Source organism: Dryobates pubescens, chromosome 22, assembly GCF_014839835.1.
Source record: "Dryobates pubescens isolate bDryPub1 chromosome 22, bDryPub1.pri, whole genome shotgun sequence".
NCBI lineage: Eukaryota > Metazoa > Chordata > Aves > Piciformes > Picidae > Dryobates > Dryobates pubescens.
The window spans coordinates 13,976,201-14,219,993 of NC_071633.1; the positions used below are offsets into that span (position 1 = coordinate 13,976,201).

The window sequence follows — 243,793 nt, forward strand, 5'->3', positions numbered from 1 at the left end:
AAGGGTGTCTAGAGACAGGACAAGGGGAAACAGTTTGAAACTGAGGCAGAGGAGGGTTAGACTGGATCTTAGAAGTTCTTCGGTACAAGGGTGGTGAGACTCTGGAATAGGCTGCCATGGGGGGTTGTGGGTGCCTCCTCCCTGGGGCTGTTCAAGGCCAGGTTGGCAGGGAGGTTGGAGTAGATGATCTCTGAGGTCCTTTCCAACCTAAGCCATTCTAGGGTTCTATGACCTTGGTGTATTGAGGTGTTTCACCCTCACAGAACTTGGCTCAAGATAGGATTTAACTGGAGAAAATGTAGACAATACTCTAAAACCTCCACAAAGCTGTTAAAACATTTGGACTCCTCAGACTGGAAGTGTCATGTACAGTTCCTGAAGCCTTGAACAGAGAACAGGCAAGTTGAATACCTTTGGCAGCAATAGTTTATGTCTTAAATACTTTCAAGTTGGGGAGGGGTCTGGAGCACAGCCCTGTGAGGAGAGGCTGAGGGAGCTGGGGTTGCTTAGCCTGCAGAAGAGGAGGCTCAGGGGAGACCTTATTGTTGTCTACAACTCCCTGAAGGGAGGTTGTAGCCAGGAGGGGGTTGGTCTCTTCTCCCAGACAACCAGCACCAGAACAAGAGGACACAGTCTCCAGCTGTGCCAGGGGAGGTTTAGGCTGGAGGTGAGGAGAAAGTTCTTCACAGAGAGATTGGCCATTGGGATGTGCTGCCCAGGGAGGTGGTGGAGTCACCATCCCTGGAGGTGTTCAGGAAAGGATTGGATGTGGCCCTTGGAGCCATGGTTCAGTTGTCAGGTGTCAGGTATTAGGTAACAGGTTGGACTTGATGATCTCTGAGGTCTTTTCCAACCTGGCTGATTCTATGATTCTTTGACTCTAAGTACACTTGGGCTGGCGCTTACCAGAGGTAATTGTGATGTTACCTCTGGGATCACTTCCCTTTGGCATTTAAAATGAGTTACAGTGTCCCAAAAGGGAAATTTGGATGTGAGTTCAGTTCTTCCACTGCTCTGGTGCCACTTTGTGTGAGTTACATCTTTGTGAAGGACCAAGCCATTCCATCTTTTCTTCTTCCCTACAGATACCCAACAGTTTTTTGAGGCTGGGGAAGGTGCCTGTGATTTTCTTGCTGTATTCTGCTCTCAGTGTTCCTGTTCCTGTTACTGGAGGAGTTTCCACCTTCTTGCAACTTCCACATTTTCAGGTACAGAAAAAAACCCAATAAATCTCCCTTCTTTAATGTTACTGGGGTGTTTGCATAGGAGCTGATGGACTCATTTGCCCAGGCACAGTGAAAAGCTCAGTGATGGAACTTCTGCAGGTCTTCTGCAGCTCAGTTACCCTATGTGCTTGTCCCTTGGATGCCACAGTGTACCTGAAGTGGCACCTTAATCCTTCCTTTTGAGTTAGGAGGGGTGCAACTGCCTTTGCTGAGTTGAGATAGGTGCTGAGAGCCTGGGCTCCCTGGGCTGCAGTGGAGACAGAGTCCTCCCGTTGGCTGGGGTGACAGCTCAGCCATCTCACCTGCCTGAGGCAAACTGCCTCCTTGAATGGAGCTTCTTAGGATTAGTTCTCAACCTCTTTCTAGAAGAGGTTCTGGGTTTTGGAAAGATGTTCCACTTTGTAATGCTTTCCCTCAACAGCCTGACTCTTAATTCAGGTTGTGAGAGTTTGCTTGATCTTAAAAACACAGGCTGGGGGTCAGCTTCAGGTTAAGGCATCAGATGTAGGCATCCACATCTAAACATTTCTATGTATGTTACACATCTACCTTTCTGTCACGAGTGAGGAATAGGGCAGGTGTCAAGGTTAAGTCCAAAAGGCTACTCAGGTTCTCAGGAACAGCTGAGAAGTTCTCACCTACTGACTGGTCACCTGAATTGCCCTTTAGAGTCCATATGTGGCCAGCCATAGCAGTCTGCCACCACTTGAGCCATCCTGGTGTGACCTGTCATTTGTCCAGCTGTCATTCCAGAGGAGCAGAAGCCCTCCAACATCCCTGCAGCAAATGTGAGGGCTGCCTCCAGAAGTCACAGATACCCTACGGTGTATCAAGTGGCATTCCTGACTGTCCTTGTGCCAGATGATCCTTGAGATCCCTTCCAACCTGGTATTCTGTGATTGGTGTCTTCCACAGCATTCTGCAGCTCTGCTTTTACTGCATGAAGACTCAGCTGCTGTTACCATGTCCTACTCAGAAACTTCCATGTCATAGTAAAGCCTTAAAGCACTTCAGACAACACAGTGTCAAGGTAAAATATGAACACTGGAAGCTGCCAGTAAGAAAGGATGTAGAGAACTGGGATTTTTAACACCTAATTTTTTTGATCTAACATTGAATTTTGATTTTACTAGAGAGAACAGTAACTCTGTTGGGCATTAGAATGTGTGCAAAGTGGGCATTCTTCTGTTAAATTTGTGTCATTTGAATGCAACCACCATCAACAGGGCTGTTGTAGTATAGATGTGTCTTCCCACACAGGGCTTCAGCTTAATGCCCCAGGAGAAAAGTTACTCAGCATTTTCTGGTATCTCTGGTCACCAAAATATTGAATCATAGAATTGTTAGGGTTGGAAGGGACCTCAAGGATCAGCCAGTCCCAACTCCCCTGCCATGGGCAGGGACACCTCACACTACAGCAGGTTGCTCAGAGCCACATCCAGCCTGGCCTTGAAAACCTCCAGGGATGAGGCTTCTACCACCTCCCTGGGTGGTGTCTGGGACATGATCTTCCATCCCACATTTTCTCCCCTTCAGACAGAAGTATTAGCAATGTAAGAAATCTAATCTGTTACCCTTGCAGCAGAGCTGAGTTGACTTTGTTGTTATTTCTTATCCTGACAGTTAAACCACCGGAATAATGGTGGCGAAGGACAACCAAAGTGTAGTGACAGAATTCAGCTTGCAAGTCCTCTCCTCCCAGCCAGGGACACAGATTGTTCTTTTCATTGTGCTCCTGGTTGTGTATCTGTTCTCCATGGTTGGGAACATCCTGATCATTGCAGTGGTCAGAGCTGACTGCCAGCTGCAGTCACCCATGTATTTTTTCTTGGCCAACCTGTCCTTTGTAGACATCTGCTACATCTCCAGCTTCATCCCCCAGATGCTGGTGAATTTTGTGACCAAGAAGAGCACCATCTCCTTCTCTGGATGTGCTGCCCAGATGTGTTTCTCTCTGGTTTTTGGCATAACAGAGTGTGTCCTGCTTGGGGTCATGGCCTATGATCGGTACATGGCAATCTGTCACCCCTTGCTCTACACCACTGTCATGAACAGGAAAGTCTGCACTCACATGGTGGTGGCCTGCTGGATCAGCAGCCTGCTGAGCTCCACGCTTGCCAATGGCCTCACCTTGCAGCTGCCCTTCTGTGGGCCTAACACCCTGAACCATTACTTCTGTGAAGTGCCAGCACTGCTGGTCTTGGCCTGCACCGACACTGCCTCCCTGGAGCTGGTCATGTCCATCTTCAGCATCCTCGTAGCCCTCATCCCTTTTCTTTTGATTGTCTTTTCCTACGCTCGTATTTTTAGCACCATCTTAAAGGCTCAATCTGCAGGTGTGCAGTACAAGACCTTCTCCACCTGTGGATCCCACCTGATGGTGGTAACCATATTCTATGGGACAATCATCTGCATATACATGAATCCTACCTCCAGGACTCGCCAGGACAGGGACAAAGTGGTTTCACTCTTTTACAGCATTGGAACCCCGGTGCTGAACCCCCTCATCTACAGCCTCAGGAACAAGGACATGAAGCGTGTCCTGAGAAGGGCAATGAACAGCCCCAAATCCCTCTTTATCTGAAGGCTTTTGGGGGGTTAGTTCTGTGAGCTGAAACAACACTCAACACTGATTATTCCTCCACCTGCACTTGTCCTAGACTTGTTTTTTCAAAGGCTGGAGATAAAACCACAAGTGTGCTAAATCCAGCAGCACCTGAGCACAAAGACCTTGCTCCCAAATAACTTTCTAAATAACATTGGATGTTTGGCCTAAAACCCAGAGGCTAAATAAAGACATTGTGACTTCAGCCTGGCCAGCTCACTTTGAAGAGAAGAGGAAAATGCCACTGGTGTTGTGACAAGAAAGAAAAAGAAGAAGATAAAAAGGAAAAATAAAGAACTGTGAGGAGAAGGAAGTGCTTTACATAAAAGTTAACATCTGGTTTGCTTCCTCAGGGTCTTGGCATTAATTTCAGAGCACACAAACATTTAAGTTGTGTTGCAGACATGAGCTGCTACTCTGGTGTCTCTCCAGAAGTGAAGGTGTCTCAGTATCTGTTGTGTTGGGTAGCACACACAAGTGCCATCCTCTCCAATAAAGGGTGCACTTGTCTGTAGCTAATCTTCATCCCCTTGCCCTCTGAGCTCTTTCTCAAACCTGCTTCCATAACCCACCTTGTGTCCTCTGTAACCATCCCAACTCTGGGGCCTCATAGGCCAAGCTCCTTCAAGGCTTAGCAGGGTTCTGAGAGGGCACACTAGTGCTGGTTTGTCAGATGCAAGTGTGGGAAGCACACCTCACCAGTTTCTAACTGCTGGCCAAAATTACTGCTCCATAGCCAGTGACAGCTGGAGGGAAAACTGTCCAAATTCTGCAGCTGAAATCACAAGAATCCCAGACTGGATTGGGTGGGCAGGGACCTTTCAAGGTCATCTAGTCCCAATCTCTTGCACTAAGCTGGGACATTTTCAACCAGAGCAGGTTGCTCAGAGCCCCAGCCAGCCTGACCTTGAACCTTTCCAGGGATGGGGCATCTCTCACCTGTCTGGGCAATCTGGGCCAGGCTCTCACCACCCTCAGTGCTAAAAATTTCTCCCTCTCTCCAGTATAAATCTCCCTGGGCTTGTTCCAAACTATCACCCCTTGTCCTGTCACAACAGGCCCTGCTCAAAAGTCTGATCCCAGCTTTCTGAGCAGTGTTGTACACTCAGTGCTGGGTCAAGGGTTGAACTGGATGATCTTTGATGTGTCTTCCAACCAGATATTCTGTGATCCTGTGTGATCCTGTGAAAGGCTACCAGAAGGTCTTCCTGGAGTCTTCTCTTCTGCAGGCTGAACAACCACAACCCTCTGAGCCTGGCCTTACAGCAGGGGGCTTCCAGCCCTCTCATCACTGCTGTGGCCTCCTCTGGCCCTGCTCCAACAGCTCCATGTCTGTGCTGTGCTGAAGACTCCAGAGCTGGACCCAGCACTGCAGGTGGGGTCTCGGCAGAGTGGAGCAGAGCAGCAGAATCCCCTCCCTCCACTGCTGCCCCTGCTGCTGGGGATGCAGCAGGGACATTTGTCCCTACCTGAGGAAGATCACAGCAGCACCTAGAAAGGTGTTTTAAGGGAGACTGGTGCATCCTGACACTGCCTGAAGGTCAAAGTGTGGAAATGCAGTTAGTGAACAAATGTCACCCATCATCCAGCATCCTGCACACCAGAAGTGTGCTTACACCTGTGCCACACAGGGAAGAACCACACCAAAGGACAGTTTGAGTCCTGTCTCTTTTCATTGCTATCAAGCAGCAACAACTAGAGGTGACATTCATGGATGAACCCAGAAACCTGCCTCAGAGAGACAGGTCTGGGCCATAGCTGGGTACATGTCCTCAGCTCTGCATCTTGCCTTAGAATCACAGAATGGTTTGGGTTGGAAGAGACCTTTAAGCTCATCAAGTCCAAGCATTAACCAGCACTGGCCTTCCTGAGAAAGGGCAGGGAAAAGAGAAAGCTTATTTAGTATTCTATCTTCACCCACTCCCCACTCTATGCCCTGTGAGATATCAAACATGAGGACAAACTCCTTGCTTGGGTTTTTGGGCAGTCTGCTGTCTCCTGGGGGAAGGCCACATGCCAGATGTCTGCCCATCCTGCTGTATGCCACCTTTGAGGGTTGCTGGCAGAAGGCTTTGGGTCTGACATCTGGCTGGGATAGGACATGTTGCCACTTTGGTGAACAACTCATTCTTCACAGCCCCAGCACCAAGTGCTATGCTGGCAGATGTTGCTGCTGCTCAGCACCATCCTAGACCAAGGCCTTCCAGCCACCTACCAGGAGTTAGCCTTGGATTATGCCAACTGAGCAAGCCCAGAACTCAGTTTGGATCTGGTGGGATACGTACTGGACAAGTCTGCATCTCCTGGAGGGTCTCTTGGGGCCCTTGGTTAGATGGAGCCTTGTCTAGCAGTAGGTGGAGGCAAGAGTCATTGCATGACCTCTCAGCGGGCCTGAGCTTCAACACCAGCTAAGTCATTAAATCTATTTCCATCACAAATTGAACTTCTCCCTTTCCCAAAACAAGAAACTCTTCTGAGGTTTGTCCACCCAAGAGTTTTCAGCTTAACAAGCCCTTCTGGGCATCATGAAGAAACTTCTAATGATCTTGAAAGTTTCTTAGAAAGTTCACAGTAAATGTACCTCATTCTTCCTAACAAGCCCCTGGGGTCACTCCAGACACACTGAGGAGAAGGAAACTTTCCTCTTTGTTAAAGGCACTGAGAACTTCTAAAGCAGTTTCCTCCTACTCCACAGCTTAAAGTTGGTGGTTGGAGAGTTTGTGAGTTGGCAAATGCCCTCCAGCCCTCCACTCACTTGGTACAGAAGTTAACCACTGGAGTTTGAAGGCTAACAGATCTGTGAACCACAGGCAGCTGAGAGAGCAGTTTGTGCCAGCTGGCCAAAACCTTCTGGTTGGCAGAAGAACCAAACTCTTCTCAGTGGTGCCCAGTGAGAAGACAAAGTGAAATACAGAGAACTCCATTGAAACATAAGAAAAAGCTTTATTCCAGAAAACTCAGAAAGGTGGTGGGGTCTCCTTCCTTAAAGATATTCAGAGTGGATACCCTCCTCAGCAGCCTCTCTGGTTGACCTGGCTTTGTGCAGGTGGTTGGACTTAGGTCATGAGGGCAACAAAGCTGGTGAAGAGAAGAAGTCTTATGAGGAGATGCTGAGGGAACTGGGATTGTTTACTCTGGACAAGAGCAGCCTGAGGGGAGACCTCATTGCTCTCTACAACTCCCTGAAAGGAGGTTGCAGGGAGGTAGGGCTTGATCTTTTCTCCCTAGTATCAGGTGATAGAAGGAGAGGAAGTGGCCTGGAATTGTGCCAGGGGAGTTAGGTTGGATTTAGTAACGTTATTCCTGAACAGGCATTGGAACAGGCTGCCCAGGAGGGTGGTGGAGTCACCATCCCTGAAGGTGTTCAGGAAATGTGTTGTTATGGCACATGGTTTAATGGCCATGGTGGTGTCAGGCTGACAGTTGGACTTGATGATCTTGGAGGTCTTTTCCAACCCAAACAGTTTTATGATTCTGTGATCTCCAGAGGTCCAGTCAAACATCCCCCATCCTGTGATTCTATGTGAAGCTCCAGATCATCACCATCTCTGGCCCATTTGAGAGTTTATGGCACAGTTTGAGAGCAGCTAATTCATTTCTCAACCCTAACATACAAAGTGCCAAATGGCTTTGGAGCCAACAGTCTGAGAGGCCTACATGAATCAGCCTCCTTTGGGGTTTGTCTTTCAGAAGACCATTTTCCTCCTGATGAAAATGCCTCACCTCCTTGTTTCTCAGGCTGTAAATCATGGGGTTCAGCATGGGGACCATAATGGTGTAAAAGATGGATACAATTTTCTTGCTCTCCTATGAGTTTGGTGAACTGGAAGACACAAAAGTGTCAGACAAAAGTGGCAGATACAGAGAAACTGAAGGTGTCTGCTAGGTGCACAGGTGGAGTAGGCTTTCAACAGAGCCCAGCCTGATCACAGCCACAAGGACTAAGGCTTAAGAGGTGGGGATGAGTAAGTTGGTGGTCATCATGTCGAAGCCCACCAACACAACTAACACAGATCTAGACCATAGCAGGACACACGTCCCCAGCTCTGCCTCTTGCCTTAGAATCACAGAATGGTTTGGGTTGGAAGAGACCTTTAAGCTCATCAAGTCCAAGCATTAACCCAGCACTGGCCTTCCTGAGAAAGAGCATGGAAAGGAGAAAGTTATTTAGTGTTGTCTCTTCACCCATTCACCACTCTATACCTGGTGAAATATCAAACATATGAGGATAAACTCCTTGCTTGGGTTTTGGGCAGGCTACTGACATTGGTTATTGGGTGGTGAGCAGCTGCACTGTGTATCAATTGCTGTTTGGGTTTTGGTGAGGACTGTGGTTCTGGGACTAGGATTCCTGACCAGCTCCTGGGGCTGGGAAGCTGCCAGCACACAGCAGCAGGGTGTCCAAAGCCCTGGGGTGCCTGTGAACAGGGCCCCACTCCACAGCATCAGTATCAGCCCTGTGGCCCCTGCTCAAAGTTATGTTGCTGGCAAGAAGCCTCAAGTGCTGGGCAGCAGAGCTTGGTTCCTGGATGCTGGGAGAGACTAAAGCTTGTCTCTCCTGTTGTGACTCAACAAAGATAAAATCACCTTTGCTGCTTGCCCAGACAATAGTTGATGTCTACTGGGCAGAGCCACTGGAACGACTCTTGGGAAGGTGCAAAGATGACATTGCTCACTGGACCACAGCTGGCCTGACAACAATGGACCGAGGCCACCTTTGGTAATATGTGTAAGACAAATCATCTCCACCCATCAGGTACCACAGAAAGGGAGGATAGTGAGACAATGGATTCACCACCTGGCCCCTGATTTCCTGGTGGAGAATACATGGACACATACCTAAGGACTAAAAACTGTATAAAAGACTTGAGCAACTACTGGCTCAGGAGAAGAAAACACAGAAGAACAACGCTGCGGAGAAGGAAAACACAGCTGAAGAAAAACACAGGAGGAGGACAATGCTGCTGAGAAGGAAAACAGGAGAGAAGGAAAAGCCCGGGGCAATGCTGCTCTGAAGAAAAACCAGGAGAGGAAATTGACAGAGACATTACCATGGAGCCTGGAAGAAGCAGAACCCTCCCTCTGTGCCCTAAGTTCCACCTGCTGCAACTCATGGAGCTGAAGAGGCTGCCCAGAGGACCACATCTCATCTACAGCCATAGCCTCAGCACCCATTCTCTAAAGACCCAACATCTCCTGCAGCACCTTTCCTCCACAGACGCAAACTGACTTAGGGGGGGTGAGGGGTGTGGTAAAATAATTCCTTTATTCTTCTCTCTCTCCTCTCTCCCTCTCTCTACATTTTCTCTCTCTCCCCTTCTGATCCATCCACTTTATTTCTGCAATAAATACTCTAGCTGTTGACATTTTGGCCTCGTTTGTGCCTCTAATCTCACAACATGGGAATATTCAAAAGAACTGAGTCTCTTTCCCTCTCTGGAATGAGACAGATGCCCACAGCACATCCATGGGACTGTTCTATGACCTCAGCTGTGTAAGGTGCAGCAAATCAGCTGGGACAGGTGGTAGCAGCAGCTCCCTGTAGCACAGGAAAAGCTCCAGAGAGCCTGGCAGTGGAGCCTGCATCCCTGTCACAGTGATGGGCCCAGCTAGGGCACAGAGAAGAGAGGATGGGGCACAGAGTGTGGAGGACAGGCCACCGAGTGTGGAGGATAGGCCACCTCAGGTCCCCTCTGCCTCGGCGTGCTTTTGCCTTGGCGTGCTTGCCGCTTGCTGAAGGCTGCCCTGTGGGAGCAGTGTGTGTTAATCCAGGACAGTCCGTGGATGTGGGACTGAGGGTCCTGACCAGCTCCTTGGTCTGGGAAGCTGCCTGCACAGAGAGGCAGGATGCCCAAAGCCCTGGGGTGCTTGTGTTGGGTGTCTGTGCTGCTGGGTGGTACCCCGAGTGGGGTGAGTGCTGCTGTGCTGTGGGGCTGTGATGTCACTGATGTGTCCTCACCCACAGGATTGTGACATCATTGTAGCAAGACTATAAGACCGGAGCCACCAAAGCACAGCAAGCAGTCTCTCACTGTGGTAGTGGTGAGACAGCACGATGGCTTTTTGCAGCTTTCTGGTATGCCTCGGCATCCTGATAGCAGTTGTTCAGTTCATCCTGAATGCCAAGACCTCAGGCAAAGAGGTACAGGACAAACCGGGGCAAGGGTGGGGACGGGGGGCCACTTGGGACCAGAGCTAGTCGGGGCTGGCCCCAGGTGGGTAACTGTGATGCACTCCTGTGTTTGCAGGGTGTTAGCCGCAGAAGGAAGGCAGGGAAATGGCGTCAGCAGCTGGAAGGACAGTCTCGTAAGTGCCCTTTCTCTGTCCCCAATGCCCCGCTGCTGTCCATGGCCAATGAGAACATGGCTGCTCTCCAGGGCCCTGGGCTCAGACAAGAGGCCTCCTCTCATAGGGCTGCATCTCCTGGTTCAGTTGCAGGCAAGAAGGATCAAGTGTTGGGCTGTGGGAGTGAGGCCACCGATTTCCACAGCCTGGGACTGCTGTGCTTAGACCTCAGCTGTGTGAGGTGCAGGAAAGCCAGCCGGCAGAGGCAGCGGCAGCTCTATGAGGCACAGCGAAAGCACCCGAGAGTCCGACTCTGGTACCTGCAGGGCAGGAGTGGCTACAGGGCCCGGCTGGGGCCCAGAGCACGGAACACAGCTCCTCCCCAGCACGGGCAGCAGCCACACAAGGAGAAGGAGACCCTGGAGGTATTTGATCTGGACACGGCCCAGCCCAGCCTTCGGCCTGCAGCCACTCCTATGGCATCTCAGAGCCAGGGGGGGATGCCAGCCACCATGACAGGTCACCCACCAGCCAGGACTGGCACACAGCTGTGCAGGGCGCATGAACACCCAAGGCCTTTTGCAAATCATCCTCCTGTCTCAAGGCTGCAGCTGAGAGGGGAATTCAGGAGGAGCCTGCAGATGCATGTGAGCAGGAAGTGCAGGCAGATCCAACAGGGAGTGTTCCCTGCTTTGGTGCGCCAGTCCTATGTGGCGTCACCCTGCACTCTGCCACTTGTGCCACGGCAGACCAGCTCTCCCTCGGTCTATTTCTGGTTGCCAGAGGCCTCATTCCTGCCAGAGGAGACCCGTGAGCACCTGGAGCTCCACCTCCATGCTAAGATGTTAAAGCATCACAAGGGCTTGATGGAAAGGCCGCAGGCTCAACTCCGTGCAAGCACAGAGTGGAGCTGGAGAGATGGCCCAAGGCTCTGAAGCATGGGGGAAGCTGAGGCAGTAGGGCATCTGTCTGCCTTTGTGCCCAGCTACCTCTGACTTTGAGCTCTCCCAGCTCAGGCTGGAGAGTCTGTGGGTCAAGACTGGGCACAGCCATGGTGGACAGCAGTAGGACCCCAAGAAGCTGCCACACAGTGCTGGGCATTTCACTGCCTATAGCAAGCATCTTGGCATCATCATCTGTGCCTCTATCAAACCGTGGAGCTGTTGAAGCTAGTGTGGGAATCGCCTCCTGACCATGAACATCACCTAGAGAACGTGAAGGCAGCGAGGACGTGGGGGGTGGGAGTGCACTGGCTTTGGTTTTGCTTTGTGCTGGTTTTTTCCTCCTGTGTATTTCACTCTGCTGCTTCGGCAAGTAGGCTAAGCTTAGGTAATCATACATTGTATTCTTAGGTTAGTTAGATGAGTAGCTAAGGTAATTCTGCATTGTATTCTTAGGTTAGTTAGATGAGTAGCTAAGATAATTCTACATTGTATTCTTAGGTTAGTTAGATTAGTGGCTAAGGTAATTCTGCATTTATGCTTAGGTTAGTTAGATTAGTAGCTAAGGTAATTCTGCATTTATTCTTAGGTTAGTTAGATTAGTAGCTAAGGTAATTCTGCATTGTATTCTTAGGTTAGTTAGATTAGTAGCTAAGGTAATTCTGCATTGTATTCTTAGGTTAGTTAGATTAGTAGCTAAGGTAATTCTGCATTTATTCTTAGGTTAGTTAGATTAGTAGCTAAGGTAATTCTGCATTGTATTCTTAGGTTAGTTAGATTAGTAGCTAAGGTAATTCTGCATTTATTCTTAGGTTAGTTACATTAGTAGCTAAGGTAATTCTGCATTTATTCTTAGGTTAGTTAGATTAGTAGCTAACGTAATTCTGCATTATATTCTTAATTTAGTTGGATTATTAGCTAAGGTGTTAGCTGTAGTTTCCCAGATCATCCTCCTGGCCCTTCTATTCGATGGAAGTCACACCGATAGCCTCCAGTCATATGAAGAGAGGCCAGGGGATTCGCCTGCTACCCTGAGCAGGAACCTCTTTCCATAGCATTCCATTCCATTCTATGACCTCAGCTGTGTGAGGTGCAGCAAATCAGCTGGGACAGGCGGCAGCAGCAGCTCCCTGTGGCACAGCAAAAGCTCCGGAGAGCCCGGCAGTGGAGCCTGCATCCCTGTCGCAGCTACAGGGCCCGGCTGGGACCCAGAGCGCGGAGGATGGGGCACGGAGCCCGGCTGCGTCCGTGCTGTGACAATGCGCACGTGTATCGCACAGATGCTAGAAGAATTTAAAAACTGGGACGAAAAGATTTTATTTGTTTGTGCTCTGGAAAGAGAACGAGAAATGATGGCGACACAGAACCCACCACACAGAGGCTTTATAATTTATTAGTGCTGCAAATGGAAGTCGACTGCCTCCTTAAGATGAGTCGCAGAGGCGGAAAGCAATTGTATTCCTGTGCCGCGGAAAAGGGAGCTGCCTGCCTCGTTCGAAAGCGCCCCGATCCTGCCCGCGCTGCAGTCCCCGTGCGCATACATTTTAAACCGCTTTCGCCGGCCGCTCTGACCACGGAGCCACAGAAGGCCGAGAGCGATCGCCGCTCACCTCCTGCAGAGGAACCGCCTGGAGAGGAATCGACACTGCACGGAAAGGGGCCGCAAGCGACACCCCAGCCGTTCCAGCCGCTCCAGTAGCCAAGGGAAAAGGAATTCACAGAGACACCCTGAACGCTCTGGTCCCTCACCGGTGGACCAGCAATCCAGCAATCGATTTCCCTGGGAATGCCAGAGCACTTCGCGAGATGTTTGGAGGAATCCCGAGTGGAAAGGATAGTGCTTCGAATTTTGAATGAAAGCGGCGGCAGTCGGGAAAAGCAGCTCTATGGAGGAAAGCTCAGCGGAAGCCAGAGCCGAGTCTGCTCTCCTGCTCCAGCCTTCACAGCTGCTTCAGCTTCGCCACTTTTGCCTGGCAAGGGAGAAAAGCCTCCCTCACCTCACCTCAGTATTGAGGAACCCTGTCTCTCAGCTACGGAGACGGATTTACATCTGGGGGTAGGAAATGAAAAAGCCCCACGGACACTTGGATTAATTCAGTGTCACACCGGAGGCACATTAACAGTCAGGGGGTGGACAATATTTAAAGGGCACCAAAGTGTTGGGCTCAGAGCATATGCTGCTCTGCAGTGTTTGTGGTAACACTTGGTTCATGTCTACATGGTTTGTGTGCGCTTCCTACAGTGCGTTTGGTATTGTAAGTCACTATGCTTAATGTGTAAAGCACTGTATCGGATATGTAAGCCACTGGGCTCAGGCAGGAGGCTGTTGCTCAGAGGGCTTCATCTCCTGGTTCCGTGGCAGGCAAGAAATCTCAAGTGTGAGCTGGGGGACTGAGGCCGCTGATGCCCACAGCCTGGGGCTGCTGTGCCGGGACCTCAGCTGTGTGAAGTGCAGAACAGCCGGCAGCGGTAGCGGCAGCGCCATGAGGCACAGCGAAAGCGCCCGAGAGTGCGACTCTGGTACCTGCGGGGCAGGAGTGGCTACAGGGCCCGGCTGGGGCCCGGAGCGCGGAACACAGCTCCTCCCCAGCACGGGCAGCAGCCACATAGGGAGCAGGGAGACGCTGGGGCCACTCGATCGGGCTACAGCCCAGCCCAGCCTGCAGCCACTCCTATGGCATCTCAGAGGCAGAGGGGGATGCCAGCCACCACGATGGCTCACCCAGCAGCCCGGGCTGGCACACAGCTGTGCAGGGCTGACCGGCACCCAAGCCCTTTTGCAAATCGTCCTCCTGCCTCAAGGGCTGAGGTCGAGACCGGATTCCAGGGGGAGCCTGCAGATGCAGCTGGGCAGGGAGCGCTGGCAGCTCGTCGGGGCACGTCCCCCGCCTTGCTGCGGCAGTCCTACAGGGCTCAGCCGCTGCCTCGCTGAGGTTTTGCCTTTTCTAGGCGGGCTCCCCTGCCCCGCCGCCTCAGCACCAGCACTAATATGTCGGCGGCCGCAGGCTTCAAGCGGCTGCCTCGCCCCTGCGCCTGCGCCTGCGCCTGCCCCTGCGCCTGCCCCTGCCCCTGTTCCCGCCCGGGCCGAAGCGGGGCCGCCGCTCCCTCAGGCGCTCCGGGGAGGGCTGTGTGGCGCTTTAGGAATCTGCAGATTTGCAGGGAAACTTGCCGACTGCGGCCTGTCACTTTGTCCACCCTGGGGCACACCTTGGGGTTTGTCAGATGGCTTTGCAATAAACTGCTTGCTGGGGCAAATTTTGGTCTGGTTTGGTTTATTTTGCTGCCATAGTTCCAGCAGCAGCACAGAAAACTCTGTGAACAGCTGCTGCTCTGCTCAGCAGAGGGAAAGAGTCCCTGTTTGAGGGTAAAGGACTTCTGATCTCTTCACCCACTTGGGGACTGGTGACTTCTGATCTCTTCACCTACTCTTATGAGGAGAGGCTGAGAGACCTGGGGCTGTTTAGCCTGGAGAAGAGCAGCCTGAGAGGGCATCTGATCAGTGCTCATCAAGAGCTGAAGGGCAGGGGACAAAAGGATGGGGACAGACTCTGGTCGGTGCTGCCCAGGAACAGCACAAGGGACAGTGCTGGATGTTCCCTGCATGTTGCACCTAAACATACTGAAAAACTTCTTTGCTGTGCAGGTGCTGGAGGCCTGGAACAGGCTGCCCAGAGAGGTTGTGGAGTCTCCTCTGGAGAGATTCCAAACCCAGCTGGCCATTGTGATCCTGAGCAAGCTGCTGTGGGTGCCCTTGCTTTAGCTGGGGGGTTGGACTGGATGGTGTGCAGAGGTCCCTACCGACCCCCACCATGCTGGGATTCTGTGATGTGCCTTTATCACCTCTGAGATGCAAGTTCCTGCAGGAAAAGAACGAGCTAAGCCTTCGGGCCAAGAAAGCAATGACAAAGAAGGCCACTACTGCAGACATCCTTTATTTTAGTAAATCTTGTGCAAAGATCAAAGTCAGACAGGTGGTTTTGCACCAGGCACAACAGCCAGAATGCCCTGCCACAGCACTTCAACCCAGCCCAAGGTCCATCTCAAGCTGCAGGTTTAGCATCCCAGCACACAGCCTCGTAGCTGAGATAGACACAGGTTTACAGCCATATTTACAGACTGCACAGCACTCCTCCTCTCTGCACAACCATCTCCAGCACTTTCTCAGCCTCTCCTTCACTTTGGGCCTGCCATGAAGCACCATTTCTAGAGATGGTCTGTTGTGGTAGGTTGAGAGAGGGCTTAGCTCTCCCTCCTCCACAGAGTAAGAAACCACAGCTAACTTAGTCAAAGAGCAAGCTATATATTTACAAGCATATATGGAAAGCAGGTTATATATGATACAATATATACAGGTATTTACAATATATACACAGAAATACACAGCAAAGACAAATAACACAACAAAAATCCCTCCCCGAGGGAGGGATCCCCTCCTTGGAACCCCCTCTCTCCCCCCCTACCTCCCTTTTTCCCCAAAAAGGGGTTAGAGAGAGAGAAAGGCATGTTGCTAAGGAAAAGAGTTGTCAGGAGGCTTCAAAAGCCCATGCAGGATTAGCGTTTGCTTATCTGAAGGCCAACTCCAGCAGTTCGCAGAAGAAGCAGGCAGGGAGAACAGGCTGAAACCTCCAACTCCCCCAACTCCCAAACCGAACTGAACCGAGGAAAAAAAAAATTCCAACTGCTTTACAATCTAAAGCTGCATTTTTGTTTATCAACCAATGAAATTCGTTTAGAAGATCAGAATGTTTTGGTTCTAGTACCGAAAACATTAGCCAGTGTGTTCCAGCAGTGTTTGTTCTTAAAGGCACAGCCTCAAACGACCACATCTGTGTCCAAAAGCGCACACTGTGAACCTTCCCTCAGCCTGGCAAACCAGAGAAAAGGCAGGGCAGGCCCATGGTCAGTCATCAGACACATTCCCCTCACCAGTCATAGTCTTGGAAAGCTATCTGATACATAAACATTGGCTTGGTTGCCACAGCCCAGCCCAGCCTTCAGCCAGCAAAAGTCTGATGGCATCTCACAGTCAGTGCCCTCAGAGCCAGAGGGGGATGGCAGCCACCGTGACAGGTGACCCACCAGCCCGGGCTGCCACACAGCTGTGCAGGGCTGATCAGCACCCAAGCCCTTTTGAAAATCCTCCTGCATTGTATTCTTAGGTTAGCAGCTAAGGTGTTAGCTGTAGTGCCCCAGATCCTCCTCCTGGCCCTTCTCATGGATGGCAGTCACATTGACAAGCCTCCAATCCTCTACAGGGAGAACAGGAGGGGATTCACCTGCTACCCTGAGCAGGGACCTGTTTCCATTCTATTCCATGACCTCAGCTGTGTGAGGTGCAGCAAATCAGCTGGGACAGGTGGCAACAGCAGCTCCCTGTGGCACAGCAAAAGCACTGAGTGTGGCAGTGCGGCCTGCATCCCTCTCATGGCTACAGAGCCTGGCTGGGCCACAGAGCAGAGAGGATGGGGCACGGAGCGCAGAGGATGGGGCACAGAGCACTGAGGATGGGGCAAAGAGCACTGAGGATGGGGCACAGAGCGCAGAGGATGGGGCACAGAGTGTGGAGGATAGGCCACCGAGTGTGGAGGACAGGCCACCTCAGGTCCCCTCTGCCTCGGCGTGCTTTTGCCTTGGCGTGCTTGCCGCTTGCTGAAGGCTGCCCTGTGGGAGCAGTGTGTGTTAATCCAGGACAGTCTGTGGATGTGGGACTGAGGGTCCTGACCAGCTCCTTGGTCTGGGAAGCTGCCTGTACAGAGAGGCAGGATGCCCAAAGCCCTTTGGTGCTTGTGTTGGGTGTCTGTGCTGCTGGGTGGTACCCCGAGTGGGGTGAGTGCTGCTGTGCTGTGGGGCTGTGATGTCACTGATGTGTCCTCACCCACAGGATTGTGACATCATTGTAGCAAGACTGTAAGACCGGAGCCACCAAAGCACAGCAAGCAGTCTCTCACTGTGGTAGTGGTGAGACAGCACGATGGCTTTTTGCAGCTTTCTGGTATGCCTCGGCATCCTGATAGCAGTTGTTCAGTTCATCCTGAATGCCAAGACCTCAGGCAAAGAGGTACAGGACAAACCGGGGCAAGGGTGGGGACGGGGGGCCACTTGGGACCAGAGCTAGTCGGGGCTGGCCCCAGGTGGGTAACTGTGATGCACTCCTGTGTTTGCAGGGTGTTAGCCGCAGAAGGAAGGCAGGGAAATGGCGTCAGCAGCTGGAAGGACAGTCTCGTAAGTGCCCTTTCTCTGTCCCCAATGCCCCGCTGCTGTCCATGGCCAATGAGAACATGGCTGCTCTTCAGGGCCCTGGGCTCAGACAAGAGGCCTCCTCTCATAGGGCTGCATCTCCTGGTTCAGTTGCAGGCAAGAAGGATCAAGTGTTGGGCTGTGGGAGTGAGGCCACCGATTTCCACAGCCTGGGACTGCTGTGCTTGGACCTCAGCTGTGTGAGGTGCAGGAAAGCCAGCCGGCAGAGGCAGCGGCAGCTCTATGAGGCACAGCGAAAGCACCCGAGAGTCCGACTCTGGTACCTGCAGGGCAGGAGTGGCTACAGGGCCCGGCTGGGGCCCAGAGCACGGAACACAGCTCCTCCCCAGCACGGGCAGCAGCCACACAAGGAGAAGGAGACCCTGGAGGTATTTGATCTGGACACGGCCCAGCCCAGCCTTCGGCCTGCAGCCACTCCTATGGCATCTCAGAGCCAGGGGGGGATGCCAGCCACCATGACAGGTCACCCACCAGCCAGGACTGGCACACAGCTGTGCAGGGCGCATGAACACCCAAGGCCTTTTGCAAATCATCCTCCTGTCTCAAGGCTGCAGTTGAGAGGGGAATTCAGGAGGAGCCTGCAGATGCATGTGAGCAGGAAGTGCAGGCAGATCCAACAGGGAGTGTTCCCTGCCTTGGTGCACCAGTCCTATGTGGCGTCACCCTGCACTCTGCCACTTGTGCCACGGCAGACCAGCTCTCCCTCGGTCTATTTCTGGTTGCCAGAGGCCTCATTCCTGCCAGAGGAGACCCGTGAGCACCTGGAGCTCCACCTCCATGCTAAGATGTTAAAGCATCACAAGAGCTTGATGGAAAGGCTGCAGGCTCAGCTCCGTGCAAGCACAGCGTGGAGCTGGAGAGATGGCCCAAGGCTCTGAAGCATGGGGGAAGCTGAGGCAGTAGGGCATCTGTCTGCCTTTGTGCCCAGCTACCTCTGACTTTGAGCTCTCCCAGCTCAGGCTGGAGAGTCTGTGGGTCAAGACTGGGGACAGCCATGGCGGGCAGAGAGCCTGCCAGGCTCCAGGACAGCAGTAGGACCCCAAGCAGCTGCCACAGAGTGATGGGCATTTCACTGCCTACAGCAAGCATGTTGGCATCATCATCTGTGCCTCTATCAAACCGTGGAGCTGTTGCAGCTGGTGTGGGAATCGCCTCCTGACCATGAACATCTCCTTGAGAACGTGATGGCAGCGAGGACTTGGGGGGATGGGGTTGCACTGGCTTTGGTTATGTTTTGTGCAATTTTCTTCCTCCTGTGTATTTCACTGTGCTGCTTCTACAAGTAGGCTAAGCTTAGGTAATCATACATTGTATTCTTAGGTTAGTTAGATTAGTAGCTAAGGTAATTCTGCATTTATTCTTCGTTTAGTTAGATTAGTACCTAAGGTAATTCTGCTTTGTATTCTTAGGTTAGTTAGATGAGTAGCTAAGGTAATTCTGCATTGTATTCTTAGGTTAGTTAGATTAGTAGCTAAGGTAATTCTGCATTTATTCTTAGGTTAGTTACATTAGTAGCTAAGGTAATTCTGCATTTATTCTTAGGTTAGTTAGATTAGTAGCTAACGTAATTCTGCATTATATTCTTAATTTAGTTGGATTATTAGCTAAGGTGTTAGCTGTAGTTTCCCAGATCATCCTCCTGGCCCTTCTATTCGATGGAAGTCACACCGATAGCCTCCAGTCATATGAAGAGAGGCCAGGGGATTCGCCTGCTACCCTGAGCAGGAACCTCTTTCCATAGCATTCCATTCCATTCTATGACCTCAGCTGTGTGAGGTGCAGCAAATCAGCTGGGACAGGCGGCAGCAGCAGCTCCCTGTGGCACAGCAAAAGCTCCGGAGAGCCCGGCAGTGGAGCCTGCATCCCTGTCGCAGCTACAGGGCCCGGCTGGGGCCCAGAGCGCGGAGGATGGGGCACGGAGCCCGGCAGCGTCCGTGCTGTGACAATGCGCACGTGTACCGCACAGATGCTAGAAGAATTTAAAAACTGGGACGAAAAGATTTTATTTGTTTGTGCTCTGGAAAGAGAACGAGAAATGATGGCGACACAGAACCCACCACACAGAGGCTTTATAATTTATTAGTGCTGCAAATGGAAGTCGACTGCCTCCTTAAGATGAGTCGCAGAGGCGGAAAGCAATTGTATTCCTGTGCCGCAGAAAAGGGAGCTGCCTGCCTCGTTCGAAAGCGCCCCGATCCTGCCCGCGCTGCAGTCCCCGTGCGCATACATTTTAAACCGCTTTCGCCGGCCGCTCCGAGCACGGAGCCACAGAAGGCCGAGAGCGATCGCCGCTCACCTCCTGCAGAGGAACCGCCTGGAGAGGAATCGACACTGCACAGAAAGGGGCCGCAAGCGACACCCCAGCCGTTCCAGCCGCTCCAGTAGCCAAGAGAAAAGGAATTCACAGAGACACCCTGAACGCTCTGGTCCCTCACCGGTGGACCAGCAATCCAGCAATCGATTTCCCTGGGAATGCCAGAGCACTTCGCGAGATGTTTGGAGGAATCCCGAGTGGAAAGGATAGTGCTTCGAATTTTGAATGAAAGCGGCAGCAGTCGGGAAAAGCAGCTCTATGGAGGAAAGCTCAGCGGAAGCCAGAGCCGAGTCTGCTCTCCTGCTCCAGCCTTCACAGCTGCTTCAGCTTCGCCACTTTTGCCTGGCAAGGGAGAAAAGCCTCCCTCACCTCACCTCAGTATTGAGGAACCCTGTCTCTCAGCTACGGAGACGGATTTACATCTGGGGGTAGGAAATGAAAAAGCCCCACGGACACTTGGATTAATTCAGTGTCACACCGGAGGCACATTAACAGTCAGGGGGTGGACAATATTTAAAGGGCACCAAAGTGTTGGGCTCAGAGCATATGCTGCTCTGCAGTGTTTGTGGTAACACTTGGTTCATGTCTACATGGTTTGTGTGCGCTTCCTACAGTGCGTTTGGTATTGTAAGTCACTATGCTTAATGTGTAAAGCACTGTATCGGATATGTAAGCCACTGGGCTCAGGCAGGAGGCTGTTGCTCAGAGGGCTTCATCTCCTGGTTCCGTGGCAGGCAAGAAATCTCAAGTGTGAGCTGGGGGACTGAGGCCGCTGATGCCCACAGCCTGGGGCTGCTGTGCCGGGACCTCAGCTGTGTGAAGTGCAGAACAGCCGGCAGAGGCAGCGGCAGCGCCATGAGGCACAGCGAAAGCACCCGAGAGTCCGACTCTGGTACCTGCGGGGCAGGAGTGGCTACAGGGCCCGGCTGGGGCCCGGAGCGCGGAACACAGCTCCTCCCCAGCACGGGCAGCAGCCACACAGGGAGCAGGGAGACGCTGGGGCCACTCGATCGGGCTACAGCCCAGCCCAGCCTGCAGCCACTCCTATGGCATCTCAGAGGCAGAGGGGGATGCCAGCCACCACGATGGCTCACCCAGCAGCCCGGGCTGGCACACAGCTGTGCAGGGCTGACCGGCACCCAAGCCCTTTTGCAAATCGTCCTCCTGCCTCAAGGGCTGAGGTCGAGACCGGATTCCAGGGGGAGCCTGCAGATGCAGCTGGGCAGGGAGCGCTGGCAGCTCGTCGGGGCACGTCCCCCGCCTTGCTGCGGCAGTCCTACAGGGCTCAGCCGCTGCCTCGCTGAGGTTTTGCCTTTTCTAGGCGGGCTCCCCTGCCCCGCCGCCTCAGCACCAGCACTAATATGTCGGCGGCCGCAGGCTTCAAGCGGCTGCCTCGCCCCTGCGCCTGCGCCGGCCCCTGCGCCTGCGCCTGCCCCTGCCCCTGCCCCTGCCCCTGTTCCCGCCCGGGCCGAAGCGGGGCCGCCGCTCCCTCAGGCGCTGCGGGGAGGGCTGTGTGGCGCTTTAGGAATCTGCAGATTTGCAGGGAAACTTGCCGACTGCGGCCTGTCACTTTGTCCACCCTGGGGCACACCTTGGGGTTTGTCAGATGGCTTTGCAATAAACTGCTTGCTGGGGCAAATTTTGGTCTGGTTTGGTTTATTTTGCTGCCATAGTTCCAGCAGCAGCACAGAAAACTCTGTGAACAGCTGCTGCTCTGCTCAGCAGAGGGAAAGAGTCCCTGTTTGAGGGTAAAGGACTTCTGATCTCTTCACCCACTTGGGGACTGGTGACTTCTGATCTCTTCACCTACTCTTATGAGGAGAGGCTGAGAGACCTGGGGCTGTTTAGCCTGGAGAAGAGCAGCCTGAGAGGGCATCTGATCAGTGCTCATCAAGAGCTGAAGGGCAGGGGACAAAAGGATGGGGACAGACTCTGGTCGGTGCTGCCCAGGAACAGCACAAGGGACAGTGCTGGATGTTCCCTGCATGTTGCACCTAAACATACTGAAAAACTTCTTTGCTGTGCAGGTGCTGGAGGCCTGGAACAGGCTGCCCAGAGAGGTTGTGGAGTCTCCTCTGGAGAGATTCCAAACCCAGCTGGCCATTGTGATCCTGGGCAAGCTGCTGTGGGTGCCCTTGCTTTAGCTGGGGGGTTGGACTGGATGGTGTGCAGAGGTCCCTACCGACCCCCACCATGCTGGGATTCTGTGATGTGCCTTTATCACCTCTGAGATGCAAGTTCCTGCAGGAAAAGAACGAGCTAAGCCTTCGGGCCAAGAAAGCAATGACAAAGAAGGCCACTACTGCAGACATCCTTTATTTTAGTAAATATTGTGCAAAGATCAAAGTCAAAGAGTATGGTGGTTTAAAAGGAAAGGCTCTGCTTTCCCTCCCCCACTGAGAAAGAGACCACGGCTAAACCCAGTCAGAGAAATGAGATTATATTTTACAAGGAAACAGATTCTATGTAACACAACAAATACAGGTATTTTACAATATATACAGGAATATACAGCAAATTAACTCAACCAGAAACCAGACCCCCCCCAGAGGGGGCTTCCCCCTGTGCCCTCTTCACCCCCCTACCTCACTTCTCCCCCAAAGAGGTAGAAGACGAGAAGAAAAGGGAGTTAGCACAGCAGACAGAGGCCTATGCACAGGGAGTTAGTTCTTATCTTAGTTGGCCAGAATCCCAGAAGCAGATCCAGCCGAGAGGGACAGCGAAGGAAGGAAGACTGAAAGTTCCCAGCTACCCTGGGTCTAACAATCTCACCTCCCACAATCCTACCAATGAAATTCGTTTAGAATACCAAAATATTTTATAAACATTTAGCCAGTGTGCCCCTTTCTTAAAGGCACAGTGTCAAACGGCCACAGACAGGTGGTTTTGCACCAGGCACAACAGCCAGAATGCCCTGCCACAGCACTTCAACCCAGCCCAAGGTCCATCTCAAGCTGCAGGTTTAGCATCCCAGCACACAGCCTCGTAGCTGAGATAGACACAGGTTTACAGCCATATTTACAGACTGCACAGCACTCCTCCTCTCTGCACAACCATCTCCAGCACTTTCTCAGCCTCTCCTTCACTTTGGGCCTGCCATGAAGCACCATTTCTAGAGATGGTCTGTGTCCAAAAGCGCACACTGTGAACCTTCCCTCAGCCTGGCAACGCAGAGAAAAGGCAGGGCAGGCCCATGGTCAGTCATCAGACACATTCCCCTCACCAGTCATAGTCTTGGAAAGCTATCTGCTACATAATCATTGGCTTGGTTGCCACAGCCCAGCCCAGCCTTCAGCCAGCAAAAGTCTGATGGCATCTCACAGTCAGTGCCCTTAGAGCCAGAGGGGGATGGCAGCCACCATGACAGGTCACCCACCATCCCGGGCTGCCACACAGCTGTGCAGGGCTGATCAGCACCCAAGCCCTTTTGAAAATCCTCCTGCATTGTATTCTTAGGTTAGCAGCTAAGGTGTTAGCTGTAGTGCCCCAGATCCTCCTCCTGGCCCTTCTCATGGATGGCAGTCACATTGACAAGCCTCCAATCCTCTACAGGGAGAACAGGAGGGGATTCACCTGCTACCCTGAGCAGGGACCTGTTTCCATTCCATTCCATGACCTCAGCTGTGTGAGGTGCAGCAAATCAGCTGGGACAGGTGGCAGCAGCAGCTCTCTGTGGCACAGCAAAAGCACTGAGTGTGGCGGTGCGGCCTGCATCCCTCTCATGGCTACAGAGCCTGGCTGGGCCACAGAGCAGAGAGGATGGGGCACAGAGCGCAGAGGATGGGGCACAGAGTGTGGAGGATAGGCCACGAGTGTGGAGGATAGGCCACCTCAGGTCCCCTCTGCCTCAGCGTGCTTTTGCCTTGGCGGGCTTGCCGCTTGCTGAAGGCTGCCCTGTGGGAGCAGTGTGTGTTAATCCAGGACAGTCTGTGGATGTGGGACTGAGGGTCCTGACCAGCTCCTTGGTCTGGGAAGCTGCCTGCACGGAGAGGCAGGATGCCCAAAGCCCTGGGGTGCTTGTGTTGGGTGTCTGTGCTGCTGGGTGGTACCCCGAGTGGGGTGAGTGCTGCTGTGCTGTGGGGCTGTGATGTCACTGATGTGTCCTCACCCACAGGATTGTGACATCATTGTAGCAAGACTATAAGACCGGAGCCACCAAAGCACAGCAAGCAGTCTCTCACTGTGGTAGTGGTGAGACAGCACGATGGCTTTTTGCAGCTTTCTGGTATGCCTCGGCATCCTGATAGCAGTTGTTCAGTTCATCCTGAATGCCAAGACCTCAGGCAAAGAGGTACAGGACAAACCGGGGCAAGGGTGGGGACGGGGGGCCACTTGGGACCAGAGCTAGTCGGGGCTGGCCCCAGGTGGGTAACTGTGATGCACTCCTGTGTTTGCAGGGTGTTAGCCGCAGAAGGAAGGCAGGGAAATGGCGTCAGCAGCTGGAAGGACAGTCTCGTAAGTGCCCTTTCTCTGTCCCCAATGCCCCGCTGCTGTCCATGGCCAATGAGAACATGGCTGCTCTTCAGGGCCCTGGGCTCAGACAAGAGGCCTCCTCTCATAGGGCTGCATCTCCTGGTTCAGTTGCAGGCAAGAAGGATCAAGTGTTGGGCTGTGGGAGTGAGGCCACCGATTTCCACAGCCTGGGACTGCTGTGCTTAGACCTCAGCTGTGTGAGGTGCAGGAAAGCCAGTCGGCAGAGGCAGCGGCAGCTCTATGAGGCACAGCGAAAGCACCCGAGAGTCCGACTCTGGTACCTGCAGGGCAGGAGTGGCTACAGGGCCCGGCTGGGGCCCAGAGCACGGAACACAGCTCCTCCCCAGCACGGGCAGCAGCCACACAAGGAGAAGGAGACCCTGGAGGTATTTGATCTGGACACGGCCCAGCCCAGCCTTCGGCCTGCAGCCACTCCTATGGCATCTCAGAGCCAGGGGGGGATGCCAGCCACCATGACAGGTCACCCACCAGCCAGGACTGGCACACAGCTGTGCAGGGCGCATGAACACCCAAGGCCTTTTGCAAATCATCCTCCTGTCTCAAGGCTGCAGCTGAGAGGGGAATTCAGGAGGAGCCTGCAGATGCATTTGAGTAGGAAGTGCAGGCAGATCCAACAGGGAGTGTTCCCTGCTTTGGTGCGCCAGTCCTACGTGGCATCACCCTGCACTCTGCCACTTGTGCCACGGCAGACCAGCTCTCCCTCGGTCTATTTCTGGTTGCCAGAGGCCTCATTCCTGCCAGAGGAGACCCGTGAGCACCTGGAGCTCCACCTCCATGCTAAGATGTTAAAGCATCACAAGGGCTTGATGGAAAGGCTGCAGGCTCAGCTCCGTGCAAGCACAGCGTGGAGCTGGAGAGATGGCCCAAGGCTCTGAAGCATGGGGGAAGCTGAGGCAGTAGGGCATCTGTCTGCCTTTGTGCCCAGCTACCTCTGACTTTGAGCTTTCCCAGCTCAGGCTGGAGAGTCTGTGGGGCAAGACTGGGGACAGCCATGGCGGGCAGAGAGCCTGCCAGGCTCCAGGACAGCAGTAGGACCCCAAGAAACTGCCACAGAGTGCTGGGCATTTCACTGCCTATAGAAGCATCTTGGCATCATCATCTGTGCCTCTATCAAACCGTGGAGCGGTTGCAGCTGGTGTGGGAATCGCCTCCTGACCATGAACATCTCCTTGAGAACGTGATGGCAGCGAGGACTTGGGGGGATGGGGTTGCACTGGCTTTGGTTATGTTTTGTGCAGGTTTCTTCCTCCTGTGTATTTCACTGTGCTGCTTCTACAAGTAGGCTAAGCTTAGGTAATCATACATTGTATTCTTAGGTTAGTTAGATGAGTAGCTAAGGTAATTCTGCATTGTATTCTTAGGTTAGTTAGATTAGTAGCTAAGGTAATTCTGCTTTGTATTCTTAGGTTAGTTAGATTAGTAGCTAAGGTAATTCTGCATTTATTCTTAGGTTAGTTAGATGAGTAGCTAAGGTAATTCTGCATTGTATTCTTAGGTTAGTTAGATTAGTAGCTAAGGTAGTTCTGCATTTATTCTTAGGTTAGTTAGATTAGTGGCTAAGGTAATTCTGCATTGTATTCTTAGGTTAGTTAGATTAGCAGCTAAGGTAATTCTGCATTTATTCTTAGGTTAGTTACATTAGTAGCTAAGGTAATTCTGCATTGTAATCTTAGGTTAGTTAGATTAGTAGCTAAGGTAATTCTGCATTGTATTCTTAGGTTAGTTAGATTAGCAGCTAAGGTAATTCTGCATTTATTCTTAGGTTAGTTACATTAGTAGCTAAGGTAATTCTGCATTGTAATCTTAGGTTAGTTAGATTAGTAGCTAACGTAATTCTGCATTATATTCTTAATTTAGTTGGATTATTAGCTAAGGTGTTAGCTGTAGTTTCCCAGATCCTCCTCCTGGCCCTTCTCTTCCCTGGAAGTCACACCGATAGCCTCCAGTCATATGAAGAGAGGCCAGGGGATTCGCCTGCTACCCTGAGCAGGAACCTCTTTCCATAGCATTCTATTCCCTTCTATGACCTCAGCTGTGTGAGGTGCAGCAAATCAGCTGGGACAGGCGGCAGCAGCAGCTCCCTGTGGCACAGCAAAAGCTCCGGAGAGCCCGGCAGTGGAGCCTACATCCCTGTCGCAACTACAGGGCCCGGCTGGGGCCCAGAGCGCGGAGGATGGGGCACGGAGCCCGGCAGCGTCCGTGCTGTGACAATGCGCACGTGTATCGCACAGATGCTAGAAGAATTTAAAAACTGGGACGAAAAGATTTTATTTGTTTGTGCTCTGGAAAGAGAACGAGAAATGATGGCGACACAGAACCCACCACACAGAGGCTTTATAATTTATTAGTGCTGCAAATGGAAGTCGACTGCCTCCTTAAGATGAGTCGCAGAGGCGGAAAGCAATTGTATTCCTGTGCCGCGGAAAAGGGAGCTGCCTGCCTCGTTCGAAAGCACCCCGATCCTGCCCGCGCTGCAGTCCCCGTGCGCATACATTTTAAACCGCTTTCGCCGGCCGCTCCGAGCACGGAGCCACAGAAGGCCGAGAGCGATCGCCGCTCACCTCCTGCAGAGGAACCGCCTGGAGAGGAACCGACGCTGCACGGAAAGGGGCCGCAAGCGACACCCCAGCCGTTCCAGCCGCTCCAGTAGCCAAGGGAAAAGGAATTCACAGAGACACCCTGAACGCTTTGGTCCCTCACCGGTGGACCAGCAATCCAGCAATCGATTTCCCTGGGAATGCCAGAGCACTTCGCGAGATGTTTGGAGGAATCCCGAGTGGAAAGGATAGTGCTTCGAATTTTGAATGAAAGCGGCGGCAGTCGGGAAAAGCAGCTCTATGGAGGAAAGCTCAGCGGAAGCCAGAGCCGAGTCTGCTCTCCTGCTCCAGCCTTCACAGCTGCTTCAGCTTCGCCACTTTTGCCTGGCAAGGGAGAAAAGCCTCCCTCACCTCACCTCAGTATTGAGGAACCCTGTCTCTCAGCTACGGAGACGGATTTACATCTGGGGGTAGGAAATGAAAAAGCCCCACGGACACTTGGATTAATTCAGTGTCACACCGGAGGCACATTAACAGTCAGGGGGTGGACAATATTTAAAGGGCACCAAAGTGTTGGGCTCAGAGCATATGCTGCTCTGCAGTGTTTGTGGTAACACTTGGTTCATGTCTACATGGTTTGTGTGCGCTTCCTACAGTGCGTTTGGTATTGTAAGTCACTATGCTTAATGTGTAAAGCACTGTATCGGATATGTAAGCCACTGGGCTCAGGCAGGAGGCTGTTGCTCAGAGGGCTTCATCTCCTGGTTCCGTGGCAGGCAAGAAATCTCAAGTGTGAGCTGGGGGACTGAGGCCGCTGATGCCCACAGCCTGGGGCTGCTGTGCCGGGACCTCAGCTGTGTGAAGTGCAGAACAGCCGGCAGAGGCAGCGGCAGCGCCATGAGGCACAGCGAAAGCGCCCGAGAGTCCGACTCTGGTACCTGCGGGGCAGGAGTGGCTACAGGGCCCGGCTGGGGCCCGGAGCGCGGAGCACAGCTCCTCCCCAGCACGGGCAGCAGCCACACAGGGAGCAGGGAGACGCTGGGGCCACTCGATCGGGCTACAGCCCAGCCCAGCCTTCAGCCTGCAGCCACTCCTATGGCATCTCAGAGGCAGAGGGGGATGCCAGCCACCACGATGGCTCACCCAGCAGCCCGGGCTGGCACACAGCTGTGCAGGGCTGACCGGCACCCAAGCCCTTTTGCAAATCGTCCTCCTGCCTCAAGGGCTGAGGTCGAGACCGGATTCCAGGGGGAGCCTGCAGATGCAGCTGGGCAGGGAGCGCTGGCAGCTCGTCGGGGCACGTCCCCCGCCTTGCTGCGGCAGTCCTACAGGGCTCAGCCGCTGCCTCGCTGAGGTTTTGCCTTTTCTAGGCGGGCTCCCTTGCCCCGCCGCCTCAGCACCAGCAGTAAAATGTCGGCGGCCGCAGGCTTCAAGCGGCTGCCTCGCCCCTGCGGCTGCGCCGGCCCCTGCGCCTGCGCCTGCCCCTGTCCCTGTTCCCGCCCGGGCCGAAGCGGGGCCGCCGCTCCCTCAGGCGCTGCGGGGAGGGCTGTGTGGCGCTTTAGGAATCTGCAGATTTGCAGGGAAACTTGCCGACTGCGGCCTGTCACTTTGTCCACCCTGGGGCACACCTTGGGGTTTGTCAGATGGCTTTGCAATAAACTGCTTGCTGGGGCAAATTTTGGTCTGGTTTGGTTTATTTTGCTGCCATAGTTCCAGCAGCAGCACAGAAAACTCTGTGAACAGCTGCTGCTCTGCTCAGCAGAGGGAAAGAGTCCCTGTTTGAGGGTAAAGGACTTCTGATCTCTTCACCCACTTGGGGACTGGTGACTTCTGATCTCTTCACCTACTCTTATGAGGAGAGGCTGAGAGACCTGGGGCTGTTTAGCCTGGAGAAGAGCAGCCTGAGAGGGCATCTGATCAGTGCTCATCAAGAGCTGAAGGGCAGGGGACAAAAGGATGGGGACAGACTCTGGTCGGTGCTGCCCAGGAACAGCACAAGGGACAGTGCTGGATGTTCCCTGCATGTTGCACCTAAACATACTGAAAAACTTCTTTGCTGTGCAGGTGCTGGAGGCCTGGAACAGGCTGCCCAGAGAGGTTGTGGAGTCTCCTCTGGAGAGATTCCAAACCCAGCTGGCCAATGTGATCCTGGGCAAGCTGCTGTGGGTGCCCTTGCTTTAGCTGGGGGGTTGGACTGGATGGTGTGCAGAGGTCCCTACCGACCCCCACCATGCTGGGATTCTGTGATGTGCCTTTATCACCTCTGAGATGCAAGTTCCTGCAGGAAAAGAACGAGCTAAGCCTTCGGGCCAAGAAAGCAATGACAAAGAAGGCCACTACTGCAGACATCCTTTATTTTAGTAAATATTGTGCAAAGATCAAAGTCAAAGAGTGTGGTGGTTTAAAAGGAAAGGCTCTGCTTTCCCTCCCCCACTGAGAAAGAGACCACGGCTAAACCCAGTCAGAGAAATGAGATTATATTTTACAAGGAAACAGATTCTATGTAACACAACAAATACAGGTATTTTACAATATATACAGGAATATACAGCAAATTAACTCAACCAGAAACCAGACCCCCCCCAGAGGGGGCTTCCCCCTGTGCCCTCTTCACCCCCCTACCTCACTTCTCCCCCAAAGAGGTAGAAGACGAGAAGAAAAGGGAGTTAGCACAGCAGACAGAGGCCTATGCACAGGGAGTTAGTTCTTATCTTAGTTGGCCAGAATCCCAGAAGCAGATCCAGCCGAGAGGGACAGCGAAGGAAGGAAGACTGAAAGTTCCCAGCTACCCTGGGTCTAACAATCTCACCTCCCACAATCCTACCAATGAAATTCGTTTAGAATACCAAAATATTTTATAAACATTTAGCCAGTGTGCCCCTTTCTTAAAGGCACAGTGTCAAACGGCCACAGACAGGTGGTTTTGCACCAGGCACAACAGCCAGAATGCTCTGCCACAGCACTTCAACCCAGCCCAAGGTCCATCTCAAGCTGCAGGTTTAGCATCCCAGCACACAGCCTCGTAGCTGAGATAGACACAGGTTTACAGCCATATTTACAGACTGCACAGCACTCCTCCTCTCTGCACAACAATCTCCAGCACTTTGTCAGCCTCTCCTTCACTTTGGGCCTGCCATGAAGCACCATTTCTAGAGATGGTCTGTGTCCAAAAGCGCACACTGTGAACCTTCCCTCAGCCTGGCAACGCAGAGAAAAGGCAGGGCAGGCCCATGGTCAGTCATCAGACACATTCCCCTCACCAGTCATAGTCTTGGAAAGCTATCTGATACATAAACATTGGCTTGGTTGCCACAGACCAGCCCAGCCTTCAGCCAGCAAAAGTCTGATGGCATCTCACAGTCAGTGCCCTTAGAGCCAGAGGGGGATGGCAGCCACCATGACAGGTCACCCACCATCCTGGGCTGCCACACAGCTGTGCAGGGCTGATCAGCACCCAAGCCCTTTTGAAAATCCTCCTGCATTGTATTCTTAGGTTAGCAGCTAAGGTGTTAGCTGTAGTGCCCCAGATCCTCCTCCTGGCCCTTCTCATGGATGGCAGTCACATTGACAAGCCTCCAATCCTCTACAGGGAGAACAGGAGGGGATTCACCTGCTACCCTGAGCAGGGACCTGTTTCCATTCCATTCCATGACCTCAGCTGTGTGAGGTGCAGCAAATCAGCTGGGACAGGTGGCAGCAGCAGCTCCCTGTGGCACAGCAAAAGCACTGAGTGTGGCAGTGCGGCCTGCATCCCTCTCATGGCTACAGAGCCTGGCTGGGCCACAGAGCAGAGAGGATGGGGCACAGAGCGCAGAGGATGGGGCACAGAGTGTGGAGGATAGGCCACGAGTGTGGAGGACAGGCCACCTCAGGTCCCCTCTGCCTCAGCGTGCTTTTGCCTTGGCGTGCTTGCCGCTTGCTGAAGGCTGCCCTGTGGGAGCAGTGTGTGTTAATCCAGGACAGTCCGTGGATGTGGGACTGAGGGTCCTGACCAGCTCCTTGGTCTGGGAAGCTGCCTGCACGGAGAGGCAGGATGCCCAAAGCCCTGGGGTGCTTGTGTTGGGTGTCTGTGCTGCTGGGTGGTACCCCGAGTGGGGTGAGTGCTGCTGTGCTGTGGGGCTGTGATGTCACTGATGTGTCCTCACCCACAGGATTGTGACATCATTGTAGCAAGACTATAAGACCGGAGCCACCAAAGCACAGCAAGCAGTCTCTCACTGTGGTAGTGGTGAGACAGCACGATGGCTTTTTGCAGCTTTCTGGTATGCCTCGGCATCCTGATAGCAGTTGTTCAGTTCATCCTGAATGCCAAGACCTCAGGCAAAGAGGTACAGGACAAACCGGGGCAAGGGTGGGGACGGGGGGCCACTTGGGACCAGAGCTAGTCGGGGCTGGCCCCAGGTGGGTAACTGTGATGCACTCCTGTGTTTGCAGGGTGTTAGCCGCAGAAGGAAGGCAGGGAAATGGCGTCAGCAGCTGGAAGGACAGTCTCGTAAGTGCCCTTTCTCTGTCCCCAATGCCCCGCTGCTGTCCATGGCCAATGAGAACATGGCTGCTCTCCAGGGCCCTGGGCTCAGACAAGAGGCCTCCTCTCATAGGGCTGCATCTCCTGGTTCAGTTGCAGGCAAGAAGGATCAAGTGTTGGGCTGTGGGAGTGAGGCCACCGATTTCCACAGCCTGGGACTGCTGTGCTTGGACCTCAGCTGTGTGAGGTGCAGGAAAGCCAGTCGGCAGAGGCAGCGGCAGCTCTATGAGGCACAGCGAAAGCACCCGAGAGTCCGACTCTGGTACCTGCAGGGCAGGAGTGGCTACAGGGCCCGGCTGGGGCCCAGAGCACGGAACACAGCTCCTCCCCAGCACGGGCAGCAGCCACACAAGGAGAAGGAGACCCTGGAGGTATTTGATCTGGACACGGCCCAGCCCAGCCTTCGGCCTGCAGCCACTCCTATGGCATCTCAGAGCCAGGGGGGGATGCCAGCCACCATGACAGGTCACCCACCAGCCAGGACTGGCACACAGCTGTGCAGGGCGCATGAACACCCAAGGCCTTTTGCAAATCATCCTCCTGTCTCAAGGCTGCAGCTGAGAGGGGAATTCAGGAGGAGCCTGCAGATGCATTTGAGCAGGAAGTGCAGGCAGATCCAACAGGGAGTGTTCCCTGCCTTGGTGCGCCAGTCCTACGTGGCATCACCCTGCACTCTGCCACTTGTGCCACGGCAGACCAGCTCTCCCTCGGTCTATTTCTGGTTGCCAGAGGCCTCATTCCTGCCAGAGGAGACCCGTGAGCACCTGGAGCTCCACCTCCATGCTAAGATGTTAAAGCATCACAAGGGCTTGATGGAAAGGCTGCAGGCTCAGCTCCGTGCAAGCACAGCGTGGAGCTGGAGAGATGGCCCAAGGCTCTGAAGCATGGGGGAAGCTGAGGCAGTAGGGCATCTGTCTGCCTTTGTGCCCAGCTACCTCTGACTTTGAGCTCTCCCAGCTCAGGCTGGAGAGTCTGTGGGGCAAGACTGGGGACAGCCATGGCGGGCAGAGAGCCTGCCAGGCTCCAGGACAGCAGTAGGACCCCAAGCAGCTGCCACAGAGTGCTGGGCATTTCACTGCCTACAGCAAGCATGTTGGCATCATCATCTGTGCCTCTATCAAACTGTGGAGCGGTTGCAGCTGGTGTGGGAATCGCGTCCTGAACATGAACAACATCTTGAGAACGTGATGGCAGCGAGGACTTGGGGGGATGGGGTTGCACTGGCTTTGGTTATGTTTTGTGCAGTTTTCTTCCTCCTGTGTATTTCACTGTGCTGCTTCTACAAGTAGGCTAAGCTTAGGTAATCATACATTGTATTCTTAGGTTAGTTAGATGAGTAGCTAAGGTAATTCTGCATTTATTCTTCGGTTAGTTAGATTAGTACCTAAGGTAATTCTGCTTTGTATTCTTAGGTTAGTTAGATTAGTAGCTAAGGTAATTCTGCTTTGTATTCTTAGGTTAGTTAGATGAGTAGCTAAGGTAATTCTGCATTGTATTCTTAGGTTAGTTAGATTAGTAGCTAAGGTAATTCTGCATTTATTCTTAGGTTAGTTAGATTAGTAGCTAACGTAATTCTGCATTATATTCTTAATTTAGTTGGATTATTAGCTAAGGTGTTAGCTGTAGTTTCCCAGATCATCCTTCTGGCCCTTCTCTTCGATGGAAGTCACACCGATAGCCTCCAGTCATCTGGAGAGAGGCCAGGGGATTCGCCTGCTACCCTGAGCAGGAACCTCTTTCCATAGCATTCCATTCCATTCTATGACCTCAGCTGTGTGAGGTGCAGCAAATCAGCTGGGACAGGCGGCAGCAGCAGCTCCCTGTGGCACAGCAAAAGCTCCGGAGAGCCCGGCAGTGGAGCCTACATCCCTGTCGCAACTACAGGGCCCGGCTGGGGCCCAGAGCGCGGAGGATGGGGCACGGAGCCCGGCTGCGTCCGTGCTGTGACAATGCGCACGTGTATCGCACAGATGCTAGAAGAATTTAAAAACTGGGACGAAAAGATTTTATTTGTTTGTGCTCTGGAAAGAGAACGAGAAATGATGGCGACACAGAACCCACCACACAGAGGCTTTATAATTTATTAGTGCTGCAAATGGAAGTCGACTGCCTCCTTAAGATGAGTCGCAGAGGCGGAAAGCAATTGTATTCCTGTGCCGCGGAAAAGGGAGCTGCCTGCCTCGTTCGAAAGCGCCCCGATCCTGCCCGCGCTGCAGTCCCCGTGCGCATACATTTTAAACCGCTTTCGCTGGCCGCTCCGAGCACGGAGCCACAGAAGGCCGAGAGCGATCGCCGCTCACCTCAACCCGCGACCATGCCACCTGAAATCGAAAACTAAACCGGTACAGAAACCACGACAAGGGAAACTTCTCCCCCCTTGTTGCTCGCTCCGACCGACAAGCCATGTAAAAGGGACATTGCCGATCACGCACCGATCACGCACCGATCCCGCTGCCGCACAGCACCGCTACAAATAAATCGCGGAGATCAGCCTTGCCAACCACGCAAGCGCGCTGTTCAAGAGGAAATCAAATCACCTGCCGCGGATTGCAAAGTGTGAGGACGTCCCCCTGCAGCCGCCAGCGCCGCCAAACCCTCCACGCTGCCTGTTTTAAACGGGACACGCGTGCATGCAGCCCACGCGGGACTCAACCCAGCACGGCAGAGAGCCCACCGCAAAGCCAGAGCTGAGCCGCTCCGGAATAACGACTCCTCCGATTCAGCTTATGAATCCAGCCCGTCACCGCGCGAATGTAGCCCGCAAAACCGCCGTGACCCTAAAAGCACAGCGCTCCCAAAATCCGATCCGCATTCAAGCCGCAAGCTGAACTCCGAAGCCATCCGTCGGAAGTCGCGGGAAAACCGCGCCGCGCCGGCAGCCAGAAGAGAGGCTGCAAGCCGCCTCCGCAGCGCAGAGGAGCCAGGAAAAAATCGGAAGCACGTCCGCTGCCCGAACACGAAGTGCCGGGAAGAAGCTGCCAACTGTAAGTTCGAAAATGCCTCCATGAAACAGAGCTCAGTCGACAGACGTCATTTTGAGGCACATGCCAGCACCACATGCCGGCAGCGCCTGGCGAGGCACATGAAGTGCTTCGTACTCAGTTCGCCCCGGCCACCCTGCCGTGTCCCGGCCTGGAGAGGAACCGACGCTGCACGGAAAGGGGCCGCAAGCGACACCCCAGCCGTTCCAGCCGCTCCAGTAGCCAAGAGAAAAGGAATTCACAGAGACACCCTGAACGCTTTGGTCCCTCACCGGTGGACCAGCAATCCAGCAATCGATTTCCCTGGGAATGCCAGAGCACTTCGCGAGATGCTTGGAGGAATCCCAAGTGGAAAGGATAGTGCTTCGAATTTTGAATGAAAGCGGCGGCAGTCGGGAAAAGCAGCTCTATGGAGGAAAGCTCAGCGGAAGCCAGAGCCGAGTCTGCTCTCCTGCTCCAGCCTTCACAGCTGCTTCAGCTTCGCCACTTTTGCCTGGCAAGGGAGAAAAGCCTCCCTCACCTCACCTCAGTATTGAGGAACCCTGTCTCTCAGCTACGGAGACGGATTTACATCTGGGGGTAGGAAATGAAAAAGCCCCACGGACACTTGGATTAATTCAGTGTCACACCGGAGGCACATTAACAGTCAGGGGGTGGACAATATTTAAAGGGCACCAAAGTGTTGGGCTCAGAGCATATGCTGCTCTGCAGTGTTTGTGGTAACACTTGGTTCATGTCTACATGGTTTGTGTGCGCTTCCTACAGTGCGTTTGGTATTGTAAGTCACTATGCTTAATGTGTAAAGCACTGTATCGGATATGTAAGCCACTGGGCTCAGGCAGGAGGCTGTTGCTCAGAGGGCTTCATCTCCTGGTTCCGTGGCAGGCAAGAAATCTCAAGTGTGAGCTGGGGGACTGAGGCCGCTGATGCCCACAGCCTGGGGCTGCTGTGCCGGGACCTCAGCTGTGTGAAGTGCAGAACAGCCGGCAGAGGCAGCGGCAGCGCCATGAGGCACAGCGAAAGCGCCCGAGAGTGCGACTCTGGTACCTGCGGGGCAGGAGTGGCTACAGGGCCCGGCTGGGGCCCGGAGCGCGGAACACAGCTCCTCCCCAGCACGGGCAGCAGCCACACAGGGAGCAGGGAGACGCTGGGGCCACTCGATCGGGCTACAGCCCAGCCCAGCCTGCAGCCACTCCTATGGCATCTCAGAGGCAGAGGGGGATGCCAGCCACCACGATGGCTCACCCAGCAGCCCGGGCTGGCACACAGCTGTGCAGGGCTGACCGGCACCCAAGCCCTTTTGCAAATCGTCCTCCTGCCTCAAGGGCTGAGGTCGAGACCGGATTCCAGGGGGAGCCTGCAGATGCAGCTGGGCAGGGAGCGCTGGCAGCTCGTCGGGGCACGTCCCCCGCCTTGCTGCGGCAGTCCTACAGGGCTCAGCCGCTGCCTCGCTGAGGTTTTGCCTTTTCTAGGCGGGCTCCCCTGCCCCGCCGCCTCAGCACCAGCACTAATATGTCGGCGGCCGCAGGCTTCAAGCGGCTGCCTCGCCCCTGCGCCTGCGCCTGCGCCTGCCCCTGCCCCTGTTCCCGCCCGGGCCGAAGCGGGGCCGCCGCTCCCTCAGGCGCTGCGGGGAGGGCTGTGTGGCGCTTTAGGAATCTGCAGATTTGCAGGGAAACTTGCCGACTGCGGCCTGTCACTTTGTCCACCCTGGGGCACACCTTGGGGTTTGTCAGATGGCTTTGCAATAAACTGCTTGCTGGGGCAAATTTTGGTCTGGTTTGGTTTATTTTGCTGCCATAGTTCCAGCAGCAGCACAGAAAACTCTGTGAACAGCTGCTGCTCTGCTCAGCAGAGGGAAAGAGTCCCTGTTTGAGGGTAAAGGACTTCTGATCTCTTCACCCACTTGGGGACTGGTGACTTCTGATCTCTTCACCTACTCTTATGAGGAGAGGCTGAGAGACCTGGGGCTGTTTAGCCTGGAGAAGAGCAGCCTGAGAGGGCATCTGATCAGTGCTCATCAAGAGCTGAAGGGCAGGGGACAAAAGGATGGGGACAGACTCTGGTCGGTGCTGCCCAGGAACAGCACAAGGGACAGTGCTGGATGTTCCCTGCATGTTGCACCTAAACATACTGAAAAACTTCTTTGCTGTGCAGGTGCTGGAGGCCTGGAACAGGCTGCCCAGAGAGGTTGTGGAGTCTCCTCTGGAGAGATTCCAAACCCAGCTGGCCATTGTGATCCTGGGCAAGCTGCTGTGGGTGCCCTTGCTTTAGCTGGGGGGTTGGACTGGATGGTGTGCAGAGGTCCCTACCGACCCCCACCATGCTGGGATTCTGTGATGTGCCTTTATCACCTCTGAGATGCAAGTTCCTGCAGGAAAAGAACGAGCTAAGCCTTCGGGCCAAGAAAGCAATGACAAAGAAGGCCACTACTGCAGACATCCTTTATTTTAGTAAATCTTGTGCAAAGATCAAAGTCAGACAGGTGGTTTTGCACCAGGCACAACAGCCAGAATGCCCTGCCACAGCACTTCAACCCAGCCCAAGGTCCATCTCAAGCTGCAGGTTTAGCATCCCAGCACACAGCCTCGTAGCTGAGATAGACACAGGTTTACAGCCATATTTACAGACTGCACAGCACTCCTCCTCTCTGCACAACCATCTCCAGCACTTTCTCAGCCTCTCCTTCACTTTGGGCCTGCCATGAAGCACCATTTCTAGAGATGGTCTGTGTCCAAAAGCGCACACTGTGAACCTTCCCTCAGCCTGGCAACGCAGAGAAAAGGCAGGGCAGGCCCATGGTCAGTCATCAGACACATTCCCCTCACCAGTCATAGTCTTGGAAAGCTATCTGCTACATAAACATTGGCTTGGTTGCCACAGCCCAGCCCAGCCTTCAGCCAGCAAAAGTCTGATGGCATCTCACAGTCAGTGCCCTCAGAGCCAGAGGGGGATGGCAGCCACCATGACAGGTCACCCACCATCCCGGGCTGCCACACAGCTGTGCAGGGCTGATCAGCACCCAAGCCCTTTTGAAAATCCTCCTGCATTGTATTCTTAGGTTAGCAGCTAAGGTGTTAGCTGTAGTGCCCCAGATCCTCCTCCTGGCCCTTCTCATGGATGGGAGTCACATTGACAAGCCTCCAATCCTCTAGAGGGGATTCGCCTGCTACCCTGAGCAGGGACCTGTTTCCATTCCATTCCATGACCTCAGCTGTGTGAGGTGCAGCAAATCAGCTGGGACAGGTGGCAGCAGCAGCTCCCTGTGGCACAGCAAAAGCACTGAGTGTGGCGGTGCGGCCTGCATCCCTCTCATGGCTACAGAGCCTGGCTGGGCCACAGAGCAGAGAGGATGGAGCACAGAGCACTGAGGATGGGGCACAGAGTGTGAAGGATAGGCCACCTCAGGTCCCCTCTGCCTCAGCGTGCTTTTGCCTTGGCGGGCTTGCCGCTTGCTGAAGGCTGCCCTGTGGGAGCAGTGTGTGTTAATCCAGGGCTTGCACACAGCCTTCAGTGTATCATAGAGTTGTTTAGGTTGGTAAACACCTTTTAGATCTTCCTTCTATTTAATTTCCCACAACTTATGTGCTCCTGTTTTCTTCAGCAGCTCCCTGGCCAGTATAGAAGCCCCAGAACTGCATGCTTCTTAAACCTACATTCTTCTACAGTAAAGTGTGTCTGTAGTATCAGTTTCCATTATTCATGCTCTAAGATATCCATCCAACATCTATGTCTATGAGGCTCTCACTTGAGCTTCCTCTGTGGTCAGTGGAGAAAACCATTACCAGCTGAACTTGTCCCCTTCTGCAGTAATGACCTAATGCTGTGCCATCCAGTTAGCCTTCTGGACGTAGGTGTACACCTCTCTGTTTCAACTGGAAAGGGAGCCTAGAGAGGGAGTTTTGATTCCAGCATCTTTAGATGGCTAAGATTAGAGAAGATAAGTCACAAACCACATTGCCTACCCAGCTACTGGGGCTCCAGAGGATGCCAAAGACTGAGAGAGACGTTCTTGTCTTGTTAAAGCAGTTCTTAGCTGGCTGACGACTCTTCTTAGGGCACATTTGACTTCTTTGTTCCTCAGACTGTAGATTATGGGGTTTAGCAGGGGGGTGAGGATTTCATAGAGCATGGAAACTATCCTGTCCTGATGAGGTGAGTAGGTGGAGGAAGGTCGTGCATATATGCAGATGGTGGTCCCATAGAAAAGGCATACAACTGTCAAGTGAGAACCACAAGTGGAGAAAGCTTTGTGCCTGCTCTCAGAAGACCTCATGCTCAGGATGGCCATGAGGATACAGATATAAGAGATCAGAGTGATCACAAAGGCACTGCCTCCAAGGACCCCAGCCACAAGGAGAATGACCAGCTCCCTGCTGTAGGTAGGCAAGCAGGAGAGGGCCAGCACAGGGGGAATGTCACAGTAATACTGCTCAACCTTATTAAAACCACAGAAAGAGAGTGTAAAAATCAAAGAGGTGTGCAACAGGGAATTAACAACCCCCACTAGCCAGGTGCCAATGGCTAGGTGAGCACACAGCTTCATGCTCACAATGTTCATGTACCGCAGTGGGTGACATATGGCAACGTAACGGTCGTAGGCCATCACAGCCAGGAGGAAAATCTCTGTGCCTACAACATCAATGAGGAAGAAGAGCTGGAGCATGCAGCCAGTGAAGGAAATCATCTTGTTCTCAAGCAACAAGACATCCAGCATCTTTGGCACGGTGATAGTGGGACATAAGATATCCAGTAGGGATAAGTTGCCAAGAAAGACGTACATGGGGTTGTGCAAATGGGTGTCTGTGCTAATGGCAGTAAGGAACATGATGTTGCCTGCCATGGTGGCCAAATAAATAATCAAAAACAGCACAAAGAGAAGAAAACGGACTTGGGGAGCATCAGAAAGGCCTACAAGAACAAAGTCTGATACTGTTGATAGGTTGACCCTCTGCATCTTCTCTTTCATTGTGGAAATGATTGCAGAGGCTTACCTGGAAGACAGAGAAATTGCAACTTAGTCCAAATAGCATCCAACTTCTAAAGAGGGGGATTTTAGAGGGGTCAGGCTTGCAGTTTAAAATCGCCTGCAAGTCTGCATTGACACACAGAAGCTTGAGAGGGACCAAAGACAAAGCTTAAAGCACCACAAGACACTTTAGTTATCACAAACAAAAGGCACATGGCACTTTCAATCACATCTCCAAATGGGGGAACATGCAGGTGAAGTACAACAGAAGCTTCACACAGAAACACTCACTGCCACACAGCACTGACTAAGTTGTCCTCTACATCTCCAGGAAAGAGGAGACTCTCCTTTTTTTTCTTTCTATGTCTGATGAAAACATCCAAATATGACAGGGCAAGGGCTCCACTGTAGGCTCAGGAGCTGTTAAGAAGTGACGAGTCCTAATTTAGCAGCGCTGGAACATTCACACATGTGCAGGTACTGGCAGAAGTGCCACCTTGGCCTCATTTCTTTAATGAGCTTTTATAAACCTGCAGATGTATCTGGGGAGGAACATCTCTGAAGCCTTTTTTTTTTTCCCCTGGATGCCATCTGCATTGCATAAGATGTTCAGAATGCTGCCAAAGGAGGCTAGAAACGTGAGAAACTGTTTTCTCCCTTTGAATCCTTTGACTCCTGTGACTACCATGTTGTAGGACCTTTTTAAAAGGCTGTGGTTTGATACTGGAGTCTACCCCCAGTGAAAAGTATTAGATGGTATCATTCATGAGAGGAGAAGGCTGAGAGGGGATCTTATCAATGCTTATAAATATCTGAGGGGTGGGTCAAGATAAAGGTGCCAGTCTCTTTTGGGTGGTGCTCAACAATAGGACAAGGAGCAGTGGCTACAAGCTAGAACACAGAGGGTTCCACCTCAACACAAACTTCTTTCCTGTGAGGGTGACAGAACACTGGAGCAGGCTGCCCAGAGAGGTTGTGGAGTCTCCTTCTCTGGAGACTTTCAAAACCCATCTGGATGCATTTCTGTGCTGCCTGTGGAGGTCCCTTCCAACCCTTACCAGTCTGTGATTCTCCAGGTCCTGCAGCCCATCTCGGGTGCCTACCCTCATGGGGAAGGATTTCTTCCTAACATCCAATCTGAATCTACCCAATTCTAGTTATTTTTCCCCATTCCCCCTAGTCCTGTCCTTACCTGACACCTTAAAAGTTCCCTCACCAGCCCCATTTTCCCCTTTTTCCCCCCCTCAAATCCCACAGCACCTGGGCTCTGTTGGAGTCTCCTCCCACCCTAGGTGTGGCCACTTGGCCCTTCCCACCCACTCCCCTATTTAATGCCCACCAGGAAAAGCAGAAGCCCTAAGCTGAGCCCATCTGGGCTGAGGGATCCTCCTCTCATCGCTGGTGAGTGCCCATGGTGCACACTGGGTGATGGTGGTGGTGACAACAAAGGCCGGGGGGCCTGGTGGCCCCCCGGTTGTTAGGAAGAGGATTGATGGCCACTCTAACATCATCCACAGGTGCTGGTTGGGCCTCCTTACTGGGGCTGAGCTCCTCTGTGTGGTATCTTGGCTGGTGAGGGTCTTACCCCTGGCTCTGGGGTGGGTGCAAAAATGGTGGTGGTGGAGCAGGAGCTGTTCAGCCAGATGATATGATGCTAATGATGCTATTTTTACCTGGAGGCCCCTTGAGTCTGCTCTCATCATTCACTAAATCTCTGCTTTTGTGCCTCATTTACAGACCATTGCTTCCCCCTCACTGCTTCTTTTCAGAAATAGGGAAAGGAGGAAAGAAAGCAATAAAGCATATCTGGAAAATGCATTCACTTACCAACCAACTCTGACCAGGAAGCCTTCAGGAAGAGGGGCAGGTTGGACAGTGAGAGTCACTCCTTATGAATCACAAGGCAAATTTAATAAAGAACAGACAGAAAAAGACTGCATCTTCTCCATTGTGGTTATGTTTCATGGTGGTAAATGGGGGTGGGGAAAGTTCAAGCTGACTTGGATATCTCAGTCACACTTCTCCACAGAAAGAACCACTGAGAAAGGGACCTTGTGACAAGTGAATCCCTGAAGGATACTTCATACAGAATTGACCAGGTTGGAAAACACCTTTGAAATCTTTTGAGTCCAACCTATCACCCAGCACCATCTAATCAACTAAACCATGGCACTAAGTGCCTTATCCAATCTCTTCTTAAACACTTCCAGTGATGGTGACTCCACCACCTCCCTGGACAGCACATTCCAATGGCCAATCTCTCTGTGAGGAATTTCTTCCTAACATCCAGTCTAAACCTCCCCTGGCACAGCTTGAGACTGTGTCCTCTTGTGCTGGTTGCCTGGGAGAAGAGATCAACCCCCACCTGGCCCTCCTTTCAGGTAGTTGTAGACAGCAAGAAGGTCTTCCCTGAGCCTTCTCTTCTCCAGGCTAAACAACCCCAGGCTCCTCAGCCTCTCCTCATAGGGCTTGTGCTCTAAACCCCTCCTCAGCTTTGTTGCCCTTCTCTAGACACCTTCCAGCAACTCAACATCTTTCTTAAACTGAGGGCCCAGAACTGGGCACAGAATCCTCACAGCAGAGTTTCTCCAGCCCTGGGATCATCCTGGATTCAGGTTGGATGTTAGGAATTTCTTCCCCATGAGGGTGGTGAGACACTGGAACAGGCTACCCAGGGAGGTGATAGAAGCCCCATCCCTGGGGGTTTTTTAAAGCCAGGCTGGATGTGGCTCTGGGCAACTGATCTAGTGTGAGGAGTCCCTGCCCATGGTAGGGGGGTTGTAACTGGATGATCCTTGAGGTCCCTTCCAACCCTAACAATTCTATGATCTTTGTGGCCCTCCTCTGGACTCACTCCAACAGCTCTGTGTTCTGGTGTTTTCATGTCCTACTTCTTCTGAAGCTTCACCACAAAGATCACTTTATAATAAGCATGCCTGCCAGAATGAGATACAAGAAAGTGATCAGTCTCATGCATAGCTGAGAGAAGAATGAGGGCTGTGGGCCTTCCATCTTCCTAAACTGGCTCCATGCCCCTTCCACTGCCAGTTACCCATCCTCTCACTGAATAGCCACGAGAGGGCAATACCTCCTGCAAAACCTCTGTGTTGTTCAAGGCTTCAAAGTGCCAACAGTCCAGAGGTGAAGTTCTAATACTGGTTATGGAAAGGGACCTTCTACTACTTGCTTTCTGGCATTTTTAATCTGAGACCTCATGTCTGAAGCCCAGAGCTGATAATCCAACCTTAGTACATCACAGTGCTTGACATTCTGCTGAACCTCTTGCATGATGTACATGTGGCAGCAGCTAGCTCACCAAAACAAAGACTTCTAGAGAGTGCTAATGTTCACAGCTGTGACTGACATCCTCATCGACCTTAAGGTCTTCTTTTGGGGTGGGAATGGTTGGCCCCATCAAGGTGGCAGTCACCCAGCGCTTTGGGCTGCTGCCTCTTAACTCCACATCTTGTATGCTTGCAGGGATGTTCTTAGTTGGGTTGTTAGAAGTAGAAACACAGGAAAATATTCAAGATGGGCTTTCAATCTGATCTAGCCAGGCTTTCCACTTAGTGAGCTCATTTGTAACCTTGTTGACCCAATACTACAAAGGTCTGACCTCCAGCTTTGTGATGCTTGTGAACTATGTCACATGCAAACAGCCTTTAAGCTCGCCAGAAAATCATCAGCTACCAAAAGCTTCCTTAGCTCTGCCTGTCATGCTGAGGTTTTAATCTTTTTTTATTCCCCATATTCATGCAAAGGTCTCAGGAAGCATTGCTAGGGAGTAAAAAAGTAGTCCTGATGCCCCAGTGCCAGTAGATGTGACATGTTCAGCAGAGGAGAGACATGAACCTGTTGGAGCAAGTCCAGAGGAGGCCACAACAATGATGGGAGGACTGGAAGCCCTCTGCTTTGAAACCAGGCTGAGAGAGTTGGAGCTGTTCAGCCTGGAGAAGAGAAGGCTCCAGGGAGGCCTTCTGGTGGCCTTTCATGCTTCAAGGGGAGAAGAAGAAAGCTGGGGACAGACTTTTGAGCAGGGTCTGTTGTGCCAGGACAAGGGGTGATGGTTTGGAACTAAGAGAGGGAGATTCTGACTGGAGAGAAGGAAGAAATTGAGGGTGGTGAAACCCTGTCCCAGGCTGCCCAGGGAGGTGGGAGCTGCCCCATCCCTGGCACCACTGCAGGTCAGGTTGGCTGGGGCTCTGAGCAACCTGCTCTTGTTGGGGATGTCCCTGCTGACTGGAGGGGGCTTGGACTAGATGAGCTTTGAAGGCCTCTTCCAACCCCAATCACTCTCTAATTCTATGATCCTGTCTTACCTGTAGAAAGAGTTTTCTGCCTCATGGTAAAAAAAGATAAAAAATTGACATTTCCCAAGTAGTCCTCATCCTGTAATGCCCCAAAGCAGTCTGGAGATACCTGGGTGGTGTAAATCCCTCAAATGCTGCTGTCCCATACCCCTGAGTTGATGCTCTACAGAGTACAGTGGAAACTGTACTGGGACAGCTCTGGGTTTGCCTTATCTTTTTCAAGAGCCATCTCTGAGCTGAGCTTTTGCTGTGAGGCCCAAATTCCTCAGGCCACAGCATGTCACCGCACACCCAGAATGTGAAACCAGCCCCGGCCAAGCAGTTTTGAAGCTGCACCCCTCGCCAGTTTGCTGCTTGACCCCCAGTCTTTAAATCAAATTGATTAGACCAGGACCTCCTTAAGTTTCTTGGGATTTAACCACAGCATTGCAGAGATCCTACCAGTTTTCAAAAGACTTTTTTTATCCCTCTGAGGCAATTTCACCATCTTCTCCATCAGGGCAGACAATTACACCGGAGCGTAAGCCCAGAGAGCTGCTAATTTCCAGGAGAGAAAGAATGGGAGATGTTAATGGTGCACAGGGGAACCAATTTACTCACCCTTTACAAACTCTCCTGCCAACTTGCACTGCTGCAGTTTGTCAGGCACCAACTTTTTAACAGCATCTACTGAGGCCTTGTTAAATTTGTCCCGAGCGGTTTGCTGGAGAGACAAATCCATTGTAGGAAATTGCTTGTCTTGAGCCACAGCCTCCCAATAACCACCAGGGATTTGTGTTTGGCTTCCTTGTCAAAATCAGAGTGACCATTTCAGATCAATACATGTAAATGGTCTGCATGGAAAAGCAAAGGAGGTACCAGGCCAGTGTGGACATGGAACTGTCCTGCCTGGGAAAAGACCTTTAAGGTCATTGAGTCCAACCACTACCCAACTTGCCCCAAGTCTGGTGCTAAACCATGTCCTTCAGCACATCTGTGTGTCTTTTAAACACCTCCAGGGATGGGGATTTGACCTCTCTGGGCACCCTATCCCAGTGCTGGAGAACCCTTTCAGTGAAGTTTCATCTAACATCCAGCCTAAACCTTCCCTGGTGCAACCTGAAGCCATTGCCTTTCATCCTGTTCCTTCTTACTAGGGAGAAGAGACCAAGCTCCACCTAGCTCCAGCCTCTTTTCAGGGAGTTGTAGAGACTCACAAGGTCTTCCCTCAGCCTCCTTTTCTCCAGACTCAACCCAGGTCCCTCAGCTGCTTCTCCCCAGCCCTGTTCTTCAGACCCTTCCCCAGCTTCATTGCTCTTCTCTGGACCCACTCCAGCCCCTCAATGTCTTTTTTATAGTGAGAGGCCCAAAACTGAACATGGTACTCAAGGTGTGGCCTCAGCAGTGCCCAGAACAGGGGGGAAATCACTTTCCTGGTCCTGCTTGTCACAGCCTTGCAAATCCAGGCCAGGATTCTGGTGGCCTTGTTGGCCACTTGAACACCCTGCTGGCTCATATTCAGCCAGCTGTTGATCAACACCCCTAGGTATTTCTCTACTGGGTAATTCCCAGCTACTGTGGGTTTTTTTGGAGGGGTTTATGTCATTACAGATAGAACAAAGAAAGAAAAAGCTGAACTTCAGCACTGCTTCTGATAAGGCCTTTATCATCAGACAGAAATTTTGTCATCTGCTAATCATTCTCAGCCTGGTACATACAGTCCTTCCTTTCCGCCTCCCCAGCACAAACATTTCTTCTTAATGGGACATCCCACACTGCTGAGCAGGAAAAAAATTGCAGTTGAGAACTCCTGTGCTGGGCAAAATTGTCCATCACTGACACAGGCTGTGAGATAGATTGCCTCATATGAGGAAAGTTTTCCCAGTAAAACAGCAGTGAGGTCCAGGCCCCACAGCCAGCAAGGTCCTTTCTCATTTTAAGGCCCATGGGGTTTTGCTCCCTAGCTTTGTTCCCATGGAGCAGGCTGGAGACAAGACTGAGTCTTGAATTTTCTCAGGCATCCAAACTAAACCAGACTGAAACACTGCCAAGGAAAAAAGTCACGCAGTGTGGTCATCAACTTGTCAAAACCTCACTCTGACAGCACCCAAAGGGTCTCTCGTTGTGCCCAGAATGTTGATCCTGCCTGCCGTGGTCTCTTTGCCACCTCTTCTGGGCTGTTGGAGCAGACAGGTTGCCTTGGGCAGCAGATTGTCAATAGCAGAAAAATGGCCATGGCCCCCAAGACACCAGGGTACTGGGGTGCCACATCCTGGCCCAGGCTGCCCAGGGCAGTGGTGCAATCTGGAGGGGTTTTAAAGCTGTGGAGATGTGCTGCTGAGGGACATGGTTTAGTGGTGACTTGGCAGTGATGGATTAAGGGTTGGACTTGACCTTAAAGGTCTTTTCCAGCCAAACCATTCTGTGATTCTATAAATAGAGGGTGGCAGAAGGAGGAGGAAACTGAAGCAAGAAGTGCACTTGAGGGCTGAATGTGGTCAAGCAGCTGGAGGACTGGACTGGGCTCTGCAGCCTGCGAGTGCTGGCAGCAGCAGGAAGCTCTACCCCAAGCTGGGGGTGTAGAAAATCTCATTACAGGCAATAAGAGACAGTGAGGTGATCAGAGATCACCAAGATAAACTCAGCAGGCGTGCCCTTGGTTTGTACTCTTGCTTCTTGTGGCAGAGAACTCAGCAGTTTCACTGGTGAGGATGAAATTTGTTCTCTCAAGGTTTTGGAAACCAGTGGTGAAAGAGCCATTTCCCATTTCCCCTTTCTCCTTCCCGACAGCAGTTGCTCCTCCTGTCCTAGCTGCTGCCCTGTTCTGCCAGGCCAGCAGATTGCACCACAGCAGAGCTGCTTCTTCCCAAGTTGGGAAACGACCTTGGGCTGTGTTTCAGCAGAACTTGGATGACCCAAGCAGAAGCTGCTGTGTAACTGCTTGTAAGTCCCTCTAGTAAGGACTGGGCCACTCAGCAGATTTCCCTATAGACCTTTGATCTCCTGATGTCTGCACAGACACATCAAAGTTCCACTCAAGCCTTTTTGGAGATGCTTTTTATTTGTACAAGAAACTGTGATGACCAAAACTGGAAGAAGACTAGAGGTAATCATAGAACCATAGAATGTTAGGGATTGGAAGAGATCTCAGAAGATCATGGAGTCCAACCCAGGGTCACCTAGGGCAGGTCACCCAGGAATGCATCCAGGTGGGTCTTAGAAGTCTCCAGAGAAGGAGACTCCACAACCTCTCTGGGCAGCCTGCTCCAGGGCTCCATCACCCCACAGTAAAGAAGTTTCTCCTAATGTTGAGGGGGAGCTTCCTGGGTCCCAGTTTGTGCCCATTGCCCCTTGTCCTATCACAGGACACCACTGAAAAGAGTCTGGCCCCATCTTCTTGACACCCACCCTTCAGATATGTGTAGACATTTATAAGACCCCCCTCTCAGTCTGCTCTGGACTGAACAGCCCCAGGTCTCTCAGCTTTAATGTCCTAGCTCCACCTTGTCCTGATGTGATGCTTTACTAAACGTAAGCCTGCTTTTAAATGCAAACTGATCTTGTCTCTGTTACTTCAGATCATTCAAAAAGTGTCTCTGAAAAGCAGTCCAAACCCTAGGAAGTCTAAAACCAGTCTCTTTTTTAACCCACACATCTGATGGGTTCGGAGCTGAAGTAGAGGAACTTAATTTCTTTCACCAATACTGTCAAAAGAGGAGAGGCTTAGGCTGCTGAACTACCTAATCAGCTTTTGGTGGCAAGATAGCTCATATCTTAAGAAGGAGTCTGAAATGGTTTTGAACACCCCAGGGTTATGGTGGAATCACCATCCCTGGAGGTATTTAAAAGCCATGTGGATGTGGTGCTGAAGGATGTGGTTTAGTGGTGGTGGCTTAGCAGGAGTGGGGGGATCATGAGCTCCAGGTGAGCTGTTGGACTTGATGTTCTCCAAGGTCTCTTCCAGCCTCAACAGTTCTGTGATTCTAGGTTGTATTCAGTTGCTGTGGTGATGGGAGGACCTCATCCATTTGCATGAGGAGCAGAGGAAGATCATGGAAACAAACACAGAAAAGCAAAGACAAGACATTAGTGGGAGGGAAAATGACACTGGCAAAGGACACAGTTGTTGAGATCTTTCTGATTTACAGTCCATGGAAAAGATTTGCCCATGCCTTAAAAATCTCTCCATGTTTCTTAATGAACAGTAACACAGAGTGATAGAATCATAGAATGGTGTGGGTGGGAAGGGACATCCAAACAGCATCTAGTCCAACCCCCTTGCACTGAGCAGGGACATCAGAGCTTTGTCAAGCCTGACCTTGAATATCTCCAGGAATGGGACCTCAGCTACCTCCCATGGCAAGCTGTTCCAGTGTTCCACCACCCTCATGGCAAAGAACTTGTTCCTAACATCCAAACTAAATTCCACCAAACCAGGGGAGGGACACACATACCAGACCCTCCCTGCCCACCTAACACCAGCATCAAAGCTCTTCCTCACCTGCAGCCATCTGGGATGCTTACAATGTTAATGCAAGTTCTGTGCTGTAATGGTTGTTTCCTCTTTCCAAGCAACATTCAGAACCTGCTTGACTTTTCTCACTCATGCAGATCCAAACCTCACATGGCTACTGTGAGGGTAGTGGAACACTGGAACAGGTAGCCCAGGGAGGTGGCTGGGGCCTCATTCCTGGAGATATTCAAGATGAGGCTCAACAGGGCTCTGGGAAACCTGATCTAGCTGAGGATGCCCCTGCTCACTGCAGAGGGGGTTGGACTGGATGACCTTTGGAGGTCCCTTCCAACCCAGACCAATCTATGGTTCTGTGATTCTAATACAAGCCAGGATGCCATTGGCTTTCTTTGCCACCTGGGCACGCTGCTGGCTCACGTTCAGTCAACTGTCAACCAATACCCCCAGGGTCCCTCTCCAAGTCACAGCCTTCCAATCACACATCCTGTGGCTGGAAGCTTACAATCATGCTTACAGCCTGTAGCTTACAATCTTGCTGTTAGTCTGTAGAAAAATGACTGCAGGTTTGCTGCAGACCCAGCTTGCCTCAGGAGCCTCTGCAGCGCTTCCACAGCTTGCACATGGATGCCTTCACCTCCTTATTCCTCATGGTATAGATGAGGGGGTTCATCATTGGGGAGAAGATAGTGTAGGACATACAGATGTGCCTGTTGGTGGAGAAGGCAGAAGAGGGGTGGAGATACATGAGGATGCAGGGTACAAAGAGGAGGGTGACCACCACCAAGTGTGAACCACAGGTGGAGATCACCTTCCAGTATCCCTCATTGAAGCGAACCCTGACTGTGACCAGGATGAAGATGTAAGATGTGACCAGCACCAGGAAGCACACCAGGGATATTAAGCCACTGTTGGAAGCAATGAGCAGCTCAGAGCCAGAGATGTCTGTGCAGGCCAGCTGAATGACCAGAGGCACGTCACAGAAGTAGCTGTCGATCGTGTTAGGGCCACAGAAGGGCAGCTGGACTGTGAGCAGTGTATGGACAAGGGAGTGGAGGAAGCCTCCTGCCCAGCAAGCAGACACCAGGGCCCAGCACATCCTCCTGCTCATGATGGTTGTGTAGTGCAGGGGCTTGCAGATGGCAGCGTAGCGGTCATAGGCCATCACGGTCAGGAGGAACATCTCCGATGCTCCAGTGAAATGCAGGAAGAACAGCTGGGCTATGCAGGCTTCAAACACAATGGTCTTCCTCTGGGTGAGCAGGCCCACCATCATCCTGGGAGAGATGACAGAGGTGCAGCAGATGTCTATGAAAGACAAATTGCAGAGGAGAAAGTACATTGGTGAGGACAGCTTGGGGTCAGTCCAGACTGTCACAATGATGAGAATGTTACTCAGCAGAACCAGGACATAGGCCAGCAAGAAGGTGGTGAAGAAGAGGACTTGCAGCTCCTTTCTATCAGAAAACCCCAGGAGGATGAATTCAGTCACCCTGGAGAAGTTTCCCAGTGCCATCATCACACCTCAAGTGTGGTGGTGACCAGGGCTGAGCAGGAAGAGCAGGGCATGTGCTACAGCTCCAGGAATGATGAGGGTGAGAAGCATTCACTGCTCTTCTGCCTGCTCCAGAAAGCACAGTGTCACATTCTGCATCGTGGTGAGCAGTGTTTGCCAAGAGCTCTGTCCATCCCTCTCTTTTCCTGCCTTCTCACTCCCTTGCCAGGTTTCTGACCCTCACCCCTGGACTCACACTGGCCACTGTTTGTCTGCATTGCAGTTGGTTTGCCAAAGTGTGTGTCCTGATTCTGTCTGGGAGGAATCACATCCTACTCACTGGAGAAGAGCCAGGAATGCTGGGGGAATGCTGCAGTGTCCTTCTACTTGCAGAGAGTTCAGAGTGCCATGATGGAAGTGAAATGTTACCAGGCCCAAACCCTGTGTCTATGCTGTGTGGCTGATACACTCTCTGATGGTCCTCCAAGTCTGTTTCTCTTTCCCATCAAACAAGTTTGCTTCACATATCCTTCCACAGGTAGATCTGCAAATCACAGCATGAGTTCAGGACTGATCCCACTTTTCCCTCTGTCTCTCCCAAGGGCTTGGTCATCTTGCAGAGCTGGCACAGCTGCAGAGAGGGTCAGATGTCTACAGTAATCCCTGATGTTGTGCCAGGCAGAGACCTGCAGAAGGGGCATCACAGGTTGAGCCTAACAGCTCTGGCTTCATGTAGTCAGCAAGGAATAAACACCTTAAAGGCTTGACTTGCAGATCACCCACTGCAGGGAGCTGCCTCCTTCCACAGAAGATAGTTCATCTCTTCTTCAGCATAAATGGAGAGCAGATGCCTGCCCCATGCTAGATGTCTACCATGCAACCACTGTTCAATGAAGCTGCCTTGAAGGATCCAAATCACCACAGGAGTATTTCATTTGGTCTGTGTATCTTCAGTGGATGACCCAAGCAGTTCTCACTGCCTTTCACACCTGCCATGGCTGCTATGAAGACCACAAGGAAAGGAGAGGAAACAAATGGTTAGTGCTGTACCCAGGCACTAAGTGTTGGTACCACATGAACTTCCAAGGCTGAACTCCTTGGTACTTGCTGTCTGAGGACATTCCAAATCTGTTTCAGGTTATTCATCTGATGGGTCAGGGCATTGGTCCAGTCTTCTTCCACCTGCTTATAGATGTCAAACCCTTGGTTTTGTTTGAGTTTTTTCTTGCATAGAGCTTTGTTTCAGGAGGTCTTCAAGTGATGTTTCTTACCCTGACAGGTTCTGGGCAAATTTCACAGTGATGGAATCAATTTTCCATCTGAAATTTAGACAGAAGGATCCAACCAGGCAAAGTCTTGGAGGCTTCCTGAAGTGACCTCTGTGCTGCTCTCCTCTTCCTTCTCCCTAAAGTCACCCCAGCCCAGCATATACATACTCCTGTAGCATTCTGGGTGCTAAACACAGGCAAAAGGTAGTTTTCCACTGGTGGAGGTGGACCTCTGAGACCTGTGCCATTAACCAACTCCAAGCAAACACCCAAGGGCTTTATTAAACAGTTCTGGTGGCTGAGTCCCTTGGTGTGCCATAGCACAACAGCTTGCTCTGTGACCTTCTCTATCTGGAATCTTGAAGCTTGATGTAGAAAGGGTAAGACACTGCACTTCTAAGCCCCCCAAAGCCCTTTGCAGGACAAACCAAATCTCTAGTAATGAAAATATAAATACAGGGTTGTACAAGAGAGTGCCACATTGCAATCACAGAATGGTTTGGGTTGGAAAAGACCTTTGAGATCCAGAGAAGGGCAACAAAGCTGGGGAGGGCTCTGGAGCACAGCCCTGTGAGGAGAGGCTGAGGGAGCTGGGGTTGCTTAGCCTGGAGAAGAGGAGGCTCAGGGGAGACATTACTGCTGTCTACAACTACCTGAAGGGAGGTTGTAGCCAGGTAGGGGTTGGTCTCTTCTCCCAGGCAACCAGCACCAGAACAAGAGGACACAGTCTCAAGCTGTGCCAGGGGAAGTTTAGGCTGGAGGTGAGGAGAACATTCTTCCCAGAGAGAGTGATTGCCTATTGGATTGTGCTGCCCAGGGAGGTGGTGGAGTCACTGTCCCTGGAGGTGTTCAGAAAAGGATTAGATGTGACACTTGGAGCCATGGTTTAGTTGTCAGGAGGTGTTAGGTAATGGGTTGGACTTGATGATCTCTGAGGTCTTTTCCAACCTGGTTGGTTCTATGATTCTGTGAATTTCTGTGTGTTCCATTTGTTGTCACAGCACAGCTTAGACTGTGAATGTTTGAGGAAGCAGGGGCAGGAGGGAGAAGAAAGCTGAAGCAGATGGCACACTCAGCAGAAAGTCCCAAACAGATAAAAAAGGGAACATTCAGCATCATTGTGGTAGGGAAGCTTTTAGCTATCAGCCTGCTGAGGGTTTGAAGCATGGCTGACCAAAGGTGACAGCACAGCTACAATTCAAGTCTCACACTCTGATCATTCCTTGAGGAAGGGCCTTGTGCAAGCAGTGATTGAACTTTCCTTTTCACTCCTCTGAAGGATTGCAACAGAACTACTCCTTGTTGTCTCTCTGACAGTGATCGACCTGAGTCAGTAAGTTCAGACCTAGGAAAGAGTTTTCTGCAGTCACCTTCCTTCAGTACACAAATGAACCAGTCTGGAGCTAATTTTCATTAGTGGTGTCCTAACAGGGGTTTGTACCTCTCACCCAGGTCCTAGCCTTAGTGAGGAGCACCTCATGAATGATCTGTAGTGACAGCAGGATAATGAATGCACCACTGGTGACCCTCCTTTCCTGCAAACACCCCTGAATGCACCTTGGCAGCACTCCCATACACAGGTATCACCAATGTTCTGTTTGTGCATGAGATGGAGATGGCAGATATGAAAGAAACCTCTTTGTGATATCATCAAGCCCTTCAAGGGTCTAAATCCTATCTGACAATCACAGCACACACAGTTCTTTCTCCTCAGCCCTCTGCCTCATCTCCTGGCTGCTCCCCAACTTGGGCAGCACAGGAAGGGCTCTTCAGAGTCCCCATCCCTATCTCCATGAGCAGAGGGAAAGCAGTATGGGGAAGACCAAGGTGGGGGGGCTGAGGGGGGGTGACCGTTGTTGCCTGACACATCCTGCTCAGACAATGCACACCGGAGGTGCTGCCATCAGCTCCTGAGTCCTCCCTGGAATGCTGACCTCCTTTGGACAGAGCTTTCTGGAAACAGCAGAGAACTGGAGGGGGAAAAAAGGAAAGAAGCCACCAACTGAAACAAAGGCTGAAAAATCTGTAATTGAGGGGGTTCTGATTCAGAAAATGGACCTCAGAGGAGTCCCTCACCAGAAATGTCTGTTTTCTAAGGTGGGACTTGGGTCATGCTTGAACAAAACAAAGGAACAGCAGCAGAAAAACTTCCACAGTTCATATTTGCCAGTCTCCAAGAGCTTGCTTGCTCTTGCTTCTCTGGTGGCCTCCTCTGACCACATTAGGTGATTTCATCAGAACTTCTTAGCTGCAATTTGCTGCTTAGATGTTGTGAAAGCAGCCCAAGCCTCTGCCAGTACTGAAACCTGCAGTGGCTGAGAAGAGCAGCCTGGCTCTCCATCTGCATTTCTCATTCTGCAATAAACCACCTGCCCAGAGCATCTAAACCAAGAATCATCTCTCAGAGGATGGGGCAACTGTGGCAGGAATATGGAAAGCAAAGCACACAGCAGAAGCACAAGACATGAGGAGCAATGAGATGCTGAGCACTGAACCTGCAGCATTTAAACACAAACTAACAGAAGCACTGAAAACGTTGCCCAGGTAGAGCACCTCACTACTCCGCTGCCACACTTCTACACCTTTTTGTGCTCACTTCCCACTTCTCTGCACCAGAGCTTTCTCATGGCACTCTTCACCTCCTCGTTTCTCAGCGTGTAGATGAGCGGGTTCAGCATGGGGGTGATGATGGTGTAGAACACTGCCACGCTCTTGTCCTCCGACAGATTGCTGGAGGGACGGATGTAGATGAAGGTGCACGGCCCAAAGAACAGGACCACCACGGTGATGTGGGACCCACAGGTGGAGAGGGCCTTGTGCCACCCTTCAGAGGTTTGACTTCTCAAGGAAGCCAGGATGACCGCGTAGGACGTGACCAGGATGAGGAAACAAGTCAGAGTGATCATCCCGCTGTTGGCCACCACCACGACGCCCACGGCGTAGGTGTCGGTGCAGGCCAGCTGCAGCAGGGGGTGGACGTCGCAGAAGTAGTGGTCGATTTTGTTAGGGCCACAGAAGGGGAGCCGAGTGGTCAGCAGAGTCTGAGCTAGGGAGTGCAGGAAGCCTCCTACCCACGAGCCGACCACCAGCCGGCCGCACACGCGCCTGGTCATGAGGGTGGTGTAGTGCAGGGGCCTGCAGATGGCCACGTAGCGGTCGTAGGCCATCACCGTGAGGAGGAAGATCTCTGTGCAGCCAAAGAAATGCACCCCAAAGAGCTGTGCTATGCAGCCCACGAAGGAGATGGTTTTGTTTTCAGCGAGGAGGTCGGCGATCATCTTGGGGGCTGTGACGGAAGAGTAGCAGATATCTATGAAGGACAGGTAGCCCAGGAAGAAATACAGGGGGGAGTTCAGGCGCTGGCTGCTCACTACAGTGCTCACAATCAGCAGGTTTCCTGCCACAATCATCAGGTAGAAGAACAGAAACATCGCAAAACACATTTTCTGCACCCCTTGGCTCACGGAGAGGCCCAGAAGAATGAACTCCTTCACACTGCTGATGTTGGCCATGTTCATCGGTGGGGTGGTGATGCTGTGTCCAGCCTAGGCACGTGGGAAAACAAAGACAAGTGATTCCTCAGCTCTCTGCATCATTGCACATGAATTCTTTATCAGAAGTAAGAAATCAATAGGATTAATGTTAAGATTATGCAGTAAGTGTTTTGTTGTCTTTCAATTCTCTTTGCATGAACTTCAGCCATGCCTATGACCACACAGAGACAGGTCCACTCTGTGGTGGACACAGAGAAGGGCAACAAAGCTGGGGAGGGGGCTGGAGCACAAGTCCTCTGAGGAGAGGCTGAGGGACCTGGGGTTGTTTAGCCTGGAGAAGAGAAGGCTGAGGGGAGACCTTATTGCTGTCCACAACTACCTGAAGGGAGGTTGTAGCCAGGTGGGGGTTGGTCTTTTCTCCCAGGCAAGCAGCACAAGAGGACACAGTCTCAAGCTGCACCAGGGGAGGTTTAGGCTTGAGCTTAGAAAGAAGTTCTTCACAGACAGAGAGGTTGCCCATTGGGATGGGCTGCCCAGGGAGGTGGTGGGATCAATATCCCTGGGGATGTTTAAGAGGAGGCTGGATGAGGCACTTAGTGCCATGGTCTGGTTGATTAGTTAGGGCTGGGTGATCGGTTGGACTTAGTGATCTTGGAGGTCTCTCCCAACCTGGTTGACTCTGTGTTCCTCCATCCTGGGCCTCCAGGATCATGAAGGACTGGATGATGGTCGATGTGTCAAGGACAAGGCTGCAGTGTTCAGCTCAAGTGCTACAGAAGTTTCGAAACATGTTTGTCCTCTGTGTAGACCAAGTCCTCGATGACAGCCTTTGTGAAAACATTGCCTTTAGCAGTGTCCAGAGGATCACCAGAATCCCAGCATGGTGGGGTTGGAAGTGATCTCTGGAGATCATCCAGTCCAAGCCCCCTGATAAACACACAGCAGCTTGCCCAGGAGCACAATGACCAGGAGCAGCTGGAAGCTCTCCAGAGGAGGAGACTCCACAACCTCTCTGGGCAGCCTGCTCCAGGGCTCCATGACCCTCAAAGTATTCTTGGAAGGCTGATTTATTTTATGAGCAAAAAGGATCTGAATTGTTGTTGAGGGGGAAAGGAAACCACCTGCAGGGGGACAAAAAATCTCTTTTGTGTGTATACATTTTGAAACAGAAATTTGCAGCTTTGTGAGCTTGAACAATTGAGTGCTGGGGAAATTATCTACCATGGCTCAAACAGCAACCAACCTCACATCTGCCAAGCTCGAGTGTTGAGCTTCCTCTGAATGTCAGCAACATTCCTTGGAGAGGAAGGAAGAGTGGAAGGAGCTTTTCAGAACTTCTGTTGCAGTACTGTAGAAGTTTTACTTCATGCTGATTTGTAAAACACTCAGGGGGAGTGTAATGAGACATGGAGGTCCTGGAGCAGGGCAATGAAGCTGGGGAAGGGTCTGGAGAACAGGGCTGGGGAGGAGCAGCTGAGGGAGTTGGGGGTGTTGAGCCTGGAGTAAAGGAGGCTGAGGGGAGACCTTCTGGCTCTCTGCAGCTCCCTGCAAGGAGGCTGGAGCCAGGTGGGGGTTGTGCTCTTCCCCTAAGGGACAAGTGACAGGGCAGGGAGAAATGGCCTCAGGTTGGCCCAGCAGAGGCTTAGATTGGACTTGAGGAACTATTTCTTGCCCTTGAGGGCTGTCAAGGCCTGGCCCAGGCTGCCCAGGGCAGTGGTGGAGCCCCCATCTCTGGAAGAGTTTAAAAGATGCAGAGCTGGTTTAGCATCAGCCTTAGCAGAGTTAGATACTGGTTGGACTGGGTGATGCCAGAGTTCTTTTCCAACCAAAACAACTCACAACTATTCAACCAGATATCAGAACTGCTTTAGTAAAAGAAACCTGGGAATCCCTGTGTGGAACTTTTCACTGAGTTAAACAAAAAAAATACAGGCACCTCTTGGAGGCAAATCATCAGCTGTGTGGGATTCAGGCTAGGAACAAAACATGCCCAGTCAAGTGCTGTTAAAATATCACCACTGCAAGTCCAGCCCAGGGAAAGCACAAACAGTGCTTCCTCTGTGTGTGCAGATGATCTGAGCAGCTCTGTGGAATGCTTCAGTTAATTCAGAGGATACCTGGCAGCAAAATTAGAACCTCTTGTGCTGGAAAAACAAACAAACAAAGCACACCAAAAACCCAAGCAGCAACAACTCCCAACCTCATCAGGAATCCACAGGCAACACTGAAATGGAGAAACCCCCAAATTGCTCTCAAACTGGCAAAGTGAAGCCCACAGAGGAAGTTGGGAAAGGCAGGGACTTTTCTTTCTGCCTACAGCTGAGCTACAGGAGGTAAAAGATAGCCAAGAAGTGGGATAAAAATGACATGGATAGCTCCTTTCCAAGGAAAAAGCGATCAGTGTGATAGGGATTTCTAGCCAGTCTTACCAAGCTGAGGTCCTTCCTGTCCTTCCTCTCCTCACTCAGCACTGATGTGGTTTTCTGCAGAAAACAGAAGGGTGACACAGGTTCATATTTGTGGTTGTACCACTGGAAGCAAAGCAGCTGGGCTCCACCTCAGCCCGAGATGAGCTGGGAGCAAGCCCCAGCAGCCTTGGTGTGGTGTTTAGGCAATCGGTGGTTGGAGAAAGGGGAGCAGTGATCCAGGACAGCTCCAGCCCCAAAGAACGGCAGGTGGGAGGCTCCTCAGCTGAAACAAGGAGCCTGGTTTTGAAAGGGTTGTAAAAATCCAACCCACTGACAGCAGCCAGCTTTACTGGGTGTCCCTCTTGGCATGGCCCAAGTCACCACCACCATCCAGTTGCATGTCACAATATATCCATTCAGCTCATCCCATCTCCTTGGCTTATGGCTTGCCTAGATCTGAGCTACTCACATGCACTGCTGCTTCTGCCTTTGCAGGGTGAGTCCTGAGAGCCTAAGGTGTCTGCTTAAAGAGGTAAGGAGTTACCTGCTGGAGGTGCCTGCTTCTTCTGTTGACTCTAAGAGGATCATAGAATCATAGAAGGTTAGGGTGGGAAGGGAAGGGAAGGGAAGGGAAGGGAAGGGAAGGGAAGGGAAGGGAAGGGAAGGGAAGGGAAGGGAAGGGAAGGGAAGGGAAGGGAAGGGAAGGGAAGGGAAGGGAAGGGAAGGGAAGGGAAGGGAAGGGAAGGGAAGGGAAGGGAAGGGAAGGGAAGGGAAGGGAAGGGAAGGGGAAAAAAAATATCCAGAGTACCTGTAAGACTCACCTCCTCTCTGCTTGGAAATCTAATGGACTGTGTAAGGGATGGGTGATTTTATCTCCCTAACACCTGCCTTCCCTGGTAGGCGAACACCAAGTCTTTAAAGAGCAGAGAAGAGCTTCTGGAAAGCTTCCAAGGCTTCCTTAGGAGGTGCCTTTTACTGTCTTCTTTTTTTAAAATCTTGGTGTTTTCTGCCTATGTGAGAACTGCTCTGACAGGCTGGCTGGAGAACATGGCCAGACCTGTCTGAGGTATTCACCAGCCAGCAGAAGAAAGACGACTGAGAGGAAAACTGCTTAAGGAGCACTGTGCAACCTTCCCCAAGGACAGCTCCCAGAGCGAGGGCTCTTGGGGCTGGAGGATGGAGATGGGGAGGGTTAGTAAAGGGAAAACAAACAGAAGACACAAAGGAGGAGATATTAATTCTGTCCTGATTTAAATGCTTAATTAAACCTATTAAAGAAATGGCCATTGGTTAGCGATGGTGGTCACAATCTAGAATCAGAATCACAGAGTGGTTTGGGTTAGGAGGAACCTCTAAAGCTCATCTAGTCCAATCCCCCCTGCAGTAACCAGTCCCATCCCCAACCAGAGCAGGTTGCTCAGAGCCCCAAACAACCTGACCTAGAATGGTTCCAGGGGTATGGCATCTGGGCAACCTGGGCCAGGGTCTCACCACCCTCAGTGTTGAAATATTCCTTCCTTCTCTGCAGTCTGAATCTCTGTCAGTTGGCTTCTGGGCTGTGAGGGCACATGGCCCAGCTCATCTCCAGCTTTGAATGATCTCCTGAAGGCTTTTCAGGATTTCTCCAGTAGAAATAACAGCTGAATGTTAAACTGGACAAGCACAAGTGGCACCAGGGGAGGTTTAGCTTGGATATCAGGAATAATTTCATCACTGAAAGGGTCATCAGGCACTGGAACAGGCTGCCCAGGGAAGTGGTGGAGTTACCATCCCTGGAGGTGTTTAAAAGATGCTTGGATGAGGAGCTTAGGGGCATGGTCTGTATGGCTGTGTACAAGCAGATGTGAGATTGTGGCTGGACTCAATGATCTTAAGGTCTTTTGCAACCAGACAAGTCTTTGACTCCGTTCCATGATGCAACCTAGTTTGGTTAACCCTTTCCAGAGTCCCTCCTTATGCCATGCTTGGTGGTTTTCCCAAGTGGAGAAGCTCACTAGATCCACAGCTTTGGCTTTACAGCTTTGTGAGCCATAAGCCAGCACTTTTAACTCTTTGTGTGTCCCAAAAGCCAAACACATACACCACAAATCTCCATTAAAAAGAAATCAGAGAGACTTCTAGCAGTAAGGAAGAGAGGTGCCATGCCCTGGGGGGTGGTAAAGAGCTGCCTGTCATGGTAGTCTTCTTAAGGGTAGTGCTTATGTTTCAGTTAAGATTCCAGGGAGATAGCAGGTGGCTTAGGTTACCTCTTGATGACCCTTCAAGTCCTGTTTTACCTGAAATTTCTTCACTGGCAACCCAGTGGATGAAGTCTCTTGCAAGAACTTACATGTTTTAGCAGATGTCAGCAACTGACACAGTAAAGAAAATCCTTCCTGTACAAAAGGGGAAACCAAGGAAGGAAGTCAGCTCTTACATCAGTGGAAGGCAGCAGAGTCAAGTCTTGTCCTATGGGTTTCCCTCTCCAGGGATTGAGTCACTTGATCTACCTCAGACCTGGGTTTAGGATGGGATTGGTTCTGAAAGAGACTTCTAAATTTTGAGTAAAATTACTTGGGGCAGGCAAAGGCCACGTCCAAAGAGTTACAGTCAGTGCCTTAGTGTCCCAGTGAAACCCAGCAGTGGGTGGTGTCCCTCAAGAGTCCATACTGGGACCAGTACTATTCCATATCTTCATCAGTGTTATAGACATTGGGATCAAGTGCACCCTCAGCAAGTTAGCAGACGACACCACACCAAGTGGAGTGGTTGATAGACTTGAGGGAAGGGTTCCCTTCCAGAGGCACCTGGACAGCTTGGGGAGAGGGCTCATGAGCACCTCATGAGGTTCAGCAAGGCCAAGTGCAAGGTGTTGCACCTGGGCTGGGGTAATCCCCAATGCCAACCCAGGCTGGGTGATGAAGGGCTGGAGAGCAGTGCTGAGAAGGGCTCGGGGTCGTGGTGGGTGAAAAACTGGATATGAGCTGGCAGCAGGCACCCACAGCCCAGAGCCAGCCATGGCCTGGGCTGATCCCCAGCAGTGTGTGCAGCAGGGGCAGGGAGGGGATTCTGCCCCTCTGTTCTATTCTGTTGAGACCCCTCTGCAGTGCTGGGGCCAGCTCTGGAGTCTTCAGCACATGGAAGACATGAAACTGTTAGACTGGGTCCAGAGAAGGGCCATGAAAATGATCTGAGGGCTGGAACAGCTCTCCTATGAAGAAGGGCTGAGTGAATTCAGCCTGAAGAAGGCTCCTCAAGACCTTCTTGTGGCCTTTCAATGTATAAAGAGGGCTTACAAGAAAGACTAAGGCTTTTCAACAAGTTCTGTTGTGACAGTACAAGGGGTGATGGTTTTCAACTGAAACAGAATAGGATTAGATTGGACATAAGGAAGGGTGTGGTGAAACATTGCACAGGTTGCCCAGGGAAGCTGTGGATGAACCCATCCCTCAAAAGTGTTCAAGGCCAAGTTGGATGGGGCTCTGAGCAACCTGATCTAGTGAAAAATGTTGCTGCCCATGGCTGGGGGTTGGAACAAGATGAGTTTTGCAGCCTTCCAACCCAAAGCATCATCTGATTCTTTGCAGTCAAGAAGAGGCTCACCCTTCCTAACCTGACTCTTCTGCAGCCAAAGGTGGATCTATGAACTGAATCACAGCAAAGCAAATGGATCTTCCAAGTCATGCATCACTTCAGCTCACATTGATCACTGGTCTGAAGGCCTCTGTCTACTTTTAGCTTCTGATTTATGGGTGCCAGCAGTTTCATCCACTGCCCATTGCTTCATTTTATTGACATTTCCTAACATTTCAAATGGTTACCCAGGTAATGCAGCCACCTCCTGGCACAGAACACCAGAGATCCATGCAGTGAAGATGGAAATCCCCAAATGAATGAGGAGGTTAAATGCTGTTCTGGGTGAGAAGAGTCCTCTAACTTAAGTTAGCACTGTAGGTTGGAGTCCTGGCCAGGTCACTAAGGGTTTAACTGCAGTTACTGTAGGAAACAGAGTGTTGGGTAAGAAAGGAAAACCAGTTTTACAATCTTTGGGAAAGGAAGAGGAACATCAAGTGACAGAAGAAGCTACAGATGAACCATGGAGCATCTTGCCTGCTGAACTCCTTGGGCCAGGTCTGCTGAATTCTGTACCCACATAGCAGTGTTTGGCTGGTGTCAAACCCATCTCCTTTTCCTTCCCTAGCAACATAGACTAGCAGAAGCCCAAATCAAGAGCTGCTGATATCTCCTGTTGCAAAATAATTCCCTCTAAGGAGGTGCTTACAGCCAGGAAAGGAGGAAGGTGTTTCTGTGTTTACCCTCTGCTTCTCTTGGCACACAGAATCAGAGAATGGTTTGGGTTGGAAGGGACATTAAAGGTCATCTAGTTCCAACCTTCCTGCCATGGGCAGGGACACCTCCTGTCAGACCAGATTGCTCAAGGCTCCATCCAACCTGGCTCTAAACACTTCCTCTGGACACCGTGGTGGTGGTAGCTCATGCACGTGGAGGGACTGCACATGGGGAGAAGATGAGTGAGGTGGTGTGGGTGGGCAGTGAAAGGTGGCAAGGGGCTGTTATAGAGAGATGTGAGGTGGTGAAGAGGTGTGAATTTGGTGGTGGAAAGGTTGGGGCTGAGGTGCTGTTGGGGGGGGGGGAAGTTGTGAAATGGGAGTGGAAGGCAGGAGGTTGGAGGCTGCCTTGAGGGGCTTTGTGAAATCGGAAGTGGCTGAGGTGTGGTGAAGGACTGTGCTGAAAGACAGAATGAAGTGGCAGGTAATACCTGGGGGGGAATTTGGGTTGAAAGACCTCCTGACATCAGAAGCAGACATTGTGTGTTGAAGGCAGCACAAGCAGAGCCTGTGGAGTTGGAGGTGCTGAGGTGTGGAAGGATTATGGAGGTTGGGTGGACCCTGCTCCAGAAGTCAGAGAATCACAGAGTCATTTTGGTTGGAAGAGATCTTCAGTTTCATTGAAAGGCTGGGTGAACAACCTATGGACTCAGCAGAGTGGTGACTTGCCTGGGGAGAGGCTGTGGGTCAGAAGAGGACACTCTGTGGTGATGGGTGTGCTAAGGCTGCTTTGCAGGGACAAACGGTCCTTGAGGGTGTGCTGAGTGAGGTTGTGAAATCATCAGCAGGCATTATGGAAGAGGACTGACAGTTTCTCAGTCTCTGTGACCCAGCAGCAGCCAGGCACCTTCTCCAAGGGCTGTGACACTAGAAGATCCCTGGGACACAGGTAGGAAAGGAAGCACCAATGCAAGAGGCAAGGTCTAGTTCTGTACAGTTCTTGCTTTCTTTGTAGCATGAGAGTGGCTGAAGAAGGGAGAAGTAGTGAAAACCACGTTGAGAGCCGTGGCAGTGACAGGTTCTGCACAAAGAGGGAAGCGGTTCACAACTAAGTGACCACACAAAGCTTTCGCCACGAGGGTGATTGGCTGGCTGACAGATGCCACATCGAGGAGAACTTTTAAAAGGCTGCCTGACCAGCTCAGCACTGCAGTAGGACACAAGGAGTTTATCTGGGCCCCATGTCACAGAATTCAGGTCACCGTTTCACCCAGCAGATCCTTACCAGGCAACTGCTGCAAGCCAGTCACTGAAATTCCAAGCAACCCACCAAAAGGTGAGAGATTCTGAGATGCCTTTCTGCCTAATGCTTGCTGTCAGGCTTTTGGAGAGGTGGTTAGGGGAGAGGAGGAGGGGAAAAAAAATGAGGAAGAGACGTCAAATATTTTCTTCTCCTCCTCCTGGTTAGAGATTGGCTGTAAGAAATTGTCTTGCTCGTTTTCAAGCTAAGCACAGCTTTGTTATGGGGACCCTTTTCCATGAACAACCTGTGACAGAACGAGAGGACACAGTCTCAAGCTGTGCCAGGGGAGGTTTAGGCTGGATGTTAGGAAGAAATTCTTCCCAGAAAGAGAGATTGGCCACTGGAATGTGCTGCCCAGGGAGGTGGTGGAGTCACCATCACTGGAAGTGTTTAAGAAGAGACTGGATGAGGCACTTAATGCCATAGTTTAGTTGATTAGATGGTGTTGGGTGATAGGTTGGACTTTATGATCTCAAAGGTCTTTTCCAACTTGGTCAATTCAATTCAATTCAATTCAATTCAATTCTATTCTATTCTATTCTATTCTATTCTATTCTATTCTATTCCATTCCATTCCATTCCATTCCATTCCATTCCATTCCATTCCATTAACTGCTCTAAATGCCCCTCAGTAATATAAGCTGTCATGAGTGGTTTTGGTCTTAGATAATCACTGAAGATTAGCCAAGGAAACACAACAATGAAACTTTCTCTCCATAGTCTAAAACGTGGTGTCAAGCTTGTTCAGACTGCTGTGTGCAGGATCCTGTCCTCCAGACCCTTCCCCAACTTTGTTGCCCTTCTCTGGACCTGCTCCAGCCCTTCAATGTCCTTCTTGGAGTGAGGAGCCCTAAACTGAACCCAGGATTCAAAGTGTGTCCTCCACAGTGCCCAGTCCAGGGAGACAGTCCCTGCCCTGGTCCTGCTGGCCACTGTAGCCTCCTGCATTTATCTTGCTTGTGTGCCTGCAGCAGAGAACAGTGGGTCTGAGGTGCTGAGATGAGCCAAAAAACTACTCAGTCTGACACATTTTGTGTGTTTGTGGGAGTCTCCCTCCATGTGTGCTGCAGCTTCATGCAAAGACAGAACAAGCTCTTCATGCTGGTTGAGCTGTGCAATGATTCACATCTTCCCAGCTCTCCCCATTTCAACTTGTTCCTCTCTTCTTCTGTCTCCTGCTGCCTCCTCTTTTCAAAACTAATAGCTGGTGGGGAGAGAGAAAAAGGGAGGTGGTGTTTGACCTCATCAGACAAACAAACAAACAAAAAGTGTGAAATCTATTTTCAAACTTCCCTCCCCCCAAGATTCTCACTCAGATCCCAGTATTGAAGGGGAAGAATCAGGGTGAAGTGCCTGAGGGAATGGGGTGGAGTAATAATTTGAGTCATCATTCCAGTGTCCTTTGAGGGTCAGTCTCTGCTCACTCTCTCTTCTCCAGGTTGAACAGCCCCAGCTCCTTCAGCTGCTCCTCACAGGATTTGTTCTCTAGACTCTTCACCAGCTTTGTTGCTCTTCTCTGCACCCTCTCCAGCAACTCAATGTCTATCCCTCCTTAAATCAAGCTCTGGCTACAAAGAGCAGGAATCAATCCAGAACCACCACCAGGTCACCAGGAGGGAATGTCCCTTTGGAGTTAGCAGCTCTGTCCTCTCTTGCAGGTCTGTCTGAAATCACTCGTGATGAGTAACTTGACTACACCGATCTTCCTTCCAACGGCAACCAGCCAGCCCCATGGGACTAACCACAGCGGGGCTGTGGGAAAGGTAGAGCCATCCTATGCTGTCCTCAAGTTCATGGAGAGCTTCTGCCTCATCAGTGCTGCCTGTGGGATGGTGGGAAACGGCATGGTCCTGTGGTACCTCGGCTTCCGCATCCGGAGGAACCACTTCACCGTCTACATCCTGAACCTGGCCGCTGCCGACTTTGGCTACCTGCTCTGCATCGCCATCGAGACGGTGCAGTACCTGATGCAGTTCAACGTGGGGGTGCAGTTTGGGATATTCCTCTTCCTGGATCTGTTCATGTATGGGACAGGCTTATACCTCCTGACGGCCATCAGCATTGAGCGCTGCCTCTCTGTCCTCTGTCCGATCTGGTGCCGAAGCCACCGCCCCAAGTGCTTGTCTGGCATCATCTCCGGCCTGCTCTGGAGCCTCTCCTTGCTGCTGAATGCACTTGGGTACATCCTGTGCACTGTTCGCCCCTCTGCCAGGACCTGCCACCTTCTGCTCATCACCATTGGAACCTTGGACTTCCTCTTCTGCACGCCCCTCATGCTGCTCTTCAGCCTGACCCTCTTCCTCCGGGTGAAGTGCAGCTCGCAGCGCCTCCAAACCGGCAGGCTCTTCACTGTCATCATGCTCACTGTCCTCTTCTTCCTCATTTTTGCTGTTCCTCTGAGCGTCCTGATCCTTTTTGACTTCTTGGGCTACAAGTTTCTCTACTCCCCCGAGATCGGCTTTGTGCTGTCCTGCGTCAACAGCAGCCTCAACCCTGTCATTTACTTCCTCGTGGGGAGCTACAGGGATCGAAGAATCAAGTTCAGGCTCAGGTTGGCATTCCAGAGGGCCTTTGAAGATTCAGCAGATGACAAAGATGAAAGGGATACCCGTGACACTATGACTATGTCCTCCCAGGACCCCACCATGCCTAACACAGTAGCATCAGCCCTGAGCTGAGGACCAATAGCTTACAGAACTGGGCTTATCTCACCTGACCTTCAGAACCTCCACTCTAGGTCTACCCTTTAGCTACTCAATTTAAGCTCCATCTGTGGTCGGTGAAAACATACCAGCAGCTGGACCACAGAATTTGTTTGGACTGCATTAGGACCATCTTGCAAGTGCAGTGTTTCTATTGCATGGCCATTAAAGGATTTCAGTTTGATGAGGTGAATGTCTTGGTGTCTGCATTTCATCACTGGAATCCCACTCAGAATTTTCAGCTCACAGAATCCCCCCAGTCCCAGCATGGTGAGGTGGGAAGGGAGCTCTGGAGGTCACCCAGCCCAAGTCCCCTGCTAAAGCAGGGCACCCACAGCAGCTTGCCCAGGAGCACAGTGCCCAGAGGGGGTTGCCAGCTCTCCACACAAGGACACTCCACAACCTCTCTGGGCAGCCTGCTCCAGGCCTCCAGCACCCTCACCCCAAACAACTTTCTCCTCAGCTTCAGAGGCAACCTCCTGCCTGCCACTTTGTGCCCTCTGCCCCTTGGCCTGGCCCTGGGCACCACTCAGCAGAGTCTGGTCCCAGCCTCTTGCTCCCCACAGCTCCTTTAGCTCTTGCTGAGCATTGCTCAGCTGCCCTCTGGGGCTGCTCTTCTGCAGGCTCCACAGCCCCAGGGCTCTCAGCCTTTGCTGCTCACAGAGCTGCTCCAGGCCCCTCAGCATCTTCAGAGCCTCCACTGGACTCTCTCCAGTACATCTCTCTCTGTGTTCAGCTGGGGAGCCCAGAACTGGGTGCAAGTTTTAGAGCAATCAGCAACCCTCATGACTTCTAATCTTCTCAGAGTAGAGGAAACTAACAGAAAGAAACTTTGGGAGGTAAGTAGTACAGAAAACATCCTTTTTTGCTGGCAGATGTTGTTATTTTGTACAGATTGGTGATCTCATGGTCATTGTATGAATATTAGCTCCTCATTAATAGGTTTTATTGTTCTCTATTCTTAATTGATGAAGCTCATGGGTATTTGGCTGAGGGAACTGGAGTTTAGTCTGGAGAAGAGGAGGCTGAGGTGAGACCTCATTGCCCTCTACAGCTCCCTGAAAGAAGGTTGAAGTGGAGTTTGGCCTCTTGTCCCTAGTATCAGGTGATAGAATGAAAGGAAATGGCCTGAAATTGTGCCAGGAGAGGTTTAGGTTGGAAATTAGAAACAGTTTCTTCCCTGCAGGAGTGGTCAGGGATTGGAACAGGCTGCCCAGGGAGGTGGTGGAGTCACCATCCCTGGAGGTGTTCAAAAAAGGATTGGACTTGGCACTTTGGGACATAGTTTAGTGGGCATGGTGGTGTTTGGTTGATGGTTGGACTCAATGATCTTAGAGGGCTTTTCCATCCAGAACAATTCTATGATTCTACAATTGTCTCCATCTTAAAATCCTACCTTGGTCCACTGTGCCTTTTCCAGAGCTTCCTTAGGATGTGTTCCCATCCTAGGTGTGCTTTGCATGAAAGCAGCAATCTGTGTATCATCCATTCTCTGGGAGGTTCCTCAGAAAAAGTAAGCAGCTGAGAAGAACCAGAAATGCTGATTGCACAGTGTGGAGAGGAACCTGAATTACTCATGAAGACTTCACTAGGCACTAGACAAATCCTCATGAAAATAAACAGAGAGGAGAATGGAGACAGAAAATGGGGACTGGAGCTGAGAAATAACGTTTTGTTTAAGACAGAGGAGACCTTCTAATGGAATGGAATGGAATGGAATGGAATGGAATGGAATGGAATGGAAGAGAAGAGAAGAGAAGAGAAGAGAAGAGAAGAGAAGAGAAGAGAAGAGAAGAGAAGAGAAGAGAAGAGAAGAGAAGAGAAGAGAAGAGAAGAGAAGAGAAGAGAAGAGAAGAGAAGAGAAGAGAAGTGTGTGAATATCAACAGCATAAGGGCTTCACCTGCTGCCTCTGGTCTAAGTCCCCAGGTAGGATAGGATAGGATAGGATAGGATAGGATAGGATAGGATAGGATAGGATAGGATAGGATAGACCAGGTTGGAAGAGACCTTCGAGATCATCGCGTCCAACCCATCAACCAATCCAACCCACCTAAACAACTAACCCATGGCACCAAGCACCCCATCAAGGCTCCTCCTGAACACCTCCAGTGATGGTGACTCCACCACCTCCCTGGGCAGCACATTCCAATGGGCAATCACTCTCTCTGTATAGAACTTCTTCTTAACATCCAGCCTAAACCTCCCCCGGCGCAGCCTGAGACTGTGTCCTCTTGTTCTGGTGCTGGCTGCCTGGGAGAAGAGATCAATATCTGCCTGGCTACAACCTCCCTTCAGGTAGTTGTAGACAGCAATAAGGTCACCCCTGAGTCTCCTCCTCTCCAGGCCAAGCAACCCCAGCTCCCTCAGCCTCTCCTCATAGGGCTTGTGTTCCAAACCCCTCACCAACTTTGTTGCCCTTCTCTGGACACCTTCCAGCAACTCAACATCCTTCCTAAACTGAGGGGCCCAGAACTGGACACAGGACTCAAGGTGTGGCCTAACCAATGCAGCGTACAATGTACAGGTAAGGAGTAGCCTCAGAGGCTGTGTCTCTGGTTCCAAAAGACATACAAACGGGACTTAATCTGCAAGGTTCTTGTCCCTGAGAACCTCATGGAGAGGCAAGGGACAGCTTGGAGCACCACAGAGACAGCTTAGTTTTCTCTCATTTTAAATATCCAATTCTCTTTTTACCTTTGTGCTTTAATTCCATTTCTTCTCATTTTCTCTCTCTCTCTCTCACACACATACTTTATCAGTTTCCTTCTCTCTCATTCTCCAAACTCAAGCTTCAAGCTCAACCCCGTATGTCACACTCTACACCACCAGTCCACAGCACCCATCACCACCCCTGCCCTTGCCCCTTTCTCCAACCCTTTAGGCACAGCCATGCCTTGCTTGCACAGAGCTGGGAACGTCTCCTCCTTGAGCCCCATGTGTCAGACCTGCCCCAGGCAAGAGAGCCCCACAGCACCACACAACTCATGTGCTGAGCCACAGGACACAAAGTTTATTGGCTGCAGCCAGGGCAGGGACAAGCATTGCAGTGGGGAACACAACACAGGCACAGCCTGTCAGCAAGGCTCCAAATCTCCAGGCCTCCTCACCAACAGGGCTTCAGACACTGGTGTCCACCATGGCATCCCCAGGCACCTGGCCGTTCACACTTGTGGCTTCCTCTTCAAACACTCTTTGGAAGGCGACTTTGAAGGAATATTGGAAACGGCACTGCTGGCAGCTGCCCATCAGGAAATAAAGGGCTGGTTTGATGGAGCTGTTCAGTGAGCCCAGCAGAAAAGCTGTCATTGATGTGATTTCTGGAAATAATGCATATGAATGGGGAAGATAGATGGAAACCTCTACAATGAAAGGAATACCAAGGGCAATGGAGAAGAGCATGCTGAGCAGGACAGCAATGTTGAGTTTCCCTGGGGGTCTTCTCCGTGAACCGCGTTGGAGTTTGATGAACAGGGCCAGGCTGGAAACCAGCATCAGGGATGAAAACATGGTGCAGATGGCAATAATTACTCCAGCATAGCTTCCAGCAAAGGTAGAGTTAAGAATCCTCAGGAAATAAAAAAGTATATTCAGAAGTACTAGCACGAGAAGCACAACAACAGAGAAGGACTCTGGGCAGCAGCGGCGATACCAAGTTGGAAACAAAACATCCAGGCACCGCTCCACACTCAGTGCAGCCTGCAGACCCAGGCTGCTGAGGCCAAACACCTGGCACAGAACTGCAGCAAAATATACCACATTTAAGTATGATGAAATTGATTCATAAAAACAAAATGCAGGTAAGCTCAAGGCAGCCAACATGAGCAGAAAACAGATGGCGAGCAGGATTAAGTCAAGAAAAGCAAGTTGTGTGATGGTGTGAGTGAAACACTTATTCCTATGGATGTCCATGAGCCACATGACTAAGCCATTCCCCACAAGTCCACAGAGAGAAACTCCCATGCACACAACAGCCATTGTCTTCAATTCAAGTAATAGAAAGCAGGTGTGGTCATTATCTTCCCCATAGTCCACATATTCAGGAGTCAAGTTGCCCAGAGGAGCGACTGTTGTGATGGTCCCCTCCATGAATGACCCTTCTTTGCGTGGCTGCCTTCTCCCTCTGCCACCACCTCCTAGGAGAGATAGGAAGGAGAAAGAAACGAAACACATTCCTGTTATCAGTGCTTGTCTCTTTGACCATGACCCCAGGCCAGCCCCAGGCGTCCCCAGGAAGGACCTCAATCAATGTTGTGCCCAGGACAGGCTCCCACCCCTCCAGTTCTCTCCCTAGCCAGGAAACATCTCCCACCTATTCGTCCCTGTAAGGGGTTAATACAACCTCCCCTCCCTCGCTCTTCCTCCCGTCTCTCCCCGCAGCTGGTTGGGGATAAACAAGAGTGCTGCAGGCCGAGATTCAGTGCAGAGCAATGGAAACTTGCTGCCCTCTTGCAGGGCTATCGGATCACACAAAACAGACGGGGGTGGGAGCAGTGGAGGGGAGGGCGTAAGAGGAAGGGAGAAATAACGGGAAAGAAACGGAAGCAAAATACCTGATGGGTTGCGCAGATCCCTGCGCCACGGGCAGACCGCTCCAAGCCCCGCACGAAAGCGAAAGCGAAAGGCACAGAGCAGCTAAGCACAGAGCAGCTAAGCCCGGAGCGAGGAACGCCCCAAAGGCAAAACACGCTGCGAGCCTCACGCAGCGCGGCAGCCCTCACCCCTGCCACGCACAACGGTGCCCGCAGTGGGGTAGCAGAGACGATCCAGCTGAAACCACTGCAGTCCCTGGACTCCTGCTTCCTGGTGCCTGCCCTGCGGCAGCTCCATGGCACAGACCCTCTGGGGAGTTTGCCGGCTTGCCAGGAAAAGAAGGGTGGTGCTGGCTGCTGGGGACACCCACTTCACTTCAGCTTTCTTCTCCTGTCCCCACTCCACTTCAGCTTTCTTCTCCATGCCTCAGGAGCAGACCCTGACCCACACACATCACGTCCTGTGCTCAAGAGACTCCCCTCACAATCTCATCACATCAGTGACAGCTTTGCCTCACATGTCCCAAGGACTCGTCTTGTCAGTAGCAGTTGGTCAAGTCACTGCCTCTGTTTCCTTCTGCAGCTCTCCAGCCTCCTACCACCATGTCAGTGACTTCTGGCTTCCATGGTGTGTACCTGCTGCTGGACCAAGAGATCCTCCACACCAGGCCATCACCAGTGTGTGGACATCAACAGCATGAGGGCTTCAGCTGCTGTCTCTGGTGAAAGTCCCCAGGTGAAGAGTAGCCTCAGATCTGGTTTCTGTAGTTCATTGAGGCTGGAAATGGGACTTAAGCTGCAATATTCTTGTCTCTGCAAACTTCATCCATTGAACAGGTTGCCCAGGGAGGTGGTGGAAGCCTCATCCCTGGAGGTTTTTAAGTCCAGGCTGGATGTGGCTCTGGCAACCTGATACAGTGTGAGGAGTCTCTGCCCCTGGCAGGGCGGGGTGGAACTGGATGATCCTTGAGGTCGCTTCCAACCCTAACAATTCTATGATTCTATGATCCATAGAGACAGCTCACTTTGTTCTCTCTTGAGCTTTAAAATTACTTGTTCCTTTGTCCCCTTCTCTCTGTTCTCTTCATCTGTCTCTCTCACAGTCTTTCTCAGGTTCCTTCACTCTTTCTCATTCTCCAAACTCAAGCTCCAAGCTCACCCCATCTCTCCCTCTACACCACCAGTCTCACTGCACTCAACACCACCCCTGCCCTTGCCCCTTTCTCCAACCCTTTAGGCACAGCCATGCCTTGCTTGCACAACAGAGCTGGGAACATCTCCCCCTTGAGCCCCATGTGTCAGACCTGCCCCAGGCAAGAGAGCCCCACAGCACCACACAACTCATGTGCTGAGCCACAGGACACAAAGTTTATTGGCTGCAGCCAGGGCAGGGACAAGCATTGCAGTGGGGAACACAACACAGGCACAGCCTGTCAGCAAGGCTCCAAATCTCCAGGCCTCCTCACCAACAGGGCTTCAGACACTGGTGTCCACCATGGCATCCCCAGGCACCTGGCCGTTCACACTTGTGGCTTCCTCTTCAAACACTCTTTGGAAGGCGACTTTGAAGGAATATTGGAAACGGCACTGCTGGCAGCTGCCCATCAGGAAATAAAGGGCTGGTTTGATGGAGCTGTTCAGTGAGCCCAGCAGAAAAGCTGTCATTGATGTGATTTCTGGAAATAATGCATATGAATGGGGAAGATAGATGGAAACCTCTACAATGAAAGGAATACCAAGGGCAATGGAGAAGAGCATGCTGAGCAGGACAGCAACGTTGAGTTTCCCTGGGGGTCTTCTCTGTGAACCGCATTGGAGTTTGATGAACAGGGCCAGGCTGGAAACCAGCATCAGGGATGAAAACATGGTGCAGATGGCAATAATTACTCCAGCATAGCTTCCAGCAAAGGTAGAGTTAAGAATCCTCAGGAAATAAAAAAGTATATTCACACCTACAGGCATAACAAGCACAATGATGGAGAAGGACTCTGGGCAGCAGTGACGATACCAAGTTGGAAACAAAACATCCAGGCACCGCTCCACACTCAGTGCAGCCAGCAGACCCAGGCTGCTGAGGCCAAACACCTGGCACAGAACTGCAGCAAAATATACCACATTTAAGTATGATGAAATTGATTCATAAAAACAAAATGCAGGTAAGCTCAAGGTAGCCAACATGAGCAGAAAACAGATGGCGAGCAGGATTAAGTCAAGAAAAGCAAGTTGTGTGATGGTGTGAGTGAAACGGTTCTGCTTCCCATGGGTGTCCATGAGCTGCATGACTAAGCCATTCCCCACAAGTCCACAGAGAGAAACCCCCATGCACACAACAGCCATTGCCTTCAATTCAAGTAATAGAAAGCAGATGTGGTCAATATCTTTCCCATAGTCCACGTATTCAGGAGTCAAGTTCCTCAGAGGAGCGACTGTTGTGATGGTCCCCTCCATCAATGACCCTTCTTTGTGTGGCTGCCTTCTCCCTCTGCCACCACCTCCTAGGAGAGACAGGAAGTGATGAACAGAATATTCTCATTAACAGAATAACAGAGTAGATAAGAATTTTCCTTGTTAGCTGAAATGCTGGAATGAAGGGCAGGGGAGAGGAGTTGGCAGACAGCCTCTGCATGGATAAGGAATAGCAGGATTTTTCAGTGACTTACTTCTGTTAGTCCTAGACAAGATGGGTTTTGTATTACATAATGGACACCTGGATGAGATGTATACTTCTGCTATTTTTAGATAGACAATCTTTGTATAGATAGGAAGCATCTGGGCTTTCCTGCAAAATATTGACATACCTCTGTCATGACAGGTAACTTTTTGTATAAAAGTTTGCCCAAAGCTGTCTGAAGACACACAGGTCTTTGGAAACGATTCTGCCTGTGTCCGGCGCTGAAATAGAAGCATAACACAAGACACTTGCTGAGTCTCTTGTGTACCTTTCTCTAAGTCAATTTGGTGACCGCGGCAGGACGACTCTGTTTGGCTGCAGGACCTGCTGAGGAGCCGGACCTCTCAGGGCCCGCCAAGAGATTCTCGAGGAGAGCTCCGCTGCTCCTCAGATCGCTGCAGGAACAGACCAGACTGCCAGCTAAGAGAAGGTTTGCTTCCATAAGAGGGGTAACTCCGTAAGGCGCGAGGGGACGCCCTGCGCGCGGCATTTATTGCACCCCTAGGTTAAAGAGCTCTTGGGTTGGGACCAGGGGGGTCCCAAAGGTAACTGTAAGCATTGTTTATATTATGAACAGTGTTTGTAGTGTGGGACCAGGGGGGTCCCAAAGGGAACTATAAGCATTGTTTATATGTTATGAACAGTGTTTGTAGTGTGGGACCAGGGGGGTCCCAAAGGTAACTATAAGCATTGTTTATATGTTATGAACAGTGTTTGTAGTGTGGGACCAGGGTGGTCCCAAAGGTAACTATAAGCATTGTTTATATGTTATGAACAGTGTTTGTAGTGTGGGACCAGGGGGGTCCCAAAGGGAACTATAAGTATTGTTTATATTATGAACAGTGTTTGTAGTGTGGGACCAGGGGGGTCCCAAAGGGAACTATAAGCATTGTTTATATGTTATGAACATTGTTTGTAGTGTGGGACCAGGGGAGTCCCAAAGGGAACTATAAGAATCGTTTAAGTGTGCGAGGGGCCAAGAGGGTCCCTAAAGAACATAAAGTATTAGAAATATTGTTTAGGTTTTGAATGTGTGGCTGAGTGTGTGTGGCCAATACCTGTGTGCTAAGGACAGGTCATTATTGTTGTAATTGTATTTGTTTTGTGTTCTGTGTGCTGTGAAAAGACAGTACTGTGCTGTATTGTGTAAAATGGGAGGGAGGCAAAGGAGTGAGACCCCAAGACATAGCCCACTTGGTTGTATAATTGCCCACTGGGGGGAAATTGGAGGCCCCCCAGGAGGGTCAACAAATCAAAAGACTCAAATATTGTACCTGGTGGTGGCTATTATATGAATTAGACAGTGGAGAGAAATGGCCTGGAAATGGGAGGCTGTAGTATGATGCTTTACTGCAATTGGTGTTGTTTTTAAGAAGAGAAAAGAAATGGGATGAGACAATATATGCTGATATGCTTTTCTATCCCCGAGAGCATCCAGAGTTTCAAAGGGACTGTGGTATCAGAGCTCCCTCTGATCCAATGGTTTTGGCCCTTGAAAAAGAAAACAAGGCCAAGAATAAGAGGCAGACACGGTTGAAAAGGTGTTGCTCTGTGTGCAGCATAGGGCAGAGGTGTTTTAAACTCAAGGAATTAAAGGACCTGCCTGAATGTTATCAATCTCCAGGAAAATTGCAAGGGGTAGTGACAGAGTTCAGAAAATAATGCAGGAAGCTCTGGGAGTGGCAGCAATTCAGAGAGTGACACCGGAGTCAGTTCCCAGAGCTACGCTCAGGGAAGCCCAGTGGCAAGAAGGACCCGAGGACAGCAAGCAAACGCCCCGGCTTCCCAGGCACTCATTCGAGCCCCGCTGCAACAAGCAGTAGGGCCTGAGGGGGACCCAGTTTGGATTAAGGTGCCTTTTACAAGTCATGATTTGGATAGTTGGAGAGAAAAGGCTAAAAATTATCGTCACGATCCCACAGGCACGGCTACACATTTCCGATTCATGATCAGGCAGCACAATCCAGACTGGGACGATATCCAGTTACTATTAGAACAAATGACTGAAACAGAGAAACAATTGGAAAACATGGATTGGAGCTAGCAACAGAAAGAATTCAAACCCGGGGAGGGGGGGCAAACATTGCAGATGTATTCCCACTCCAAAATCCGGAATGGAATACGAACAATGCCCTGCAAAGGACTAGATTGGAGGAATACCGGGAGTTTGTAGCCAGGGGAACAGAAAAAGCCATTCCGAAAGCAATTGACTGGTCTGTGTTATACTCAGTCAGACAAGGACCTGGTGAATCACCCTCGGAATTCTTAGATAAGCTGAGGGAAGTCATGAGGAAAAACACCTCTCTTGACCCCGGATCAGAAGCAGGTATACAACAACTGCTATCACTATTTATTGGGCAATCTGCTAGTGATAGCAGAAAGAAGCTGCAAAAGTTGTCACCCCCGCAGGGAAGGGATTTAGAGGCACTTTTGGATGTAGCATGGAGAGTATTCTCTAACAGGGAAGAAGTGTGCCCAGGGTAATGACAGTGGAAAAATAACCTGTTATGATGCTAAAGAAGTACCCTGTCAGTGGTAGATAGAAGCAAGAACTAATAATGAGAAAGGAAGGTTGATAGGGCAAAGTGGTATTAACACAAATCTCAGTAAACCACTCTCTGTTAAATTTGACCTGTCACAAAAAGATTATTGTTCAGTTCTTTTTTTATCATGGAATCGAAACAAGGACTAAGCATGAGATTCCAACTGTTGCTAAGAATTCATTTGTGAAGCTTGCTGAAAATATTGCCAAAGCCTTAAGAGTAACTAACTGTTTTGTTTGTGAAGGGACTAATCAAGGTGATCCTGGCACTCCTCTCTGTATGCTTAACAGAATTATAAGAGCCTAAGCATTGTTAACAAGCAGGTGATCGGAACCAATGTGAGAGGGTTAGACAGACCAGTCAATGATGTGGAACCTGGAGATTATGTCTATGTCAGATCTCTTTCAGAGAACCCTCTGGATCCCACGTGGACTGGACCATATCAGGTGTTACTGACATCCTTCACAGCCATCAAAATCAAGGAACAAGCTGCTTGGACTTAACCACACCAGAGTCAAGAAGACCTCAGCGAGAGAATGGAAACTTGAATCCCAGGGACCCCTGAAGCTCAAGTTCTATCAATAATTGTGATTTGTTTGTTGGTTGATACTATTGAGGGATGGAAAGGAAATACGTACTTAAATGTTAGTCAAAAATTGGCTTTGCAAACTAATCTCTCTAACTGTTGGATAATACTACTGTTAGTTTTGATTAAGATAATTATGTGTAGTGGAAAGAGTGGTGTAGAATCCTACCAGAAGTATAAAAATGATAAACTCAGACATGAGCTGGAAACAGGACATTATTTTAAGAAAATATAGGATAGGAATATACTCTTGGCTGTAAGAAAGGGGGGAATTGATGAACAGAATATTCTCATTAACAGAATAACAGAGTAGATAAGAATTTTCCTTGTTAGCTGAAATGCTGGAATGCAGGGCGGGGGAGAGGAGTTGGCAGACAGCCTCTGCATGGATAAGGAATAGCAGGATTTTTCAGTGACTTACTTCTGTTAGTCCTAGACAAGATGGGTTTTGTATTAGATAATGGACACCTGGATGAGATGTATACTTCTGCTATTTTTAGATAGATAATCTTTGTATAGATAGGAAGCATCTGGACTTTCCTGCAAAATATTGACATACCTCTGTCATGACAGATAACTTTTTGTATAAAAGTTTGCCCAAAGCTGTCTGAAGACACACAGGTCTTTTGAAACGATTCTGCCTGTGTCCGGCGCTGAAATAGAAGCATAATACAAGACACTTGCTGAGTCTCTTGTGTACCTTTCTCTAAGTCAGAAGGAGAAAGAAGCGAAACACATTCCTGTTATCAGTGCTTGTCTCTTTGACCATGATCCCAGGCCAGCCCCAGGCGTCCCCAGGAAGGACCTCAATCAATGTTGTGCCCAGGACAGGCTCCCACCCCTCCAGTTCTCTCCCTAGCCAGGAAACATCTCCCACCTATTCGTCCCTGTAAGGGGTTAATACAACCTCCCCTCCCTCGCTCTTCCTCCCGTCTCTCCCCGCAGCTGGTTGAGGATAAACAAGAGTGCTGCAGGCCGAGATTCATTGCAGAGCAATGGAAACTTGCTGCCCTCTTGCAGGGCTATCGGATCACACAAAACAGACGGGGGTGGGAGCAGTGGAGGGCGTAAGAGGAAGGGAGAAATAACGGGAAAGAAACGGAAGCAAAATACCTGATGGGTTGTGCAGATCCCTGTGCCACGGGCAGACCGCTCCAAGCCCCGCACGAAACCGAAAGCGAAAGGCACAGAGCAGCTAAGCACAGAGCAGCTAAGCCCGGAGCGAGGAACGCCCCAAGGGCAAAACACGCTGCGAGCCTCACGCAGCGCGGCAGCCCTCACCCCTGCCACGCACAACGGTGCCCGCAGTGGGGTAGCAGAGACGATCCAGCTGAAACCACTGCAGTCCCTGGACTCCTGCTTCCTGGTGCCTGCCCTGCGGCAGCTCCATGGCACAGACCCTCTGGGGAGTTTGCCGGCTTGCCAGGAAAAGAAGGGTGGTGCTGGCTGCTGGGGACACCCACTTCACTTCAGCCTTCTTCTCCATGCCTGAGGAGCAGACCCTGACCCACACATTACGTGGCCACATCACTCTGTCTCCTCCTGCCCTCCTCCACCTTCGTCCCACAATGTAAGTGGCTTGTGGGTACTACTCTCTGTACCTGCTGCTGGATCAAGAGACCCTCCACACCAGGCCATCACCATCACATGTGTAGACATAAAGAGCATAATGCCTTCACTTGCTGCCTCTGGTGAAAGTCCCCAGGCAAGGAGTCTCCTCAGAGTTTGTGCCTTTGGTTGCATGTGGCTGGAAATGGGACTTAAGTTGCAAGACTCTTGTCTCTGCAAACCTCAATTCTCATATCCATGGAGACAGCTCACTTTGCTCTCTCCTGAACTTTACCATTATTTTTTCCATTGTCCTTTCCTTTCCTACTTTCCTGGTGGGGAGCTGCTAGCAGCACTGTTTCCAATGCTCCATCAGATTTGCCTTCCAAAGACTGAAGAGGAAGTGACAAGGTAGGAGAGCAGCCAGGTGCAGAAACCACTTCTGGTCCTTGGATAGCATCAGAATCCCAGCCAATGAGGGGGAGCAGTGTCCTCCTCTCCACTTGCCATGAGAAATGACCAGTGTCCACTCAGGGAACAGCACGAGAGCTTTGCCCACTGCCTCTAATCGCGTCTCTGACACCCGCAGGTCTCCTCTCAGATTACATTTCATGGGGTGCTTTTATCTACAAGGGCTTCCTGTCACACAAGCTCATCCTTTAGCACCACAGGGACTGGCATTTTCCTTGCTTCTTTCCTCTCCCTCTTCAGTGCCTTTTCCTTCTTCCAAATACCTCTTCTTGGGAGTTACTGCCTATGCTTGTCATCCCCGAGTCTGATGTCCTCCAGGTATGATTTTGATTTCATGTGGTGAACACATGGTAAGGAACAAGGTCCACAGTCTGTTTTAGGGAGTCCAGCCTGGAGCTGTAGGAGCTGGAACCAAAGATAGAGTTGAAACAAGGCTGGAGCATAGACTCAAGGTCCATCCAGAAGAAGAAAATGGAGGCAGGTCTTCAGATAGATGCAATTCCTCAAAAATTCCTCCTGCACAACCTGGTTGCTCAGGACAGGCCCTAACCAGAGCCTCTTGTCCCAGAAGCAGGGGCTGAATGGGTGGGGTCAAAGCAAATAAGGTTGGCTCTTGCCCTCAGGATCTTGGAAGAGAGAATCAGAGTGCCTTACATGGATGCTTTAGTGTGTGATATTGTTCAATCATAATTCAGCAGATGAAGTCCCTTCATTCCACTTTCACACAGGTCTGAGCCTATAAAGCCCAGCTCTTCCTTATCCTTCAGTGACAACATCTCTTTTTCTTTCTTCACCTCTACTGTGACAAACATTTGACAGAACCATCAAACTGGTTTGGGTTAGAAGGGACCTCAGAGATCATCTAGGTCCCAGTCCCTGCCACTAGATGAGGCTGCTCAAGGCCCCATCCAACCTGGTTCAGAACACTTCCAAATCTGAAGCCTCCACAACATCAGTGGGCACTGAACAAAGCCCTCATGTTGTTGCCCATCTGCCCAGCAGTGGTTTCCTATGGTTGAGGGTCACTGGCTGGTTTCTGTCAGCTGTCTGCCTCCTGTGTTGACTGATGGAGCTTTCCCCATGCAGCCAAGGGATGCTGCTGGGAAGTAACAGGGGAGAACATTACTTCACAAAACTGTCCCCAAACCTTCCTGCTCTGGGATAATGTCCCTTTCACACACTTCCCTCTTTGTATTTAACCACCTGGCCAGCATCATTCCTCACTGACATGATGGTTGTCTCCGTAGCCTCCACGCTAAATGTTTTGCTTGCTTTTATCTCAGCACAGCTTGTCTCCTGTGGTGTAGAGGTGATACCAAAGATACTAGCAGCATGTTCCACATTTAGGCATTCATTTTGAAGAAGACTGTGAGAGGGTGAAGTACCCATAAGGGAGAACTAGAAGCCTTGGATGACCAGATACACACAGTGGAAGCAGAAGTCCTTTACATGCTCAGATGAAGCTGGAAGAGAGCAGAGGATACAAAGGATACAAAGACAGTGACATGGCCAAATACTACTGACAAGATCACTGTCCACAGGACATGTGAGGGGAAGCTGTCACTGATGTGATGAGATTGTGAGAGGAATCTCTTGAGCACATGGCATGATCTGTGGGTGAAGGTCTGCTCCTTGGGCATGAAAAAGGAGGATGAAGCAGAGCAGGTGAACTCAGCCACCATCACCAGTCTCTTTGTCCTGTCACACCTGGAAGCTCCACAGAGGCTCTGTGTGCCAGAGCTCCTGCAGTAGCAGCACAGTTCCCAGGAGCACTAAGAAGTAGGAGACCATAAGTGAGCAGGTGAGTGTTGTCTCCTGTCCAGGGAGAGGATTGGATGGGTGGGCGCTGATCACAAGCATGACTGGTGGCAGGGTCCTTCATCGAGCAGCCTGGGGGTGGTGTGGCATGGTAAGGAAAGGTATCAGGTGCTGAGAACAGCAACGTTCCTCATTTCCTTCTCCTTAGTCTCTCTTAGGACGTGGTGGGAGAAAGAGAAGGCAGCTTCGCAGCGCAGGGTCACTCACTATGGATGAGACCGTCACAACAGACCTCTCTCCAACATGCCTGACTACAACATACCCAGAACCTGAAAAATCTTACTATTTTTGGTGTAAAAAACCAAGGGATGACATCCTGATAAGTACTGGTGTCTTCGCTTGCACCTCTGTGTGTGGGCTTGTGGGCAATGCGGCGGTCCTGTGGCTGCTGGGCTTCTGCATGAAGCGGAATCCCTTCACCGTCTATGTCCTGAACCTGGCCGTCGCTGACTGCTCTCTGCTCCTGATCCTGCTTGCAAAATTCACATTAGACTTTATTTTATGGGTCTCTTGTATTGAGGAGTATGAGTGGGAATTAGCCAGTGCCATCCTGTTCCCTCTCTTCCTGTTTTGCTATTTTGCTGGCATGTATCTGCTGACAGCCATGAGCGTGGAGCGCTGCCTGGCTGTTTGGTTCCCAGCTTGGTACCGGTGCCACCGCCCTAAGCACTTGTCAGGCATCCTATGTGGGGTGCTCTGGGCTCTTGCTGCAGTTTCTATTCTGCTGCTGATTCTGACTTGTGTTTTTACTGAAAGCTGTACTGAAGCATTCAAGGGTTTAAGCATTGTGCATATTGCCCTGTTCGCTTCGGTCCCATTGCTTTCCAACCTGGCCCTGTTCATCAGACGACACCCAGGCAAACTCTATGTTGCTGTCCTGCTCAGTGTCCTCTTCCTGGCTGTCTTAGGGATTCCTTTCAGTGTGGAGACTTTAGTTTCTTTTTATTATCCACAAGAATTTTGGGAATCTTTTCTGCTGGCCTCACTGAACAGCTCCATCAATCCCGTCATTTCCTTCCTGGTGGGCAGCTGCCAGCACTGTCGGATCCAATGCTCCATCAAAGTTGCTTGCCAAAGACTGTTTGAAGAGGGAGCCACCAGTGAGGAGAGGAGCCAGGTGCCTGGGGATGCTGTGATGGAAACCAGTATGTGAAGCCCTGATGGCAAGGAGGTCTGGAGAGGTGGAACCTGGCACACAGATGTCCCACTCCAACTGTTTTCATTGCCTCAAAAAGTGCTACTGAAGGGCCGGTGTGCACATGGCGCTCTGCACAGCCCTGGGTATGGGGGGAGTGAGTGAAAAGGGCAGACTTCCAGGGAAGCAGGAGGGAGCAGGGGGCCGGAGGAAGCCTCGGCTCGGCTCCGATCTCCTCTTCCCCCCTTCTCCCGCTGCTCCGCACTGCCTAATCTGCACGGCCCCGCACCGCTCCCCTCGCCACTGCCTGCGGGTCCAGACGGCTCCGCGGCAGGCAGCCACCGGGCGCCTCTCCGCTCCCACCGCCGGCGCCGCTCCGCCCGGCGCCGCTCGCTGCCTGCGGCCCGGACACAAGCCACGAAGCTCGGCCCTGCTCCCCCCTGCCGCCAAGAAACTCGGAACTGCTCCTGTGACAATGTCCCCATCTTCAAGGCAGGGAAATGGGGATAGCCCTTCTCTTGCATGTGTGTTTTGCCCACTGCTTTTCCCTCCCATTTTCCCTCTGCTCCGGCTTCAATCTAATAAATTCAGCTCATCAGCCGCTTGGGGTCGTTTCGCCTTCCTTTGCTCCAAGGGAATCCTTTGAACCGTAACACAGCTACCCCGCACCGGCTGCTGGCCAGGCTTGGGAAGGAGAGGACCAGGGCATAAGAGGCTGTGCTTGTGCAGGGTCCCCACTGCAATGCCCATCCCTGCCCTGGCCCCTGCCCAGAAACTCTGTGTCCTGTGGCTGAGCAGATGAGATGTGTGGTGTTTTGGGTTTCTCTTGCCTGAGGTAGGCCTGACACATGGGTCCAGAGGGAGACTTCTCCAGATGGGTTGATAAAGCAAAGCAAGGCAAGGCTGTGCCTAAAGAAATGGGCAAGGTCACAGCTGGTGTTGGGAAATGTGGGGTTAGTGCTGTACAGAGTGAGAGACAAGGTGAGCTTGAGTTTGGAGTATGAGAAAGAGAGAAGGAACCCAAGAAAGAGTCTGCAGGAGAGAGATGGCAAGAGAGAAAGGGAGGAAGAAAGAATGCAAGAAAGAAAAAGAAATGAAGAAACTAGAAAGAGAGGATGAAAGGAAGAATGAGAAAGAAAGTGACTGTCAGATGAGGTTTGCAGAGACAAGAGCCTTGTAGCTTAAGTCCCATTTCCAGCAATATGGAACCACAGACAATCTCTGAGGCTATTCCTCCGTTGGGGATATCACCACAAGCAGCAGGTGAAGCCCTGATGCTGTTAAATGTTCACACACAGGTGATGGCCCAGTGTGCAGGGTCTCTTGGTCCAGCAGCAGGCACACACACTGTCAGGAGGGTGAGCCTCAAGTGGTGGGATGAAACAGGAGGACAGCAGGAGGAGACAAAGAGGGTGGCATGACCAAGTCCCACTGACAAGATCTCCGTCCATGGGACATGTGAGGGGAAGCTGCCACTGATGTGACGAGATTGTGAGGGGAGTCTCTTGAGCACAGGATGTGATCTGTGGGCAAAGATCTGCTCCTTGGGCACGAAGAAGGAGGCTGAAGCAGAGCAGGTGTCCCCAGCAGCCATCATCAATCTCTTTGTCCTGTCAGGCCTCAAAGCTCCACAGAGACCCTGTGTGCCAGAGCTACTGCAGCAGCAACACTGTTCCCAGCAGCACCAAGCAGTAGGAGACCTTTACTGTGCAGGTGAGTGATGCCTCCTCTCCAGAGAGAGGATTGGATGGGTGGGCACTGGTCATAAGCATAACAGGTGCAGGGTCCTTCACTGACCAATTTGGGGCTGGTGTGGGGTCATGAGGAAAGATGGCAAGTGCTGAGAACAGCAATGTTCCTCATTTCCTTCTATTTCTTAGTCTCTCCTAGGACATAGTGAGAGAAAGAGAAGGCAGTCACGCAGGGCTGGGTCACTCACCATGGAGGAGGCCATCACAACAGACCCCTCTCTAATACAAATGAATACAACATATGAAGAACTTGGAAGAGAGTACTACATTTGGTGTAAAACACAAAGCTATACTGTCTTGGTAATTGCCTATGTCTGTACTTCCATCTGTGTGTGTGGGCTTGTGGGCAATGCGGTGGTCCTGTGGCTCCTGGGCTTCCGCATAAAGCAGAATCCCTTCACCGTCTATGTCCTGAACCTGGCCGTCGCTGACTTCTCTCTGCTCCTGATCCTGCTTGCAAAACTCACTCTATACATTGCTACATCAGTCTCTTGTATTGACTATTTTGTTTTCTATTACTCCAATGCTATCCTGTTCGTTCTGTTCCAGGGTTGTTATTTGGCTGGCATGTATCTGCTGACAGCCATGAGCGTGGAGCGCTGCCTGGCTGCTTTGCTCCCAGTTTGGTACCGGTGCCACCGCTCAAAGCACTGCTCAGCAATCATGTGTGGGTTGCTCTGGACTCTCGCTATACTCTTTGTTTCCTCAATATTTCTTCCTGATGCTCTTGGTACAGGGAATTACCATATCCTTTATAATTTCAGCATTGTGAATTTTGTTCTGTTTGCTTCCATCCCACTGCTTTCCAACCTGGTCCTGTTCATCAAACTCCGATGTGGCTCCAAGGGACGACACCCAGGCAAACTCTATGTTGCTGTCCTGCTCAGTGTCCTCTTCCTGGTTGTCTTAGGGTTTCCTTTCAGTGTGGAGGGTTTCTTTTCTGAGTTTTATCCAGATCAATTTTATATTTCTTTTCTACTGGCCTCACTGAACAGCTCCATCAATCCTGTCATTTACTTCCTGCTGGGCAGCTGCCGGCAGCACCGGTTCCAATGCTCCATCAGAGTTGCCTTCCAAAGACTGTTTGAAGACGGAGCCACCAGTGAGGAGAGGAACCAGGTGCCTGGGGATGCTGTGATGGAGACCAGCATCTGAGACATGTCTGGTGAGAAGGCCTGGAGATGTGGAGCCTGGAAAACAGGTGTCCCGCTCCAAGTGTTTTCATTGCTTCAAAGAGGGCTACTGAAGAGCACATGGCGCTCTGTACAGCTCTGGCTACGGGGGGAGTGAATGAAAAGGGCAGACTTCCAGAAAAGCAGGAGGGAGCAGGGGGCCAGAGGAAGCCTCGGCTCGGCTCCGCTCCGCTCTCCTCCTCCCCGCTTCCTCCGCCGCTCCTCACTGCCTACTTTGCACGGCCCTGCACCTCTCCGCTCCCACCGCCGGCGCCGCTCCGCCCGGCGCCGCTCGCTGCCTGCGGCCCGGACACAAGCCACGAAGCTCGGCCCTGCTCCCCCCTGCCGCCAATGAAACTCGGAACTGCTCCTGCGACAATGTCCCCATCTTCGAGGCAGGGAAATGGGGATAGCCCTTCTCTTGCATGTGTGTTTTGCCCACTGCTTTTCCCTCCCATTTTCCTTCTGCTCCGGCTTCAATCTAATAAACTCAGCTCATCAGCCGCTTGGGGTCGTTTCGCCTTCCTTTGCTCCAAGGGAATCCTTTGAACACAGATACCGCCCACCGGCTGCTGGCCAGTCTTTGGGAAGGGGAGGACCAGGGCATGACAATTGGCTGTACCAGGGCTGTGTTTCCTACTGCAGTGCTCATCCTTGCTCTGGCCCCTGACCAGAAACTCTTTGTCCTGTGGCTGAGCAGATGAGATGTGTGATGTTTTGGGGCTCTCTTGCCTGGGGCAGGCCTGACACATGGGTCCCAGGGGGACCCTTCCCCAGCTCTGTTGCTCAAACAAGGCAGGGCTGTGCCCAAAGGGCTGGAGAAATGGGCAAAGGGCAGGGGTGCTGGTGTGTGGTGTTGGATGAGTGGTGTGGGGAGTGAGAGATGGGGTGAGCTTGAGTTTGGAGAAAGAGAGAAGGAACCTGAGAATGACACTGTGTGAAAGAGAATGGGAGAGAGAGAGCACGGCAAAGGAAGAAGGAAATAAAAAGCAAGAGAGCATGAAAGAAAAAGAGAGAAAGGGACAAATAAATAAAGAGAATTGGAAATTTACAAAGAAACAGAGAGCCAAGTGAGCTGTCTCCATCATGCTGATGGATGACGTTTGCAGAGATAAGACCTTGCAGCTCAAGTCCCATTTCCAGCCCTATGGTACAAGAGACAAATGTTTTTGAGGCTATTACTGAGCTGGGGATTTCACCAGAGGCAGCAGGTGATGCCCTTATGCTGTCAATGTCCACACAGAGGTGATGGCCCAGTGTGGACCGTCTCTTGGTCCAGCAGTAGGCACACACAGTGGGCCCTGGGACACTGATATGGAGGGACAATGCAGTAGGATGGCAGGAGGGCAGGAAGGGGGTGGCCTGACCAAATCCTACTGACATGATCTCTGTGCGTGGGACATGTGAGGGGAAGCTGTCAGTGATGTGATGAGATTGTGAGGGGAGTCTCTTGAGCACGGGATGTGATCTGTAGGCAAAGATCTGCTCCTTGGGCACAAAGAAGAAGGCTGAAGCAGAGCAGGTGTCCCCAGCAGCCATCACCAATCTCTTTGTCCTGTCACTCCTGGAAGCTCCACAGAGGCCTTGTGTGCTGGCACTCTTGCAGCACCACCATTGTTCCCAGGAGCACCAAGCAGTAGGAGACCTTTATTGCACAGGTGAGTGATGCCTCCTCTCCAGAGAGAGGATTGGATGGCTGGGCACTGGTCATAACAGGTGCAGGGTCCTTCATCAAGCAGCTTGGGGCTGGTGTGGGGTTGTGAGGAAAGAAGGCACATGCTGAGAACAGCGATGTTCCTCATTTCCTTCTCCTTCTTTATCTCTCCTAGGACGTGGTGGGAGAAAGAGGAGGCAGCCACGCAGGGCAGGGTCACCAGCCATGGAGGAGACCATCCCAACAGACCCCTCTCTAACATACATGAATACAACATATCCAAAACCTGAAGAATACAATTACATTTGGTGTAAAATTCCAAGATATGGCATCCTTATAATTGGCTGTGTCTACACTTGCATCTGTGTGTGTGGGCTTGTGGGGAATGCGGCGGTCCTGTGGCTCCTGGGCTTCCGCATGAAGCGGAATCCCTTCACCGTCTATGTCCTGAACCTGGCCGTCGCTGACTGCTCTCTGCTCCTGATCCTGCTTGCAAAATTTACACTCTACTTTATTGAATGGGTCTATTGTACTGACTCTATGGAGTTTGGTTTAGCTAATGCTATCCTGTTCATTATGTTCCTGTTTTGTTATGTGGCTGGCATGTATCTGCTGACAGCCATGAGCGTGGAGCGCTGCCTGGCTGCTTTGTTCCCAGTTTGGTACCGGTGCCACCGTTCAAAGCACTGCTCAGCAATCATGTGTGGGCTGCTCTGGACTCTCGCTGTACTCTTTGTTTCCTCAGTGTTTATTCCTTATGCTCTTGGTACATGGAATTACCATATCCTTTCTATTTTCAGCATTGTGAATATTGCCCTGTTTGCTTCCATCCCATTCCTTTCCAACCTGGTCCTGTTCATCAAACTCCAATGTGGCTCCAAGAGACGACACCCTGGCAAACTCTATATTGCTGTCCTGCTCAGTGTCCTCTTTCTGGTTGTCTTAGGGATTCCTTTCAGTTTGGAGATTTTAAATTCTTTTTATCATCTACAAGAATTTTATTATTCACGAGAACGTTTTGTATCTTTTCTGCTGGCCTCACTGAACAGCTCCATCAATCCTCTCCTTTACTTCCTGGTGGGCAGCTGCCAGCACTGTCAGATCCAGTGCTCCATCAGAGTTGCTTTTCGAAGGCTGTTTGAAGAGGGAGCCACCAGTGAGGAGAGGAGGCAGGTGCCTGGGGATGGTGTGATGGAGACAAGTGTCTGAAGCCCTGCTATCGAGGAGGCCTGGAGAGGTGGAACCTGGCACACAGGTGTCCCACTCCAAGTGTTTTCATTGCTTCAAACAGGGCTACTGAAGGGCCGGTGTGCACATGGCGCTCTGCACAGCCCAGGGTATGGGGGAAGTGGGGGAAAAGGGCAGACTTCCAGGGAAGCAGGAGGGAGCAGGGGGCCAGAGGAAGCCTCGGCTACACTCCGATTTCCTCCTCCCATCTTCCCCCGCCGCTCCGCACTGGCTACTCTGCACGGCCCTGCACCTCTCCCTTCGCCACTGCCTGCGGGTCTAGAGGGCTCCGCGGCAGGCAGCCACCGGGCGCCTCTCCGCTCCCACTGCCGGCGCCGCTCCGCCCGGCGCCGCTCGCTGCCTGCGGCCCGGACACAAGCCACGAAGCTCAGCCCTGCTCCCCGCCCCGCTGCCAAGAAACTCGGAACTGCTCCTGCGACAATGTCCCCATCTTCAAGGCAGGGAAATGGGGATAGCCCTTCTCTTGCATGTGTGTTTTGCCCACTGCTTTTCCCTCCCATTTTCCCTCTGCTCCGGCTTCAATCTAATAAACTCAGCTCATCAGCCGCTTGGGGTCGTTTCGCCTTCCTTTGCTCCAAGGGAATCCTTTGAACCGCAACACAGCTACCCCGCACCGGCTGCTGCCCAGGCATGGGAAAAGGAGGACCAGGTCATGACAAGAGGCTGTACCAGGGCTGTGTTTCCTACTGCAATGCCCATTCCTGCCCTGCCCCAGCCCAGAAACTCTGTGTCCTGTGGCTGAGCAGATGAGAAGTGTGATGTTTTGGGGCTCTCTTGCCTGCGGCAGGCCTGACACTTGGGTCCCAGGGACAACCTTCCCCAGCTGTGTTCATCAAGCAAGGCAGGGCTGTGCCCATAGGGCTGGAGAAAGGAGTAATGGCAGTGATGGTGTTGTGTGGTGTGGGTAGTGAGAGATGGGCAGAGCTTGAGTTTGGAGAAAGACAGAAGAAAACTGAGAAGAGATTGCAGGAGAGGGAGATGGAGAGATACAAAGAGACAAAGGGAGAAAAAGAAATAAAGAAGGATAGCAGGACCAGACAAAGAGGGTGGCATGACCAAGTCCTGCTGACAAGATCATCATTCATGGGACATGTGAGGGGAAGCTGTCACTGATGTGATGAGATTGTGAGGGGAGTCTCTTGACACGGGATGATCACATGTGGGCAAAGAGCTGCTCCTCAGGCACGAAGGAGGAGGTTGAAGAGCAGGTGTCCCCAGCAGCCATCATCAATCTCTTTGTCCTGTCAGGCCTGGAAGCTCCACAGAGGCCTTGTGTGCTGGAACTCTTGCAGCACCACCATTGTTCCCAGGAACACCAAGCAGTAGGAGACTTTTATTGCACAGGTGAGTGATGCCTCCTCTCCAGAGAGAGGATTGGATGGGTGGGCACTGGTCATAACAGGTGCAGGGTACTTCATCAAGCAGCTTGGGGCTGGATGGGGTCATGAGGAAAGATGGCACATGCTGAGAAGAGCAATGTTCCTCATTTCCTTCTCCTTCATTGTCTCTCCTAGGACGTGGTGGGAGAAAGAGAAGGCAGCCACGCAGGGCAGGGTCACCAGCTATGGAGGAGACCATCCCAACAGACCCCACTCTAATATACACAAATACAACATATCCAGAACCTGAAGAATCTTATTATTTTTGGTGTGAAAGTCCAAGAAATGTCATCTTTATAATTTTCTGTGTCTGCACTTGCATCTGTGTGTGTGGGCTTGTGGGGAATGCGGCGGTCCTGTGGCTCCTGGGCTTCCGCATGAAGCGGAATCCCTTCACCGTCTATGTCCTGAACCTGGCCGTCGCTGACTGCTCTCTGCTCCTGATCCTGCTTGCAAAATTTACACTCTACTTTATTGCATGGGTCTATTGTATTGACTATAGGGTGTTTGATTTAGCTAATACTATCCTGTTCTTTATGTACCTATTTTGTTATGTGGCTGGCATGTATCTGCTGACAGCCATGAGCGTGGAGCGCTGCCTGGCTGCTTTGTTCCCAGTTTGGTACCGGTGCCACCGTCCCAAGCATTTGTCACGCACCCTGTGTGGGATGCTCTGGACTCTTGCTGCACTTTTTCTTCTGCTGCTCATTCTGACTTCTGTTTTTACTGAAAGCCTTGAAGAAGTATTCAGTGTTTTGAACATTGTGAATTTTCTTCTGTTCTCTTTCTTCCCACTGCTTTCCAACCTGGCCCTGTTCATCAAACTCCGATGTGGCTCCCAGGGACGACACCCAGGCAAACTCTATGTTGCTGTCCTGCTCAGTGTCCTCTTCCTGTTCTTCTTTGGACTTCCACTCACTGTGTCAAATTTTCTTCTTTCTTCTGATAAAGTTTCTCGTGCTATGTCTCTCCTGCTGGTGTCACTGAACAGCTCCATCAATCCTCTCCTTTACTTCCTGGTGGGCAGCTGCAACCAGCACCGCTTCCAATACTCTGTCAAAGCTGCCTACCAAAGACTATTTGAAGAGGAAGCCACCAGTGAGGAGAGGAGCCAGGTGCCTGAGGATGCTGTGATGGAGACCAGCGTCTGAAGCCCTGCTATCAAGGAGGCCTGGAGAGATGGAGCCTGGCACACAGGTGTCCCATTCTAACTGTTTTCATTTCAAGGGCCAGTGTGCTCATGGTGCTCTGCACAGCCCTGGTATGGAGGGAGTGGGGGAAAAGGGCAGACTTCCAGGGAAGCAGGAGGGAGCAGTTGGCTGGAAAAAGCCTCGGCTACACTCCGGTTTCCTCCTCCCATCTTCCCCCGCCGCTCCGCACTGGCTACTCTGCACGGCCCTGCACCGCTCCCCTCGCCACTGCCTGCGGGTCTAGAGGGCTCCGCGGCAGGCAGCCACCGGGCGCCTCTCCGCTCCCACTGCCGGCGCCGCTCCGCCCGGCCCCGCTCGCTGCCTGCGGCCCGGACACAAGCCACGAAGCTCGGCCCTGCTCCCCCCTGCCGCCAAGAAACTCGGAACTGCTCCTGCAACAATGTCCCCATCCTCAAGGCAGGGAAATGGGGATAGCCCTTCTCTTGCATGTGTGTTTTGCCCACTGCTTTTCCCTCCCATTTTCCCTCTGCTCCGGCTTCAATCTAATAAACTCAGCTCATCAGCCGCTTGGGGTCGTTTCGCCTTCCTTTGCTCCAAGGGAATCCTTTGAACCTCAACACAGCTACCCCGCACCGGCTGCTGGTCAGGCTTGGGAAGGGGAGGACAAGGTCATGACAAGAGGCTGTACCAGGGCTGTGTTTCCTACTGCAATGCCCATCCCTGTCCTGGCCCCAGACCAAAAACTCTGTGTCCTGTGGCTGAGCAGATGATGTGTGGTGTTTTGGGGCTCTCTTGCCTGGGGCAGGCCTGACACATAAGTTCCAGGGGAAGCCTTCCCCAGCTTTGTTGATCAAGCTAGACAGGGCTGTGCCCAAAGGGCCACAGAAATGGACAAGGGCAGGGGTGGTGTTGTGTGGTGTAGGATGAGTGGTGTGGGGAGTGAGAGATGGGGTGAGCTTGAGTTTGGAGAAAGAGAGAAGGAACCTGAGAATGACACTGTGTGAAAGAGAATGGGAGAGAGAGAGCTAGACAAAGGAAGAAGGAAAGAAAAAGCAAGAGAGCATGAAAGAAAAAGAGAGAAAGGGGAAAGACATAAAGAGAATTGGAAATTTACAAAGAAACAGAGAGCCAAGTGAGCTGTCTCCATCATGCTGATGGATGACGTTTGCAGAGATAAGACCTTGCAGCTCAAGTCCCATTTCCAGCCCTATGGTACAAGAGACAAATGTTTTTGAGGCTATTCCTGAGCTGGGGATTTCACTGCAGGCAGCAGGTGAAGCCCTTATGCTGTCAATGTCCACACAGTGGACACAGTGGACACAGTGGCCCAGTGTGGAGGGTCTCTTGGTCCAGCAGTAGGCACACACAGTGGGCCCTGGGACACTGATATGGAGGGACAATGCAGTAGGATGGCAGAAGAGCAGGAAGAGGGTGGCCTGACCCAGTCCACTGACAAGATCTCTGTCCATGGGACATGTGAGGGGAAGCTGTCAGTGATGTGATGAGATTTTGAGGGGAGTCTCTTGAGCACAGGGTGTGATCTGTGGGCAAAGATCTGCTCCTTGGGCACAAAGAAGGCTGAAGCAGAGCAGGTGTCTCCAGCAGCCATTACCAATCTCTTTGTCCTGTCACGCCTGGAAGCTCCACAGAGGACCTGTGTATTTGAGCTCTTGCAGCAGCAGCACAGTTCCCAGGAGTTCGAAGATGTAGGAGACCAGATTTGGGCAGGTGAGACATGCCTCCTGTCCAGGGAAAGGATTGGATGGGTGGGCACTGGTCAGAAGTATTACAGGAGAGAGGGCACTTCATCAAACAGCTTGGGCCTGTTGTGGGCTCATGAGGAAAGATGGCAGTCTGAGAACAGCAATGTTCCTCGTTTCCTTCTCCTTCTTAGTCTCTCCTCGGACGTGGTGGGCGAAAGAGAAGGCAGCCACGCGGGGCTTGGTCACTAGCCATGGAGGAGACCATCACAACAGACCTCTCTTTAAGATTCACGACTACAACATATCCAGAACTTGAAGAATCTAATTATGATTGGTGTAAAACAGTATCAGAGGACGTCTTGGTAATTGCCTGTGTCTGTTCTTGCATCTCCATGTGTGGGCTTGTGGGGAATGTGTGGGTCCTGTGGCTCCTGGGCTTCCGCATGAAGCAGAACCCCTTCACTGTCTATGTCCTGAACCTGGCCATTGCTGACTTCCTTCTGCTCCTGATCCTTCTTGCACAATTTACCTTCCACTTTCTTTCATCAGTCTATTGTATTGACCATGGTGATTTTCTCTTTACAGATGAGAGTCTGTTCCTTCTCTTCCTGTTTTGCTATTTTGCTGGCATGTATCTGCTGACAGCCATGAGTGTGGAGCAGTGCCTGGCTGCTTTGTTCCCAGTTTGGTACCGGTGCCACCGCCCAAAGCACTGCTCAGCAATCATGTGTGGAGTGCTCTGGACTCTTGCTGCCCTTTTTGTCGCTTTGCTGTTTCTGATCGATACATTTGGTAGTGGGTTTGACCACATCCCATATGTTTTATGCATTGTGAACTTTCTTCTATTCTTTTTCTTCCCACTGCTTTCCAACCTGGTCCTGTTCCTCAAACTCCGATGTGGCTCCCAGAGACGACACCCAGGCAAACTCTATGTTGCTGTCCTGCTCAGTGTCCTCTTTCTGGTTGGCTTAGGGATTCCTTTCAGTGTGGAGATTTTAATTTCTTTTTATCATCCACAACAATTTGATATATCTTTTCTACTGGCCTCACTGAACAGCTCCATCAATCCTGTCATTTACTTCCTGCTGGGCAGCTGCCGGCAGCGCCACTTCCAATGCTCTTTGACAGCTGCCTTCCAAAGACTGTTTGAAGAGGGAGCCACCAGTGAGGAGAGGAGCCAGGTGCCTGGGGATGCTGTGATGGAGACCAGTGTCTGAGACCCGGCTGGCGAGGAGGCCTGGAGATGTGGACCCTGGCACACAGGTGTCCCACTCCAAGTGTTTTCATTGCTTCAAACAGGGCTACTGAAGGGCCGGTGTGCACATGGCGCTCTGCACAGCTCTGGCTATGGGGGGAGTGAGTAAAAAGGGTAGACTTCCAGGGAAGCAGGAGGGAGCAGGGGGCCAGAGGAAGCCTCGGCTGGGCTCGGCTCGGCTCCGCTCCGCTCTCGTCCTCCCCACTTCCCCCGCCGCTCCGCATTGCCTACTCTGCACGGCCCTGCACCTCTCCCTTCGCCACTGCCTGCGGGTCTAGAGGGCTCCGCGGCAGGCAGCCACCGGGCGCCTCTCCGCTCCCACTGCCGGCGCCGCTCCGCCCGGCGCCGCTCGCTGCCTGCGGCCCGGACACAAGCCACGAAGCTCAGCCCTGCTCCCCGCCCCGCCGCCAAGAAACTCGGAACTGCTCCTGCGACAATGTCCCCATCTTCAAGGCAGGGAAATGGGGATAGCCCTTCTCTTGCATGTGTGTTTTGCCCACTGCTTTTCCCTCCCATTTTCCTTCTGCTCCGGCTTCAATCTAATAAACTCAGCTCATCAGCCGCTTGGGGTCGTTTCGCCTTCCTTTGCTCCAAGGGAATCCTTTGAACCGTAACACAGCTACCCCGCACCGGCTGCTGGTCAGGCTTGGGAAGGGGAGGACAAGGTCATGACAAGAGGCTGTACCAGGGCTGTGTTTCCTACTGCAATGCCCATCCCTGTCCTGGCCCCTGACCAGAAACTCTGTGTCCTGTGGCTGAGCAGATGATGTGTGGTGTTTTGGGGCTCTCTTGCCTGGGGCAGGCCTGACACATAGGTTCCAGGGGGAGCCTTCCCCAGCTCTGTTGCTCAAACAAGGCAGGGTTGTGCCCAAAGGGCTGGAGAAATGGGCAAAGGGCAGGGGTGGTGGTGTGTGGTTTGAGGTTAGTCGTATGGGGAGTGAGAGATGGGGTGAGCTTGAGTTTGGAGAAATGAGAGAAGGAACCTGAGAATGACACTGTGTGAAAGAGAATGGGAGAGAGAGAGCAAGACAAAGGAAGAAGGAAAGAAAAAGCAAGAGAGCATGAAAGAAAAAGAGAGAAAGGGACAAAGAAATAAAGAGAATTGGAAATTTACAAAGAAACAGAGAGCCAAGTGAGCTGTCTCCATCATGCTGATGGATGAGGGTTGCAGAGAGAAGAGCCTTATATCTTAAGTTCCATTTCCAGCCCTATGGAATCAGACACAATCACTGAGGCTCTTCCTCACCTGGGCACTTTCACCAGAGGCAGCAGGTGAAGCCCTGATGCTGTATGATGTTCACACCGGTGATGGGCCCCTGTGGAGCGTCTCTTTGTCCAGCAGCAGGCACACACAGATAGCCAGAAACCCCTGCATGGTGAGATGAACCTGGATGACGGCAGGAGGAGAGGAAGAGGGTGACGTGACTAACATCTACCAACAAGATCATCATCCATGGGACATGTGAGGGGAAGCTGTCACTGATGTGGTGAGATTGTGAGGGGAGTCTCTCAAGCACAGAATGTAATCAGTGGGCAGAGGTCTGCTCCTCAGGGACATAGGAAGGAGAACAGGTGTCCCCAGCAGCCATCACCAGTCTCCTTGTCCTGTCAGGCCTGGAAGCTCCACAGAGGCTCTGTGTGCTGGAGTTCCTGCAGCAGCTGCACAGCTCCCAGGAGCACCAAGAGGTCAGAGGTTGAAGTCAGGTAGGTGCTGAAGCCTTCTGACTGGGGAGAGGACAGGAGGGGTGGGAACCTGTACTGGGTACAACAGGGTTGGAGTTCTTCCAAGGGAAGCCTGAGGCTGCTTTGCAGTTGATGGGAAGACAGTGAGTGCTGGCAGGTCTGCAGGCCCTCATTTCCTTCTTCTTCATCTCTCCCAGGAGGTGAAGGGAGAAGGTAGCCAGCCAAGGCAGAGCCATTTGCCATGAACAAGACCATCACAGCAGAGGACACTCTGAGCAACACAGCTCCTGCACCTGCAGCTTCTCGGGAATTTGATTATGATCCATGTAAAGAACCAAGTTATGACATCTTGATTATTTCAGTTGTCTGTACTTGCATCTCTGTGTGTGGGCTTGTGGGCAATGCGGCGGACCTGTGGCTCCTGGGCTTCCGCACGAAGCAGAATCCCTTCACCGTCTATGTGCTGAACCTGGCCGTCGCTGACTTCTCTCTACTCCTGGTTCTGCTCATTAACATTTCATTGCACTTTATTTCACCAGAATATTGTATTTCCCATTATGTATTTTTTTTGATCAATTCTATCCTGTTTGTGCTCTTCCTATTTTGCTATTTTGCTGGCATGTATCTGCTGACAGCCATGAGCGTGGAGCGCTGCCTGGCTGCTTTGTTCCCACTTTGGTACCGGTGCCACCGTCCCAAGCATTTGTCAGGCATCCTGTGTGGGCTGCTCTGGGCTCTTGCTGCACTTTTTGCTACTTTGCTGTTTACTTCATGCTTTTTTGTTGAAAACTGTCACCAAATATTCTATGTTTTATGCATTGTGAATTTTGTTCTGTTCTCTTTCTTCCCATTGCTTTCCAACCTGGCCCTGTTCATCAAACTCCGATGTGACTCCCAGAGACGACACCCAGGCAAACTCTATGTTGCTGTCCTGCTCAGTGTCCTCTTCCTGTTCATCTTTGGACTTCCTTTCAGTGTGGAGACTTTCCTTGCTGTTTTTTATACACGATTTTATTATATTTCTTGTGTGCTGGCCTCACTGAACAGCTCCATCAACCCAGTCCTCTACTTCCTGGTGGGCAGCTGCCAGCGCTGCCAGTTCCGATGCTCCATCAGAGCTGCCTTCCAAAGGCTGTTTGAAGAGGGAGCCACGAGTGATGAGAATAGCCAGGAACCTGGGGATGCTATGGTGCAGACCAGTGTCTGAGACCTAGCTGGTGAGGAGGCCTGGAGATGGAGATGGAGGCTGTGCCTGTGCTGTGTTCCCCTCTGCAATGCCCATCCCTGCCCTGTCCCCAGCCAATAAACTCTGTATCCTGTGGCTCAGCAGAGGAGTTGTGTGGTGTTTTGCAGGCTCTCTTTCTTGGGGCAGATCTGACACATGGGACCCAGAGCTAGACTTCCTCTGGTCTGTTGTGCCAGCAAGGCAGGGCTGTGCCCAAAGTGCTGGAGAAATGGGCAGGTCCAAAGGTGGTGATGGGTGCTGTGGTCTGAGTGTGAGAGATGGGGTGAGCTTCAGTTTGAAGAAAGACAGAAGGAAAATGAGAAGAGATTGCAGGAGAGGGAGATGGAGAGATAGGAGAGAAAGGGAGAAAAAGAAATAAAGAAAAGGAACAAAGGAATAAAAAGAATTGGAAAGTTAGAAAAAATCAGAGAGCAAAGTGAGCTGTCTCCGTCATGCTGATGGATGAGGTTTGCAGAGATAAGACCCTTGCAGCTCAAGTCCCATTTCAAGCCCTGTGGTACCACAGACACAACTTCTGAGTCTCCCCCTCAGCTGGAGATATCACCAGAGGCAGCAGGTGATGCCCTTATGCTGTTAGTGTCCACAAAACAGGTGATGGCCCAGTGTGGAGGGTCTCTTGGTCCAGCAGCAGGCACACACAGTGTTAGCATGGAGACCCTGATGTGGTGGGGTGAAACAGGAGGACTGCAGGAGGAGACAAAGAGGGTGGCATGACCAAGTCCTGCTGACAAGATCATCATCCATGAGACATGTGAGGGGAAGCTGTCACTGATGTGATGAGATTGTGAGGGGAGTCTCTTGAGCACAGGATGTGATCTGTGGGCAAAGATCTCAGGCACGAAGAAGGAGGCTGAAGCAGAGCAGGTGTCTCCTGCAGCCATCATCAATCTCTTTGTCCTGTCGGGCCTGGAAGCTCCACAGAGGCCTTGTGTGCTGGCACTCTTGCAGCACCACCATTGTTCCCAGGAGCACCAAGCAGTAGGAGACCTTTACTGCGCTGGTGAGTGATGCCTCCTCTCCATGGAGAGGATTGGATGGCTGGGCATTGGTCATAACAGGTGCAGGGTCCTTCATCAAGCAGCATGAGGCTGGTGTGGGGTCACGAGGAAAGAAGGCACATGCTGAGAACAGCGATGTTCCTCATTTCCTTCTTCTTCTTTATCTCTGCTAGGACGTGGTGGGAGAAAGAAGGCAGCCACGCAGGGCAGGGTCACCAGCTATGGAGGAGACCATCCCAACAGACCCCTCTCTAACATACATGAATACAACATATCCAAAACCTGAAGAATACAATTACATTTGGTGTGAAAGTCCAAGATATGGCATCCTTATAATTGGCTGTGTATTCACTTGCATCTGTGTGTGTGGGCTTGTGGGCAATGCGGCGGTCCTGTGGCTCCTGGGCTTCCGCATGAAGCGGAATCCCTTCACCGTCTATGTCCTGAACCTGGCCGTCGCTGACTTCTCTCTGCTCCTGATCCTGCTTGCAAAATTTACACTCTACTTTATTCCATGGGTCTATTGTATTGACTATATGGAGTTTGGTATAGCTAATGCTATCCTGTTCATTATGTTCCTGTGTTGTTATTTTGCTGGCATGTATCTGCTGACAGCCATGAGCGTGGAGCGCTGCCTGGCTGCTTTGTTCCCAGTCTGGTACCGGTACCACCGCTCAAAGCACTGCTCAGCAATCATGTGTGGGCTGCTCTGGACTCTCGCTGTACTCTTTGTTTCCTCATTGTTTCTTCCTTATGGTTTTGATCTATTGGATTACCATATCCTTTATAGTTTCAGCATTGTGAATTTTGTTCTGTTCTCTTTCTTCCCACTGCTTTCCAACCTGGCCCTGTTCATCAAACTCCGATGTGGCTCCCAGAGACGACACCCAGGCAAACTCTATGTTGCTGTCCTGCTCACTGTCCTCTTCCTGTTCATCTTAGGGTTTCCTTTCAGTGTGGAGAATGTCCTTTTTTATTATCGTGCACAGAGATTTTATATTTCTTTTCTGCTGGCCTCACTGAACAGCTCCATCAATCCTGTCATTTACTTCCTGGTGGGCAGCTGCCAGCACTGTCGGATCCAATGCTCCATCAAAGTTGCCTTCCAAAGACTGTTTGATGAGGGAGCCACAAGTGAGGAGAGGAACCAGGTGCCTGGGGATGCTGTGATGATGACCAGTGTCTGAAGCCCTAATATCGAGAAGGCCTGTAGATGTGGAACCTGGCACACAGGTGTTCCACTCCAACTGTTTTCATTGCCTCAAACAGTCCTACTGAAAGGCCGGTGTGCACATGGCGCTCTGCACAGCCCTGGGTATTGGGGGAGTGTTGGAAAAGGGCATATTCCAGGGAAGCAGGAGGGAGCAGGGGGCCAGAGGAAGCCTCGGTCTGGCTGCGATCTGCTAGCGTCCGGTCTCCACCTCCCCACTCCGCCCGCCGTTCCCCACTGCCTATTCTGCACGGCCCTGCACCTCTCCCTTCGCCACTGCCTGCGGGTCTAGAGGGCTCCGCGGCAGGCAGCCACCGGGCGCCTCTCCGCTCCCACTGCCGGCGCCGCTCCGCCTGGCGCCGCTGGCTGCCTGCGGCCCGGACACAAGCCGCGAAGCTCAGCCCTGCTCCCCGCCCCGCCGCCAAGAAACTCGGAACTGCTCCTGTGACAATGTCCCCATCTTCAAGGCAGGGAAATGGGGATAGCCCTTCTCTTGCATGTGTGTTTTGCCCACTGCTTTTCCCTCCCATTTTCCCTCTGCTCCGGCTTCAATCTAATAAACTCAGCTCATCAGCCGCTTGGGGTCGTTTCGCCTTCCTTTGCTCCAAGGGAATCCTTTGAACCGTAACACAGCTACCCCGCACCGGCTGCTGGCCAGGCTTGGGAAGGGGAGGGCCAGGGCATGACAAGAGGCTGTACCAGGGCTGTGTTTCCTACTGCAATGCCCATCCCTGTCCTGGCCCCTGACCAGAAACTCTGTGTCCTGTGGCTGAGCAGATGAGATGTGTGGTGTTTTGGGGCTCTCTTGCCTGGGGCAGGCCTGACACTTGGGTCCCAGGGAGAGCCTTCCCCATCTGTGTTCATCAAGCAAGGCAGGGCTGTGCCCATAGGGCTGGAGAAATGAGTAATGGCAGTGATGTTGTTGTGTGGTGTGGGTAGTGAGAGATGGGCTGAGCTTGAGTTTGGAGAAAGACAGAAGAAAACTGAGAAGTGATTGCAGGAGAGGGAGATGGAGAGATACAAAGAGACAAAGGGAGAAAAAGAAATAAAGAAGGATAGCAGGACCAGACAAAGAGGGTGGCATGACCAAGTCCTGCTGACAAGATCATCATCCATGGGACATGTGAGGGGAAGCTGTCACTGATGTGATGAGATTGTGAGGGGAGTCTCTTGACACGGGATGATCACATGTGGGCAAAGAGCTGCTCCTCAGACACGAAGGAGGAGGCTGAAGAGCAAGTGTCCCCAGCAGCCATCATCAATCTCTTTGTCCTGTCAGGCCTGGAAGCTCCACAGAGGCCTTGTGTGCTGGAACTCTTGCAGCACCACCGTTGTTCCCAGGAGCACCAAGCAGCAGGAGAGCTTTATTGCACAGGTGAGTGATGCCTCCTCTCCAGGGAGAGGATTGGATGGGTGGGCACTGGTCATAAGCATGACAGGTGCAGGGTCCTACATTGAGCAGCTTGGGGCTGGATGGGGTCATGAGGAAAGATGGCACATGCTGAGAAGAGCAATGTTCCTCATTTCCTTCTCCTTCATTGTCTCTCCTAGGACGTGGTGGGAGAAAGAGAAGGCAGCCACGCAGGGCAGGCTCACCAGCCATGGAGGAGACCATCCCAACAGACCTCTCTCTAACAGACATGAATACAACATATCCAGAACCTGAAGAGTACAAATACTTTTGGTGTGAACATCCAAGAAATGTCATCCTTATAATTGTCTGTGTCTGCACTTGCATCTGTGTGTGTGGGCTTGTGGGGAATGCGGCGGTCCTGTGGCTCCTGGGCTTCTGCATGAAGCGGAATCCCTTCACCGTCTATGTCCTGAACCTGGCCGTCGCTGACTGCTCTCTGCTCCTGATCCTGCTTGCAAAATTTACACTCTACTTTATTGCATGGGTCTATTGTATTGACTATATGGTGTTTGATTTAGCTAATGTTATCCTGTTCATTATGTTCCTGTTTTGTTATGTGGCTGGCATGTATCTGCTGACAGCCATGAGCGTGGAGCGCTGCCTGGCTGCTTTGTTCCCAGTTTGGTACCGGTGCCACCGTTCAAAGCACTGCTCAGCAATCATGTGTGGGCTGCTCTGGACCCTAGCTGCTCTTTTTGTTATTTTGCTGTTTCTTGCTTGTCCTTTCAGGATAGACTGTTACCAAGCCCAAACAGTTTTAAGCATTGTGAATATTGCCCTGTTTGCTTACATCCCACTGCTTTCCAACCTGGTCCTGTTCATCAAACTCCGAGGTGGCTCCCAGAGACGACACCCAGGCAAACTCTATGTTGCTGTCCTGCTCAGTGTTCTCTTTCTGGTTGTCTTAGGGATTCCTTTCAGTGTGGAGATTTTAGTTTCTTTTTATTATCCACAACGATTTTATATATCTTTTCTGCTGGCCTCACTGAACAGCTCCATCAATCCTGTCATTTATTTCCTGGTGGGGAGCTGCCAGCACTGTCGGATCCAATGCTCCATCAAAGTTGCTTTCCAAAGACTGTTTGAAGAGGGAGCCACAAGTGAGGAGAGGAGCCAGGTGTCTGGGGATGCTGTGATGGAGACCAGCGTCTGAAGTCCTGATGGCAAGGAGGTCTGGAGAGGTGGAACCTGGCACACAGGTGTCCCACTCCAACTGTTTTCATTGCCTCAAAAAGTGCTACTGAAGGGCCGGTGTGCGCATGGCGCTCTGCACATCCCTGGGTATGGGGGGAGTGAGTGAAAAGGGCAGACTTCCAGGGAAGCAGGAGGGAGCAGGGGGCTGGAGGGAGCCTCGGCTCGGCTCCGCTCTCCTCTTCCACCCCTTCTCCCGCTGCTCCGCACTGCCTAATCTGCACGGCCCCGCACCGCTCCCCTCGCCACTGCCTGCGGGTCTAGAGGGCTCCGCGGCAGGCAGCCACCGGGCGCCTCTCCGTTCCCACTGCCGGCGCCGCTCCGCCCGGCGCCGCTCGCTGCCTGCGGCCCGGACATAAGCCACGAAGCTCAGCCCTGCTCCCCGCCCCGCCGCCAAGAAACTCGGAACTGCTCCTGTGACAATGTCCCCTTCTTCAAGGCAGGGAAATGGGGATAGCCCTTCTCTTGCATGTGTGTTTTGCCCACTGCTTTTCCCTCCCACTTTCCTTCTGCTCCGGCTTCAATCTAATAAACTCAGCTCATCAGCCGCTTGGGGTCGTTTCGCCTTCCTTTGCTCCAAGGGAATCCTTTGAACCGTAACACAGCTACCCCGCACCGGCTGCTGGCCAGGCTTGGGAAGGAGAGGACCTGGACAAGAGGCTGTACCAGGGCTGTGTTTCCTACTGCAATGCCCATCCCTGTCCTGGCCCCTGCCCAGAAACTCTGTGTCCTGTGGCTGGGCAGATGATGTGTGGTGTTTTGGGGCTCTCTTGCCTGAGGCAGGTCTGACACATAGGTTCCAGGGGAAGCCTTCCCCAGCTGTGTTCATCAAGCAAGGCAGGGCTGTGCTCATAGGGCTGGAGACATGGGCAAGGGCAGGGGTGGTGTTGTGTGGTGTGGGATGAGTGGTATGGGGAGTGAGAGATGGGGTGAGCTTGAGTTTGGAGCAAGAGAGAAGGAACCTGAGAATGACACTGTGTGAGAGGGAATGGGAGAGAGAGAGCTAGACAAAGGAAGAAGGAAAGAAAAAGCAAGAGAGCATGAAAGAAAAGAGAGAAAGGGAGAAAGACATAAAGAGAATTGGAAATTTACAAAGAAACAGAGAGCCAAGTGAGCTGTCTCCATCATGCTGATGGATCACGTTTGCAGAGATAAGACCTTGCAGCTCACGTCCCATTTCCAGCCCTCTGGTACAACAGACAAATGTTTTTGAGGCCATTCCTGAGCTGGGGCTGTCACTTGAGGCAGCAGGTGAAGCCCTTATGCTGTCAATGTCCACACACAGGTGACGGCCCAGTGTGGTGGGTCTCTTGGTCCAGCAGCAGGCACACACAGTGGGCCCTGGGACACTGATATGGAGGGACAATGAGTAGATTGGCAGGAGGGCAGGAAGGGGGTGGCCTGACCCAGTCCACTGACAAGATCTCTGTCCATGGGACATGTGAGGGGAAGCTGTCACTGATGTGATGAGATTGTGAGGACAGTCTCTTGAGCACAGGGTGTGATCTGTGGGCAAAGATCTCAGGCACGAAGAAGGAGGCTGGAGCACAGTGGCAGACATCACCATCCTTTCTCTGCTGTCAAGTTTGGAGGGCCCACAGAGACCCTGTGTGCTGGAGCTCCTGCAGCAGCAGCACTCAACAGAGGTTGGAGGTTGGAGACAGGTAGGTGTGTGAAGCCTTCCGACCTGGGAGAGGACTGGAGGGATGGGAGCCTGTCCTGGGCACAAGGCTTGAGTTCTTCATAGGGCAGCCTCAGGCTGACATGGGGCAGTGGGGGAAGATGGTGAATGCTGGAAGCACCAAACTTCTCATTTCCTTCTCCTTCCTCATCTCTCCTAGGGGGCCGCAGGGTCATTTGTAGTGGAGGAGAACATCACAGCAGACCTCTCACTGAGGAACATGGCTGCTGGATCTGCAGATTGGGAAGACATTGACCCTGATGAGTGTAGCAGACCAAATTATGCCTACTACATAATTTTAGGTGTCTTCTCCTGTATCTGCTTGTGTGGACTTGTGGGCAATGCAGCGGTCCTGTGGCTGCTGGGCTTCCGCATGAAGCGGAATCCCTTCACCGTCTATGTCCTGAACCTGGCCGTCGCTGACTTCTCTCTGCTCCTGATCCTTCTTCTTTTTTCTACAATATTTATGATTTCACCTGTATATTGCAATTTTAGTGATAATCTTTTCCTGAGCCTATTTATCTTTTCAGGGGTGTTCCTGTTTTGCTATTTTGCTGGCATGTATCTGCTGACAGCCATGAGCGTGGAGCGCTGCCTGGCTGCTTTGTTCCCACTTTGGTACCGGTGCCACCGTCCCAAGCATTTGTCAGGTATCCTGTGTGGGATGATCTGGACTCTCGCTGCACTTTCTGTTCTGTTGATCATTCTGACTTGGATTTTTACTGAAAGCTATTATATAGTATTCACTGTTTTGAACATTGTGAATTTTGTTCTGTTCTCTTTCATCCCATTCCTTTCCAACCTGGCCCTGTTCATCAAACTCCGATGTGGCTCCCAGAGACGACACCCAGGCAAACTCTATGTTGCTGTCCTGCTCAGTGTCCTCTTCCTGTTCGTCTTTGGACTTCCTTTCACTGTGTCAAATTTCCTTCTTTACTTTGCAGCAGATTTTTTTTTCATTTCTTGCCTGCTGTTGTCACTGAACAGCTCCGTCAATCCTCTCCTTTACTTCCTGCTGGGCAGCTGCCGGCAGTGCCGCTTCCAATGCTCCCTCAAAGTCGCCTTCCAAAGACTGTTTGAAGAGGAAACCACAAATGAGGAGAGGAGCCAGGTGCCTGGGGATGCTGTTATGGAGACCAGTGTCTGAGACCTGCCTGTTCAGGAGGCCTGGAGAGGTGGAGCTGTGCCTGTGCTGTGTTCCCATCTCTGAAATGCTTGTCCCTGCCCTGGCCCCAGCCAATAAACTCTGTGTCCTGTGGCTCAGCAGATGAGTTGTGTGGTGCTGTGGAGCTCTCTTGTCTGGGTATTGGCAAGCACAGAAGGCCCTGGGGGAGCTTTGCCCATCTCACTTTGCTGTGAGTGTGGTGAATCATTTTCTGAGTTTGCCCTGAGAGTTGGCAGATGCTCCATCCCTGGAAGCCTTCCAGGTCAGGTTGTCTGTACCCCTGCTCTAGTTGAAACTGTCCCTGATGACAGCAGGGAGTTGGAGTAGATGACCTTGAAGGTCCCTTCTTAGCCAAACCACTCTATGACACTATGATGTCTGTTCTTCAAGCAAGGCAGGGCTGTGCAAGGATTGCCAACACAGGCAAGCCATGGGGATCATGCTGGTATCTTGCCAGCAACCTGGCTCCTGTGAAGAAGTGAAAGGCTGATCAAGCAGCAGAGCCAATTGCTGCTGTTCCAGGCATCACTGTGGCTGTTCTGCAGGGTCGTGCAGCCCCCTCCCCTCAGCATGGAGACAGTGTGATGACAGAGCTGCTTGTGCCTCTCCACTTGCTGCCTCCCCAACAAGAGGTGGAAGATAATGACTCCTAAGAGAGCCAGTGCCTGCTGGAAGCCAGCAGAACACTCCTATGAGCAGAGCCTAGCTGGCCACTTGCCTGCAACAAAATCCTTCTCCCAGCCCCAACCCAGACAGGATTCCCCCGAGCAGGACCATCAACTCCAGACCCCACAGCTCACCCACGCCTGGGCTCAGAGGGCTCCAGGGACACAACCAGCACGGCACCTGTGGTGGTTGATGAATATCTGTGAGGCTGGTGCCTCTAGATGGCAGGAGAGGGGCATGGATGGCATGGAACATCCTTGTTCTTCTGTAGAGTTGCCAGCAGAGCCCGGCTGATGAGAAGTGCAACAAACCGATCATAGAATCACAGAACCATTTAGGTTTGAAGAGTCCTTTAAGATCACTGAGTCCAACCTTTAACCCAGCACTGCCAGGTCCCTCAGCACCACATCTCCACGGCTTTGAAACCCCTCCAGGGATGGGGACTCCACCACTGCCCTTGGCAGCCTGGGCTACATCTTGACAACCCTTTGGGGGAAGAAATTGTTCCAACCTCCCCTGGAGCAACTTTAGGCCATTTCCTCTTGTCCTGTCACTTGTTCCTTGGCACAAGAGCCCAACCCCCACCTGGATCCAGTCTCCTTTGCAGGGAGTTGCAGAGAGCCAGAAAGTCTCCCCTCAGCCTCCTTCTTTCCAGCCTCGACACCCCCAGCTCCCTCAGCTGCTCCTCCCCAGCCCTGTTCTCCAGACCCTTCCCCAGCTTTGTTGCCCTTCTCTGAACCTACTCCAGCTCTTCAATGTCCTTCTTGGAGTGAGAGGCCCAAAACTGACCCCAGGATCCCAGATGTGGCAGTTTCCTGCCACTCTACCCCCCAGCCTGGAGCCTTCATGGCATTGTTGTGACCTCAATACAGGACCTAGCACTTGGCCTGGTAGAACCTCATCCCATTGACCTCTGCCCATCAATCCCTCCCATGAAACTCTTTTGTCAACCAGAATCAGGTAAGGCTGCAGATCTGGGGATGAAAGGAGCATTCTCATTCTTGAGGTAGGAATTTGTCACACACTTTAATTCCAGGGCTGAACTCTCCTGAGAAAAAGCTGGGCTTGATAGTGCTGGAGGATTCCAACTGACATGTTCCCAGCACTCAAGTCCATGCCAAGAAGTCCACACAAGGTGCTGCTTTTTTGCTGTGCTCCAAGGAAACACAGCTTGTTGCAACAGGCTATGGATGGCCGATGAGATACCATATCCTGCAGGATGTCATCTCCCTGCTGAGGTCTTTCAACAAGAGTCCCTGCAAGGGAACAGGGAATCTGCTGCCAAACCAAGAGAGGGGTTTAAGATGTTTCACTTTTCAGTATCTCCACAAAAGCTTTGTCCACAGAGAGAAGCATCCCAAGGGGGACTTCAGACTCTGCCTTGCTTCAGCCAAGCTTATGATATCCTGTCCTCCAAACTTGGACAGGGAGATGGGGGGAGCTGTGGCTCCAGAAAAGACATCAGTTTGGGAAAGGAAATATTTCAAGGTGAAGGGTGAGATAAGACAGTATATCTCAGGATGTCTGATGCCAATGATCACCTTTCTGGTGCCAAAGATCCTCTCTGTGGTGCCAAAGATCCTCTCTGTGATGCCAAAGATCAACTCTCTGGTGCCAGCAAGAAGAACAACAACAGGCAAATGACAGCTGCAAAGGCTGAGACAAGACCTGCTCTGACTCAGCTCACCAAACCCTCCCCAGCCATGGCACCAGGCCATGCCATGAAGTAAGGCAGGGGATTACCAGATCAGATGGTCTTGGCAAGTCAGAGACAGTAACTCCTGTCTTCTCTTTGCTCACAGCAAAGATTTCACAGCATCTCCATTGAACACACCTCCATGTCTGTGACCCAAAGGAGCCTGAAGTATGAAAACTAACACAGCCTCTTGATTTCATAGAACTTGGGGACTTTCCTGCCTGCGTGGGCTGGGGAGGACTGGGGGCATCCTTTGGTTGCCCAGCTTCAGCATCAAGAGGAAACCCTTTGCTGCCTCCACCCTGAACTTGGCCAGACTCAGGAGGATCTGAGCAGCTCCTCTTCATGGACATTGCAATGACTGACCACAAACTCTGAAGTTCTGATTGCACCAATCTTCTACTACCTACTTAAGGCATCTTTTTGTTCCTACTCCTAAATTAGATTTGAGGTCCTTTGTTTGCAACACTCTGACCCCCAAGGCTGTTGAATCAACAACAGCTGGGCTTCACTACATGGATTGTCATAGAATCATAGAATCAATGGGGTTGGAAAAGACCTCAAAGATCATCAAGTCCAACCTGTCACCCAAGACCTCATGGCACCAAGTGCCACATCAAATCCCCTCTTGAACACCTCCAGGGGCAGTGACTCCACCACCTCTCTGGGCGGCACATTCCAATGCCTAACAACCCTCTCTGTGAAGAACTTTCTCCTCATCTCAAGTCTAAACCTCCCCTGGTACAGTTTGAGACTGTGTCCACTGGTGAACAGAGCAAGGTTGGCTTCACCCTGTCAGAAGATGTCTCATTTCCTCTTGTTCTATAAGCCTCTGACATGTCTATGAGGAGGACAGGTACCTCCAGAGCATGATGCACCTCACCATAAGCATAATCTTCAGCAGCTGGCATGAACCATCAGTTGACAGTGCCAAGACCTCCTCATTTGTTCTAGGAAGGATGTGGGGATCAGGTGGCATCTCTCTGGGATGTTTGCAGTTAGCAGAGGTGTATCTCGCTGCAGGAAGCCTCCAGCTGAACCAAACCAGGACACTGGACATTCCCAGGTGTGCTGAGAGCTTTCCTCAGGAACAGCTGAGCACACAGGGAGAGCACCTCCTTGGTAAGGTGGAGGGCAGGCAGAGGGGAGAGAGTAGAGGAAAGACCAGGAGGAAAGGACCTCACAGCATCCCACCAGAGAGGAGACTGCTGGGCAAGAGGGGTGGAAGCACAAAGCCTGAGAGGGGACATGATGCCATTTGCAGGTGGCAGGGAAGCCTGCACTCACCCACCCACTTCCCTGCCTCTGAAGTCCTTTTCCCACTCCCTTAAATCCAAGGCTAACAAACATGCCTCTGCCTTTAGAAAGAGAAGCAAAAGCATAACCCATGGGTGGTGAGTCATGCTTTGAAGACAGATGATCGGATAAAACCTCTAAGAAGTGTTTATTAACAGACTTTCTGCAGATTAGGACACAAGTCCTGAATAGTTGAGGTTTATTTCTCTATCAAAAGCTCACTGTCTTCTTTCCAGTTCCCTGTATCACAGAATCCCAGAATCACAGACTGGAGGGAATTGCAAAGAACCTCTGGAAATCACCCAGTCCAAGCCCCCTGCCCCAGCAGGGCACCCACAGCAGCTTGCCCAGCAGCACAATGGCCAGGGGGGGTTAGAAGCTCTCCACACAAGGAGACTCCACCACTGCCCTGGACAGCCTGGTCCAGCCTTGACAACCCTTCCAGTGAAGAAGCTGTTCCTCATGTCCAACCTAAACCCCACCTGGGGCAACTTGAGACTGTTTACCTCTTGTCCCATCACTTGTTCTTTGGGAGAAGAGCCCAACCCCTGCCTGGCTTCAGCCTCCTTGCAGGGAGTTGCAGGGAGCCAGAAGCTCTCCCCTCAGCCTTCTTCTCTCCAGGCTCAACACCCCCAGCTCCCTCAGCTGCTCCTCACCAGCCCTGTTCTCCAGACCCTTCCCCAGCTTGGTTGCCCTTCTCTGGAGCCCCTCCAGTCCCTCAATGTCCAAGTGTGAGTGAGGGCCCCAAAACTGACCCCCAGGACTCATAAGTCTCTAGTCTCTTCAGTTTTGTTGTGTTGCTTTTAATCCTGTTCAAGGCCAGCCAGACCCACACTGACACCATCTCCTTGTCTTGCCCTGAAACTCAAGGGATGTCTCCAGCTCCTGAGGATCTTCCCTCAGGGAGGGGCTGCAGAGGTTCAAAGAATTGTTTCCACTGGGTTTTCTCTGGGAGCTTTGCTTCTCTTTGGTGACTCTGCTACAGCTTCAAACCCCCCCTGGGAAGAAGCCTTACCACAGAACATGAAGCTGTTTGCACAGCTCCCAAGGAAGAAGAAGATGACAGGGCTGATGGTGCTGTTCACACAGGCCAGCAGGAGAGAGGTGTCAAAGACAAAAACAGAAAAATCAAACAGCCTTAGCAAGAGCCAGTACCAAAAATCAGCAGTCAGGAAGGGGAAGAAGATGACAGCTATCAGAACCACAACACAGAGCTTCCTTGGGGGATGTTGCTGAGAGGAGCACAAGACCCTGGCAAGCAAGATAAGACCAGACATAGTCAAGGCAAGCACTGAGAAGAAGTAACTCAGGACAAAGACCACGACTGCTCCAGGGTGCAAGTAGAGAGTCATGGTGAGGATGAAGGAGAGGGCCCAGAGCAGGGCACACACTGGCAAGTGCCAGGAGCCATGGCAGGGGCAGCAGGATGAAGGGAGGATGGACAGAGTTACCATGGCACTGAAGGCCACCAGGAGGTAGAGGCTGGCGGTGAAAGCAAAGAGGATGATGATGTTCAACACGGTGCCCACGTCCTGGGAGCCCAGCCGGCAGCAGAGGCACTCTGGGGTGTAAAACAGCACAAGGGCAATGGTGATGGAGAGGAGGAAGGTGGAGTTGGCTATGGCCAGGTTGAGGACATAGGCGGTGATGGGGCTCCTGCAGGCACGGGAGCAGAGGAGCCACAGGGCAGCTCCGTTGCCCAGCAGCCCGCAGGAGCAGGTGAGCAGCGTGCCAGCCACGCTGCTGAAGTGCCCAGCCTCACAGTCACTCCACTTGTAGTCCCCATCCTCCAGGCTGTGATGCCAGCTCCTGTTATGCACTGTCCTGTTGGGCGGGTTCCAGGAGGCAGAGCTGGCTCCTTCCACGGCAGACAGCAACGTGCTCATTGTGAAACTTCTGCTGCTTCTCTTTCTTCCTCACAGCTGGAGGGAGGAGAAGGAACAGAGATATGGGAGGGAGGAGAAGAAACAGAGATACGTTAGCAGCTCTGCTGGCCTCCATTCCAGGCTCTTCAGATCTTTGCAGCCGTGTTCCAGCTTCCACACAAAGAAGAATGAGGGACAGGAAAGATGGAAGGGAAGAGATGGGGAGATGGGTATGAGCTGCCTGGCACAAGAGCAGGGACAGAGGTAGAGCAACAGCTAAGGAGATGCCACCTTCCTGGCTTTGGACAGGACAGATCTGGAGGAGAAAACCAGCAAGCTGTAAGGATTGTCCTGGGAGATCACAGAATCAACCAGGGTGGAAAAGACCTCAGAGATCATCAAGTCCAAACCTGTCACCCAACACCTCCTGACAACTAAACCATGGCTCCAAGGGCCACATCCAAGCCTTTCCTGAACACCTCCAGGGATGGTGACTCCACCACCTCCCTGGGCAGCACATCCCAATGGCCAATTACTCTTTCTGGGAAGAACTTTCTCCTCACCTCCAGCCTAAACCTCCCCTGGCACAGCTTGAGACTGTGTCCTCTTGTTCTGGTGCTGGGTGCCTGGGAGAAGAGACCAACCCCCACCTGGCTCCAACCTCCCTTCAGGTAGTTGTAGAGAGCAAGAAGGTCTCCCCTGAGCCTCCTCTTCTCCAGGCTAAGCAACCCCAGCTCCCTCAGCCTCTCCTCACAGATGTCAGAGCAAGTGCAAGTTCCATTCAAACACGAGGAGAAAGTTGTTTGGGGTGAGGGTGCTGGAGGCCTGGAGCAGGCTGCCCACAGAGGTTGTGGAGTCTCCTTGTGTGGAGAGCCTCCAAACCCCCCCTGGCCGTTGTGCTGCTGGGCAAGCTGCTGTGGGTGCCCTGCTTTAGCAGGGGGCTTGGGCTGGCTGATCTCCAAAGGTCCCTTCCAACCCCCCCACCATGCTGGGATGCTGTGGCTTTGGGGGTGGATCTCATATGGATTCTCAGATGTCTAATATTACAGTTGATATCAGGGAGCTGCTGGGTTCCTCCAGTGGGACATTCATTCCCCCACCACCTTTTCCCACAAGTCCTTAGATCCTGCAGACCATTATTCCCCAGCCAGATCTGCTGCACTTGGGCCAGCACTTTCCAAGCCAGTGAGGGTCTGATTATCTTGACTGAAAAAATCCCCACTCATCAAAGTCTGACCTTTTCTCTCACAGCCTGGAGAACTTCACTGGAGAAGCTGTGCTGCAGACTCACCCCAAGTCATACTCACCAAGACAGAGGAAGAAGCTTCATGAGGCTTCCTGGAATTAGCACTTGGGAAAGTGTGCTGCAGCCTGTTTTGGTGACCCTGGGCAGTGTCCAGCATGTGGTCCTCCTGAATTCCTTGCAGAGATACTTGTCCTGGTGGTAGCCAAGCAGAATGGGTTTCTTCTCAAGGACTCTTGCAGCCAGGGAACTGTTTCCTTGTGTTTGGCAGCCCCAGGGCTCTGGTTACAATCTATTCTTGGCTTGGTGCAGGAAATGACTAACCAAAAAGTCTCAGAAGCTTGACCTATGGGGAAAGCAAATTGCCTGGTGCCAGGTTCCTCTCTCTTTTCGTTTTAAAGCAACCTCAGCCCCCAAACATTCATCTGGTTGAACTGGTTGAACTTTCCTCCCATCGTTCCAAGGGTGTAGCTTTAGGACTCTGTGCTCCCAGCTGGCTGCAGAACGCCTGCTGGTGATTCAGATGGAGCTTTGCCCCTTGCATACCACAACTTCTTGGTGCTACTTCACCTCCAAGCACCTGGTTTCCAAGAGCATGCTAGGAAGTGCTCACTGAAGGAGCTCACTGAATAGCAAGATCTGTGCAGGAACCAGAGCACAGGGAGGTGACAGCTGAGAGGTGCAGATCCTGGGCACCAGGCAGTGCCACCCCTGGGCTGCTCCAGCATGGTTCAGTCAACCAGCAGAGGAGGAGGCTCTGAGAACCAGCTGAAGATTGGTTGCAATAGGATGAGGGACAGTGAATTGAAACTTGAGGAGGGGAGATTGAAACTGGAGATTAGGGAGGAATTCATGACAGAGAGGGTGGGGAGAAGCTGGAACAAGTTGCCCAGGGAGGCTGTGGCTGCCTCCTCCCTGGATGTGTTCAAGGGCAGGTTGGATGGGGCCTTGAGCAACCTGGGCTGGTGGGAGGTGTCCCTGCCCATGGCAGGGGGTTGGGACTAGACAATCTTTGAAGTCCCTTCCCACCCACTCTATGAATCTATGACTTCAGGAGGATCTTCCTTTCCTAAGAAGAGGTGAATTGATGCTGCTAACTTGGCTTTAGCAATGTAGAAGTCATGGGTTTCATCTGAGTTGTCTTCTCCAGCCAGCAGCCAGCAATGGTTTCCACAGACAGGCCCTGAGCTGAAGTGAGGTGAGATGATTCTTCACTGTGCTGGAGGGCAAATGCAAACAGCTCCTGCTGTACCTGGCAGGAGGGGTGCTCCTGCTGGGAACTGCTACCTGTGGGGACCCCAACATCAAAACCTCCTCCTCTGTTCCTCACTGATGTTGTGTTTGTGTCCCCAGCTACAGAATCTCACATCCCCCAGCCAACCCTTTCAGGAGTCAACAGGTCACCACAAGGAAAGCAGCAAGGTAGACCATCATGCTGACCTGCAACAGTTCTCACTGTGGGATCTTGTGTGCTCAACACAGGAGCAGAACTGCACAAGGCTCCTCAGCTTCTGGTTTTGCAGGCAACATCCTGAGCATGTTCATCATTTGTCATCATAGAATCCCAGACTGGCTTGGGTTGGAAGGGACCTCTCAAACTCAACTAGTCCAAGCCCCCCTGCAGTCAGCAGGGACATTCCCCATCTTCAGATGCAACCTCCTGGCTTCCACTTTGTGCCCTCTGCCCCTTGGCCTGGCCCTGGGCACCACTCAGCAGAGTCTGGTCCCAGCCTCTTGCTCCCCACAGCTCCTTTAGCTCTTGCTGAGCATTGCTCAGCTGCCCTCTGGGGCTGCTCTTCTGCAGGCTCCACAGCCCCAGGGCTCTCAGCCTTTGCTCCTCACAGAGCTGCTCCAGGCCCCTCAGCATCTTCAGAGCCTCCCCTGGACTCTCTCCAGCAGTTCCCAGGCTCTCTCTCCCAGAACTGGACCCAGGTCTCCAGCTGTGACCTCACCAGGGCAGAGTAGAGAGACAGGAGAACCTCCCTTGCCCTGCTGGCCACACTCTTCTTCATGCCCTCAGGAGACCATTGGCCTTCTTGGCCACCAGGGCATGCTGCTGGCTCCTGGTGAACTTGTTGTCCACATGGACTCCCAGGTCCTTCTCCAGACAGCTGCCTGGAGAAAAGAGGCTGAGGTGAGACTTTATTGCTCTCTACAACTACCTGAAAGAAGGTTGTAGAGAGGTGGATGTTGGTCCCTTCTCAAGTCACAACAGATAGGACAGAGGAAATGGCATCAAGTTACTCCAGGGGAGGTTTAAATTCAACTTTAGGAAAAGCTTCTGCCAGGGTTATCAAAGACTGGAGCAGGCTGCCCAGGAGAGTGAATCACCATCCCTTGATGTCCTTGAAAGCCATTTAGCTGTGGTGCTCAAGGACCCTGTTAGAGTCAGGGCAACAAAGCTGGTGAGGGGTTTGGAGCACAAGCCCTATGAAGAGAGGCTGAGGGAGCTGGGGTTGCTTAGCCTGGAGAAGAGGAGGCTCAGGGGAGACCTAATTGCTCCCTACAACTATCTGAAGGGAGGTTGTAGCCAGGTGGGGGTTGGTCTCTTCTCCCAGGCACCCAGCACCAGAACAAGAGGACACAGTCTCAAGCTGTGCCAGGGGAGGTTCAGGCTGGATGTTAGGAAGAAGTTCTTCATAGAAAGAGTGATTGGCCATTGGAATGTGCTGCCCAGGGAGGTGCTGGAGTCACCATCCCTGGAGGTGTTTAAGAAGAGCCTGGATGAGGCACTTGGTGCCATGGTTTAGTTGATTATATGGTGCTGGTGATAGGTTGGGCTTGATGATCTCTGAGGTCTTTTCCCACCTGGTTAATTCTGTTCTGTTCTATCCTATTCTATCCTTCCAGCATGTCACCTCTCACCTCTCCTGGTGCAGGAGGTTCTTCTTCCCCAGGTGCAGGACCCTCTGCTTCACACACAGAATCACTATGGTTGCAAAAGACCTGTAAGATCATCAAGTCCAACCACTAACTCACCCTTGTTGAACTTCATGAGGTTCATGGAAGATTGATTTGTTTTGTAGACCATTCTTGGATCACAATGATCCCAGAAAAACACCAAACCAAGCAACAACAAACCTATCTTATCTGTATCCAGGGCCAGCTGGACTGACCAACCACCAAACCACAGGAACATCTGGGTGAAATGAACTCAGTTAGTTGTCAGTCCTCTGCTGGCAGCTCACACTGTGCTGCTGGGGCAGAAGAAACATTGCCCAGCAGCAACATCCCCTTACGAGCCATCCAGTTAGGAGTAAATTAGAACAGAATCAAAACCAATAGCAAAACCCAGAATCAATAACCAAGGGCCAAATTTCCCCCTTGGGATTGTTTAAACATCCCAACAACAGAAGGGGGGGGGGGGGGGGAGGGGAATATCTCATTGAGGCTCTTCCAAACACCCCAGAGAAGAGCAGAGTTTGCATTCATGACCCCTGCCACCTCCAGCTCTCTCCTTGCCTTTGCCCCAGCTGTCCTTCCAACCACAAGTCCTTTGGATCAGCTTGCTCCAAATTCCCCCTCAGCACTCTCCCAGCATCTGTTCTTGCCACAGAGGAGTGGACAGGGTGTCCCAGTGTGGTATCCTCTAGGAACTCCCCACCCACCAGAGAAATGTGCTGGGCTGGATGGGAACAATTACCCACTGCAGAGCAATACACCCTGCCAGAGCCAAGTCTTCAGCTTCTCCTTTGGCCCCCTCCAAAAATTAACCCCAAAAGAGATTTTCATGCTAAAGCAATGCTAGGATCAACTGAAAACATCCTGCCCTGGTAAGAGTCTGTGTGAAATGTGGTGCAGCTGCCCAACAGGTCCACTTCCCAAAGCTTCTGCTCAGTCAGATTCCATGGACCAGAAGGAAAACCTGACCTGGTGCTTTCTTAGCCCAGCTTCAAGCAGAGTGAGTCAGCACAGGTCTGCAGCATGGTACCTCCTGGCTTCTGCAGCTTCACTTTCCATCCTCCTCCTCCTCCCAGGAAGGCAGAGCCTTCAGGCACCAGAGCTGTGCCCACCTCCAGGTGAGACCCATCACTGCCACAGCATCCCAGCAGCTCTCACTTCCCAGCTGCTTTCTCACTGAAATGTATCCAAAGCCAGCTCTGCTTTTTGGCTTGGCTTTCTCCAGGTTGCACATCTTGCTGGGGTGACCACATGAACTCCCTGCCCTGAGTGCTGGGCAGCAAGTCATGGATGCATCTGGAGGGACATCAGCTAAGCCAGCACTGAGGGCTGAGCAAGCTCTGCTGAGCAGAGAGGGAGGAGAACATCCCTCGACCTGCTAGCCACACTCTTCTTCCTGCACCCCAGGAGACCACTGGGCTCCTAAAGTCCATTTGCAGAGATGCAGCACAAATGGATTTCAGTGAAAGGCTGAAAACCTTTTGTTGTGACCAAGGGGTGATGCAGCCAGCTCGGGGTCTGGTTTCTTCAGATGATAGACTTCAGGAGAAAAACTCCATGAGCTGCAGGATCAGTGTTCATGAGCCAGCTCTGCCCCTGCAAGCACCAAAGCTGCTGAAGGGTCTGGAGATCAGGCCTTGGGAGAAGCAGTTGAGGGACTGGGGGTTGTTTAGTCTGGAGGAGAGGCTGAGGGAAGAGCTTGTGCCTCTCCACGACTCCCTGACAGGAGGTTGGAGCCAGGCTGGGGGTGGAGTGGCAGGAAACTGCCACAGCTGGAATCCTGGGGTCAGTTTTGGGCCTCTCACTCCAAGAAGGACATTGAGGAGCTGGAGCAGGTCCAGAGAAGGGCAACCAAGCTGGGGAAGGGTCTGGAGAGCAGGGCTGGGGAGGAGCAGCTGAGGGAGCTGGGGGTGTTGAGCCTGGAGCAAAGGAGGCTGAGGGGAGAGCTTCTGGCTCTCTGCAGCTCCCTGCAAGGAGGCTGCAGCCAGGTGGGGGTTGGGGTTGTCCAAGGAGCAAGTGCCTGGACAAGAGGAACTGGCCTCAAGCTGCACCAGGAGAGGTTTAGGTTGGATATTAGAAGAAAATTCTTCATTGAAAGGGTTCTCAAACAGTGGCCCAGGCTGCCCAAGGAGGTGGTGGAATCCCCATCCCTGGAGGTGTTTAACAGAGGCAGAGATGTGGTGCTGAGGGCCATAGTTCAGTACCAGCCTTGGCAGAGTTAGAGAATGGTTGGACTGAAAGACCTTAAAGATCTTTTCCAACCAAAACAAGTCTGTGATTCTAAGATCTGCATCTGCAGGAGAGAAGATGCCTGTGGATATGAGAGCAATAAGAAGCTCCTGGATGAGTCCTCCCCTGAGCTTTTTGACTAACAATACTTCAAAGATCACTCAGGAGGCACAGCCTTGATGGAAAAGTCATGGCCCAGATCTATAAGCAATCACGGTGAGGAAAGAGAAACCCAAACCCACTGAGTCATGAGAGCAAGGAGTAACCCCAGCAAGCTCAGAGGATGTAACATCAGCAATTTAAAGTGGCCTGGGCTGCCCAGGCTCAGAGGATTTGTTGTTCTGTGTGAGGCATCATTCCCTGAGCTGCACAAGTTCATAGACTCTCAGACTGGTTTGAGTTGGAAGGGACCTTTACAGCTCACCTAGTCCAAGCCCCCTGCAGTCAGCAGGGATAGCTCCAACTAGAGCAGGCTGCTCAGAGCCCCAGACAACCTGACCTGCAATGACTCCAGGGCTGGGGCAGCTCCCACCTCTCTGGGCAGCCTGGGACAGGATCTCACCACCCACCCTCAATGTCAAATATTTCTTCCTCCTTTCCAGTGTCCATCTCCCTCTTTCAGTTCAAACCATCACCCTGGCACAACAGGCCCTGCTCAAAAGTCTGTCCCCAGCTTCCTGATCAACTCTAAGAATTGAAATCCACCAGAAGGTTTCCCTGGAGCCTTCTCTTCTCCAGGCTGGACAGCCCCAAATCTCTCCGCCTGGCCTCACAGCAGAGGGGAGGGGATCAGCCCAAGACCCAGTTCTGGGATGCAAGCACACTCTGCTAGCTCATGTCCAGCTTTTCACACCCCAGCATCCAACAAGTCCTTCTCCATGAGACTACTCTCCAGCCCTTCATCCCTGAGCCTCCGGTGATAGCAGGGTTCACCCCAAGCCAAGTGTAGAACCTTGCACTTGGCCCTGTTGAACCTCATGAGCTTCACACAGAACCATTTCTCCAGCCTGTGTAGGTCCATCTGGATGAATCTTGTCCCTCACAAGTGTCAGCCCCATCACTCAGCTTGGTGTCTTCAAACTTGCTGAAGGTTCACTCCATCCCAGTGTGTCATTGATGAAGATACTGAACAGCACTGGTCCCAGTATGGACCCCTGTGGTACGCCACTTGTCATTGATCTCCATCTGGACATCAAGCCATTGACCACTCCCCTCTGGATGAGACCATCCAACCAATTCCTTATCCACTGAACAGTCCAGGCATCAAATCTCTCTCTCCATTCCCTCTTGTCCTATTACTTGACACCAGAGAGAAGGGAACAAACAAATCCCTGTTAAGAACCAAGATGTGAGTGCACACAAGCACTTGGTGGGACAGCTGGAGCAGATTGCTGCTGGATGTTTAAAGTCATTGAAGAATGAGTGGGAGGTTCCATTCAGAAACCCTCTGGATGCTGCTGGTGTGCAGGGCTGTGGACACATGGGGCTGTGCCTCCTCCCAAGCTGTCCCCAGCTGTCCCATCCAGAGCCCAGGAGTGCTGCAAGGAAATGTCCTTTCCTTTCAGACTCTGGAAACTGGAAAGCAGTCCCATCAAAGGCCAATGGATAGAGACCATGATGGGTTTGCCCACCTTCAGGCAGACATCCTGGCTTGGCTCAGCAAGAGTGTGGCCAGCTGGACCAGGGCAGGAGTCATCCCCCTGGACTGAGCACTGCTGAGGGCACACCTGGAATCCTGGGGTCAATTTTGGGCCCCTCACTCCAAGATGGACATTGAGGAGCTGGAGCAGGTCCAGAGAAGGACAATGAAGCTGGGGAAGGGTCTGGAGAACAGGGCTGGGGAGGAGCAGCTGAGGGAGCTGGGGGTGTTGAGGCTGGAGCAAAGGAGGCTGAGGGGAGACCCTCTGCAACTCCCTGCAAGGAGGCTGAAGCCAGGTGAGGGTCAGGGGCTACCAGAGTGGTGGGATGATGTAAAAACAACCACAAACACTTCCAAGGCTGAGAACGAGGATGTGCCACTGGTGAGGAGCCAGGAGGGCTGCAGCTCGCTGCATCAGCCTGTGGGGACCACAGCACCCCACAAGCTGGTCCCAAACAGAGGGATTAGTGATAAGTAATCCGGGCTGCAAGTTCTGCTGATGTTGTAACCTGGCTGAAAGCAACCACATGGCCTTCAGCTGGGCTGGCAAAGCCCAGGGCAGGCTGACAAGAAGTGCTCACTCCTGGCTCTGGTTTGAAGGTGTGATCCCTCAGGGCCAGGGGAGGTTCTGGCAAGGATGCTCATGCTCTTCCCAGAAGGGGAGTCGCTTCTGAGAAGCACCCAACCACCCTGCCAGCACCACCAGCACCACCAGCTGGAGGGGTGATGCCCATACCGACGTCCTAAGGTCTGAGGAGCCCTGTGACAGGCTGGGGCTAAAGGAAGCATGATAGAAAGCTTCCAGGAGAGGGAAAGCAGCCAGCAAGTGGGTGGTTGTCCTGGGAGGAGTGTTTCTAATCAGGAGTAAATGAGGAGCCATTCACAAAATTCTTCTTGTGGAGCTTCTGGCAAAAGCCACTTCCTCTGTGGATGAGAAAAAAAAAGGGGCAGATAAACAAAGTGGAGGAAGAAGAGCTCTGACGTAGCTGCTTACAAAACCCTTCCCAGCTCCCCCACCACCCCACCACAGCTGGGGAGCAGCCAGATCTGCTGAGGGGCACAGCAGGGAGACAGGGAACTGAGAGGAGCTGGTGGGACAAGAGCAGAGACCTCCTGGGGACTTCCTTCTTTGTGCAGCTGTCCTGGGAGGATCCAGCTCAGGATATGTGCCCGAAGGGAGTGTGAGAGGCCAAGACACCAACACCGATCTGCCCGAGTCCAGCTGCTTGCCTGCCCTTGCCTGCTGCTCCACCAAAGCTCACAGGTAAGTGCAGTGTCCTATTTCATCCCCACCTCCACTTCCTCCAGCACCCACTGCCAGCAGCAAATTCCCTCCCATCCTCTCCTGGTGACTGGCAGTCCTCTCCCTGATGCACTGCACTTCTGCATCTCCTGGTGAACCTCCTTCTTCCTCCCTTCCCTCTCCCGCCACGACCACCACTCCCTTCCCTAGTATGTCCCTCTTGCACCCCGCTGGTGCCTTCCCAGTGCAGGGAGCTGGTGAGGGGGCAGGCAGCTCAACCCTGGCTTCTCCAAACCACTAACCCCTCCTCCACTCTGACCACAGCCGGGGACCACATCCCACCACCTACCCACATCCAGCCCTGGAGGTGAACCACATGGCTCCAGCTCCCACACCAGCCACGCTGGAGGCTGAGGAAGACCCCTGCAGGGTGGAGGTGAGCGACATGGCCATCGATGGAGTCACGCTGCTCATCTGCCTCTGCGGGCTGCTGGGCAACAGTGCTGTCCTCTGGCTCCTCGGCTTCCGCATCAAGAGGAACCCCATCACTGTCTACATCCTCAACCTGGCCGTAGCTGACTTCACCTTCCTCCTCTTCATGGTCATCTCATCCACCCTCTACATGCTCGACAACGTCTGCTCCGCTGTGGTGGCCCCGAGGTACCTGAGGTCGCTCTTCCTGCTCTCTCTCTTCTCCTACAACATGGGCCTGTACCTCCTGACGGCCATCAGCATCGAGAGGTGTGTCTCCGTCCTCTACTCCAGCTGCCACCGCCCCCAGCACTTATCAGCCGTGGTCTGTGTCCTGCTCTGGGCTCTCTCCGTCGCTGTCATCGCTGCGGTGACTTCTCTGTGCCTGCTGCACGAGCACCAGCCCTGCCAGATGGCTCTCATCTCCATGTATGCCCTCAACTTCCTCATCTTTGCACCACCCATGGTCATTGCCAGCACAATCCTCTTCATTAAGGCTCGTTGTGGTTCCCAGCAGCACCAGCCCTGGATGCTCTCCATCGTTATCTTCCTCACCGTCCTCTTCTTCCTCCTCTTCGCTCTTCCCCTCAGCATCTGGAGTTTCCTGCAGCAGTTCAGCTACTCCTTTGCTTCCTCCCAGGTTGTTTTCTTGCTTGCCTGCATCAACAGCAGCATCAACCCCTTCATCTACTTCTTGGTGGGGAGCTGCCGCAGGCACTGCTCCTTGGTGTCCCTCCAGGTGGCCTTCCGGAGGGTCTTTGAGGAGCTGGCAGAGGGCAATGACACCACCATGGACACGCTGCCCCCAGCCTGCTGAAGCTTCTCCACCGCTCTGCTTAGGGCCCTGGGACAGTGCCTGAGGTTTTCTCTGAGCAGCCAGGTTAATGCATGCCTGAAGAGCTTCTCCTGATGCCATCCTCTCCATGTCACCCTCTCAGGGTGTCACCCTGTCCCCGTGCAGAAGAGGAGAACGGGGACATCACCAAGGTCAATGTGAGCAGGGATGCTCTGCAAGGAGTGTGCTGGAGCATGGAGCTCCTCCTCCCTGCCAGCCCAGCCCAGCTCCTAGGGCACTATTCCCCCGAGGAGAGCATACTCCAGAAGCTCAAGTGCTCCTGGGCTTTGGGAATCTCTGGCTCATGTACAGAGCTGGAGTAAAACCCATCCGGTGTCCTGAGCCCCTCTCATCCTCCTGCAGCATCTCCAAGCTCTTCTCCCCTCACACCTCCTGCAGTGCCAGTGTGGAGGGAGCCATGGATCCTCAGCAGGCTTTGCCACATCCCCACCACCTTTCCCAGCTGCTGGTGCCCAGCTGCTGTATCCCACCACTGCCTGACAGCAATAAACAGCATCCTGCACCCCCTGAGCTGCATTCAGCTTCCTCTGGGTCTTGCTGCTGGCTGGGCACATGGGTGGAGGGACTAGAGACACACACAGGGTTTGTGTGCCCAGGTGACCAAGAAGGCCACCAGCATTCTGACCTGGATCAGCAAGAGTTGCCAGCAGGACCAGGGCAGGGATTATCCCACTGGACTTGGCACTGGTGAGGCCACAGCTGGAATCTTGGGCTCACTTTGGGGATATTGAGGGGCTGAAGCATGTCCAGAGAAGGGCAACAAAGCTGGAGAACAGGGCTGGGGAGGAGCAGCTGAGGGAGCTGGGGGTGTTGAGCCCGGAGCAAAGGAGGCTGAGGGAAGACTTGTAGCTGTCTGCAACTCCCTGCAAGGAGGCTGGAGCCAGGTGGGGGTCGGACTCTTCTCCCAAGAAACAAGTGACAGGACAGGGAGAAATGGCCTCAAGTTGCCCCAAGGGAGCTTTAGTTTAGTCATGAGGAACAACTTCACTGAAAGGGTTGTCAAGGCCTGGCCCAGGCTGCCCAGGGCAGTGGTGGAGCCCCCATCCCTAGAGAGGTTTCAAAGCCCTGGAGCTGTGGTGCTGAGGGCCATGGTTTAGTGGTGCCCTGGCAGGGCTGGGTGAAGGGTTGCACTCCATGACCTTCAAGGTCTTTTCCAATTAGAGCTGTTCCACGATTCCCTGCTCACTAGAGCAAAAATGGTGCCAACAAATGATGGCCAGAGCTGGGACCACACCAGCACACCTGGTCTGGGCAGGCTGACCCCAGGGGAATGGTGGTGGTCCCAGACTGTTTCATTAGTCTCACAACAAACATCTCCCCAGATACTTTGGGTTTAATCTTAAGAACCAGGTCTGAGTGTAAAGGACTTTTTCAGCTCTGGCAGGCTGGAGCATTTCTCCTTCAGCAGGCCAGGATGGAGTGGCAGCAAGAGGAAGGCAAGTCCATGGTCCCCCCAGCTCAGCCACACCTTCCAGGAGCTTGGTGTCACATCTTTTGGTCACCACGAGTTCCATGGGGCACTGCCCGCCTCCCTGTGGCTTTGCCAAGGTCTCAGCTGGTGTCAAAGTCTCTGGTCACAGCAGTGGAGTGTGTGGGAAGATGGTGTTGGAGCCATCAGAGGTACATCAGTTGGCTCCAGACCAAGCACCATCACACCAAGCTTCAGTTTGTCCCAGTGCCATCATGGAGGCAGAAGGAAGGAAAGCTGTCCACCCTCAGGGCACATGCCAAACTGCTGGGGGCAGCCTCCTGTACTGCTCTCCCATGGGTGTGCCTGGGGCTGGTGTTTCTCCTGTCCTCCTGAGTGTTGACCCACCATATCCCATACCTTCCCACCAGCCCCACCACATCCCACACCTCCCCACTAACCTCCCCAACACATCCCCCTATATGGCCTCCCCACCTCCTATACTCCCCAGAGAGCCTCACCACGTCCCACCCCTTCCTACCAGCACCACCAGATCCCACACTCTCCATGCCAACCTCACCACATCCTACACCCTCCATGGCAACCCTACTACATGCCACATTCCCTTGGCCAGCCCCACACCTTCCCACTAGTCCCACCACATCCCACACTGCCTATGCCAGCTCTATCACATCCTGCACCCTCCAGCCAGCCTCACCAAATCTTACTCTGCCCTCCCTTCCCCCCCACCCCTGGCCAGCCCCGCACCTGAGGCTCCAGTCCCTCCCTATGGGTTGTGCACCCTGGGCCACCCCATAAGCTTTTGGTGGGGGCTGTTTATCAGGGAGACCTCCTGCTCCATAAAAATTGACCCCTGGTGCTGCAGACCCCCCACCCCCGGAGAGGAACGAGAGGAACGGGAGCACCGGGAGGCGGCGGACGGAGCCAGCGGCGTTTATTGAAGCGGGGCAGGAGCCGGGCAGGGGAAGGGAATTCAACCGGGGAGTGCCCGAGTCAGGGAAGGCAAGAGACGGGCAGCGGGAGCGGGGTGGTGCCGGAGCGCTCCCAGCTGCAATTCCACCGCTAGAGGGCAGCAAAGCTCCATTGGCTGCGTCCCGCGGCGAGAGCGCTGAGGCAGAGAGCGGGACGGGACGGGACGGGACGGGACGGGACGGGACGGGACGGGACGGGACGGGACGGGACGGGGAGCAGAGATGGAGATGGGTTGAGATGGGGATGGGGATTTGGAGGGGATGAGATGAGCAGGGGCTGGACTGGGCTGGGCTGGGCTGGGTAGAAGATGGGATGGGCTGGGATGGCATTGAGTGCAGATGAAGATGAGGATGGGAAGCAGACATGAAGGTGGACTGAGATGGGGATTGGGGTAGAGATAGGGATTGGAATGGGTTGGGATGGGTAGGGGATAGGGCTGGGTCGGGTAGGGGATGGGTTGGGACTGGGCCGAGATGGCCTGGGATGGAACTGAGTGGAGATGAGGAGAGGATGGGATGGGGATGGGGAGAGGATGGGCATAGGGATGAGGATAGATTGGGATGGGACTGGCTTAGTAGGGGGATGAGCATGAGGATGGGTTGGGATAGGATTGGGTGGGAACAGGGATGATGATGAGGATGGAATGAAGATGGGAAAGGTGGGCAGCTGAGTGTGAAGCCAAGGCAGGCAGCACAGCCAGTGTGGACACAGTGGCCTCTTAGCTGCAGGTCGTGATGACAGCTGTCTCTTCAAAGACTCTCTGGAAGGCCACCTGGAGGGACACCAAGGAGCAGTGCCTGCGGCAGCTCCCCACCAAGAAGTAGATGAAGGGGTTGATGCTGCTGTTGATGCAGGCAAGCAAGAAAACAACCTGGGAGGAAGCAAAGGAGTAGCTGAACTGCTGCAGGAAACTCCAGATGCTGAGGGGAACCCCAAAGATGAGAAAGAAGAGGACGGTGAGGAAGATAACAATGTAGAGCCTCTTGGGTTGCCGTCGCTTGGAGCCACACAGGACCTTAACGAAGAGAATCACATTGGCAATGACCATGGGTGGTGCAAAGATGAGGAAGTTGAGGGCATACATGGAGATGAGAGCCATCTGGCAGGGCTGGTGCTCGTGCAGCAGGCACAGAGAAGTCACCGCAGCGATGACAGCGACGGAGAGAGCCCAGAGCAGGACACACATCAAGGGTGACAAGCAGCGGGGGCGGCGGCAGCGGTACCAGAGCGGGCAGAGGACGGAGACACACCTCTCGATGCTGATGGCCGTCAGGAGGTACAGGCCCATGTTGTAGGAGAAGAGAGAGAGCAGGAAGAGCGACCTCAGGTACCTCGGGGCCACCACAGCGGAGCAGACGTTGTCGAGCATGTAGAGGGTGGATGAGATGACCATGAAGAGGAGGAAGGTGAAGTCAGCTACGGCCAGGTTGAGGATGTAGACAGTGATGGGGTTCCTCTTGATGCGGAAGCCGAGGAGCCAGAGGACAGCACTGTTGCCCAGCAGCCCGCAGAGGCAGATGAGCAGCGTGACTCCATCGATGGCCATGTCGCTCACCTCCACCCTGCAGGGGTCTTCCTCAGCCTTCAGCGTGGCTGGTGTGGGAGCTGGGGGTGCCTGGTTCAGCTCCATGGTGGCAGGTGGGACACAGTCCCTGGCTGCGGTCAGAGCGGACAAGGAGTTAGTGGGAGCCCAAAGGACATGTCAGGGAGAGGGGTCCTGGTGCTGTGGCACTGCAGGGGTGGGGACAGGGGGGTGACAGGAAGGTGGGGAAGTGGCTGCCTCGCCAGTGATGGGCTGGGGGGTCAGTGGAGAGGGTGGAGGAGCTCCGGGCATGGAAGGACGTGCGTGGGAGCAACAAGAGGGGCTGCAGGGAGCTCCAAGGCTGTGATCCCAACGCCCTACCTGTCCGGGCAGCAGCTCCAAGTGGGACCACACTCCCTCCCCTCCGGTTCTCCTTACCACAATCTTCTCAGATGAGGAACACTAGGGTCTCCACGTCCTCAGAAGACCTGAGCAGCCCTCCAGACCTCCAAACAATGCTGCAATTTGGGGCGTTTCTGCAAGCTCACAGGTCAGGTGGTGAGCACTGAGCAGTTTCAGAGCCACAGGCTGCAGCACAGAGCTGCTTCTCCTGTCAGATTTCTCTTGGTCTTGCAGGAAAGGAAATGCTTTATCCAAGAGAATACCCCAGAGGATGGATCCTGCAGCTGCTACATCTTGCTGTGAAATAATTTTGATGCTTTCAGGATTCCAACCCATCCCTCATTACACTGATAATTGCCACCTTCCTAACTGTTTAATTGAGCTCCAGTTTCCTCCCCTCGCCCTGCATCCTTCTGAGATCCCCCATTATTGGGTCCATTTGCCTTCCAGCTTCCCAGCATGCGAATTGTCTCTGTTTCTCCTCCATCTATGTTGTCCATCAGGCCTGGATGGAAATTCAAGCTAAGGTCACATTCTGAGCAAACAGCCCAAAGAAGCAAGGCCCAAGGAAAGGGCTCCAACTGTCCCAGCAGCCTAAGGAGTTCACAGCCAGACCTGGGAATGAAGCACATCATAAATGAACCATCTCGCACCAACACCCAAAAATGACCCAGACAGGGCCCAGAGGGTCCCCACAGGGGTCACAGCCATGCTGGCTGGGAGCAGCTACTGCTCCAGTTAGCCCCAATCCAAAAGCCAAGCCAGGGCTGTCCCTCAGTAACATCAGCCTTATGTAGAAGAAGAGGAGGACACCAAGCCTGCAGACATAACAGCCCCTGCTCCAAAACAGGGGTAGGAATGGCATCAGGAAATCATAGAATGGTTTGGTTTGGAAGGGACCTTAAAGATCATCTAGTTCCAACCCCTCTGCTATGGGCAGGGACACCTCCCACTAGACCAGGTTGCTTAGAGCCTCATCCAACCTGTCCTTGAACACTTCCAGGGATGAAGAGTCCACAACTTGCCTGGGTAACCTGCTCCAGTGTTCCACCACCCTCATAGTAAACAACTCCTTCCTAATATCCAATCTAAATCTACCCTGCTCTAGTTCAGAGCCATTCATTGCCCCTTGTCCTGGCACCACAGGCCCTTATAAAAAAATCCTTTTCCATCTTTCCTGCAGGACCCCCTGAGATATTGGTCTCCTCAGATCCTCCTCTTCTCCAGGCTGAAGATGTTGGATCAGACTTGCCCCAGCTGCTCTGGGGATTGCAGGGGATTCCCACATGGGCTGGTTCCCACCAAGGGAACTAAAGAGGACCAGTGGTTGGAGAGCAGGACCAACCACAGGGCTGTGGGGAATGGCAGGGAGCAGCACACATGGTGCCCCCCCTGCATATTTTCAGTCCCACACCAGACACATCCACTCGCCCTGTGCAAGGCCCTGGGGGGGCAGAGGAGGGAACTCACCAGACAAAAGAGGTCTCAGGGGTCTCCAGGCTGGGGTGTGGGTGACATGATCTCTTCTTTTTCCCCACAGTGGCACTGGCTGCCCTCCATGGCCTCTCATGCAAGGCTGGGCAGTGGGCAGACCCCCCCTTCAGCTCTGGGTGCCCTCTGCTTCTTTGCCTCCTTAAGCTGTCCAGTTGCCGCCCAGGACCACTAACACTCCTGCTCAGCTCACCCAGTGCACCCACAACACAACTGGGGAACTGGTTGGAGGGGACACCCACTCCTGGGGCACCCTGAGCCCAGCCACCACTCAGAGACCCCCCCCATGTCCCAAATCCCTCAGAGCTCCCAGAGTGGGATGGAGGAGGTCCTCATGCCAGAGGAGGTGGGCAAGGATTTCTGGGGTAATACAGGGTGGTGAGTGTGGCATGGCACTGTCTGGTCCCTTGGGTACAGTGCTGGGTTGGCACGTCCCCAAAGCCAGACAGGCAGTGTGTCCCCAGCAGCATGTTGGTGTCACCATGTGCTGGGGGCTGCCAGGCTGGGTGGGCTGAGTACCAGGGAATGAACTTCCCAACAGGGCACGGCTCAGCATGGCAGGTGACACATCACCTGCTGTGACAGAAGGGTTGGCACCGAGAAGGGGTGGGGGGAGTGACAGAGCTGTGAGTCACCCCCACTCCTGTAGCGCTCTCCACCCTGGACTTTGCCTCCTGAGGTATTTGGGGCAATAAAAGCCAGGCTGCAGGGCACTGGGGAGGGTCCCTGCCTGCAGCGGGCAGGGAGCAGGTGGGGGCACACCATGTGTGTGATTGTGCACCTATGGACACGTGTGAAGGGGCACTGCACGGAAGAGCGTGGGGAGGAGGTGGTCCTGCAGGCCAGGGGGGTGTGCCAAGGAGCTTCAGGCACAGCGTGGAGCTGTACTGCGTGTGCCCAAGGGGCTTCACGTGTGGGATGGAGTCATGCATGTGTGAGCTGGCATGAGATGGAGCACGGCAGGGGTGACTGGCATGTGCCATGCGTGTGCCACCCGCCTGCAGAAGGGTCCTGGGCACGCACAGGGCGTGTGTGCAAGGTGGCACGAGTGTGCAAGGTGGCACGAGTGTGCAAGGTGGCACGAGTGTGCAACCTGCATGTATGTGTGTGGGCAGCCTGCCTGTACGTGTGTGGGCACCATGCCTGTCTGCCAGCCCTGCCCCAGCCCCGTCCAGTGCCACCTGCATGACCCCAGCCCGAAGCGACGCCAGGGGCGGGTCCGGCTGCTGGGTGGTGGCCGCACCCTGGACCGGGCGGGTGCCACCCGCTGCCTTGTCCCTGTCCCCGTCGCGGCCAGGCAGGCTCTGTGGCTCCGTCGGCTGCCCCCATGCAGCAGGAGCGTGGGGGGCAGAGCCCGGGACCCCCCGAGACCGAGGTCAAGGTGGTCGTCGTCGGGGATGGGGGCTGCGGGAAGACGTCTCTGCTGGTGGCCTTCGCCAGGGGAGACTTCCCCAAGGTACCAACCTCTCTGTACCCTGGGATCTCAGTGCCAGGGTGGGTGGGATCACTGTCCCCAAGTGGTGGCACGGACAAAGGGCAGCGGGATGGGATGGGAACGGCAGTGGCAGTGGTGTGGTTTACAGCAGGAGACAGGACTGGGGGGACGGGCAGAGGGGGTGGCCCAGTGCAGGGCTGACAGGGCTCCGGGGTGGCACACCCTTGGCAGGTGGATGGGCATCTGTGGCTCACCTGGCAGGAAACAGGATAGGGAGCAGGGTCTGTTCTGCGGCAAGGGAGGTGCAAGGATGGGGAGCAGACCAGAGGTGCCCCAGAACCTCTCTGATGCCTGAGGCTTGGTGTTGCCCTGGACTGGGACGGGACGGGACGGGGGGGGGGGCAAGGAGTGTCCCCACTCCCTCTGCACCAGGGTGGCACCCACTATCTCCTGCCCTGCTGGTTCTCTTTCCGGACCTCAGGTACCTCCCCATGCCCTGAACTGGGCACACACTCCCGTGGGGGCCCCGTCTGTCACTGTCCACTGTCTCATGTCTCCCTGTCCCCTCCAGGTGTATGTCCCCACCGTGTTTGAGAAGTACACAGCCTCCATCCAGCTTGGCGGCAAGCCCGTGACGATCCACCTTTGGGACACAGCAGGTGGGACATGAGGTGACAAGGCAGGCAGTTGTGTCTCCCCCCCATGCCTCTGTCTCACGGGTTTTGGGATGTCCCACACCCGTGGGTCAAAGCTTGGGACCATGGGAAACGAAGAGTTAACCCCATCCTCCGGTCCCTGAGGATGTCACTTTCAGCACTGCCACTCGAGCCCCCGGGCTGGAGGGGCTGATGTGTTCCCAGGCTGGGAGGCACCCAGCCCAGCAGGGAGCTGGTGCACAATGGTCTGCTTCTCCCCCGGGCAGGACAGGAAGACTATGACAGGCTTCGTCCCTTGTCCTACGCCAACGCCAACGTCGTCCTCATCTGCTTTGACGTCACCAGCCCCAACAGCTATGAAAATATCCTCACCAAGGCAAGGAAGCCCCTGGGGGAGGTGGCATGGAGCCAGCAGTGCTGCCCATCCCACGTCCCCGTCCCCTGAGTGACGTGTGTCCCCCCAACAGTGGTACCCAGAGGTGAACCACTTCTGCAAGGGTGTCCCGGTGCTGCTGGTGGGCTGCAAGACCGACCTGCGGCGGGACCAGGAGGTGCTGGCCAAGCTGCAGGAGGGACGCCTGGAGCCCATCTCCTACCAGCAGGCGAGTGCCGTCCCCTCAATGAGCCAGGGATAGCCCCAGCATGGGGTGGTGGGGGAGCTGGGGTGTCTGGCGGGGGTCTGACCCCATGACTCCCCGCAGGGAGAGGCCATGGCCCGGCAGGTCCGCGCTGTGTCCTACTTGGAGTGCTCGGCCAGGTACCAGGAGAACGTTGGGGACATCTTCGTGAGGGCCTGCGCTGCTGCCCTCCACGCTGCGCGCCGCAGCCAGCGCCGGAGGCGACCCCGCAGGGGCTGCGTGCTCTGCTGAGCCCCCGCCCCTGGCACCGCCCTAGGGACCTGCTGCTGTCCCCTCGGCTTGGGACAGTGCCTGGGATGCCAGCTGCTGACAGACCTTCTCTGTCACCACTGGATCTCAGCTGTCACCGTCTTGTCCCCTCACCAACACCCGGGACCTGCTGCTGTCCTCCCCAGTGCCTGGGATGCCAGCTGCTGCCAGACTTCATCCGCCACCACTGGACCTCCACTGCCACCATCCGGTCCCCTTGCCAGCCGACCCTGGGCACGGAGAAACTGTCTCACCAGCATCCAAGAGCCCTGTGCCTGCACTGAGCAGATGAGATCTGGGTGCAGAGAACTGATGTGGGGAGAGGTCCCCCTCCTGCTGGCAGGCCAGCATGGGAGGGGTGACACAGGGGGACTTTGGGGCAGCTCTGCCATTAAAGCTCAACATATGTCAGCGTGGGACACAGGGGTGGCCTCTGGGAACCATCCCACTCCTCTTTTTTGGCTGGGGTGCACATGTGCTGCATGTGTGTATATGGGTGAGCTGCATGTATTTATAGGGGTGCGTGCAGGTGTATAGGAGTGAGCTGCATGTATACAGAAGTGTGTGCACATATATAGAGGTGAGCTGCAGGTGTATAGGGGTGAGCTGCATGTATATAACAGTGTGTGCACATATATAGGGGTGAGCTGCAGGTGTATAGGGGTGAGCTGCATGTATATAACAGTGTGTGCACATATATAGGGGTGAGCTGCAGGTGTATAGGGGTGAGCTGCATGTATATAACAGTGTGTGCACATATATAGGGGTGAGCTGCAGGTGTATAGGGGTGAGCTGCATGTATATAACAGTGTGTGCACATATATAGGGGTGAGCTGCAGGTGTATAGGGGTGAGCTGCATGTATGTAACAGTGTGTGCACATATATAGAGGTGAGCTGCAGGTGTATAGGGGTGAGCTGCATGTATATAACAGTGTGTGCATATATATAGAGGTGAGCTGCAGGTGTATAGGGGTGAGCTGCATGTATATAACAGTGTGTGCACACATATAGGGGTGAGCTGCAGGTGTATAGGGGTGAGCTGCATGTATGTAACAGTGTGTGCACACATATAGGGGTGAGCTGCAGGTGTATAGGGGTGAGCTGCATGTATGTAACAGTGTGTGCACATATATAGGGGTGAGCTGCAGGTGTATAGGGGTGAGCTGCACGTATGTAACAGTGTGTGCACATATATAGGGGTGAGCTGCAGGTGTATAGGAGTAAGCTGCATGTATATAGCGGTGTGCACATACACAGGTGTGTGCTGCATGTGTATAGGGGTGAGCTGCATGTATGTAGGGGTGTCTGTGTGTGGGCTGTACCTACACAGGCAAATGCTGCAGGTACACGGGTGTGTGCTACATGCATATACGTGTGCACAAATGCTCCTGTCCGCGTTGACATGCCTGCACGCGCACATACGTACCGGCACGCTTATCTCCATAGGGATCTGGGCGTGCACGTGTCTACGCATAGCTGTATGTATAGCTGCGCAGACATACGTACGTGCACATAGCCCCGTCTCTATGCGTACAGACCCTCACCGCGTCACCGTGGGTGTGCACAGCCGTGCCCAAGGGGGATGTATGTGAGGCCTGCGCGCCCCCTACACGTGCGCAGCCCCGCTACAGCCCTTACTGAGCCCATACAGCCCGCTACAGCTGCGGGAGCCGGCCGCAGGCGCATGCGCGGCCATACGGGGCGGAGCCCCGCTTGGAGGGCGGGGTCAAGCGGAGGGGCGGAGCCAGTGTCCAATCCGCGCTTGCGCGCTCGCTCCCGCGCCGGCGGGGCGGGGCCGCTGAGGTGCGTGCGCGCCCCCGGAGCACTAAGGGCGCTGAGGGGAGGGGGGCAGGGGCGCATGCGCAGAGCGGGCGGCGGAGGCGGCGGCGGGGGGGGTCAGGGGAGGTTGCGGGCGGCGCAGGCGCAGTGCGGCGGCCGAGGCAGTGTGTATGTGAGACTCTGACGGGTTCAAAATGGCGGCGGCGGCTCCTGTGTGAGGAGGGGAGCCGTGTCCCGGCCGGGGGGGCGGCGGCGGCGGCGGGACGGGGCGGCGGGTGGTGGTGAGGCTGCCGGCGGTCCGGCTACCCGGCGGCGGGGATGGGGTGCGGCGGGGTGAGGCGGAGGTGACGGTGGGGGAAATGGGGACGCGGTGCCCGGTGGACGCGGCGCCGGGCCGGGGAGCGGGGCCCGCCGGAGCGGGCAGCGGCCCGGGGTGGCCGGCGGGGCTGTCAGTGTCCACTCGCCACGGTGGCCGCGCTGAAGACGGCGGGGCGCAGGGCGGAGGGGGAGGGAGGGAAGGAAGGACGGACGGACGGCGACGGGGCCGGGGGGGCGGCGCGGCCGGCGGGCCGGGCCCGAGCCCGGGGCTCGATCGCTGCCTGACTCGGGGATTCCTCCTCCGTCTCTTGCATTTCTCCCCGTTTCGGCGTTAGAAGAGGACAAAGGCGCAGGAGAGACCTGGTGAGCCACTCGCTGAGGGCGAAGCGGGGGGGTGGGGGGGGGACCGGTACCGGCTCGCCGACCCCCGGCCTGACCCCTAAGTTTTCCCGAGCCCCCGGGGAGGGAGCGGGCGGCGGGACCGGTGTCCCGGCTGGGAGGGCGCGGGCGGTCACCCCTTTCCTTGCGGGCCCCCGAGAGGTCGGGCCGGGAAGTTGGGTGGGCGTCGGGGCGGGCGGCTCCCGGGGGTTGCAGGGTGCTGGTGACAGCTCCCCGGGGACTGACGTCCTGAGCGCCAGCCCAAGGGCTTCCCCCGCCGCCGCTTTGTTCGACCGGGCCGGGGACAGCTTGCCCTGGGGCAGGGGCGGGGGAGGGCGGCCCGGGACGGGCTTTCAGCGCGGGGGTGGGATGGGACCGGGGGCTGGTGGAGCCACCCCAGACCGGGGGCTCTGCTGGGGGCCGGGGCTGCTTTCCCGGGCTGCGTGTTCTCCCAGGGGCCGGGGGGTCTCTTCGGGGCGGGGGTTGCTTTCCCCGGGCCGAGGGGCTTGCTCTGGTCCGAAGGTGCTTGCGGGTATGGCCGGGGCCGTAGTGATCAGCTCGGAACCGGGGCTTTTGCCCCAGGTCGAGGGGTTTGCCCGGAACCGGGGGATGTGCTCTAGTCTGGGAGCGTTTACCCCGAGCCGGGAGGTCTGCTCGGGGTCGGGGGTGCTTGTCCCGGGCTGGGGGCTCTGCTCGGGGCCAGAGGGTTTGCTGCGGTCCGGAGGTGCATCCCCGGGCTGGGGACTCTGCTCGGGGCCAGGAGGTTTGCTTAGCTTCTGGAGTGCTTGCCCCGAGTTGTTACAGCGGGTGTTGCAGGCAGGGTGGTTTGGCTGGTGCGCTGCACTCCGATTGTTGATAAACAGGAGTTTAACGAGTGTAGGGGAAGCAGCCTCTGTTGCCTTAGCTGCGGGGGGAATCCTGTCCTGGGAGGTGCTGGCAGCAGGCGTGGGGGAGATGGCAGCAGGACCAGAAGCACTCTGCTGTCAAACTGGAGGATCAAGGAAGAGCAGGGTGAAAGAAGTTCTCTGCATGCTCTGGTAGTGGGTCTGTAGCTCTACACGGGGTGGCAGATTCCTTCCCCCGAGCTCTGGTGTAGGCATGGTCATGGGCATTAAGAGCTGTGGATTCTCTAGGCTTTGGTTTCTTTCTGTTGCTTTAAGAACAAGCAAACCAAAAGAAGTTTAGGTGCCATCTGACGCCTTGGGAGGTTTTTCCCATGTTCTTGTGAGGTGTCACAAGGTGGCAGATTTTGAGAGCCTGAGCATGTAGGTCTCCTCAAGACAGGAGTTCTCAAGCACTGTGTGCAGGAGAGGTCCCATGCACCTTCCCCCTGCTCATGGCAGATGCTCTGTACCGGAGTGCAGGATACCTGGAGGGTGGCAGTGATGGTTTTGGAGGAGTTGGACCTCTAATGGATAATCCTGTGCTCTGGATGCTCCCTGACCGCCACTGAGTGTTTGACAGCAGCTTGTCTGCTCCAAAGCGCAGTCTGGGCCAACTAAGTGGCCACTGGTGCTGGTAATGGTGAGGAGAGGAGACCTTTCCCAGCTCTGAGACCTGCAGCTCATGTGGTGTCACAGAGCAGCTGGCAAAGGCATCTGCCCGAGGTCATGCCTAAAGTTAGACTGGGAGCGTTGCAAGTTGAGGTGGGCTCGTCCATGGCGTTAGCTCAGCCCCGCACAGGGGGGTGGAATCTGCCTCAAAAAGAGTGAAGAAACAAAGGGATTTGGGTGTCTCATTCTGTGTGCCTTGCTTCACTATCTCCCTCTGACTTCAAAGGAGGAAGAGGAGGAAGACAGCAGTCCTGGCGTGTCCTTCTCGCTCTCCTCGGAAGAGTCGGAGATGGAGCCCGAGGAAGAAAGGATCCGTTACAGCCAAAGACTGGTCAGTATTGGCCCTAAACACTCCAATTCTCCTCTTGGTTCTGGTGCAACTGAAGAAGGAAAAGACTTGCACTGGCAGCAGGGTTGAACAGCCCCCAGAAAGCGTTGTGGTGGATCGCTGTGGTCTGCCCAGCGGCGTTATCTCAGCTGGCCAAGGGTTGGATGGCTTTGTGGGACATTGTTTGTGCCACCAGGCTTGCCCTAATTGAAGGGCACTTGGCTGCTGAGCTCTGGAAGAGAGGAGGGCTAGGAGCAGAGGCTGGGGTAAGGCACTTTGCCAAGCTGCTGGATGGAATATGAAATGAGTGTTGGTGCAGCTTCTGTCGTGGCGCGAGTTTGTGACAAGCGGAGGAGCTGAAATGACTTCGTGCCACCACACCTTGGCCTGGGCTTGATTTGAGTGTGCTGCCAAATCTGAGAGAATCAGCTTCAGCTTTGGGCTCAAATTTACCTGTCCATGTGCATGTGTCTTCCCAGGGGGGAGTTGTTTTGGGAGCTCTGCTCCTTTTGCTGCTGTTCAGGGGACTGCGTGAAGCTCCTGGGCTGTAAATGGGAGCAGTTTGGGAGCAGCACTCAGAGTCTGAGATGATACTCCTGGAGATCCCAGGGAAGGAGGGAAGCAGCTGTCTCCTGTAGGTCAGTTGCCCGTGTTTTTGAGGCAGTTACAAACCCCTTGGTGTGGGCAAGTTTCAGCACCCTGACCCCTAGCAGTGCATGTCTTCAAGGTGCTGCCTGGGAAGGTAAATCCTTATCCTTTAATGCTCTGGAATCATTTTGGGGGGAGGCAGGGTGGCTCTCAGCACCAAGCTTTCCCTCAGGAGCTCACAATCCTTGGTGCTCTGTAGTTGCTGCTGGGTGCCTGGCTGTGGGAAGGGTGCTGGGGAGTCAGCATGAAATCCTCTAGTGGAGCTCTAAGTGGTTACTCCAGCCTTGTTCCTTGTGGAAAGGAGGAGTCTGCACAAGCTGTGCCTTGTCCAAACACCTAGTTTACCCAAGGTGTGCTGATTTTCAGGGGCTGCTTGGGTCTGTTGCATGTTTATTTCTTGCAGAGAGGATTCCCATGCTAGATGGTTTGGTGACAGACATTGATATTTTCATGGTCAGCCTGCTCTGAGAACCTGAACTGACTCTGGTTTTGGGTTGGCTTTTTTTGGGGGGGGGAGGGGAGTGTAAGCACCCTCTCAAAAGAGAGAAGATGAAAATCAAACTGTAATGCATCTGTGGACCCTCCAAGGTGACTTGTTTTCTCCCAAGAGCAGCAGTCTCGCTTCCTCCCTCATCCTGACCTCCTCCTCCTCACAACTGTGTAGCTCAGGGTGCTGGTTTGACTGGAGAGTGTCCATTTCTGTAGCCAGCCAGGGTGGCTTCTCTTGGAGGTAGCTCCAGCTTCAGGTTTTGGTTGAACTGTGATCTTAGCTACACTTTGACCAAAAATGACCCAAAGTGGCTGGACAGAGACCCAGCAGGTGAAGGTCAGGAGTGTCCAAGTTTGCAGACACTTCTGTCACAAATAAAAGTGGCCAGGACAAGTCAGTGTCCTGCTGTAGGGTGACCTGAGCTCCATCAGGCTGTGCTAAGCTGGATAAATGGCTACAGGCTGCTGAGCTGCCTCCCTAAGGGGCTTGGGGAAGCTCATGGGCAGCAAGCAGTGGATGAAGCTTCTGCAGCCTACATGTGCAGGTTGCCTGTGCTGGCCTGCAGCTGAGAGGAGGAGGCATGACCCCTGTGTGCTAGGTGAGGCTTAGTTCATGCCTCCTGCTTGGCTTTTCCTCTGAGCTTTCCAGCTCTTTCTGCTCTCCTGCTGAGCCTGTGACTCTCCTTTGGTGAAGTACCTTTAAGAAAAATGATTATTTTCATTATTTATGCCAGGAAATGCAGGGAGCTCTTCTCTTAGGTGGTCTTTGTGGCCCTTTGCAGAGCAAGATATCACAAATAAATTCATCCAGGGGGACAGAAGTGCTGAATGTGATTTAGTTGAGTATCCTACTCCCCCATAATGGTCTTGGGAGTTTGTTTTAGTGTGCCAGCCTCCAAAGTTCTAGTAGGGAAACATCCAAAGTTCTAGCAGCTAGACAGATGGTTGGTGTCTGCTGCTCTAGGTAATGTTTCTGGTGTGTGCCTGGGCATCTGGGGGGTGTGCTAGCAAAAGAATACATGTATCTAACAAAAGCAAAGTGTGCCAAGGCTGGTAGCAGTCCTACCAGCCAAACAGCCTTGGCCAGAGTGGTTTCTAGAGGTGAAGGAGTTGAATTAATGCATGGTTTGAGATGGCAAAAGTGTCTCTGGACTGACTGGTTTCCAGTAGGGTTAGAGGGAGGCTGGAGCATTTCATGTTGGTTTCTTCAGGGAGCAATACTTTTCCCTCCCTGTGCTTCAACACAAATCTGCTCTTTTCTGAATGGCTTTGGTGAAAGATCTGAGTTTTGAGGAGAAACCCACCTCTGCTTTGGATGTGGTCACACTCCTAGGAGAGTTCTCAGGCAGTTCACAGGGCCCTGTGTGATCTGACACATACATTAGGTGGGTCATGCTGCCCTAATTCTGCTTCCTTCCTAGCTCAGGCTCTACATCCACAGCTCCCAAGGTTTCTGAAGGCCTGGGTGAGCTGATCTGGACACAGGGCTTTCACTGAGGGGTATCTTGCACCCACTTGAAACGAGCTGTGGAAGAAGCTGTGTCCTGGCCAGCTATGGGAGACTGACACCATATGTAAAAGAAGGCAGATGATGATGCTGTGTGGGCAGGGAGAAGGTGCACAGCAGCAAGGTGTTGGTGTTCCCCACCCTGTGGTGCAGCTGAACCTCCCTGCACAGGGATTAGCTGAGGACAGGACCTGTGGAGTAGTTTCCTACTAAGTCTACCTAAGTTTCTGCTCCTCAGCCCTGTGATGAGGCAGTACTGGGGGACTGGTTTGAGGTGCTGGCTTTATAAGCTGTAGATGCATGTTTTGCAGGCCCTTAATTGAGGAGCTGAAATGCTCTATTGTGTCCTGCACCCTGAGTGACAGTCCAGGCCTGGCACTAACAATGCTGTGGTCCCTCTCTGAGACTTGGGAGGCTTCCACTGACTGTCACTGGGTGGTCGCACCCAGCCCATGTCACAGGCAGCTCTTCAGCTCCCTGCAAGGAGGCCAAGGCTGTGCTGGCACCTGGAGCATGGACTTGTTAAAGACAGAGGTGGTAAAGTGAGCAGTTCTGGCTGTGGAGAAAGAGAAGTTCAGTCAGCCTGGTCACTCACCAGCAGCTCCATGAGACCCAGGAGAACCTGCTGCATGTATATACCTCACGTTTTTGGGGTAAGGTTAGATGTGTGCTTGGTTCAGCAGCAGGGAAGGGACCTGCTGGTGGTGCTGGGAACTGTTCAGCAAACTTGGAGCTCTTTGACCCAGCACCTTCCAAAGATGTTCTTGTGCTCAAGCTGTGTTGCAGCACGGAGTGTGTGTGTGTGTGTGGTGCTCCTCTGGGGAGAGGTTTCTCTTGCTCCAGTCTTCACCACACACACAACCACTCTGCCCTTCCTGGTCTGTGGAGTTGCAGAACGGCTGCTCAGCAGGACACAAGGCTGGTGGCTGCCTCTCCTCCTGCAGGGGAGTCAATGAGGTGCTGGACCTGTGAGGAAATCTCTCGCCTTCTGTCTGCTCCAGGGCTAATTTTGCCAGCCCTTTACAGTGAACTGAGCCTAGCAAGGCTCCATGAATTCCAAGTTGGGATTAGCACGTCCCCAAAGCGATGCTGGACGCTCTCAGTAACCACACTTGGGGTGAGGAATGAAGGGCAGCAGCCTTGGATCACTTCAGAGCATCTCAGGGAAGCAGAGTGGGCGAGTGCCACCACGCTGAGGACAAATGGTGCCCATCGTGGTCTCTCTGTGGCTGTCAAGTCAGCAGTTTGCATCTCAGGGTGTGGCTCCAAGGCAGGATTGCTGGTGTGGCAGAGCTGGTTCAAGAGGTTTTCTCCCTCCCTTCCTCCCTCTCTCTGTTAGTACCTCAGGAGCTGAGGGGAATTGTGCATCATGCCCTAGCTGGCAGGGGGGTGGCATCTAACCCAAGCCGTTGTCTGTGCTGGGTCTGTGAGCTAGCTGCAAACGTGATGGGGCTGGTGGCAATCTGAGATGTGCAGGCAGGGTGGGGTAGGAATCTCTTGAAGTGGCTCAGCAGCTGGAGAGAGCCTGCGGTGGGGCCTCGCCCTCCCCCGGGGCAGTGAGTGCTCTCTGGGGCTCCTGCTGCAGGCAGAGTGGTGGGTCCTGGGTGGCCATCCCTGGCTGGGAGCCATGGCACCCATTTTTTGGCTGTTGGAGATGGTTGTCACACCCATGAAGGGAAATGGGCCTGGGGAGGTGGAGATCCACCCTCTCAAGTGCTCTGGAGCATATGAGAGGTGGGGAGGGAGGGAAACTTTGTCTCTCCCATGGCTTGGGGCAGTCTGTGTCCTGCCTAAGCACTGCCCTGCCCTGCCCTTCCCTTTGGTCAGATCCTGATGTGAAATTTGAGAGGAGGCCTCTGCCTGTCCCTACCAGTCAAAAGCTGATGCCTCTGCTGTAAACAGCAGTTAGCAAACCTGTCCTCACATGTTGGTGTCCATGATAGCCCCTGGGCCAGAGTTCACAGGAGCTTCACAGAATGTGGACTCATCAGCTGTGGGGTGAAGCTTGAGGAGCATGGAGGAGGTGATTTCTTCTGCAGCATGTGTGGAGTGGCACCAGCACCCTCAGGAGTGCACTGCCCACATCTGAAGGGTGGCAAAGCTGGATCTGAGCAGAGTCACAGCAGCTCTAATCCTGTGGCTTCCCAGTTGTTGACATTGGTGGTACCAAGTCCTTCCTGTGATGGGAAATGCAGGACACAGCCCACAGGGCCATCAGGGCCTGTGCATGTTAGCATTCATGTGACATGTGTGACAGAGCTCCAGCCCTTACCCTCCCCTCACTGAGGACATAGGTGGCCTTAAAGCTGGGAGAGAGAAGTTGGTGGACTGGAAGGACACTGCTTGTGCCTGGTGAGATAGCAAAGAGGAGGACACAGCTGCTGCCCTCCCTGAGTGGGGCAAGCAGTTGCCCTTGTTCTATCTTGAATGGCTCATACTGTCCCATCATGTTCATGTGGACTTCTGGGTTGTTCTCCTGCTTCCTACCACATAATGATCTCTTGTGATTGCTGTTTGTCCATCCTCAGACCTTGGTGTGCTTGACAGAAGCCAGTCCTGATGGATAGTGGCTTTCTCAGAGCGGTTCCCACTGCCCTGGGACAGTCTGTGCTGGGATGAACCTAACAGTGTAGTACCCATGGGATGAGCCCTGCGTGCTGGGGTGGGAGCCTGGCTGGTTGTGCCATCTGAAATGTGGCCCTGACCATACCTTACCCTGTTGAGTGATGCTCAGAGGGCTCAAGGTTTGTCTGCTCTGTGCCCTAGGTGAAACCTAGTCTGAACAAAGGTCACTGGGCACACCTCACTTTCCCAGTCCAGGCAGGGCCTGTGTGAGTGGGATGATGAATTTCTCTCTGCCTCAAACTGAAGACACTACAAATGAGTCCTGCCAGATGACCCAGGTTTAATAATGGACTTCTGAATTATTTAGGGACTCTTCAGATTTGGTCTGAGCAGCTCCCTGAGAGCTGGCAGCAAGTGAAGGTGGTGCTTGGAAAGCTTTAGGAACCCCTGTGAGCATTTGGATCTGGAGTGTGGTGGTCCCTGGGAGAAAATATCTCTGAAAGCACCTGGCTGATGTTCTGTGTCAGCAGAGGAGTGCAGGAGGACTGGCTGGTGGTTTCTCCCTGTCTCAAGCCTTGCTGTGTCCTCAGTGTGTCCTGGAATGAGCAAGCACCAGGAGCACTTGAAGGTACTTGTGAGTGACCACACAGTATTGACAATGTCTCCTGTTAATAAGCAGGTTCTCCCAAGCTTACCCCAGCTGGAGGTGACACAAGTTAGGAGAACAGTCCCCATGTCCTCAGTTCCTTCTTGCTGTTGGCTGATTAAGTCAGGAGCCACCCAGACAGGAGTCTGGAGGTCACTGGCTGGGTTGTGGGGGAGAAATGGCACAGGTAGGGGAAGTGATATGTTCAGAAACAAGGTGGTGCACTAAGATTGTCCTCTGAACAGTGTGAGGGGAAGCTTTTGGCTTCAGGGTGAGAGGTCTGTCTGGTGCTGCTGGTGACAGCAGTGTGGCTTATTGCAGAGGAGGAAATAATGGCTGAGCAACCTGAGCTCTAGAGAGCTCCATTTGCTATCAGAGTTGACTTATTAGTTCACAAACTTCTTTGCACAATGCCTGACCTGCCTTTTTTGGGTTGAAGGGGTTGAAGGCATCTGGAAGAGGTAGAAGGTGAGGAGGAAGGTGGCATCTCACACTGAATCCCTGCATGTGTGGAGCTGTAGCAGTGGGCTGAGCCTGAGGCAGGAGCTGGCTGTGCTTGGAGAGCAGGGGCTGGTTGGTGTAGCTGAGCAGATCATCCTTTCTGGATGTCCTGCCTGTTCTTGGCCCTGTTGGAGAAGCTGATGAGAGCAGGAGGACAGGACCTGAGATGAGATAGCAAAGATACTGAACTAGCAAAAGCACTGGAGGCAAGAAGGGTGGGGATCTCTTATCTCAGAACTGGAAGTGTTGTCTCCAGTTGGCTTGGAGAGCCTCTCATCTCAGTGAGGTTTGATGCTTTTGGGATCAGGGTCAGCCAGAACAATCCTGTGCAGAGCCCAGGGAGCAGTGGTCAGGCATTTGTCCCCATTTGGACAATGGAATGTGAGCATCTCAGATGGAGCTGAGGAGCTCTCTCTGGCTGCCCCTGTATAGACACAGCCTCCAAAAGCCTGTCAACAAAATCTGACAGCAGCATCCCAGCTCTCTGTCTTGGCTGGTCCCAAGCTGGGTGAGCTGCAGACCCAGCTCTTTGCTGTACTGCTGCTTGTGCTAGTCCAGGCTGGTTCCTGTTCTGGAGGGCTCTGGGCAGAGGGTCAGTCTCTTGGGGGCTGCAGGGAACTTTGGTGGTGGTCTTCCCTTTCTGCAGTGGTCTGAACAAGCTGTGCTGCCCACTTTGAGCTACCTGCAGATCTCCCTTGGCAAGGATGCTGAGGTCTTGTGATTTTTGAGGGCCAAAGAGCAGTGAGAATATGCTCCTACTGCTCCCTCTCTTAGTTAAGAGTTAGGAAATGCTCTGTGCCCTGTGTCTCTCACCCAGCTGAAGGTAGCTACACACCAATGGTTGAACCACACCAGCTCCTTTTCCCTTATCCTTGTTCATCTGATGGGGAAATCAGGATCCAGGATGAGTGTGAGCTGCTGTAGGTCACTGATGCTGGAAGAGATTTACTCATAGAGCCTGGAGCTTAATCTGGAGAGAGCAGACAGCTTGTGATGACCTCAAAGTTTTCTGTTTGCTGATCCTCCCTGTTTACCTCTTTTCCCAGCTCTTAGGAGGCAAGGGAGGAAGGGGAGTAGCTATCTGCAGGGGGTTGCCTGCAGATAAACCTGGTGGCAAAGCTTAGCCTGTGAATCCATGAGGGCAGGGAGGAGATGGACCTGTTGGACAGGGTTTCTTCTCTCCTGTTTCTCTGCTGTCCATGATTGTGCCACTTTGTTGCTGTAGAAACAGCACCAGTAGTAAACAGCATGAGCTGGCTGTCCAGAGACTCTGAATCCCTGGGGATTCAGGGGAAGCTCCAGGAACTTGAAGCAGAGGAGGTTTGGTGCTGAGATCTGCCTGGGGCTGTGGGGTGGTACAGAGAGCTAGGTGAGTTTATGGGTTGTCTGGTGGGGAGGTCCTCTCTGTAGCACTTCCATCATGGTTGGGTGCCTGGAAAGGTGCACATCTGGGTGGCTTCCTTGCTTTTTGCCTTTCCTTGGGTCTTCCATGGTTTAGCTTTAATAAGGCTGCCCCCATACCCTTCTATGTCATCAAGGAAGAGTCTTCAGGGTGTGCTCATTGTGGTTAGTGCTGGCCCTCTGGGGTGGCAACTGGCTGTAGATCATGCTGCCCTATCGCTGTGGGGCCTGGCAGCTTGGCAGGAGAGGTGGCTTGATAAAAGGCACCAGAGTAAGGATCAGGACGTTGCTGTTATCTAGAGCAGCAGCTCCCAACCCCTCCAAGAAAGACATGCAGAGGGGATGGTCCTCTGTGATGTTGCTTCTTACCTTGCCTAACTTTTCCTGAAGTGAAAGCCTGTAGGATGAGAGAGAAGAAAACTTGGAGAAGCTGCTGCAGAACTTAAGAGAGAGCAACACAAACACTGGAGGAGCAATCAGAAAGTGTAAGAGCAGCAAAGCTGTGCTGTACAGTCCAAGAGTGCCCAGCTGCCTTCTTGTTAACCCTTACACCCCTGCCTCTCTGCTTCATCTTGGGATAGAGATGAGGCAGCTGGAAGTGGCCTCTGTGCCTCCAGTTCACTGTGTGCAAATACTTCCACGTGGCACCAAACCCCAGAGCCCCTTTGGCCCATTTGGAGTAAGGAAGGAGCAGGTTCTGAGCTGCTTGTGGAGCAAAGGGGGAGGGAGTATGTGCAGTGGTGGTGCAACAGTGCAGAGAGTGGAGGAAGTGTCATCCTAGTAGATGGTTCTACATTCTGGCCATGTTCTTCCTAGTGGTCTTGGGTGGTTGTCTTTCCTAAGCATCCTAGGCCCCATAACCTGTGACTCAGGCAGTTTGTTGCTGTGCTCTGTATGGTGTCCTCTTAGCAGGAATTGAAGGACAAATCCCAGGGCTTGTAGTGCTTTTTCTTTCCCAGCACTCCTGTGGTTCAGCCTTCCAGTGCAGGCCTGGTGGTGCTCATCAATCTGACTGCACAGGACATGTGCTGGGGACACCCCAGCAGCAAAAGAGCTCAGCACAGCAGGTTTTTGCCTTGGATACCTTCTGATTTAGGGGGGTGGGAGGTAACTAAAAGGGTTTGGAGGATTTGATAGTCCTTCATGAGCTTCCTCAAGTTCTCATGGAACCCAGGCAGGGTTTGGACAGGTCCCAGGGTGCTATGGCTGGTGATGGTTATGGGCAGTGTGAGGGCTGGTAGGGCCATATAAGCTAATTGGGACAGTGTGACACACACTGGAGGTGACAGGAGTGAGAAGCCATGTCCTGCCCTAGGAGCAGTGTTTTCTCATTGGGCCTGTTGCCAGACTTGCCCATCTGTGATCTGATCAGGCCTGTTCCTCTGTCTGGTGCTTTTGCTGCTGTGGCTGGGCAGCATGTGGTTCAGCAGCAGCTGCTGGAGTTCTCCTTGGTTGGTGCTGGCTTCTCACCTGCCTCTTTCAGCCTTGCTCCAGTTCCCCAATTACTCTTTGTCTACATCCAAAAGTGCAAACCAAAGCCTTCTCCCTGCTCATCCTGAAATGCTGCCAGCCCTGCTCGTGATGGGAATCCCTCCTGGGCTGTGAAGCCTGGAAGGGCTCCAGTTCTGCAGAGATTCCTCTTCACTCCTCAGCCTGGTGCTGTGTTGTCTGTCTCTGTCCAGGAATCTTCAACCTGGGATATGCCAGTTCTGCTCTCCAGGTCTTGAGGGAAACAAATCCTGTTTAAAGTGGGTTAGATGTTGGGTTCCTCTTGTGAAACCAGGCAGCAGAACAGTTGGGTTAGTAGGATGGGTCTTGGTCAGAAAGTCATCACTGGTGGATGGGGCAAGCAGAGCTGCTAAAATCAGCTGCCTGCTAGCTTGTCCTAGAGCTGAGCTGGCCTCCAGGCTTGCCCTGAGCTGGACATGGCCACTGAGAGGTTGTCCTGGATCTCTTGCTTGAGGGAATATGACCTTCTCTTCAGGTCCCTCTGTGGTGCTGCCTCCTAGCTGGCTGAGCAGGGAGCCCAGGACCACTTTATTGATTGTCTCTGGGGTGCTGTCTGCAAAGCAAATAGCTCTGCAGAGCCCAAATATTAACTGAGTGACACAGGCACACCTCTTTAGGACCCTTCCTTTGAAGCCCAAGGGACAGGAGGTGGTGTGGTTATTGCATCCTGTGCTTGGGAGGAAGAGAAGCTGAGAAGAAAACTCAGGTGCAGGTGAGGAGGGAGAGGAAAAGTGAGGGGTGCTCTGATCTCCTGAAGTGGATGGAGCTGTGGCACAGCAGGAGGAGGCTTCCTGAGGCCTGGGAGATGAAGATGGTGAAGGTCAGGAAGGGAATGGCAAGGGACAGGGCAGGAAGTGACTCAAAGACTGCTGGTTGTTGGTTTCACTCTGTAAGTACATGAGGCCCTTCAGCAAAAGGACATCTTGTTCCTCTCTCAAATATGACCTGGTGCTTGTTCTCCTCTCCAAAAAGACTCCTCAGGAGAGAGGTCTTTTGCTTCTTCTCAGCTCACTGTCGCTTCCCTTGCCATCAGAGGTAGCTGTGCTCCACCAAAGCCATGCATACTGACTAAGAGGTACCCAAGAAGGGGTTTTGGAGAGCACCACCATGGAGCTCTAGGAGCCACCTCCCTGGCATCCCTGGGAGAAGGAGGCTGCAAGTGAAGGGACCAGGATAGTGCAGGAGCTGTCTGCAGGATTAATACTCATGCTTCCTGGTTCCTCCTTTAAGTGGATGGTCCCCAGGAGGGCCAGAAGGAAATGGACAGCTACCTTAGGTGGGAATCATTGGCTGGCTGGTGGTGGAGGGTAAATAAACTGCCTTCATCTTCACCCTGTTTGACACAGAGAAAACCTTTGGACTTCTTATCCTTGATAAAACTCTAATCAGCATGGAAAATGCCTGGATCCTAATGTGGACCATAAAGCTGGATCAAAAAGCAGTGCTGCTATGTCACTGCTGCATGCTGGGGCTGGCCAACAGGTCCATGTGTAACGTGCCTGACTCGTCTCCTTTGCTTTCCTGGGGCTGAGCTCCATCTGGGACATTCTCACCCATGGCAGTTTTGGAGGAATCTCCTGATCTCCAAGTCTTGTGTCCCTGGCTGAACTGACAGTTGACACTGGAAGAACTCCCAGCAGCAGAGCCACCCCCGGGAAGATCTCGGTGTGGAAGCTCAGAGCTGTGACTCGCTGCTGTGCTCTGGTGAGGTTTGCCTGGATGGGCTCGCAGCAAGAAGAGTCAAGAGGAGTGTAGCAACCTGGGATGGGCTGCTCCACCAAGGCCCAGCCCTGGTGTAGGCTGTGGGGCAGAAGTAGCTGGCTCTTCCTAGAAAAAGGTGAAATTGAGCTGTAGGAAGGATCTGTGCAGCTCTCCCAAGGTGTGTGCTGGTGGAAAGGTGAGGATGGTGTGAGCATGTTGTGGCTTCGTGTGGCTCCTGTGCTTTGCAGTTAGCTGCAGCTGCTTATTCAACCAGGCAGCAATCCCCTGCCCGGCAGGTGAGGAGCAAAGCACATGAGAACAGAAAAGGATCTTGAAGAGTCTTTACACAAGCCCTAGGCTTATATCCTGACCACATTTATCCTCCTATGGAGATTTAGAAAGCTCAGGAGCTGTGATTTGTGTCACTGTCCCATGAGGAAGCTGCACCCCCTGGGGGTGGAAAACTCTGCTGTGGAGATTTGTCCAAGGTCCCAGCAGATGCTGCCTCTCCCAGGGCGCACGCCTGGAAGAGCAGAAGCTTTTCCTCACTCCTGTCTGCTCTGTGCCTGCTGAAATATGGTTTGTCCCCACCCTCCCCAAGACAACAATGACATGAAAGCCTGGTGGCCCCAGTCAAGGGCACCAGAGGCGTTGTGTAACTGGAAGGAGCTCTTTGGATTGTGGCAGAGCTTCTGGCTCCTCAGCCGCTGCTGGGATCCTGCTCTCCTACAGACTGTGCACATCAGGAGGCCAGACTCTTCCCTGCCCACAGAGGGCCTGATGAGGCATGGGGAGTTGGGGAGCTTTGTGGTTGATGCTTAGGCTTTAGAATTAACTCAGCTGGATAAGAGGAGCCTCTTTCTTCAATGTTCTGCTTCCCTCCTTCCCCATTGCAAAGAGCTTTGGGGTTCAGGTGCTCCTGCCCTGGTTCCTGGGGTTTGCGCCTCGGTGGTGTGGCCTTCTGATTGCCTCAGAGGTTGTGCTGTGAACGAGATCAGGGTAGAGCCAGAAGCATAGAGCTGTGTGTGGATCTGTCTGGAATAAGGTGAAGTTTGTATTCCTGATGTGCCCTGGGATGTGGAAGAGGTTACCCAGGGAAGTGGTGGAGTTGCTGTCCCTGGAGGTGTTCAAGAAACATATGGACGTGGCACTTCAGGATGTGATTCAATGGCCCTGCTGGTGTTGGGTCAATGGTTGGACTTGGTAATCTTGGAGTTTGTCTCCAACCAAAACAATTCAGTGAGTCCATGCCAGGTTGGGCTGAAGGCAAATCTTCCAGAACACCTTTCTCTAGTCATAAAGCCTCTGGGGTTGTTAGTGAGCGGCCAGCTCGTTGCTGCACGTTCAGACGGGGCGAGAATGGGATCTGGCCTCAAAGCTGTGATGCATGCTCAGCATTAACCAACACAAAGTGGTTTTGTGGTCCAAATGCCAAGCCAGAGTCACCAAGCACTGGAGCCGGCACCATGTGGGCAGCAGCAGTGGTAGGGAGCAGGGTCCTTCAGTCCTGGTGGAAGTGGTTTCCTGCTGGGATTGTACCTCCAGCAGGAGCCCAGCATCTGCCCGTGGGAGCCGGCTGGAGCCCTGCGGTCACGTTCCTGTTCAGTTAGCTGGCCTGCACAATCCAGAGCCTGGGCTGGCTTGGTGCCACTTCCAGAAGCACAGACAATACCTGGTGTGGCTGGCAGTCTGGCAGAGCAACAGCTGTGTCCACTCCAGGAGGAAATCTTCCCCCAGGATGAAGGAGCCAGGCACCAAGATCTGCAGGAGGGGTTTTCCCAGTGTGTTGGTTATCGACCTGCTCGCTGCCTTCAGGCTGTACTTTGCTACCAGGGTTTATCAGGCTCCTGGTGTACTTGGCCAAGTGCTGTCCTCTGGCTTGTGCTGCTCTGCTGAGAGAGGTGTCAGAGAATCACAGAATTGTTTTGGTTGGAAGGGACCTTTAAGCTCATGGAGTCCAACACTTAACCCAACACTACCAGGTCACCACCAAATCATGTCCCTCACCACCACATCTCCACTGCTTTGAAAACCTTTCAGGGATCCAGTGCCTGCTGGAAATGGGGCTGCAACTGCTCATCACAATTCTGGCTGGAGCTGCCTTCCAGCCTGGGCCTGCAACATGCCACCCTACTTGATCCCAAAGTTGGCAAAGACCCACAGACTACAGGACCCATCAGTCTCTGCTTCATTAAGCACATCTTCCAATTAACAACAGAGCTGCCTGCTGGGATCAGTACTCCTTAGCCTTGCTTCCTGGTCTTGTGGGAATGGGGTGAGAAGTTGGTCATGCTGGAAGGTCCTTAGCATACTTGCCAGGACTGGGTGTGCCTTGAACTTCCCTGCTGGGATGTAGTAAGGAATAAGATACCTGCAAAACCATCTGAAGTCTCCTTCAGCTGGACATGGTCCAGACAGGAAGGAGGAAGCACTCTGACCTCCTCCTCTCTCTGTGTAGACATTCAAAGAGGAAGCTACAAATGAGGTTTCCTTGGTGTGTTTGCCCAGATGGCCTCAGCCTTCTGCACCCTCACACAGCACTCTGCAAGGCAGAAGTGATTTGGAATGGTTCTGGGATGGGAATTGTGGTTGTCCAGCAAGTGGGCCTGGTTGGGATTCCTCCTTTTCCTCCACTGAAGGTGAGGAAGGGTCTGCAGGTAGAGCTGGAATCAGCTGGGCTGGTTTCTTCTGTTGGACTTGCTCTCTATTTGCATCCTACCTGGCAAGCAAATGCTGAGCTGGGCTGATGGATGATGGGGAGAAGAGTGGGAGCTTTCCTGGCTGCTGCCTGGGGGGCCTCAGCAAGGTCTCCTGTGTGTTAACAGGAGCTGAGACCTGTGGGAGCTGATGGTGCAGGTTCCTGCTCCCCAGTGGTGCTGGGTCCAGCTCTGGAGCTCTCATCACAGGAGAGATGTGGACCTGTTGGAGAAGAGCCAGAGGAGGCCACAGCAGTGATGGGAAGCCCTCTGTTGTGAGGCCAGGCTGAGAGAGTTGAGCTTATTCAGCCTGGGGAAGAGAAGGCTCCTTGGAGACCTTCTGGTGGCCTTTCAGTGCTTAAAGGTGCTGAGAAGAAAGGTGAGGACAGACTTTTGAGCAGGGCTGTTGTGGCAGGACAAGGGGTGATGATTTGGAACTAACAGAGGGAGATTCAGACTGGAGAGAAGGGAGAGATGTTTTATGCTGAGTGTGGTGAGAGTCTGTCCCAGGGTGCCCAGAGAGGTGGGGGGTGCCCCATCACTGAAGCCGTTGCAGGTCAGGCTTGGGGCTGTGATCAGCCTGCTCTAGTTGAGGATGTCCCTGCTGACTGCAGGAGGTTGGACTAGGTGAGCTGTAAAGGTCCTTTCCCACCCAAACTAGTCTGGGATTCCATGAAGTCCAAATGAGTTTTGAACTCCATCAGAGTCTGTCTGGGACTGGGGGCTGTGGCTCCTCTACCGTTGCTGTGAGGCTGCTGCCAGCTTCCAGACCCAGATGTGACAGCAGCTGCTGCATCACCTCCTGCCCCATCCTGTCTTCTGGTGTGAATGGTTCACAGTGGGAGCATCCCTCATTGGGAGGAGTCAGCCTGGCTAATCCAGAGCAGGTTGCTTTTATCTGAGTGGATTTATGGAGCATTCCCATGGAGGGCTGGAGGGGTGGCCAACAGCTGGGGACAGTAATTCCTTCCAGATCCAGCAGTGCTAGTGTCTGTCAGGAAGCCTAGTACAGATGTACTCAGGACATGCTCTAGGAGAAGAGCTACTCCCCACACAGAAACAAGGGAATAAATCACCTTCTGGCTGTGAAAATTGGGGATTTGTCTTCAGCACAAAGGATTTCAGTTCCCCAGTGCCTCCAGCACAGCAGAAAACTGAAGCACCTGGAAAGATGGGGAAGATTCTTTTTCCTTTGTCCCAGTTTCACTGATCTGTCTCCCCCCTTCCCATGTTTCTGTGTCAGCACTCATTGGGAGTGAATTATCTGTCTCCCAGGCAGCCCAGCTTGCACCAATCTGGTGGCTGTAGGAGGAGCAAAGCTGATGTTGCAGTGGTGTGCTTTGGATCCAGGACAGACCCTGCCTAAATCGATCTTCTCTGGCAGGTCTCTCTTGAAAATTGCTACCACCAGAGACTTATTCTGAGCAAGAGGCCTTGTGGATAATCACTTAGGAACAGAGAGACTCTTCTCTTGGGGAGCAGAAGCATGTGGGCTTCCCAAAGACTATGTGCTTGCAGAGCAAAAGTTCCCTCAGAGGACCTGGCTGAGCTGGGCTGGGTTGGGGTGAGACTCTTGGAAGCTGGTGGTTCCTCCTGCTCCATAACTAAGCTCCCTTGGTGTGCTCTCTCCTCAGCGTGGCACCATGAGGCGGCGCTACGAGGACGATGGCATCTCTGATGATGAGATTGAAGGCAAGAGGACCTTTGACCTCGAGGAAAAGCTGTCCACCAACAAGTTTAACTCCACCTTCGTGGTCTTCATGGAAGGCAAAGGTTTGTCTTGGACTGATGTGCCTCAGTGTGTGCTACTGCTGTCAGTACCCAGACGGCTGCTGTGCTTGGCTGCTTCTCCAGCGAGGCCTGGTGTGGGAGATGACCTTCCCCTGAGCCTTTCTTAGAAGGCTGCCAGGGGTCACAGTTGGATGTGCTCTTGTGCATCTGACTGCACCCAAGCCCTCCTCAACTGCTCACTTAGAGGGTGCTTACAAGGCAGTTGTGGTGTTAATGACATCCTGCCATGAATCCTTTTGGTTGGAAGAGACCTTTAAGATCCTGGAGTCCAAGCCTTAACCCAGCACTGCCAGCTCACTGCTAAACCATGGCCCTCAGTACCACCTCTCCATGGCTTTAAATCCCCTCTAGGGATGGGGACTCCACCACTGCCCTAGGCAGCCTAGGCCAGGCCTTGGCAACTCTCAAGGGCAAGAAGTTGTTCCTCCTGTCCAACCTAAACCTACCTTGGTGCAACTTGAAGCCATTTCTCTTGTCCTGTCACTTGTTCCTTTGGAGAAGAGACCAACCTCCAGCTCATTACACCCTCCTGTCAGGGAGATGTTCTCCTGCCCTGCATGTTGCTGCCTTTTTTCCATCCTTCTGTGAAGTTAGGCAAAGTCTCTGCTGTTCACACCAGCCCTGTGCTTTGCTGTAAACCACTTTACTTGCACAACCCAAGTGGTGCAGAGCAGGCAGGGGTCATTTCCTGCTCCTCTGCAGGTCCTGCAGCAGTCCCCAAGGAGTTTGAAGGCAGTTTGATGCATACTGGGGGAGGAATGACTCAAGCCTGTGAAGCTCTTGGGCCAGGGAAGCTGATAACAGGGTAACAGCACAGAAGCCACTTGCTGTGAGGAGCAGTGAGCCAGCCTGCAGCTCTGCTGGCTTGCTGGGACACATGGCAGCCAGGAAGGAGAGGGTTGGCCTGGGTCAGCACCTGGAACTGTAGCCACATGTCTCCTAGATCCTTAATTTAAAGATCATGTGGGATCTTCCCTTTCTTTTACCACACACATGGCTCAGTGGGATGTTTGTCATCACATGCCTTAGGAGGGTTCACCATGAGGGAGAAACACTTCTTCAAGGCTTCTCTTGCATGGCTGTTCCCCTGGCTGAGGCAGCCTGTTGGAGCCCACCCTCCCCTGGGGGGCCTGTCAGCAGCACACCACAGAGCTGCTGCTAAGGAGTTCTAGGATCTCCACAGAAAGTGAGGAACAGGGGTTTATTTGGCTGGCTCAAAACACAAGGAGGTTCTTGGCTCTCAACTGCACAGGGCCTTGCCCAACCTGATCTGAGGGTGAAGGCAGTTTGCTGGGAGCAGGGCTGGGCTGGACCTCTCCAGAGATCCTTTTCAACCTCAGTTTGTCTACAGTCACAGGATCATAGAACGTTAGGGGTTGGAAGGGATCTCTAGAGATCATCCAGTCCAACCTCCCCTGCCAAAGCAGGATTACCTTGGGCAGATCACACAGGAACACCTCCAGATGGGTCTTGAAAGTCTCCAGAGCAGGAGACTCCACAACCTCTCTGAGCAGCCTGCCCCAGGGCTCCAGCAGCCTCGCACCGAAGAATCTTCCCTTCACGTTGAGGTGGAACTTCCTGGGTTCCATTTTATACCCATTGTTCCTTGTCCTATTGCTGGGCACCACTGAAAAGCAACTGTTCAAAAGAGTCCTCTGAATGTATCTCCCCTAACACCTTCCCTCTTCTTGTGTCCCCTCACCAGACTTCACAGTTGAATACATCCAGCGAGGTGGCCTCAGAGACCCTCTCATCTTCCGGAGCTCCGATGGCTTGGGCATAAAGTAAGTGGTAGGGACATGGAGAGGTGGATGGCTCTGACCTGATGTCTTGCTCCTCACCATGCTGTGTGAGATCTGGTCCTGTTGGATGGACCAGTGCTCTGCCAAGCTGGTAGGATTCTGTCCTGCCCATGCTCTTCTGGACGTGCAGTGAGCAGAGAGGAGCATCTTCCACCTCGGTTACCTTGTTCTAGCTGGTCTGGGCTTCAAGTGAGAGGATTGAATTGGCTGTAGCTGATCACAGCTCGACCTGGTCATGGTCACAGCTCATCAAATGCCAGCACCAATGCCTGATGCAACAGCTGGCTGGGTTTCTGGCTTAGTAACACAGGCATCTATTGCCAGAATTGTGCACTTTGCAGGGTTTCTGGCATTTGCCAGAATTCCAACCCAACTTCCCCACCATGGTGGCTTCTAAACTGCCATCTGCTGCAGTTTTAAGGTTCACAGCTTGGGGCTGGAAAGTTGTGCTGGTGGAGGACTTTGTGCTGGTTAATGGTGTTGATATGAATAGGGTAAATACAGTTTTAAAGCCAATCAAACTACATCAAAACATCACAGCTGTCTTCTCCAAAATGAAACCACACCTGACCTGATCCAGGGGTTCTCTTGGAGCAGGGGGTTTGGGTCAGAGGGATAAATCAGCCTTGGCAAAGTTGGTCAGAAGCAGCAGCATCACAACCAGCTGTGGAAGTTGAGAGCTGTGGTGTTCACACAGGCAGCATCTCCCCCAGTGCTTGGTGCCCTGTGCTGTGGTGGCAAGTGGAACACTGGAACAGGTTGCCCAGGGAAGTAGTTGAGGCCCCATGCCTGGAGAGATTCAAGATGAGGCTCAACAAGGCTCTGGGCAACCTGATTCAGTTGAGGATGTCCCTGCTCACTGCAGAAGGGGTTGGACTAGCTGACCTTTGGAGGTCCCTTCCAACCCAAACTGTTCTATGATTCTAAGTTGTGCCAGGCTTGGTTTCAGCTGTTGGGTTAGGAGGGCAGAGGTTTGGTACTGAGGATGACACTGGAAACAGCTGGGTTTCTCCTGTGCTTTGGGTTGTTTCTGTGGGTCAAGAGCTGCTTGAAGGGTAGCCTGCCTGTTCTGCCTGTGACAGCAGAGTTTGTACAGAGCAGGACTCCAGCAGAAACAGTTGGAGCAGTTGTGCTGTGTCAGTGGAATATGCAGCTTGTATTGGTCTGGCTGGGCCCTTTCTGTGGGGATAGCTCATGTGAGCAGTCCTCCAAACGAGAGCCAAGACTGCTTGGGTCAAAGCCTGCTTGCACCTCTGCCAGAATCATGGAGTAATTTGGGTTGGAAAAGATCTCCATCAAGTCCAGATGTTAACCCAGCACTGCCAGGTCACCACCAAACCATGGCCCTCAGCTCCACATCTCCATGTTTCAAACACTTCCAGGGCTTTAACCACTCTTTCAGGGAAGAAATTGTTCCTTGTGTCCAACCTAAACCTCCCCTAAGGCAACTCGAGGCCCTTTCTTCTTGTCCTGTCACTTGCTCCTTGGGAGAAGAGATCAGCTCCCACCTGGCTCCAGCCTCTTTTCAGGGGGTTGCAGGGAGCCAGAAGGTCTCCCCTCAGCCTCCTTTTGCTCCAGGCTCAACACCCCCAGCTCCCTCAGCTGCTCCTCCCCAGCCTTGTTCTCCAGACCCTTCAGCAGCTTCATTGCACTCAGTGTCCTCCTTGGAGTGCAGGGTCCAAAACTGAACTCAGGATTCAAGGTGTGGCCTCATCTGTGCTGAATACAGCAGGGCAATCCCTACCCTGCTTCTGCTGGCCACACTCCTGCTGATCCAGGCCAGGATGCTGGTGGCCTTCTTGGCCACCTGGGCACACCCTGGCTCATCTCCAGCTGCTGTCACCAACCCCCCAGGTCCTTTTCCATTGGGACAACTTCCAGCCACTCTGCCCCCAGCCTGAAGCCTTCATGGGGTGGTTGTCACCCAAGTGCATGAACTAGCACTTGGCCTTGTTGAACCTAAGCCACTGAACAACAGCTCACACTGTAGAGATGGTCCCTAAGCAGAGGCTGGGCCTGGTGTTTCATCCCACCCTTAAGCCTAAACCTGTTCCCTCGCATCTAGTTGCAGGGTCTTCGCCCACACCCAAAAGGCAGGCAGGAGCAAAGCAGGCTCCTCATGCTGGTGGTTAACTGGGGTTCCAGGGGGGAAGGGTCTGCAGCCAGAAGACTTGCCAGATTATCTTTTTAGCCAAGTGTTTGTCCTGCAGGATGCCAGACCCAGACTTCAGCGTGAACGATGTGCGGCTGTGTGTCGGTAAGTGTCTGGAGACCACGCAGCACCTCTGCTCCCTGGGGAGGAATGGGGAAGAGTCCTTGGGCTCAGCAAAGCTAAAGGGCTGGTTCTGTGACTCCTCCAGTGTGGTCAAACCTGAGCCATGGCTTAGCTGATGGATCACAGCTCTTGCCTGCTTGAGTCTGGCTTCTGTTCCGATGTGGGTATGGAAGAAGAGGAAGTTGAGGGGAGAAACCCAAAGCATCACGCTTGTGGGGGTGGGTTCCTTGAGAAAGGATCTTTTGGGCTGCCCAATTCAAGAGAGACAGGGGTCTGCTAGAGAGAGTCCAACAGAGAGCCACAAGGATAATTAGGGGACTTGAGCATCTCCCCTATGAGGAGAGACTGACAGACGTGGCGCTGTTTAGTCTGGAGAAGACTGAGAGGGGATCTGATCAATGTCCAATCAATATCTGAGGGGTGGGTGTCAAGTGGAGGGGGCCAGTTTCTTTTTGATGGTGCACAGTAATAAGACAAGGAACAATGGACACAAACTTGAACATAGAAAGTTTCACCTCAACATGAGGAGAAACTTCTTTACAGTGAGGGTCATGGAGCCCTGGAGCAGGCTGCCCAGAGAGGTTGTGGAGACTCGAAACCCACCTGGATGCATTCCTGTGCAGGCTACCCTAGGGGATCCTGCTTTGGCAGGGGGGTTGGACTTGATGGTCTCTGGAGGTCCCCTTCTGTGGTTCTGTGATCTCCTGTGGGTGGTGTGTTGTGCAGAGGGATGGTTGCAGTGTTGTGTGTCGTGGCAGGGAGCAGACGCATGGTGGACGTGATGGACGTGAACACGCAGAGGGACATCGAGATGTCCATGGCGCAGTGGGCACGCTACTATGAGACCCCTGAGGCTGAGAGGGAGAAGCTCTACAATGTCATCAGCTTGGAGTTCAGCCACACCAAACTGGAGAACCTGGTGCAGAGACCTGCTACGGTGAGCAGGGCTCTTCCTCCTGCTGGAGCCTCCTTTGTGCTTGTGGACAATTGTAGGCAAGGTGCAGCCTGGCACTGGAGTGTGGGAGAAGTTGCTTGGAACATGCAGAGGCTCAGCCAGGGATGTCAGTGCTGGAACTGATCTGGGGTTTGACTTGGACCTTCTCTGATTTAGACTAGATCTAAGGAAGAAATGCTTGACCCTGAGGGTGGTGAGACCCTGGCCCAGGTTGTCCAGAGAGGTGGTAGAAGCCCCATCTCTGGAACCATCCCACATCAGGTTGGTTTGGGCTCTCAGGAACCTGCTCTAGTTGCAGATGTCCTGGCTGCCTGCAGGTGACGTTGAAAGGTCCCTTCCAACCCAAACCATTCTCTGATTCCTGCTGGTTGGTGAGGATGAACAAGTTCAGACCTTGAACAGTCACCTGGGTTGAAGTAGGTCAGACCTTGGGTGTTGTTCAGTCTTGTGCTACTCAGCCCTCTTCTGCATACTGCACCAGCGTCTCTATCATGGCCAAAGAGAGGTGCAGGGCAGGGGTTGGAACTCCAGCTGGACTTAAATTGGGTAGCTGAACTCAACAGAGCTTGCTGCATTTTGGGAGAGCAGCTAAAGCCTGGATGCTGGCTGAACTTTGTGGCTGTCTTGGTGTTTGGAAAGCGTGATCCTGTTAGGACAGCGACCCTGGGCTCAGGTGGAACTCCAGAAAGTTGTGCAGCGTGGCAGGGAGGGTTTCTGAGACCAAGTGCTTAGATCTCAGGGCAGAGGAGGTCAAGGCTAGAGGAGCAGTGGAAGAGGAGCAGGAGGTGAACCCTTGCTGAAGTGTGGAAGGTGGGGCAGACATCCTGAACTTCCTCTGCAGTCGGTGGAGAGGAAGGGGCAGCACTTTCAGACCATTCACTTCTCTCTGTCAACTGTGGAGGGAGTTTGGACATCTCTGGCTGTCCTGAAGCTTACTTAGCTGTTGATTCCACCCTAGCAGATGCTGCCCAGTGCCCACCAGCTCCTACCTGACCCCTGAGCAGAAGACCAGCCTCCCAGCACCATGCCTGAGCTCTTGCTGTGGTGTTTGCAGCAGATGGCAGCAGAATGACTGCTCCCAAGCCCTTCCTGTGTGGGGATGGGAAGGTTGCTGGGTGTATGGAGGGCAAAAGTGGGGTGTTATGGGCATTCAGCTAACACCAGAGCTTCCTTGGTGCTGTTGTTTGTGGTGGGTGCTCTGAACTGAGCTGGCTACCAGTGTGTAGTGGTTGTGGTGGGCCCAGCGCAACCCTGCACGCCCCAGGTGCCCAGCTGCTGCTGAGCTTACCAGGCTCAAATAGGTATTTGAGCTTCCAGGACAGTCTGGAGGTAGCAAAAGATGGCAGCAGAATGGTAGCAAAAGGGGTTCCTGGGCCCCTTTCATGTCTGCTCATGTCTCCCATCCCTCTGCTGTAGGTGGATTTGATTGACTGGGTTGATAACATGTGGCCCAGACACCTGAAGGAGAGTCAGACGGAGTCAACGAATGCAATCCTGGAGATGCAGTACCCAAAGGTGCAGAAGTAAGTGACTTCAGGAGATGTTCCAGTGGTGGCAGGCAGAAGAGCTTCTCTTCAAAGAAAAGTGCTCAAGGGAGGAGCAGTTGGTACCAGGGGGATGCAGGAGGAGCAGTCTGCCTGTTCCTTTGGGGCCTGGAGCATCCTTGTGAGGAGCAAAGGCTGAGAGCCCTGGGGCTGTTGAGCCTGCAGGAGAGCAGCCCCAGACAGCAGCTGAGCAATGCTCAGCAAGAGCTAAAGGAGCTGTGGGGGGCAAGAGGCTGGGGCCAGACTCTGCTCAGTGGTGCCCAGGAACAGGCCAAGGGGCAGAGGGCACAAAGTGGAAGCCAGGAGGTTGCCTCTGAAGATGAGGAGAAAGTTGTTTGGGGTGAGGGTGCTGAAGGCCTGGAGCAGGCTGCCCAGAGAGGTTGTGGAGTGTCCTTGTTTGGAGAGCTTCCAAACCTCCCTGGTCACTGTGATCCTGCTGTGGGTGCCCTGCTTTAGCAGAGGGCTTGGGCTGGATGATCTGCAGAGGTTCCTTCCAACCCCTCCATGGTGGGATTCTGGGATTTCAGTGGGTGACACTTGCAAAGACACCACAAGTGTAAGGAGGTTCCCCAGCTGTATGGAAGGGTGGGTTTGTGGCTTCTAGGAGCTCACTGCACTGAAGTGGTAAGCACCAAGAGTTTCTCCTGAGATTTCTGGAGTGGGTTCAGTTGCTGGGCACTGCCCTGTAGACCAGACTTGGAGATACAGGGCTTTGCAGAGCTGCTGGGGATGTGAGGATGAAAGCTGTCCTCCTCCCTGCACTAGATCTTTCTGTGGGGTTGTGGTCTAAGTGCAGTGAGCTCTCCTGCAAACCACCACCCCACCAGCTAACGTGTCAGTGGCATCTGGCACGGCTCTGAGCCCCTGGCTTGCCTTTGGGCAGCCCATTCCATCTGATCTTGTTGTATCTGCTCTAAGACATGGACCACTGCTCATTTTCATTTTACTGTTGTCTTGTTTTCCACCAGATACTGCCTGATGAGTGTCAAGGGATGCTACACAGATTTCCACGTGGACTTTGGTGGCACTTCAGTGTGGTACCACATCCACCGAGGGGGAAAGGTAGGAGGATGCCTGCAGATGCTGTAGGGGAGTGGTTTTTAGTCTCTTCTCTTGACAATCCTTGAAGATTCAGGTTCCAGGCATCAAGCTGAAGTCTTTCCACCCCAAACTTGTTTATCTGTGATTTTTGGAAGTAGTTCAGGCTCTCAGAGGTCCACCAGACACAGGTGGAAAACCCAGGCTCTAGAGATGATGCTGAGACTACCTTACAGCACAGTAGAACCACCCAATTCACCCAGTGCCTTGGCCTTCAGAGAGGTCATTTGGCTGTATGGATGACACCTCCTGGTGCTGCAAACCACTCACTGGGAACAGCAGAAAGTGGAGGTCAGGAGGATGGGGTCAGATTCTTGTTAGTGGTGCCCAGGGACAGGACAAGGGGCAGAGGGCACAAAGTGGAAGCCAGGAGGTTCTAGCTGAAGATGAGGAGTTTTGGTGTGAGGGTGCTGGAGGCCTGGAGCAAGCTGCCCAGAGAGGTGGTGGAGTCTTCTTGTGTGGAGAGCTTCCAGCTCCCCCTAGCCATTGTGCTCCTGGGCAAGCTGCTGTGGGTGGCCTGCTTTAGCAGGGGGCTTGGGCTGGGTGATCTCCTAGAGGTCCCTTCCAACCTCCACCATGCTTTCATTCTGCAATACCTCCTTTGTCTCGTTCTCTGGTGTCTCTGAGCTCTAAATCTCTTGACACTGCTGTAATGAATACTTCACAAAGCATCCCAAGCTCAGGTGTGTCAGCTCAGGAAGGACCTTGCTCAGTGGCTTGACCTCCTCAGTGTGACAGCTGCTCAGGTCACTTTGGGAATCGCTGCAGATTTCCATGCTCTGGGGTTGGGAGAGGAAGAGATTTGGGTGTCTGGAGAGTGAGCTGGGCAGGTTTGGAAGAAGCAGGGAGTAGTCAGCAGCTGTTAATTATGGGATGGCTCACAGAGATGTGTTGTCTGTGTTTACAGATCTTCTGGCTGATCCCTCCTACACCCCAGAACCTGGAGCTCTATGAAAACTGGCTTCTCTCAGGGAAGCAAGGAGACATTTTCCTTGGGGACAGAGTGTCAGAGTGCCAGCGCATCGAGCTCAAGCAGGGCTACACATTTGTCATCCCCTCAGGTACCTCAGGGTGGGCTGATGTGACAAGGGGTCAATCCTTGATGAGAACAAGTCCATGTGTTTCCATCCCACCTGGATGCAGGCTGAAGGGTCACCTTCCAGGGTGGGCTTAGCTGAGCTGTGAAGGTTGGGTAGATTTTTGAGCCCCTCTCTGAAGAGCACAGTTGGTTTATTAGTAGGGACTGTGAGCTGTGAGACCTTGACCTCACCCAGTCACTCAGAAGGATTCCTCAAACTCTATCTTCTGTCTCCAAGGTTGGATCCATGCTGTGTACACTCCCATGGACACACTGGTGTTTGGAGGCAACTTCTTACACAGCTTCAACATCCCTATGCAGCTCCGCATCTACAGCATCGAGGACCGCACGCGGGTAAGGACTTGCAGGAGAGCTGGGAGGATGGTGGGGATGGGTACAGCCAGGAGTGGTGCTGTGCAGGTAGGGAGGTTAATACTCATCCTCTGACAGACTGCTCAGACTCCAGTTCTCTGTAGGCAAGGTGCAACTTGGGCAGAATGAGGCACTGAGGCTGGTCACGTTCCTTCATCCTGACCCCAGGCTTCTGAGGGGGCCAGGAGTTGTTGTGAGTGTGATGGGGACCTTCCCTGGCTGCCTGAAGAGGAAGGCACCAACATGTTTGTTGTGCCAGGAGAGGTTTAGATTGGATGGTAGAAGAAACTACTTCTCTGAAAGGATTCTCAGATACTGGAACAGTGATGGTTGAATTCCCATCCCCAGAGGTGTATAAAAGAGGCAGAGATGTGGTGCTGAGGGACATGGTTTAGCACCAGACTTGGAAGAGTAAGAGAATGGTTGGACTTTATCATCTTAAAGGTATTTTCCAACTGAAGTGATTCTGTGTCCATGGGGGTCATCCAGCATGTTGCCCCTTCCCTCACCTGGCTGCCTTCTGCTGCTGCTTGGTGTTGGTTTTAGACTTTGAGGTGATCTAAGATGACTGAGAAGGATCCAGGGAGATCTTGTGCAGGCTTTTCTGTACTCAAAGGGGCTGAGAAGAAAGCTGGGAACAGACTTTAGCAGGGCCTGTTGTGACAGGACAAGGGGTGATGGTTTGAAATGAAAAGAGGGAGATTCAGACTGGAGAGAAGGGAGAAATGTTGGACACTGAGGGTGGTGAGACCCTGGCCCAGGATGCCCAGAGAAGTAGTAGATGTCTCATCCCTGGAACCATTCCAGGTCAGGTTGTTAGGGACTCTGAGCAACCTGCTCTGGTTGCAGATGTCCCTGCTGACTGCAGGGACTAGGATGACCTTGGATGGTCCCTACCAACCCAAACCATTCTCTGATTCTGTAACTGAAGCTAAAGACTTCTTGAGGTCTGGAACAGAGACTGCTGTTGGCAAGTGGATGTTGACTTCTGCAGTGCTCAGCTCCTGCAGAGACGCTTCGGGACATGCCTGGGCAGTGATGGACAGACTGTTGGCCTCTCCAGAGCAGTACAGGGTGCTGCAGCAGGCAGAAGCTGTGGGCTAGCTCTCAGATGTCAGCCCTGTGCCTAGAGCAGCTGAAACACAGGATGATGGAGCATGTTCCACCCTGGGCACTGTAGCGTTGGGAAGATGTGATGCAGGCAGCAGGGCCAGGGACGACTTCTGCCTGTGTGTGACTTGCTGGTGCTGATGTGACAAAGCTGGTAACCACTCTTATTAAGCCTTTCTCCTTTACCCATCCAAGTACTGTCAGATGTTTGGGAAGAGGGCTTGAACCATCACCTTCAGCTGAAACCTTCTGTGGCATCTGCCAGTTCTTTTGTAAGACTAATGAGAAGGTCTGGGGGGAAGGAGCCGCAGCGTTAATGACTTGCTTGGTCTCTGCTCTGCCTGCTGATGATTCCAGCAGCTTGAGTGCTGCTGCTGAACACATGCAGGTCTTTCCTGCCTCTCCAGAGGAGAGCAGTCTGGTTTGAAGCAGCTAAATCTGAGCTAGCTCCGTGCAGCCTGGTGATAAAGGAGGTCTGAGCTGATGCCTTTCCTCTTCCCTCTTTTCCAGGTCCCAAATAAGTTTCGTTACCCCTTCTACTACGAGATGTGTTGGTACGTGCTGGAGCGCTACGTCTACTGCATCACCAGCCGCTCCCACCTCACCAAGGACTTCCAGAAGGAATCACTCAGCATGGGTAAGGGCTCTCCAGCCCCCTTTCCTTGCACCTTCCCTCTGGGCTGCTGTCTGGCTCAGCAGTCTGAAGGACTGTTTGGGAAGAGCTTGGGACCGTCACTTCCTCCATGGCACGAGTGGGGTGTGAGTGATTGCCTTTCTTTTTTGAGCGAGGAGTCAAAACGAGCCAGGCTCTTTTGCTTCCTCCTTTGCCCCTGCTCAGGTTCCCTGCAGCTGCAGAACCAGCACACAAGTTCCTGGTTTTGCTGTGACACACAAAACCTCTAAGAGCAGAGTTGGAGGGAAGTGCAGCAGCCACCGCAGTGCTGTGGGCTGCAGGGCAGTGATGTTTTCCTGCTGGTCAGGGGCTTCCTGCATGCAGAGCTTCAGCTGCTGTCAAGGTCATGTGCAGGGAGTCTCTTGCAAAAGGCATGTTTGACCTTCTTGGAGCCCAGGCAAGCAGGACCTGAGCAGTGTTCAAGAGATGTTTTCTTCCAGAGAGCCTTCTGCGGAGTGGGAGAGAGCTGGAGAGCCGCCACCTAAGGCCCTTGAAGCAAATCTATCCTCACTCCCCCTGAAAGGCTGGAAATGCCAACTCATGGAAACCTCCCCTGACAGCCACAGCCTCTTCAGGGCTCTCCATATCTGTCCAAGGGGCTCTGGCAGAGGGCCATGACTCCCAGCTCTTGTCCTGTGGTTCTCTGCAGATCTCCCTCAGGCCTTGACTATCTCTGTTATTTACCAGCCTGGAGGTCTCCAGCGCCTTCCCCACCCTTTGTCTACTCCTGAGCAGCATGAAGTGGGAACTGGGGCAGAGAGCTCAGAGGGAGGAAGAGTGCTTGATTCTACACAGTCAGGTTGAGACCTCATAATCCCCTAGTTGAGTCCACATCCTCTTTCTCCCATCATGAAGGCAGGATGAAGGTCCCCAGTCACTCCCAGGACCAGATGGCTGGAGATAGCTCAAGCCCTCCAAAGCAAAGTCCTGTTGGACAGGGCTCTGAGCAACCTGCTCTGGTTGCAGTGTCCCTGCTGACTGCAGTGGGGTTGGGCTGGATGAGCTTTAAAAGTCCCTTTCAAAGTGTTCTGTGGAATTCAGTCTGGAGTGTGGCTGTCAGGAGACATGTCCTGTGCCCTCACCTTCCCACAAAATGCACCAGGAATGGGGAAGGGTTTCAGCTGTTTCCCTCTCACCTTGAGTGCCTTGCCCCAGCATCTCTGGGATTCCTCTAGAAGCTGAAGCTCTCTTTGTGTGCTGCTCTGGTCACTGTGCTCACCTCTCTCTCTCCATGGCAGATATGGAGCTGAGCTCCTCAGACTCGGTAAACATGGAAGAGGAGGAGGAGGAGGAGGACGATGAGGACGCAGCGGGGAAGGAATCCAGGCGGCCAATCACGAGGAGGTCCTTTCTCGCCAGCCCCATCGCCAACGGTGCCAGCCTGGACTACGACGACCTGGGCAAGAGCTGCCGGAGCACCTTGCCGGGGCTGAAGAAGACTCCATCCATGGACTCCTCTGACTCCAGCCGGGGCTCCCACAACGGCCAGGCCTGCGACCCCAACGGCGGCAGCCCACGCAAGAACAGGAGGGTCCACCTGACCCAGTTTGAGCTGGAGGGGCTGCGCTGCCTGGTGGACAAACTGGAGTCGCTGCCCCTGCACAAGAAGTGCGTCCCCACCGGCATCGAGGACGAGGACGCGCTCATCGCCGACGTCAAGGTAGGCGGAGAGGCGTGGGGGAGCCGCCGGCGCTGCCCTTCCCTGGGGCTGCAGCTGCTTCCTGGAGCGCTGGAGGTGGAAAGCTCACAGAATCACAGAGCAGTAGCAGTTGGAAGGGACCTCTGGAGAGCAAGCTGAACCTCCCTGCCGAGGCAGGTTCACCTTAGGGAATGTCACAGGAACACGGCCGGGCAGGCTTTGAACGTCTCCAGAGATGAAGACTCCGCCACCTCTCTGTGTAGCCTGCTCCAGGGCTCCAGCACCCTTAAACCAGCCACTCTGGGATGTGCTGCCCAGGGAGGTGGTGGAGTCACCATCACTGGAGGTGTTTGGGAGGAGACTGGATGAGGTGCTTGCTGCTGTGGTTTAGTTGATTGGATGGTGTTGCGTGATAGGTTGGACTTGATGATCTCTGAGGTCTCTTCCAACCTGGTTAATTCTATTCTACTCTATTCTAAACAAAAGAAGTTCCTCCTCCTGTTTGGATGGAACTAATCATTAGTCAAGTTTGTGCCCATTTCCCCTTGTTTCTGTGGCATATTCCTCACAAGGAAACTCTGCTTGGCCTTTACCTCATATAGATTAGACATTGGGAAGAAATTCTTTCCCATGAGGGTGGTGAGGCGCTGGAACAGGTTGCACAGAGAAGTTGTGGAGGCTCCAAGGCCTCACAGCCAGGTTGGATGGGGCTTTGAGCAACCTGGTCTAGTAGAAGGTATCCCTGCCCACGGCAGGGGCAGTTGGAACTGGATGATCTTGAAGGTCCCTTCCGACCCAAACCATTCTGTGATTCTGTGATGCCATTCTTACCTCTGTTTTGGGGCAAGGGGTGATGTCTTTGGGTTTGGTGTCCTCCTCTTCCTCTACATGAGGCTGATACTACACCAGCATGGCTGAGACCCTCATGGGGACCATCTGAGCCCTGAGTTTGGGTTGCTTTTGGGTGTTGGTGCGAGATGGATCATTTGTGATGCACTTCCTTCCCAGTTCTGGCTGTGAATTCCTTGGGCTGCTAGATGCTGGGACAGTTGGAGCCTTTTCCTTGGCCCCAAGTGCATTTGGCCTTCCTCCTTTGGATTGTTTCTCAGGAGATGACCTTGGGTCATACAAGTTGGTTTTGGGGTGTTTTTTCTATTGTAGGATTTCTTTGGTCTTTTCCCTGCCTTGTTTTACACCCTGAACTGTATCTGTTAGACCTGTTGTAGTGACTCCATTGGGATTTGCTGGTTTAGCCCTTTCAGCCTCACCCTATTCCTCAGAAGTTTGTTTTAGTTCCTCAAACCACTGTTCCTTTCTGGTTCCTTCCTTGCTGCTGGTGATCTCCTTGCCTGTACCAGAGGTGACATCCAGACACAGCCATGGGTGTATCCTCATCTTTGCTGTTGTGTTTCTATTCCAAGTGCTGTCTCCTGAGGGGTTTTTTGGTGGTTTATTTGGTAGATCTGATGTTCTGCTGCATTTGGGGTTCCAGGGTGGGCTGTGGCTCCCTGGCCAAGCTCTGGTGGTGCTTGGCTGAAGGAGTTGGTGCTGTTCAGGGGCTGCAGCTTCGGTTTCCTGTGTCAAGTGCGCCGTGACCTTCAAGTTTCAAGTACATGATGCATGTGTTTGAGCCATGGGGTGGGGTGGCCTCAACCCTGCCACAGGCCATGTGATGGGGATGCTGGTCTACAGCCAGCTAAAGATGAGCCAGCATGTGCCCAGGTGGTCAAGAGGGCCACCAACATCCTGGCCTGGATCAGCAAGAGTATGGCCAGCAGGACTAGAGCAGCGATTTCCCCCCCTGGATTGGGCTCCAGTGTGGCTGCACTTGGAATCTTGGGGTCAGTTTGGGACCCCTCACTCCAAGAAAGATATGAGGGGCTGGAGCAGGTCCAGAGGACAACAAAGCTGGGGCAGGGTCTGGAGAACTGGGCTAGTGAGGAGCAGCTGAGGGAGCTGGGGTTGTTGAGCCTGGAGAAAAGGAGGCTGAGGGGAGAGCTTCTGGTTGGTAATGATCAAAGACATCTCCTTGGTTCTCTACAAACATTTCTTTGTCTGCCTGGTCTGGTCCTCCTGTGGGTCACATGTGCTAGGAACGTTCTCTCTGCCTCTTTACCCAGCCCCAGTAAATCTGCCAGCTGGAATCTGCTCTCCCAAGACAGTTTGTTTCTCCAGGTGCTCATGACTTAAGAGAAGCAGCAAGCATGGCACCTTGCTGAAGTCCAGGGGATGTAGAAATGCTGGTGAGCATCCTTGGGAGGAGCAGGTGGTCTCCAGGCACTCTGCTCCCTCTCTGGGGCCTTCAGAGTGTGGAGAGTCCTCTGTTTGCTGCAAGGCAGAGGGGACTTGGTGAGGAAAGGGGACTGCTTCCCCCAGGGCTGGATGAGGAAGTTCAGGGTGGCCTATGAACTGTCAAGAAAGTCCTATATGGAAGTGGTGGTTCATGAGATGTCTGACACTTCCTCCATCACTGTCCAAGTGAGAGCCATGACACATGGGGCCAAAGACCCCTCTGCCAAGGCATCACCTTGCATGCCATCTGATGCCTTTGACCTTGGCAACATGGTGGAGGAGCCACCCTGCATGTCCTCCATGCTGGGCCAAACCACACTGCAGGGCTGGGAGAGCCTGTGCCAGGGTCCCAAGGGTGTCAGTGGGTTTTCAGGTAGGGACAGTCCAGATGCAGGTGTCTGGTCATGGTGGCAGTGACTCCCCAAGGCTCTCCAGGGGCAAAAGAGATAAAGGCTGAGGTTACCTGCAGATGTTCTGGCTGTGTCAGGAGTGGGAGCTGCTTGGGGGAGCTTTCAAGAGTTTCCTCCGTTTTAACCGGGGTGCTCTGGGGCTGATGGGGGCTTGGTCTCGGGGAGCTGCGGCTGGTGGGTTTCTTCACCCAGTACAGGTCTGTCCCCATCTAGTGGTGAGGCCACCGATCCCTTTGGGACCCAAACTTGGCTGAGCTGCCAAACTTGGCTGGGGTCCACCCAGGTCGGGAGGCTGCAGCTGCAGTCCCTGCAGCCCCCACGTTTCTCAGGGCTCACCCCGGGAAACCCTTCCTTCCCTGCAGCCCCTTCCTCTCCGCTCACACCAGGGCTATCTCCCAGTGGCTCAAACTTCTACCACCAACCCCCCTGAAAAAAAAATTTAATAAGCCAACATCCCCCTCCTCCCCCCACCCCCCTTGCCCAAGACAAAAGAAAGCCACCAGTGCAACCGGGGCTGGGAGCGGAGGTCTCGGCGCGCTCTGGGGATCCCAACTCCCAGCACCTCCCGACTGCGGGTGCCGGAGGGAGGGAGGCAGGCAGGGAGGGAGGGAGGGAGGGAAGGACGCTGGGACCACGCTTACTGGTGTGTGTGTGTTGGGGGGTGGGGGGTCCATGCGCCAATCTCCACCACGCCAACCGCTCATCCTCGGGGCTCCTCCCGGCTCTGCAGCAGAACCGGCTCTGCCCTCTGCTCGCTCTGGCTGGCTCAAGGGGTGGGGGCTGGGGGTGGTTTTGGGGGTCGGTGTGGGGTTTTTTTCCCCTTCTTTCCCTCTTCTCTCCCTCTCTTTTTTTTTTTCCTCCTTTTTTTTTTTTTTTTCCTCCTCTGCCATCTTCCCTCTTGCAAAGCATTGCTGGGAACCGCATGTGGGTGACGCAGCAGCATTGTTCCAGCCTCAGGAAGCTGCTGCTTGCTGCTGCCGCTGCCCAAGGGCTCGGCAGGAGCACGCGGTTGGCAGTGCGGTTACCGGAACCCAAGACAAACCCAGGGTGCTCTGGGAAGGGGACACATTTAGACCCTCCCTCCCCACACCCCCCCTCCCCCTACCCCCCAACCATGGCCCCAGAGACCTGGGATCCGCTTTGGTTCTGCTCAGATTAAAACCAACCCCTGGAGGTGGTTGGGCAAAGTAGGGGGGGGACACCCAACCCTCCCAGTGCGGGCACCGAAACAAAGAGGGCTCGGCAAACTTCACCCCGGAGTGTCGGCAGCTCCAGAAGCGCAAGGTCAGGCAGCTGGCAATGCTGGTGGGACGGGGAAGGGACGTGGGGACACTCTGGACCCAGTCGGAGTGTGAGGGAGGGGGACTGCTGGGGGGGTCCTCGGCTCCTAGAGGGGTCCCTGGCTGGTGGTTGGGTTCCTCTCCCCTTGCTTGGGGCGCGCTCGCTCACGGGTGCCGAGTTCCTGCCGGCTGGGGGGAAGCATGTGGTGAGCTCACAGGGTTCCCCTTGCCTTGTGTCCCCCGGCAAGGTCCCCTTTGCTTTGCTGTCCCCCAACAATGTCCCCTTTGCCTTATTGTGTACTCCGGCAGGGTCCCCTTTGCCTTGTCCCCTCCGGCAAGGTCCCCTCCGCCTTGAGCCAGAGCATGAACAGTCAGAGAGGATAAGGAGGGCTCTTGCCCACCTAAGCGCCAAGCTAGGTGGGACCTGGGTGCCCCCCGCCTCCTTGGTCCCCTGGCTGAACCCCTGCCACCCCCCAAGTGCCCTGGGCGGGGAAACACACTATAGATAGATCCGGAGGTGTGCGAGCCCCCAGCCCCTGACCTTTCGGTTGCGCTCCCGGGAAGGCGGAAGGGCTGTCGGCAGCACGCCGGGTTGCAGAGGGGAGGCTGCAGCTTCCTGCCTCCCAAAAAAACCCTTGGGCAGAGCTGGAAAACCGTGCGGGGCTGGAATATGCAGCTCGGAAAGCTTGGGACCCCTGCCCTGGTCCTGCCTGGCAGCAGGAAGCACCCAGCGTGGGGATGCCGGCAGGAGACTCCTGCCAGCGTAGCCATGGCAACGCCAAGTAAATAAAGCACCTTTGCAACGGGCAAATTGGGTGGGGAATGGGCAAACTGAGTGGGGAATGGTGGTGAGGAGGGGGCTGCGATGGAGGATGGGGAGGGAGCTTGGTGTAAAGGGTCAGGATGAGTGCCGGGAGCTTGCATTCAGTCGAGGCAAGGGTGCCTGGCACCGGAGGGCAGCGTGCCCAGACCGCTCAGTGCCCAGGGATCACTGAAAGTCAAAGCCAAATCCCGAGACAGTGCAGAAGGGAGCAGCTATTGGCTACCCAGCAGCTTGCTCCAGGCTTCGGAGGGGGTGCTGGGGCACCACATCCTGCTGCTGCACCCTCCGGCTACCCAGAGCCAGCAAAGAAGATTGCTGGGGGGGGGGGGGGTGCTGGGGGAGCATGACCCTTGTGACTCCTCCTCCATAAACCCCTCCTGGATCACAGGAGCTTGGTGCTTCTCCCCCTTACCAGCACTGAGGGGCCTCAGGGCTGCCATGCAGCTGATGGAAGCTCTGGTGCAGATGCACCCCACGGGGCTTCTCTGTCTCCTGTGGGCGTGGGTAGAGGTGGGCTCTCTCCCAGCCCTGGCTGGAGCATGCTGGGCCTTGGCATCTGCTGGGAGCCCGCCTCGCTGCTGGGGGCCTAGTTTCCCACCTATGCTTTTTTGTCTCTCTGCCCCTTTTTTTTGTGTAATTGCCTCCTCCCCATCCCCCTTTTTTCTCTCTCTCCCTTAGCTGCTGCTAGAAGAATACGCCAACAGCGACCCCAAACTGGCACTTACAGGTGTCCCCATCGTCCAGTGGCCTAAGAGAGACAAGGTAGGAGCCTCAAGGAGGGGACCTGGGCTAGGTGTTGGTGTGGTTGAGCTGATTTTCCACCCTTGGCCTGCAGCTGAGGAGAGGTGGGATCAGTTTGGTACCTGCCCTGGGGAACCCAAGCTGGTAGGCAGAAAGGGAGTGATGCAGAGGCTGGTCATGGGGCACAGCTCTCTCTATGGGGCACAAAACCCTCCACAGCTGCAGGCAATCATGTTTGCTGGCTGTGGTAGAAGTCTCCCCATAGTGGTGGAGGTCTCTGAGGCTCTCCCCATGGTGGCAGAGGCATCCCCATGGAGGTGGAGGTCTCCAGAGGCTTCTCTGCAGTAATGGGGATTTCTGTGGTGGCAGAGGCTTCTAAGGGTCTTCCCAAGGTGGTGGAGGGTCTTCCTGTGGTGGTGGTGATTTTTAAAGGCCTCCTCATGATGGTCTCCCTACAGCAGTGAGGGTCTCTGAAAGTCTCCCTGTGGTGGTGGAGGTCTCCAAGGTTGGGGTTCCCCACAGTGGTGAAGCTCAGCTGCTGGATGATAACTGGGTCAAGCCCAGCTACTCCATGTTCTCCAGCTCCTTGGTCATGCTCAGAGGAGCTGGAGCTCTGCTGTTGAAGGTGCAACTCTCCAGCTTGATAAGGGAGTCCTGGGTGATGTGGGTTGTGTTGTCTGTCAGGGGAGTGCATTGCTGGTGCATTCCCCAAGAGATGAAAGATCTCCCTCAGCCTTGCTTTGGGAAAGGCTGTCTGTATTCTCCAGCCTGGAGGTCTCCAGTGCCTTCATCATTCTTTCTCTGCCACTGAGCAGCATGAGGTGGGAACTGGTGCAGGGAGCTGAGAAGGCAGCAAGAGAGCCCCCTTTCAGTTCAGGGGAGGGGCTGGCTCAGAGACCTTTCAGTCACCTGATTGAGTCCATATCCTTTCTCCCATCCTGAAGGCGGGATGAAGGTCCCAGGTTGCTTGCAGGACCAGAAGGTTGGAGATCCTAAGCAGAAGCTGTGGTGGATGGGGCTTTGAGCAACCTGCTCTAGTTGCAGATGTCTCTGGTGACTGCAGGGAGGTTGGAGTAGATGACCTTTAAAGGTCCTTTCCAACTCAAAACCTTTTATGAAGGGTGAGGTTTGGTGCTCGATGTCAGCATCAGCCCTGCCTGCTTGGTGGGAAGAGCAGCCCCTTGCTGCTGGGTGAACCTGTCCCTTGCAGCTCTACCAGCAGCTGCCCATGCTGGAGTGTTTGGGTCTTGTCAGCCCCAAGGAAAGCAGCTCTCTCCTTCATGGAGGGAAAGCGACCTTCCAGTGTGTCCCTGCCCTTCCTTCTCCAGCTCTGCTCATAACCCAAAGCTGGGCCTGAGCTCACTGGGCAGATGGAAATGAGGAGCAGGCTGCTGCTGGCCAGCCGGACATCCCCTCCACAGGCTGCCTTCCCTACCTCCTGTAGGTCACTGCTTCCTTCCTGCTGCTCATGGGCAGCCTGTGGGAAGAGCAGGAGAGTCCATCACACTGGGCAGGGTGAGAAACAGCCTCTCTGGGTGTCTGGAGGCAAACAAAGCCTCCCAGATTATCCCTTGGAGGTGCCTGTTTCTGCCTGCCCAGGAGGATCCAACGTGATCTCTTGGTCCTGCAGCAGTAGGGCAGCTTTTCTGGGAGAAGACACCTGGAGACATCTGCATGCTTTAGATGTTTGATGCATCCTTGAGATGGGGTTTTTGGGTGCCAGCCTTTCCCAAGCCCATTAGCTGTCAGGGTGGTGGGAGACATGGTGACAGGGGTCTGCTGGAGAGCTGTGCTGTCTTACCTAGGGATGCTTGGAGGTTCCCAGCAGACCTCAGCTTACAGGGAAGCATGACCAGAGCACTTGGCATCAGAGCTGAGCCCTGGCCCTTTGTACAGTTGCCAGAGGGACCTTGATGGCACAGAGAGAGGATAGCCCAGGTGGGCTTTGTCCTTCCTTGTCTCAGAAGGAGAGAGTGGCTGTACAGATTTGGGCTTCTCAGTCCAGGAAGGACATTAAGGAGCTGGAGTGGGTCTAGAGAAGGGCAGCAAAGCTGGGGAAGGGTCTGGAGAACAGGGCTGGTGAGGAGAGCCTGGAGAAAAGGAGGCTGAGGGGAGACCTTCTGGCTCTCTCCAGCTCCTTGAAAGGAGGTTAGAGCCAGGTGGGGGTTGGTTCCTTCTGCCAAGGAACAAGTGGCAGGGCAAGAGGAAATGGCCTCAAGTTGCCCCAGAGAATGTTTAGGTTGGATATGAGGAACAATTTCTTCACTGAAAGAATTGTCAAGGCCTTTCCCAGGCTGCCCAGGGCAGTGGTGGAGTCCCCAGCCCTGAAGCCCTGGAGTTCCGAGGGCCATGGCTTGGTGGTGCCCTGGCAGTGCTGGGTTGAGGCTTGGACTCCACCATCTTGAAGGTCTCTGCCGACCAAACCGTTGTGCAATTCCGCTGTCGGCTCCCTGTGCCGATGTTGTTGGCTCACTCCTCACACCGCTTCCCTCTCTCTCTCTCACCAGCTAAAGCTGCAGGCCCGGCTGCGGGTTCGCCTGCCCACCATCCCCATCACCAAGCCACACACCATGAAGCCAACCCCTCGCCCCACTCCCGTCAGGTCAACCGTGTCCCCCATCGTGTCGGGCGCCCGGCGGCGGCGCGTGCGGTGCCGGAAATGCAAGGCCTGCATGCAGGGCGAGTGTGGCATGTGCCACTACTGCAGGGACATGAAGAAGTTCGGGGGCCCTGGCCGCATGAAGCAGTCCTGCGTCCTCCGGCAGTGCTTAGCGGTGAGTCTGCAGCCTCGGCCTCTTCGCGCGAGGCCGCTGCGGGCCTAGTAGCGGCCCCGTGTTGGCCGATCGGCGTCAGACAGAGGAGGACGATGATCCAGCTTCATTCCTACAGGATAGTTGACCCCTTCCTTACGAGTCAAGAGAGGAGGGGGGAAAGGTGAAGGCTGTGCCAGCTTGCCCTGGTTTCACTCCCACTTTCCCTTGTAGCCCAGGCTGCCTCACTCGGTCACGTGTGCACTTTGTGGGGAGGTGGATCAGAACGAGGACTCGCAGGACTTCGAGAAGAAGCTCATGGAGTGCTGCATCTGCAATGAGATTGTCCACCCTGGCTGCCTGCAGGTGAGGAGCATGGGGACAGAGAGAGGGGCCCTGGCTGTGAGGAAGGGCTGCTCCTGACCACCTGCTTCTCTTCCCAGATGGATGGGGAAGGGCTGCTCAACGATGAGCTCCCCAACTGCTGGGAGTGCCCCAAGTGCTACCAGGGTGATGACACAGAGAAGGGCCAGGTAAGAGGCAAGCTGTGCTGTGACAGTACAAGAAGGACATGGACCTGTTGGAGTGGGTCCAGAGGAGGACACAACCATGATCCAAGGGCTGTGAGGACATGGCATAAGAGCTGGAGTTGTTCAGCCTGGAGAAGGCTCCAGTGAGACCTTCTGCTGGCCTTTCAGTGTTTTAAGGGGCAACATAAGAAATCTGGGGACAGACTGTTGAGCAGGGTCTGTTATGACAGGATGAGGGGTGATGGTTTGTAGCTAAAAGGAGGAGATTGAGACTGGAGAGATGGAAGCAATGTTTTATAGTGGGGTTGGTAGTGACACTGGTTAAGGGTGCCCAAAGAGGTGGGAAGTGCCCCGTCCCTGGAATCCAGGTTAGGTAGTGCAGGGCTCTGAGCAACCTGCTCTAGCTGGGGATGTCCCTGCTGACTGCAGGGGCTTGAACTAGATGACCTTTAGAGGTCCCATCCAACCCAAACCAGTCTGGGATTCTAGGACATCTGTCATCCATCCTGCTGTGGAAGATAGGCAGTGTTCCACCAGGCTGGGCTGGAGGACAAGCAGACACCAGTGCCATCCAGGGGGCCAGTTGGGCAGTGACAGTTGAGAGTGGGTGTTACTGGGAAGGTGGCAGCATCTTGCCACAGTCTGATCCTGATGTCCTGCAGCAGGGTAAGCTGACAGCCCCCTCCTCTCTGTCCCTGGCTCCCAGGGAGCCCGGCAGCAGGCCAGGGCCAAGCTCCTGCAGAAGCGGCGTGGGCAGCTGGGGCCCTCTGCCAGGCAGCCAATGGATGCCTTGCGGAGGCAGCTGGCACGGTGGTACCTGCCAGCACTGCCCAGGACACTGGCCTACAGCTGCAGCACCGCCTGTAGGACCGTGCCCACTGCTGGGGATGGAAGTGAGGCAGCAAAGGCAAGCCAGGTTGGGGGCAGCCCTCCCTGGGACACTTTCACCTTCTCCAGGGTGATGGGCATGCTTTGGATGCACATCTGCCTGGTTCCTGGGTCCCCCCGGCACTTCAGGCGGACATGGTGAGCACCCCTTGTCCCCACGGTGTGCGGTGCTGAGCTGTGATCTTGAGAGGTTCCACTGCAAGAGGCAAGGGACTGAAAGGCCACCCCCAACCTCAGGGGATACCACTTCTGGGAAGGGGGAAGGAAGATGTTGGTTGATGGTGTGGGTGGATCCCGGTGCTGGTGACACTGGGCACTGCTGGTGGTGGCCCTGCCATCTGCAGAGGCAAAAGGCACCCTCCAGGCCCGGTGCGGCTCCGTCCCCACTTAACCTCCTTCCCTGCAGAAGCGGAAGGTGGAGGAGAGCGACGACGACACGGTGCAAGCCAAGGTGCTGCGTCCCCTGCGGAGCTGCGAGGAGCCCCTGACCACCCCCCCCAACTCGCCCACCCCCATGCTGCAGCTGATCCACGACCCGGCCTCGCCGCGCGGGGTGGTGACGCGCTCGTCCCCGGGGGCCGGCCCCAGCGACCACCACGGCGCCAGCAGGGACGAGCGCTTCAAGCGCCGGCAGCTGCTGCGGCTGCAGGCCACCGAGCGAACCATGGTGAGGGAGAAGGAGAACAACCCCAGCGGCAAGAAGGAGCTGTCAGAGGTGGAGAAGGCCAAGCTGCACGGCTCCTACCTCACTGTCACCCTCCAGCGCCCCACCAAAGACGTCCACGGCACTTCTATCGTCCCCAAGCTTCAAGCCATCACGGCCTCCTCCGCCAACCTGCAGCACTCTCCTCGCCTCGTCATGCGTCACGCGCCCGCCCGACTGCCCCTGCGGGGCGGGGGGGAGGAGGATGCAGCCGAGGAGGAGGAGGAGGAAGAGGAGGAGGAGGAGGACAACGCAGAGGAAGGGGGGGCAGCCCGGCTGAACGGGCGCGGGGGCCGGGCGCCGGAGGGCGAGGAGAGCTGGATGCAGCGGGAGGTCTGGATGTCTGTCTTCCGCTACCTGAGCCGCAGGGAGCTCTGCGAGTGCATGCGGGTCTGCAAGACCTGGTACAAGTGGTGAGTGTGGGGGCACACAGAGCACATCCTGACCTCCACACCGGGCATGGCCCTGCCAAGCTTTGTGCCTGATGGGCAGCTGGAGGGAAAAAGCGGTGAAGGCATCCCCGTGGAGCTGGATGCTGTGCCCAGCTGCTCCCTCTGCCATGCGCGCTCCGGTCTTTATTGTCCCCTTCTGCCTTCCTCCTGCCGCTTCTCTGGGGAGACAGCAGCAGGCTGTGCTGGCTCCCAAGCACCCGTGTCCCTTGCCATGTCCTTGTGAGGTGCCAATGCCCTATCCTCACCCACCACCCTGCCTGATCCTTGCCCTTCCCTGCTTCCCATCCCGCCTGGGCCTCCCAGTAGGCTGGGAATGGGTTTGCTGTCTGGAAACACTGCCTGGGGGGGCAGCGGGCCTGAAGACAATGCTGGCACTGGGACAACTGGGTATGGAGGGGCTTGGGAACAGATGGGGACTGGGAACTGGGAGGTTTCTCACCAGCAAGCAGCGGGAGTAGCACGATGGGAGAGAACTGGGCTGCTTTGAGCAGCAGCTGGTGGGATTGGCATGGTGTGGTGGTGGCTGGGGAGAGTGGCTACTCACTTGCTGCTGGTGTGGTGCCTCCAGGGGCGGTGCTGGTCGGCCGTCGGGTGGGACCTGGTGGGGTTGGACCAGGCTGTTTTGCCTGCTGGGAGAGGGGATGTTTAAAATCTTCATTCTGGTGGGAGGGGTCAAGTGGGCAGGCAGCTGTGACTTGGAGTCTCGTGATATGGCAGCAAAACCCCTCCAGGGATATTCTGTGCATCTTTGGGTGGCCAGACGCCCTCAGCAACCACCCCATGCATTGGGGGAAACCAGGCAGAGCAGCCTTCTGATGGGCTGTTCTGGGACCATGCCAGAGCCAGGCTCCTCCCTGAAGCCAGACAAGCCACCGTCTGTCTCTCATCCCACAGGACTCCCAGGGCTCAGCTTTCAGCCTTGTCCTTGTCCCCATCCTCAGGTGCTGTGACAAGAGATTGTGGACAAAGATAGATTTGAGCAGGTGCAAGTCCATCACTCCCCAGGCGCTGAGCGGCATCATCAAAAGGCAGCCGGTCAGCCTGGACCTCAGCTGGACCAACATCTCCAAAAAGCAGCTCACGTGGCTTGTCAACAGGCTGCCAGGTGAGGTGGGCTGGGGTGGGAGCCCTGCCTCTGCCACCGAGGCTGCTCCAAGGCTTCCTGGTGGTTGCACCACTTGAGAGATGGGCTCTGCACCCTGGTAGAGTTGTGGAACCATTTGGGTTGGAGCAGACCTTTTAAGATCAAGGAGTCCAACCCTTAACCCAGCAGTGCCAGGGTACCACCAAGCCATGGCCTTCAGCACCACAGCACAACTCAGAAGCCCCTCCATGGCTGAGGACTCCACTGCCCTAGGCAGCCTGGGCCAGGTCTTGACAACCCTCAAGAGCAAGAAATTGTTCTCATGTCCAACCTAAACCTCTCTTGGGGATACCTGAAGCCATTTCCTCTTGTCCTGTCACTTGACAGAAGAGACCAACCCTAATTTAGCTCCAGCCTCTTTTCAGGGAGTTGCAGAGAGGCAGAATGTCTCCCCCCAGCCTCCTTTTCTCCAGGCTCCACAACCCTAGGTCCCTACTGGGGAAAACTCCTGGGTGCCTAGATCCCATCACCCAGCAAGCAGCCAATAGCAAGGTGTTTTCTTGCTGCTCCTTCAGAGCCCAGCTCCCTGTCCCACCCCAAGCTGGGAGTGGAGCTTCTTCCCCCTGTGCCTGGAGAAAGATCTGAGGTGCCTCATGTCTGACCAAGCCTGTCTAACCTGTTCTCTCTCTTCCTTCTCCTGACAGGCCTGAAAGACCTCATCTTAGCAGGCTGTTCCTGGTCTGCGGTCTGTGCTCTCAGTACCTCCAGCTGCCCCCTTCTCAGGACCCTCGATCTTCGGTGGGCAGTTGGAATCAAGGACCCTCAGATCCGGGACTTACTCACACCTCCAACAGATAAACCCAGTAAGATGTTGTCTATGCTGTTGTGGGCCAAGGCTGGGGGCAGTGGTGACTGAGGAGGGTCCCTACAGCATGTGGGGAGCTGGAGGAGGGACGCTTGCTGGGTCCAGAAGTCCCCAAGTCAGCAGGGCAGAGAGTCACAGGATCATGGAATGGTTTGGGTTGGAAAAGATCTTCAAGATCGTGGAGTCCAAGCATTAACACAGCTCTGCCAGGGCACCACTAAACCATGGTCCTCAGCACCTTATCTCTGTGGCTTTGAAACCCCTCCAGGGATGCCTGGGGAGGCCTTTGACAACCCTTTCAATGAAGAACTTGTTCCTCACGTCCAACCTCAACCTCCCCTGGGGCAACTAGAGGCCATTCTCTCTTGTCCTGTTACTTGTTCCTTGGCACAAGAGCCCGACCCCCACCTGGCTCCAGCCTCCTTGCAGGGAGCTGCAGAGAGCCAGGTGGTCTCCCCTCAGCCTCCTTTGCTTCAGGCTCAACACCCCAGCTCCCTCAGCTGCTCCTCCCCAGCCCTGTTCTCCAGACCCTTCCCCAGCTTGGTTGCCCTTCTCTGGACCTGCTCCAGCTCCTCAATATCCTTCTGGGAGTGAGGAGCCCCAAAATGACCTCAGGATTCCAGATGTGGCCTCACCAGTGCCCAGTCTAGGGAGACAATCCCTGCCCTGCTCCTGCTGGCCACACTCTTGCTGATCCAGGCCAACATGCTGCTGGCCTCCTGGGCACACGCTGGCTCATCTCCAGCTGCTGTCACCAACCACTCCAGGTCCTTTCCCACCAGGCATTTTCCAGCCACTCTGCCCCCAGCCTGGAGCCTTCATGGGGTTGTTGTGAGCCAAGTGCAGGACCCAGCACTTGGCCTGGTTGAACCTCCTCCCATTGGCCTCACCATGGATCCAGCCTCAAGCAGATCGACACTTCCACCCAACCTGGTATCATCTGCAAACTCCCAAGGGTGCCCTTGCTCTCCTCAGCCAGACCCTGGTCCCTGCTCACCTTCTCCTCTCCCTCCTCAGGTCAGGACAATCGCAGCAAGCTCCGCAACATGATCGACTTCCGGCTCGCGGGGCTGGACATCACGGACGCCACACTGCGGCTGATCATCCGCCACATGCCCCTGCTCTCCCGCCTCGACCTCAGCCACTGCAACCACCTCACCGACCAGTCTGCCAACCTCCTCACGGCCGTGGGCTCCTCCACGCGCAACTCCCTCACCGAGCTCAACATGGCAGGTGGGTGCCACGCTCGGCCCGCTCCCAGGGCGGCCTGCCCGGGTTCGACGTCATAAAGTGGCTTCCTTCTCTCAACCCAGTGTGGAATCTCACACGAGCTCAGCATGGTGGGGTTGGAAGGGACCTCTGGAGATCAGCCAGTCCAAGCCCCCTGCTAAAGCAGGGCACCCACAGCAGCTTGCCCAGCAGCACAATGCCCAGGGGGGGTTGCAAGCTTTCCGCACAAGGACACTCCACAACCTCTCTGGATAGCCTGCTCCAGGCCTCCAGCACCCTCACACCAAAGTTTCTCTTCAACTAGAACTCCTGGCTTCCACTTTGTGCCCTCTGCCCCTTGCCCCGCCCCTGTGCACCACTGACAAGAGTCTGGCCCGAGCCTCTTGCACCCCACAGATCCTTTAGCTATTGCTGAGCATTGAGACGATCCCCTCTGGGGCTGCTCTTGTCCAGGCTCAACAGTCGAAGGGCTCTCAGCCTCTCCTCCTGATAGATATTCTGGTCCCTTAATCAGCCTCATAGGTCTGTTGGACACTCTCCACTATTTCCCTGTCCCTCTGTTGAAGCCCAGATCTGGATGCAGTACTCTAGATGAGGCCTCACTAGGGCAGATCAGGGGGGGAGCAGAACCTCCCTCAGCTTGCTGGTCACACTCTCAAGTGGAAGCTGGGGTCTGTCTTCGCAGAGCAGCAGCTCACTCTTCTCGTCTCCTTGCAGGCTGCAATAAGCTGACAGACCAAGCCTTGCTCTACCTGCGCCGCATCTCCAACGTCACTCTCATTGACCTGCGAGGCTGCAAACAGATCACCCGCAAAGCCTGCGAGCACTTCATCTCGGACCTGTCCATCAACAGCCTCTACTGCCTGTCTGACGAGAAGCTGATCCAAAAAATCAGCTAGAGACCCTCCCCGGGGCAGACTGAGGAGAAGGAAAAGAGCCCATCCCACCCCTCTTGGAGAGCCGCTCCTCCGCCTCCCCACCTTGCCCTCCGTGTCCTGCCGCTGCCTCCCACCTGACTCGGCAGGCAGGGCCACTGCTGGCCTCGCTCCACCGTCCTTCCTCCTCCTCCTCCCCCAGGACTTCTGCTGAGGAAGATGTCCTGCCAGGCTGGCCAGTACCAGAGGAGGAACGGGCAAAGGGCCGGGAGCCTGAGCCCGGAGGCTGCGGCCGCTCGCTCCCATGGTGGAGGTTGGAATCACAGATCTCTGCCCAGAGAAATGGGGCACCCTCTTCCCCCTTGCTTTTCCCTTCTTCCTCCCCGTCGTCTCCTTGCCTTGGAACACTTGTCACTTCCCCAGCAGCACAAAGCTTCAGGGCCAAGGTCTCTCCAAGGAAGCAGGAGCAGAGCTGGAACAAAAACGTTTCCCCCTCTCGGTGCCACCACCCGCTCCTCGCTTTCCCTGGCCCCGCTGCAGGAGCTGGGATCCATCCCCTTCCCTTCTCCCACCGTTCTTTCCGTGTTGAGGGTAGGAACGTGGTGGGTTCTCTGCCTGTTGGCCAGGAGCAGGGGGCTTTGGCCTGAGGAGGTGAAGCTGGGATGAGGCCATGCTTCCACTCTGGAATCTTCCCGGGGCACCAGAGGTGACAGGTGTGGGGGCCAGGCGCCGGCTGGGGGACAGGGGAGAATCCACAGGTACAGCAGAGCTCAGGGAGGACTCGGGAAGCATCAGCCAGGTCTGAGGCAGCATGGCTTGGGGGGGGCCTCCTCTTCCTCCCCAGCTCCCTGCACGGCAGCATGAAGCACTCGGGAGGTGGGGGGGGGATGTGCTGGGGACTTGGGGGGCCGTGGCCAGAGGGGCTTAGGCTGCCCAATGGCCCTGCTGACCCCACCACAGTGTCCTCTCCTTCCCACCACCACCATCACCCCTTGTAGCTGCCGTTTTTTCCTTTTGCAATGAATGGTTGGTCCAAAGAACCTCTCTCTAGGGCAGCAGAGAGCTTTTTGCACTTTAAAAAGAGAAAAGAAAAAAACAAACACAAACAACAACAAAGAAACAACAAAAAAAAAGGACAAAAAAAAAAACCTACAGAGAAAAAAAAAAGAAAAAAGAAAAGAAAAAAAAAATAGGGGAGGAAAAAAAGGTTGGAATCTTCTTTTTGGGTCACAATTTTATTTCCCTCCCTGTCCTGCCTGTGACTTGGACGCTCCCCGACTCTCCCCGGTGTCAGGACACCGCTCACCCCAGCCCATGCCACCAGTCCCAGCTCTGGAGAGGACATCCTGGCTGAGAGGGTCCCACTGAGAATGTCCTGGCTGATGTCCCACTGAAGGATGGCAGCGTGGACAGATACAGCACAGACTGGCCCAGCCCGTGTCACCGGTCCCAAGCCCTGGGGAAGACATCCTGGCTGAGGGATCCCATCAGGGATAGCCTGGTCGAAAGGTCCCACTGAAAACAGCTGGTGGGTCCCACTGAGGATGGCCCCAACCACGGGGGTCCCACCGAGGGCAGTCCCGCTACCCCTCTGCTTCAGAAGCAGTAAAGGAGAGGAGCTCTGGCTACCACCAAACCACCTGCCTCAGCACAGGGGTTGGTGGCCACATCCTCTGCTCCAGGATGGCCACCTTGCTTCAGGACAAGGAGTGGTTCTGTTGTGGTCAGTCCAGAGGAGTCTGAGCAGTTCTCATCCCTGGGCAAGAGGAAGAACCAACGGAGAGCCGGTGGGAGCCACCTGAGGTGGTGGCTCCCATGAAGACGTCAGAAGACTCCAAAGCTTGGGGCTTTCTCTTTTTTTTTTCTGGGTTTTTTTCCCTTCCCTTTTTGGGTTCCTATTTTTGTTGGAATTTTGCTACACGACCTGAGCCAGGACTTCCACCACCATGCCTGGGGCCAGCAGCATGTCCCTTGTCACCCACCAGCCACCATCAGCTGTTGTAAGGTGGGCTGGGGAGGAAGGGGGTGGGGGGGGGAAGGGAAGGGAAATTAAACAGCCCCAGGGAAGAGGAAAACAAAACAAAAAACGATTTTTTTTTCTATCAAAAAATCACTTGGTGATACAAAAGCAACCCCAGACTGCTCCCTACCACCAGCTCCTGCAGGAAAAACAAACAAGCAAACAAAAAAAGTCACTCTTAAGGGTTTGGTTGTGGTTTGGTTTTGGTTTTGGTTCCTTTCCCCCCCCTTCCCCCCTCAACCCCACCCCTTCCACCTCTTCCCTCTCTCCCCTCCCCCCTCCCCTTCCAGGAGAAATATTGTAAATATCTATTTTTTTGTTGGCGATTTAGAGTCCAATCTCTGATGTTTGTGCTTTAAAAGAAATTAAATGTAAGCATTAAGGGTCAAAAGCAAACCCTGGCTGACGCTGGCTCCGTGGGGGAGGGGGGTGGGGGAGGGCTGGGGGGCAGAGGCTTGGAACCTTCCTGGTCTTTCCCTTTCTTTTCATTCTTTTTGGGTTGGTTTGGTTTTGTTTTTTCATTCCCCCCCCTCCGCCTTGTCTGTTTGGGTTCCCTTCTCCTCTGAAGCCTCTGCTCATGCTTTTGAGAAGGATCTTTCACACCCTCTTCTGCCAAGGCTGTGAAGAGATGCAGGGAAGGGGGGGGGGGGAAACCCAGTCCTCAGCTGGGAAATTTCTGTTTCTTGGGGGGGGGGATTTTTTTCTAATACAAGTTTTAAAACAGAACGAAAAATAACCAAGAAAGCTGGAGGCTGGGCTCGGTCACTTGTTTGTCTATGGAGGCAGAGGGGACAGGGAAGGGTTAGGGAGCGGGAATGAGACAGGGATAGGGCTGGGAAGAGACCAGAGATAGGGATGAGGGTAGGAAAGAACGGGGAGGGCAAGGGGAAGACAGGGACAAGGGAATGGGAGTGGGTCGGGGAAGGGATAAGAACCAGGGTTAGGACTTGGGATGGGGTTGGGAAGGGGCTAGTGGGCTTGGAGGGGACGCGGAAGGCATAGGGACAAAGGACAAGAGTGAGAGGAGACGGGGATGGGGTGGGGAAGAGAGAGGGACCGCGGATGGGACTGGGAAGCGATAGGGACCAGGGATAGGACTGGGAAGGGATAACGCCCAGGGAGCGGAGTGGGATGGGTAGGGACTGGGAGGGGATAGGAAGCAGGGATGGGACTGGAACGGAGATGGGAAGGGGTTGGAGGACGCAGACACACCCCCTACCGTGTCACCCCCGGTGCCACACCCCGTGTGTGTCCCCCGCACCCCCCCCGCTGTCACAGCCCCTCCCGGGCGGGCGGGGCGGAGGGCAGGGCAGTCCCACGTCCCCTCCCCTCCGCACGTCCCTGCCCCGCTCCGCGCCGCAGCCTCCCGGAGCCAGGCAGGGCGCTGCCTCTCGTTCCCCACCTGCCCCCTCCCCGTTGCGTTCCGCTTCCGGGCTCCGCTTCCCGGTTCCGGTTCCGGGTCCGGCCGGGTCGGTCCCGGCGGTGGCGGCGGCGGTGGTGGCGGCGGCGGGCGGCGGGGCGGCAGAAGATGGCGGACCTGGAGGCGGTGCTGGCGGACGTGAGTTACCTGATGGCCATGGAGAAGAGCCGCGCCGCGCCCGCCGCCCGCGCCAGCAAGCGGATCCTGCTGCCCGAGCCCAGGTCAGGCCCCGCCGCGCCCCGCCGCCGCCCCCCGCCGCTCCCCCGGCCCCGCCGCACCGCCTGCTGCCCGCCGCCCGCTGCCGCCCGCTTCCCCCCGCCCCGCGCCCGCCCGCTCGCCTGTGTTCCCCCGCTCGGGGCTTGGCATGCACGGGGGGCACCGGGGTGGAGGTGCGGGAGATGGGGGCTGTGGGCAGGGCATGGGGACGGGGACGGACAGACAGCGCCGGGGCACAGGGACACAGCTCCTGAGTGCATGGACACAGAGACAGTGCCTGGGCATAGGGACAGATAGACAGCGCCTGGGCACAGGGACAGATAGACAGTGCCTGGGCACAGGGACAGATAGGCAGCGCCTGGGCACAGGGACAGATAGACAGCGCCGGGGCACAGGGACACAGCTCCTGAGTGCATGGACACAGAGACAGTGCCTGGGCATAGGGACAGATAGACAGCGCCTGGGCACAGGGACAGATAGGCAGCGCCTGGGCACAGGGACAGATAGGCAGCGCCTGGGCACAGGGACAGATAGACAGCGCCGGGGCACAGGGACAGATAGGCAGCGCCTGGGCACAGGGACAGATAGACAGTGCCTGGGCACAGGGACACAGCTCCTGAGTGCATGGACACAGAGACAGTGCCTGGGCACAGGGACGGGGATGGACAGACAGCGCCTGGGCACAGGGACAGACAGACAGTGCCTGGGCACAGGGACACAGCTCCTGAGTGCATGGACACAGGGACAGCGCCTGGGCACAGGGACACAGCTCCTGGGCACACGGACCCAGAGGCAGTGCCTGGGCACAGGGACAGACAGACAGCGCCTGGGCACAGGGACACAGCTCCTGGGTATACAGACAGACAGTACCTAGGCACAGAGGCATAGCTCCTGGGTACACAGAGGGACAGACAAACAGCTCCTGGGTACACAGACAGAGAGACAGTGTCTGGGCACAGGTACACAGCGCCTGGGCACACAGACAGACTGGACCTGGGCACAGGGACATGGCTCCAGGGTACACATAGAGCTGGGCACATGGGCATAGCTCCTGGGTACATAGACACAGGGACAGTGCTTAGGCACATGGCTCCTGGGTGCATGCAGAGCTGGGTGCACAGACACACAGACACCTCCTGGACACACACCTTGCCTAGGCACACAGACACCAGCTGGGCACACACAGAGCTGGGCACATGGACAGCCAGCCAGCTGCTGGGCACACACAGAGCTGTGCATACACCCTGCTGTGCACACACATGGATCCTGCCTGGCACAGGGACATGGGCACACCTGCCAGCACAGTCACACCCAGTTGTTTGTGCCCCTGCCTGCACCCACACACCATCCTGGTACACACCTGCCCTGCCAGGCACTGGCACCATGTACACACCCACACACTTGCACACACGTGGGAGCTTGGCTGGCACGCTCAGGACCTCCCGTGCCCCTCCCTGGGCACACACATGCGGGCACACACATGCCTGTGTCGCTCCCTCTCCTGCCCATGCAGCTCTCTTACAAGTCCCTTTTGCACACCCAGCCTGTGCCCACTGTATGCTGCACAGCGTGGCACACTGCACATGGCACAGAGCAAAGCATGGCACAGCACGTGGTGCAGATCACAGCCTGGCACACAGCAGCCTGCCACATGCTGGTCTCTGTGCTCCTGGCACACATGCAGCACCCTGCATGTGTGGGCACAGGCTGACCTGCCCCTCCCCAGGCAGCAGGGGGGGATTTGGCTTTGCCACCCTGGTCCCCACCCTCCTGTGCCTTAGCTGGTGGGCACTAGTAAGGGGTTTTTGGGGGGGTACCCCCCTCCCCAGCCTCCCTGGCACCCCATTGTGCCAGGCACACAGTGCCTGACCCTTACTGGGCACACAGAGGGGACACAAGATGGGAGGATACACGTGCCAGCTGGGTTTGGGGTGACATGGGGGGCGCAGGAGGAGCAGGAGGGAGACGTGGGTGGCATTGGGGGCAGCAGGGGTGTGGGGGCACGGGGCAGGCAGGGCACTGAGCCCCTTTGGTGCCCCCAGCATCCGCAGTGTGATGCAGAAGTACCTGGAGGACCGGGGGGAGCTGACCTTCGACAAGATCTTCACCCAGAAGATCGGTGAGCCGGGGACTGGGGGGGGCACACGGGGACACGTGTGGCCTGGCTGGCGGGGAGAGGGATGGCAATTGTGATGGTGGCAGTGCCCATCCCCCCACACTGCTCCCCTGGCTGTGGGGCCAGGCTGGGCGGAGGTGGCAGCGTCCCCCACCCCGTGCCCCCTGCCCCGTCACTTCCCCCAGTGCTAACCGTCCCGGGCAGGAAGTGCCTCTCGCTTCCTCCTGCCGGCTCTGGTGGTTTCCGGGCACGTCCTCCCGCTCCACGGTGCCCGCCCGTGTGCCCCTGCCCCACTGCTGCCCCGGCCTCCTGCCCCGCAGTGCCCACCGGCGTCCTCCTCGCCTCGCTGGGTTGCCTTGCCGAGCGCTGGCCAGCCTCCAGCCTGGCACTTCCCTGAGCCTGGTGGCTGTGGGGACAAACAGGCCCTGGGGACCCCCCTGTGCACGCAGTGCCACGCTGGGGTGGGCACTGCTCATGCCATGGCTCTGTCCCTGCCACAGGGTACCTGCTCTTCAGGGACTTCGCCTTCAACCAGGCAGAGGAGGCCAAACCCCTGATGGAGTTTTATGAGGAGGTGAGGTGTAGGGACCCATCTGGATGGACCTCCGTGGTCACCAGCAGGGTTGAGGGTGGCATTCGGTCCCTGTAGTGCCCACAGACGTGGCACCAAGAGCATGCGGAGTGCCCAAAGGAGATGGTGCTGGGGCGGATGTGGTGCCCAGAGGGGCTGGGGCTGTGCTTGCTGATGTACCGGCTCCTGGAACCCACCTGGCCTCGGTGCTGGGCGAGGACTGTGCCCCGTGGTGGCAGTGTGCCCCTGTGCCATGGGGGCTGTGCCCTTGGCAGATCAAGAAGTACGAGAAGCTGGACTCGGAGGAGGAGCGCAGCGCCCGCAGCCGCCACATCTTCGACCATTACATCATGAAGGAGCTGCTGGCCTGCTCCCACGTGAGTGCCAGGGGGCTGAGGTGCCACAGCGCTGTCCCCAGAGGGGGTGGGAGGGAGGGGTGTGCCCACTGCCCAGAGGGACCAACTTCTGCTCTGGGAGCCTCATGGATGCGGATTGCTCCGTGAGTTCCCCTCAGTCCTGCCCAGCCCCTGTGTCCCTGTCCCCTCTGCCCAGGGTGACACAGTCCCATCTCGCCTCACAGCCCTTCTCCAAGAGTGCCACCGAGCACGTCCAGAGCCACCTGACCAAGAAGCAGGTGCCCCCAGACCTCTTCCAGGTGGGCATCACCCGGGACAGAGAAGGGGTCCCTGCCACCTCTGGTACTCGGAGGGTTAATCCTTACAGGGGGGCTGGGGGACTGGTGGTGACAAGAGGTCCCTGGAGATGCTGGGGGGTATCCCAGAAGGGCTGGGGGACCCCAGGGGATGGTGAGGAGGTCAGCAGAAGCTGGAGAGTGAGGAGAATTGCTGGTGGTCCCCATAGGGTGGTAGTTAAGGGACGTGGGGCCAGAGCTGACAGAGGGGCTCCTTGGAGGGTGGTGGTGTCCCCATTGCATGGAGATGACAGTGGGGTCCCCAGGGTGGTGATGCTGAGGTCCCCAGAGACTGGGCTGACCCTGAGTGGCAGAAGTGTCCCCAGGGGTCTGGTGGTGGCAGCAGGGCTGTGTGAAGTGCCAGGGGTGGAGGAGACCTCAGGTCCTGCTGGAATGGGAGGGGCTGGGGTGAGCTGGGTGGCAGCGAGCTGGGTGGCAGCGAGCTGGGTGGCAGCGAGCTGGGTGGCAGTGAGCTGGGTGGCTGTGAGCTGGGTGGCAGTGAGCTGGCTGGCAGCGAGCTGGGTGGCAGTGAGCTGGGTGGCAGCGAGCTGGGTGGCTGTGAGCTGGGTGGCAGTGAGCTGGGTGGCAGTGGGGATGCAGTTCTGAGCCCCTTGTCCCCTCCAGCCCTACATTGAGGAGATCTGCCAGAACCTGCGGGGGGGCATCTTCCAGAAATTCATTGAGAGGTGAGAAGGGGGAAGGTCCCACAGGGGTCAGGGTGTCCCCCCTGGCTGGGGACAAGGTCTCCTGGCACAGAGAGGGACCAGGGCTCCCTTCCTTGAGAGGAGCTCCGGTGGTGTCTGTTCCCTCACCAGGGACTCAGGGGACTCTTCTCATCCCCAGGTCTGATCCAGGGTCTTGCTGTTCCCAAAGAGGGGTCCTGGGGGGTGCTTCCTGTCTCCAGACAAGTCCAAAGGGTCCTTCTGCTCCAAGATGGGTTCTAGTGGGGGGGTCTGCAGGGGCTCCACTCTTGCCCTCTCTGTGCTTCCTTGCAGTGACAAGTTCACCAGGTTCTGCCAGTGGAAGAACGTGGAGCTGAACATCCATGTGAGCAGGGACCCCTGTGCCTCAGGGCACCTCTGGGTGCTTCCAGGGAGGGGGGCACATGGGCACAGTGAAAAGGATGCTGCCCTGGGCACCCTCAGAACGCTCCTCCCTAGGCTTTCACCAAGCTCACAGGGATGTGTGGAGCAGCCTCTGCGTTCCTCAGCTGGGGAAACTGAGGCAGGGTGTGGGACCACCAACACCAATCAGCATCACCATCAGGGTCCCACCACCAGATGGGTTCCCTCCACCTCACCTCCTCATGAAACTCCATCAATACCACCACCATCAACACCCCCCCATCACTACCATCACCACCACTACTACATCACCATCAGCACCATCACCATCACCACTCCACCATCACCATCACCACTCCACCATCACCATCACCATCACCACTCCACCACCACCATCGCCTCCACCATCATTAACACCATAGCCACATGCAGATCATGGTGCAGGGCTGGTGCTGCAGGACCTAGGGATCCAGGCTCACCCTGGAGCTCCTTCTCACCCCCTTCCCTCAGCTCCTTCTCTGCCCTCTCCAGCTCACCATGAACGACTTCAGCGTTCACCGGATCATCGGCCGCGGCGGCTTTGGGGAGGTCTACGGCTGCCGGAAAGCAGACACAGGCAAAATGTAATTAATGGGGGGCACAGCTCCTTCGTGGTGGGGCTGGAGGGGGTCTGCCTGCCCTGGGGGCTGAGGCTGAGGCTGTGGTGGTTGTCCCCAGGGCATCAGGGGTGACACTGCCACGACAGCAGATGCCTGAGGCTTGTGACGGCATCATCGTGGCTGCAGGTGTCGGGGAGACGCAGGGACATCACGGCCATGGGTGGGAGCTGGATGTGGTGCTGTGGCCCATGGGTGCTGGCAGCAGAGGGGCGTGCATATGGTTGGTGGGGCCCTGGTGACGTGGTGGTGGCACTGGAGGAGGGATGTGGGGCAGCAGCAGGACCCCACAGGGACTCTTTGCCCCCCCAGGTACGCCATGAAGTGCTTGGACAAGAAGCGCATCAAGATGAAGCAGGGCGAGACCCTGGCCCTCAACGAGCGCATCATGCTGTCCCTCGTCAGCACAGGGGTGAGGGGGCACAGCACAGGCACTGGGCAGCGCTGGCAGGGGCAAGGGGAGAGGGGCAGTGAGGGCAGGGTGGCCCTGTGGCGCTGCCTGACCCTGTCTGTCCTGCCAGGACTGCCCCTTCATCGTCTGCATGTCCTACGCCTTCCACACGCCCGACAAGCTCAGCTTCATCCTCGACCTCATGAACGGTGAGAGGGCTCCGGTCCCGAGGGAGCCCTGGGCACAGAGGGTGATGCCAGGGTGACAACTTGGCCCTGTTGTCCCAGGAGGAGACCTGCACTATCACCTGTCCCAGCATGGTGTCTTCTCAGAGGCAGAGATGAGGTTCTACGCAGCCGAGATCATCCTGGGCCTGGAGCACATGCACAGCCGCTTCGTGGTGTACCGGGACCTCAAGGTGGGCACCCACACCCCAGTGGGCACCCCCGTGGGCACCCTCAGACCCTGCAGGTGTTTAGAGGCCCTCTCTGACATCCCTGGGCTTTGTAGGAACCCTCCCCACGGGACCTTGTGAGCACCCACAGGTGTCACAGGCACCCACAGAGCCTGCAGGAGCCCTCAAACCCTGTGAGCATTCCCTGAATCGTGGGCACCCACAGGTCCTGTGGGCACCCCCAAGCCCCATGGAAACCCTCAAACTCCATGGGCACCCCAAAACTCCACAGGCACCCCCAGACACCATGGGCACTCCAAAACTCCATGGGCCCCCTTCCCAAACCCATGGGCACTCTTGGGACCCCACGGCCATCATCCTGAGTCATCAGGGTGGGCATTCAGAGACTCTGCCAGAACATCCCAGTCCCCAGATCCTACAGAGCACCCACGTGGGCACTCCCAACCTCGCTGCCCACCCTGTGCCCAGGGGCAGCACTTGGGCTGAGGGTTGGCACCGTGTCTTGGCAGCCAGCAAACATCCTCCTGGACGAGTTTGGGCACGTCCGCATCTCAGACCTGGGCCTGGCTTGTGACTTCTCCAAAAAGAAGCCCCATGCCAGTGTGTGAGTGTGCCCACGCCCCTGCCCGCCCTGCCCAGCCGCCTGGCACGGCCCCTGACCCTGCTTCTGTGCCCTCACAGGGGCACCCATGGGTACATGGCACCAGAGGTGCTGCAGAAGGGAGTGGCCTACGACAGCAGCGCTGACTGGTTCTCACTGGGCTGCATGCTCTTCAAACTGCTCCGGGGGTGAGCCTGTGGGCACCGGTGGGCACAGCAGGCCACGGGTGGGCACCGCTTTGAGCTCCCTTTCCCTCCCCTGGCCGCAGGCACAGCCCCTTTCGGCAGCACAAGACAAAGGACAAGCACGAGATCGACCGCATGACCCTCACCATGGTGAGCTGCCAGCCGCTGCTGGGGCGGGCAGGGAGAGGGCACGAGCACCCCTGTGCTGCTCTGCCAGCCTCTGCCATGCGCTGCTGGAGGCCTGGAGGGGGCACAGCGTGTGAAGCAGTGAGGCACAGCTGGTGCTTACGGTGGGCAGTGCCTGGAGTGTGTGTTGATGCCACACGTGCCCCGCTGACCACCCCTGCCCACACCTCTGAGGCCAGCTTCTACACATTGGCCACAACAACCCGGGCTGGGGACAGAGTGACTGGAGAGGGGCCAGGCAGAAAGGGACCTGGGGGTGCTGGCTGACAGTAGGCTGGACATGAGCCAGCAGTGTGCCCAGGTGGCCAAGAAGGCCAAGGGCATCCTGGCCTGCATCGGGAATAGTGTGGCCAGCAGGAGCAGGGAGGTCATTGTGCCCTGTGCTCAGCACTGGTCAGGCCACAACTTGAGTCCTGTGTCCAGTTCTGGGCTCCTCAATTCAAGAAAGATGCTGAGATGCTGGAAGGTGTCCAGAGAAGGGCAACAAAGCTGGGGAGGGGTCTGGAGCACAGCCCTGGGAGGAGAGGCTGAGGGAGCTGGGGTTGCTTAGCCTGGAGAAGAGATCTTCTTGCTCTGTCCAGCTGCCTGAAGGGAGGTTGTAGCCAGGTGGGGATTGGTCTCTTCTCCCAGGCAGGCATCCAGCACCAGACCAAGAGCACACAGTCTCAAGCTGTGCAGGGGGAAGTTTGGGCTTGAGCTTACGAAGAAGTTCTTCCCAGACAGAGAGATTGCCCTTTGGGCTGGGCTGCCCAGGGAGGTGGTGGGGTCGAGGGCCTGGAGGTGTTTCAGAGGAGCCTGGATGAGGCACTTAGTGCCACGGTCTGGTTGGTCAGTTGGGGTTGGCCTTGGAGGTCTCTTCCAGCCTGGTTGATTCAGTGGCTCTGTGACTCTGTGCCCCCTCCCACAGGCGGTGGAGCTGCCGGACTCCTTCTCCCCCGAGCTGCGTTCCCTGCTGCAGGGCCTGCTCCAGCGGGACGTCAACCGCCGCCTGGGCTGCATGGGGTGTGGGTGAGTCCTGCTGGGCACCACCCCCTGCCCAGCGCTGTGCCAGGGAAGGAGGGGGAGCTGGCAAAACACCCTCAGGCCCAGGGCTCATCCTGCCTCGCTCCCCAGGGCTCAGGAGGTGAAGGAGGAACCCTTCTTCAAGGGCCTGGACTGGCAGATGGTTTTCCTGCAGAAGGTGAGAGGAGTGCAGGGGCACGGGGAAGGGGTGCAAGGAATGGGAATGGGGGCATGGGGGGCACAGGCAAGGGAAATGGGCACAAGGAAGGACTGTGGGGGCATGAGGAAGGGCTATAAGAGTACAGGAAGTGATGGGGGGGGTCAGGAAATGGGTTAGGGGCATGGGGAAAGGGTACAGGAAAGAGATAAGGGCACAGGGAATGGGTTTGGGGGCACAGGAAGGAGTATAGGGGCATGGGGAATGGGTATCTGGTACAGGGAAGAGATAGGGGCATGGGGAATGGTTATGGGGGTTTGGGGACACATGGAAGGGGTATGAGGGCACAGGAAGTGGGATATGGGCCCAGGGAGGGGTTTGGGGACACATGGAAGGGATATGAGGGCACAGGAAGGGGGATGTGGGCACAGGGAAGGGGGTTGGGGACATAAAAAGGGGTACAGGTATGGCAGCATGAGTAAGGAGTAAGGGTGCACAGGAAGGGGCATGTGGGCACAAGGAAGGGGTATGAGGACACAGGGGCATGTGGGCACAGGAAGAGGTCTGGGAACACAGGGAATGGGACTGGGGCACAGAGAAGGGGTTTAGGGACACAGGTACAGGGGCACAGGGAAGGGGCACGAAGGCACAGGAAGTGGTTTGGGGGCACAGAGAAGGGGTTTAGGGACACGGGTACAGGGGCACAGGAAGTGGTTTGGGGGCACAGGGAAGAGGCAGAGGGCACAGGCAGCCTCACCCCCCTCTCCTGCTGGCAGTATCCACCGCCACTGATCCCGCCCCGCGGCGAGGTGAACGCGGCCGACGCCTTCGACATCGGCTCCTTCGACGAGGAGGACACCAAGGGCATCAAGGTGCCAGGGCCGAGCCTCATGGGGACTGGGGTGGGGACAGAAAGGGCTGGCAGTCCCTTCACCCCGTGCCAACCTCTGTGCCCACCAGCTGCTGGAGAGCGACCAGGAGCTGTACCGCAACTTCCCGCTGACCATCTCGGAGCGGTGGCAGCAGGAGGTGACCGAGACGGTCTTTGAAGCGGTCAACGCCGACACAGACAAGCTGGAGGCTCGCAAGAAGGCCAAGAACAAGCAGCTGGGCCACGAGGAGGGTGAGTGGGGACGGGCTTGCCCATGCTGGAGCACCTCTCCTGTGAGGACAGACTGAGGGAGCTGGGGCTGTTCAGTCTGGAGAAGGGAAGGCTCCCAGGAGACCTAATTGTGGCCTTCCAGGATCTGCAGGGGGCTGCAGGAAAGCTGGGGAGGGACTTTTGAGGGTGTCAGGGAGGGATAGGACTGGGGGGATGGAGCAAAACTAGAAGTGGGGAGATGGAGATTGGTTGTGAGGAAGAAGTTCTTCCCCATGAGGGTGGTGAGAGACTGGCACAGGCTGCCCAGGGAGGTGGTGGAAGCCTCCTGCCTGGAGGTGTTTGCAGCCAGGCTGGAGGTGGCTGTGAGCAACCTGCTGCAGTGTGAGGTGTCCCTGGCCATGGCAGGGGGGTTGGAGCTGGCTGAGCCTTGAGCTCCCTTCCAACCCTTACAATTGATTCTATGATTCCCTGTGCCACCACCAACAGCAACTTGGCTCTGACCTAGCATCTCCCTGGCATGGAGAATGTGCCCCCAGTCAGCTAGCAGATGACACAAAGTTGGGTGGCAAATGTTGATCTGTGGGAGACACTACAGAGGGGTCTGGCCAGGCTGGATTCATGGGGAGGTCAATGGGATGAGGTTCAACCAGGCCAAGTGCTGGGTCCTACACTTGGCTCACAACAACCCCATGAAGGCTCTAGGCTGGGGGTAGAGTGGCTGGAAAATGCCTGGTGGGAAAGGACCTGGGGGAGCTGGAGATGAGCCAGGGGGTGCCCAGGTGGCCAAGAAGGCCACCAGCAGCCTGGCCTGGAGCAGCAAGAGTGTGGCCAGCAGGAGCAGGGCACGGATTGTCCCCCAGACTGGGCACTGCTGAGGCCACAGCTGGAATCCTGGGGTCAGTTGTGAAAGCCTCACTCCCAGAAGGACATTGAGGAGCTGGAGCAGGGCCAGAGAAGGGCAACCAAGCTGGGGAAGGGGCTGGAGAACAGGGCTGAGGGAGCTGGGGGTGTTGAGCCTGGAGCAAAGGAGGCTGAGGGGAGACCTTCTGGCTCCCTGCAGCTCCCTGCAAGGAGATTGGAGCCAGGTGGGGGCTGGGCTCTTGTGCCAAGGAACAAGTGACAGGGCAAGAGGCAATGGCCTCAAGCTGCCCCAGGGGACTAGGGCTGGACTTGAGGAACAATTTAATTGCTGCCAGAGTGGTCAGGCACTGGATCAGGCTGCCCAGGGTGGTGGTGGAGTCCCCATCCCTGGAGGTGTTCCAGAAGGCTGTGGCCGTGGCACCTGGGGCCATGGTGGTGCTGGGTTGGTGGTTGGATGATCCTGGAGGGCTTTTCCAACCCACCCCAACTCTGCCATTGCTTGGTGGGCACAGATTATGCCATGGGCAAGGACTGCATCATGCATGGCTACATGGCCAAGCTGGGCAACCCCTTCCTGACGCAGTGGCAGCGCCGCTACTTCTACCTCTTCCCCAACCGCCTGGAGTGGCGCGGGGAGGGCGAGTCGCCGGTAAGGTGGGCACTGGGCGGGCACTGGGCGGGCACACTGTGCTGCTGGTGGACATCAGAGTGGGCACAGGGAGGGATATGAGGGGCACAAAGGGGAGAAGGAAGGCACATAGGGGTGTGAAGGGCACAAAGGGGCATACAAGGGGCACAGAGGGCTATATGAGGGGCACCGAGGGGTATATGGGGGGGGACAGAGGGCAGTATGAGGCCGTGAAGGGGAGATATGGAGGGCACAAAGCGGGGTATGAGGGCACCAATGCGGGTATGGGGACCAGAGAAGCAGATATGGGGGCACAAAGTGGGGTATGGAGGGCACAGAGGGGAATACAGGGGGCACAGAGTGGGATGCAGGAGACACAGTGGGTTCTGGGGGGCACAGAGGCAGGTACAAGGGGCACAAAGCAGGATGCGGCGGGCATAAAGGAGGGTGAGGGATGGGCAGAAGCAGGAGTGGCACCGTGAGTGAGGGGCATGGGGGCACGGGCTGGGGGGTGCCCAGGGGCAGGGCTGAGGCTCTGCCTGCAGCAGTCCCTGCTGACCATGGAGGAGATCGACTCGGTGGAGGAGACGCAGGTGAAGGAGCGCAGGTGCATCCTGCTCCGCATGCGGGGGGGCAAGCAGTTCGTGCTGCAGTGCGACGTGAGTGTGCCCCCACCTGGCTGCTCCTCCCCGGGCTCACTGCCCAGCCCTGCCCCGCTGCCCACCCCTGCCCCGCTGCCCAGCCCTGCCCCGCTGCCCAGCCCTGCCCCGCTGCCCAGCCCTGCCCCGCTGCCCAGCCCTGCCCCGCTGCCCTCCCCTGCCCCGCTGCCCACCCCTGCCCCGCTGCCCAGCCCTGCCCCGCTGCCCAGCCCTGCCCCGCTGCCCACCCCTGCCCCGCTGCCCAGCCCTGCCCCGCTGCCCACCCCTGCCCCGCTGCCCAGCCCTGCCCCGCTGCCCAGCCCTGCCCCGCTGCCCACCCCTGCCCCGCTGCCCAGCCCTGCCCCGCTGCCCAGCCCTGCCCCGCTGCCCACCCCTGCCCCGCTGCCCACCCCTGCCCCACTGCCCACCCCTGCCCCGCTGCCCAGCCCTGCCCCGCTGCCCAGCCCTGCCCCGCTGCCCACCCCTGCCCCACTGCCCAGCCCTGCCCCACTGCCCTCCCCTGCCCCACTGCCCAGCCCTGCCCCACTGCCCTCCCCTGCCCCACTGCCCAGCCCTGCCCGGCTGCCCAGCCCTGCCCCGCTGCCCACCCCTGCCCCGCTGCCCAGCCCTGCCCCGCTGCCCAGCCCTGCCCGGCTGCCCAGCCCTGCCCGGCTGCCCACCCCTGCCCCGCTGCCCAGCCCCGCTGCCCACCCCTGCCCCGCTGCCCTCCCCTGCCCCGCTGCCCAGCCCCGCTGCCCACCCCTGCCCCGCTGCCCACCCCTGCCCCGCTGCCCACCCCTGCCCCGCTGCCCAGCCCCGCTGCCCACCCCTGCCCCGCTGCCCAGCCCTGCCCGGCTGCCCAGCCCTGCCCCGCTGCCCACCCCTGCCCGGCTGCCCACCCCTGCCCCGCTGCCCAGCCCTGCCCCGCTGCCCAGCCCTGCCCCGCTGCCCACCCCTGCCCCGCTGCCCAGCCCCGCTGCCCACCCCTGCCCCGCTGCCCACCCCTGCCCCGCTGCCCAGCCCCGCTGCCCACCCCTGCCCCGCTGCCCACCCCTGCCCCGCTGCCCACCCCTGCCTGGCTGCCCAGCCCTGCCCGGCTGCCCAGCCCTGCCCCGCTGCCCACCCCTGCCCGGCTGCCCACCCCTGCCCCGCTGCCCACCCCTGCCCCGCTGCCCAGCCCTGCCCCGCTGCCCACCCCTGCCCGCTGCCCACCCCTGCCCCACTGCCCACCCCTGCCCCGCTGCCCAGCCCCGCTGCCCTCCCCTGCCCCGCTGCCCAGCCCTGCCCCGCTGCCCACCCCTGCCCCACTGCCCAGCCCTGCCCCGCTGCCCAGCCCTGCCCCGCTGCCCAGCCCTGCTGCCCAGCCCTGCCCCGCTGCCCAGCCCTGCCCCGCTGCCCAGCCCTGCCCCGCTGCCCACCCCTGCCCCGCTGCCCTCCCCTGCCCCGCTGCCCACCCCTGCCCCGCTGCCCAGCCCTGCCCCGCTGCCCACCCCTGCCCCACTGCCCACCCCTGCCCCGCTACCCAGCCCCGCTGCCCAGCCCTGCCCCGCTGCCCTCCCCTGCCCCGCTGCCCACCCCTGCCCCGCTGCCCACCCCTGCCCCGCTGCCCAGCCCTGCCCCGCTGCCCACCCCTGCCCCACTGCCCACCCCTGCCCCGCTACCCAGCCCTGCTGCCCAGCCCTGCCCCGCTGCCCAGCCCTGCCCCGCTGCCCACCCCTGCCCCGCTGCCCAGCCCTGCCCCGCTGCCCAGCCCTGCCCCGCTGCCCACCTCCCGTGCCTCGCCAGCCCGCCTCCCCTGGGTGCCGGTTGCTCCCTGCTGGGCACTGACCAAGCTTTGCTAGGCTCAAGCCTACTCCTGCTCGCTGCTAGCATCCCCCAAGCTGGGTGCTGCCCACCCCCAGCCCATCACTGGCCACCCCCTGCCAGCTGCTGCCCACCCCCAGTCCATCACTGGCCACCCCCTGCCAGCTGCTGCCCACCCCCAGCCCATCACTGGCCACCCCCTGCCAGCTGCTGCCCACCCCCAGCCCATCACTGGCCATCCCCTGCCAGCTGCTGCCCACCTCTTGCTGCCCCTGCACATTGAGCCCTCCAAGCCACTGCAGGGCACAAGGACTGAAAGCTTAGTCCTGGCACCTTGGGAAAGCCCTGACCACCTTGTGCCCTGCCCTGCCACCTCAGGGAGCCCCCAAACCACCCTATACCCTACCCTGGCACCTCAGGGAACCCCAAACCACTCTGTACTCTGCCCTGGCACGCTGGGGAGCCCTGGTCTGATCCCATACTGTCTCCTGGCATCACGGGGAGCCCTCGCACCCCTCGCACCTCAGGGAGCCCTAAACCACCCTAAACCATACCCTGGCACCCTGGGGAGCCCTGGCCTGACCCCGTGGCCTTCCCTGGGGAGCCTCAGCCTGAGGCAGCGCCCTGCCCTGGCACAGAGCGACCCGGAGCTGGTGCAGTGGCGGAAGGAGCTGCAGGATGCCCAGCGCCAGGCGCAGCAGCTGCTGCAGAGGGTGCCCCGGATGCAGAACAAGCCTCGCTCGCCCGTGGTGGAGCTCAGCAAAGTGCCCTTCATCCAGCGCTCTGCCAACGGGCTCTGACCCTGTGCCAACGTGCCCTCCTTTCCCCCCTCCTCCCAGTTCCCACCCCACCTCTAATTTATTGGGTTGGGTTCCCGTGTGCCCCTTGCTCCTTCTCGTCCCCTGGGCTTGGCATTGGAGGGTGCCCGATGCCCCTTTTCATCCACTGGGCATGGAGTGGGGATGGCTGTGGCGTTGCCATCCCAGCCTCTGGCATGAAGCTGGTCCTGGGCACGTGGCATGGCCTGGCACCTCTCCCCAGTGTGTGTGTGTGTGTGTGTGTCCCAAGTCCTCTATGAGCTCTCCGGCTAAGATGAAGGCAGCCCCCTCCATGTGCCCCCTCCATGTGCCCCCTTCCATGTGCCCCCTCCATGTGCCCCCTCCCTATGCCACCTCCCCATGCCCCCTCCCCGTGCCCCCCTGCTTTGCCACCACTGTGTGTGCCAAAATGGGGCAGATGGGTGCCCAGCTTCAGCCGGTTTGGGCAGGGAATTGGGCATCTTGTCTCACCCCCTCCATAGCCTTTGCCCACCTCCCTGCCAGCCCGGTGTGCCCTGGCTAGGCTGTGCCCGGCGTGTGGGTGCCAAGTGGGGTGTGTGAGTGTGTGTGAGTGGGTGAGCGTGCCCAGGGGGACCCCCCCCTGTAAATACTGTGCCATGGGTCCCCTGTGCCGCCCTCCTTTCACCCTCCCTGGGGTAAGAGGGTACCCTCAGCCCTCTGCCACCCCCACCTTGTAGGGGTAGGGGGCACTGGGTGGGCAAGGAGGAGGAGGGAGCAGGTGGCACCCCCCTCCCAAATCAGCCTGGTGTGGTGGTGGTGGGTGGGCACAGGGGCAGTGTGTTACCCAGGGCCACCCCTTGCCCACCCTGGCAGCATCTGTAAATATTGGGTCTGCTGCAGCGGTGGCACTGGGCCAGAGGTGGCACCAGGGCCCTAGAGAGATTTTAATGCTCAGAGAGGTGAGAATGAGAGGAGAAAAAAAAAAAAGAAAAAAAATAGTTTTTATAATAAAAGGCTGGAAAAATCCTGCAGGCTTTGGGTGCTGGGTCCCTAACATCCTCCTGGGGCACCTCGGGAAGCGTGGGCAGGTGTGGGTGAGACCTGGCTGAAGGGCACAGCTCAGCGAGTCCTGAGTGACACAGCAGGGTCTGCTCGGAGGCCTGCAGCTTGTGGTGTGCCCCAAGGCTCTGTGGTGGGACCAGGCTTGGTTAGCATCAACAGCAACCTGGATGAAGGCATGGAGTCAACCCTCAACTGGTTTGCTGGTGGCACAGGACTGCTGGCACCCATCAGGCTCTGCTGCCATGCAGGGAGACCTGGCCAGGCTGGAGAGGTGAGGGTGGGAAACCTCATGGAGTCCAACGAGGGCAATGCAGGGTCCTGCACCTGGGGAGGAACAACCTCCTGCAGCAGGGCAGGGCAGGGGGGGGCTGGGAAGCAGCTCCAAGGAGAAGGACCTGGCAGTGCTGGGGGACAACAAGTTGCCCATGGGCCAGCAATGTGCCCTGGTGGCCCAGAAGGCAAATGGTGTCCTGGGGGCATGAAGAAGAGTGTGGCCAGCAGGGCAAGGAAGGTTTTCCTCCCCCTCTACCCTGCCCTGGTCAGGCCCAGGCTGGAGCACTGGGTCCAGTTCTGGGCTCCCCAGTTCAAGAGAGCCTGGGAACTGCTGGAGGGAGTCCAGGGGAGGCTCTGAAGGTGCTGAGGGGCTTGGAGCAGCTCTGTGAGGAGCAAAGGCTGAGAGCCCTGGGGCTGTGGAGCCTGCAGAAGAGCAGCCCCAGAGGGCAGCTGAGCAATGCTCAGCAAGAGCTAAAGGAGCTGTGGGGAGCAAGAGGCTGGGGCCAGACTCTGCTGAGTGGTGCCCAGGGCCAGGCCAAGGGGCAGAGGGCACAAAGTGGCAGGCAGGAGGTTGCCTCTGAAGCTGAGGAGAAAGTTGTTTGGGGTGAGGGTGCTGGAGGCCTGGAGCAGGCTGCCCAGAGAGGTTGTGGAGTGTCCTGGTGTGGAGAGCTGGCAACCCCCCCTGGGCACTGTGCTGCTGGGCAAGCTGCTGGGGGTGCCCTGCTGGGGCAGGGGGCTGGGGCTGGCTGAGCTCCAGAGCTCCCTCCCAACACCACCATGCTGGGATTCTGGAATTCTGTGTCCTGCTCTGCATCCTTGGGGTGGCAGAGGTGGCCCTGGCCCTGCCTTAGGGCCACCATGCCCAACTCCCTGTTACCTCTGAGGGGCTGCCAACCTGTTCACTTACCCTTGCACCTTGGAGGTGAGGTGTCCTGTGGGATGGGGTCTCTGGTGCTTGGCACTCCACCATGCCTGGTAATGGTTCCCGGGGCTGGTACCCCAGTGCCCTGCTGTCCCCTGCAGTATGCCTGGTGCCCATCATGCCCGCTGGCCCTGCCACTGTGCTTAGTGCTGATTCTACGTGCCAGTGCCCCACCATCCCCCCGCCACGCTGTGCCAGGCGCTGGTTGTGGGTGGTGGTCCCTGGTGCCCCGCAGTGCCCTGTTCCAGATGCCGGTGCGCGGTGCCCAGTGCCCTCCCTGGCCGTGAGCACTGCTTATGTCATTTCCGGCTGCCGGTGCCCGGTACCCCATGACACTGTGCCGAGTGCCGGTGTCAGTTCTGACTGACAATGTTCCCCCTCCGTGACTGATGCCCCTCCCGATGCCCGCGGCAGTTCTGCAGCCGGTGTCCAGTCCCAGTGTCGGTTCAGGGCAATGGTGCCCGGTGCAGCCTTGTTGACATGCCTGGTACGGTGCCAACTCTGGCTACCGGTGCTAGGCACCCTCTCCCCTGCCGTGCCCGGTGTCGGTGTGTCGTCCCCCCGGTGCCGGAGTTAGTTCCGGGTGACGGTGCCCGGCGCCCCCCTCCCCCGACGCCAGTGTCAGCTCCTGCTGCAGGTAGCCGGTACCTAGTACCGGTGCCGCCCTTTGCCGGTGCCAGTTCTGGCAGCCGGTACCCAGTGCCCGTGCCAGTTCCAACACCCAGTGCCGGTGCCAGTTCCGGCTGCCGGTACCCGCTGTCCCTCCTCAGCGTCGGTTCCGGCTGCCAGTGCCCCGTGCCAGTTCCGGCTGCCGGTATGCCGTACCCAGCGCCGGTGCCAGTCCCAGCCGCCGGTACCCCGTGTCCCTCCTTGGTGCCGGTGCCAGTTCCGGCTGCCGGGCCCGGTAGCCCGTGCCGGTGCCAGTTCCGGCTGCCGGTATCAAGTGCCCCCCCGCTCGGTGCCGGTGCCTTCCCCCCTACCCCGGTGCCCGGTGCCGGCCCCGCCCCGCGCCGCCGCGCTACGCCGCCGCCGCCGCCCCCTCTCGCAGCCATTGCGGGCAGGCCCCGGCAGCTGCGGCCCGTCCGGCCCGGTGCCCGCTGCGGCCCCGGGGACATGGTGTGGGGATGGCTCGGCCCGCAGACACCTTCCCGCTGCACCGGCTCGTCTGGCACAACCGGCACCAGGCGCTGGACAGCGCCCTGCGCTCCGGCACGGTGCGACCGGCACCGGCGACCGGGGACCGGCACCGGCGACCGGGGACCGGGAACCGGGAACGGGGAACTGGGAAGCGGGGACCGGCACCGAGCAGGGAGGGGAGAGGGAACGGGGTGGGGGGGGGCTGAGCCATTGGGAAATGGGGTGGGAATAAGAGGGACTTGGGGATGGGGGACTGGAAGCGCTGGGGAGGGCTGGGGGCACTGGGGAGGGCTGGGGGAAACTGGCAGCAATGGGAGGTACTGGGAGTGCTAGGGTGTGCTGGGAGCACAGGCACTGGGAGCACGGAAGGCGCTGGGAGCACTGGGGGAGACTGGGAGAAACGGGGGGAGGATTGAGACTGGGAGCACTGGCGGCACTAGGGAAGACTAGAAGTACTGGGAACTGGGAGTACTGGGAGAGCTGGGAGGGGACTTGGGGCACTGGAAGCACTAAGGGAGGCAGGAGATGCTGAGGACTGGGAGCACTAGAGGAAGACTGGGAGAACTGGAGGGAGACTGGAGTCACAAGTGGGTGGGAGACTGGGGGCACTGGAGGCGCTGGAAGCACCAGAGGAGACAAGTCACTGGAGACTGGGAGCACTAGGGGGACTGGGATACTACAGGAGGGTAGCACCAGGGTGCTGGAAGCGACTGGGGCACTGGTGATACTGTGGGCACTGGGCTAGGAGGCTGGAGGTAGAGGGAGACTGGGGGTTTTGGGGTACTGGGGCACTGGGAGGAGAGGGCACCAGGAAGTTGAGGGCACTGGGAGCACTGGGCAGACTGGTGGTACTGGGACAGGGGTACAAGACGACTAAGGCACTAGGAGCACTGGAGGTAGAGGCCAAGTGGGAGACTGGGAGCCCTGGAAGCAGAGGGAGGCTTGGGGGGGTCTCGGGCATCGGGGCACTGGGAGAAGAGAGGAGCGGGAAACCAAAGGCGCTGGGAGCACTGGGCAGACTGGTGGCAGTGGGACAGGGCCGACAAGGGGACTGGGAGCACTGGAGGTAGAGGCCATCTGGGAGCACAAGGTGGGCGCCAGACACCCTCAGAAAGCTCGGGCCCATCGCTGAGGTGCCAAACTGAGGGGCGCCAGAGCGGTGCAGGGTGCCAGGGCCACCCCAGGCTGGTGACGGTAGCCGTGCCCATTGTCACAGCACGACGTGGAGCTGACAGACCCCCGTGGGAGGACCCCGCTGGAGCTGGCCGTGTCCCTGGGCCACCTGGAGTCGGTGCGGGTGCTGCTGCGGCACAACGCCAACGTGGGCCGGGAGAATGCCAACGGCTGGACGGGTACCGGCGGGCACAGGGGGCGGGGGTGCCCCGCTGGGCGGGTGGGAGGGAGGCTGACGTCGCCGGCCGAGGTGGGATCGCTGACGGCGAGCGTGTCCTGCACCCCAGTGCTGCAGGAGGCGGTGAGCACCGGGGACCCCGAGATGGTGCAACTGGTGCTGCAGTACCGCGACTACCAGCGGGCGACGCGGCGGCTGGCTGGCATCCCCGAGCTGCTCAGCAAGCTGCGGCGGGTACGGCCCTGCCCCGGGGCGCGGGGCTGGGGGAGTGGGCAGCCGCCCTCGCACCTGCAACTGGGGTCCCACCCGGGCACAGGGGAACCTCTGGACAACCCAAGTCCTCCTAGGATGGCCATCTCCTGCATGACTCCCAACCCCTCCATGAGCCCCATCCCTGCCATGACTCCCATCCCCCCCATGACCCCCAACCCCTCCATGAGCCCCATCCCCGCCATGAGCTCCATCCCCCCCATGAGCCCCATCCCCTCCATGACTCCCAACCCCTCCATGAGCTTCATCCCCTCCATGAGCCCCATCCCCCCCATGACTCCCATCCCCCCCATGACTCCCAACCCCTCCATGAGCCCCATCCCCTTCATGACTCCCCTCCCCTCTATGACTCCCATCCCCTCCATGACTCCCAACCCCTCCATGAGCCCCATCCCCGCCATGACTCCCCTCCCCTCTATGACTCCCATCCCCTCCATGACTCCCAACCCCTCCATGAGCCCCATCCCCTCCATGACTCCCCTCCCCTCTATGACTCCCATCCCCTCCATGACTCCCAACCCCTCCATGATTCCCATCCCCTCCATGAGCCCCATTCCCTCCACAACTCCCATCTCCTGATGACTTCCATCTCCTCCTGAGCACCATCTCCTCCATGGCTCCTGTCTGCTGACTCCCATCTCCTCCTGATCCTCACCTTCTCCATGACTCCTAACCCCTCCATGAGCCCTCCATGACTCCCATCTCTTCCATAAGCCTCATGTCCTCCATGACTCCCATCCATCCCCTTTACAATCATCTCTTCTGTATCCCCACTCTTTCCCAAGGGTCCACTTTCCCTGCCAGGCCACTCTCCCAGTTCGCCCTGATCCCCACCGAGTAACCCCAGCAGAAACTCCCAGCCCTGCCCCCAGCCCTCCCCAGGCATCCCATCGGGGACCCCCCAACTCCTCCAGCCCCATCAGCTGCTCCGTGACTGCCTTCATCTCTTCCAGGCATCTGACTTCTACGTGGAGATGAAGTGGGAGTTCACCAGCTGGGGTGAGCAGGGTGCCCTGGGGCTGCGTGGGGGCGCTGGGGCGGGGGCTGCCCTGCTGACAGCCCCTGGGTGCCCGCAGTGCCGCTGGTCTCCAAGGTGTGCCCCAGCGACGTGTACCGCGTGTGGAAGCGCGGCGAGAGCCTGCGGGTGGACACCACCCTGCTGGGCTTCGAGCACATGACCTGGCAGCGCGGCCGCCGCAGCTACATCTTCAAGGGAGAGGGTGAGCTCCAGCACCCAGGGGACACCCTGGCACCCCAGAGACCCTCCGGTGACCCTGGGGACGCCCTAGACCCCATGTGCCAGAAGTGCTCCCCTGGAAGCGCCACCGGATCCCAGATGGGGACCCCTTGGAGCCCCCCAGTTCCACCTTCCAGCAGCACTGTGGGGACCACCTCAGCCCCCACACATGCTAGGGACCCCCAGTTTCCCACCAGGACCCCCCAAGGTCCACAGATACCCCTGAGATGAGATGATGCCTGGCCTTGGGCGTGTTGGGGTGCCACATGGTCTCTGCAGGGACCCCCAGTTCCCCACCAAGACTTCCCAAAGTCCCCAGAGTCGAGGAGACCTCTGGACTCAGGGGGGTATCAGGGTGCCACAAGGTCCATGCAAGGCCCTCCATTTCCCCACCAGGACCCCACAAGATTCCCAGATCCTCCCAAAGACGTGGCAACCCTCAGGCTTGGAGGTGTTGGGGTGCCAGAGGGTGCCCTGGGGCGGCTGTGGGTGCCAGGGTGGTGGCACAGGGAGTGCTGACACGTGTCCCCACACGCAGATGAGGGGGCAGTGGTGATGGAGGTGGACCACGACAAGCAGGTGGTCTACACAGAGACGCTGGCCCTGGCCCTCCATGAGCCTGACCTGCTGCTGGCAGCCATGCAGCCCTCGGAGGAGCACGTGGCCGGGCGGCTGACCTCCCCCATCGTCTCCACACACCTGGACACCAGGAACATCGCCTTCGAGAGGTGGGCTGCCACCCCAGCAGGCTGCTGGGGGCTGAGCTGCTGCTGCCTGCTCACCACTGGGGTTCTCCAGGGCTCAGCACCTGGGGCTAGTTCTGTTGAACTCCTCCAGCAGGAGCAGGGAAGTCATTCTGCCCAGTGCTCAGCACTGGTTAGGCCACAGCTTGAGTCCTGTGTCCAGTTCTGGGCTCCTCAGGTTAGGAAGGATGCTGAGTTGATGGAAGGTGTCCAGAGAAGGGCAACAAAGCTGGGGAGGGGTCTGGAGCACAGCCCTGTGAGGAGAGGCTGAGGGAGCTGGGGTTGCTTAGCCTGGAGAAGAGGAGGCTCAGGGGAGACCTTCTTGCTCTCTACAACTCCCTTCAGGGAGATTGTAGCCAGGAGGGGGTTGGTCTCTTCTCCCAGGCAGGCAACCAGCACCAGAACAAGAGGCCACAGTCTCAAGCTGTGCCAGGGGAGGTTTAGGCTGGAAGTTAGGAAGAAGTTTGTCCCAGCAAGAGAGGTTGGGCATTGGAATGTGCTGCCCAGGGAGGTGGTGGAGTCACCATCCCTTGAGGTGTTTAAAACCAGCCTGGATGAGGCACTTGGTGCCATGGTTTAGTTGATTGGATGGTGTTGGGTGACAGGTTGGACTCAATGATCTCAAAGGGCTTTTCCAGTCTGGGTAATTCTGTACTCTAACTGTGGTGAGGAGATCCAGAACCATGGAATCGTTTTGTTTGGCAAAGCCCTCATGGAGTCCAAGCACTGAGGCAGCCTCATTCAGTCTGCAGGTGACACCCAGCTGGGTGGCAGTGTTAGCTGCTGGAGGCTAGGGAGGTTCTACAGAGGAATCTGGACTGGTTGATCCTGATCTTAGGTGAGGCCAATGGTATGAAGTTCAACAAGGCCAACAAGACCAAGTGCCAGATCTTGCATTTGGGTCACAACAGCCCTGTGCAAGGCCTCAGGTCTCCAGGGGCAGAATGGCTGAAAACTGGTGGAAAAGGACTGGGGGGGTGGTGACAGCAGCTGGGGATGAGCCAGGGTGTGCTAAGGTGGCCAGAAAGGCCACCAGCAGCCTGGCTTGGATCAACAAGAGTGTGGCCAGGAGGAGCAGGGCAGGGATTGTTCCCCTGGACTGGGCACTGCTGAGGCCACAGCTGGAATCCTGGGGTCAGTTGGGGCTCCAAGAAGGACATTGAGGAGCTGGAGCAGGTCCAGAGAAGGGTAACAAAGCTGGGGAAGGGTCTGGAGAACAGGGCTGGGGAGGAGCAGCTGAGGGAGCTGGGGGTGTTGAGCCTGGAGCAAAGGAGGCTGAGGGGAGAGCTTCTGGCTCTCTCCAGCTCCCTGCAAGGAGGCTGGAGCCAGGTGGGAGTTGGGCTCTTGTGCCAAGGACAAGAGGGAATGTCCTCAAGTTGCCCCAGGGGAGGTTTAGGTTGGACATGAGGAACAATTTCTTGCCCTTGAGGGTTGTCCAGGCCAGTCCCAGGCTGCTGCCAGGGCAGTGGTGGAGTCCCCATCCTTGGAGGGGCTTCTGAGCTGTGGAGATGTGGTGCTGAGGGCCAGGGTTTGGTGGTGCCCTGGCAGTGCTGGGTTAAGGCCTGGACTGCATGATCTTGAAGGTCCCTTCCAACCCAACCCATTCCATGACTCCATGAGCCATGCAATCCTGTGGTGGGCTCTGGCATGGTGACCAGTTGAGGGGGACACAGGACCAAGCAGGGCAGGGCAGTGCCAGGGCTCCCGTGGTGGAACCCTGGGAAGGGAAGGAACCACTTGTGCAGGAGGAGCAGCAGTGTGCCAGGAGTGCCCCCAGGGGCACCTGACACCGTTCCCTCCCCGCCAGGAACAAGTCTGGGATCTGGGGCTGGCGCTCGGAGAAGATGGAGGTGGTCAGCGGCTACGAGGCCAAGGTGAGCACAGCCAGGGTGGGGGGACAGAGGGACCCCCCCCAGCGCCCAGCAGTGCTGATGCTGTCCCCTGGCAGGTCTACAGCGCCAGCAACGTGGAGCTGGTCACCAAGACCAGGACCGAGCACCTCTCGGACCAGGACAAGTCCCGCTGCAAAGGTGACAGCCCCGCTGGCCAATCAGGGAGCCCCCCTGGTGCAAGGCCCACCCCCTAGTGCAAGGCCCACCCCTTTCCTGGGGGTGCTTGTGTCAGGTGTTGGCTGCCATGCTGGGTGTGGCATGGCAGGTGTGGGACACCATGTGGGGTGTCACCCATCAGGTGTGGGACACTCTGGGCGCTGGGTGTCACCCATCAGGAGTGGGATACCATGTGGGGTGTCACCCATCAGGTGTGGGACACTGGGGGTGCTGGGTGTCACCCATCAGGAGTGGGACACCATGTGGGGTGTCACCCATCAGGTGTGGGACACTGGGGGTGCTGGGTGTCACCCATCAGGTGTGGGACACTGGGGGTGCTGGGTGTCACCCATCAGGAGTGGGACACCATGTGGGGTGTCACCCATCAGGTGTGGGACACTGGGGGTGCTGGGTGTCACCCATCAGGAGTGGGACACTGGGGGTGCTGGGTGTCACCCATCAGGAGTGGGATACCATGTGGGGTGTCACCCATCACGTGTGGGACACTCTGAGCGCTGGGTGTCACCCATCAGGTGTGGGACACTGGGGGTGCTGGGTGTCACCCATCAGGTGTGGGATACCATGTGGGGTGTCACCCATCAGGTGTGGGACACTGGGGGTGCTGGGTGTCACCCATCAGGTGCAGGACACCATGTGGGGTGTCACCCATCAGGTGTGTGTCACCATTCAGGGTGCAACCTGTGTCACCCCAGGCAGCCATGGGGTGCCATGGTGACCCTGCCTATGCCCACCTCAGCGCCCACCTCTCCCCATCCAGGCTCCAAGACTCCCTTCCACTCCTTCCTGGGCATTGCGCAGCAGCATGGCACCCACAACGGGGTGAGTGGCCGGGCCAGGGGGTCCCCCGGGGTTTGGGGGACACCAACCCACTGCTGGAGGACCCCAGGGACAGGGCTGAGGGTGCCAGTGTTACCACAGGTGCCCGTGCCACAGGCTGCCAGCCCCACCAACCCCACTGCCATCACTCCTGAGGAGTACTTCGACCCCCACTTCGACCTGGAGACTCGCAACATCGGGCGCCCCATCGAGATGTCCAGCAAGGTGCAGAGGTGAGGTCACCACCCCGGGGTGGCACCGGGCCAGGGCTGTGGCACCGGCCTGGCAGGGAGCTGATGGGGGGGGAAAGAATGGCACCAGGGTGGCTGGACCCATGGAGGTGGTGATGGGGTCCCAGAGAGGTGGCACCGGGGTGTGAGGTCCTTTGGGGGTGGTGACATGGTCCCAGGGGATGTGGCACTGGGTGGCAGGACCCATGGAGGTGGTGACATGGTCCCAGGGGATGTGGCACTGGGTGGCAGGACCCATGGAGGTGGTGACATGGTCCCAGGGGATGTGGCACTGGGTGGCAGGACCCATGGAGGTGGTGACATGGTCCCAGGGGATGTGGCACTGGGTGGCAGGACCCATGGAGGTGGTGACATGGTCCCAGGGGATGTGGCACTGGGTGGCAGGACCCATGGAGGTGGTGACATGGTCCCAGGGGATGTGGCACTGGGTGGCAGGACCCATGGAGGTGGTGACATGGTCCCAGGGGATGTGGCACTGGGTGGCAGGACCCATGGGGGTGGTGACATGGTCCCAGGGGATGTGGCACTGGGTGGCAGGACCCATGGAGGTGGTGACATGGTCCCAGGGGATGTGGCACTGGGTGCCAGGACTCATGGGAGAGGGCTGGGGTGCCAGGGGAGGTGGCACTGGTTGACAGGACCCACAGGGGTGTCAGTGTGGCCCCGTGGGACACGGCATGGGGTGCCAGGGCAGGCGACACTATGAGAGCAGCTGTGCCCACGCGGGTGCCCGCGCAGGTTCAAGGCGACGCTGTGGCTGTGCGAGCAGCACCCCCTGTCCCTGGCAGAGCAGGTGACGCCCATCATCGACCTCATGGCCATCTCCAATGCCCACTTCGCCAAGCTCCGCGACTTCATCACCCTCAAGCTGCCCCCTGGCTTCCCTGTCAAGATCGGTAAGGGCGGGGCGGGGCGGGGCGGGGCGGGGTGCCCGCCCCAGGGTGGCACCGCTGACCCCTGTGCCCCCGCAGAGATCCCTCTCTTCCACGTCCTCAACGCCCGAATCACCTTCAGCAACCTCTGCGGCTGCGACCAGCCCCTGGGCTCCGTGCGGGTCTGTGCCCCCACCCAGCTCCCTGGCACCCACCCTGCCGGCACCGACCCCGCTGGCGCCCAGCCCGCTGGCTCCCAGCCTGCTGGACCCAGAGGTGAGGCTGCTGGGGGTGCCCTGTGGTTGGGGCTCTCCAGGAGGTGGTGGTGATCTCAGGATGCGGGGTGCTGGCAAGTGTGGGGAGGTCACTGGGCGCTGGAGGTGCTGCGGAGGTGCCAGGGCTGGGGGGTGGCAGGGCCTGCGGGTTCCCTGGGAGCACGGGGTGGCCTGGCCGTGGGATGGGGATGTAGGGCGCTGTGGGGTGCTCAGGAGCACAGGGCACACATGGATGGGGGGTGCCGTGGGCACAGGGTGCTGTGAGGTGCCGCGGGGTTTTGTGGGGTGCCACAGGGTGCTGTAGGGTGCCATGGGACACTGAAGGGTGCTTGTGGGCACAGGGTGCTGTGGGATGCCACAGTGTGCAACGGCTGCAGGGTACTATGGGGTCCCAAGGGGTACTATGGCATATCATGGGGTGCCATGGGGATACTCTGGGGATGCCATGGGGTGCCTTGGGACACCATGAGATGCCATGAGGATACTATGGGGATGCCATAGGGGTGCCATGGGGATACTATGGGCATGCCTTGGGGATACTGTGGGGGTGCCATGGGGATGCTACGGGGACACCATGGGGTGCCGTGGGATGCCATGGGGTGCCACGTGATGCTGAGGGTGCCCCGTGCCCGGGCGGGGCGGCAGGCTGGCCGTTCCCGTGCGAGGTGGAGGCAGGCGTGTTCGAGGTGCCAGCTGGGTACACGGTGCTGGGAGCGGGGCGCAGCGAGCCGCTGCGGGACGAGGACGATGACCTCCTGCAGTTCGCCATCCAGCAGAGCCTGCTGGACGCCGGCACCGAGACCGACCAGGTACGGCCACTCCCTCCCCCTGGTTGGCCAGGCTACGCCTTCCTGTGCCTTAGCCACGCCCCTAAGGGCACAAACCCCACCCCTCAGCCCCGCCCCTCCCCGCAGGTGACCATTTGGGAGGCTCTGACCAACACCCGCCCGGGCGTGGAGCCGCCGCCCTATGAGGAGCAGCTGGAGCGGTGAGGTTCCGCCCACCCGGCTGGCAATTGGCCAATGAGCGGCTGGGGAGGCCTAAAGGGGAGGGGTCTGGGGTGTGGTAAAAACGGGGGGGGGGGGTCTGAGGTGGTTCAAAAAGGGGAGGCCCTGGGTGTGGCTAAATGGGGAGGGGTCTGGGGTGTGGTTAAAACGGGGGGGGTTCAGGGTGTGGTTAAAAGGGGGGGTGTCTGAGGTTGGGCAAAAAGGGGGGGCTGGGTGTGTTTAAAAGGGGAGGGGCCTGGGGGGTGGCTAAAAGGAGGGGTCTGTGGTGTGGTTAAAAGGGAAGGGTCCAGGGTGTGGTTGAAAAGGGGGGGGGGTGTCTGAGGTTGGACAAAAAGGGGGGGCTGAGTGTGGTTAAAAGGGGAGGGATCTGGAGGGTGGCTAAAAGGAGGGGTCTGGGGTCTGTCTAAAAGGGGGGGGCTTGTCTGAAAGGGGGGGTGTCCCCCACAGGGCCCTGCAGGAGAGCATGCTGCTGCAGGCCGGCCCCAGTGCTGACCCCACCGAGGCTGGGCCCCCCCCTGGGGCGGGTGGTGGTGGCGGCACTGACGCTGGCACGGGCACTGGCACGGGCACGGGCACCCCCCCAGCACCCGCTGGCTACGGCAGCTTCGCGGAGCAGCTGCGCTTGGCCATGGCCCTGTCGGAGCGGGAGCAGGAGGAGCGGGAGCGGCGCCGCAGGGAGGAGGATGAGGAGCTGCAGCGCATCCTGCGGCTCTCCCTCACCGAGAAGTAGCGGTGGGGACGCGCAGGGACAGGGATGTCCTGTGTGGGGACGTCCCGCGTGGCCACCGTCCACACGAGGCCAGGGCTGTCCCGCGTGGGGGACACCTCGTGTAGTGGTGGAGAAGGCTCGCGTGGGGACACTCCACACCGGGGCAAGGGTGTCCCGGGTGAAGACACTCCACGTGAGAACAGGGACATCCGGGGTGGGGGACCCTCACATGGAGATGGAGACATCCCACGTGGGGAGGGACACCCCCAAGAGAAACAGGGACAGCTCAGGTGGGGACACCCCACAGGAGGAGGGGAATGAATGTGTTGTGTGAGGACACTCCCTGTCGGGACAGGCGTGTCCCACCTGGGGACACTCCACACGAGGACAAGGATGTCTGACGCAGGGACACCCCGCATGGGGACAGGGACATCCCACAGGGGGACTCCCCACGTGGGGCCAAGGACACCCCACCTTATCCAGGGACCGCCTGACATGACCCTTCCCTGGTGACAGCCCGATGTGGGCACCCCAAGGACCCCCCACCTTGGGCACAGTCATGCCTGGGGACCAGCGGGTGCCAGGGTGTCACCCCCGTGCCAGGTCCCCCCCCGATGTTGCTGGGGGCATTGATCCAGGGATCCTCCTCTCCCAGGGACTCCCCCACTCGAGGGATCTTCTCTCACCAGGCTGCAATCTCAGCCCAAGGACCTTCATATGGGGGGGCTGTGTGGCACTTTCCCCCCCCTGCCCAGGGACACCCCTATTCCCAAGACCCCCACTCCAGGGCCCCTCATTTTTCTTCAGTGTTGATGCCACAAAGGACAGGATGGACCCGGGGTGGGGGTCCTCTATAGACACCCCAATGTGGGGCTGGGCAGGGACCCACCCAGGCCTTCTCCCACAGTGTGGGGGTCCAGGGGGTGGGTCCCCAAATGTCGGCAGGGTGTCCCCAGATGTATGTACATAACATATACATATATATATATATATACACACACATGGCTGTGTGCCCACTGTGCCTGGTGGGGGGCTTAATTTATTCTTGGGGACCCCTCCTCCCTGCCCAGGGAGAGGGTGCTTGGCTGGGGACAATGAGGTGACAAAGGGCTTGGAGTGGGAGTGCTGTCCCAGGGCACCTGCGGGGACTGTTCTGGCATGGGATCTGTGCCCCCTCCCAAGGCTGAGGAGCTCTGGTGGGGGGAGGCTGGCACCCAATGGGCACAGCCGAGGGACCCAAATGCTAGGGTGAGGGGCTCCGGGGGGGTGGGGCAGGTTCCTGCTGAGCCATGGGGTAGCAAGGGGCCTGGGATGGGGGGGGTCCCAGGGCAATGGTGGGATGGGGGTCCTGGGCACACAGCTGAGGCAGGGAGCAAGGTTGGCTGGCACCCATGGTGGGGGGCAGGGTGCTGGAGACCTAGGAGGGGAAGTTCCACCTGCTAGGGACCCTCAGTGGGGTGCCACCTGCTGCTTATCCTCATGGAGTGCGGGGGTCCCACTTGCAGGGGAGCTGGGGAGTGTTGCAGGTGCTGGGGTGAGCCCATCTGCTGAGGACATGGTGGGGCCCAGGCTGGGGTCTGCCTGGCAGTGGGGGGCGTCCCAGCTACTGGAGAGTAAATTATGGGGGTCCCATCTCCTGGGGGACCTTGGGGGGATTCCAGGTGGGGAGCTTCGGGAGGGGTCCTACCTGCTGGTGATCTGGAGGGGGAGCTTCGGGAGGGGTCCTACCTGCTGGTGATCTGGAGGGGTCTCGGGTAGTGGGGACCTTCGGGGTGGAGGGGAGAGTCCCACCTGCAGGTGACCTGGAGGGGGACTCTCAGGTGCAGGGGGCTGGATCCTGGCGAGTCCTGGCGTAAAATCCTGGGGCGTCCCGGGACAGCAGGGATGAGGGTCCCGGGTAAGTGCCGGGGGGGGGTCCCAAGCACTGTGGACCCCGGGGATGTCTTACTCCCGGGGTGGTTCCCGATCTGGTGCTACCGGGGCTGTGGGATTGGGGGGACACACGGGACACGACCCCAAGTCCCGCTGCAGGTCGGGCCGTGCCCATGCCCGTTCGCGTTCCCGTTCCCATTCCCGTTCGGGCGGGGCAAACGGCGGCGGCGGCGCTTCCTGGTGCGGCGGGGGCATGGCGCTGGTCACCGTGCGCAGGGCGGCGGGGGGGGCACCGGTAAGTGTGGGACCGGCACCGGCACCGAGACTGCCCCGGGACTGGCACCGGCGCGTGCTACCGGAACGGGGAGCAGCGGGGAGAGCGGCCAGTCCCGGCAGCCACCGGGGGCGGTGTGCGCGGCTGGGGGGGGTTACGGGGTGGCCCTGCTGCTCCCGCGGCTCCCAGGGGAGGCTTTCTGGGAGCCCAGCTGGTGCCAGTGCCTGGTGTTGGGGTCCTGGTTGCTCCCGGTGGGGGGTGTCTCGGAGTTTAAGGCGGGGGGGGAGGGTATCTCCTGTTGCTCCCAGTGGCTCCGGTTGTTCCCACTGTTCCCAGTGCTCCCAGTCCCTTTGCTGGCCCAGTGGCTCCCAGTGCAACCCCCACCTCGCCCCCAGCTCCAGTAACCACTGAGCCATCCCTAGGTGCGCGGCCCAGGACCACCCCCTCCATCCATTCCCCTGGGAGGGCAGGGGGCGGCACAGGGATAGGATCCCCACACACGCTTGGCATCCCAGGGTTGATCCTCAGGGTTCCTACCTCCCCGACTGGGAACTTCCCTCGCCAAGTGGAACCCCCATTCCCCAGCAGGACCCCGCTCCTCCTGTGCTCCTCCGCCATCCCCTGGCGCCCTGCCAGCGCTCCATACTGGGGATGGGAGGCAGGGAGTGAATTTTCAGGGGGGGTGTCCAAGCGGGATGCTTGTGGCCACCCCCCCCCGCCCCCCCCGGGCATGGTCCATGTGTTCCCCCCGCAATATTTTGCAGGAGGAGGATGTCCCCCGACGCAGGCAGCTTCAGCGGCGGTGAGAGGGGGGCTCTGACACCACCGGGGGGGTGGGGACACACACAAGAGAACCCTCTGAGGAGCATTGCCTCCCTCCACTGCCCCCTAGCCCCTTCCCCCAGCTTCCCCTTTTGGGGGAGCACTCTAGGGGTACCCCAGCCTGGATCCCCACACACACACTCAGGACATTTTGTGTGTGGCCCCCCCCCAGGCAAAGCTTTGTCATGGTGAAGGGTGCTGCCCTGCTGCTGCCTGCCGAGGAGGGGCTGGAGGATGAGTCCCCCCCCGAGGAAACCCCTGGCCAGGCCCCGGGGCGGCAGGAGCAACATCTGCACCTCATGATGCAGCTACTGCGGCCACAGGATGCCATCCGGCTGGTGGGACATGGGGACAGGGATGGGGATGGGATGGGGACAGGGGTGGGATGGAGATAAGATGAGGACAATGAAAGGGATGGAATGGGAAGGTAATGGGGACAGGATGGAGATGGTAATGGGATATGGATGGGGACAGGGTGGGGATGGGATGAGGATGGGAACAGGATGGGAGTAGTGACAGAGGGATGGTGACAGGGACTGGGATGAGATGGGGATGGTGACAGGGACAGGAATGGAGACAGCAGTGGGATGGAGATGAGGACGGTGAAAGGGATGGAATGGGAAGGTAATGGGGACAGGATGGAGGTGGCAATGGGATATGGATGGGGACAGGGTGGGGATGGGATGAGGATGGGAACGGGATGGGAGTAGTGACAGAGGGATGGTGACATGGACTGGGATGAGATGGGGATGGTGACAGGGACAGGAATGGAGACAGCAGTGGGATGGAGATGAGGACAGTGAAAGGGATGGAATGGGAAGGTAATGGGGACAGGATGGAGATGGCAATGGGATATGGATGGGGACAGGGTGGGGATGGGATGAGGATGGGAACAGGATGGGAGTAGTGACAGAGGGATGGTGACATGGACTGGGATGAGATGGGGATGGTGACAGGGACAGGAATGGAGACAGCAGTGGGATGGAGATGAGGACGGTGAAAGGGATGGAATGGGAAGGTAATGGGGACAGGATGGAGATGGCAATGGGATATGGATGGGGACAGGGTGGGGATGGGATGAGGATGGGAACGGGATGGGAGTAGTGACAGAGGGATGGTGACAGGGACTGGGATGAGATGGGGATGGTGACAGGGACAGGAATGGAGACAGCAGTGGGATGGAGATGAGGACGGTGAAAGGGATGGAATGGGAAGGTAATGGGGACAGGATGGAGATGGCAATGGGATATGGATGGGGACAGGGTGGGGATGGGATGAGGATGGGAACGGGATGGGAATGGGGATAGAGATGGGGACATGAAGAGTATGGGAATGGGAAGTGGGGTGTGGGTGGGGACCGGATGAGATGGGGATGGGATAGGGCCCAGCCTGTGCTGTGATGTGTTTGTGGGCACTGGGTGGCACTCAGGGGCACTGGGGGCAGACCTCAGCAGGGTCTCCTATGCCCAGGCGGTGCGGCTGGAGTCGGCGCGGCCGCGGCGGGTGCGGTACCTGCTGGTGGTGACGCCGGAGGAGGAGGGGGCTGAGGGGCAGACGGTGCTGCTGGGCATGGACATGGCCCACGAGGGGTGAGCGGGGCGGGGCAGGGGTGCCAGGGTGGGGCGGCCACACCCCCCTGACATCTGCCCGCCCCAGGGCCACCCACTGCACTCTGGGCATGGTGCTGCCCCTCTGGAGCGACACCCAGGTCTTCCTCGATGGAGATGGGTAAGGGGGGTAGGGGCTCAGGAGGGTGGGGGCTGAGTGCATTGGGTGGGGCTGGTGCCCACCCTCACCCCCACGTCTCCCCGTGGTGCCCAGGGGGTTCAGCGTGACGTCAGGGGGAGAGACTCGCATCTTCAAACCCATCTCTGTGCAGACCATGTGGTGAGCAAGGCCCTGTGGGCACGGGGAATGTGGGCACCACTGTGGGTATGGGAGGTGTGGGCACCACTGTGGGCTTGGGGAATGTGGGCATGGGAGACGTGGGTACCACCACGGCTATGGGATATGCGGGCACTGCCATGGTCATGGGGGATGTGGGCACCACTGTGGACACAGGGGACTTGGGCACCACCACGGGCTTGGGGAATGTGGGCACCACCATGGGCATGGGAGATATGGACACCACCACACTTATGAGAGATGTGGGCACTGCCATGGTCATGGGGGATGTGGGCACCACTGTGGACACAGGGCACTTGGGCACCACCACAGGCTTGGGGAATGTGGGCACCACTGTGAGCACAAGGGATGTGGGCATTGCTGTGGGCACAGAGGATGTGGGTACCATCATGAGCATGGGGGACATGAGCACCACCCTGGGTACAGCATGTGGGCGCTGTCATGGGCATTGAGGATGTGGATAGCATCATGGGCACTGCCCCAGTGGGGTGCCTTGGCCGTGGTGACAGGGAGGAGACACATGCCAATGCCAAGGTGGTGCTGGATTGGCACTGTGGTGGTTCCAGGGTGGTTCTGAGTGTGGTGCCAGGGTGGTGTTGGTTGTGGTGCCAGCATGATTCTGGGGCAGTGCTAGGTGTGATACCATGGTGCCAGTGCTGGTGCCATGATGCTGAGCTTAGTTCCAGGGTGGTATCAGGGTGGTGCCATGATGATGCTGAGTATGGTGCTATGGTGATGCTGGGTGTGGGTGCCATGGTGGTACCAGAGTGGTGCCATGATGATGCTGGGTGTAGTGCCATGGTGGTACTAGGGTGGTGCCGTGGTGATGCTGGATGCAGTGCTATGGCAGTGCTGGGTGCAGTGCCAGGGGTGGTGCCCAGGCGATGCTGGGTGTGATGCCATGGATCTGCGGCGGTGGTGCTGGGTGTGGTGCCAGGGTGACGCCACGGCGGTGCTGGGTAATGCCGGGTGTGGCGCCGAGGCGGTGCCAGCACGCCGGTGCCATGTGCGGTGCGCCAGGGCCGTGCTGCAGGAGCTGCACCGTGCCTGCGAGGCCGCCTCCCGCGGCGGGCACATCCCCGGCGGCCCGGCGCTGGCCTGGGCACGCGGGTACGCGGCGGCGGTGGCATCGGAGCAGAGCTGCCTCAACGAGTGGCTGGCCATGGCCGACCTGGAGTCCGTGCGCCCTGCCTCGCCCGCGCCCTGCCGGTACGCCACGCCCCACCCACGGCCAATCACTAACCACTGCGGGCTGGGCGGGGCTAAAGGGAACGGATGGGGCTGAGGGAACTGGGCTGGGCTTCAGGGGAATGGGAGGGGCTGCTGGAAATGGGGTGGGGTTAATGGGGATGGGTGGGGCTAAAGGAACTGGGAGTTAACGGATGTGGGAGGGGTTAAAAGCACCGGGAGAGGCTTAATGGAACTGGGAGGGGCTACTGGAAATGGGGTGGGGTTAAAGGAACTGGGAGGAACCCAGTGGGAGTGGGAGGGGCTTAATGGGAGTGGGAGGGGCTTGCCAGAACTGGAATAGGCTTAATGGGAGTGGGTGGGACTTCCAGACCAGAAGGCTCATGGGGAGGTGGAGCTTGCATTTCAGGGAGGGGCTTGGGAGTGGAGGAGGCAGGGTCTGGGCAGGGTGTGTCCAGGGCGGGGCAGGTGACGCGGTGGCACGGGTGCCAGGCCAGCAGCACCGGAGCTGTCGGAGCAGGCGGTGCGGGCACTGCTGCGGGAGGTGATGGCCAGCGCTGACCTGGAGAGCGTTACCTCCAAGGAGGTGGGTGCCAGCAGGCCAGGGGCTCCCAGGACAAGGACCATGGCTCGTGGGCAGGGATAGGCAGGGACAGGGCTGAGCCTCACCCCTCGGCTGTGCCCAGGTGCGGGAGGAGCTGGAGCGGCGCACAGGGCACAGCCTGGCGCAGCACAAGGACTTCATTGACAACGAGATGCTGCTGGTGCTGGCACAGATGGACAGGCCATCCCGGGTCTTCCCACACCTCTACCTGGTGGGCAGTGGGATGGGCACAGCGGGCGGGGTGGGCGAGGAGGTCCGCAGCCCTCACCGGTGTCACCGCGCAGGGCTCTGAGTGGAACGCGGCCAACCTGGAGGAGCTGCAGCAGAACCGGTGCGTGTGAGCTGGCATCGGGGTCGGCACAGGGTCACCTGCAGGGGGCTGGGGTGGTGGCCTGGGGCTGGGGTCTTCTGAGGGGGCATGGGGTTACGTGGGGTGGCATGGTGATGTTGCATAGGGTCATCTGGGTTGGCACAGTGGAGTGGGATGGGCACACTGTGGTGTCACGGTGGAGTGGGCAATGCTCCTGGTGGAGTAGTCATGGCATCACCTGGGGGGATCCTGGTGGAGAGACTGTGAGGTGCCCCAGCAGGGTGGGTATGATGGGATGGCCCCAGGGTTGTCATGGGACACACACTGCAGCGGGCATGAGATCCAGCAGGGTGGGCACGGGGATCATCCTGGCACCCTTGGCACGGCGGCTGCAGCAGGGCCCTGTCACTGAGGTGGAGTGGCCGTGGGGGCACTCCACATACCACGGGCAGACCCCCCCCTCCCCCAAGCCTGCATGCCCACCGTGCCCACTGCCTGTGGCACCACAGGGTGACCCACATCCTGAACGTGGCACGGGAGATCGACAACTTCTTCCCTGCGCTGTTCACCTACATGAACGTGAGGGTGTACGACGAGGAGGCGGCACAGCTCCTGCCCCACTGGAACGACACCTTCCTCTTCCTCTCCCGCGTCCGGTCAGTGGGCACGGGCTGGGGGGCACACAGGGGCAGGACTTGGAGCCAGCAGCAGGCTGGAGTGGGTGAGGACAGGGGTGGAGGGGCACGGGAAGGTGGCTTAATGATGGAGGTGCTGGTGGGCACTGAGGCACTGGGGACACTGGGAGCTGGGGAGCACTGAGGCACTTGGGGGGCATGGAGGCCAGGGAGCCCTGGGGCACGGGTTCCTTGGGGACATGGGGAGCACTGGGAACACTGGGAGCCCTGGGGCACGGGTTCCTTGGGGACATGGGGAGCACTGGGAACACTGGGAGCCCTGGGGCATGGGTTCCTTGGGGACATGGGGAGCACTGGGAACACTGGGAGCCCTGGGGCATGGGTTCCTTGGGGACATGGGGAGCACTGGGAACACTGGGAGCCCTGGGTCATGGGTTCCTTGGGGACATGGGGAGCACTGGGAACACTGGGAGCCCTGGGGCATGGGTTCCTTGGGGACATGGGGAGCACTGGGAACACTGGGAGCCCTGGGGCACAGGTTCCTTGGGGACATGGGGAGCACTGGGAACACTGGGAGCCCTGGGGCATGGGTTCCTTGGGGACATGGGGAGCACTGGGAACACTGGGAGCCCTGGGGCACGGGTTCCTTGGGGACATGGGGAGCACTGGGAACACTGGGAGCCCTGGGGCACAGGTTCCTTGGGGACATGGGGAGCACTGGGAACACTGGGAGCCCTGGGGCACAGGTTCCTTGGGGACATGGGGAGCACTGGGAACACTGGGAGCTCTGGGGCACGGGTTCCTTGGGGACATGGGGAGCACTGGGAACACTGGGAGCCCTGGGGCACGGGTTCCTTGGGGACATGGGGAGAGGAGACCTGGGGTACAGTGATCCATGGGGACACAAGCAGTCATAGGGTCCTGGGGAGCTCCTGGGACATGGGGAGCCCTGGGGCATGAGGTCCTTGGGACACTGGGGGACATGAGGAATGCTAAGAGCCGGGGGCCACCAGGGTGGCTGGGGCCTCTCGGGGCTCCCCGGGAGCTCGGTGCCAGCGCGGGCGGCTGCCGCAGGGCTGCCGGGGGCCGGGCGCTGGTGCACTGCCGGATGGGGCTGAGCCGCTCGGCCGCCACGGTGCTGGCCTACGCCATGAAGGAGTTCGGGTGGCCCCTGGAGCGGGCGCTGCGCCACGTCCGGCACTGCCGCCCCGGCGTGCTGCCCAACCCCGGCTTCATGCGCCAGCTCGACTTCTACCAGGGCATCCTGCACGCCAGGTGGGTGCAGCAGGCTGTGCCCACACCCCCTGGGGAGGGCAGCGGCTGCTGGCGCAGGGACCTCTCGGGCAGTGTGAGCGGCACCTGCCAGGGTCACAGCCCTTGGGTGTGGTGGGTGGAGCTTCTGTGGCCACACCCTGGTGAGCAGGGGTGCCATTGGTGGAGCCCATGGGGCCAGCCACTGACTGACAGCTGTGTGACAGCCGACACAGCAGCCTGTGGGAGCCCAAGGCAGCGGTGACGGCAGAGCCTGCGCCCCAGCCCGAGGAGGAACCTGATGCCCCCCTGGGGAACGAGGGTAGCTTGTCCCCATCCCCACTGTCCCCTGAGGAGGGGAGCGGGCCAGGGCTGCTGGGGACCTCCCGACGTCCCCGCATCTCCCTGTGTGCCGTCATGCGGAGCATCAGCCAGATGGAGACCCCTGAGCCCCCCGAGCTGCCCGGGGACCCCCTGGCCGGGGAGGTGAGAGCCGGAGGCTGTGGCAAGCCTGGGGGGAGGGGGCGGGGGTGTCGGACTTCTGGCTGACTCCCCTGTGACCCCTTCCGCAGGTGTTCCTGGCTTCGGAGGGACCGGAGAGTCCCGACCCTTCTCCGAGGGCACGACCCTCGTCCCGGCCCCGCCGGGTGGTGCGTCAGGCCAGCCTGGATGGTGGCCCCGTCCCCAGCTCTAATCCCCCCTCCCCTTAACCCGGTGGGGGGGGAAGGAGCAGAGCCCCCTCCCACCCCCCGAGCACCATGGGGGAAAGGGTCAGAGCCTCGGCCGGCTCCCCGACCCCACGCTGCCTGCACTTCGGGCCCTGCCTCATCCCCCCCCGCCAACAGTCACAGCCCCGCACAGGGCCCCGCTGCCACCCCGCACCGCGCCGGCACGGAGAATAAAGAGTGGAAATGGTGGCGCCTGTCGTGGATGCTGCTCGGGAGGTGGTTCCGTGGGCTACGGGGACAAGCGTGGGGCTACCAAGGGAGGGACCCGGGGAGGGCAGCATGCAGCTCGTCCGCCATCTTGTGTAGCTGGCGGCGGCGTGCCTGAGGGAGAGAAGGACTACTACTCCCGGCATCCTTTGCGCGGCTACGCTTGCACATGCGTCTTAGGGTAGGCGAAGACTGCAGCTCCCGAAGGCCTTTGCGCAAGGGCTGTGACGCCCCCGGCCTGAACCACAGCTCCCAGCATTCCTTGCGCAGGCCGCGAGGCTCCCTCCTGGTTGCTACGGGGACCGGACGCAGGCCTGATTCAGGCCCAGAGGCCTAGGCCGCGCCGCGGGACTGCGTCCGGTACCGGCACCGCGACCAGGACGGACTCCGGCAGCGGAGAAGTGAAGCGGGCCGGGGAGCCAGCAGCCCGCCCTGGGCGGTGCTGGGAATGCGGCAGAGGGGCCCTCGCCTTAGCGTCCCTCCATATGTACATAGCGGCCGGCGGGGCAGCCGCCGGAGCCAGGCCCGGGCCGGCACAGGGGCTGCGCTGTTTAGTGTCTTTGTAAGTGATACGGATAATGGGATCGTGTGCTGGTGAAGTTTGTTGCCGACACCAAATTGGGAACTAGAGGAGGGAGACTCACCCTACAGGTAGAGCTGGATAGGCTGTAGAGGTGGGCTGGTGAATCTGATGAAGTTCAGGAAGGCCTTGCACCTGGGAAAGGTAATCCAGGAGCGCCACACAGGCTGGGATCTACCCGGCTGGAGAGATCTCTTTCCACAGGGCCTGGGGGTGCTGGTGAGCAACCAGCTCCGTATGAGCAAACAGGCTGCTGCTGTGCAGAGGAAACCAACTTGCCCTGAGCTGGGAGGACAAAGCTCTGGAAAGGGATCTTGAGGCTGGAAGAGATGTGGAGCCCCACATGGAGCTAGCAGGGCCTGTGTTGAGGAACCACATCCTGGCAGAGGAGCTGGACACAGCAGCAGCTGGGGAGGTGCCACCAGCCACTTCAGACCCCCCCTTCTCATGCGGTGACATGGGACAAGAGATAAGAGGCCATGGGGTGTAGTGAGAGGCCCCAGCACCGCCTGGGTCTGGAGATAAGACAAACCCTGTTCTTTCTTTCCTGGGAGATCTTCTTGACCACCACCCACGTGCTTTTGGCTGCTCTTTGGGTGGGTTTTGCCATCTCTCAGCCTTCTGCCACCACCTGGAAACTCGGTCCTCCTCACCACAGACCTAGGGCTTGGCCTCCCATGTTGTGACACTCACTGTTGGGTACTCTTGGGGGTCCACACCCACCCCTAAATGCCCCCATTCTGTTCCCAGCAGGCAAATGATGTCCTTCCACGTGGAAGATGTTCCCCTTCTCAGAGGGACAAGATCTGATCCCACACAAACCCACCCTGTCCCCCCCCCATCTTGGGATGCAGCCTGGGTTACTGCCAGCTCCATCTCTCCACCACTTGATTGCAGGCTTGGGATAGAAGTGATTCATTTTATTGATAATGAGCTAATAAATGAAGCCATCAATATCCTCATTAATTAACAAGCACATCCTTATTAATACTAACTGATAATTATGCCTGCTCCACAGGCAGCAAAGCAGCTCATGGTGGCTCTTCATCCCTGGAATCCCACAGGACTGCTGCTGAACCATGGCTCTTTCTCTTCCCAGAGTCCAGGTGGAAAAGGTCCTGATGGCTTGAAGGGGCCATGGCTGATGGGCCTGGTGGGGTCCATGTCACCAGCACCACAACTTACCACCATCTGCACCCCTGCTCTCAGCAGATCCCCCCCACCTTGTGCTGACCTTCAGCTGGTTTTCTACCTTACTCCCCCCCCACCACCCCCATTTCTGGACTCTGCTTCCTTTCCACCTTCTCCTCCTCTCCACCCACAGCCTACTCCTGATGAATTTTTCCTCTGTGGATCCCAGTTTTGCCTCACCCCTGCCCAAATTCCATGGATTTGGAAGGAGTGGCTTTGCCAACATCCACCCACCCCCCATACACCCCTCCCCTGAGCTTTGGGATGTGTTGGTGGCACCAGGGTGGCACAGGAGGGCATCAAAATCATCCCACTTCCCCTCTCCCCACAGGCATGGAGGAGAAATCCCAGCTGGGGCTCTGTGAAAGCCAGGGCCAGGCAGGAGCCCTGGCACCCAGAGGTGACCCTCACAGTCCCCCACAGCACTGCAGCTCCCCTGGCACATCACAGCCACATCTTTGTCCCCAGCTGTCCAGCGCCCTGTTGGCCACCACCACCCCTCTCCTTTCCCTCGTGTCATGCCAGGGTGTGGGCAGGTGGCACTGCCTGCCTGCTCTGTGGGCATCTGCTGCCATCATGGCTTCTCTGTGGGCTTCTCCAGGTGAGGAGGATGAAGGAAGAACCATCAGCATTGCCCTCTCAGGTACCAGCACCACATCCACGTCCCTCTCCCGGTCTGGCCAGTCCCACTGGCATTGCTGGGCAGCCTGGCAGCTTGCTGTGGGGCATCCCCTGGCCCTTCTCGTGCCCCCTTTCTGCCACTCCTGTCCCACACCACAGCCATGGCTCAGTTTTGGGGGCACACACCCCAGCTTAGGCACATCATTGCTCTCCCACCTTCCCCATGCTATTGACCAGTCCTCCCAGCTGGCATGGGATGGGGTACAGCAGGCACAGGGTGGGCACTGTGCCTTCTCCACCCCCAGTTTCTTCACTGCTGGCCACCTCAGCCAGTGCTACTGGTGAGAACTGGGGTGGGGGCACCCCTCTTCCCTCCCCATATGTCCCAATCTACCCTGGGCATCCCCTGGCCCAGGTGCCACCACTTGCCCCCTGCCTGGGAGCTGGATGCCCTCATGCCACTTGGTGGGGGGATGACAGCTCCTCCTGTCCCTCTTCCCCACCTCCCCACTGCAGGTGAACCCATTTGGGGCACCATGGGGTGGCATCAACCCCCCTGGTGCCCTGCAGGGATGGCACTGAACTGGCTGTGACTGCACAAGCTGCTTGGTTTTGTTTGGTTGTTTTTCAGGGGGGTGGTTTACAGACCCTGCCCCCCACTGGGGCTTCACCCCCCCCAGCCCCTGGGTGCCCACCCACAGACAGCACACAGCAGCCCCCCCTCCTTCACTTCATGCCACCCTTTAATCTGTCTGGTGCCCCCTCCCTGGGGGGGTTGTGGCACAGCTGTGGCCAGGCCTGGGGGGCAGGGGGTTGTGGGGCACAGACCCCCCCCAGATCCTCTCTCTTCGATGGGATGCAGCAGCTCAGAGCTCATACTCGTGCCAGAGGCTGTGGGGCACAATGGGGAGGACAGTGGAGGTCAGTGGGTGCCCTTGTGCCCCCCACCCCCCTTGGTTATGGGTGGCACAGGGCAAGGCGGGGAGGATAGCCCAAAGTGGGGGTACCCTGGGTTGGGAGGGTACCCGGGAGGGGGTGGGGGGAGGCACTCAGGGTGAGGGCAGCGCTGAAGGAGGTGGGGTGACACCCACCTGTAGATGACAGCAGGGTTGTCAGGGTGCTCCAGGAGGGCATCGAGCACCGGGCCGGGGGGGTTCAACCCCAGCGCCTGCGCCCGCTCCCAGCGCTGCAGACGGGTGATACCTGCGGGGGGGCGCCACGGTCACCGGCACGGCTGGGGGCTCGGTGGGACCTGGGGGGGTGGGGGCGGTCCGGGGGTCTCACCAGTGCAGGGTCCGTACTCCCAGGAGAGGTCAAAGTGTCGCAGCATCTCCAGCAGGGTCTGGTCGGGGGCGTCCGGGGCTGTCGGGGGGTCGTCGGTGGGTGGAGGGGGACAGGGCTTGGGGCGGCCCTCGCCCGTGAACTTGATCTTGCCTTTCGCCTTGATCTTGCCCTTGACCTTGCCCGGGGGCCGCCCCGGTCGCCGTCGGCGTGGGAAGGAGTCGGTGATGCGGCGAGGCTTCTCCATAGCTGCACCGGCAACTGCGAACCGGGCACCGGGCACCGGGCACCGGCGCTGGCCCCGCCCCTGTCGCTGCCCGGGCGGAAGCGGCGGGGCTGGGCGCGGGGCGGGGGGCGGCCACCGTCACCTCCCCCTCACCGCCGCGGGAGTGACACCCAGGGCACTGTCACCTGCCCGACCGTCCCCGGCGCCTCCCCGTTCACTGCCACCCCCCAGCTGTCCCCCCCACCCCACGCCCGGTCACCGCAGAGCAGGCCCTGTCGCCCCCCCGCCTGTCCCCAGCACTCCATGGACTGGCACCACGCGGTGGTCCCCATCTGGGCACTGCCAACCTCCCTGGCTGTCCCCATCAGCTCTCCCACAGCTGTCCCTGAGTCCTGTCACCCCATCACAGCTGTCCCCATTGCTCTGATCTCTGTCACCCCCAGAGCAGTCCCTGTCACCCCCCACAGTCACCCCTTCAGCTATCTCTGTCACCCCCAGAGCAATCCCCATCACCCCCCACAGTCACCCCTTCAGCTATCTCTGTCACCCCCAGAGCAATCCCCATCACCCCTTCAGCCATCTCTGTCACCCCCAGAGCAGTTCCCATCACTCCTTCAAGCCATCTCTGTCACCCCCAGCACTGTCACCCCCAGAGCAGTCCCCATCACCCCTTCAGCCATCTCTGTCACCCCCAGCCACTGTCACCCCCAGAGCAGTCCCCATCACTCCTTCAAGCCATCTCTGTCACCCCCAGAGCAGTCCCCATCACTCCTCCCAGCTGGCTGTGTCACCCCCAGCCACTGTCACCCCCAGAGCAGTCCCCATCACCCCTTCAGCCATCTCTGTCACCCCCAGCCACTGTCACCCCCAGAGCAGTCCCCATCACCCCTTCATCCATCTCTGTCACCCCCAGCCACTGTCACCCCCAGAGCAATCCCCATCACCCCTTCAGCCATCTCTGTCACCCCCAGCCACTGTCACCCCCAGAGCAGTCCCCATCACCCCTTCAGCCATCTCTGTCACCCCCAGCCAGTCACCCCCAGAGCAGTCCCCATCACCCCTTCAGCCATCTCTGTCACCCCCAGAGCAGTCCCTGTCACCCCACACAGTCACCCCTTCAGCCATCTCCATCACCCCCAGCCACCATCACCCCCAGAGCAGCCCCTGTCACCTCAGGCACTGTCACCCCCCACCCCTCTCCCCCTCACCCCCCCAGCTGTCCCCACGCCCCCCAGCAGACTCACGCTGTCAGCCTCTGCCCCACGCAGCGCTCTGGTGCCCCTCCCGGGGAGCACAGTCACTCAGCCACAGGCTCTCCGCCCCCCTGCCCCCAGCCCCCAGCCGCGGTGACAGCAGCTCCGGGTGGGGACAACACAGCAGGTGCCAGCAGCTCAGATTTGCCTGAAGCTTTTCGACCCTCCCGGAGGGGGGGGCAAAAATAGCTGCAGAGGGCCGAGGTGACTCCCCAGGGGACAGAACTGTGTCCCTCAGCAGTGCCACCGCCGCACCAGGCTGCCACAGCTCTAACAGCTGGTGCCCAGCAGATGCCACCACCCAGGAGCAGCCACCCAAGACACACACACTCCCCCCCCAAGCTGTGGTTGTTTGGGGGGGGGATGGGGGGGAGGGTTTCTCTTGGTTGTATTTTCACAGAAGGGACGTTGAGTGGTGGTGACACTTGTGGCCCAGGGCTAGAGAATCACAGAATCAACCAGGCTGGAAAAGACCTCAGAGATCATCAAGTCCAACCTATTACCCAACGCCCAGCACCTCCTGACAACCAAACCATGGCTCCAAGGGCCACATCCAATCCCCTCTCGAACACCTCCAGGGATGGGGAACTCCACCACCTCCCTGGGCAGCACATTCCCATGGCCAATTACTCTTTGTGAGAAGAACTTTTTCCTCACCTCCAGCCTAAACCTCCCCCTGGCACAGCTTGAGACTGTGGCCTCTTGTTCTGGTGCTGGTTGCCTGCCTGAGAGAGGAGACCAACCCCCACCTGGCTACAACCTCCCTTCAGGGAGTTGTAGAGAGCAAGAAGGTCTCCCCTGAGCCTCCCCTTCTGCAGGCTAAGCAACCCCAGCTCCCTCAGCCTCTCCTCCCAGGGCTGTGCTCCAGACCCCTCCCCAGCTTTGTTGCCCTTCTCTGGACACCTTCCAGCATCTCAACATCTTTCCTGAACTGAGGAGCCCAGAACTGGACACAGCACTCAAGGTGTAGTCTAAGCAGTGCTGAGCACAGGGGCAGAATGACCTCCCTGCTCCTGCTGGCCACACTATTTCATGTTTCTTATGATGTCTTATTTTGTCTTTCTTCTTCTTTCTTCTTTCTGTCTTCTTTCTTTCTTCTTCTCCTTTCTTCTTCTTCTTCTTTCGTCTTCTTTCTTCTTCTTTCTTCTTTCTTCTTATGTCTTCTTTATTATTTCTTCTGTCTTATGTCTCATGCCTTCCTCATTATCCATTATCTATCATGTATTTATTTGCTATTCTTTATTGTTGATCTGCATTCTTTCTCATTTACTGGCCAGGCCGGGGTTGTGCAGGATGAACCGACAGAGCCCCGGCAAGCGGTGGTGGCCCAGCTGCTGCTGCACCTTCTGCATGGCCACGTTGGTGGTGGCCGTGTGGCCGTAGGAGGGGAAGCCTCTGTTCTGCGCCCGCCGAGCGGAGAAGGTCAGCGCCGCCTGCATCAGGCCGCGCCGGCGGTGGCTGGGCAGGGTGTAGCCGTGCGTGCCGGCGCCGAACTGGTCGGTCAGGTTCCAGCAGAGAGGCTGTCCGGCGGCGTCCTGCAGGCAGACGTGGGGGAACCTCTCCAGGAGGTCGGCCAGGTAGGCGCGGCTGCGGGCGTTGCCCCCGTAGGGCCAGGTCTTGTTGAGGAGGTCCACGTGGAGGGGGCTCAGCGAGGTCACCTGCACCCCGCTCTCCAGCCTGCCGGGGGAGGGGGACAGCGTCGCTGGGGTGCTGCCGGTGGCAGCGCCGGGGTAGGGGTGATGGGGGACAAGGGGGCTCACCGGGGCTCGGGCATGGTCCTGGGGTCGAGGTGCTGGTAGCAGTAGTACTCAGAGACCTCCAGCTCAACGCCCCTGCTCCCTGCCATGGCCTGAGACACTTTGGCCAACTCGTCCTGCAGCCCTGGGGACAGTGGAGTCAGGGAGGGGGGAGTGTGTGTCAGTGATCCCCCAGCACCACTATTTTTGCCCCCTGTACCCAGCATGTTGGCTGTGCCTTCTCCAGTGTGCCCAGCAGCTCTCCACAACCCTAGCAGCTCAATCTCTGTGCCCAGCATCCCTTGTCACCCCAATTCCTTCCCCCTCTGCCTCCCAGCACTACAATCCATGCCACCAGTGTGCCAAATAACCCAATTCCTGCCCTCAGCATCCCATAGCACCCCTTACTTGCCCTCATTTACCTTATCCCTGCCTCCAGTGTCCTCCAGTACCCCAATCCCTGCCCCCAGTATATCCCAACACCCCCAATCCCCAACCACAATGCTCCCCAGTTGTCCCCACTGTCCCCCCTACCCTCGCCCATGCTCCCAGTGCCCCCAAGTCCAGTCCCAATACTCCCCAGTGACAACAGTCAACTCTCTACCCCCAGTGCTCCCACAGTGCCCCTAGCAACCTAATTTCTTCCACCAGTACCACCCAGTGCCCCTAGTTCCTTCCTCCCTCATATCACCAATGGTTCCCCCCAGTGTCCCACACTCCCAGCACCCCAGATTCCCACCCACAGCATGCCCTGTCCCTGCCCACGGTGCCCCCCAGTGCCCCCCAGCCACTGTGGCACCGATGATGTGGAAGGCGGTGTCCCAGCGCAGGCAGCCAGGGGTCTCCAGCAGTGCCCGGTAGGCTCCCACGTCCCGGTAGAAGGCTGCGTGGGTGTTCCAGTAGGAGTCATCTGCTGGGACCTGTGGGACACCCATGGGGTCGTGGAATTGTCTGGGTTGGAAGAGAGCTTCAAGCTCAGGGAGCCCAACCCTTCACCCAGCACTGCCAGCCACAGCCCTCAGCACCACAGCTCTGCAGCTCAGAAGCCCCTCCAGGGATGGGGACTCCACCACTGCCCTGGGCAGCCTGGGACAGGCTTGGACAGCCCTCAAGGGCAACAAATTGTTCCTCATGTCCAACCTAAACCTCCCCTGGGGCAGCTTGAGGACAACTCCCTCTTGTCCTTGGCACAAGAGCCAAACTCCCACCTGGCTGCAGCCTCCTTGCAGGGAGCTGCAGAGAGCCAGAAGCTCTCCGCTCAGCCTCCTTTGCTCCAGGCTCAACACCCCCAGCTCCCTCAGCTGCTCCTCCCCAGCCCTGTTCTCCAGACCCTTCCCCAGCTTGGTTGCCCTTCTCTGGCCCTGCTCCAGCCTCTGTGTCCTTCTTGGACCCAGGATTTGAGGTCCTGCTGGCCACACTCTTGCTGCTCCAGGCCAGGCTGCTGGTGGCCTCCTTGGCCACCTGGGCACCCCCTGGCTCATCTCCAGCTGCTGTCACCAACCCCCCCAGCTCCTTTCCCACCAGGCAGTTTCCAGCCACTCTGCCCCCAGCCCAACCCATGAACCCCACCCCACGTCCCCACCAGCCACCTCTCCTCTGCACCGTGCCAGCACAGCGCCAAACTCGGGCCAGGAGTCCACCACCACCTCGTAGTTGCCCGGGTTGCCCCGGTTGATGTTCATCACGGCCCCATAGACCTGCGGGGGAAGGGTCAGAGCTGGGGGGGAGGAATGGGGGAGGGATTTAGGGGGCCTAGGGGGCTGGCTTTTAGGGGTCTGGAGGAGGACTGGCTGACTTTGAGTGGTCTAGAAGGGGATTGGCTGGCTTGTGTGCATCTGGAAGGGGATTGGATGCCTTTAAGGGGTCTAGAAAGGGATTGGCAGACATTTAGGGGTCTAGAAGGGGATTGGCTAGTTTGTGTATGTCTGGAAGGGGATTGGCTGACATTTAGGGGTCTAAAAGGGGATTGGCTGACATTTAGGGGTCTAGAAGGAGATTGGCTGGCTGGGAACAAATCTGGGCCATGATTGGCTGGGTCAAAGTCGAGCTGGGCTGGGATTGGTGGGCTGGAGCCAGCCCTGGGATTGAGTGACACCCATGAGTGGCTGCTCCTCTGTCCTGGACTTGGGACTCCCAAGGAGGTGGTGGTAGACTGGGGGGGCACAGGGTGACCTGTCCCTAGTGGGGTGAGGGTGGGGAGGTGACAATGGGGTCGCTATCACTGGAGGGCAAGAGATAAGGGTAACATCGGGGTCCCCATCATGGCATGGGGCAGGGGTGCCAGCAAGGTGCCCATCATGGCACAGGGCAGGGGGGGCAGTGGGGTTCCCATCACTGGCAGGGCGGAGGGCAGGGGTGCCAGCAAGGTGCCCATGATGGCACAGGGCAGGGGGGGCAGTGGGGTTCCCATCACTGGCAGGGCAGAGGGCAGGGGTGCCAGCAAGGTGGCCATGATGGCACAGGGCAGGGGGGCAGTGGGGTTCCCATCACTGGCAGGGCACAGGGCAGGGGTGCCAGCAAGGTGCCCATGATGGCACAGGGCAGGGGGGGCAGTGGGATTCCCATCACTGGCAGGGCAGAGGGCAGGGGTGCTAGCAAGGTGCCCATGATGGCGCAGGGCAGGGGGGGCAGTGGGGTTCCCATCACTGGCAGGGCAGAGGGCAGGGGTGCCAGCAAGGTGCCCATGATGGCACAGGGCAGGGGTGCCAGCAAGGTGCCCATGATGGCACAGGGCAGGGGTGCCAGCAGGGTGCCCATGATGGCACAGGGCAGGGGTGCCAGCAAGGTGCCCATGATGGCGCAGGGCAGGGGGGGCAGGGGGTTCCCATCACCGGCAGGGCGGAGGGCAGGGGTGCCAGCAAGGTGCCCATGATGGCACAGGGCAGGGGGGCAGGGGGTTCCCATCACCGGCAGGGCGGAGGGCAGGGGTGCCAGCAAGGTGCCCATGATGGCGCAGGGCAGGGGGGCAGGGGGTTCCCATCACCGGCAGGGCGGAGGGCAGGGGTGCCAGCAAGGTGCCCATGATGGCGCAGGGCAGGGGTGCCAGCAAGGTGCCCATGACGGCGCAGGGCAGGGGGGCAGGGGGTTCCCATCACCGGCAGGGCGGAGGGCAGGCTCTTCCTCAGGATCCCCTCCAGGCGCAGCAGCTGGGTGGTGCAGGTCAGGATCAGCATGGTCCTGCCGAGACACCTCACCGTATCAGCGGGACACGACCCCCAGCTGGGGACTTTGTCCCCGTCCCCACCCCTGGCGCCGTCCCCAGCCTCGTCCCCAGCCCCTCCGGCACTCACCCTGCAGCGGTGCCGGGGCTGTGGGTGCCGGCGGGCCGTGGGCTGGGTGTCCGGTGACCGGTGGGCCGGCGGTGACACCGGCAGGTCCTTGGCCCTGTGGGGCGGATGATGACACTGGGCAGGTCCCCGGGGCCACCACCAGCCGTCACGGGCCAGCAAGTGTCCCCTGCCCAGGGGGTGGCTCCACGTGGGCACAGCGGGCAGGGTCCATCCCGCTGGGCACCGGGCATGAGGCCAGCCCTGGGGGCCGGGTGCTCAGCCGTGTCACCCTGCCCCGCAGCCGCCAGCACCCCGCAGCCGCGGGACCCTCGCTGTCACCCCCCGCCCCACGGTGACCATGCTGATCCTGAGGTGCCCAGCCCAGCTGCAGCGTCTGGAGGAGACCCTTCGGAGGAGCATGCCTGCTGCCCTGCCGGTGACAGGGACCCCAGGGACCCCCTCTCCCCTGCCCTGATGGCCCTAGGGACCCTGGAGACCCCGAGGACCCCTCTGCTCACTTGCCCCTGCCTCGCCAGTGACAGGGATCCTGGGGGCTCTTGTCTCTTTCCTCCCCACCGTGCTGGCGACCGGGTCTGCAGGCTTCCCTGTGACCTCCTTACTCAGGGCTACCGGGGACAGGGAGCCTGGAGACCTCTCTGCTGCCTCTCCCCTGCCCGAGTGGTGGCATGGACTCTAGCGACCCCCTGTCGCCTCTCCCCTGCCTCACCTGGGACAGGAACCCTGGGGACCCTCTGTCCCGCTTCTCAACCCCCACCCCCCCTTCGATGGCAGGGACCCTCCGGACCCCTCTGTCCCACCCTAGTGGAGACAGGGACCCCAGAGCGGTCCCTACACAACGGCCTCACGCCGTTGGAGGTTGGCAGCACCCAGGGCGCGGCTGGGCACCATGTCGGGGGGGGGGGGACACACCCGTCATGACCCCGTCGCCCACCACCCCCCACTCGCCGTTGTGCCTCCTCCCCAGGCACTGACCGTGTCCTGCAGGTGCTGGGGACGGTGATGACGGTGGCCCGGGGGAACCCTGCCTCCTACGAGGTGCTGGTGGACAGCTGGCCCCATTTCGGCGTCGTCCTGACCCGCCTGCGCCCAGAGGTGCCGCTTCGGGGTGCCCCCTCCCCCTGGCAACACCCCACACCCCGTGGGGCCAAGGTGTGGGGCAGCTACACTCAGCCTTTTGTCTTCCCCTCCCAGGACAACAAGGACCCCAGGGACTTCTATGCCAACCAGCTGACCGTGTTCTACCAGGATGAGGGAGCCTGGCGGGCACTGCTGGGGGGCACCGAGGTGGTGGACTGGACACGGGCATTCCAGATACATGGTGAGCCTGGCACGGGGTTGGGGGGAGGACTGGGGACCCCTTTCCTGTCCTCTGTGCCCCTACCCAGACTGAGGATGGTGCCACAGGGATGCAGGACGGGGTGTATGAGGCTGTGAGGGAGGTGACTGATGCCAAGGGGCTGCAACTGGAGACTCACAAGTACCAGGCACTGCTGAGCCCCCAGCCCCCCCAGCCCAGAGTACAGTGAGTGTGGGGGCACCTGGGACACGGTGGGACAGGAGCTGCCAGTCACATCCCTGAATGGCACAGGGGTTCCTGAGGACATCTCTGGGTGGCATGGGGGTCCCCAAGCACATTCCTGATTGGTACAGGTGTCCCAGTTACACCCTTGGGTGGCACTCGGGTCCCAGTCACTTCCAGGGTGGCAGAACGGTCCCTAAGCACATCCCTGGGTGGCACAGGGGTCCCTGAGAACATCCCTGGGTGACAGAGAGAGGTCCCTAAGCACCTCCACCAGGGTGGGATGGGGGTCTCTGAGCACATCCCTGGGTGGCATGAGGGTCCCTGTACACATCCCTAAGTGGCACAGGGGTCTCTGAGCACATCCCTGGGTGGCACAAGGGTCCCTGTACACATCCCTAGGTGGCACGGGGGTCTCTGAGCACATCCCTGGGTGGCACAAGGGTCCCTGTACACATCCCTAGGTGGCACGGGGGTCTCTGAGCACATCCCTGGGTGGCACAAGGGTCCCTAAGCACATCCCTAAGTGGCACAGGGGTCTCTGAGCACATCCCTGGGTGGCACAAGGGTCCCTGTACACATCCCTAGGTGGCACGGGGGTCTCTGAGCACATCCCTGGGTGGCACAAGGGTCCCTAAGCACATCCCTAAGTGGCACAGGGGTCTCTGAGCACATCCCTGGGTGGCACAAGGGTCCCTGTACACATCCCTAGGTGGCACAGGGGTCTCTGAGCACATCCCTGGGTGGCACAAGGGTCCCTAAGCACATCCCTAAGTGGCACAGGGGTCTCTGAGCACATCCCTGGGTGGCACAAGGGTCCCTGTACACATCCCTAGGTGGCACGGGGGTCTCTGAGCACATCCCTGGGTGGCACAAGGGTCCCTGTACACATCCCTAGGTGGCACTGGGGGCCCTGAGCAAACCCCTTGGGTGCAGTCTCCCCACTGCACCACTCTGCCCCATTTCAGGATGCCAGCAGGGCTTCACCTGGCCCCCGTGTCCCCGTCCCACGTCCCACTGCTCAACGCCACTTGGAGTACTGGCGGCAATGCCCGCAGCCAGCAGTACCTCCTGGGACTGGTGAGGGCACTGCCCAGTGCCTGCCTGCTGGGGCCTCGTGGGCGCCCAGTCTCCTGGAGCATCCTGGATCCCCTGGGCTGCCTGACCCATGGCTACACGGTGCCAGCTTGGCGTGGGCATGGTCTTTGCGGCTTGACGCTGGGCGCACTGGGCAAGGAGCTGCATGCCCGTGGCTTTCCCATCTATGCCGGGGTGCTGCCCAGCAACATCCCCTCACAACGGGCACTCCGTGGCCTGGGCTTCTTGCCTCAGCCTGGCACCTACTACACCCTGGTTGTCACCCCCCCTGTAGTGCCCAGGAATGGGGATAGCAGTGGAGTGCCCACGGTTGTGGCTGCCAGGGCTGGGTGACCCCCCAGGATCAGGGTGGTTATGGGCAGCAGAGTCATGGGTGAAGGGGTGTCAAGGGCTGGAGGGGTTAAAACATGAGGTCTCCTGGGTCTGGGGGTGTCCTGGCTCCATGGGTGGGGGCATATCAAGGGTTAAAGGGGATATAAAATGGGGTCCCCTGGGTCTGGGGGTGTCCTGGATCCATGAGTGGGGGCACATCAAGGGTTGGGGTGGACATAAGATACAGTTACTTGGGTTTGGGGGGGCCCTGTCTCCAAGGCTGGAGAGGGCTGTTAGGGGTTAAGGGAGGTATAACATGAAGGTATCTGGGGTTGGGGGGGGGGGGGGCAGATTCTGGCTTCCCCTCCTCTACCCCTGCACAGAAGGGACTACCTCAACCACCTTACACAGAGCTTGGACTCTGACTCAGCTACACGTTCACTCTGGTCCCTACTGACGGCAGCAGCGTTCACTCTGGTCCCTACTGACGGCAGCAGCGTTCACTCTGGGCCCTACTGACGGCAGCAGCGTTCACTCTGGTCCCTACTGACGGCAGCAGCGTTCACTCTGGGCCCTACTGACGGCAGCAGCGTTCACTCTGGTCCCTACTGACGGCAGCAGTGTTCACTCTGGTCCCTACTGACGGCAGCAGCGTTCACTCTGGTCCCTACTGACGGCAGCAGTGGTCACTCTGGGCCCTACTGACGGCAGCAGCGTTCACTCTGGGCCCTACTGACGGCAGCAGCGTTCACTCTGGGCCCTACTGACGGCAGCAGCGTTCACTCTGGGCCCTACTGACGGCAGCAGTGGTCACTCTGGTCCCTACTGACGGCAGCAGCGTTCACTCTGGTCCCTACTGACGGCAGCAGCGTTCACTCTGGTCCCTACTGACGGCAGCAGCGTTCACTCTGGGCCCTACTGACGGCAGCAGCGTTCACTCTGGTCCCTACTGACGGCAGCAGTGTTCACTCTGGGCCCTACTGACGGCAGCAGCGTTCACTCTGGGCCCTACTGACGGCAGCAGTGTTCACTCTGGTCCCTACTGACGGCAGCAGCGGTCACTCTGGGCCCTACTGACGGCAGCAGCGTTCACTCTGGGCCCTACTGACGGCAGCAGCGGTCACTCTGGGCCCTACTGATAGCAGCAGTGTTCACTCTGGGCCCTACTGACGGCAGCAGCGTTCACTCTGGGCCCTACTGACGGCAGCAGCGTTCACTCTGGGCCCTACTGACGGCAGCAGCGTTCACTCTGGGCCCTACTGACGGCAGCAGCGGTCACTCTGGTCCCTACTGATGGCAGCAGCATGGGGGGGGTGACCTGGGGTGGAGGAGGATGGGGGGGGATTGGGGGGGCAGGGGGGGTGCTGGAGAAAGGCTTTTATTCGTTCATTGTTCATACAAGAATAGATCTTCTGCAATAAATACCCCAATAAATAACATCTCCAATAAATAAAACACTCATAGACGCACCGGGACAGAGGCCCTGTGGCCCCCTCTCCCCCACCCCCCCTCCCCCACCCCCACCCACCATGGGGGAGGGGTCACGCGGGTTGCTAGGCAACCAGTCAGGGCGGGACTGGGGGGTGGGGGGAATGGGGCGTGGTTTGTTGTAGGAAGGGGAGGGGTCTGATAGGCAGGTGAGCAGGTATTGCCGTAGAGGGCAGAGCCTATTGCTCTAGGGGGAGGGGCTTATGCCTATGCTTGAAGGGGATTGGTCCTTTTTGTCGGGGTGGGTGGGGCTTGCACCCAGGCTTGGAGCCTTTGTCGGGAGGGGCTTATTGCTGCTGTGGGGCAGGGGGGGATGAGGGGGGAAGAGATTGGTGGCCACCCCAGCACCATGGCTGTGGGGACAGTGGGGTGGCCTGGTGTGGTGGGGACGGGGTGGTGGCACCACCCCTGCCTTGAGGTACAGGCGGTGGGGACATGGGTGGTTGTGGTGTCACTCTGAAGTCAAGATCCCTGTCCTTGAAGGCACGACACGGTGACAGAGGGCATACGGGGTGGCTTTGGTGGCACTTGGGGTCGGGAGCCTCATTTGTCAGGTACAAGAAGGTGATGAGCAGGATGCAGCGTGGCTGTGGTGGCACTTTGGGGGCAGAAGAGCCACTTTTCAAGGCACACTGGTGAGGGTGAGATGTGGGGTGGCTGTGGTGGCTCTCGGGGTCGGGTGCCCTGTCCCTTAAGGCACAGGGTGACACCAGTGGGGCTGTGGAGTGGCGTTAGTGGCACTTTGGCATCAGGGGAGCCTTCTTCCAAGGCAAACTGGTGCTGGACAGGGGACATGGGTGACTTTGGTGGCACTGTGGCTTCAGGAGCCCTGGCCCTTAAGGCATGGTGTGACAACAGTGGGGCTGTGGAGTGGCACTGGTGGCAGTTTGGGGTCAGGGGATCCATCTCTTCAAGGCAAACCGGTGCTGGAGAGGGGACATGGGTGGCTTTGGTGGCACTTGTGGTCAAGATCCCCACCCCTTTAAGGCACAGTGTGGTGGTGGTGGAGCTCTCGAGTGGCTTTGGTGGCACTTTGAGGTCAGGAGACTCATTCCTGAAGGTACTCTGAAGGTGTTGGAGTAGGGACATGGGTGGCACTTGTGGTCAAGACCCTAGCCTCTGAAGGCACAATGCCATGCAGGTGTGGGGTGGCACTTTGGGGTCAGGAGACCCATCTTGCAGGGCACACTGCTGATGGAGAGGGGACACGGGAGGCTTTGGCACTTTGGGTGAGGAACCCCCACCCCACGAGGCACAGCGAGGTGGCGGCGGCAGGACTTGGGGTGAGCCCCATGCCCACCCCAGCAATGCAGGGGCAGGGGAGACATCGGGGTGGGGGGCAGGGGGTCAGAACCCCCTCGCCTCCAGGCGCAGCGTGACCACAGACGGCGGCACCTTCTTCTTGAGCCGATTGAAGTCCTTGGCCGAGCGCCAGAGCCAAGTCTGCAGCTCCTTCAGCAGCCAGAAGTCATCCATCTTCTTCAGGAAGTCATTAGGTGCCACCGGGGTGCCAGGAGGCGCCGGCGGCCCGACCGGCCCGGCCGGCAGTGGGTAGCCCAAGGAGGACATGACGCCGGCGATGCTGAGCACCAAGCCCTGGAGGCTGGAGCAGAAGTGGCCGAGGCGGTGGCGCAGCTCGGCGGTGCCCGCCTGCCCGTCCAGCGCCCGCAGGTAGCAGAGGAGCCGGCTGTAGGCGCGGTAGTTGGCAGCCAGCCGGGCATTGTCGGTCAGACCCCGCCACAGGTCCAAGTCCACCGTGGCGCTGGGCACCCGCTCGGCGCGGGCCAGCCGGGGCGGGTTGAAGTCAGGCTCATTGAAGGGTGGCCCAAGGTAGTTCAGCTGCGGAAAGGGGGCGGCCGTCAGCCGTCGGGGGGCGGCACCGAGGGAGGGGGCGGGGGTAGAGGGTGCCTGCCTTGTTGCCAGTCTCCATGGAGCCCTACCTGCCAAGTCCCCGTGCCCACCATGTGTTGTCTCCCAGGTGGACGTGCTCACCGAACTGCCCAGTCTCCACGTCCCTCACATCCCAGGTCTGCAGGTCTCCCTGCCTGCCACATCCCAAGTCCCCATGCCCACCACATCCCAAGTCCCTGTGCCCACCATGCTCTCAGCCTCCGTGTTCCCATGTGGACATGCCCACCATATCCCCACTCTCCATGTCCCCCACATCCCAGGACTCCATGACCTCCAAGTCCCCATGCCCACCACATCCCCTTCCCTTTCGTACCCTGGTCTTCATGCCCACCACATCCCAGATCTACATGTTCCTGACCCCCATGCCCAGATCTCTGTATCCCTGTTCTCTATACCCACCACATCCACATCTCCATGCCCCTGCTCTCCATACCCACCACATCCCATGCCCCGTGAGCCCTAGCTGTCCATGCCCACCACGTCTTCCATACCCAACCCCACGGCTCTGCCACCCTCATCATCGCTTGGCACCGCCAGGGCTGAGCTGGCAGCACTGGGGGCACGTCAGGGCAGAGACAGGGAACCTCCACATGAGCTGGTGCTGCCAGAGGGCAGGGTGAGGCAGATGCCTTCACCCATGTCTGCACCCATGGGTGCACCCTGGGCCAAGGGTAGGGACCCCGGGAACCGCCCTGTGCCCAGAGGGCACAGGGCGGTTCCCGGGGTCCCTGCCCTTGGTTGATGAGACATTTCCGTGGCCCTTGGCATGGGAAAGTGATGTGCACGTGGGCACGGGTGTAGGAACAGCCATGGACCACGTGTAGGAGCAACCACAACGCTGGTGGGCACTGGTGGGCACTGGTGGGCACCCCGAGTCAGATGTATCCACCCCAGGGAGCACAAACCCACCTTGGGCATCACCCAGGGGAGATGGGCATGGGGAATCATGATAGGGCAAGCCCCTGGTGCCAGGGGGCAGAGGTGGGGTCGGGTGACCTCCTCTACTCACGTAAGTGCCAGCCAGGGTGCGGAGCTGGTGCTCCAGGTAGCGGGTGAGGTCGTAGGTCTTCTGGATGGACTGGCTGGTGCCCAGCTCCTCGCTGCAGTTCAGGGCTGGCAGCGCTGGCAGGTTGCAGAGGGCGGCACACAGGAAGGTGAAGATGCCCCAAGAGTCTCCTGTAGGGACAGGGTACCTCAGGGTGGAGGGGTATAAAGAGGGGTGAGGGGGCATTTCTGCCCAGCCTTGGACCCAGGGGGTCTTGGAGGCTCTGGCATAGTGGGTTGGTTTGATCCCACCTGGCACTGCCAACCTTGTCCGTAAGGCTGCGGGGCAACTGAGGTGGAGCAAAGGGCACCCACACCTGCAACAGGGCACTGAGAACCTGCCCTGGCACTGGGCAGCTTGGCATCCCCATAGGCACTGGGTAATTCAGCATCCCCTGGCACCCAGCAGTTCAGACTCCCTGGCACATGGCAGCTCAGCATCTGTGGGTACTAGGCAGCTCAGCATCACCCTGGCACAGAGCAGCTCAGAATCCTCTGGTACTCAATAGCCTAAAATCCCCTGGCACAGGGCAGCTCAGAATCCTCTGGCACTCAGTAGCCTAAAATCTCCTGGCACAGGGCAACTCAGCACCACCCCTGGCACCAGGCAGCTCAGCATCACCCTTGCACTGGATAGCTCAAAATCCCCTGGCACAGGGCAGCTCCACAACTTCCCTGGCACCAGACAGCTCAAAATCCCCTGGCACAGGGCAGCTCAGCACCTTTTCTGGCACAGCACAACTTGGCATCCCCTGTGCCCACACAGCTCGCACCTTGGCACAACCAGGGCAGCGCCACCAGCCCATTTGGTGCTCTGGGGACCCCCGCCTGGCCTCGGTGCCCGTGCCAGCGTGCCCATGCCCCCCTCGGTGCCCCGGCTGCAGCAACAATCCTTTATATGGTGTGGAGCTGGGGCGGCTGGCGGGGCTGCCGCCGGCACGACACGGACAGGATATATTTGGGCACAGCGACTCGCTCGCCACCACCTCCGGTGCCAGCCGGGCATCCCGGCAACCCTTGGCACAGTGAGGTCCTTTCCCTCACCATTAACCCCAGCAAGGCGCCCTAGGGGGAACTGGGAGGTCAGGAGCGGGACCCGGAGGTGGTGGCTGCGGCGTAAGCCGTGACGAGGCTGCCGGAAGCCACCGGCGCCGTGACCGTCATCGCGGGGGGACCCCCGTCCGCACTACCGTCACGGCGGCCGCCCGAACCTCGCGGTCACCGCACTGCGGCCAGCTGGCACCAGTTGGTCCCAGTTGGAATCGGGTTTTCCCGGCAGCTCGTCGGGTGGGATGAGCTACTCCCAGCAGCAGGGCTCAGGAAGCAGCGGTTGGGCTCCCAGCATGGGCAAGCCCCGCGGTGCCATCGCGAGTCACCTCCACGCGTTACCGGTGCCCGTTAACCCTGCCCATCACCTGTGCCCGTCACCTGTGCTCGTCACCTCCTCCCACTGCCGGTGCCCGTTACCACCGCCCCTTACCGCCGCCCGTCACCCGCTTCGGGAAGCCAGCAGGGCAGCGCCACCAGCCCGTTTGGTGCCATGGGGACCCAATGCCAACACCGGGCAGCTCAGCACCTTTTCTGGCACAGCACAACTTGGCATCCCTTGTGCCCGCACAGCTCACACCTTGGCACAACCTGGGCAGAGCCACCAGCCCGTTTGGTGCTGTGGGGACCCCCGCCTGGCCTCGGTGCCCGTGCACCGACTAGAGCCGGTGATGCATGAGGATCCCTGGGGACATGCCAGCTCTGGCCCTGCCGATCCCACCCCGGTGCAGAACTGATTGCACCTGAGGCCACCAGCGGTGGTGACCCTCACGGGTGGGGGGGACACGCTCTGCACAGGGGAAACAACATGCAGGTGACATGCTGCACACACGTGACACGCCGTGTGACATGTCCTGCAGGTGTGTACCGGGCTGTGCCCCTGTGACACGTCCTGCATGCGTGACACAGCACGTGTGACACAGCACACATACATGACACAGCACATGTGGGGCAAGACACACCGGCAGGACACATCTGTAAGTGTGTGACACAGCACACATTCATGACACAGCACATGTGACATGTCATGCATGCATGACACACCTTGTGTGACATGCCCTGCACACGTGTGACACGGTATCAGTGTGTGACATGCCCTGCACACGTGTGTGACACGGTATCAGTGTGTGACATGCCCTGCACACGTGTGTGACACCGTATCAGTGCGTGACATGCCCTGCTTGCGTGTGGCACTCCCTAACCACGCCACGCACGGTGCCAGCCTGCCACAGGCGGTGCTGGGCGATGGTCACCCACGCGTGACGTAGGGCGAAGGGTTTGTGACGCTGCCGTGCCCACCTGTGACACATGGCACATGCCCGTGCAGGCGCACCCCGGCGGGGGGGGCTGACGTGGGTGCCCTGCCACGTCACTGTGCCCCGCGGTGGGCACGTGCAGCCGCTTGCCCGTGTCCCGGCGCGGCCCCGGGTGTCCGTCTGTCCCGGCGCGTGTCGGTGCAGCCGTGCGTGGGCCGGGGCCACCGCCGTGACTCAGCTCCGGTTTCCAGCGCGGGATTCAGGCTGGCGCTGGCCAAAGCAAACACGGCTGGGAGCTGGGAGAACCGGGCTGGAGGCGGCGGGAGCGGAACGGAGCCGCCGGCGGGTCCCGGGATGAGGATGGAGGAAGGAGGGAGAGGATGAAGAGGTGCCCAAGCGAGGTACCCGGCTGAGGGAGAGCGGATGGTGAGGTGCACAGAAAACGTGGTGGCATGAAGGTGGCCGTGGCACAGATGCAGCTATGGCAGAGTGGGGGCCATGGCACAGCAGTGGCATGGCCATGTTCAGGGCATAGCACAATAGCAGACATGGCACAGCAGTGGGCATGGCACAGCAACAGCACATATATAGCCACAGCACAGCAGTTGCCAGGGGACAGCAGTGGCCATGGCACTGACATGGCCATGGCACAGCAGTAGTGCATAAGGCCTGCTGGCGCCCAAGGCATAGCAGTGACCTTGACACAGCGGTGGCACAGCCATCCCTGTGACACTGTAATGCAGGTGGCACAGCAGTGATGGTCACCATGGCAGACTGCTGAGAGTGGCACAGGCATTGCCACTGCACAACAACACGGGTGGCACAGTGGAGACTATGGCACAGCACTGGCATTGGTACAGACAGCCAATACGGGTGGCACGATGGCACTCGTGGCAGAACAGCAGCGCAGACACAGCCATGGGAAAGCATGGCTGGCACACCACTGGCCATGGCACAGTGGTGGCACATGTATGGATGGCCATGGCACGGGAAAGCTGCTGGCACACCAGTGGCCACGACACAGCAGTGGCATAGACATAAACAAGGCACAGCAGTGACCACAGCACGAGTGGCACAGACATCACCATGGCACAACAACAACGGTGCCACAGCAGCGACGGTGCCACAGCAGTGAGGGTGCCACCGCAGTGGCACGGCAGTGCCAGTGTTGCAGCCATGCTGGGTGCCCCACGAGCAGCCATTCTCCCTCGCCCACCCTGGTGACCACGTCTTGGCACGGGCACCGCCGGCGGGTGCGGGTGATGGGGAGGAGGGAGGCCCGGAGCCGGCACAGCTGGATCCCGGTGACGTCGGCGAGGAAGAGCCCGAGGGTTTCAAAACCGCCCCTGGAGCCCGGCCAGGCTGCTCCCAGCCCACGTAAGCAGCTCCTGGCGTGGCTGCCCCAAGTCACCCGCTTGGCCTCAGGGGCAACCGGGGACGTGGGACCTGGGCATCATCAAGCAGCGCCGGCATGGCACCCCTCTCGCCGATGACAAGGGGTCACGGTGGGTGGCAGAACACCACGGGCATCCCTCGTGGCACGGGGGCCACCGCTCAGCCGCCTTTGGTGGGGCTTACATAGAGTGACCACAGCGGGTCCACTGCCACCCACCCAGGCGCCTGGGCAGCCCTCCCGGCGAGCGGCGGTGCCGGGTGAGCTGTTCCCTGGGCATGCTGTGGGCAGAGCCACTGAGGTCAGGAGTGACCACAAAGCCACCCGGAGCCTCCTTCCCGAAACCCTCGTGGCAAAGCCATCACCCTGGGGTGGGGAGGGGGGCGGTGGTGGCAGCTGGGAAGGCGGGGCGGGGGGGACACACTCGCACAAGTGGACGGAGCCAAGTTGGCCCCGCGGCCCCCGACGCGGCGGCGAGAGCTGCCGTATCTGATGGGCTGGTGGCCAACGGCGAGCAGAGCCCCAGCCCGCCCCCCGGCCCCATTCCCGGCATTCGTGGGAGAGCCCAGCCCTGGAGGTCCCGTGGTGGCCAGGCATGAACGCAGCACAAAGTAGCCCTCTGTGTGTGTGTGTGGCAGTGGCCACTGGCCACCGGCCACCAGCCTGCAACCGCCAGCCAGCAGCACTTAACCCTTCCCCGTGCACCATCTCTGGCGGGGGGTGGTCGTAGCCCAAGGTGGCCCCAGTGCCCTTCATGGGTCTTGGAGTGAGTGATGGTCAAGGGCACAAGGACAGACACCTCTGTGTCCCCAGCACGCTGGTGGTTAACCCTGCCGTGGCTGGAGAGGTGCTGCAGTGGCATCAACGAGGTGCCACTATGGCATCGAGGAGGTGACACCACGACGTGGGGCAACCCTGGAGGGGACAAGAGGATGCTGACGATCCCCATGTCCCCTGTACCTGGCCATCGACGGCCACAGCAGTCCCCAGGCGCTGATGGGAAGGACACATTTGTCCTTGCTCCCCAACAGCAACCATGGCAGAGGGGTCTCCACCCCATCCCATCCCACCCCATGGGATACCACCTGCCTACTCCCATCCCACCCTTCATGCCCCATCTCTCCAGGAGCCACCAAACCCCCCCAGGCTCTTGCCCAGAGCTCCCAGTACCTCCCAGCTCCCCCCTCCCTCCCCAGCTGCTGCAGCAGGCGGCGGGGCGGGGGCGGGTGGGTGTTTTGGGGGGCCCCACGTCCCCCCCAGCGCAGCCCCGCGGCGCTGAGTGTTTACATCCTGTCTCCTCGCTGTGTTTATAGCTGCGGCCGCCCGCCCGAGCCTCCATAATGAGCTGGGCCTGGAGTTCCCATCCCGCTCCAGCCAACGGCACGATGGAAACAGCCCCGGCAGTGAGGATGGGGGTGGGGGGGGCGTGAGGCCCCTTAATCCCAACCAGACCCTGCACGCACGAGCAGGGCGGCACGGCCATGGCACCCACCGGCACCCAGGAGGTGTCCTGGGGTCTCCACGGGGCGGAGAGCACCCAACACCCACGGGGTGCCCCTCACCAGCGCTACCACTTGTGGGTGTTATGCCCATTGCCAGCCTCTCTGGGGTGCACAGCAGGGCACCCCTCGTGCCAGCCCACGTGGCACTGTGGACCCTGATGTGGCACAGCTTTCCCCATCCCTTGGTGCCACCAGACCTGCTGCCATCACTGCTATCTCCCACACACATGGGGATGCCACCTTGGGTGGGCTGGCATGAGACTGGCAGCTCTCATGGCTGTGCTTGCTCAGGATGGCCATGCCATGATGCATGTGGATGTGGCAGAGGATGGCACATCCTTCTGCCATCCACTGGCACAGACAGACCCACTGCCATCACCAGCATCTCCTACCCATGACAACACCACCTCAGATGAGCATGGAGCTGGCAGCATTTCATGGCCATGCCCACATGGGATGGTGGCCATGCACCCCTGGACACTGAGACAGGGACTGGCATATCCCTCTGCCATCCCCTGGCACCACCAGAGCCATTGCCAGCACCAGCATGCCCCACTCACGGGGACACCACCTTGGCCAGGTTCACATGGACCAGCGACTCTACATAGCTGTGCCCACTCAGGACAACCATGCCATGATGGCCAGACTGGCACCATGTCCTCCATCACACCCCAGCCACAGGCCACTCGGAGGTCACAGCACTGCCAAGCCAGCTGCCACCCAGATGTCCCCCATCTGTGCCAGAGTGAGCACATCCCCACCAGCTGGGTGAAGGACCACGACTAGCCTGTGCTGGGCAGTGCAGTGGCATTGCCCACGGCACATGGGGGGCTGGCACTACCCTGGTGACTGTTGGGGGGTGATTTATGGAGCTGGCTGGCACTTAGCAGGGCATAAATCACCCCCCAGCACGGCCCTGTAAGCAGAGCCTGCCTCATTTCCCTGCAGAGGCTGCACTTAATGCAGCCCAGATGTTGGCCACCACCGTGCCCAGCGCAGAGACGGGGCCACGGTGACAACCAGGACCCACCTCCGAATGTCCCCCAAACCCTGTCAGGGATGCCACCAGCTAGGCACACCCCAAAAAAAAGTGGAGCTGGAGTGGTCAAAACCCTCACCCCACATCTCCTGCCATCATACCAGGCTCGGTGTCCCCTTTCTTGTCGCAGGCTGTGGTACCGGTTGTGCCACCAGCGTCACGGCCACGTCCACCGGCCCCGGGGAGAGGCTGGGTGGGAGGAGGGGCGCTGGGAGCACCGGGGGGATCCCAGCCTGGCTTTTCCGGTTCCCCGGCGCTAGCCCCGTTTTGCCCGTGCCTGCGTCACGCCGGTCCCGCTGACATCGGAGCCAAACCCGGCCCCGTGGTGCCCCAGTCCCTGCGCCGGGACTTGGGGATCCCGATCTCAGCCCTCGAGGAGCCTCTCAACACACCCCCAGTTTGACCTTTTAAGGATGTTTTCCAGCCTTTCTCCCCATCTTTTCCGGGTGAGGACCCCCCCTCCCCCTGGCCCCCCGCCCCCCCCATCCCTGTGGATCACACAACCCCACCAGCAAGCCGACTCTCCCCGGCCCCCCCAGAGTGGCCGCTGGGTCTGGGGGACCAAAACCATTCCCGCGGCCAGGGGGGATGATCCCATTTCCTTGGCACCCCTAAAAAAAATCTCACTGCCAGGAATGTGGGGCCGAGGAGGAGTTTTGTCTGCTCCCAACCACAGCGTTTTGAGGCAACCCCCAAAATCGAAGGGCGGGGAGGAAAAAAAATTAAGCTCTTCCTTGCTGCCCTAAAATCCCAAAGAGTTTCATTTTCCTCCTCTCTTGTCAGTGCTGGGGTTGAATTCTCTGTGCTGAGCGGTGGATAATCACAAACATGCATGGAAAAGAAGGGGGGGGGGGGGGAAATAAAAAGGAGGGGGGGGGGGAGGAAGGAGGAAAAGAGAAGGGGGGGGGGGGAAAACCCAACAAACTAAACCCACCCAAACGAGAGAGGGGAAAGTCTTAAATCAATCCCAAAGCCAGCCAGACGCTTTAATCACATCAAATTAAAATCAGCAGCGGCTCGGAAAGGGGAGGGAAAAAAAAAAAGAGAGATACACCCCCCCGAGCTAAAAACAACCTCCCCCCCCCCCCCCCCCAACCCCACCCTAAACCCCCTGCCCCGGCAGCTCCCGCGGCACCTCCCAGCGCCTCGGTCTTACCTGAGAGCTCCCCAGCGACATTTAGCATAGTCGGGGTGCAGGGGGGGGGGGTTGGGGAAAGGGAAAGGGGGGGGGGGGGGGAGAGGGAGGGGGGGGAAAAGGAATGAGAAGAGCCCAAAAATAGGGCGAGAAATTAAGGGAGGGGTGGGGGGGGGGGGGGGGCGGTGGCGTTGGTTTAGTTCTTGCACTCGGTTGAGCTCAGCTCTACCCCAGCTCCCGGTTAGCGGGGGGGGGGGGGGGGATGTGGGGAGGGCGGTTTGGAAGGGGGGGGGGTTTCTAAAGGGGGGGGGGGGGTGGGTTGGGTTTTTTCTTTTTCCTCGCCTTATTTGTTTTGCTTGAGTGGAGGGGAAAAAAAAAGAGAGAGCGAGAGAGAGAGGGAAGGAGGCATGCAGGGGGGGAGAGGAGTTAGGTGGGGGGGGAGGATTTTGAGGGGGGGTATTTTGGGGTGTGAGTGCGTGCGTGCACGCTCCGGCTGCTTTCACTTCGCTGTCTTCCTCTGGGTTTTTTTTAAACCCCCCCCCCCCGCCCCGGGCCACCTCCTTTTCTTTTCTTTTTTTTTTTTTTTTGTTTTCCTTGTTTTGTTTCTTTCTTCTTCTTCTTTTTTCCCCCCAATTTTTTCTCTTTTTCCCCCTCTTTTTTCCTCTCCTTTTTCCTCTTTTTTATCTCTTTTCTTTTCCCCCTCTTTTCCCGTTTTTTCTTTTCCCCTCTTTTTCCCTTTTTTCCTCTTTTTTCCTCTTTTCCCCTTTTTGTCTCTTTTCCCCCCTCTTTTTTCTTTTTTTTTCTCCTTTTTTCCCTCTTTTTTCTTTTTTTCTCCTTTCCCCCCCCTCTTTTTTTCTCCTTTTTCCCCCTCTTTTTTTTTTCTCCCCTCCTTTTTTTCCCCCTCCTTTTCCCCCTCTTCCCCCCCCCTTTTTTCCCCCCTTCTTTTCTTTCTTTCCTTTCCTTTCCTTTTTTTTCCACCTCCCCTCGATCTGCTCTTTTTGATTGGTGTCCAGGAATGCAAGAAATTAAAAAAAAAAAAAAAAAAGGGAAGAAAGAAAGAAAGGAGGAGGAGGAGAAAAAACACACACACACACACACAGAGGGGAAAAAAAAAGAAAGGAAAAAAACTGAGCTTGAATCCACCCTCCCCAAGCTGCTGCCTCCCGGCCTCGCTTTGCCTCTCTCTCCTCTCTCTCTCTCTCTCTCTCTTTTTTTTCCCTTTCCTCTCCAAATTCAAGTGCTAAGCAGAACCAGGTTGCTTTCAAGAATGTATTTGATGCAGCCGTACACAAGAGCAGGCTCCATTCATTCCCTCCCTCACCATCCCCCCGGCCACCCCAACCCCGTCCCTGCTTCTTTCCACCACCCCCTTACACGCCAGCAGCTAAAATCTGTTGTTGGGGATCCCCGAGGTAGAGGTGGGGAGGTTGGAGTTGGAGGCGGGGGGGGGGGGTAAGAAGGGAAGGGGAAAAAAGGGGGCAGTGGGGCAGGAAGGGAAGGGAAAAGGGGTTCCTGGAGTGGGGAGAGAAGAATGAAGGGGTCCGTGGCGGTGTGTGTGGGGGTGCTTTGGTTTGGGAGGGAAGGGAAAAGAGATCCTTGAAGTGGGGAAAGAAGAGAGAGGAGATCACTGGGGGAGAGATTGGGGTCCCTGGAGCAAGACGTGAAAAGGAGTCACTGGGGTAGAGAGAGAAGAGAGAGGGGTTCACTGAAGTGGGGATTGGGGTCTCTGGGGTTGGGATGGAAGAGAAAAGGCATCCCTGGAATGAGAAGGAGAGAGAAAGGAGGTCACTGGAGTGAGGCGAAGGGAAAGGGGGTCACTGGGGTGAGGAGAGAAGGGAAAGGGGGTCACTGGGGTGGGGATTGGGGTCTTCAGGTTTGGAAAGAGAGGGAAAGGGGGGAGGGGGGGATCCTGGAGTGGGTCACTGGAGAAGGGATTGGGGTCAGGAGGGAAAGGAAAAGGAATGGGGAGCGAAGAGAAAAGGGGTCACTGGGGTAGAGATCGGGGTCTCTGGAGTTGAAGGAAAGGAAAGGAGGTCTCTGAAGTGGGAGGGAAAGGAAAGTTATGGACTGGGGTCTCCAGGGTTGGAAGAGAAGGAAAACGGGATGCCCGGGATAGAGATTGGGGTGCCGAGGGTGAGAATCAGAGTCTCTGGGATTGGGGGGGGGGGGAGAGGGGGTAATGAAAGAGGGTCCTTAGAGTGAGAAGGGAAAGAGGATCATTGGAGTGAGAAGGGAAGGGAAAGGGGGAAAGGGTCTCCAGTATGGGGACTGGGATCTCCAGGGTTGGGAAGGAAGGGATAGTGTCCCCGGAGTGGGGTTTGGGGTCTCCAAGACGGGAAGAGAAGGGCAAGGGAGTCCCTGGAGTGGGGAGAAGAGAAAGGGGGTCACTTGGGGTGGGGACTGGGGTCGTGAGGACGGGGAGGGAGGGGAAAGAGGGTCACTGGGGTAGAGATGGGGGTCTTCGGGTTGGAAGGGAAAGGGGGTGCCTAGAGTGCGGAGGGAAGGCAATGGTTGTCCCCCAGAGTGGGGGTTGGAGTCCCCGCGGTGAGGACGGGGAGTTCCTGGGGGTGGAAAGCGGGGGTCTCCAGGTGGGGAGGGAAGTGAGTACCTCACTTTCTCCGTCCTGTTCGTGCCGCTCCGGGCTCTGGCTCCCGCACGGCTTTTGTTAAGTGGCAGCGGCGGAGCCGGTGCGAGGCCGGTGCGGGGCCAGTGCCGTTCTGGGAAGGGTCGGTAGGGAATTGAGGAGGGGGTAGGGGGTCTTCTCCTACCTGCTCTCAGCTCCATGCGGGCCAGGCGCGGGGCTGGGGCGGTGGGTACGTGGTTGGGGGTTCCGGGACAAGCTTGCAACGGTCCCGCACACCGGCCCGGGACTCCGGCTCCCATTTGCCGGTCCCAGCCCCGTCTCGTCCTTCTTCTCCTCCCGACGGCACGCCGAGAGCCCGGTCACCCCCCCCCCTCCCCGGGGGGGGGGTCCGGGGAGGGGAACGGGGAAGGAGGTGGTCGGGAGAGGGGGGGGGACGGGACGGGGCGAGGTGCGGCGGGGCGGCGAGAGAAGGGGGGGGGGGTGGGGGAAAAAGGGGGGGGGTTGGGTGCCAGTCTGACCCCCCCTTTTCCCAAACCACCACCCCCCCACCAACATCCGCGGGCAACGGGGAGGGGTGGGTGGAGGGATGAGGAGGCGCGGAGACAGGCAGCGGAGGGCCGGTCGGTGCGGGGAGGGACGCGGGACAGACAGACGGACAGACAGGCAGACAGGCGTGGGGCTGGCCTCGCCTCTCCTCTGGTACTGCCAACCCCCTCCCCTGCTGCTGGGTTGGTAAGGGGGGTGGGGGTCCTTGTTGGGGGGGGGCGGGAGGAAAGTGGAGTGTGGGACTCCCTCTCCGGTTCAACCGGGATAGGAGAGCTCGGGTCCCGTAGTGCCGCGGCCGCTGCCCCGCCGGGACAGCCCCGGGATGGCGGCAGGTGAGCGGCGGGAGAACGGGAATGCGGCTGTCGGCACTCGGTGGGCTCCAAGTCCCGGGACAGCCGGAGGCATTGGGAGGGGCAGCCCCGGACCCGCCGCCCCGGGAAGCGGCGAAGTGGAGGGGACACCCCGGTGTCCCCGGGGTGCCGCCGCTGCCCACCACGGTCACAGCCATGGTCCCGCAACCACCCCCTTGGCTCCTGCGGGGTGCCACAGCCGAGAGCCGCTAACCGTCCCAATTAACACCCCCCGTTAATTAAGCCCGCTGCCGGCAGGCCCCTTGCTACTGACCGTGGCCTGCCTAAGAGCCCACCCGGGGTGAGCTGGGGGGGAAGGGGGTGGGGGGCGAAAGCAGAACCCCCTCCACGGGAAGGGCTAAAAACGGTGCAAACCAGCTCCCCCCTTCAAAAGAAAGCTTTGTTTAAGACAAAGGCCAGCGCTGCTCGGGAGCACCGGGAGGTAACAACCGGATTTATTCCCCGCCCCACGGCCCGGTCTGCGCCCCCCACCCCCCCCCGGCGCCCCCCTCCTCCCCGTCGCTGGCAGCAGTTGCATCCTCCCCGACCTCCCCCCCCGCAGCCCCGGAGCAGCGAGGTGTCAGCTTGGAGCACGGTGACACCAGCCTGTCCCCAAAGCAACAGGGACTCCCCCTCCTCAGTGCCAGCCCCAGAGGCTTAGGGACACCCACCCCTCCCCACAGGGATAAACCAGGCACTGACAGGCGGTGCCAAGGTGATTTATTGGTTGGGAAGTGTGGATTTGGGGTTGGAGCTGTGAGGAAGGACCCAACAGATGGGAAAACCGGCCAAGAACAGCTACAAGGTGCCTCACCCCAGATCACAGCAGCGTTTTAAGGGGGTGGGAGGGAAGGGGGGGGGGGGGGGGGCACATCTAGCCTCTCCCT

The 243,793-nt window shown here is 56.4% G+C and overlaps 27 protein-coding genes across 29 annotated transcripts; 18 read left to right on the top strand and 9 right to left on the bottom strand.

Moving 5' to 3' along the window:
* The first annotated feature begins 2,865 nt into the window (after positions 1-2,865).
* On the top strand, positions 2,866-3,810 carry LOC104304443 (olfactory receptor 2D2). Its single transcript, XM_009905184.2, has one exon. It carries the CDS (start codon positions 2,866-2,868, stop codon positions 3,808-3,810), a length of 945 nt encoding a protein of 314 aa, XP_009903486.2.
* Positions 3,811-35,000: 31,190 nt separating this feature from the next.
* On the bottom strand, positions 35,001-39,120 carry LOC104304444 (olfactory receptor 5V1). The gene is made up of 3 exons (XM_054172025.1): positions 38,129-39,120; positions 35,630-35,822; positions 35,001-35,213 (listed from the first exon to the last, which is right to left on the bottom strand). The coding sequence occupies exons 1-3, from the start codon at positions 39,118-39,120 to the stop codon at positions 35,001-35,003; spliced, it is 1,398 nt and encodes a 465-aa protein (XP_054028000.1).
* A 9,313-nt stretch (positions 39,121-48,433) lies between these two features.
* LOC104304445 (olfactory receptor 1509) lies at positions 48,434-49,411 on the bottom strand. Its single transcript, XM_009905186.2, is given in 1 exon segment — positions 48,434-49,411. A coding segment is annotated over 1 exon segment (978 nt).
* Positions 49,412-53,231: 3,820 nt separating this feature from the next.
* Positions 53,232-54,173, bottom strand: LOC104304446 (olfactory receptor 4S2). The gene has a single exon (XM_009905187.2). The coding sequence runs from the start codon at positions 54,171-54,173 to the stop codon at positions 53,232-53,234; it is 942 nt and encodes a 313-aa protein (XP_009903489.2).
* A 9,634-nt stretch (positions 54,174-63,807) lies between these two features.
* On the top strand, positions 63,808-64,859 carry LOC104304447 (proto-oncogene Mas). Its single transcript, XM_009905189.2, has one exon. It carries the CDS (start codon positions 63,808-63,810, stop codon positions 64,804-64,806), a length of 999 nt encoding a protein of 332 aa, XP_009903491.1. The 3' UTR covers positions 64,807-64,859.
* Positions 64,860-70,719: 5,860 nt separating this feature from the next.
* Positions 70,720-71,808, bottom strand: LOC104304449 (mas-related G-protein coupled receptor member X4-like). The gene has a single exon (XM_009905191.2). It carries the CDS (start codon positions 71,806-71,808, stop codon positions 70,837-70,839), a length of 972 nt encoding a protein of 323 aa, XP_009903493.2. The 3' UTR covers positions 70,720-70,836.
* A 7,397-nt stretch (positions 71,809-79,205) lies between these two features.
* Positions 79,206-80,150, top strand: LOC128898373 (mas-related G-protein coupled receptor member H-like). The gene has a single exon (XM_054172026.1). The coding sequence runs from the start codon at positions 79,206-79,208 to the stop codon at positions 80,148-80,150; it is 945 nt and encodes a 314-aa protein (XP_054028001.1).
* Positions 80,151-82,072: 1,922 nt separating this feature from the next.
* LOC104304450 (mas-related G-protein coupled receptor member H-like) lies at positions 82,073-83,038 on the top strand. Its single transcript, XM_009905192.2, has one exon. The coding sequence runs from the start codon at positions 82,073-82,075 to the stop codon at positions 83,036-83,038; it is 966 nt and encodes a 321-aa protein (XP_009903494.2).
* A 1,896-nt stretch (positions 83,039-84,934) lies between these two features.
* LOC104304451 (mas-related G-protein coupled receptor member X1-like) lies at positions 84,935-85,918 on the top strand. The gene has a single exon (XM_009905193.2). It carries the CDS (start codon positions 84,935-84,937, stop codon positions 85,916-85,918), a length of 984 nt encoding a protein of 327 aa, XP_009903495.2.
* A 1,603-nt stretch (positions 85,919-87,521) lies between these two features.
* On the top strand, positions 87,522-88,487 carry LOC104304452 (mas-related G-protein coupled receptor member D-like). The gene has a single exon (XM_009905194.2). It carries the CDS (start codon positions 87,522-87,524, stop codon positions 88,485-88,487), a length of 966 nt encoding a protein of 321 aa, XP_009903496.2.
* Positions 88,488-90,441: 1,954 nt separating this feature from the next.
* LOC128898374 (mas-related G-protein coupled receptor member H-like) lies at positions 90,442-91,407 on the top strand. The gene has a single exon (XM_054172027.1). It carries the CDS (start codon positions 90,442-90,444, stop codon positions 91,405-91,407), a length of 966 nt encoding a protein of 321 aa, XP_054028002.1.
* Positions 91,408-93,369: 1,962 nt separating this feature from the next.
* LOC104304453 (mas-related G-protein coupled receptor member X1-like) lies at positions 93,370-94,335 on the top strand. The gene has a single exon (XM_009905196.2). The coding sequence runs from the start codon at positions 93,370-93,372 to the stop codon at positions 94,333-94,335; it is 966 nt and encodes a 321-aa protein (XP_009903498.2).
* A 1,258-nt stretch (positions 94,336-95,593) lies between these two features.
* On the top strand, positions 95,594-96,559 carry LOC128898375 (proto-oncogene Mas-like). Its single transcript, XM_054172028.1, has one exon. The coding sequence runs from the start codon at positions 95,594-95,596 to the stop codon at positions 96,557-96,559; it is 966 nt and encodes a 321-aa protein (XP_054028003.1).
* A 1,624-nt stretch (positions 96,560-98,183) lies between these two features.
* LOC128898376 (proto-oncogene Mas-like) lies at positions 98,184-99,149 on the top strand. Its single transcript, XM_054172029.1, has one exon. It carries the CDS (start codon positions 98,184-98,186, stop codon positions 99,147-99,149), a length of 966 nt encoding a protein of 321 aa, XP_054028004.1.
* Positions 99,150-101,088: 1,939 nt separating this feature from the next.
* On the top strand, positions 101,089-102,015 carry LOC128898377 (proto-oncogene Mas-like). The gene has a single exon (XM_054172030.1). The coding sequence runs from the start codon at positions 101,089-101,091 to the stop codon at positions 102,013-102,015; it is 927 nt and encodes a 308-aa protein (XP_054028005.1).
* A 4,596-nt stretch (positions 102,016-106,611) lies between these two features.
* LOC104304456 (mas-related G-protein coupled receptor member E) lies at positions 106,612-107,577 on the bottom strand. Its single transcript, XM_009905198.2, has one exon. The coding sequence runs from the start codon at positions 107,575-107,577 to the stop codon at positions 106,612-106,614; it is 966 nt and encodes a 321-aa protein (XP_009903500.1).
* Positions 107,578-115,075: 7,498 nt separating this feature from the next.
* On the top strand, positions 115,076-118,424 carry LOC104304416 (mas-related G-protein coupled receptor member H). Its single transcript, XM_009905156.2, has 3 exons — positions 115,076-115,088; positions 116,706-116,832; positions 117,136-118,424. Exons 1-3 carry the CDS (start codon positions 115,076-115,078, stop codon positions 118,097-118,099), a joined length of 1,104 nt encoding a protein of 367 aa, XP_009903458.2. The 3' UTR covers positions 118,100-118,424.
* A 2,833-nt stretch (positions 118,425-121,257) lies between these two features.
* LOC104304457 (mas-related G-protein coupled receptor member H-like) lies at positions 121,258-128,377 on the bottom strand. The gene is made up of 4 exons (XM_009905199.2): positions 128,366-128,377; positions 124,148-124,195; positions 123,883-123,907; positions 121,258-122,195 (listed from the first exon to the last, which is right to left on the bottom strand). Exons 1-4 carry the CDS (start codon positions 128,375-128,377, stop codon positions 121,258-121,260), a joined length of 1,023 nt encoding a protein of 340 aa, XP_009903501.2.
* Positions 125,282-126,914, top strand: RHOD (ras homolog family member D). The gene is made up of 5 exons (XM_009905157.1): positions 125,282-125,410; positions 125,961-126,048; positions 126,312-126,421; positions 126,513-126,647; positions 126,747-126,914. The coding sequence occupies exons 1-5, from the start codon at positions 125,282-125,284 to the stop codon at positions 126,912-126,914; spliced, it is 630 nt and encodes a 209-aa protein (XP_009903459.1).
* Positions 128,378-128,851: 474 nt separating the features above from the next.
* KDM2A (lysine demethylase 2A) lies at positions 128,852-175,293 on the top strand. Of its 2 annotated transcripts, none has more exons than XM_054171672.1 (22): positions 128,852-128,880; positions 129,366-129,393; positions 131,188-131,292; positions 146,587-146,725; positions 148,449-148,527; positions 150,756-150,802; positions 151,579-151,757; positions 153,192-153,298; positions 154,288-154,381; positions 155,325-155,478; positions 155,734-155,849; positions 157,488-157,614; positions 158,889-159,310; positions 164,773-164,856; positions 167,343-167,609; positions 167,820-167,951; positions 168,029-168,118; positions 169,410-170,119; positions 171,100-171,263; positions 171,947-172,105; positions 173,125-173,340; positions 174,055-175,293. In XM_054171672.1, exons 3-22 carry the CDS (start codon positions 131,251-131,253, stop codon positions 174,234-174,236), a joined length of 3,510 nt encoding a protein of 1,169 aa, XP_054027647.1. In that variant the 5' UTR covers positions 128,852-128,880; positions 129,366-129,393; positions 131,188-131,250; the 3' UTR covers positions 174,237-175,293. The 2 variants fall into 2 exon arrangements, with proteins under 2 accessions (XP_054027647.1, XP_054027646.1); XM_054171671.1 differs by having other exon boundaries at positions 128,867-128,926.
* A 2,328-nt stretch (positions 175,294-177,621) lies between these two features.
* On the top strand, positions 177,622-192,061 carry GRK2 (G protein-coupled receptor kinase 2). 2 transcript variants are annotated; one of them, XM_054171870.1, is made up of 21 exons: positions 177,622-177,873; positions 179,911-179,987; positions 180,485-180,558; positions 180,831-180,932; positions 181,136-181,210; positions 181,871-181,932; positions 182,242-182,293; positions 182,842-182,933; positions 183,279-183,378; positions 183,488-183,566; positions 183,645-183,775; positions 184,282-184,376; positions 184,454-184,561; positions 184,642-184,708; positions 185,652-185,752; positions 185,858-185,924; positions 186,680-186,775; positions 186,864-187,026; positions 188,379-188,515; positions 189,043-189,153; positions 191,574-192,061. In XM_054171870.1, the coding sequence occupies exons 1-21, from the start codon at positions 177,761-177,763 to the stop codon at positions 191,733-191,735; spliced, it is 2,064 nt and encodes a 687-aa protein (XP_054027845.1). In that variant the 5' UTR covers positions 177,622-177,760; the 3' UTR covers positions 191,736-192,061. The 2 variants fall into 2 exon arrangements, with proteins under 2 accessions (XP_054027845.1, XP_054027844.1); XM_054171869.1 differs by having other exon boundaries at positions 177,624-177,873; positions 189,040-189,153.
* A 2,935-nt stretch (positions 192,062-194,996) lies between these two features.
* ANKRD13D (ankyrin repeat domain 13D) lies at positions 194,997-205,696 on the top strand. Its single transcript, XM_054171856.1, has 15 exons — positions 194,997-195,185; positions 196,325-196,460; positions 196,569-196,693; positions 197,683-197,728; positions 197,806-197,949; positions 198,505-198,694; positions 200,517-200,583; positions 200,658-200,739; positions 201,536-201,597; positions 201,697-201,827; positions 202,584-202,741; positions 202,817-202,969; positions 203,638-203,801; positions 203,907-203,980; positions 204,447-205,696. The coding sequence occupies exons 1-15, from the start codon at positions 195,096-195,098 to the stop codon at positions 204,727-204,729; spliced, it is 1,905 nt and encodes a 634-aa protein (XP_054027831.1). The 5' UTR covers positions 194,997-195,095; the 3' UTR covers positions 204,730-205,696.
* Positions 205,697-206,833: 1,137 nt separating this feature from the next.
* SSH3 (slingshot protein phosphatase 3) lies at positions 206,834-214,279 on the top strand. The gene is made up of 14 exons (XM_054172031.1): positions 206,834-206,875; positions 207,619-207,656; positions 207,849-208,014; positions 209,147-209,265; positions 209,333-209,404; positions 209,498-209,563; positions 210,602-210,790; positions 211,262-211,355; positions 211,456-211,584; positions 211,658-211,704; positions 212,193-212,339; positions 213,393-213,593; positions 213,797-214,055; positions 214,142-214,279. The coding sequence occupies exons 1-14, from the start codon at positions 206,834-206,836 to the stop codon at positions 214,277-214,279; spliced, it is 1,707 nt and encodes a 568-aa protein (XP_054028006.1).
* Positions 214,280-214,837: 558 nt separating this feature from the next.
* POLD4 (DNA polymerase delta 4, accessory subunit) lies at positions 214,838-218,459 on the bottom strand. Its single transcript, XM_054172032.1, has 3 exons — positions 218,181-218,459; positions 217,988-218,099; positions 214,838-214,946 (listed from the first exon to the last, which is right to left on the bottom strand). Exons 1-3 carry the CDS (start codon positions 218,422-218,424, stop codon positions 214,838-214,840), a joined length of 465 nt encoding a protein of 154 aa, XP_054028007.1. The 5' UTR covers positions 218,425-218,459.
* A 2,459-nt stretch (positions 218,460-220,918) lies between these two features.
* Positions 220,919-224,565, bottom strand: GLYATL3 (glycine-N-acyltransferase like 3). Its single transcript, XM_054172033.1, has 5 exons — positions 224,488-224,565; positions 222,982-223,089; positions 222,192-222,312; positions 221,417-221,537; positions 220,919-221,333 (listed from the first exon to the last, which is right to left on the bottom strand). The coding sequence occupies exons 1-5, from the start codon at positions 224,563-224,565 to the stop codon at positions 220,919-220,921; spliced, it is 843 nt and encodes a 280-aa protein (XP_054028008.1).
* Positions 224,566-225,681: 1,116 nt separating this feature from the next.
* LOC104304464 (glycine N-acyltransferase-like protein 3) lies at positions 225,682-227,632 on the top strand. Its single transcript, XM_009905205.2, has 4 exons — positions 225,682-225,774; positions 225,874-226,000; positions 226,087-226,204; positions 227,170-227,632. The coding sequence occupies exons 1-4, from the start codon at positions 225,682-225,684 to the stop codon at positions 227,630-227,632; spliced, it is 801 nt and encodes a 266-aa protein (XP_009903507.2).
* A 2,814-nt stretch (positions 227,633-230,446) lies between these two features.
* On the bottom strand, positions 230,447-242,309 carry CLCF1 (cardiotrophin like cytokine factor 1). The gene is made up of 3 exons (XM_054171905.1): positions 242,195-242,309; positions 232,020-232,186; positions 230,447-230,938 (listed from the first exon to the last, which is right to left on the bottom strand). Exons 1-3 carry the CDS (start codon positions 242,307-242,309, stop codon positions 230,447-230,449), a joined length of 774 nt encoding a protein of 257 aa, XP_054027880.1.
* Between the last annotated feature and the right edge of the window lie 1,484 nt (positions 242,310-243,793).

Bases quoted from the DNA above. Each gene is read 5' to 3' on its own strand.
- LOC104304443 (XM_009905184.2), top strand. From the start codon at position 2,866: ATGGTGGCGAAGGACAACCAAAGTGTAGTGACAGAATTCAGCTTGCAA.
- LOC104304444 (XM_054172025.1), bottom strand. From the start codon at position 39,120: ATGCAGAGGGTCAACCTATCAACAGTATCAGACTTTGTTCTTGTAGGC. The intron at 35,823-38,128 runs GTAGGCAATGTG...GCAAATCTGCAG, and splicing joins TCTGGAGCCCCAGTAGCTGG to ATTCCTAAAGCGCCACACAG. The intron at 35,214-35,629 runs GCAAAACCTCAG...CCTGCCCCGCAG, and splicing joins GGGGAGCCCGCCTAGAAAAG to GTACCAGAGTCGCACTCTCG.
- LOC104304446 (XM_009905187.2), bottom strand. From the start codon at position 54,173: ATGAACATGGCCAACATCAGCAGTGTGAAGGAGTTCATTCTTCTGGGC.
- LOC104304447 (XM_009905189.2), top strand. From the start codon at position 63,808: ATGAGTAACTTGACTACACCGATCTTCCTTCCAACGGCAACCAGCCAG.
- LOC104304449 (XM_009905191.2), bottom strand. From the start codon at position 71,808: ATGGAGGGGACCATCACAACAGTCGCTCCTCTGAGGAACTTGACTCCT.
- LOC128898373 (XM_054172026.1), top strand. From the start codon at position 79,206: ATGGATGAGACCGTCACAACAGACCTCTCTCCAACATGCCTGACTACA.
- LOC104304450 (XM_009905192.2), top strand. From the start codon at position 82,073: ATGGAGGAGGCCATCACAACAGACCCCTCTCTAATACAAATGAATACA.
- LOC104304451 (XM_009905193.2), top strand. From the start codon at position 84,935: ATGGAGGAGACCATCCCAACAGACCCCTCTCTAACATACATGAATACA.
- LOC104304452 (XM_009905194.2), top strand. From the start codon at position 87,522: ATGGAGGAGACCATCCCAACAGACCCCACTCTAATATACACAAATACA.
- LOC128898374 (XM_054172027.1), top strand. From the start codon at position 90,442: ATGGAGGAGACCATCACAACAGACCTCTCTTTAAGATTCACGACTACA.
- LOC104304453 (XM_009905196.2), top strand. From the start codon at position 93,370: ATGAACAAGACCATCACAGCAGAGGACACTCTGAGCAACACAGCTCCT.
- LOC128898375 (XM_054172028.1), top strand. From the start codon at position 95,594: ATGGAGGAGACCATCCCAACAGACCCCTCTCTAACATACATGAATACA.
- LOC128898376 (XM_054172029.1), top strand. From the start codon at position 98,184: ATGGAGGAGACCATCCCAACAGACCTCTCTCTAACAGACATGAATACA.
- LOC128898377 (XM_054172030.1), top strand. From the start codon at position 101,089: ATGGCTGCTGGATCTGCAGATTGGGAAGACATTGACCCTGATGAGTGT.
- LOC104304456 (XM_009905198.2), bottom strand. From the start codon at position 107,577: ATGAGCACGTTGCTGTCTGCCGTGGAAGGAGCCAGCTCTGCCTCCTGG.
- LOC104304416 (XM_009905156.2), top strand. The intron at 116,833-117,135 runs GTAAGTGCAGTG...CTCTGACCACAG, and splicing joins TGCTCCACCAAAGCTCACAG to CCGGGGACCACATCCCACCA.
- RHOD (XM_009905157.1), top strand. From the start codon at position 125,282: ATGCAGCAGGAGCGTGGGGGGCAGAGCCCGGGACCCCCCGAGACCGAG. The intron at 126,049-126,311 runs GTGGGACATGAG...TCCCCCGGGCAG, and splicing joins CCACCTTTGGGACACAGCAG to GACAGGAAGACTATGACAGG. The intron at 126,648-126,746 runs GCGAGTGCCGTC...GACTCCCCGCAG, and splicing joins AGCCCATCTCCTACCAGCAG to GGAGAGGCCATGGCCCGGCA.
- LOC104304457 (XM_009905199.2), bottom strand. The intron at 123,908-124,147 runs GTGAGCTGAGCA...CTGCCCCCCCAG, and splicing joins TTGTGTTGTGGGTGCACTGG to GGCCTTGCACAGGGCGAGTG. The intron at 122,196-123,882 runs GTCTGGTGTGGG...CTCTGACCGCAG, and splicing joins TGCACAGGGCGAGTGGATGT to CCAGGGACTGTGTCCCACCT.
- KDM2A (XM_054171671.1), top strand. From the start codon at position 128,907: ATGGCGGCGGCGGCTCCTGT. The intron at 167,952-168,028 runs GTGAGGAGCATG...TTCTCTTCCCAG, and splicing joins TCCACCCTGGCTGCCTGCAG to ATGGATGGGGAAGGGCTGCT. The intron at 171,264-171,946 runs GTGAGGTGGGCT...TTCTCCTGACAG, and splicing joins GCTTGTCAACAGGCTGCCAG to GCCTGAAAGACCTCATCTTA.
- GRK2 (XM_054171869.1), top strand. From the start codon at position 177,761: ATGGCGGACCTGGAGGCGGTGCTGGCGGACGTGAGTTACCTGATGGCC. The intron at 177,874-179,910 runs GTCAGGCCCCGC...TGGTGCCCCCAG, and splicing joins ATCCTGCTGCCCGAGCCCAG to CATCCGCAGTGTGATGCAGA. The intron at 185,753-185,857 runs GTGAGTCCTGCT...CTCGCTCCCCAG, and splicing joins CTGGGCTGCATGGGGTGTGG to GGCTCAGGAGGTGAAGGAGG.
- ANKRD13D (XM_054171856.1), top strand. From the start codon at position 195,096: ATGGCTCGGCCCGCAGACACCTTCCCGCTGCACCGGCTCGTCTGGCAC. The intron at 200,584-200,657 runs GTGAGCACAGCC...GTCCCCTGGCAG, and splicing joins TCAGCGGCTACGAGGCCAAG to GTCTACAGCGCCAGCAACGT. The intron at 201,598-201,696 runs GTGAGTGGCCGG...GTGTTACCACAG, and splicing joins AGCATGGCACCCACAACGGG to GTGCCCGTGCCACAGGCTGC.
- SSH3 (XM_054172031.1), top strand. From the start codon at position 206,834: ATGGCGCTGGTCACCGTGCGCAGGGCGGCGGGGGGGGCACCG. The intron at 211,356-211,455 runs GTGGGTGCCAGC...GGCTGTGCCCAG, and splicing joins AGAGCGTTACCTCCAAGGAG to GTGCGGGAGGAGCTGGAGCG. The intron at 211,585-211,657 runs GTGGGCAGTGGG...GTCACCGCGCAG, and splicing joins TCTTCCCACACCTCTACCTG to GGCTCTGAGTGGAACGCGGC.
- POLD4 (XM_054172032.1), bottom strand. From the start codon at position 218,424: ATGGAGAAGCCTCGCCGCATCACCGACTCCTTCCCACGCCGACGGCGA. The intron at 218,100-218,180 runs GTGAGACCCCCG...GCCCCCCCGCAG, and splicing joins GGAGTACGGACCCTGCACTG to GTATCACCCGTCTGCAGCGC. The intron at 214,947-217,987 runs GTGGGTGTCACC...CCGCATTCCCAG, and splicing joins AACCCTGCTGTCATCTACAG to CACCGCCCAGGGCGGGCTGC.
- GLYATL3 (XM_054172033.1), bottom strand. From the start codon at position 224,565: ATGCTGATCCTGACCTGCACCACCCAGCTGCTGCGCCTGGAGGGGATC. The intron at 223,090-224,487 runs GTGATGGGAACC...CTTCCCCCGCAG, and splicing joins GCCTGCCCTCCGCCCTGCCG to GTCTATGGGGCCGTGATGAA. The intron at 221,334-221,416 runs GTGAGCCCCCTT...CTCCCCCGGCAG, and splicing joins AGGACCATGCCCGAGCCCCG to GCTGGAGAGCGGGGTGCAGG.
- LOC104304464 (XM_009905205.2), top strand. From the start codon at position 225,682: ATGACGGTGGCCCGGGGGAACCCTGCCTCCTACGAGGTGCTGGTGGAC. The intron at 225,775-225,873 runs GTGCCGCTTCGG...TTCCCCTCCCAG, and splicing joins TGACCCGCCTGCGCCCAGAG to GACAACAAGGACCCCAGGGA. The intron at 226,001-226,086 runs GTGAGCCTGGCA...ATGGTGCCACAG, and splicing joins ACGGGCATTCCAGATACATG to GGATGCAGGACGGGGTGTAT.
- CLCF1 (XM_054171905.1), bottom strand. From the start codon at position 242,309: ATGGGAGCCGGAGTCCCGGGCCGGTGTGCGGGACCGTTGCAAGCTTGT. The intron at 232,187-242,194 runs GTAGGAGAAGAC...CTGTCCCTACAG, and splicing joins CCGCATGGAGCTGAGAGCAG to GAGACTCTTGGGGCATCTTC. The intron at 230,939-232,019 runs GTGAGTAGAGGA...CCCTTTCCGCAG, and splicing joins GCACCCTGGCTGGCACTTAC to CTGAACTACCTTGGGCCACC.